General features: G+C 41.6%; 1 protein-coding gene and 1 pseudogene across 11 annotated transcripts; one reads left to right on the top strand and one right to left on the bottom strand.

The window, feature by feature from the left end:
* Positions 1-63,887: 63,887 nt before the first annotated feature.
* Positions 63,888-204,777, bottom strand: NRF1 (nuclear respiratory factor 1). Of its 10 annotated transcripts, none has more exons than XM_081284513.1 (13): positions 204,656-204,777; positions 152,494-152,650; positions 150,867-151,098; positions 150,711-150,749; positions 140,471-140,585; positions 137,375-137,501; positions 126,321-126,461; positions 109,314-109,472; positions 108,322-108,513; positions 107,624-107,725; positions 102,853-103,010; positions 94,358-94,482; positions 63,888-66,009 (listed from the first exon to the last, which is right to left on the bottom strand). In XM_081284513.1, the coding sequence occupies exons 3-13, from the start codon at positions 151,087-151,089 to the stop codon at positions 65,846-65,848; spliced, it is 1,545 nt and encodes a 514-aa protein (XP_081140639.1). In that variant the 5' UTR covers positions 151,090-151,098; positions 152,494-152,650; positions 204,656-204,777; the 3' UTR covers positions 63,888-65,845. The 10 variants fall into 10 exon arrangements, with proteins under 10 accessions (XP_081140639.1, XP_081140642.1, XP_081140640.1 ...); XM_081284516.1 differs by having other exon boundaries at positions 150,867-151,095; XM_081284514.1 differs by lacking the exon at positions 204,656-204,777 and adding an exon at positions 203,952-204,067.
* On the top strand, positions 148,678-149,180 carry LOC308643963 (cytochrome c, somatic-like; annotated as a pseudogene). Its single transcript has one exon. The product of its transcript is annotated as a cytochrome c, somatic-like (transcript).
* Positions 204,778-205,048: the final 271 nt, after the last annotated feature.

Below are 205,048 nucleotides of genomic sequence, written 5' to 3'. Positions count from 1 at the left end.
TTGCCCTCCTATATCCCTGGCCAGCTATAGGCCACTTGTATTCATTTAAAAGCATGAAATGACCTATTCATTCATAAATTCATTTTGGGTACTGGTGATTAAACTCGGGTGCTTTACCACTGAGCTACACATCCAGCCTTATTTACTGATTGATTGATTGGTACTGGGGATTGAACCCAGGGATGCTTAATCACTGAGCCACATCCTCATCCCTTTTTTATTTTTTTATTAAGACAGTGTCTCACTAAGTTGCTCAAGACCTCACTAAACTGTTGAGGCTGACCTTGAACTTGCAATCTTCCTGCCTCAGCCTCCTGAGTCACTGGGATTACAGGCACTATGCCAGACTGAAATGAGCCTTTTAAAAAATACATTCCTACAGGTTTTTGTTGTGGTGGTGGTGCTGGGGATTGAACCCAGGGCCTTGTGCATGCAAGGCAAGCACTCTACCAACTTAGCTATAACCCCAGTCCCCATTTCTACAGATTTTTTTAAAAAATGTGCCATCAAATCATTCCAGAAACATGTAGACTTTTCCATAATGCCTCCCTCCATTGATGCCCACCACCAACCATGACTGAAGAGGGCTCTCCTTGTGAGCCTCACGGAGAGTACTCTGGTAAGCAGAACAGGCTTTGACTCTTTTGCCCATTAACTTCTTGTGAGGTGCCAAGCAGTGTAGACACACAGGGAGAGGCATGGTTGAGGCTTGAACCTGGGGCCTCAGGCCCCGCCTGAGTGCCTTTCCAAGAGCTTATGCTGTGCTAAGCCGGGGTCCCATCTCCAGCCCCACTAGCTGTGGGCACCTATTATCTGTTAACCTTCTGCTATTTGGGACCCTATCAGATGTCACCTACCTGAGCTGTCCAGTGGTCCCTCTTCTGACCCTGTGCTTATCCCCACATACATCCCCAACCTCTGAGCCCTCCAAGGGAGTCAGAAAATAAAACCAGATTTATTGGGGGCCTGCTCCCTACAGCAGAAATATAAAAATAGAATGTGGTCTACGTGAACGTGAGTAACCAAAAACTTTCTAGTGCCCACATTTTTTTGGTTTTGTTTTAAAATAAAATTAAGCCAGACAATGGCACAGAGGCTGAGGTGGGAAGATAGCAAGTTCAAGGCCAGCCTGAGTAACCCAGCAAAACCCTATCTCAAAAATCTAAAAAATAAAAAGAACTGTGGATGTAGTTCAGTGGTGGAGTGTGCCTGGTTTCACTCCCCAGAAGCAAAAATTTTTTAAAAATTAATATACTCGGGGCTGGGGATGTGGCTCAAGCGGTAGCACGCTCGCCTGGCATGCGTGTGGCCCGGGTTCGATCCTCAGCACCACATACCAACAAAGATGTTGTGTCCGCCGAGAACTAAAAAATAAATATTAAAAAAAAATTCTCTCTCTCTCTCTCTCTCCTCTCTCTCTCTCTCTAAAAAAAAAAAAATTAATATACTCCAAATATTTCAGTGTATAATTAATATTTTTAAATTAATTAGTTATTTTAAAATCTTATAGTTACTTCTTTGAAATCCAGTGTGTACTTCACATAACATATCTCAATTTGGACATTAAATCTTTTGTTAAATATTTTTTAAGTTGTAGTTGGACACAATACCTTTATTTTATTTATTTATTTTTATGTGGTGCTGAGGATGGAACCAGTGCCTTACACATGCTAGGCGAGTGCTCTACTGAGGAGCCACAATCCCAGCCCCTGGACATTAAATCTTCAATTCACTGTTTAAAGTGATACCTAGGCCTACCAAAACAGTTGTTTTGCAGGAAAACACTGCTTGTTTTCAGATTTTAATTTATTTGAAATTACATACCATGAAAAATCTGGTGCTCGCCCCACACGGCAAAAAATAAAACATTGGGTACTCAATAGACACATGATTACCTGTTGCACAGGTAGCCCTAGAAACATCCCGGCTTCTGCAAGAATTTAAGTGGTGGTGGTTGGGGGGGAATCACAAGAGTGGAAACGCTGCTTTTCTTGGGGGTTTGGAGTCAACTCAGGACCTCACACTCCACAGAATGATCAGAGTCTGGAAGCAAAGTAGCCAGTCCTTACCAAGGGATGTCCTTGCAGCTGGGACCTTGTGTGCCTGTGGCCTGGGTGACCCCAACAGGCTCACAGGGACTCTTGGAGAGCACCTACAACCCCTGTAGTGTGACTTCCAGAAACGGAAGGCCCAACTGGAGTCACTCTATGGGTACATTTCTCCACGAAACTCAAGGGTCCCCCAACTATCCCCACTGGTCGGGGCCCCTTGAGTTCTGCCACCTGCAACCAGGAGCTCGCTTTGTCCCCTCCTTGACCACCAGGGGGAGCCCGAGCCTCACATTGAGCTTCGACTCCAGTCTGGACTGGAGACCCAGGAGCCAGCCCCGCCCTGGTTGGCAGGTACAGACTCCCCTGCTTGGGAGGGGACCAGCCCCCACAGAAACGGGGTGAGGCCCTAAATTCACTGCCTCCGGGACAACAATGCCGGCCCTCCCCGCAGGGGCCAGGGGCCGAGGGAGGCCGGGCGAGATGAGGAGACTGCCCTACCTCCTCCCTCCACCTCCCCTCTGACTTGCCGACCTTTGGGAAAGGGAGGAAAAGGGTGGCGAAAGCAGGAGACACCATAAAAAGGTCGGGGCTCCCGGGAGGAGGGGCTGCCTTTGGGAAGGAGTTGGGCGAAGGATGTGCCGGGGAGTGCAGGGAGGTGGGAGAGGACGGGACAGGGGGCTGGTCAGGACTACAGGGAAGAGAGTGGTGCCTTGGGACCAGATCGTGCGTCAGAGGGACAAGGAAGGGTACAGAGCAGAAGAGACATGGCCAGGACCTGAAGCGTTCTGGGGGTGAGGGGCAAGAGGGTGAAGCCCAGCAGGAAGCTGAGCGCATGGGCCTGCGGGGCTGCAGGCCAAGGGCCCTGGAGCCACGCACTTGGGCTAGAGGAAGGGCCAGGACACAGAAAGGGGGCTTCAGGGCGTTTAGTGGCAGGCTGAGCCCAAGATTATGCTGCACCCTGAGGCGGCCCCCTCACTCCTCTTTCTGCTTTGCATCTCCAGCTCTGGGGAAGCCCGCTGCTACTTTTGCACTGACAGCTCTCTGGAGAGACCCACGTGTCTGGGAACTGAAGCTTTGAAAATGCAGTTGGCAAGAGCCAAGGGCCACCAACCCCCAGGGGAATGAGCTGGAAGTCCATCCCCAAGACCAATCCAGCCATGGGGAGACCCTGGGCCATATCACCTGAGCGCAGCTTCCTGCCTGAACTCCTGACCCTTGGAATTGGATGGGAAGGCATGTTTATTGTTTTAAGCCTGGAAGCTTTGGGTGTAATTCATTATGCAGCAATAGACACCCAATACTCCATGCCTTTGTGGAAGCACTGTTTCAGCCCGAGACTGCACATCTCTAGCCTTACAGAAAAATAATTTGTCATATTTAAGCCACTGCTTTAATATTTTTATTTTCTATTCATCACAATTGAAACTAACCTTAAATTATTTGATAATAAAGTCTGGGAAGGATTGGAGATGTAGTTTAGTAGTAGCAATATACTTGCCTAGCATGCCTGAGGTCCTGGGTTTGATCCTTGGCACCCCCCCCCACACACACACACACACACAAACACTGTAAACAACAGTAGAAGGGTTAGTTTCCTTCTCTCTGTTTGCAACCCCAGCTTTGGCCTCCATCTGCAAGGTCACCCACCTCCTGGTCCAAGATAGAGCTGCTAGAGTTCCAGAAATCATATCTCAAATTCCAGGTAGAAGGAGGAAGGGAAGAATAAAAGGTGCTCATCTCTCAGCCGACAGCTCCTTATAAAAAGTCTTCTTGGACGCTTCCACTTCCACTTACGTCTCCAAGGCCAAACTGAGCTATATGGCCACAACCTGCTTCAGGGAAGTTGGGAAATTTACTTCTTCAGCAGAGCATATTGTCCCCTTGAAGAAATTTGGGATTCTACCAATGCAACATGTGGATCTTTTGGTTTTGGAATCTGTTGGAAAAGTCAGCTTTTAAAAAAAATGACACATTTCATATATGTTCAAAAACACACTGATTTTAGTGGCTTAGGAGGCTTAGTAAGGAGGATCTCAAGTTCAAAGCCAGTCTCTGCAATGATGAGGGGCTTAGCAACTCAGTGAGACCCTGTTTATAAATAAACTACAAAAACAGGGCTGGGGATGTGGCTCAGTGGTTGAGTGTCCCTGAGTTCAATCCCCAGTACCAAAAACAAAAACAAAAAAACACTGAATTTGTGGAAGAAACAATGTGATGTCTGGATCTGTTTCAAAATAATACAATGGTGGGAGGGGGTGTGACAAGCTGAGGAAAGGAGAAGACGGTGTTGACCAGTTGCTGAAGTGACAGTTACTTGCGAGTTCCTTACACCATTCTCTCTGCTTTAGATTAGATGAAACATTTTTCATAAGTTTCTTTTTTAATTAATTCACTTATTCTAATTAGTTATATATGGCAGCAGAATGCGTTTTGATCCAATTGTACACAATTGCCACACAATCGTAAGTTTCTTTAAAGTTCTGTTTTTAAGTAAAAGTACTAGGATCCATATTTGAAAAATTGGAATCCTAAAAACTGGGATCCTTTTTTCTAAGAAATAGGGGAAATTGGCTCTGGGGGACATGCAGAGCAGTCTGTGTGTCAGTTACTAGAAGGTGATGTTCCATGATCCAGTGTCCCCAACAGTCTTGTCCCTGCTCTCCATGCCAGGCCACCAGACACTTCACTGGCCTGCATGTGCCCAGACTTGCACTATGGGCCTGGGAGGAGGGAGAAAACCAGCATTGGAGGCCTAGGAGACCCCAGCACTGGCCCAAGCGGTTTCTCATTTATTTGCCCAGGGCCCACGCAATGAGCCTAGGCTCCAAGGATCACTCCTAGACAGGAGCCAAGTCTGGCCAAGCGCACTGCGTGTGCTGCAAAAAGGGCGAGGCCTGGGCCCTGACTTGACTCCATCAGGAGGCTCTGCCCAGCTTCAATGCCCACAGTGTGACTTGGGGCCACAGGAAACGGTACCTCTGTGTCTGTTGCAAGGTTCAGCATAAAAAGTTGGGCCATGAAGTCTCTCATCAATAATGACAGTGACCAACAGCGACAGCAGCTAACGCTGTCATGTTCCAGCCACTGAGCTGAGGGCTTAACTTACATCAGGGTTGCGAGGCTGGCGCATCAGCCTGCAGAGGACACCTGTTACTCCTGCCTGCCCAGCAGCTGTTCCCTCCTGTGCTGCCACAGGTACTGCAATGCCATTTTGCCCATTCTCAGCCATATGGGTTCTGGAGGTTCCGCTCTCCCTCCCTCACAGGCAGGTGACTTGTTCAGAGAGGAAAACAAAGCCAGGGCTGCTGTTGGAAGGACTGGGAAAGAGAAGAGACTTTCTTTCCCCCCTCAGTGGCAGAGCTGATGGGAGCCTGGAGCCAGGCCAGGAGAGCCTGCCCGCATTAAGCCAGGTGGCGTTGTCTCCCTGTCACCTACAGCCAAGAATCCTGACTAATCAGCGTTTTCATTATTAGGCAAGAAAACCCAAAGGGGCTGCTACAAACCCAAGTTTACTCTGTCCTCTCAAAAATCTGTACGCAGTCAGGCATGGCGGCACCTGCCTGTAACCCCAGAGATTCCAGAAGCCAAGGCAGGAGGATCCCAAGTTAGAGACCAGCCTTGCAACCTAGTGAGACCCCATCTCAAAATGAAAAATAAAAAGGGCTGGGGATGGTTGAGCACTTGCCTCACACGTGTGAGATCCTGGATTCCATCCCCAGCACCGACAAAAGAAAAAAGAAAAGTGTCAGAGACCGGGCCTCCCTCCCCAATTTTGTGCGCTCGGTCTCTGATCCTCTCCCAACTGAGCAGATGACCAGAGGATTTTGCTAAGGAAAAAGAAAACCAGAGGGACAGGGGCACAGTTAGGGGAAATGAACTTCCCAGAAACCCAGGCTCAAGGTGAGAGTCAACACACTAAACAGCAGTACCTCAACTTCCTTCTCTCACAAAAGCCAGGCAGGAAATGGAAGTGTCCTCTTTGGACACTTTGATCAACTCAAGAAGAAAAACCCAAAGATGCTAACGTTAGAAGTGTCCCAATGAAATCTGATCACAATGAATGAACATCACCCATTGACAGTCTCACCCACACACGCAGAGCTTCTGATCAGCATTTTAATATCCCTCTTTTAAATACGAGGGAACAAGTTCCAATATCATGCTATCTACAGGTGACACACTTTAGCTTCAGTGATACAAATAGGTTAAAAATAAAGACTGGAAAAGATACATCCTGCAAATGGCAGCCATAAGAAAACGAGAGTTACAATGCTAAAATCAGGCAAAGATAGAATTTAAAACAAAAAGCTGGGTGCAGTGGCCCCACCTGAAGTTCCAGTCACCCAGCAGGCTGAAACAAGAGGGTCACTTGAGCCCAGGAGTTTGAGACCAGCCTGGGCTACATAGACCCTGTCTCAAAACGAAAAATATGTTACTAGAGGAAATGAGGGAGGTTTTGATTGACCCAAGGGCCACTCCGTCAGGAACACCCTGTTACAGACATCTAAGGACCTTACAGCAGAACCGCAAAACACATGGAGCAAAAAACAGCATCAAAGGAGGAAACAGACCCTGCTGAGATAATAGTTGGAAACTTCGGTGCCCCACTTTCAATAATAGATGAAAAACTAGATAGAAGAGCACAAAGGAAATAGAACTGAAATGAAATAAGCAGGGAATTACAAGCCTGTACACCAGGCCGACCTAATAGTTAGCCACAGAACACACCCCCTGACTTTTGTTTTTCCCCTAGTACTAGGGATTGAACCCAGGGGTGCACTGCTATTGAGCCACATCCCCAGCCCTTTCTTTATATTTTTTATTTTGACACAGGGTCTCACTAAGTAGCGTAGGCCCTCTCTAAGTTGCTGAGGCTAGTCTTTTTTTTTTTTTCCCTGAGGCTAGTCTTGATCTTGCAATCCTCCTGCCTCAGCCTCTCAAGTCCCTAGGATTACAGGCACCGCTGTGCCTGCCACATGGGACATTCTCTAGGATGGTACATCTGCTAAGCCATAAAAACAAACCCTAATGCATTTAAAGGAACTGAAGTCGATCCCAGAGACTAGAGAGACCGAGGCAGAGGATAGCAAGTTTGAGGTCAGTCTCTGCATCTTAGCAAGACTCTCTCAAAACAATACAAAGAACTGAGCTGGGGATGTGGCTCAAGCGGTAGCACGCTCGCCTGGCATACATGCGGCCCAGGTTCGATCCTCAGCACCACATACCAACAAAGATGTTGTGTCCGCCGAGAACTAAAAAATAAATATTAAAATTCTCTATCTCTCTCTCTCTCTCTCTCTCTCTCTCTCTCTCTCTCTCTTTCAAAAAAAAAAATACAAAGAACTGACCCTGGGTTCAACCTCCAGTACCAAGGCCAGGGGCAAGGGGGGATCTCAAGGAAAAACAAAGAACTCAAGAAGGGACATTATTGGGCTGGGGATGTGGCTCAAGCGGTAGAGCGCTCGCCTGGCATGCGTGCGGCCCAGGTTCGATCCTCAGCACCACATACCAACAAAGATGTAGTGTCCGCCGAGAACTAAAAAAAAATAAATAAATATTAAAATTCTCTCTCTCTCTGTCCCCCTCTCTCTCTCACTCTCTCTTAAAAAAAAAAAAAAAAAAAAAAAAAAAAAAAAAAAGAAGGGACATTATTACTAACCTTACGGAAATAAGAAAAGAAAAAAGTGAATATCATGAACAACAACAGCCATCAATTTTGATAACTTACATGATACTGACAACTTCTTTGCGAGACAAACTAATGACTCGAGAAATTCAATATCTGAACAGACTTACAACAAAGCTTAAATCCGTAATTACAAAACCACCCACAAATGAATACTAGGCTCCATAAGGCTCACTGATAAACTCTATAGAAAATGTAAAGAGGAATTTATATCAACTTTATACTCATATACATTTTTTAATTAAAAATAAAAGAAGGGCACACTTCACAACTCATTCTGTGAAGCTAACATCATTACGATACTGAAGCCAAAGACATTGTAAGAAAACTGCTCACCATGATCAACTAGGATTAGTCCCAGAATTGCCACATAGTTTTAACGTGTAAAAATGAATTAATGTGGTGCACACCTATAATCCAAGAGACTTGGGAGGCTGAGGCAGGAGGATCACAAGTTCAAGGCCATCCTCAGCAATTCAGCAAGACCTTATCTCAAAATAAAAAATAAAGAGTTGGGAATGTAGCTCAGTGGCCAAGTACCTTTGGGTTCCATCCTCAGCCCCAAAGTAATAAATAAATAAAATAAAATACTGGGAAGTATCTTCTTTAAAAAGAAAAAAGAATTCATGTAATATACCATGTTATCAGAATAAAGGTCCAGGGGTGCATTTCTGTAATCCTAGCAACTGGGGAGGCTGAAGCAGGAGGATCATATGTTCGAGGCCAATCTGGGCAACTTAGTGAGACACTGTCATAAAATAAATAAAAAGTGCTGGGGATGTAGCTCAATGGTAAGGTGCCCCTGGGTTCAATTCCCAGTTCAACCAATAACCAATAGTTCTGGGACAACTGGTTATGCACATTCAAACAGATGAATCTAGATACCTATCTCACACCATATATAAAAATCAACTCAAAGTTAATCTAAGTATTTATAGAACTTTTAGAAGAAAACAGGTGTAAATTTTTTTTTTTTTTTGGTGGTATGTACCCAAGGGCCTCACACATGCTAGGCAATTGCTAAGCTCCAGCAATTGTTATGCTTTTAAGCAGAGTCTCACCAAGTTGCCCAGGCTGGCCTTGAACTTTCTATCCTCCTGCTTCAGCCTCCTGAGTAGCTGGAGTTACAGATGTACCCCACCACATCTGGCTGTTTGCATCCACTGAAAATTAGGTAATAGGTTCTTAGATATGACACTAAAAGAACATGCAAATAAAAAAAACAGCAATTTTGAAACAATTTTGAAAATATAAATTATTTTCAATTTAAAATGTTAAAAGCTTTTATTCTTCAAAGGACACTATAAAAAAGTGAAAGAAAATATTTATAAGTCATTTAAAAACAAAAATACAAAGCCATCCTTTCACCGGTTTCCATGTTTAGATAATTTATTTTTCCACTCATATTTAAGATATAGCAATGCAATTAAAGTGTTAATAAAATAATAAATTTAATGATTATTAAAATCATACATTGCTATTTATGATTTAAATATCATAAGTAGGCACAGAATTCCTCCAATAAATGTGTGGCTATGAGTGTTTCAATGTGGTATTAGGACAGATGTGGTGGTGCACACTTGTAATCCCAGCTACTCAGGGGGGAGACTGAGACAGGAGGATGGCAAGTTTGAGGCCAGCCTGGGCACTTAAGGAGGATCTGATGTAGTTCAGTGTCCAGTGCTTACCTAACATGTGTGAGACCCTAGGTTCAGTCCCCAGTACTGAAAAAAAAAAAATAACAACAACAAAATAACCTCTGGTGTTAGGTTTTGGGGAGAAATTAATAAGAATCTTGTATTTGGAAAGAAAAAAGAAGGCCATCATTTTTGTTATGCACATATTTAAACTCTTCCAGTAATTCTAAAAGAGAAAAGCAAAAGAAGTAATCAATCTGTCAGCTGGCATATAATTTTATTTCTGTTAATAGAAGAAGAAAACATTAAAAATATTAGTAGATAAAATAAAGGTTAATTAGAATTGGAACATTATATTAAAATAATTTTTAGGATTGTGGGTATATCTCAGTGGCAGAACACTTGCCTAGCATATGTGAGGTCCTGGGTTCAATTCCAGGACTGCAAAATCATATTTAATAATAATAACAATTTATGACAAAACTTAAAAGAAATTTTAAGTACCTTAGTATATAAAACATATTTTAATTTGGAAAAAAACCCACAATCATATGCAAATTCAAAAAGTGGATTTGACCAAAAAGTCAAAGGTCAAATGTTTTCTCTGATATATAGACACTAATCCAAAGTAAAGAGAGAGAGAGAGAAAGGAAAAAGTGGGCAGGGAATTCCATCAAAATAGAAGAAAGATAAATGGAGTAGAGGAAGAAGAGGGAGGGGGATGGGATAAGGGAAGAAGAGTGGAATGAATGTGGCCCAACCTGCCTCTATGCACACATGAATATACCACAGTGAATCTCACCTTCAGTGTATATCCACAAGATTGCAATTGGAAAAAAAACCAAAAACCTCTAAGTAAATATCAGAAAGAACGGTAGAATAAAGGGAAGGGAACGGGAGGAAAAAAGAAATAATTAAAATGGCTTACCAAAGTCCATTGTTAAGAAAATAAACAGCCTGGGTGCGGTAGCACACGCCTATAATCCCAGCGGCTCTGGAGGCTGAGTCAGGAGGATCACAAGTTCAAAGCCAGCCTCAGCAATGAGGAGACGTTAAGCAACTCAGTGAGACCCTGTCTCTAAATAAAATACAAAATAGGGCTGAGACTGTGGCTCAGAGGCCAAGTGTACCTGAGTTCAATCCCTAGTGAAGAAAGAAAGAAAAGAAAGAAGGAAAAGAAAGAAAGGAAAGAAAGAAAGAAAATAGGTGAGGGCCGGGGATGTACTCAGTGGTAGAACACCAAGAAAAGAAAAGAACACGTGATTCACAGACAGCGAGGAAATGACAGCTTACATCAGAATATACAGATGAGGATTATCTTTAAACAAATATTAAGGGAAAATTCTTTTTAAAAAATTGAATCTTGAGCCAGGGACGGTGATACACACCTGTAATCCCCACTACTCAGGAGACGGATCAGGAGGGTCACAAATTCCAGGCCAGGTTGTGCAGTTCCAGCCCCTGTCTCAGAAGAAAAAATGTAAAGCGTTGGGGATGTGGCTCAGTGGTGGAGCTCTTTCCTGGAACCCCAAGACCCTGGGTTTAAAAGGAACAGGAAAGGGGACAAATAGGCGTGTGCGAGAGAGATGGTGCTTGTATTTTGGGGATAATGTTCTCAGACAATGGTGTGTGTTCAGAAGGACACTGAGATTAGTCTGGAAATAGCTCTGTGTGTGCGAGGCTGGGTTGGAAGCCAGGGCCTCATGCGTGCTAGGTGAAGCTCTAACCCAGGGCCCTCATTCCTTACATTTAAATAGGTTTGGGCTGATGGGCTGAGGAGGGTGGGATGAAGCGGGACACCATTTTTAGCGCTCAGGATTTGTCACTGATACCAGCTTTGCCTGTGCCCTAGCGGACTTCATCTCAAGAGCATTAACCTCTCCTCAAGAGGCAAAATATCACCCCCCACACCTCCTATTCCACAGTGAACCTGAGCTCTGGACCCGCAACAAGGCCAGAGCAGTTTTTAACACCTGCTTCCCCCTTGATAGGTGCACACCTAGGACAAGCGAAGACCCAGAACTGAAAGGCAGGTAGATGTTCAAGGTGTGCCTTTGCTTGCATCCCGCAGGATCCCGGTGCACTGTAAGAACCCATAGATCAAAAAATAAATATTAAAAAAAAAAAAAAAAAGGGCTGGGGATGTGGCTCAAGCGGTAGCGCGCTCGCCTGGCATGCGTGCGGCCCGGGTTCGATCCTCAGCACCACATACCAACAAAGATGTTGTGTCCGCCGAGAACTAAAAAATAAATATTAAAAAAAAAAAAAAAAAAAAAAAGAACCCATAGATGGTGGAGCGCTCGGGGCTGGGCCATGGGAGGTGGAGGAGGGAAAGGTCTGTGTACTCCAGCTGCTGTATGGAAAATAGGTTGAGGACAAGCATGGAAGCCAGAGGCCCGTGCCAAAGTCCAGGCTGGAGAGAGAGTAGCCTGGGCTGGGGCTGGGGGGATGGAGGCAGAGAACTACACCTGAACCTGTGGAATACCTGGGTAGTGAGGATCCCACCCACTGCAGTGGGAGAGGAGGTGGAGGAGGCACCCAGGGAGGGGGCACGGCGAGTTGAGGAGCACCCCTTAGCAAGTGGAAGTGTCCGGAGGAAACTGTGGAAGTGAGTCTGTGTGAGTAGGTCCAACCCAGGAGGCCTTAGCACACAGACAACTCTGAAAGCCTGTGGAACTGGAAGACATTACCTTAGGAGACAGGGATACTCTCCTTCCTATCTCCTTGCTTTTGAAAATTTGCTTCATATTAAATATTTATATTCATTAGATCTACTTTTTTCTTTTTTCTTTTTTTCTTTTTTTTTTTTTTTTTTTTTTTTGTGGTGCTGGGGATTCAACCCAGGGCTTATATACATGGTGAAGCAATCACTCTACCAACTGAGCTATATTCCCAGCCCCATTAGACCTACTTCTAAATGCTTCATTTTGTTTCATTTATTGATGTCTCTATTTTTTGCTGAGCACCATATTGTTTATTTTTTTTTAAAGAGAGAGAGAGAGAGGAGAGAGAGAGAGGGAGAGAGAGAGAGAGAGAGAATTTTTTTTTAATATTTATTTTTTAGTATCGGCGGACACAACATCTTTGTTGGTATGTGGTGCTGAGGATCGAACCCGGGCCGCACGCATGCCAGGCGAGCGCGCTACCGCTTGAGCCACATCCCCAGCCCACCATATTGTTTAAAATACTGTGGCTTGGCTGGGCGCAGTGGCACGTGCCTATAATCCCAGTGGCTCAGGAGGCTGAGGCAGGAGGATGGTGAGTTCAAAGCCAGCCTCAGCAACTCAACAACAACAAACAACTAAAAAAAAAAAAAAATACTACTGCTTATCCCAAATGAGTCCCCCAAAACAAAAAATAAATAAAACACTAATGCTTTATAACACATTCTGATGGTATAGGGCTAGACCACCATTATGTCATAATATCTGAAATGATTGTCTGCTTCTATTTTCAAATGAATTGTACAAGTATTTTGTCAAGACCCAAACAATTTTTTTTTTGAGATTTTCATAAGGATTGCAAAGCAACGTAAATTTATTTGAGGCAACAGATACCTAAATAATGTTTAGTCTATTCATTCAGGAATAAGGAAATTTTATTCATTTACTTTTGGTGCTACGGATTGAACCCAGGACTTGTCTGTGCTAAGTAAGTGCTGTTCCACTGAGCTACACCCTCAGTCCTGAGAGTATTATTTTTAAAAAATATTTTTGAATAGATGATACAGAAACAAAGCACAAAATTTCAAAAAATTGCAAAAATATATATGGTGAAAAATAACTCTCTTCTCCCACTTATACTTTACATTCCCATTCCTGTCTCAGGACAACCAACATTCACAGCTTCATAGAGCCTACCATCTTTTTTTTTTTTTTTTTTTTTTTAACCCAGGAGTTCTTAACCACATCCTCAGCCCTTTTTATTTTTATTTTGAGACAGTGTCTTGCTAAGTTGCTTAGGGCTTCACTGAATTACTGAGGCTGGTGTTGAACTTGCCATCCTCCTGCCTCAGCCTCCTGAGTCTCTGGGATTACAGGCATGCACCGTGCCCTGCAGCAACAGATCCTTTATAATGCAAGTGAAAGAAATCACACATACTGCTATGCATCTTGCTTTGTTTCATATAGCAATAATTCTATAACAGCATACAGAGAGCTGCTTTGTTCTTTTTAGTAGCTGTGTATTATTCCATTGTCTTAAGATATCTTTAACCAATTCTGTTGTATTAATTTACTCTTTTAAGTAACCAATCCTTTGTTGATTAATGATCTTTTCCCATTATAAACAATATAGGAGGTGGAGATGTAGCTCAGTGTGGTAGAGCACTTATCTAGCATGTGTGAAGCTTGGGATTCAACCCTCAGGACCAGAACAAGAGTGCAAAAGGTATGTCACACATCTCAGTATGTATATATGTGATAAATTCCTAGAAATGGAACTACTGAGAAAATACGTACATTTTAAACTTTGACATATAGTTCCCCAGAAGAGCCTATGCAAATTTACACTCCTACCAGCCATGCTTGTATGTTTCTCTATACCCTGCCCCATAATAACCAAATGTAATGATGAAGACGGAGGCAAAGATAACCAAAGTAGCTCGGGAAACAAGGAAACATAACTGGGACATGCAGGAAAAAATAAATAAATGAATAACAGATGACAGTCCTACAAAGACTCCAGACATTGGAATTATCATATACAAGCTAAAAAAAAAAAAAAAAAAAAAAAAACCCTACACACTCTGTTTATAGAAATGAAAGACAAGATTGAGAATATCTGTAAGGAAGAAGAAATAAAAAGTGAGATAGTAGATATGAAAAAGAATCAACCAGAACTTCTAGAACTGGAAAACACAGACTGTGGCCAAAATTAAGAATTCAAGGGCTGGGGATGTGGCTCAAGCGGTAGCGCGCTCGCCTGGCATGCATGCGGCCTGGGTTCGATCCTCAGCACCACATACCAACAAAGATGTTGTGTCCGCCGAGAACTAAAAAAAATAAATATTAAAAATTCTCTCTCTCTCTCTCTCTCTCTCTCTCTCTCTCTCTCTCTCTCTCCCCCTCACTTTCTCTTAAAAAAAAAAAAAAGAATTCAATGGGTAGGTTTAACAGCAGATTAGACACCACTGAAGAAAAAATTAGTGAACCTGTAGAAATTCTCCATAGGAGCGTAGAGAGAGAGAAAGGGTGGAAAACACAGAAGGTCAGGGGAGAGAGTACAGCTACAGGGGAATCTAAAGTGCAGAGAGAAGATGCAGCACAAGGAACAGCTGGAGCAACGCTGGCTCAAGAAACTTCCTGCGCAATGCATAATACCAGAACCCAGACCCCAACCTCTAACAAATCCCAAGCAGAATGAATGAAAAGAAATTTACACATCCATACTTCACATTGAAACTACAGGAAAAAAAAAAAAAAAGAAAGAAAGAAAAACTTACGAAGCAACCAGAAAAGTGACTGGGCAGGAGTCACCAGAAGAGTGACTGGGCAGCTATTCTGCTATTCTGTAGACAGGAAGCTCTGTACGGGCAATGGCGGTGGGGCGGTGGGGGTGAGGCGGTGGCTGTGACTCCTGGAGAGGACAGTGGGGTGCTGGCCTGGCCATGGTAGAGTCAGGCAGATGGAGGGGTGCAGATGTATCAAAGGGCTTTTGGTAGAACTGCAAAGGCTGGGCGACTCAAGACGAGGGAGAGGCGGGGCAGATGGCTTTCATACTGTCACAGCTGTGGGGAATGCAGGGCTGGAGGAGCAGTTTTGGCCTGGGGGGTGGGGTAGGAGACACTCTAGGGTCCAGCTGCCCAGGGAGGAGGTCACACCTATAGAGCCTTGGCTGGTCCCACCCTCCATAAGAAATCAAGTCTTCCCCACTTCCCCTTTAGTACCCCACTGTTTTCTGGTTTTGTTTTTGTTTCCTTTTGGTACTGGGGGTTGAACCCAGGAGCACTTTGAACCACTGAGCCATCCTTAGCCCTTTTTATTTTGAGACAGCATCTTGCTAAGTTGCTGAGGCTGGCCTCAAACTAGTGCTCCTCCTGCCTCAGCCTCTGAGTACCTGGGATTACGGGTGTGCACCACCACTCCGGGCTGGGCTGTAGGACCCTGTTTTTTCAGTGCTCAAGGCTCTCCCAAGCCCTCACTTGCCCCACATAGGATGTAGCCCCTCCCTCTCGCTTCCTTCTGACATAGGCCTCTCAATTCCCTCGCTGATGGCCTAATTCCTGGAGGCGGTTTTTTTCCTCCAGCCAGATATGTGGTCATGTAACAATGCCTTATCTCTCTGAGGGAGAGTTTCAGGGCTCCTAGGAGAAGCATGTTTTGGCAGCCAGGACCCTTTGACCCAAGGAAAGCTGCTAGAGGCAGGCCACAAGCCTAGGACAGAGTCTGGGACCCTCAGGAGATAGCCCAGAGCTGCTCTGGGAGTAGAAACTGCCCAGGAAGGGAAGGAGCTGCCTCCAGGCCCAGGCTGGATAGCTTCCCTCTACCAGGCCTGAGAGAGCTGGGCCCGCTGGGCCCTGGCCTGCCCCTGAGCTGCAGGCCCCCTGCCCTGCTCTCCCTGAATCCTCTCATCCTCCTGGCCTGCTTAGTTAAAGTGCCTCAACAGGGGCCCCCACCACGGAGACCTCCAACAGGGCAGGGGGTCAGATCCCAGATTCAGAGAGGGCCTCAGAACAGACCGGACCACTCCCCAAGAGGAAACTGAGGCTCAACCCAGGGAGGCCTTACACCCTAGCAAAGGTGTCCTAAGAGGCCTTCCAGATTCTGTTCTCACTCTTCTGATGGCAGGAGCCTCTGTAAGAACTGACCTCACAACACCCGTTGGGGGAGAGGTAACCTGTTTGCATTTCTCTTCATTTCAATGCAGAGGCTAAGGACAAGAGGCGGTGTCCAATGGCCCCACCAAGGTAGGGTGGAGTCTGGCGGGTAGGGGCGCCCTGGCTTGGGTTACTATCCTGCTCTGGAAACAGGGCGTGGGGCCAGCGGATCGGTGGCCATTACTAATGCATGTGCTGGCTGTGCCTGGCCAGCTCTCTCAGCATCCCCAGGTGGCCCCAGGAGGGGACTGGAGGCACTGGGGCCTAAGGCCCATGGTCACCTCTGGCCCCAGCCACAGCCCTGGGGAAACATCAAGACTGACCTGGGGCAACAATTAGCCCTCCCAGCCTGAGAGCTCAGACAGCAAAAAAGAGGGGCCAGGCAAAATCCTGACCCAGCACTCTTGTGTGACATGATCCCCACCCCTCAGAGCCTCCTAGGACCCATCTGTGCCCAACTGCCTCCCCTGGAGCTGATACCTCCTCGGATTTGAATTTCATTTTTGCAAGGGAAATGGCCTGCCTTCCTTCTCGGGCCTCCACCTGGATGGTCTCCTCATTCATCCCAAGGTTCCCAGCACCCTAGGGGCTGCTCAGGACAGAGCAGCCCCCAGGAGGCAGTCTGCTGCTCCTTGAGGTAGGATCTGGGCACTTCCTGTCTTCCCGGGCATGGGGCTTTCCTGGGCAGGGCCTCATTTTCTCCACTGGGTCCCTGATGCCTTGGGTATATTGATCGTCTGTCCAGCTGTTGTCTACACCTTGTCTTACTGCTGCAAGGACTGAAATTCATACCTAGTGTCCCATTCAGTCCTGGAAGGTGCTGAGGACAGGCTCATTGCCCTGTGTCACTTGTGCATTGACATGTGCTCAGAGAACTAAAACAACTCACTCAAGATCAAAAAACTCACCCAAGGGCACACCTCCATCTCATCACCAGCCCAGGGAGCTTTCCACTGTGCTCATGTGCCGCCCCATGAATACTCTGCATCCAGCCGGCAGGGCCATCAGCAACCACATTCCTCGTCTCACCTTTCTGGAACATTGACGCCAGCCTCTCTGTGCTCCCTGTGACTGTGGTAGCCCATGCTCCTGTGAACCGGAGGACCATGTCTTCAAAATGCTTCGCCAGTGTCTTCCCCTCCTGGAGAGAACAAAGTCAAATAAAGCTTCTGTCCTCAGGTAGACGGATATCCTCCCCCTCAAGTTGCCTTGTGTCATAATGACTTGAGTCTCATTCTCAAAATCATTCATTCAGGTCTGGCCCAAATGCAAATATGAGACTTTCACACCAAACACACACCAAACACACACACACACACACACACACACACACACACACACATACACACACGTGCATACATTGCTCTTGTTGCAAGACCATGTGCAAGAAAACTATTTTTTTTTAAAGTGGTGAGGACAAGACCTAGATCCTTGTGTATGCTTGGCAATCACTTTACCATCGAACTACACACCAGCCCCTTAAACCTCTTTAATTCATAATTTGACCTTCTAATGACAAGAACAAGGAGAAATGCCCCTGTATACCCTATATGCAAAAAATTAATCTTGAGTAAATAAATAGCACAATTGAGAACAAGGCTTAATATCCTACAAGAATCCAATTCACTCAGTTCAAGGTTGCCTTCCAGAGCAGGGAGACCCAAGGTCCAGGCAACCGTTTCCTTATAGTGGAGTCCTGGCTTTCTCCCAAAACCCTTCTTATGGAACAGATCTCAGGCTATCTGGGACAGTCAGGGCACTTGTGACCTCCTTCTTTATATACTACTGGAGGTCACGCTTCATAAAGCAGAGGCTCTGATTGGGTTCTTCATTACCTTCCAGTGTGGAGCCCCCCTGTCGGGCTCCCCAAAACCTCAAGGGCTGTTGGCCTCCCTGAAGTCCAACATGTTGGCTCCAGCATCAGCTCTTGGTGCAGTTAATCAGGGGCAGCTGGCACAGAACAGGACTGTGGGCACAAAACCTTCCAAGTGCCAGTTTCCAGTTTCATCAGAAAGAAACCTGACAACCCAAATGTCAACGAAAAGGAAGGACTGGAATAAACTACTCTACCGCAGTACAAATGAGGTAGACTTCTAAATACCTTTTTCCACTACAAGGACCCAGGGCTCTCTGGAGCAATGGTTGATTCCAGGCAAGAAATGTTTTCAAATGAGGGCTGGGGTGTAGCTCAGTGGTACAGCACTTGCCTACCTTGCGTGAGACTCTGGGTTCATCCTGAGGACCTCAAAAAATAAAAATATAAACAAGAACAAATAAGCCTTGGGACACCTTGAGGCAACAAATAAGGACATGTTCAAAGAAATACAGGGACATGTCAAAAGGACACAAGAGCCTACTTGAGTGGCCAAATCAAAGGTGAATTAGCATCAAATATATCTAATGATATTAACAAATGAGAATCCTTGAATAAAATCTGAATCCATGAATTTATACTGCTGTAAATAAACAAATTAGGGTGGGAGGTATAACTCAGTTGTAAGCACTTGCTTAGCATGCACGCAGCCCTAGGTTTGATCCTCAGCACTGAAAAATACATCATACACTAATGAACAAACTAATTGAAAGTTTGGTGAGAAACAGGATATTTACATAGTGCCAAAGCATTTCCTCATAAAATACGTATCATTAACAAAGTGAACAAGAGTCATTTCATCCTGAGACTTCATCTCTCTGGTAGGATACGGTGGGAACCCAGCATTCATGCAGAAGATGCACATCCTGAGGACTTCAATCACGAAGAGTCACCAGATAAACCCCAAACAAGGCCCATTCTGCAAGGTAAGTGCCTGGCCAAGTGTGGTGGTACACACCTGTAATTCCAGAAACTCTGGAGGCTGAGGCATGAGAACCACAGTTTGAGATAAGCCTCAGTAACTTAGCAAGGCCCTAGCAATTTAGTGAGACCCTGCCTCAAAATAAAAAATAAAAAGGACTGGGGATGTGGCTCAGGGGTAAAGTACCACTGGATTCAATCCCCAGTACCAAAAATAAAAAAGAAAGACAAGAAAGAAATTTAAATGAATATTATAAGATGAATCATGAAAAAAGCCAGTTTGAAGCCTGCATACTGCATGAGTGTGAGAAATAAACGCTAGGTGTTTGCGTATTTTGTTACAGTAGCCCTACTTATTTATTTATTTTTGAGGTATTGGGGATTGACCCCAGAAGCCTTCTACCAGAGCAATATCATTCCTATTTATTTATTTGCCCAAATTGGCCTCATAGAGGACACACCCCTAGTGCCATGACAGTTGACAATTGCCATGAGGATGACCAGAAAAAAAAAAAAAACGTAAAAGGAACAAAAATGCGGTGATGGTAACTTCCTAGGAAATCTCTGCCTATTTCCAAAAAGAATATTCCTTCCCCTTATTAGCCTGTGTGTCCCCCCACCCCGAGTTCCTTTGCTCTATAGCTATCACCTCCCAGCTGCCAACTGGGGGAGAGATGGATCTGTTTGTCTGTGAGTCTGTCTCCTACTTCTCCTGTTCTCAGCCGAGAACAAGTCTCAATCAGTGCCCTAGGAATCATTATCCACAATTCCAAGAGGGAAAAAGGACCCAGTCTGGGGTGAAAACACACTCTGCTCATTCACACTCTCACACACACTTCTGACTCCAGATGTGGGTTCCCCACCACAAACACTAAGCCTCCCTCCAGCAGATGCACACCAACTGGGAGTCCCATACGTCAGTCTTGACACTGTCTACCTGCAGAGCCTCAGTCCCACAGACTGGCCGCACTTCAGATGCCAATCACAAGTCCCGGGTGGTCACCTGTACTTCTGACCCATCAGCTATAAGTGGGGGTTCCCACACCTCTCTCCCTAGTGAGTCAATAATTGATCAGGAAAGAGCTCCGAATCCATCCTCTCTCCAGGCATGTCACCTCCACATGTTCAGCAACCGGGCAGGAATCTCATCAAATCTTAGTGCTCAAGAGGAGCCAGGTATAATCCTCTCATGCCTTTAATCCCAGCAATGGGAGGCTGAGGCAGGAGGAATACAAGTTTGTCTTTGTTTGTTTGGTACTGGGGATTGACTCCAGAGATGCTCTAGCACTGAGGCACATTCCCAGCCCTATTTAATTTTTATTTTGAGACAGAGTCTCACCAAATTGCTGAGGCTATCCTCAAATTTGTGATCCTCCAGCCTCAGCCTCCCAAATCACTGGGATTATAGGCATGCACCCATATGCCCAGCAAGATGACAAGCTGAGGCCAGCCTAGCAACTTAGTGAGATCCTGTCTCAAAAACTTTTTTTTTTTTTTGCACCAGGAATTGAACCAAGAGCCCTTTAACCGCTGAGCCACATCCCCAGTCCCACCCCACCCCCACCCCCCTGCTTTTTTTTCAAAGACAATGTCTTTAAAAAAAATATTAAATATTTTATTCAAATACAGGGTCTTTTTTTTTTTAAAGAGAGAGGGAGAGAAAGAAAGAGAGAGAGAGAATTTTTAATATTTATTTTTTAGTTCTCAGCGGACACAACATCTTTGTTTGTATGTGGTGCTGAGGATCGAACCCGGGCCGCACGCATGCCGGGCGAGCGCGCTACCGCTTGAGCCACATCCCCAACCCAAAGACAGGGTCTTGTTAAGTTGGCTTTGAACTTGTAATCCTCACACATCTTGGCCTGGGTTCTGCTGGGATTGCAGGTGTCCTCAAAGACTTTTTAAAAAGGTCTGGGCATGTTGCTCAAGGTAGAGCACCCTAGGTTCAATCCTGAACACCGCATTTTTTTTTAAAGAGGGCCTTTTATTTTTGCAATGTTGGGGACTGAACCCAGAGTTAGAATGCTAGGCAAGCGCTCTACCACTGAGCTGTCTGCCCCAGCCCCATTCAAGAATCTATAGAGTTTAATTGCATTTAATCCCAGCACCTGCTCCCCCTTCCAGAATTGTGTGGGGCTGAGTGTCCCAACCCTCTAATCACTTGTTTCTGGTGAGCAACCTCACCCTCAGGCTATCAGGGGCCCTAACTTGCCACCTCATCAGCATAAACTGGGGTGCTGTGGAAAGGGGCCCATTAAGAATAAGGAAACTCACTCCTATGGCTAAGGAGGGAACAGAGACAGAGGTCTCTGTGAGGCCACAGGGAACCGAGATCTGAAACTCAGGGTGGAGCTTTGCCTGAGAGACAGACCTGGCTGTCAGCAGCAGGCGGTGGAGGTGGAAGTTGGGGGCATTGAGGACATCCCAGAACATCGGTTGTTTCCGTTCCCTGAGGTTGCTGTAACAAATGACCTCAACTGGGTCACTTGCAATGACAGAAAATTATCCTCTCCACAGTTCTGAAGGCCAGAAGTCCATAATCAAGGTGCTGGCAACGGTTGCTTACTCCTAGACTCGGGAGGGAATCTGTCCTTGTGATTCGCCCAGCTTCGGTGGTTGTCACCAGTCCTCAGGGTTCCTTGAATCATAGACGAGTCACTCCAAGCTCTGCCTCCTCCTCTGCTGAGTCTGCCTCTTCTGTCATTGGACTTAGGGCCCAGCTGCATGATCTGGGATCATCTCGCCTCCAAATCGTCAACTAAATCACATCTGCAAAGACCCTTTCTCCAAACAAGGTCCTTCTCCAAACAAGGTCCTTCTCCAATTGCAGGTGCTGAGGATTAGAACATGGATGTCCCTTACTGGAGCTGCCATTTAACCCACCATGCCCATCTTAAAGAGAAGAAAACAGGCAAGGACCCTGAGAATCAACATTGATGCCACAAGACTGCAGGGGACCTGCTAGGGACGGGAGAAGGTGGGAACACACGTCCTTGCTTTCTGTTGATGCCACTTCTGTTTCCTTTGAGACTTAGCGAAGTCTGTTTGAAAGTTCTGGTTTGGGCTGGGAGTTCAGTGGTGGAGTCCTTGCATAGCACAGGCAGAAGCTCAGCTTCCTTGAAAGAGACAACAGTACCTGCCGCATGGGCCATTGTTTGGGGAGTAAAATGGGTGACTGTGGTGGTTGCCAATGGTAGTAACTGTTACAGCATTACTCTGGGAGACGGAAATAAACTGGGTCTGGGGTGACAGGAGCAAGGGTTTGGAAGAGGGCGCTGCAAGCACTGGGACCATGATCTGTCTCTGTGAGGGCCTCCCACCTTGGGAAGTAGGAGCTCAGGAGCTGAAAGCAGAGAATTCCCTTGAGACAGGAATGCCTTCCTGGACCCCACCAGGCTGATCATGGGAGGTCAGCAGAGTGCTTCCAAGACAGGAGGGCCCCCTTGTGCAATCCTTGTTACCCAGAGTGCTTTCTCAAAGAACTGAGGGAAAGATCCCACACTCTGCCTCATGCTCAGGAACCTGTCCCCAGAAAATCCTGCTTAGTGCATCTCCTCTTGCCCTAACGCTGGAGTCCTGTCGCATAGCACTGTATTGGGGGCTGGGAGACCAAAGGCAAAGGGTCTTTTGGTAAAAATTACACTTGAGGAGTGGAGGCTTCTTCCCAGCTCCCCAGAGACAAGTACACACCCTCTGCTTTGGGGGACAGGTGGACAGGGAGGGGCCGACCGCCACCTGGAGAACTCAGGCCTGTCCTGGAGCTCTCTCCCCGGCCTCTGTCAACTTCAAAAGCAATTTCCTTTATTGCTGGCGCCATTGGCTGGATCTCTGGAGGAACAAATTAATGTTGGGCGCAGGTGGGCACAGTTAATACCTGCGTAGGGCTTTATGTTCCCTCAGCGGTAAACAAAGATAACCTGAACTCTAAACAGGCACTTCCAGGCTGCCCACGCCGCAGATCCTGGGCTTCTTTGTGTGAAAGGCCTCGGAGCCCTTCCTCCTCTCCCCTGGGACCCCAGGCAGTGCCGACTGACCTGACCGAAGGAGGATTCCAGGGCCAGGGGCCTCACTCCACACCTGCGGGCAGCAGCTCTGCCCAGAGGATCCTCCTGCCATCCTGTCAACCCTGCTGCTCCAGCCTCCCAGGGCCCCACCCGCCGCAGGAAGTCCTGTCTTTCTGCAATTGCTGTGATTATCTTGTGCCCCCTGGGGCCTCCAGGCTGGCTGGGGACCAGGCGCCTGGCTTCCCCATATCCACACCCACCTCTTCTGCTTCCTGCTGCGGGATGGGGGCAGCTCTCCCTGCTGGTTGGGCTCCTGAGGCTGCTGGGGGTTAGTGGGTCCCTGTCCCTCACCATGCCTTTGAGGGCAGGCCCTTCCTGGGCTGACAAGCAGAGGCCCTCCCAGGGTGACCCTGCAGAGTCCCGGGCTGACCACATGGGGGTCCCAGAGAAGGTCCCACGGGGGCCCCCGAGTTAGACTGCTAGGCACTGCAGCTTTTCACACTGATTAGACGTGCTGACCCCTTGGCTGCTCGGGCTCATTTTACCCTCCCAACAAGAGTCCTGTGAGGCGGGCACCCTTGTGCTCATTTACCTGGCCTAAGAGATGAGACTCGGGGACAGATGGTGCCAGTGCACAGCACTGGGTGGCCCCCACACTCTCCACCCATTGCCTCATTTGACCCCCTCACAATCCCTTGAGGCAGGTGCTCTGATTACGGCCCAGGCATGGGTCAGGGCGTGGCGTGTCTACATGAGGTCAGCCAGCTGTCTGGCTCTCAGACAGTCACGAAGAAGCCAGGACACCTGAACAGGGGACCTTTCCCCCTGTGGTGCTGGTGGGCAGGGTTAATACCTGCTAGGACTTGATGTTCAGGCCCCTCATACTTGCTAGGCAAGTGCTCTACCACTGAGCTCTACCCCAGCCCAAATGGGACTTTAAATACTCCTTTTCAGTGCTGCCCAGGTGGTAGCCAAGAGTCAGCTCTGGAAACCTCTCTCCGGCAGCCTGCATGCCCCTGCCTCTGCTCACAGCCAGCATCCTCGGGGACCTTGGGTACCAGGTCATGCCAGGTCATGGGCTTTCCAGAGCTTCCTCTTACCTGCTCCCTGTGCTCCAGTCCATCTTCTGCTTTGTCACCAGACCACTTTCTTCATGTCCAGGACCCTGCTGACACCTACAGAATCACATGGAACAATGTCAACCTCAACTCCTCCCAACCTTGTTCCCCGGGCTTCCTGCCCAGGCAAACAGGGCTCCCGCCAACCAGGCCACTCCTCTCCAACGTGAGGCCCCAAACCTTAGGAAGGAGGAGCCTCCACCATCCTCTAGAGAGGAGGGGTCTGTCCCAGGCAGCACGGGGGGGGGGGGGGGGGGGGGGGAGTGGCTGGGGCCAGGAAGCTTCCAGCAGGACAGCCTTTAGGGTGGATGGCAAAGGAGCTGGCTGAAGGAGGGCCAGGCAGAGGAGTGGGCACGGGCAAAGCTGAGCAGCCCCAGAACACAGGAGGGGACACTGCCATCCCTAAGACCTCCACGAGGGGCCTGGAAGCCCCAGGGTGGCAGATGGGAAGTGCTGGGTCTTGAAGGGCAACCTCTCTGCAGGTGAGGAGGGTCCGATGGGACCTCGGTCTGGTTCCATCTCTGCCCCTCACTGTTGCCTGGTCCAAGCATTCTGACCTCTGGTTCAGTGTCCTGCTCTGTAAAGTGGGGGTATGGAGGACAAAGTAAACCAATAGTCCTTTTTCAAAATGTTTTTAACTTTAGAAGCTGGAGGGGTTTTTTTGTTTTTTGTGGTCCTGGGGACTGAACTCAGGGCCTCATCCACGTTAGGCACGTGCTCTACCAGAGCTGCATCCCTAGCCCTTTTTTAAATTTTATTTTGAGACATGGTCTCACCAAATTGCCCAGGTTGGTCTCTATTTTGGGACCCTCCTCCCTCAGCCTCCAGAGTAGCTGGGATTGCAGGGGTCACCATGTCGGACTGAAGATTTTCTTTTCTTTTTTCTTCTTGTCTGAGAGTGGAACCCAGGGCTTTGAGGAGGCTAAGCAGGAGCTCTACCACTGAGCGACACACTCAGCCCTGGGAGCTTTTTCCTCAGATCTTTCTAGGAAGCCTTAAGAAGAGTAGATGTGATGCTAAGGGAAATAAGCCAATCCCGAAAAACCAAAGGTCGAATGTTCTCTGATAGGTGGATGCTAACACATAGTAAGGGGTTGGGGAGATAGAAGTTCATTGGACCAGACAACAGAGAATGAAGGGAAGGGAGGGGGAATGAGGGCGGTAAGAAGTGGAAGGGCAACAGAATGAATCCGACATAACTTTCCTATGCCCATATATGAATCCATGACCAGTGTAACTCCTCATCATGTACAGCCAAGAGAATGGGAAGTTATACTCCACGTGTGTATGTCAAGATACATTCTACTGTCATGTATAACTAAAAAATAAATGAATAAATAAAAGTTAGCCTGGACTGGTGGCTCATGCCTGTAATCCCAGTGGCTTGGGAGGCTGAGGCAGGAGGATCAAAAGTTCAAAGCCAGCCTCAGCAATTTAGCAAGGCCCTAAGCAACTCAGTGAGACCCTGTCTCCAAATAAAATATAAAAAAGGACTGGGGATGTGGCTCAGTGGTTAAATACTCCAGCTTCAATTCCCAGTACCAATCAATCAATCAATCAATCAAAGAACAGTGGAAGTAAATGGATCAGTAGGAATAAATGAGAGAGTAGGAGTCCAGGGCCCATGGGCCTCCCCTCCTCCTCTGTGTCTGCCGAGGAAGCAAAGTTTGACATTCAAAGTCCCTCAGATGATAGTCTTACTCTACTGGTGATGGACCTTCCGCCTGCATCCTCTATCCCCAGCTCAGGCCAGGCTGAGGTCCTGATTTCCCACAGTCCCCTCTAGATCTGTGATTGATCTTGAAGTGGGAACAAAGAACCCCTGCCCTAGAGGAGAAGGAGGGGCCCTAGGTCCCCAGGCCTCCAGGTATCGATACTGACTTGTCTGAATTTCGGTGGGTGCTGGGTCCCTGCAGCCTGCAGGAGGAGGGACACCTGCAGGGACCAAAAGAAGGACTGGACCCTGCCTCTTCCAGTATGGAATCTTCTAGGCTCCCTTGGCCAGCAGGCTTAGATCGGCCCTGCCATGCTTCTGCTCTCCAATCAGCAGTGGCCACTGGAATTTGCAATCCTGCACCACCCCTCCCAGAGCCAGGGCACCTACTGCATACACGCCCTGCTTGTTGAAATTTAGGATAGCAAGTGTGTGCAACTTCTATAACATGAACCAAAAATATTTTCAATTTGCACCTTCTTTGACCTAGAGATACCACTCCTTGGAATGGATCCTAAAGAAATTCAGTATTTTCTGATTGCAGGGAATTGGAAACTGCCCACCTGACTTAAGATGGGCTTGATAGATGAAGTCATCCTCATACTGTGCAGCTGTTCACTGCCATAGAATATGATTTTTCCCAAATGGGAAAAGGAGCCAGGTGTGACGGCACATGCATGTGATCCCAGTGACTTGGGAGGCTGAGGCAGGAGGATTGCAAGTTCAAGTCCAGCCTCATCAACGTAGCAAGGTCCTGTCTCAAAATAAAAATGCTGGAGATGTGGCTCAGGGTAGAGGAACACTGGGTTCAACTTCCAGAAGGACAAAAAGAAAGAAACCAAATGGGAAAAGGTCACTTTGTAAGAAAAGTAAGACACTGGATGAAACAGAATGTACAAAAAGGCCTCATTTTTCGTTAAAAACCACATGCACCTAGAACAAAGACAGGAAAAGCATGATGCTTCCAGGTTAGCGATTTTCTGGGGTTCACATTGTCTGCCATGGTCGCCACAGTCTAGTGATGGGGACATGAAAGATTAGTTTTTAAAGAAATCAGAGAAAAAGGAAAAAATCAAAATTTCAGTGCACTAAAAAAAAAATTCTGTTGGGTTGCACACCCGTGGCACACAGGTGTGAGAGGCCTGGCACCCCCATGGCACGATTCCCCACTCCCTTTTGCCTTCTTCTCTCAAACTCAGGTCATGTGATGTTCTCCATGAGGAGGGTCCCTGTCCCTGGGCTGCTCTGCCTGGGGTCAGCTGGGGTTGGTGGGAAACCTGGAACACCAGGTGCTCAGACTGAGCCCAGCTCCAAGGGGCAGCCTGCAGCCATGAAGGAGAGAGCCTTGAGGGTGAGCAGAGAATGGGAGATGAGGCCTCGCTCCCTCACAGTGAGGAAGACCCCAGGGCTCCAGGCCACAGCTCTGCCATCCTGCCCTCCAGCCTCCTGGGAGACCCTGCTGCACCAAGGAGCGGGTCGGGGCCAATCCAATTGGAGCCTTGCCCTAAAGGGATAAGTATCATCCCTTGCCCAAGGGTAGGGGAAGGCAGCAGGAACAGCCCCTCCATAGCTGGCCTCCTGGGCCCCACCTGTGTGGGGCAGAGTCGACTGGAAATGGAACTTTGCCAGACTTGTCCCACCCAGCTGCCCCAGCAGGGCAGCAGGAGGACCTCCCAGTTCCTTCACAACCCGGGAAAGGGACGAGGACCTGGCACAGTAAACAAGTCACCTCACCTCTCTTAGCCTCCGTTTCTTATCTTGGTGGTGGGCTAAAAACAACTCTCCCTCCAGGGAGCCTTAGGCTTCCATTCCATAAGCTACAGAAAGCACAGAAATGGGAAGCCTGGTGCCATGTTTCTTCCCGTCCCTGCAGGCCCGAGCCATCCGAGTATCTCATTACAGGATAGCTCGCTGAGGGGAGGGAGCTGGCAGAGAAGACCACCGCTCAATCCCAGGGGACCCGCAGACCCACCCCAACCACTGGTAGCACCCTGTGGGGAGCCCTGAGGATTTGCCATTGTGTAGGGCAGCAGGGTACGAGGGAGGGAGGCTGAGGAGGGACGGTCCAGATAGACAGCAAGGGACAGAAGGGCAAGCGTCAGGCCGACTGAGACAAAAAGCAGAGAGAAGCAGGCAGCAAGAGCAGGACCAGAGAGAGTTCCGGAGACTCCAAGGGACTGCCAGTGCCCACAGGGTCAGGGATCCTGGCTGCCTGGGCTGCAGGGATGAGATGGGGGTCCAATATGGTTTGGGACCCCAAGTACAGTTGCCAGATTTAAAAATAAAATATATAAGATACCCAGTCAAATTTTAATTTCAAGTGAACAATACTTATTTTTTAAAAAAATATTCCTATATCCTCTGGCTGTTCAGTACCATACTTATACTAAAATGTTTCCACTGTTTACCTTGAATTCCAATCTGACTGGTGTTTGGGGTCTTACCTGGCACCCTAGGCCCAGGGCCCATGCTTTCCTCAGCTGCAGATGGAACTCAGTGGGCGCATAATTGCTCCCTCTGACCACTGATGCCCATCTCCACACAGTCAGGAAGGTGCCCTTCCTGTCCTGGTACACGCTCAACGTTTGTCTCCTTGCACAAGGAGGCCAGGCCTTGCCCCAGTGCAGGGAAATGCTGACCCACGACAGGGCCCCTCTGTCCAGGGCCATTACAGATCTAGAAACCATTCTGTCTGCCTGTTCCTTGCTGTCCTGCGCTCCCAGCAGCCTGCCAAGAGGCTCAGGTGGCCTGTGAGTTCCTCAAGGATGGGTGCAGCCGCTAATCTGGGACAAGTGCCCAAAGGAGGCACAGCCTCTGCTAAGGGTATTCAGGGGCCCAGGTGTGGGGACACTGCCAGGGAAACATGTCCACCCTGTCCTCAGACAGCTCTAGGAACCCTGTGAATGCCATGGCTAGAGAGAGCTCTGACACCCCTTCTTGTGTTTTTTGAAATGGGATCTTGCTATGTGGCCCAGGCTGGCCTGGAACTTGGGATCCTCCAGCCTCAGCCTCCTGTAGCTGGGATTGAAGCTACTGGCTTAACTCTTTATTTTAATAATCTCTTGAGGCCCAAAGAGGCAGTTCTGGGCCCAGCGCCCAGGCCCCTTGGCCCTGTAGTGGTGCTGTGTTCTGCCTTGTGAAATGCTACCTCACCTCTGTGGTTTTGTGGCCTTTTTTCCTGTCTTTCATGGGGATCTAGCATTTTCTGCTTTGCAATGTTCCTTTTCCTCTCATCTCTTCGAGGTACAACAAACGCAACTGTAAGGTCCAGCATTGCCCCTGGTTTCACAGCTGCGTCAACAGGCACACACAAGCCCGAAGACACACACAGAGATGATGGTAGAGTTACAACCAGACCCTGAGCCCATCTTGGCTGGAGGCAGAAGGAAGAACCCCTGGCAACTAGTTGCTTATTCTTCATCCAGTCTGGGGTGGGACCCGAAGAAGATGCAAGCTTCTGCAGAAACTCTAGTTTATGGGCATGCTCAGATGATGAAATCGATTTTCTGTGAATTGGCCTACTAAAACCCCCCATAGTTAGTAGATGTCACTTCATGCTTGAAAGGACTGTAAACTCATCAAAGGCAACAGAGTTGCCTGCAGCAAAGCCCCCCAACCCCTAGGTGAACCCCCACCCTGCTCTCTGCAAAAATGTGGGCTGATCCTGGGGCCCAGAGCTCTGAGTTCTCCATGGCCCAGTTGGCTCAAATGGATGGCTTCTGATCTTCTCCGCACCTCAGTTTTCCCACCTGTAAAGTGGGTGGAACGACACTGTCCTCTAAAGCTTGTGGGGCCCCCAGTGATACCCTGTTTGATTACAAAGTGGATTAAAAGTTGTGGTGTACTTGATACAAGTAACTCGATCAGGCACACAGATAGTTTTGTTGAAAAGCAGCCTCAGGTGGCCTTTTGCCAGCCTCCCTACCCGTCTCCAAAGCCCCCATGGAACGGGCCCGGAAGGAGAGAGACAAGATAATAGGCTCCTGCTGAAGCCCCTGAAGTCTCTCCTACCAAAGGCCCCGGGGAGACTCAGCTGGGCATGCCCCGGGCTGGCCCCACCCGAGCTCCGTTCCTCCCCAGGCTGGGAGCTGCTTCCTGAAGAAAGGGTCGTAATGGCCCAGACCAGAGGACCGAAGATACAGGACTCCTGAGAGCACATGGGGGGTGTCCAGGTGCCTAACCACCTGGCCACTGTGTCCCACCCCAAATGCAGGCCATACCCACACCGGGTGCCTTTGTGGAGCCCGTGTTTCTTTCTTTTTTTTTTTTTAAAGAGAGAGAGAGAATTTTTAATATTTATTTTTTAGTTCTCGGAGGACACAACATCCTTGTTGGTATGTGGTGCTGAGGATCGAACCCGGGCCGCACGCATGCCAGGCGAGTGCGCTACCGCTTGAGCCACATCCCCAGCCCGAGCCCATGTTTCTCAATGCAAGAGAATCTCATGTGACTCAAACTCAGGATCCAACCTCTGGGCAAGACCCCGTCCCCTCATGTCCCCTGGACATTCAGGTGGGGGAAAGGGTGAGCTGAGCCAGGGGAAGCAGCTGCCAAGGCCACTCAGTCTGTTCCTCACCACGTGTCCTAAGGGGTCACTGGGACCCTGAGGTCAGCATGTAGTCACCATGGCCACGTTAGCCAGGGGTCCCAGAGGTTCTGTCCCCTTCCTTCTGGGGAGGAGGGAGGTTGTTGCTCCTTTTGTGTGGACAGCTCTTTTTCAAGGTCTTCCACTGTCCACTCCTCAGACTTCTTCTAGAAGCGGGCCTCAAGTGAACAAGCACGTGAATGAAACAGGTCCTGTTGGTCTTCGGGAAGCTGGACACTAATGGAATAACATTACCCTCCCAGGGGTGGATGGGACTCAGAATGCTGGTATCCAGGCTTCCGGTGGCCTAGGCCAGCTATACCACAGGCCACCAATGGCCACTGAGAGGCCGAAGGCAGTGAGGCTGAACTGTTTCATTCTCTGTTCTTTTCTCAGTTTCATTCACGAGGGACAGAAAGTCTCCTGGGCCCATTCTTTGGTGCACAGTGACTTGCTCTGTTGGGGCTGACACTACATTAGAAGACTCAGTTCCACAGAAAAATGGAATTCATAGTTGTGTGGTCAGCACGAGTGGCTGGCATAGTTGGCCAGGAGGGGTCAAGCCCTGTCAGGGACCCAGAGTCTCAGGTTGCCTCCTAGGTTGACCTGACCTCTGTGACCTGAACAAGTCACTTGGACCCTGCTTTCTCTCCTCTGTGTAATGGACAGAGGGTCACCTTGGTACTCCAACAGACTCAGTTTGAGTCCTGGCTCCACCCATGCTCACTGACTGGCCAAATGACCAGAGCTATTAAATCTCCATTTTCTCTACCATAAAGTGGGTGTAAAGACACTAACCTCTAGTGCCTGTGCTGAGGAGGCTACACACCTACCTGGAAAATGTGATCTCCTTCCTCCTGGGTTTTTAAATTAATTACAGTCCAGAAAGATATACCATGCTCATGAACAAATGCCATCATTCATTTATTCAATAAAATTAAAAAAAAAAAAAGTGCCTTTGATGTGTCCAAACAGATGCTGTTAACACCTGGGCTCTCAGGCCGTCAGAGATGGGGTCTGGGCTTGCAGGTAGGAGTATAATTCAGGGCAAGCTCTCAGCCTGCTAGGTACCGAGGCTGGGTATGGATCGTCTTCATGAAAACAGGGTGCAGCAAATGTGAGAAGGGTCTCCAGGAGGGAGAGCTTGGATTTTTAATCTCAAGGCTGAGGGCCACCTGAGGCGGGGAGTGCAGAGGCCTGACCCGCAAGGTCAACACCACTACGGTGAGACAGCAGTTCTCCAGACGCGGCTCAGCTAGAATTTGCTGGGACTGGCTTGAGGGCTGAAGCCCCTGTTAGAACCCAAGGCAGGGAGGGGGACACTCCTTCAATTCCACCTAGAATACTGGAAGTCAGATGACCTCCCCAGGGACAAATGAGGGAGCCAGAGAATTAAGATACTCTGAAGGCCTGGCGTGGTGACGCACACACCCATAATCCTAGCTGGGGATGTGGCTCAGTGGTCAAACGCCCCTGGGTTCAATCCCTGGTATGAAAAACAAACAAACAAAACAAAATAAAACTAAACTAAAACAAAACAAAACAAAACAAAACCCAACTCTCTGTTCTTTTGTCAGCTCTGCCAGTCCCTGGCTGTGTGTCCTGAACAAGTCCCTTGATCTCCCTGAACCTCAGTTTCCTCACCTGTACTGAGAGTTTTCCTGAGAATCAGAGGGACATGGTGTGGGAAAGCTCTTTGCCAACATCCAGCCCCTTATGGGGCTACATGAGGCGACCTGGGTCTGAACTTGCCCCTGCCCAGTACCTTCTCGTGAACTTGGAAAACACACACTCCCCTCAAGCTTCAGATCTTCCTGCCCTGCTGAGATCTGAGGGAAAATGAGAAAGTGGGAAGAATTGTCTAAACCGTGATCCATCCGGCTTTGGTGACAGCTTCCTGCTTCCTCGCCCATCCTTGACCTAAGCACCTGCTTCCCAACATTGCCTTACCACACTCTGGAGCCAGGCCCTCCCCGCCCTCCCCCTCACACCTACGCTCCCAGCACCCAAAAAGGTGCTCAGCATCACCAATCCTCAGGAAATGCAAATTAAAACCATGAGATATCACCACACACGGGCTGGGGATGTGGCTCAAGCGGTAGCGCGCTCGCCTGGCATGCGTGTGGCCCGGGTTCGATCCTCAGCACCACATACAAAGATGTTGTGTCCGCGGAGAACTAAAAGAAAAATAAAAATTTAAAAAAAAGAGATATCACCACACCCAACTAGAATGCTAAAATTAAAACATGGGTGAAGCTAGCCTCGGTGAGGAGGTGGATCTCAATTCTCTCCTGGGCCAAGGGAAATGGGATCAGCAGTATCATCCACAGCTGTGAATTGGTATAATGGGAGTATTTACATCCCAGAAACCCCCAAATACTACAAGTTAGAGCTTCCCCATTCCAGACAGCCAGTTGTTAAACACTTATCAGTGCCACCTCTGTTGGAAACATGTACACAGAGACTTGTACATGAATGTTCATAGTAACTTTATTCATAATAACCAAAAAAATGGAACTGGGGTTGTGGCTCAGTGGTAGAGCGCTTGCCTAGCATGTGTGAGGCACTGGGTTCAATTCTCAGCACCGTATATAAATAAATAAATAAAATAAAGATCCATCAATAACTAATAAATTTAAAAAATAACCAAAAAGTGCAAACATTCCAAATGTTGATCAACTGAGGAATGGTCAAAGAGACTGTGGTACTTCCCTATGATGGACTGTTACCAAGCAGTGAAAAAGGAACGGATTAGTTGGACTCAGTGGCATATACCTGTAATCCAAGCATCTTGGGAGGAGAAGGCAGGAGGGTTGCAAGTTTAAGGTCAGCCTCAGCAACTGAGCAAGACCTGCAGCAACTTAGTGAGTCCCTATCTCAGGAAAGATAAAAAAAAAGGGCAGGGGTGTAGCTCAGTGGTAGAATGCCCCTGAGTTTAATCCCTAGTACCACCAAAATAATAAATTAAAAAATAAGTAAAAGGAGCCCGATTCAAAAGGTCACATGCTCCATGCTTGTATATAAATGGAATCTGGGCAAAACTGCAGTGATAGAAGGCAGACTAGTAGTTGCTGGGGTTGGAGTGATAGTGTGGGTTGTGGTAGGGGGAGGGGATCACCACAAAAGGCAGGAGGGAAGTCCTGGAGAAATGGAAATGTTCCCTTTGCTGGTGCAGTACTGCTCACGTGGATCAGATAAAGGTAGATACAAAGCTCATTTAATTGTGAGTTTAGATTGATTCATTTTATTCTATGTAAATCATAATTCAACAAAGCTGTCCAAACAAACCAGAACCCACCCCTTACCATGCTGCGCCCCACCCTCTGTGGAAGACTCAGGCTCACTCCACCACAGTCTCCAGCGGCTGTCTCTGGAGGAGAAAGGGGCAGGGAAGCTGTTCTGAAGCCGGCTGCATCCTCCCGAGTCAGGGATGCAGACAGGCAGAGGCCACTCCCTCTTTGGGGGGCACCCTCTTCATTTCTTCCTCATCCATTGAAGAAGTGGGTGACCTCGGGATGCTGACTGGCAAGTCCCCGTCTTTTTTTTTTTCCCAAAAGGGGTGGACTTGAGAGAACCAGGGTCATTAAAGCTTAGAGGAAGGATGATGGGGGTGGGGAGGAATCTGAAGACCAGGAGGGACCAAGACCCAGCTATCATTCCCATGTGTGCTTGGAGGGTTAGCATATGGCCAGTAATGACCAGCTGTTCTCTGTCAGTTCCAGATGGATTCTGAGAAAAATGGGCTTTCTGTGTAGCAGGAAAGGTGATGGTGGGATATAATGATGAACTTCCTGAGAAGGATCTTGAAAAAAGTGAACATGGTAGGGCTGTGGTGGAGTGCTTGCCTAGCATGTGCAAGGCGCTGGGTTCGATCCTCAGCACCACATAAAAATAAATAAATAAAATAAAGGTATTGTGTCCAACTACAACTAAAAAAAAAAAAAAGTGAACATGGTACGTGTGTGTGTGTGTGTGTGTGTGTGTGTGTGTGTGTGTGTTGTAACCAGAGCAAGGGAAGAGGGCACTTGAAATAATGCCTTTCTCTGAAGCACTTTAGGAACTGGAAAGACAAACCTTGCTCTGAAACAAGCCTGAGTCCCTCTGGGCTGAGGACAAAGGGGTAGACTTAGGCTCTTTTGCTAGGTACCTCTGAGGGCAATTAGCTAGCTGGCCCATCAGTGAGACCCCAAACCAGGAGTCCGTGGAGCCAGATGGGTACTTACTTTCATGGCCAGATCCCCTCGCAGGCAGCCCTTGCACTCCTCTCCCCATTAGGGCAGAAGAGACCATCCATCACCATGGCAGGGGGGGCTGGTGCTATTGGAGGCAGCTGCAGGCCTCCATCCGACTCTCAGGAAGATGGTTCCAATCCCTCCGAGGTGCTAAATCATTCATGGAGCAGAGAGCCTGGGTGGCAGGAGATTTACTGCTAAGGAAACACTTTAGGGACTTGTAGAAATCAATTCCTTACAGAGACCCCATCAGCTGGCAGGTGGCCTAGGGGTGAGGCTTGCGTGTGTGATGGGGACACAACAAAGTGGAGAAGGCGAGGCCGGAGGGGGGGATAGCTCCTGGACTCTCCAGCAGAAAATGGAGGGGACCCAAGGCCTGGGCCCAAGGGAGGCCCATGGTGAAGGAAGACCCCCAGGCCCTGCCTGCCACCTGTAGGGAGCTTCTGTGTCCGTTCCCAGCAGGGCTCTGAAGGGGAGTAGGACCCAAGGAGAGGGTCGTTGTCAAGGTTGCCGAGTCTGGTGGCCCTTCAATCACAGACCACCCCACCCAGCTCCTGCTGGAAAGAGAACCCCTCGCCAGTGTTGGTTCCTCTCAATGCAGCTGGAGCTACACACATCTTCATATCTCAAGGAGAATGTCAGCCCCCTGAAGGCCCATACAGTCTCCATTTTGTGATCCAGAATTCTAAGATTGGATCATTTGGCTTCTGGAGTATCCTCATGTGCTAATTTAACCAGCAGGAGACATCCGCGACCCCATGCCCCTTGGTGCATAGTGGAAGCCCCGTGTGTGGCCCAGCTGGGCTTTAGTGTAAAGTCCAAGTATGGCCAGCTTCTCTGCCTCCACTTCTATGGCTATAGCATACTTCCCCAGTGTGAGTGGGAAAAGAAAAATGAAAGGATGAAGGAAGACAGGAGGAGCACTTTCAGACCAGTGCTGCTAAACAGATCTAATTCCAGGGCTTCCTTCTGGTCCTCACTGCACAGATGAACCTGCTGGGAGCGCAGCCAGAGAATCAGCTCTTCCCAGGCTCATGCCTGTGAGAAGGGAGAATGAGAAGAAGATGCCCCCCATGCCCAGAAGTTCACGGAAGAGTCTCCGACTCCCTGGAAATGATCTACCAAGACAAAACCCAGGCTGGACATTGCTGGCCAAGGCGGGTAACACAGAGCAGGAGGCTGTGGTGGAGAGGAACAGACCAGAGACAGCGCTGGCCCCTTTTCTGCCTGTAGTCTGTGCCTCCTCTCAGTGTGGCAGGGAGAACCGGTCTCACTCTTCTTGTGGCTCTTCACAGCAGGACCCTGGCGTTCCCTGACTCACCCAGCACCTTCCTATAGGAAGGCATGGGATACAGTGATGGAGACAGATAGGGCACCACTGGGGACTCATGCTGAAGGAATGGGCAGGTGTTTCCCAAGCCGCCCACCTTGGAGGCCGGGAGAACCGGTCTCACTCTTCTTGTGGCTCTTCACAGCAGGACCCTGGCGTTCCCTGACTCACCCAGCACCTTCCTATAGGAAGGCATGGGATACAGTGATGGAGACAGATAGGGCACCACTGGGGACTCATGCTGAAGGAATGGGCAGGTGTTTCCCAAGCCGCCCACCTTGGAGGCCGGGGCCAGGGTCCACCCAGCCTCTACTCTGAATGGCTAGCAGCCTGGCAGCTGCTGAGGGAGCTTCCCCACCTGCTTCATTGGCCCTGGGTCTTGGGAGGGCTTATCAAGCAGGTTCCCACTGGGCGAAGCGAGGGTACGATTACCAACTGCTGGATTCCCATTATTGTTGGAGGTTCCAGAAGAGCAGATCAAAGAGAGATCAAAGAGCTTCAGAAATTCTTGATTGCTCTTGATTAAATGCTACAAATGCTACCAGCCCCTCACCTCTCCCAACTGGCAGTGGTCCTCGATCCTGCCCCTGTCTTCTGTGAAGGACTATTTCCCACCCACAACAGCGCATCCTCTCCAGGCAGGAGGGGCTGTCAGCCTGCAAGCAGCATCCCCAGGATAATCCTCTTTCTAGGCAATGCTCCCCTCAGGTGTGTCCCCAAGAACATCCCTGCAGTTCCTAAGGTTCCTGTGGACCCCTTAGCTAGAGGCTACCCAGGGAACCTGCCGGGCTCCACCCAAGCAGGTCCCTCACCATTTTTAAAAAAGTTTTTAAAAAATTTTTATTTTATTTTATTTTGTGATACAGGGGATTGAACCCAGGGCTTTTTGCACTCGAGGCAAGCACTCTACCAACTGAGCTATATCCCTAGCCCCATCATTTTTAATTTTTAACTTTAAAAATATTTTTGCCGTACTGGAAATGAACCCAGTAGGGTTTCACCACTAAGCTACATCACCAGCCCTCTATAATTTTTATTTTGAGACAGAGCCTCGCTAAATTGCTGAGGCTGGCTTTCAATTTACCATCCTCCTGCCTCAGTCTCCAGAGTCTCTGGGATTATAGGCCCGCAGTGTTTCCTCCTGTCCGGCTCCAAGAGAGTTCTCTGTGGATCTGTGGAAAGACTCCGGAGCTGACATCCAGAGAATTGGGCTCTGGTGCGGCTCTGCCCAGAATTTGGGGCCTAGCTGGGCTTCGGATCTCTCACCTAAGAAAACAGTTTAGCCCGCTTTACTCTCGGTCAGCGGCCACCACAAATGAGCATGACCATATTTGGGTCATGGGGCCCTGGGAGAGTTTGAGGGTCTGGGGGCAACCGGGAGGGATGCTAAGGCAGTTAGTCAAAACCAAAGCCCAAGACTTCGGGGCTGAGAACTACAGGAGCGCTGGCAGCTGCAGGGCGTGGAGGAGGTGTCCGCGCCGACGATGCTGGACGCCGAGGGCATGCGCAAGGGGAAAAGCCGGGTTGTGGGGATGGGGAGGAAAGAACCCGACGGCCGTGGACGGAACGCTAGTCCCCTCCACAGAACCCTTGGGGCAGGAGCACGTTCTCATTCTAGAAAGGCGGCAACTTCATTCTGGCAAGACTAAAAAGAACTGTCCCCTGAAGAAGCGCTTTGCGGCCACAAGACGCTGGGAAGAACACAATTTCGACTGATTCCCCCAGTAGTTCTCTGATGTGCGCGAGCTCCCACTCCACAGAAGAAACTAAAGCTCAGGCAGGCACCAGGCACTGAACGAATCCTTGTTGGAAGGTGAATAACGAAGATCATTCTAATTTGAAATATTTAAGACCTAACTCCTCCAGGCATCCCCAGCCCGAAAAAGCATTTGCCTGGTTTGGGGGCAGAATTAGTCTGCTAAATTCTGCTTTGGACACAGGGAGTGAAACATGGCCTGTGGCCAAAACCATATTTGGGTCACCGACCTTTGGATAATCTGCTGAAGGCTGTGGGGGCCAATCCCCCAACTGCAGACACAATCTGGTTAGAACCTCGGTGTTTCTGATCCCTGACGCCATCCCCGGGCCTCAGGGCTGGTAGGCGGGCTCTGGAGTCTGAGTACCATGAATGCGGGAGGGTGGGGGCCACTTCCCGGGTCCCAGCTGGTCGCGGGTGGGGAAACTACGCTTCCAGCATCGGAGGGACCCAAGCAGAAGCGGGGCCACGCGGTGGGCACGCCGGGCTCCTAGTGCACCTTCTCTAGCGCATCCTCTCCAACTTCTCCAGAAAAATGAGCGGCGGGCGTTTTTAGCTTTATTTTAGAAATGAGGCGACTGGGGTTGGATGCATCCCTCTCTCCCGCCAGTCCTACTCCGGTTGGGGATCCTCTGCAGTGGACTCTCGAGCCTCGGAGGCGCAGGATCGAATTCAGTCCGGGGGTCCCCATATAGGGAAAGGGAAAAGACCTAGAGCTGAGAAACCGCAAGGTGCCCTTCTTCACTCCCACTTCGAGCTTTCACTGGACTGGGGTTCTGGAAGCACTTCCCCCAGGAGCCAGAGCCCGGGCGGCTCCCTCCTCCTGCAGCCTCAGTCCCTTCACTCACTCTGCGCCTCGCCCTCGGACTCCACCCGTCCTGGCTTCGACATCCCAAAACATTTTTTTTTAAATCGAAAATTTAATACAAGCATATAATAAACACACAGTCGCTTCGAACAGTCCAGAAGGCCATAAAACGAAGTCCTTAAAAAAAAAAAAGTCTTCAATCCTCGGGGAGGAGCCCTTTTGTGCATAACAAACCTCATGCTTAAACCCTTGCCCCATTTATATTTTTACACAATCAGGAGCCCACGTGCCCTTTGCGCTTTTCACTAAACACCCGGGATATTTTCCAGGATATATAACGATCATTTATATTTTCCTCATTCTTTTGAAGAGTTGGGTCGATTCCTTAAGACAGAATCGCCTTTCTTTTGTCGGTCTTCTTTCTATTTCTCATTCTTTCCCCAAATCCCACTCCACTCCCTGGCAGCTCGAACAGTACCCCCCGGGCTCAGGCAAATAGAATCCTACAGGGCCCTTTGCCGCCTGGAGAAAAACGCACAGATGCAGACACACCGTTTTTTAAAAAAAACTAGAATATTAGCTGGGTTTCAAATACCCCTGGAAGTGTCGACCCACACGCATCTAGATTCCCGAGGCCTGGGGCTCTGCCAAAATCAAAAGGCCAGCATCCGTGGTCCTGGCTACCAAAGTGGACGACGTCTAGGAGGGGGCAGCTCCAGGGACCTGGAATACCGCGGCGGGGGGTGGGCACCCGCTGATGGTCGCATGTCGAGGGTGCAGGGATCTCAGGGTCACCAAGTAATCGCATGCTCACGCGTGTATTTTCTTCTCCCTGAGAGGTCGGGGTTCTTCCAACCATTTTGCAAAAGGAGAAACTGAGGCACAGAGAGGTGAAGTGAATCGCTCGAAATGGCACGTATGGTAAAAAACACACACTCACTTCAAATAGTCCAGAAAGACAAAGCAAAAACGTGGCTAAAGAAAAGGACAAAATTCGGGGTTCTTTTCACTGGAGTTATGTTACTAGTGCAATATGGTCCCAGGTTAGCACGAGGACCTCACCATTCCAGAGGCCAATATCAGAATTACCTGACTTTTGTGGGTGTGGGTCGGTACTAGGGATTGAATCCGGGGCCTCGCGTATGCTAGGCCACCGAGACACACACCCCGCCCTCAGAACTACCTCTAGAGGCCTGAGAGGAGGCTTGTATCCCAGACACCCTTCTGCCCAGCTCTGGCGCACGCAGAGAGGAAAGTGAGTTGGTTACTTCTTCGCCCAACACCTTCAACACCAGGGGACTGCCATGTAGAGGGCGAGGCGCTGGGGTTAGGAATTAGGAAGGAGAGCCTGAGGACAAGACACTCAGCAAGAAAGAAGGGCCGTGTTTGAGGTCCCAGGGCAAGGCGCTGAGTCTTCTGCGTGCCGGAAGGAAAGGCAAACCTTTCCTAAAACTGGCGAGAGGGTCAGAAAACCCCAAACTACGCATCCCGGGGAGCACGACTCCCAGCAGAGTGGGTCGTAGGGGAAAGGGATCTCTTTAGGAGGAGGAAAATGCCGCAGCTGGCAGGCAGACATCAGACTGCAGGAGGAGGGTAGGTTGCTTGTGGGCGTTAAGTGTGCTTCACAGGCCAAGAAAGTTGAGGACCCAAGGTCGGCCAGAGCCACCTCTTCCCCTACTTGAGCCCCGAGCCGTAAGAGATCCTGGGTATCGGGTCCCCGGGGGCCGCCCTCTCACCGTCCGGGTCCAGCTCCAGTTACCCACCGAGCCTGCTCCCTAAAATATGCATGAGACCCTTGCGGGTGCAGTTTCCCGGCCCCTCCCAGAGTGAGGCTGGGGGCTCGGGTGCGCAGAGAGCTGCGGGGGGAGGAAGCGTCGCTGGCTCCTAGGCCGAGACCGTCTCGACTTTCAGCAGCGCATTTAAGAAAAGGTGGAAATTAGATCCGTCTCGGCTGCGCCCCCGTGCAGGCAGCCTCGACGGCCGGACCGCGCAGGCCAGAGGCTACCTTTCCGCTGTGCGGTGTCTGGTTCTCAACAGCAGGTGAATGGGCTAAGGGAGGGGCCCCGAGGGCGGGGCCCACGCTATAAAGGGGCTCAGCAGGCAGCCGAGGCCGCTTGCAGCCAGTGTGGCCAGTGTTCTGGAGCTTACAGAGCCTAGGCCGCCCAGTACCCTAAGGGTCTGGGGATCAGGTAGGGCGCGGGTGGGGGCTCCGCTAGGAAGGCTCAGGGCGATGGGGATGGGAGAGGGTGAGTGGGTCATGGAGGGGTTAATATGGGACCGCCCCTCTTTTGGTCTGTTGGATTGTGCCCTTTTCATTATCTTCTCTGCCGGGGTTCTGGCGCATCACCTCTCATTCTCGGCTGTGTGGGGAGAGGGACACTCCGGTACCGAGACTCGCCTGGCCATCCCACCTGGGGTGGGTCTTGCCTCCTGACCCATCTATCCGCAACATCGATGGCTGGAGCAGGCCCTGCCCAGGAATCGGGAGTATAGAAGGGTTAGTATCTGCGTGGTCACTCTCGGGCCCCCGCGGCTCAGCAGGGGCGGGGGGTGGGGGGGGCGGGGAGACTGACTCTCCCTTCACTTAACCCCTTCCTTCGCGCGAGCCAAAGACAGGGTGCTAACGGTTTTCAATCTCAGCGCAAACGGCCTTTAGGTTTGGCGGAGGAATCCGCTAAGGCCCCCCAGTCCCTGACGTGCCTTTTTAGAGGTTTCTAGGCCACCAGATCTGCCGGGGTCCATTGGAACAACTAGGAGCTAAAAGGGAGGAAGGCGGATTAGCGTTTTATTTTAATCTGGTTTTGAACTGTCGTCTGGGCGGCCGGGCGCGGCAGCGACTGGGAAGGACGCCCAAAGCAGCGGCGAGGGGGGGGGCGCTCCGGTGATCAGGATGTTGGAAGAGGTGACCCCAATGCTGACAGTTTGGGAGCATCCGACCCGAGCCCCTTTTCAAATACTCCGGGTGGTAACTGAGCAACAGTGGTCGAGAAGGATCTAATCGGTGTCCGCGCCCCAGCCCCGCTCGGCCCCGCCCCCTCCCGGGGGAGCCATTGCCGCAGTGGTGGGGGGGAGAAAGGGAGATGGGAACGGGTCTGGGGGCGGCTTCCCTTCCCCTCCCCCTTCCGGGACAAGCAGCCTTTGTTCCCGCCAGCGGCGATGGCCAGACACCTGTGAGGTAGCAGAACTGGGCAAAGGTGGGTGAGGACATAGTGGAGAGCTTCTAGTTCCCACTCCAGTCCTGGACCCCCAGGTCTGGGCGCGTCCTCTGAGATTGGTCAGCCTTGAGCCTCCTTCTGCTGGGAGACTGTGGAGATCCGTCTAGTGGTCCCACAGTGGCCCCGCCGCCAAACTCCCCTCCCCTCCCCCCAGCCCAGAATCGAATTTCCAAGCATGCTAAATTACACACACCTCGGCTAGCTTCGGGCTCGGAGGGTGGTGGAGTGGCAGGGCGTCAGGGCGCACCTCGGCTAGTGGAACCCCAGCCCGAAGGTAGGAGGCAGGGATAAAAGGTGGGCGATGGGACCTCTTGAGGCCAAACCCAGAGGGGTTGGACGAGCAGGCGGGGCTCCTAGCGTCTCTGCAGTCCCCGTCGGGCGTGCCCTGCGTGGCGCACCAACCCAAGCCACATTCAAGGTGAATCATCCCTGGCCCGCCTCCTGTCCCTCCCCCGCCTCTCGGCACCTGAGCCAATGGCACGGCGCGGGGGGCGGGCGGGGCACAGGGGGCGGTAAAACCCTCTTGGAGTCATTATCTCTGCACTCGGTCGAGTCCCAGCGCCTCCGCGCCGAAGACCGCAGGCCTCCTTCCGTCTGCGCGGTCGGAGGCAGGCCGGTGCACCCTGTTCTACGGCCTCTAGGGCCCTAGTACCAGGGTGCCTTCTGCCTGCCGCGCGAAGGCGTCTGCTCCTCAGGTGGCCCGGCCGGGGCCTTTCCCTGCAGACCTGTCACCCGACACCCAGGAAGCGCGCGGCCCCATCCCGGCTCCTCTTTGTTCCCCTTCTGGGCTCCGCGCTGGGGCGCCGCCTCCTCCTGCCCGGGCAGTGGAGATTAGGGGCGCCGCCCTGGCCCAACCCGGCGCGCCTCAAGTTCCATCCATCCGGCCCGCTCCAAACGAGGGCCCTTTTTTTTCTTGTTCTTCCCGTGTGGACTCCGCGCGGAGCTGGGAGGCGGCAGTGCGCCCAGCCCCGAGCCGGCGCAGGTGAGTGTTCTGGGCGGGGCCGGGCGGAGCCTGCTCTAAGCAAGGAAGAGAAGGTGGAGGCGGGTGCCCCGGGGCCAGCAGTGCTAGAACCTGGGTTGGGGGCGGGCGGCCGGGCCAGCGGAGGCAGTTCTGCGCGGCCGGCCTTCGGGGATGACGCGGCAGTGCGGACTTCTAGCCCTTTCGGGCTCCTACGGCAGAGGTGTCCACGGGGCGAAGATCCAGGGGTTAGGGTTCCCAGTTGCTTGTGCCCTGAGCTCAGCCCTGTTACCCAGGATCCGGGCAGCGACAGTTTGGGGGTGCGGATTGTGTTTGGCGACGTGCGTTATGGGCGCGGGCCCAAGCGCCGCCTCCCTGAGGAATCTGACTGGGGTCGCGCTGGCGTTTCGCCGCCCTGGTGGGCCCCGGTGGAAGCGCAAGGCTAGGAGGCGGGCCGCGACGCCGGCTGCTGCGAGCGTTCCGGCGCGAGAGCTCCTTTCTTCGGCTCGTTTTCGGGGTTTCGTGGCAGGTTAGTTACTGCTTCCGTGGCCCCGGGCCAGCCCCGCCCTGTCCCTGGGGAAAGCAGGTCTCTGACCTCCAGCTCGTTTCCACTCGTCGGCCATCAGTCCTGGGAGTCTGGGAGCGCGCGGCCGAGACGCCCCCTCCTGTACCCGCTCCCATTCTTGTTAGGGCTGGGTCAGCACCTGCGGCCCCTGAACCCTGCTCAGGGGTTCGCTGCCGTCTGGCGCGCCTGGGCGCCTCGCCGGCCAGAGCATCCTAGGGGTCAGTGCAGTCAGGGATCGCCCAATTCCGTCGAGCCTTCCGGGGCTGAGTCATTCGCTTTCCCTTTCTCCAGTCTTAGTGTCCCTACTCTGTACTTAGAAATACCTGCGGTGGCCGAACGGGTAATGCCGGCTGAGAGATTAGGGTCTGAGAGAGGGAAGTGCCCTAATCAACCTCCCACCCCGCCCCTACCCTCACCCCACTGCCTTTGCAAGACTCCAGAGGACTAAAGGAACCCGATTTCCCTTCTGCGGGGTAGGTGGAGGATGCCTGCACAAAGACCCTGGTCCTCGCTCCGGGTCATTCAGCTCTGCCGAGAGTGCTTCACCTTTCACCTGTCCCTCAGTAAGCCAGTTGGGCTGGAGTCGGGAGGCCTCTGTGCTGTGCGGGTGTGGTCTCACTGTGGATGAGCCCACCTCTCAGCCTCAGGCGGGTGTCCAGGAGGCCCTTGGTTTGGACTCCTGCTGTGGAATTGCAGCCACCACTTTCTTCACAGCTCATGGCCGCCCCTTCAAGCTCCTGGGGGTGGCATAGAGGAATTTCTGGAGTCGGCGTTACGCAAAGAAGAAAAAATTTCAGTGTGCTAGTGTCATTGTGAGAATTTCGTTTATTCCTTTTCTTCATAGGCGGGTTAACGTGGCTCAGTGGCTCTTGAAGCTAGCCCGCGCAACTCCAAAAATCCAGATTATTAATGAGGCGCTGGTTGTCTGAGCTGAGCTGAAAGCCACTTGGGGCTCTGCGGGGGACCTCCTTAGGAAGACAAATTGGCTGGGGCACGCCCTGGGCTTGTGTGAGGACCTGGCTTCCCGCAGCCCTTTGGGCCCCAGCGCATTCGATGGAGACCCAGGGTTACAGGCCCCAGGTGGTTGTGGGTGGCGAACTTGGGCTCCATATTCGTTAGGTGGAAGCCATGCAGAGAGCTATCTAGGTACAGAGCTGCATGATAGAGAAGGAGACCTGAATTCCCACTGCCTTGTGACTTTTGAGTCCGGGGAGCCACCAGCACAGAAAACGCGCATGGGGCCAGCCCATTGCGCCTGGGTGTGCGTGCCAGGGGAGAGAAACCTTTAGGGAAAGGAGGACTCTGAGAAGCGTCAGAAGGTCCAAGTGGAGTTCGGGAGGGTGGGGCTGAGCCCAACTTAAGTGGGCTGAGGGTGTGCTAGCACCCTCATCCTGGGCAGACCCCAGCCTTCCCATCCGACCTGCAAATCTCCCTGGCACATCAGCTATGACGTTATTTTCATTGTCAGGAGCTCATGTCCCGCAGAACTAGGAGACTACTGTCTTCCACTGCCAGAAGTGGATTTTTGTCTCTTTGATCTCAAGGTCAGGGTTGTGGCCTGCAGGGAGGACAGGAGAGGCTGCTCTAAGGACTGGCCCTAAATCTTGGGCCTGCTTTCCTTTTTGAGATTTCCATTGGGGCTTTTGTTGCTTATGTCCCCAAGCTTCCCTTATGCCCGGTTCCGGGAGAGCTATGAGATCCTGCTTCATTAGGGCCCAAGGCCACCCCACTGAGGTCCAAGAGTTACTGCTTGCCTCTTGGGTGGACCGGGGCTTCAGAGGCGGGTGTGGCGCTGCCGGTGCACTGCGGCACTGATCTCTGCGGCATTTGTGTTTGGAGGGGCGAGGCCGCGCAGGGGAGGAGCCTCGTCCTGCTGGTTAGAACGGGAGGCTGGAGGGGATTTGGCTTTGTAAGCTGTTTGCTGTCCCTCCACCCTCATCAGTTGTAAAGATGAGGGAAGGGGACCGAGGTTCTCCAGAGAGATGCCACAGTGGGTGAGAGGGAGCAGGCCTGTCGGGCCACTTTCTATTATAGGGCTCTTCTCTTCCTATGGTTTCTACTGGGAGTGAGCCCGGACAGCAGAATCCAGTCCTCTGTTTTCAGGCAGAGACCTGCTTCTTGATTGCAAAGCATCTCTGTTTTTTCTTCCTCAAATCACCTCTCCCCACCTTGGCACCAACACCCCCCCCCCAAAAAAAAAAAAAAAAAAAAAAAGAAAGGAATTCAGGATTCTGTTTCCTTAGGTCCCCTGTTTTGAGACTTCCTGGGAATTTCCAAGACATTTGCTCAAAATGGATTCTCATTTCCTTGTTGGAGCATTGTTTGGGTTTCTTCTGAAATGCAGATTTCTGGGTGTGCCCACATCTACATTTCAAGGGGTCCATTGAGTGATTTCCTGGGTCATACCCTAAGCCCTGTTCACAACTACCTACCTCCACTTAATCCACATTCTTTGCTACACCCCTATGACTTCCAGGCTGGGAGGTGATGTCCCCGTTTTCTTAGGCAGAGTTCAAAGACTTAATGAGAAAAACTGAAGCAGAAGATCAGGAAGTGACTTCCTGGGACCACCACTTTTATCAAGCCAGATTGGCCCCTGGGGAGATGTTTGGGCTGGAGGATCAGAGTCCTGCAGTAGGCCTGTGTTGAAGCAGGACCCGGAGGCCCTGGAGTGGGAGGGTGGAGTCCTGAGTTGAGGGCTGCAGGTGAGGGTTTTGCCTAAGGGCAGCCTGAGGTCATTGGGAAAATGTTCCTGGGGGTTGTGTCACCAAGAAGTTTACATAGTTTCTGGATCAAGGAACTTTCACTCTGACCCTTCCAAGGTGTTTTTCTAGCCATTCTGCCCCTGGGCTCCAGGCTGGTGTGGAACAGGCTGAGACTGTAGTGGCTGCTCTGTAGAATACCTAGCCCTCCTGTCCTGGGCGCCTGTTCCCTGGAGAACCATCCTCCCTCTCCCCTCCTCTCCCTTCCTTCCCCAGGGTGTTTGGCACCAGAGGCAGGAGCCTCCACGGTGACTTCTCTGGAGGCAGCCACTCTGGCAACCACTGATGCAACCTCTCCTGCCCCTCCCCTGACTCCCTGGCCTCTGCCTTCCTCTGCAGTCCCCTCAGCCAGCCAGAAGCTGCTCCCCTTGCCAGAGGGCAGCAAGTCTCCAGCTCCTCCAAGCTTCCTCCTTGACGAAGGCCTCTCACCCTCCTGCCCTCTTGCTGGCCTTCTGCTGTGATCCGAGCCAGGCAGCCGTGATGCTCAGCCCAGCCAGGTTTGGGATGAAGGGTAGGATGAGCAGCAGGTTGGATGTACCCCCGGGGCTCTGCAGGGCCGGCTGAGGATGGGGGCTGCTGGAGACCAAAGCTTTTGGAGCTGGGGCTGCTGGTGTCTGGCCTCAGAGGCAGGAGAGGCATCTTAGATGTCCTCCTTGTCACTGCTCATTTGGGGCCGGGTGGGGCCTGTCATGATAGGTAGAGAGAAGATCTGGCAACTGCTTGCTACTCGGGGCTGGACTGACTGACAAAAAGATGAACTGTCTGGACCCACCTCCACCCCCACCTAGGTGAGGGTGGATGGTCGCAGGCCTTTGGGTTGAGATGGGAATGCCTTGATAGGCTTTCTTTCTTGCTCCACCCTTTGTGAAGCCATATCTGCCTTTCTCCACTCCTCTGTCTGTGTCCTTGAAGGTCACCTTGGGTTGAGAAGGCATGTCAGGATGGTAAAGAAGCTGGTGAGGAGGGCTGCTGAGCTGTGGTTGGTGGCAGTGGTGGGGGCACAGTTGCAGAGCTGGTGGGGGCCCAAGTGGGTAGACAGGCTGGGAGGCCTGGAGCTGGACCTTCTGCTTCAGGCTGCTGGGAACTGGGAGCCGGAGTTGGGGGCAGCTGGCCTCTCCTCAGGGTCAGCGGGCTGGAGAGTTGACTCCTGTTCTGTGTATGGCACTGGTAGAATTCACTGTGAACAGTCTCAGTCAGTGAATTACCGAAGGGCCATAAACAGAGCAGAGACAGATCCGCGAGTGCCTCACCTTCTGCTTCCGAGAGGGCCTGGACGACGCTGATTCAAGGGGTGCAGGGATGCAAAGACCTTGCCCAGTGTGTCCCCAGAGGGCTTGTGCCAGTCCCATCTGCTTGGCCGATTTTGGCACTAGCACATTTTTGCTTGTGTCTCTCCGCTCTGAGCAATCATGTGCAGTGCCAATATGGGAAAAGCAGGTGTTGCAGCGGCCGCCTCCTTCTGCACCCTTGTCGGGCCTGATGTGTGTCTTCAAGCCTCCATGGCCCATCTGGTCCTGCTGCTGGGTGAGGCAGCCCCAGCCCCGTGGGCAGCCAGATCGTCTTACACTGCCTGGGGCCACAGTGGAGTAGGAGTAGGGCAATCTGAGCTAGGCCAGCAGATGGAGCTGCCCAGGCCGGGTGGGGGTGGGGATCGCCATCTGTAGGGCCGACCTGAGTGATGCCATAGGTTGGGGAGGCCCAGCTTGGCTCCCAGAACACCCTTGGGGTGAGACCTTGGGTGACAACACTGGTCCTGGCCTTCTGCTGCATGTTCTGAGGGAGGTAGCTCTAGGCAGTGGGGGTATCCTTATAGTCAACCTCCATGTTTTGTGAGGTCGCTGTCCCTGGAGGCTCTCATGGAATGGATTATCTCTAGATGGCCCTCAGAGAAGGGGGGATTTGGTGGGGCTGGATTGGAGTGTTCTGGGGCAGGGGGAGTGTTCCTTCACATCCACACACTAGATATTTTCCTGTGTCCCTGGATCTGGGCTATGTCTCACTGAGCCTGCACTGCTATCCATGTGACATTATATATGTAATCTTATGGTGACATTATATATGTAATCTTATGGCTCTCTACCACCCTATGGGGTGTACCATTTGTAAAACATCTTATAAATGGAGAATCTGAGGCTCTGCGAAGAGAACCTGGCTAAAGACATTGGTGAGATGTAGAACAGGGACAGGTGACTCTTGTCACCATAACACACCTTGTATGGAGTTGGCCTTCTTGGTGGGCTTTGTGCTGCAAGCACACACCCCACCGTTAGGGCTGACATTGGGTGCGAAGGCTGCCCCTGATGGCAGAGGTTGAGGCTGGGAGGCCTGGACCTGGTCCCTCAAAGCTAGAGAAAGCCTACAAGCCTGGCTGTCCCCATGTGAAGCCCTGGTGACTGGCATTCAGCAAGATGTCAGCAAGCTGACCTGGGACACTGAAGTCACTGGGCCAGCCCCTGATGGAGCTGCTGCTCCTTGGTGAGCTTCAGGCAAGAGCTGGCAACTTACTTTAATCATTAAGAGTCATTTTTAGGTTGCTGAGCTAGTGGGTGCAGGTGATGGGGCAGAGGGACTTGTGTGGTTGAGCCTGGCAATTGGATGACAGGGTCCAATTGGCTGCTCAGCAGGAACATGGTTGAGCTACCAGTATCATCTGCCTGGGTGCTCTAGACATCACCGTAGATGAGTCAGGCCATTTATTTCTGCTGCTACCAAACAGGAGAAGCCTCACCTCAGTCTCCTAGGGTGTCTTCTGGTGTCCCTTTGCAAAAATACCTCCAGGAAAAAGGAGCTGCTTGCTTATTTCAGGATGGGAAGAGAAGGGGGCCATGCCTTGGCAGCTGGGTCTCCCTTCTGGTCCAGCCCCCCGTCCCCCATATCCAGGGTCTGGTTCTATCTACTCCTGCTCCTACCCATGGTGGCTGGTCTAGACAGAGAGCTGCCCCTGAGGAGAGGGGCCCTGGCAGTATCTGGAGCATCCCTGGAACTTCTGGAAGGTCTGGCCACATTTCTGACCCTTTCTGCCTGACTGGGAAGGGTATTTCTTCCAGGGGGCTCCATCCTTAGACCTCAGCCACCCTCAGCCCCTGGGTGGTCCCCCACAGGCTCCCATTTCCCATCCCCCCACCCTGTGGCTTGTCCCGTGGCTTTGCCTCTGCGCAGGTTAGTACCTCTGTGGAGCCCTGACTAGCTGGTGCTGGTGTGGGCTCTAGCAAAGAGCCAGTTCCGTGCCTCCCAGCCCTGCTACCTCTAGGGCCTGTCCCAGCACCTAGCATCCCAGGCCATAACCACTTTCTGGTTCTTCTCTTTTTTGCTGATTTCAGGCGAGCTCTGGGTGAAAGTATGTGAGTAGAGGCCACCGCAGCTGGGTTGCTCTCCCCATAGAGGCACCTTCCTGCCAACCACCGTGCTGGGGTGGGAGGGGGCCCAATCCTCGCTTGCAGTCTGTGATATGGCTGAAGGATTTATCCATCCAGCCTTACCAGGGCTTGTTGGAGAGGTTTATCTGGGAAGCACTTTGCCCTGTTTTTCCATATTTTTGTAGAACAGCCACTCCCAGGTGCCTGAGTAAGGACTCCCCTCTGGGCCCCCTGCTCTGCTCTCCAGTGTTGGAGCTGCTGGGGCTGGCGGATCCCCAGGGCCCCTGACAGAGTGGATTTTCCGGACTCCCACCCATCCCCCACCACTCCATTTGCTTATTCAATCCAGGCCATTATCCCAGTCCCTGCCCCAGCTCTGCTGGCCTCAGGCTCCTGGAAATGTGATCTGGCTCCATTGATCACCAGCGGGCGGGGCTGCCTGCCTGAGGCTGGCTGGTGAGGCCCAAGATGGCAAGGCCACTGGTGGGGACAAGGGAAGGACCCCCTACACACACTCTGAGGAGGGGGAGTAGCATCCTGACCACATCTTCAGGCTTTGGGGATAATATGGGACCAAGAAAGCCCATTTCCTGCTGATATCCGCCAACAGGCCTACTCACCATAGGGAGCGGCTTCAGGGGCTCTGCCCTTGCTGGCTTATGACCTTCCCCACTAAGCAGATTTCTTTCTGGGCAGAGGAGTCACCCCAGTACTCAACCCCAGGCAGCTGGTCCTGCCCAGCTCAGGAACAACCTGGATCTGTTTTAGCTCTGCTCTTTACAAGCCATGGTCCCCCATTCTCTCTCTGCCTTACGCGGCAGGAAGGACCAAAGGGGTGATGACATTGCTATCTCAGGGTCCCTGTGGGCCAGCTGCTCTCCCAGCTTGGCCTTCAGCTTTACAAAAGAGTCCCCTTTTTTGGGGGGGACACAGAAATGTACTATCCTTGGAGTAAGTTCCTGGAGCACTGAGGAGTTTCCTCTCTGGGAATCAGATTGCAGCCAACCCTAGGAGGGGGGGTGGGGGTGCACGGTGCTGGGGGCAGGGGGGTGGGAGGTGGGCTGTGCTGTTTTGAGCATGCTGTGTGAGTAGGATGTGCAGCTAGTTTTAGCTTGGTCCTTTCCTGCCATGCCCAGTCCCACGGGAAGGCGGGGGGGGGGGGGGGCAAGATCATGGCTGCCCAGACCTCTCCCAGAAGGGAGACCTCAGGTAGTGGAATGGTTTTCCCTTGGGTTTGACAGAGAAGAGGGAAGTTATGTGCAGAAACTACCTGCCCTTCCCCCATGGGATAGGGCAGCTGGGGAGCTTCAGGCTTTGGGGATGTCACAGTAACGGTTTTCCTGGATGAACTGGGGCACTGCCATGGGGTACTCGGAGCCCAGGCAGAGAAGTCCCTGGCCTAGGATGCACCTGTTCCCCGACCCCTGCCATCAGGAGCCTGGAGAGTGGAGATGCTCTCTGGAGAGGTGGACGACTGTGGGGATGGATTTCCATACCACGCAGCTGAGCAGGAAGAACCACAGATGTGACTTGTCCTAGCTGTGGAGGTGGACACCTCCTGGCCCTGCCTGGTCCGCCCTAACGCCCATCTCTTATTCAGCATAGGCCTCCCCAGCTTCCCAGTCTGGTCCTGCTGTCGCTTGCCTCCCACCATTTTTGGCAATGGTAGAACTCACACTGGTGAGGTAATGGGATCCGGTGGTTCTAGACTTGCCAACTATGGTGGAGGGCTCAGCTGCTGAGGGAGAGAGGGAGGGTTCCCCACATACTGGAACATGCAGCTCACCAGGAAGGAGGGGACTGTAATCCCCAGACCACTGGGCAGTGGCAGAGGGCAGGTGCAGTTGGAAGTGACACTGTGTTTCCCTGCACCCCCCTGAGGTCACAGGTCTCTGAGTCAGCTGGGATGCCATCCTTTTGGCCTTTCGATGGTGCTACCAAGAGGGGTTGGGGTTCAGCCTGCTGAGGGCCATTGCCAAGTACGAATGACGCATCGAAATTTCCTTGCCAGCGTACCCCATGTTAAATGGACTTGCCTTGGAAATTCGCTGTGACATTGCATGTGTGTTTGAGAAAGGTGACCCTGCTCTAGGACGAGGGTGGATCCAGATTTAGGGTGTATCCTGCAGGTTTTAGGAAGTATCCCGGTTTAGGACAATCTGGATTTAAGGCAGTTCCAGGTTTAAGGTTATTGCTGCTGGGAATAGGGCGTATCCTGCTGCCTGAGTTCCCATTGAGTTCGTGGAATTGAGAAAGTATTTGGGACGTGAATTGTGCGGCAGAACTTGGATTTCCCCAGAACGTGTGTGTAGAGGCCGGTGTGAGTTCGGGAATAAAGAATTGCTGTTTGAATCTACAAAGCTGTGAGTGGCTCGTGATTTTGTGCCCAGCCAAGACTGCGGCATCAGCCCTGATGCAGGCTGCCCTCAGATCTAAAGGAATCAGAAGGCCAGGCAGGTGAGGTAACTGGGGGTAGGGGAGCCTGGGCTTGGGGAGGAGGGAGTGTGGAGTTCAAGTGTCCTCGCCCAGGTCTTCTGGGGGATGTGCCTTCTCACCTCTTCCTGGGAAGGCCCTGCTCAAGGTGGGCTCCGAGGCCAGGAAGGAGGGTCTTCTGTTCCACACACTTGAGAGTAGGTCTGTTCTTTGGACTGCTGGCTGGGAGGATGGAGGCAACCAGAGAGGACACACATATACCCACAAACACTGGGTAATTTGCTCAAACTAGAGAGGGATGGGACGAAGGCTCCAGAAATATGATGGGGATATGGGTTAAAGTCACTTGTATAAAGGCAGGGCTAGCCTCCTGGGGCACTGGTGGCCCATGGGCTGGACCTCTGTGCCACCCACTCCAGCTCTGCCACCTCTGAACCCAGTGAGTTCCTTCCACCTTTTCAGAGTCCGTGTTTGCAGGAAGTTCCTGGGACCCAGCTCCAGGGTGAGCATGAGTGACAGTGTGCAGAGGGTCAAGCTTGGGCAGACCTATTATGGAATCTGGGCCCTGGGGTCTCTTTCCTGTGCCTACAGCAGGCTCAGAGGAGCCAGATTGGGAGGGGTGTGTGTGTGTGTGTGTAGTTTGACCAACAGCGAACAGTACAGATGTAAATATAAAGGCCTTTCTACTGCTTCCCAGGCCCAATCAACCTTTCTCCAGGGAGGTTTTGTCACCCCAACTTCTATCTGCCTCCCCCACTTCCTCCCTTCCCTGCCCTTAGAGGGTCATTAGTGGTTCCAGCATCTGAGCTGGGCAGACGGGGCAGATGTCCATCACCGTTCCAGGCAGGCCTAGCCCTGTGTAGCTCAGAAGCACCTCCCAGGAAGAGTGGGCTGAGTAAGGAGTGGGGAGACAGGAGCACCCCAGAGAAGGGGACTGCCCTCCCAGGGAGCACACTGGGGAAGCAGCCAGGCACATGCTGGGCTGTGCTGAGGTGGAGGGAGGAGGGCTGTGTGTGTCAAGGGCATGGCTGGGGGTCCCTGGGGGATGAGTGAGACTAAGGAAGAGGAAGGAGACTGTTGAGAAAGCATGGATGTTTGGAGACCATGCCAGGCTGAAAGGAAGACCAATTTTTAGGCCATAATTGTTCTTGAATCTAAAAGCAGCCTGAGCAGGGTAGAAGGGCATACAATTAGGTGTGTGTTTGGTAAGTCTCACTGTGGTTAAGTGGAGAATGGAAGGAGGGTGGTGGGGACGGTGGGCAGATGGGTCAGGGGCAGCAGGGACAGCAGCTGGATTGGAGAAAGTCCTTGGAAAACACTTCCCAGGAAGGGGACCAGAGACTAATCCCTTAAAGGTCTTTGTCCTTAAACCTGAAAACAAAACAAGGAGGCTTGGGATGCAGGGTTTAGTGTGGTAATAAACCACAGGAGACTTGATTGTTAATGATGTGCCTAATCACAGTGCTGAGGACTTCTGCAAAACCGAATGGACACGGTAATGAGAGCAAGAGTGCATTTCACAGTCAAAGCATGGAGGCGTCTGTCCCCCTCCTCCAGCTCCACTGGCCTCACCTCACTTGCTGGTACAGCTGAGGGGACAGGCTGGTTTGGGACCTGGAGGAGCAGACAGGGCTGAGATTATTCTGAAGCCTCCCCAGGTTGATGCTAAAGAAACCATTGAGAGATGGGGGAAAGTTTGGATAGATTGTTTGGGAGCACTTGGTGTATGCTGTATTTTCATGATTTCAACTAATCTTCACAATTATGGACAGAGCACAGATGAGCAAACAGGATCCGGAAGCTGAAGCACTTTAGCCAAGGAGAGTGGTATTCAGGACCCTGAGCCCTGGCAGCTGCCCCCAGAGGCTGTGATCTCTGTGTTCTCTGCCGCGTAGCCAGGAGCTGGGGCACTGTGGCCCATAGACGCTGGCCTTCTTTGGGTGTTCCCTTTAGCCCCTGAAGGGACTCCTGCCCTCCTCTGGGAGTCATGGTTGCTTGGGGCCGGGGGCAAGTGTAGAACCAGATGCTAGGAAGGCAGGACTGTCAAGTGGGGTGGCCCCATGGGGATAGGGGGAAAACTAGCACCATCACCACCACCAGCACCACTACCTCCCCTCTGGGCCTCTTGTCCTGCTCCACTGACTGTCCTCCAGGCTAATCTGCCATGGTCCCCCCACCCCTTCCCCAGGGATAAGCCCAAGCTCCTTACCTGGGTTATGAACTGGTGTGACCTGGCCCTGACTTGCAGTCTGGCGCTCTCCACCCACTTCCCTTCATGCTGGCTAGGAGGAAACTGCGGGCATCTTGCCCTTCACCCTGGTCATGCTCCTGCCCTCTCTGCCTCGGTGCTCCCCAGCTGCAGTCAGGCAGCTTCTCCCTCACCCTGACCTCGTTGAAGTCACCTGTGAAGGGTTCTGCACCCCACCTGGAGCTCTAAAGAGCATGTGATTTCACTCCCATTTTCATGCCTGGTATGATGCAGGCCCTGCAGCAGGGAGGGTTGGGTCCCTCAGGCCTGGGAATTCATCCCAGCTCCTCATACGCTATGATCTTGACCAAAGGCCTTTCTAGGAGGCTGGTTCCCCAGAGTCCTGGTTCCCACAGTGCAAGGGACTCTCATGTGCAGGTAGTCCATGGGCCCCTGAGGTCATGAAATGGACTCTCTGGCTTTGACGTGGATAAAGGGAGGTACTTGTCCTGGGGTCAGTGCTGGTAGCTGGCTCCAGCGGGAGGGCTGAGGAGGCTCCACACAGCAGCCTTCCAGGGCAGGCAGCTGGAGATCTGAGCACCTTTTAGAACACAGACTGTGTCCTTGAAAGTGTCTTTCAAACCACCTATGAGAGGCTCCTGCGAAACCCAACCCTTGCGCAGCTGCAGTGAGTCCACAGATAGGCCAGCCAGCAAAGGGCTGGTGTGCTGCTGGAGGCAAGGCCATCAAGAGAGATGAGCTGACCTCTGCTACAAACAAAGGGGCTAGGGAGGTAGGCCTCCTGGGGACAGCCCTGCTGAGCAGTGAGGACTGAGGAAGGAGGCAGGTGGATGGTACAGACAGGTACTGGCACTGGAGAAAGGAATAGCCCAGGACTGGGTTGGAGCAGCTGGCTTTGAGGGCAGGTAGCACCTAAAGTGAGTCTCAAGAAAAGAAGGAAGAAGTGGCTGCAGGAGGAGGAATGAGTGGCCAAGTATGGCGCTTAGAAGGAACAAGCCATAGCCACGTGATGGCAGGAGATTCACAAGAGGGTATCATGAGATGAAGCCCGGGGCACTGCCCTTTAGGCTGTGGGCTTAGTCTGCACATCAATGCTGTGATGTGTCCTGTCCCCACCTCAGGCATTTGCCACCAGTATAGCAGAGATTGTGGTTAACATCCAGGTCAGCACAGGACAGTGGGTCTCCATGGGAAGTGATTTTGTTTTTTGCCCCTTCTGGGGATGATTGGCAAAACCTGGAAACATTTTTGATTGTCACAGCTGGAGAGAAGGTGCTGCAGGCATCTGGTGGGTGGAGGCCACTCAACATCCTACAGTGCACGGGATGGCCCCTTTCAACAATGAATTATCTGACTCCAAGTGTCAGTAGAGCTGAGGGTGAGAAATGCTGGCACAGCGATAGGGTTGAACCAACAAGTTGACATCCAAGAAGAACAAGTGTAACATCTTCTTTAGGTTAGAAGAAAATCAACTGTACAAGAACAGGAGAGCAGGGTGAACTGAAATGAAGGTGGAAGGAAAGATTTGGCGACTTCAGTTCAGCAACTCTTCACCTGGGATGTACCTGGAGGAGGCACAGCTTGTGCCTCACGAGAGGGAGAAGAACATCCCTGTGCCTTGGTCAGCTTCTGACACCTTCTTCAGAAAGGTCTGCCTCTGAACTGGACCAGATCATTGGCAGCCTGGATACCCAGGTTCATTTTGTAGATTATTATTGTACATTTAAAGAGATACTTAAAAATACATCTTTTGCAGGGTGCTGTGGTGCATGCCTGCAATCTTAGTGGCTTAGGAGGCTGAGTCAGGAGCATTGCAAGTTCAAAGCCAGCCTCAGCAACTAAGTGAGGCCTTAAGCAACTTAGTGAGACTCTGTCTCAAAATAAAAAATAAATAGGGCTGGGGATGTGGCTCAGTGGTTAAGTGCCCCTGGGTTCAATCCCTGGTACAATAAATAAAATAAAAATACATCTTTTGGGGCCTGGGGGTGTAGCTCAGTGGTAGAGTACCTATCATGTGCCAGACCTTGGGTTTAATTTTTAACACTGAAAAGAACAAAACAAAACAAAACAAAAAATCCCTTGATCCAGTTTATTTGGTTTTCATGGGGAAAGCCATTCAGGAAATCTAGTCCATTCCATTACTGGAAACAACTCAGCTATCTCCAGGAAAAGCTGAAACTGGTGATTTTACATAGGAAAGGTCTGGGTGGGAATGAGGATGTTAGCATTTGGAGGAGGTGAGGATTTGGGCCTCAACAGGAGCTGAAGCAAAGGGCAGAGGCTAGAGGAGCCTGGCTGTCAGCCTCCCAGAGCTCCTTAGCCAGTGGTGAGTGACTTGGTGGCTTCTTCATCTCTGGAGATGATCAAGCAAAGTGTTGGGGTCTGTGGTGGGTTAGGTGGGGAACTGGAACAGAGAACCTGGTCATCATGACAACCACAAGTTTGCATTTTGGCTGGTTCCTCACCCAAGTGTGGGGGGTCTCTATCCCTAGGCCCCTAGCTGTGTGCTGGGCATCATTCGGCTGTCACTGATCCCAGCTCTTGTGTGTGAGTGCCAGGGTGATGAAAAAACTGCACTGAACCTTGTGCTCATCGTGGTTGTACCTTTTCTGGATCTGCAGGTTCTGCTGAGCTGGTCCTGCAGTGGGAGGTAGGCACTACTGGATACAGGTTCTCAAGGCTCTTCTCCAGGTGTCGGCCCAGGCATGAGCTGGAACTTCAAGGGATGGAGGCCTCCCCCTGCACTGGCCCTGCTGGGGTTTCCTAGGTGAGAGGACAGTTGGAAAAGCAGGCAGCAGGCCATGGGGAGATGACAGCGGAGATGACAGTTAAGGCTTCCTCTTCCCAGCCAGAGCCTCTGCCTAGATCCATCAAATGATGTTTCTGGAGGGTCTCCTGCATGTGGTCAATCAGCCTCAACTCCTGCCCTGTCCTGGAGGTCCCTGTCATCTGAGCCAACCTGCTGCCTCCTACACACTTATGAAAAAGTGGACTGGGGCAGGGTGGGGGCAGAATACCTTGAGGACATGTAGAGAAAGGACAGCTTCCCTTGGAATGGTGTGTGTGGGTTGCTGCAGGCAGAGGTGCCTGCCCATTCCCCATGTTCTCAAGGAGGTTGAGTGGATGGGTCTCAAACTTTTATGAGAACAGATTATTTATTTATTTAGGTGGTGCTGGGGATTGAACCCAGGGCCTTGTGCATGCAAGGTAAGTACTCTACCAACTGAGCCATATCACCAGCCCAAGAACAGATTTTTTTTTTTTTTTTTTTTTTTGTGAGCAAATGGAATGCTTTGGTTCTTAACACAAAATGGTTTTATTTTTTACAGTCACTACTTTACCATCTTCTGTTGACTCCTTGCTGGACCCTTAAGGACGTTTTGGGTGAATTCCATAATTCTGTGAACATATCCCACCATTAAGTCATCTACATGGAAGCTTCAGTCTCTGAGGAAGGCAAGTCCCAGGGAATTGGGTGTTAGGATTGTCTGCCTCCTGAACCTTTTCTTTCTTTCCTTGTGGTCCAATCCTCCAGGATTGGGGATCTGGGAGGGTGGTGGACACATCTTGGAGGACAGGAAGGGAAGGCAGAAATTCTCAAGTGCTTCCCCAAGATGAAGTGCCCTAACAGCCTCTCCCATTTCCTTGCAGTCTCAAATGGACCTGGGAGCTCTCCAGAAGTGGGCCCATTTTGCAGCTTCATGCTCCTATGGTTGGCGGTTTTCTAAAGCATGTTCCAATGTCAGTTGTGGCTCTGGTCACCAATCCCAGGGAAGGGAAAAGTCCAGGCAATTTCTTGCTACACCAATTGACTTGCTTACCACCCATCCCACAGATAATGATCTGCACATAAACATTTAGATGCCTTATTATTCTAACTCTCAGAATATCTTTGCAATTGAGATGTTTTAAAGTAATTATATATATATATATATGTAATACTTATGGCTTTCAAAGCCTAAGGAAATAATCAAAGTTATTTTTCAAGCTGGGCACAGTGGCGCATGCCTGTAATCCCAGTGGCTCAGGAGGCTGAGGCAGGAGGATAGCAGATTCAAAGCCAGTCTCAGTAAAAGCAAGGCACTAAGTAATTCAGTGAGATCCTGTCTCTAAAATACAAAACAGGGCTGGGAATGTGGCTCAGTGGTCAAGCCAGAGTTCAATCTCCAGTACCAAAAAAAAAAAAAAAAAGTTACTTGAATATAAAATAACTTAGAATTATCTTAAGCTTTTAAAGGAGTACTTGGTGCTTTGTTCTTTATTCCCTTTCTAGGAACCCAGACACTTTGCTAGGCCAGAGCTAAGTGGAAACCTTCATCATTTCACTGTTGACTTCGAGTTGGCAATGTGGGACTTCCTTTGGTCTGACTTCTCATTCTTGTTTTTTTTTTTTTTAAACTTCATTGTATAAAATCTTTTATGTAACCTGCTTCATTGTTTTTAAAGTTTAAAATGCCTGATTTTTTTGGAGATAATAAAAAATGTTCTAAAATTAGTATGGTGATTGTTGTACAATTTTGTAAATACAGTAAAAAACATTGAATGGTACACTTCAAACAAATTAACGGTATGTAAATTATATCAATAAAACTTAAAAACAAACAAGGTTATTGGGGATGGTGGACTAGGAGGGATGCAGCAGTCAGTCATTCTGATGACCCGGGACGGATTTTGGCCACTACACAAAGGCAGAGCGCCCCTTTGGGAAAGACCTTAGGATCCCTGCTCCAATGTTGCAAGGCTGCTGGACCCTGGGGTTTGGATCTAGTGGCTCAGTCCGTCGGCCATTGCTGATTGGACTGTGGAAGGACATGTGACCGAGATGGGGGGGGGCTGGCAGCGGCGGATACTGGCTACGCTTTGCTAAGACCCCACTGCCCGCCCTGTCAGCGGCGAGTGAAACCGTGTTTGCCCAGGCCACGTGGCGGGGTCTCGCTGTGCCCGGCATCCTCCCGTCTCAGCAGGCGGGCAGGGGGGACCTGCAGGAGTGTTGGGGCAGGTGTGGACAAAGGGAAACTGAGGCCAGGAACTCACACGTGGCAAACAGCCTAACCCAGGTCATCACACAGATAGCACACCACGAACTTTCCTTGTGGCGAAACTGCTTCTGAACAGACATATACCTTAAGACTGCCGTATTGAATCCTATAATAGTGTGATAGGATCCCTTAATTTTTTTTTTTTGGTGGTGCTGGGGATTGAACCCAGGGCCTTGTGCATGCTAGGCGAGCACTCTACCAACTGAGCTACATCCCCAGCCGGATCCCTTTTGTGAGTTAATTTTTTCTTTATTTTTTGGTCTAAAAAGGGGGTGATGTGGACGTTGGGAAAGGAGGGGCTCTGTGCTAGAACACTTGCGCTTTGTAGTTTGAGGCCCTGGGTTCAATCCTTGGCACTGAGTGTGTGTGTGGGAGGGGCACAGTTTTCTGCTTTCTGCACCCATTTCAGGAAATTCTCGTAAATTATAGATTGATTTCTTTGGCTTAAACATTGGTATCTCTAAAAATAGCTCTGGTAAGGATACTTAAGGTGTGAGTTAAAATATTCAGGCAAGGGGAGAAGACCAGTAGGAGCGAGAGCAGAGCCAGGTGGCCTTGGGCCGGTCCATGTCTCCATGTTTTAACCTTCACAGCCTGAATGAGCGGATGCAGGCTAACATCCTTCCAGCTTTAAAGTTTTTTTGTTTTTTCTTTTTTGTGGTGCTAGGGATTGAACCCAGGGCCTAGTGCATGCAAAGTAAGCACTACCAACTGAACTATATCCTCAGCCCTAAAGCTTGTTTTTCAATTGGACATCACTTTTTTTTGAGTTAAACTTTTTAAAGAAATTTGTTCTAATTAGTTATACATGACAACAGAATGCACTTTGACACATCATACATAAATGGAGTGTGATTTCTCATTTTTCTGGTTGTATATGATGTAGAATCCCACCAGTCATGTAGTCATATATGCACATAGGGTAGTAATGTCAGATTCATTCTACTCTTCTTCCTACCCCCTTCCCTCCTGTTACACTCCTCTACCCAATTGAAAGTAGCTCTATTTTTCCCTAGGCTCCCCCTCGTCATTGTGAATTAGCATCCTGATATCAGAAAACATTTAGTCTTGGTTTTTTGGGATCGCCTTATTTTGCTTAGCAGAATATTCTTCAGCTCCATCCATGTACTGGCAAATGCCATCATTTCATTATTCTCCTTAGCTTTAGAGTTTTCTTCTACAAAAGGACACAAGAAAGTAGCAAGGCTGTTTAGGTCTTAGACCTAACTGACCATTACACAATCCAACAACTTTGCCCAGTGCTACTCATCATTAACCAATCTTATTTGGGCCATGGGGTTTTTAAAGACCAACATAAGGTAACATTCAGGCATCAACATTTTTTACCTTTCACCCCTGGTAGGATAGCACCTGGCCAGTTTATTGAAGTTGGGGTATAGCTCAGTAGTGGAGTGCACGCCTGGCATGCCCAAGACCCTGGATTCCATCTCAGCAGTCAAAAAACAAATAAACAAACATTATTTTTACATCAAATTATTTAATGATTGCCAAGAGTGGATTTTTGTGGAGGTCTTGAGTAATGGAAATGTGTGGGAATATAAGTTTTAGGCTCCCTGAATTTTCTGATTAAGGAACCATCACTAAACTAGTTTACTCATTCATGTGTTGAGCTCCTGCTACATTCAAGTCTGTGTATATGTGTGTTGGTACTGGGGAATGAACCCAGGTGTGTTCTGCCACTGAGCTATTACCTCAGCCTTTAAAAAAAAAAAAATATATATATATATATATATATATTTATTTATTTTAGTTGTAGACGGTCACAATGCTTTTATTTATTTTTATGTGGTGCTGAGGATTGAACCCAGGGCCTCCCATGTTCTAGGCAAGCACTCTACTGCTGAGCCACAACCTCAGCCCCTATTACCCCAGCCTTTTAATTTTGTATTTTGAGACAGGGTTTCTCTAAGTTGTAGAGGCTGGCCTTGAACTTGCAATCCTCCCATCTCAATCTCCTAAATTGCTGGGATTATAGGTGTGTGCCTGCCACCATAACTGCTGTATGTGTGGGGGGGAGGGGCGGGGGATGGGGGAGATACAGATATGAAAAGGCCTAGCTCATAAGCAGCTGCTATGGGCTGGGGTTGTGGCTCAGTGGCAGAGCACTTGCCTTGTACAATGTGATGCACTGGGTTTGATCCTCAGAAACACATTAAAAAAAAAAAAAGATACTGTGTCCATGTATAACTAAAAATATATTAAAAAAGAAAAAAGAAGAAGCAACAGCAGCAGCTGCTGCTGTGGGTTTGGCAAGCCCTGGGCAAGGACCGTGGCACAACCCTAGGACTGTCCCAGAACACACTGACCTTGGGAGGGGCTGCACCTGGGCTGAGCTCAAGATATACCTGGAGGCTTACTTAGAATGCTGATGTGCAGTTTGTTTTCTGTGATCTGCCTGAGTGATTGGCACAAAGAGTAGAGCTGCCAGGGCAGACACCTGAGGTTATGATTCCAGTCCTCCATTTGCTAGTTGTGCACTTGGGGATGATTCTGAGTGTGAATTCCCACATCTGCAAGATGGAATCTCTCTCCTTACAGGATTTTGTAAAGGATTAGAAATAAGGAGATAAAACATTTTGCATAGTAAAAGGCAGAGCAGCCATTTAGCAATGGGAAGCTATAACTGTTAGTTTGTGAATAAATTCAGAAGAATTTTTAGTTGAGACAGTTAATTTAAATTTTAACACTTTTTTTTTTTTTTTTTGGTGCTGGGGAATGGAATCTTGCACATGCTAGGCACTCTACCCTCTACCACTGAGCCACATCCTTATCCCTGTTAACAGTTTTACTTGCAAGTGCATTAAAATGGGACAGGGGGTTTCTTAGCTTTTTCTCCCAATATTGATTAAGTATTTTAAAAATATAGCTGAGTGTTGGAGAGAGATATTGGCCAAATTATATTGTTATATTGTGTGCATGTATGAATATGTAACAAATCCCACCATTACGTACAACTATAATGCACCAATAAAGAAAAAGTGAAAAGAAAAAGAAATATAAACGAATGCTCTTATATCCTCTGCTTTCATCCATCACAGACCATAAGAAAAGCATATCAAGTGGCACAGTGCTGGAACCAGATTGCCTCACACATGCTAAGCAAGCGCTCTACCACTGAGCTACAACCCCAGCCCTCAATTTGTTCTGATGAGTTTGGGTACTAACACCAAAGGGCCCACCATGAGCCTGATCCATTCTGCCATGCTAGCAGCTGAGGCTTCAGGGGTCTTACAAAGGAAGAGCACTCTGCTGGGCCTGAGTGAGGCCCAGGGTGCACTGCAGCCTGAGCTCTTCTTCTCAGCATGGTATCCTTCCTCTTTCATTCATTCAAGATTGGATGACTCCAGTGGTCACCACCATCACCTGTGCTTGCAGCCTGGGTGATGACCTCACTCACAGGGCCCTGAAGGAGATACGAGGCAATAGAATTCTTTCTTCTGTGGCACCCTGTCCAGATGTCCCCTCATCTCCCTGGGCGGCAGCAATTTGCTCATACGGATGTCTCCTTGTCTTGTTTTATGGCCACTGAAATGCTTCATTCACCTGGCACGAGCTAGGCATTTATGATGTCAAGCAAACTGACCCTCAGGCTAGATCTGATCTCTAGATGGGCTTTATTTTACCTGAAGAGCATGTAAAGTATTTTTGATTGTTGATGAAATCAAGAGATTTCATATAAAAACCTGGGTTCCTTAGATTCTCTGGAAAATTGTGAAGATGTGGCAGCAGGGCCCACCTTCCTGTGAAGGGAAGATCTGCCAGCACTTAGGAGAGTCTGCCACTCTAGATAGATGCTTTCAGGCTGGGATGAGGCTCAGTGGTACATTTTGCTTGCCTTGCATGCACAAAGCCCTGGGTTCAATGCCAGCACTGCCAAATGAAACCGAACATGGCTGCTCTCCACTCTGCCTGTGTCATCACTCCTTTGCCATCTGAACTGCTGCTGTTGCATCCATTGCACTTACCTACTTACCTGACTGCCCGAGCAGCTCAGTTTGTAGCATCTGTAGGTGACTTAGGCACTAATGGAAGAGGAGGTCTCCTTCAGATCCACCAAAGACAGTTTTAACAATGCTTGTGACAAAAGCAGTGCCTGGCTCAGGCCGAAGAGGAAGGTGTATTGGTAACCTTGCTGTTCCCTGGGTGGCTGCAATCACTCCTCCTTCTGGTCCATCCTCTCTGGTGAAAATAGGTGGCACTATGCCATTTGTGCAAGAAGGTGGTGAGGAGGGTACTTGGCTTTACTGAACAACTGTCAGGCTTCAAGGAAAATACTTCTTGACCTTCCCATTTAATTATTCTAATCATTATCACCAGGAAACTGACCAAGACATCCAATAGCAAAAAGAGGGATGGCAGGACAGGGCATTCCAGACTGAGGCACCATGAGTACAGTCAGGGAGGTGTAGAGACTTGGGCCTGAGCTGGGGATGGGGCAGGACACACAACTGAAAGGCAGCAATTGCCAAATTAAGTTAGTCAACTGTGTGAGAAACGGAGTAGGAAGGATGGAAGAAAATAATTCATGACTTGGGGCTTCTGCTGGGGAAAGATAATCCACTCAGGTATTAGAGCTCGTGGTGAGAGAGCCTCCCAAGATGGAGGTTTGGTTTTTAACGTGGATATCAAATTAACCCCTAAAAATAAAAAGAACTCCAGAATAAAGACTTTCAAACCATCTTTAGTATTTTTCAAACTAGATTTTTCTTCCAGAACATCATTATATAGAAAACACATTAAATGAAATGGAGCTGAGCTAGGGCTGGGGAGGCAGAAGCCCCTGATCCGGCCTTGACCACCTCCTGGAACTCTAGTGCCATGTAGAACAAAGACCACTGACTCTGAGTACAAGCACCTTTTGAGAAGCATAAGCCAAGTCTTTTGCCCAAGAGGTCAAGGGCTCCTAGAGAGATGAACAGTTCCACTTCCTGTTGCCACATTTTTAACTATTTATTGAATGAGGCAGTATAGACAGAATGGAAAACAACACAGAATCCATGCTCTGCTACTGGGGTTTTGCTTTTTTCTTCTTGGCAATTTTTCAAACTATTAGGAAGTTATCTCACCACAAAGGTACACGGACTTTAAAGCCCCTGGACAGCTTCACAATGATGATAAAAAATAATAATTAAAAAAATAACAAATTAGAACTAGGACCGTTCATATGTAAATTTCCCTTCCCTCCCTCCCACCCATTACGTACAGAAAAGAACATACAAAGAACATTGGATAGTTTTATATAAAACAAGCAAATACAAGAATCTGAAACTTTTCTCAAAGGCTGAGCAAGACATGAAGAATCTTTTAATGTTGCTTTAAAAAAAAACATTAAATACACTATCACACATGGGGGGACATGGGAGGGGGAAGGAAGAGTTGTCCCTATACTCAAGGAGCAGGGATTTGGCCTGTCAAAAAGTCAGGTGAATGTAGCCACAGGAGACTCAGGGCTTGCAGCTAGGGAAGCACAGAATTTAACTGACAAATAACATCCAGACCAATCCACACTTGTGAGCAGGAGGGCCACACAGGGCCTGGGCCACTAGAATGCAGCTGGGAAAATGGGCCTCTTAGAACCACTCCCAGAGCAGGGCCAGATCCAGGTATGAAGACCCTTTCTCTTCTGACACATCCCATTGTGATGGCCAGGTGTCCCTTTTCATTGCAGAGAAATGACAACTAGAGGAAAAGAAATGGCTCCCATTGGTGTACCCTGGTCTGTGAAGACTTTCTCCCTTCCTCCTTTCCCTTCTAGCTCCTCCACCTCTTCCCATTCTCTCCCCTACTATGCACGCGCACACCCACAAGCACGCTTAGCACGCACTCCTCAGACCCTTAATACTTCTGTTACCTTCAGTTCATATACATGACCAATTCAGGACTGACCTTAAGACCAAAGCAACTCTTTAATGGTCATAAGATCAAGGAGGATTCCTGGGATATGGAGGAGATGGGACGCTGAGGAAAACCCTTATGTCCCTGGTGGGAGCTTCAGGACATTCACCTGCCTATGGCAAGGTCAGCACCTGGGCCAGCCCGAGGAGTGTCTCAGCTGGCGGACCATGAGATCCCTGGACCTTGCAAGTACTTTCTGGATCCCACTGCATCTTGGAACCTCCTTCCTCAAGTGAGTCCAGCAGGGAAGTTCTGAGCAGCCACTGGGAGGCAGCTTTGGTGAAGGGCATGGTCACCTCTGCCTGAGTTTGTCAGTAGCTCAACGCATAACCCTGGTATGAACAAAAACCAGGTGACTGTATCTGGCCACGTACCCTACCACCCACTAAACTGGGTGGATAATTGTTTCCACAGCTCACCTTGATTTCATACAGATAATTCCATGCAGGTTTCATACATATATATACATATATATGTATGTATATATATACTTTATATATATATATATATATGTAAATGTGTATGTCCATATGTACACATATACATATATTCACACTCACACATACACACACATAAGTATACACACGTTTCCGCAGAAAGAAGTCCTGCCACAATTTGGCTTTTTTGGGACAGTGAAATTGACAATGCAGTTTCTTACTCCACCAATCCCAGAAAATCAAGAGTGGTGCTTTAAAAAAATGCAATTCCAAAATCTGCTGCCTTTCTTCCTTTTTAAAAAAAAAGGTTAACAAAACTTTTCTTCCAAAGTCGTGAGACTTAATTCCATTTGATTGCACCTCTGCAAACGTGTAAAAAATTTTGAAGTAGACTAGAAAATGATGCCATGATACGGCTGCATGTCACTGTTCCAATGTCACCACCTCCACAGCCTGGCCGTCCATGGTGACTGTGCTGTCCGATATCCTGGTGGTCACAGGTGCCATGGCCACCTGCACTGGTCCGTTGCCCTGGGCGAGGCTGGTTACCACAGTCTGGTACATACTCACAGGGATCTGGACCAGGCCTGGAGAGACAAAGGCAAAACCATTGGTGGGGCTCATGCTTAGGTTCCCAGACGCTGGCCGGATGGGTGAGCAACGGACGCTAGTCCTCCAGAGTGTCACTGTCTGATGGCTTCAGGTAATCACCCAATTTTCAGGCACAGATAATCTCTTTTCTCACTCCACTTTAATTTTCCAAAACAGACTCTCTGGAAAGAAAAGTCTGGAGAAATTGTGGAAACATGCCTCAGGGCGGGGCCTCTACAACTTGCCCTGAGAACTGTGTCTGCCTCCATCTTTAGGAAGTATAGGCCCATCAGGTGTACATCCTCCCCACTTGCTGGCCCTCTCTCCTCCCACTACCACCTTCTTCTGGGAACAGGCCACCGTTACTCTTCTTTGATATTCTGCTATACTACCTGTCTAATACACCACTTTTCCTGCCTGATCTCAAGTTTCTCTGAGCTTGGTAAGAAAAAACAAACAAATAAACAAACAAACAAAAAAACTTTTCCCTCTCCTATGTCATCTGGCCTCTGTCCCATCTATGTCCCTCCCTTCAAAGTCAAGTATGTATGTATGTATGTATGAATGTGTGTGTATGTAGATATATATATATGCTTTATTTTACTTATCTGTCTGTATGTTTAGTGGTACTAGAGATGGACCCAGGGCTATAACAAACATTCTACCACTAAGCTACAACCCCAGCCTCTGCTGCGGAGTTTTAGATTTCACAGACCAATAAAATTTTAAAATACATTTGGGGTCAACTCAACCAAAAACCAAACAAACAAAAAACCCCAAACCTCAACTATCATCCTATTACTTAGAGCTGAGAGAACAGTTTATAAAGAAAGTAGTGCCCAGGCATGGTGATGCACATATAACCCCAGTGACTCAGGAGGCTGAGGTGGGAGCATTGAAAGTTCAAGGCCAAGCTCAGCAATTTATTAGCACTTGGAGGCTGTGTCTCAAAAAAAAAAAAAAAAAAAAAAAGGGGGGTGGGGTGGGTGGGTGGGGCTGAGGATTAAGCTCAGTGGTAAAATGCCCCTGAGTTTAATCCCTACTACCAAAAAAAAAAAAAAAAAAAAAAAAAAAAAAAAAAAAAAAAAAGACAAGAAACAAGAAAGCAGCATGCAATGTCAGAGAAGGGTAGTCTATTCCAGTTAACTAAGGCTGAGTACGTGCAGAGGCAGACCTTTTCTTCCTTCTGAAACTAGAAGTACAGTAAATGGGGTAAGCATATAAGAGGGATATTAACATAGTTTTCAAGATGCAGGGCATATATAAAGTTGTTCTGATTTTTTTTTGAAAGTAGAAGTTGCAACCTCTTTGGGATGAACTCATGACCTGGAGGCAGGCTCCTGCAGAAAGGGTGGAGGAGGCTAAAAACAGGAACTGGTGTAAAGTTTGTATCTGACTGACTGGACCAGTAAGTACCCCTAACTCTAAAGCTCAGGCCTTTGTGACAGGACATTTGAGGTTCAACCATTGTCTTGAGGAACTGACCTGGGAGGCCCCAAGAAAAGACCTACAGTTACATTTGGTGGGTGGAGGTAGGCCTGCTGTCCTATTACTAACCCTAAGTCCTGTAGTTCATCTCATTTTTTCCCTGCACATCACAACAAATGGCATTTCCGTGTGTCACTCTTAAGGGACACAGAAGTATACAGGAATAGCAGAGAAATGTGGGGAGCAGGAGAAAGCAAAACATGCCCTCAAACTCTACTTCAGAGATAAGAGATCTGTATCATAAAAAAAATAGGATACTAGAGATTGAGGTATAGCTCAGTAGTAGAGTTCTTGCCTAGCATATGCAAAGCCCTGGGTTCAATCTCAGCAATCAAAAGAAAGAAAGGAAAAAAAAAAGATGCTATGAAAAATGAATAGGAAAAAAAATTGAATTAAAAAAATCAAACAGACCTTCAAAAGAAGGTAAAAAAAATAAGTCAAGGAAATCTTACAGAGAGTAGAACAGATTAAAAGATGGAAAATAGGGGAGAAATCATGAGATCAAATTTCTGATAAAACAGAAAAAATAAAAAAGGTAGGAAATTATTAGACACATAAGTAAATTTCTAGAACTGAACAAACAGGCATTTCACATTGAAAAGGCACTTGATGCAAAACACAATAGAATAAAAAAAAAAAAAAAGGTTCAAACACTAAGACACACCAGGGATAGTAAAGCTCCTAAAAGTTTCTAGAAAGGAAAAAAAAAAAGTCATATATGAAGAACTTGTGACAGGAACCTGGTGGGTACAGAGTGCTGTGGAGGATGGCGAAGATGGAGTGACCCTGGAAAGAATACCCAGGGGTTCACAGCAGACCTGGATACAACTGGTGATTACTGGTTAGAAAGAAAAAACCCTCCTCCTCCCCTCACCCCACCCCCATAATAAGCATTAACTTGAAGGAAAAATATAAGTTAAAGAAAAAGGGAAATGTAATCATAATTATAGTACATTCATCTTGGCAATGAACAATTTTTATGTTATTATAGTATAGATACCAAGTCATCCAAAAATTATGAAAATGTCTCATCTAAAAAAATTATAAGACTATTTTTTAGAGTAGAGAGAATACATACCAGGAAAAGAAAAAAAAAACCAAAATATTACCTCTGACCTACAGACCTTTTTTTTAAAAAATAAAAGTCTTTTAGTCCTTTTTTGGGGGGTGTATGTCAATTTAAAATATAGTTTTTTTAAAAAAATTAAGTTGTAGGTGGACACATACTTTTATTTTATTTATTTATATGTGGTGCTGAGGATCGAACCCAGGGCCTCACATGTGCTAGGCAAGCACTCTACCACTAAGTTACAACTCTAGCCCCTAAAATATAGTTTTAAGATGATGCATCTTCCACTTACAATATAGTGCTTATAAGGTGTGATGGTACTTCTGTCCCATTCCATTTTCAATTTCTGAGAATGCCCAGGAATTCACTATACAGCAGCCAGCAGCTCAACTTTAAATCTGCCTCAGAATTTGCTACAAATTTGAGTCCTTTAGTGTTTTACTGTGCGGAACCCATGCTACACCAGTATACAGACAGTATAATGAATCTTTTTAATAGTGGGCCTAGGGAAACAATTGCTGGATAGAGGAGCTCTATCCACTACCAGGGAAATTATTTCTAGCACTTTTGACATTTAAACCATATGCTACTTCGATGAAAATGTTTTTCTTCTAGTTCTGGGTTACTTTACCCAGGGATACTCTACCACTGAGCCACATCCCCAGGTCCTTTTAAAATATTTTATTTAGAGACAAGTCTTGCTAAGTTGTGTAAGGCCTTGCTAAATTGCCTAGACTGGCCTTGAATTTGTAATCCCCCTGCCTCAGCCTCCCAAGCCACTGGTGTGCCATCGCACCTGGAATCTTTAAATTTGATTTTGAGACAAGGTCTTTCTTGCTAAGTTATCCATGCTGGCCTGGAGCTTGCAATCCTCCTGCTTCAGCCTCCCAAGGCTGGGTTTATAGGCATGTACCACTGTACCAGCTAAAATGAGTTTGACCAATCACCCTTTGAATTTACCCCTCCCAGCCAAATTCTCTTCCCATAACACATCACTCCCCCAATCTCAACCTTTCGAGCTCTATGATGTTAATGAAATTCCCAAAGCCTAAAATATAGTTCAAATGTTTTGGCATGGTGTTAAGGCTGCTCAGAATTGCCTTGGTCTTTCTGTTGTTTTGAGACAGAGTCTCACTATGTTGCCCAGGCTGGTTTTGAACTTCTGAGCTCAAGTGATCCTTCTGCCTCAGCCTCCTGAGTGCTGGGACTACAGGTACGCTTGGAGAGTGTCCTTGGTCTATCTTCATTGTCTCTATTGTGTCATTTCCTATCCTCTCACAGGTATTCTGTGCTCACGGCATTTCCCAACCCCCGGCCTATTCTCAGTTCCGCAATGTTAGTTACACTCCTTTCTCTGGGTCTTTGCACAAGTTGTTCGCTCTATGGAATTCTTACTCTGACTCCTTTTCCTTTATTTACTATTTTGCAGTGCTAGGGATCAAATCCAGGGCCTCATGCATGGTAGGCAAGCACTTTACCACTGAGCTACACCCTCAGATTAAAACTCAGTCCAGTTGTCCTTCCTCTTGGAGGCCTGCCCCACCCCAGCCCATACTCCTAGTGTCCTCCTCATTAGGTACCAGGACAGTATAGTGGACACTTATGGCATGTACATGGGTCTTTCCACCTGGGTCTGGTCAAGCCCAGGTCTGTCTCTGGTTTGTTCCACATTCCCCATAGTATGAAGTACATGTGTGCCACAAATTGGCAACAAGATAGCCTTGAGGGCAACAGACAAAGGGAGCCAACTGCTGGCATCAACCAATATACAGCTAGGCCCTAGTCCCCAGTCACATGCGCCTAAGTAAATGTTAGGACCACATGGCTCCTTGCTCTCCCACCTCATCCCAATATATCTTGACCATCATCACTTTTAAACTCTCCTCTGATCTAAACAGGCAGTTAATGCAAAGACCCTAAACACCTAGCAGCAAATCCAGGATAACTGTGTCATCTTCCAAAGAACTCAAATGCTAGCAAACAGCAACCAAAAAGAGAAGCAAGGATGTCTCATGTCATTCTTGCCACTGGGCTTGATTCAGTCCCAAAAGCTTCCAACTTGATGTAGTGAGCAAGATCTTTTCTGTGAGCAACCTTGTGGGTTAGAGCCAAGATGGTTCAAAATCTAAAGAACTATTGAAGTTAAAGCTTCTCCATCTTGGCTTAAGATGTTTTTGGGTTTTCTAGCATATGGGTTCATGCTGTAAAGATGGTTTTTAGTGTCGCAGAAGATATACTCCAGAAAAGATGTTTCAAAAGGTTTGAATGCAAACATAGATATTGGCTAGTACTGCTGTAATCAGAATGATCTTTCAAATACAACACACTGATTTTGTTGCTACCCTTTACAATTCTTTAGTGGTTTCTAATGGCCCATGGGCTGTAAGTCTAAACCCTTTTGTAGGGTTGCATTCATCTCTTTATGTTGGCTCCTCTTGCTCTGTTAAGCCCACTAATCCCCACTCCACACACGCCAACCAGGTGAACTAGCTGAAGTCCTCCAAACACTGCATACACTGTAGCTTCTGCCTGGAGTGACTGTCCTCAGCTTATTCCCTGAGAGGTTTCCTACTCTTCCTCCAATAGTCAGCTCCAGTCTCTGCCCTCCTCTGGCTTGTGGCCTCTTCCTCTGTGGCCCAATGGCACTTTGTACAGACCTCCATGGAGGCAATGGTCACATTCATTATCACTATTTGCATTTCTTGTTGCCAAGCAGACTAAATTCCTTAAGGAAGATATTGATCTCTGAGTCCCTAACAATTAGCAGGTGCTCAATAAATGTCTTCTAGGCTCATAAATGAAACTTGACTTCTTCGATTTAATTTGTTCCCTTCTAGGGACTGGGTAATTAGGATAGGGGAGTTTTAAGGGAATGAGGCTGTGTTACAATAAGAGATCCCAACTCAGATATAAGTGCAAAAAATACTACATTTGGGACTCATCCAAATAAAATAATTTCTTATAGATTCCATTTTATGTATTACATACATCAGGGAAGGGGAAAATTTGGTCTCTGTAACTGGGTGATAAAACGAGTCTCATACAAAGCTGTCTCAGGGTGAGAAATTGGTGACAGCATTACACATCTTAAAAGCTTTTCAGAAATTCCATACACAAAGTCACTGCACAACCTCAAATGTCTTGAAATTCCATTCCACTGTTTTCCACATGCAGTTTCAGTCCCCCTCCACCTTAAATAAACACATTACCATTCTACTGTGGGGATTCTAAGATCTCCCTCCCTTTCTCACACAGAGACATTTTGACATGGGATTAGATTAAATCGCCTCAGTGTCTCTGACCTAGCAGCCTTTATGGCCACAGCAAGGGAAAGGGGGTGGGACTGGAGGCTTTGAAACCCAGTATGCACTAAGTCGGGTGGCTGCCCTTGGAAGAGAGATGATTAAATGCTGAGGTACAGTAATCAGGCTGGGATTGTCCCTGCATCTGCTCAGCCTGTCCCTGATTAGCCCTAATCTAAAGGCGCATGTTAATCCGAGATTGTATTCTGGGTCATTTCGATTGATAATGCAACAGGAAGCCCTTCATGTTCCACTTTAAAGGTTTGGAGTTATCCTTTTTCCTTTTCAGGGAGACCTTATACAATTCTAGAAATGACTCCCTTGGCACGTGTGTGGCACTCCTCAAAGCCCCCTCACACGGCCACTTATCCCTTGATTTCTGCTAGGACCTTGAGAAAGGTGGGTGTCCTTGCCTTTTACAAATCAAAAGCAAGCTCCTTTGGCAGAACCCTGGGCTCATCATGAAGATTTGTAATGTCCTTAAGACTTAGCACCCTAATACTTACTTACTTTCTTCTTCTTCTTCTTTTTTTTTTTTTGGTGCTGGGGATTGAACTCAGGGCTTATACACGTTAGGCAAGTGCTCTACCAATGAGCTACATCCACAGCCCCAGCATCCCAGTTTTTCAAAGCTACAATGGAACTTTAGCATTCATTCAGTTTAGTAAATCCCATACATTTTTTTTAAAAAATATTTTTTGGTTGTCAATGGATTTTTTTAAAAAATATGTTTTTAGTTGTAGTTGGACACAATACCTTTGTTTTATTTATTTTTATGTGGTGCTGAGGATGGAACCCAGCGCCTTGCACATGCTAGGTGAGTGCTCTACCACTGAGCCACAACCTCAGCCCAAATCTTTTATTTACTTATATGCAATGATGAGGATCAAAACCAGGGCCTCACACATGCCAGGCAAGCACTCTACCACTGAGTCATGACTCCAGCACCCCCATCCATTTTTTTAAATTAAAAAAGTAAACATATAAGTTTTATTTTTTAAAAAGTAGCTGGGGGGCTGGGGATGTGGCTCAAGCGGTAGCGCGCTCGCCTGGCATGCGTGCGGCCCGGGTTCGATCCTCAGCACCACATACAAACAAAGATGTTGTGTCCGCCGAGAACTAAAAAATAAATAAATAAATTCTCTCTCTCTCTCCCCCCCCCCTTTAAAAAAAAAAAAAAAAGTAGCTGGGCCGGGGAGTGGTGGTACACGCCTATAATCCCAGCAACTTGGAAGGCTGAGACAGGAGGATCACAAATCACAAGTTCAAGACAGCCTCATCAACTTAGTAAGGCCCAGAGCAACTTAGTGAGATCCTGTCTCAAAATAAAAAATAAAAAGGGCTCAGGATATCACTCAGTGGTAAAGCCCCTCTGGGTTCAATCCTCAGCACCTAAAATAAATTAAATAAATAAATAAAGAAATAAAAGTAGCTGGGTGCAGTGACATACACCTATAGTCTCAGCTGCTTGGGAGACTGAGGCAGGAGAATTGCCTGAGCCCAGGAATTTGAGGCCAGTTTGGGAGACATAGCAAGACCCCTTTTCAAACAACAACAAAAACAAACTAAATTTATAGTAAATCTAGGTGTCTAGGCCTTGGATCTGGGAGCCTTTCTATGCCCCAGAGTGCCTCTGACATCTAACATTCAGGTCAGTGGACCCAGAAGGGAGAGGACCATCGTCTTTGGCTCACTGCTGCCTCTCATCTCAGGCTTCATGATGAGGCATATGAAATTGGCAAAAATGGAAAAAAAGAGGTTAAAAGTGACTTAGAAACTTCAGATCCCAGCACAAGAATTTTCTTGCAGCCATTCCAAACTCTCTGGGAGAACTGCAGGCTCCAGAGCCATGCTTCCCTGCAAAGGACAATGACCCTGAATGATCTTTTTTTTTTTTAAAAAAAACCTGTTGGGTATCATTCTTGAGCCCAAATGGTGAAACACACTCCTCCCAGTCTTCCCTTATCTCCTTACCTCAGTAAGTGGCAATTACATCCTTCCCGTTGCTTGAGAAACTCAGAAGTCATCCTTGACTTCACATTCAATACAGCAGTAAATCCTTCAATTCTCCCTTAAAATGTAAACTCAGAACTCAACACTTGTGCGACTGCCCCCCTGGACAGGCACAATCACCTGGATTGCATCTTTGCTTCCTTTGAGATTGACCTGGTTTAGCCTGAGGAGGGATCTTCCAAAACTTCCGTACAAACTGATAGATTGTGTGTGTGTGTGTGTGTGTGTGTGTGTGTGTGTGTGTGTGTGAGAGAGAGAGAGAGAGAGAGAGAGAGAGAGAGAGAGAGAGAGAGTGATTGATTTTATGTGAAAATTCCCAGGCCAGGCCAGCTCTGGACACAACTCCCACACTGTGTATGCAACACCTTTCCTCTCTTCAAATCCTGCATTTCAGGGGAGAACCTACAGGGAGACTGATAGCAAGACAAGTTTCTGCTTTGTCTTCTGGCTCTTCTCATCAGGGTGATTATTCCTTATGAGGTGTTGGTCAGTCTCTCTATCTCTAATAGTGGGATTTGAGACTTAAAGCATTTTAAGTGATAGGGAATATACTTTTGGACAGTGGATAATCTTTGGACCTCTCTAGTCATATTACATGGGAGGCAGAGTGTGCTATGTACTCATAAGCCCAGGCTTATCTTCTAATATAAGTTATCATTTGCTCACCTCAAGGGGCTTGGGCCTTGTGTTCTGCAAAATGGGGTTGTGAGGTTTTACTGTGGTACAGGATGGTAGCACCAAGGGAGCACTGTGGTAGACCGTAGACGCCAATGTGCATAACTATAAAGGTTAGGGTCACAGCCTTGCACACTCTGTGTATTTATCATTCATGAGCTGATCTACTCTGTTTGTGACCTCTCCTGAGATGATGAGTTTCGTCATCTGCCTGCTGTGTAATGAAATTTTCTTTCGTGTGTGTGTGTGTGTGTGTGTGTGTATGTATGTATGTATGTATGTATGTATGTATGTATGTGTGGCATTTATTATTTGGAGGAACTTATTTTCCTAAGACTTAACCTTTTAGTATTCTGATTTGATTTTAATCAAATTTTTAAAACCTACAAATCAGTCAGCTGAATCTCGAAACACTGTTTAGTTGAGCAAGTTTACCTAAGCCTTTCCCATAAACATCCTCCATTTCCCTTCATTACAACCATTATTTATCCCTCAATGTACTCCAAACACCACGTATACTTAGGCAGTACAAGTACCTTAGCCTACATTTATCTCCTGCCAAACTAAGTCCTACACTTGCAACAGTTTCCACATCTTCTCACAGCCCCATGACCCTGTGATTTTACTGTTTCCACCATTCACTGGCACCAGCTCTGTACTGATCTGCTTCCAAGTAGTTACTGCTTTTCTTTCTATAACTCTGTTTACTTAAGCTGCCAGTAGGACTATGTTGTTAAATACTGAGCAATTTTGGCACTATTGAGGCCCTGATATAACTTACAATTGATCACAATTTTCAGTAACTGAACTACAATCCCTCTGGCCTGGCCCTCCACAAACTGAAGAGCCTTGAAGCCTTTCACTGTGCTTCAGAGTAAAGTCTGACTTCTCCACAAGAACTTTTTTTTTTTTTTTTTTTTTTTTTTTGGTGGTACTGGGGATCAAACCCAGGGCTTCACATAGAGTGCTAGGCAAGCACTCTATCACTCAGTTATACCTCCAGCAACCCCGACCCTTTATTTTGTGGTGCTAGGGATTGAACTCAAGGCCTTCTGCATGCAAGGCAAGCACTCTACCAACTAAGCTACATCCCCAGTCCTTTTTAAAAATTTTATTTTTGATAGTCTCACTAAGTTACATAGACTGGCCTTGAACTTGTGATCCTCCTACCTCAGCCTCCCAAGTAGTTGGGATCCTAGGAGTGTGCCACTGTATCCGGCCCCATGACAACATTTCTTAAGGTGCTGTAGTCAAATCCTGTATGGAAGTTCTTTTCATGGTTGAGTAAAATAGACTGTTTTATTTCCATCGAAGCCTTCCTCGTCAGAAAGACCTACATGTGAATCTTGATTTTGCCATTTAATACCTTGTGAGCCTCTGTTTTCTGATGTTTAAAACGGTAATTACAAATCTCACGGGGCTGTCGAACCAGATTTGTCAACACAGGTCAAGTTTGCTATAGTGCCTGGAATACAGCAGGTCTACAGTAAGTATCAGCTGCTTTTCAAAGATGATTTTGAATGAGAGGTGTGAGGAAATCTAGTTGAGGTCATCGATGTTCTCTCAGGAAACAGAAGAGAAGCAGAGGTAGCATGTATTTTGCAAGAGTGACTTGCAGAGGAAGCACATCATTCACCAAAGGCCTTTGAAGAAGTAAAGATTAGAGCTAAAACCATGGAATCAGGCAGATGGACCAGCAGGCAGCTTCTTCTCTGAAATGAAGCCAGTGGTCACAACTGGCACTGGAACTGCATCATAATGGAGACGAAGTAGTTGCTAATTCCGTGCACTGGTAAGTGACTAATCAAGGCTAAAGCACCCATCAATATTAAGAATGTTAAAAATATAATCAGGAGCTGGGAGTGTAGCTCAGTGGTAGAATGCTTCTCTCTCTCTCTCTCTCTCTCTCTCTCTCACACACACACACACACACACACAATATCAGGGGCAATATGACATGATGTCACCACTGACAAATTTCTAAATTCCAGAAACTAACTGCATAGGTGTAAGCCAAATGGTACAGGCTACAGGTCTGGTTGGTTACCCAGCACCATGGCTTACCCTCTTCCCATCCTCCCCATAGGGCAGGACAGGCAACCTGTGAAAGAATGGACCTTTCATGTGTTCTCCCACGCTGGGGAACCTTTGGGAATTGTTTGCTGTAACTGACTCTTTCAGTCAGAAGGCCTTCTGTGTTGGCCATGGAAACATTTTTAGTTGGGAGAAAAATACTGATGTTGTGAGAGAAAAACAGAAAGCTAAACAAATAATATACACAACAATTGGTGTAACAGAAATAATTCTTAAAACCAAAAGGAAAATTTATGGTAAAATGCCTCCTGTAGCTTATTGAGATGAAAGCTAACTATATACATCAGGAAAACGCTGGTTTAAATGGGGAACTAGAAGACTGTGACTGGAAAGTATAAGAATAAACAAGCAAGGAATGATACCAAAAATTATATTAAGTAACTTCTAAAGTTTTTAAGAGCCATCAAGGATATCTACAAGTGTTTTCCAGGGGTGACAGGCAGGAGGAAAGTCCTTTGAAATTTTTCATTTGAAGGCTTGGGAAATATTTTCATCAGTGGCTGATCTCAAGGAGATACTGGTACAGAAGTGGAAGAAGAGAGAAGGAAAACAGATACAGAAACTAGTCCAGGAAACAGGCAGTAGACAGGCTGAGAGTAACGAATCAGGACCAGAGGGAAAACAGATAGATGTAGGGCAAGAACAGGGAGGAAAGAAAAAGAATGTTAATATCAAATCAAAAGGAGGTCCAGGTAACCCTTATCATAGTAAGACAAGAGAGAAAGAGAGAAAGCATTTCCTCCCTGTGCTTCTGTTATATCAGCTGCTTTTGGGACATTTAATCTTCCTTTTCCGTGCTTTCTAAGTCCAAGGCTTTTGGCTGCATTTGGGGGATTTATGGATTAAAATATGCCTTACATCTGGCAATACTGAATATTCTCATGAAACCAAGAGCAGCCTCACAGGTGCCCTGCCATGCTGGACACTTTTGAGCACCTGATCTTGCTAGATAATCTAGAGACACATTTAGAAAAACTGTTGGGGGCAGGTTGGGGTGTTGGTAACATTCACAGAAGTGACTCTGTCTAGTTAGGAAAGTGTCACTCTGTCCTTTACCTGCTTTTTGCAGACTACTAGGAACTCCTTGGTGTTCCCCCACCCCTCAACATGCCATCCTATAAGCCAAATGTCAAAATTGAATTCATTTTTACTTCATTAGTAAATGTACCTCAAAATATGTGTGTGTGTGTGTGTGTGTGTGTGTGTGTGTGTGTGTGTGTATTTGGTGCTGGGGATTGAACCCAGGGCCTTGTGCATGCAAAGCAAGCATTCTATCAATTGAATTATATCCCCAGCCCTCAAAACACATTTTTATGATATAATTTTCCTCTTGAAATTACTGCAGATGCCCAGAAACATTATGAAATCATAGTTTTGACCCTTAAAACTTAAAACCACTGTGGTTGGGCTGGGGATATACCTCAGTTGGTAGAGTGTCTGCCCTGCATGCACAAGGCCCTAGATTCAATCAATTCCCAGCACCACACACACACACACACACACAAAAAAAAAAAAAAAAAAAAAAAAAGAAAGAAAGAAAGAAAGAAAGAAAGAAAGAAAGAAAGAAAGAAAGAGAAATTGTGGTTTATTATCCTGGAGACTGAGCTCTCAGTGTGGGGCTGGGGCTGAACTAGCTAACTTCTAGGCCAACTGACCTGACCAGGAAAGCTTTAAACTGAAAATGGTGGGAAAGAAAAGCATTCCACTAAAGCTTGTGGAATATGCAGCTGCTCAGGACATCTGATCTGACTGCACAGAGAAGGGCAGGGTGTGCCCAGTAAATTCCAACAAGCGATTTCTGGGTGGAAGGGTAAGATCAGCATCTGAGGCCTCCAAAGCCCATGTACCAGTGATGGTACAATGGGTTCAAAGTGTGTACCAGGACTTTTAAGGAGAAAGCAGAGTGGAGATGATGGGACTTCAGAAGAAAACCATCACACTATATAAGGGCTCGTAACAGTAAGGTACAAAAATGAAGAATAGGCCCACACAAGAGTTACCCAGAAGTTAGGGATGGAGATTTATTTTTCTGTTATTACTTTCAAACTTTTTATTATGAAAAATTTCAAATAGGCATGAGCAAGAATGGTACAACGAATTCTCCTGTGCCCATTACACAGCCCTGCCTCTTCTATCTGACCAGGGATAGACAAGGCAAGGAAGCTTCCAATGATGTACTCTTGGTTTTCAATCCCTTCACTTGGCATAATCTGTAAAGCATTATTTATTAATCTCAAACTTTCTAAGAGCATACCAAGGGCAGAATGACATTTGCTATAGGTAGTACAATACCTAAAGACAGATAGTAAAGTGGAAATATGTGGACAGTTATGGGGTTTGAGAGTCACACAGAAGCCTATCCCAGTAAGCTTCCTCATTTTTTTTTTTAAACCAGTCCCTTTTATTGGGCGTTGATTCTCAGGATGTGAAAAGATACAGCAATGATTAAGTTCTCAGAGGGAACTGGAGCAAGGCAGTCATGGTTAGGAGTCCAGAGTACCCTGCGCACTGGCCCCTCTTCAGTGGTATCTGAGTCACTGCTCACATTTGTGTTCCTTGTAAGAAAGGCAGTAGTTGAAAAGCAGTAAGCTGCCAGCACCATGTTAATTCCAGCGATGCTTTTTCTTCACGCTGACGTATTGTTGTGACACGGCAGTAACCTCTTTGAACGGCTCCAACCACGCCTCTAGGGGTGAAATCCCACATCAATGTCCAGCTTGGCAGCTGCCCTAGCTTGACATCCATGAGTTTCTTCTTTGCTATTATGACTGATGCCATCTTGGAATTTGGGTGTCCACTGAAGCTAGTAAATTCATCTTGCTCAAGTACTTATTCTCCCTCTCCTATCTGAATGTACTTGGCAAAGCCAAATTGTCACTGGGGACAAATTCTTTATGAAAGAACCCCAGCTAATCAGTGAAAAAGGAATGATAACATTAGAAATATCCAATTTTCAATGGTTACTAAAGCTAGGTGACGGACGACGGGGACTGCATTGTAGAGGAATTACATCATCCACGTAGGAAGCAGAGCCTGGAGTGGTAGCCTTGAAGTTACTCCACCCTCAGCTGCTTCCTCTTTTCCCCAAAGATGAACCCACCTGCGGCCTTCTTGTCAGGATCCACTTGCAACCTCCACAGTCTGCCATAAAGAGGCCTGACAAGAACACAGAACTGTTAAAAGGCACCGGGCAACTTGGGCTACCAGAAACTGCTGCGGCTCCGCAGCCTCCCACATACCCCATATCACAGGGCATTCGCATGGCATGTCTGATGTCCACCCATGGGGTGTTTAACAAATCCTTTGGTAAACATGTCAGCTTGATGAGTGCTTACAGTGCACATGTTTATAAAACATATCTTACAGTCAACTTGGATGAGCTGAAGCAAGAGTAGGTCAGTTCCCCTTACTTCCCCCTCTAAACTCATATTTGTGATGTGGTTTTCTTGTAGCAGACTTACCTTCCTAATTATGCCTTCCCTAAGCTAATATGAAGACTAATTGGTATTCCCTAAGTACCCAGCAGCTGGGTTGGGGGTGGAGGAGATGGTCCTGGCTTACACTGGCTTGCTTAGAGAAACTGTCCAAGGATTTAAAATGTGTCACGAGTAATCTGCATGCAGATAATCTGTATGTGACGACTAAGATTTGTCTATATTTACATTTATAAAACCCACAGGCCACTTTGGCCTCTTTCTTTTTTTTTTTTTGTGGTACATCGGGATTTGTGGTAGTAGGTTAGAAACTAGGGCATTTACCATTGAATTACATTCCCAGCCCTTTTTGTTTATAAAATCTGAGACAGGGTCTTGCTAAGTTGTCCAAGCTGGCCTTGAACTTGCAATCTTCCTGCCTCAACCTCCCAAGAAGCTGGTATTACTGGTATACCACACTTTTGATTTCTTAGGGCTCCTATGAGCATATGTAACATTATGTTTATAAGATTTAAGTTACCGAGAGAAAAAATCCAGTCCAAATTTGAGGTAATAATAATAATAATATGGACTTTCTCCCAGGAGTCACAGCAACTATATAATGGCTACTAGAGGCAGACTTTAGGAGGAAGCAAGAATAAAGGCACATCTTGGTTCCAAGGGCTGCAAAGAAGGGCAGGTGCTAGCAGCCCGCTGCTCTACTCCCAGAAGTGTGTCCACACACCATTTTGTCTACTCAATGAACAATTCATATATGTAGTATTTACGTGTCCTGTTTAAGGAGAAAAGAACTCTCTGGTCCAAAAGCACAGTGATGGAGTGACTAAAACTTAAGGAAGAAAAAATCAGGGAGAGAGTTCAAATTGGACATTCCTAAAATTAGATTCCTTTCTCATTTGCTATAATTCAGAATTTCTTATTTCTTTTTATGAGATGTAGGGTAGGGAAAGGATGCAAAAAAAAAAAAAAAATTTTTTTTTTTTTTTTTTTTGGGCAGAGCTAGGACTTGAGCCCAGAGCCAGAAGCATGCTAAGCAAGCTTTCTACCATTGAGTTATACTACTAGTCCTTTTTAAAAATTATTATTTAAATTTTTTTTTTTTTTTTTGAGATAGGAGCTTCCTAAGTTGCCAAGTCTGCTCCAGAACTTTTGATCTTTCTGTTTTAGTTTCCCAATTATAGGTGTTTGCCACTTAACTCATCTAAGGATGATAGTCTTGGATGAAAAACATTTTAAAACATGAAAAAACGAAGAACAGGCTAGGTAGTAACATGGCTGGAAGGAGTTGTTCAGAAACATTCAAATTTCTTTTCACCCCTCCACCAAGATAAATAGAAATTCCAAGACCTCCTGAAGCAGTCAACACATTTCAAGAGGTTCAGACCAATCTCTAAAAGCACCATCCACTAGAATTTCCTGTTAACAACGAACACATTCTATTGTGTGCTGTACAACATTGTGGCTACACAGCAACTGAAGATGACTGATGTGACTGAGGAACTAAATTTTTAATTTTATTTATTTTAATTAATTCAAGTTTAAAAATTATAATGATCTAAATCTTTCAAGTTTCTACTATGCCAGACTCCACATCATGAATGTGCATCAGACAGACAGACAGACACACACACACACACACACACACAGTATAACACTATAAGAGTTGCCTTTGTTTGGATGGAAACTCAGTCTGAACTTGGATACTTTGTATTTCCCAGACATTTCCCTTATTTATATCATGGTTCTTTCCTATATTGCTTACTTCCTCAACTTTTAAATGCTCTCCAGCCCCTTAGGCCCATATGTGAGAAACTTTATCAGCATTTAAGAACAATTCAGTGTAGCTGTAAGCAGTAAGGAGGTGCTGGACCAGGCAAAGTCAGAAGAATTGCTGGACACCTCTTTAGTGAGCCAATCTGATAGCAACGCCTTTGTAGTCTTGCTCAGAGCAGTGTCTCAGTTTCCATATTGAGACCCCTTCAATGATTCTCAGATCTAATTGCTGGCTTTACAATGGCAAAGATGTTTTTATCAATTTCATTTTGAAAACCCCACTTAGGCTCTGAAAAATCTCTAAATTGGGGTCTTACTAATAGAAGACTTGGTGTAATTATAATGTCACAGGCAATTGTGATGACAAAGCAAAACCAACATGTCTCCTTGCTGGGCCTTTGCTCTCAGTCTGACCAACAGGAGGAGAAAAGAGGCTTTGTCAGGAACAGATGTGCAGTGGGAGGCCCCGGGAAAGTAGATCTGTTGAATGAAGCAGGTGCCACTTAGATATTCACTTTACTGACTCCAACCACAACCCCCTTCATTTGATATCCTGCTCCTGGCAGGAGGATGGAGAGAGAGCATCACACAAAGAGGAAGCGTGTTTATCCTGTTCAGATTACTACTTCTGTCAGGCTGTTGCTGTTGGGTTCTGCACATTTGCGCTTTATTAAAGCAAATGGCAGAACTGGGCTGTGGGAAGTGAATCCTTATATTTATACAGGTAACCTGAGAGCCAGAGGGCCCCACACCATCCTGGCTGCGATGTGCAAGCTATTAGAGTTAATAACAGTGCACTGACATTCCATCAAAATCCTAATGGAAATGAAAACAAAAAGAGGAAAGTCTCCTCTACTCAAGAACCTTAAAAATTTAATTCTGTAAGAATGTCCTACTATGATATTCTAGTTCCTGTGTGAACAGTGACAAGTGCCTCCTTTACACACTCAATTAAAACTTACTTTTTCATCCATGAATTACACAAAAGTGACTCCAATTAAACTTGTCCAATTATGGCTCTGGATTTAGTGTACACATACAAAGTCCCTTAGAGAATGCTGATGACAGGCACTGAGATTCTGTCTGTCTTGGTTTCCTGTCATTCTGTAGGCATGACCCCCAGCTAAAGGAGCTGGAATCATTCTAGACTTTTTTATACATTAAGTCTCAGAAAGATCTGAAGACCTAAGAGGAAGGTGAATGAGATACGGAAGCATTCAACTTGGTGTCCAAGTGCCAGATGGCAGAAACCTTCTAGGAAACTCTGCCTAGCAGCCCTGATTCAAGTCTTCTGCTCAGAATGTCCCTAGCTCAGATTGGTGTCCTGTTCATAGAATGTTCCCCAAGCTGGAAATATATGAAAGTCTGTAGAGCAGATGAAGGCATGCCAGGTTGGCTTGTCAATAGGTACTAATTCCTTCTGAGACCCTGAGGAGTCAACTGGAGACATCCAGCCTTTAATATGGACAGTACTTCAAATCTACATTTGAAGGCCATGGCCATGGCTCAGATGAATACTCAGAATAGTGACTAAGGTCTAGTGGCCTACCATTTCATTGTGAAGGCCCCCTATGCCCCTTTTGTTCTATAGTTTTTAAATCTTTGAGCAGTGGAGCCTAGATTAGCAATTCCTGGTGTACAGATAATGAATGTTCGAGACCACACCAGTTTATAAAGACAGAGGAAGAATGACACATCTCCTTGGGACTTGCAGACTGTGCAAGGAGAAAATGGGCTAAGCCTATGCTGAGGGACAGGAGATTTCTCACCGGGCAGTGCTGCTCCTTCTGAAGGTTCACAGTCTAGCACCTTTGTAGGAGGAGAAACAAAGAATCCTCCAACTGGAAGCCCCTTTAGCTGTGGGGTCATGCCTATAGAATGACAGGAAAGGCCTGGAAATTCTGAGTCTCATGTGACTGAGAGATATACTACACTTTCATCAGAGAATTCCTGAAGTAGAGATTCTCAGTGTGAAATTCATTATGTCCTCCCCACAAACAAAAACTTACAGGCCCAGGTCTTAAGAATGGTTCCCCAGAAATGTGAAGACTGAACCCTCTGAAGACTGATTTCCTTCCCTTCCCCTTCAGTATGAGTTTTAATAATAATGATAATGGCAATAACAACAGTAATAATAGTAGGGCTGATAGTTAATAGTTATTGCATGCTCAGGCACTAAACAGAGTAGCAACAAATAGTCTGCTACCCCCAAATTAGTGCCACAATTACATCTCCCTGAATGGGAGAGACTGGGGAATCAGGAGAACTGCCACTTCCTTTTAAGATCTATTCTGGAAGGCATTTTGGATTTTGGGAGGTCATTCATTATGAAGGGAATAAGGGAAGGAGGACAAGTTTCAGGAGTGAAGAATGACCACCCAGCTGGCCCTTCTTCCCCTCAGTGCTGTGAAGAGGGTAAGCTCTTTGAGTGTTCTGGAATAGAGAGCACGATTATACATCTCTGTGTTCCCATTTTTCAGCAGCAGCAGCTGTGTTTCACTGGGAAATTTGGAATTCATCCAATAGTAACGGCTCCTTTCAGTCTGTGACCCAGCAGGCTTTAGATATTTGATTTTGGGGGGCCATTATAAATCCATTAGAGCACCTAGCTACAGTCACCTATAATCATGAGGAGAAATTTGAATTTGTGAGAAATCTTAAATGAAAATATGCAAATGGCCTGTGTCATGAATAAAAAGACTAGGAAGGGAGTTTTGGTGTCGCCACTGCCTCCTGTCTCAGGTTTTCTTGAATTTGTGAGAAATCTTAAATGAAAATATGCAAATGGCCTGTGTCATGAATAAAAAGACTAGGAAGGGAGTTTTGGTGTCGCCACTGCCTCCTGTCTCAGGTTTTCTTGCTCAGGACTCTGCAGGGCATAAAAATAGTCCAGTTCCTCTTGCAACCCTGCTGTCTGCTGTTTACTGGCTGCGGATTACTGCAGTCACATGGGTAGCTTTTTTTCCCCCCAAAGCAAAGCCATGCTGAGAAGGTCACTAGGAGACAAGGCTCATGAAGGATTCGTGTGGCCCTAACCTGCACTGAAGGGACACAACTTTTCAGAGGGCTACCTGCTGTAGCTATTAGATCAACACTATCCAAGAGAACTTCCTGCAATGATGGAAATAATCTGTAGCTGCTTAGTCTACTACAGTAGCCACTAGGTACATGCATCAACTTAAATTTAAATGTGAATAAATCATAATTAATAGCCAGGCATGGTGGGGCACACCGATAATCCCAGTCAGTGACTTTGGAAGCCAAAGCAGGGGATTGCAAGTTTGAGGCCAGCCTGTGCAACTTAGCCAAACCCTGCTTTAAAACAAAAGGGCTGGGGATATATCTCAGTGGTAGAACATCTGGGTTCAGTCCCCAGTACCAAAAAAAAAAAAAAAAAAAAGTGTGTATATATTTGTATTTGTGTGTGTGTGTGTGCGTGCGTGTGCATGTATGTATATAATAAAAAAATTTAGTACCTCAGGCCATATGTGACTGATTAATGTGACTAAATAATTACCTTTTACATTTAATTTAATTTTAATTTACTTGCATTTAAATTCAAATAGCCACATGTAACTAGTAGCTAACATACTGTACAGTGCGATTCAGCTGTTTTTATTTTTTTGAGACAGGTTCTTGCTGTTTCAGTGGTTGTTCTTAAACTTGCAAATCCTCCTGCCTCAGCCTCTTGAGTTGCTGGGATTACAGGTATGCACTACCACAAATGGAGTTTTTATTTAATTTTATTTTTTAAATACCACTGAAGCATATTCCCAGCCCTATTTATTTATTTATTTATTTATTCATTCATTTATTTATTTAGAGACAGGGCCTCCCTAAATTGCTTAGAGCCTCACTAAGTTGCTGAAGCTGGCTTAGAATTTGTGATCCTACTGCCTCAGCCTCCTGGGTCACTGGGATTATAGGTATGCACCACCATACCCGGTTAAATCTTTTTTTTTTTTTTTTTTTTAATTAGTTGCTCAAGACAATACAATGATCTTTACCCGGTTAAATCTTAAGTTTTTATATCTTGTATTTATTTGCTTCTCTAACATTTAGCATGACTCTGACTTCTCAAATGAATAAATAAGGGTATAGTTTCATAAAATAATCTTGCAAAATAGCCACCATACTAAGTACAAGTTTAATTAGATGAATAACAAAGACCACATCTTTCATTTGTTTTCCATCTTCTTTTACTTCCTAGATTGGGTAGGCTGGCAAGAAGCAGTGAAGGGGAAAGAAGGCAGCTCATATTGGGCAGTGGAGAGAGCACTGGAGATCAGGGTTTGCTTTTTCCTGCACATAGGCAATGTGTCAGCTTGATTTGATTGAGACCACCTTAGTGTCTTTGTTTTCTTTCAAGTCATCTACCAACAAGGGAGTCAGTCGAAAAGGGGAGCTAAGAGCTCCACATATGCTGCTCTTTTTGAGGACCTTCAAGAGGGGGGTGCATATGCTGGTACTCAGCTCATGCAAAAACCTGATGATCAGAGGCTGCATGCTTTAAGCTTTGGAGGCACTAAACTTAATACCTTTGGATTAAAGGTACAAACAGTATCATAAAATGCAACAGCATTTTTAAGGCTGTTATGGACTGAAAATGTTCTCTTACAATAAGACTTTATTTAATAAAATAAAACTTTATTTATTTAAAATTCTACTAAAATACCAAGGCAAAAAGTGATGTAGTGCACACTGGAAATTCAGCACATCAGCACCCTGTTGGTGAACAACATGGATGGATCTATTTCCTAAATTAATTTAATACATCTCCACTGACTCCTTTGGAAACAATTTCATATTCTGTCATGTCTTGAGAATGAGGAGCAGAAAAGGTAGAATGAGAGATGTATTTTATAGTATATCAAAATAAGGGCTGGCATTTTATTTTTTATTATTATAAAAAAGCTGGGCAAGGACATGTAATAATAATAATAATAATGGATGATAGTGGTGGTAGTAAGAAAAATGTTAAAAAACAAATCAGTCTTCCCAAAGGAAGGTAGAGTTCAATGCAGTCATTGAGATCTACAGACAGATGTCACCACTTCAGAAGTAAAAAAAGCCAACTAACTACAGGAAACTATGTACTGGAAGAGAACAGCAACCCTAGACCAAGGACAGTGATAGAACCCAAAGTTGGAGACTTCAAGCAATGTCACTTTGTATTTCCTTTAGTCAAGATTGCAGAAAAGATTTCTGGCCTATTCCCACAGTATCTACTTTTGGAGCACAGATCCTTCAGTTGCATAGAGAGGCATTTGGATTTGTCTTAGGGAAAGCAGGACCTACAACAGTACTGCGCACTCTTTGTAACTTAAACTACTTCAAAGAATACAGGATACGTGGATAGCAAATGAGAATTTCCTGTTTGCAGCATATCTATGGACCAGGCACTATGCTAAGCCCTTGACAGGAATCATTTTGGTCAATGCTCACCCTACCTTATGATGAAAGAATTATCATTATCCTAATTTTATAGCTAAGGCTCAGAGAGGTTAATTTTCTTTCCCATGATCACAGAGTTTATTAGTTGTGCAGTGTTAAGAGCACCCAGCTCTTGTTCCTCCTATTCTCAACATCTTGCCAGACATATACAAGTTAAAAGACCCTCACCACTTTTTTTTTAAATTCTATTTTTTGTTTTTGTTTTTACATTGTAGGGATATTGAACCCAGGGCCTGGCACTGAGCTACTGCTGAGCTACATCCCCAGCCTCATCACAAATTTCTTTGACAGAGGTTTTTTTGTGATGCTGAGGATAGAACCCAGTGCCTCACATATGCAAGGCAACTGCTCTAACAACTGAAATACAATTCTAGCCCCACTGACAGAGGCTTATAATCTTTTTTTTGTGTGTGTTAAAGTGTATTTTATCTACTTAACATGTGATCAAAGTTATGGATTCTAGAGAAATACAAACAATAGGAATGTATATTCTAATCTCATGTGAGGACCCAACCCAAGAATCCTGCTCCCTTCCATAAATCTCATGTTTGTTCTGACCCATCTTCTCTGTTACCCTTTTGCTAAAAAGAGAACATTTAAAAAAGGTATTCTATGGTGCAGAGTTGAGATTAAACATACATATTTTTAAAAGTTTTAATAAGCTCAAAGAAAAACACGGATGGGAAAAGGTGATGACATGTTTACTGTGAAGAAGAGATATGTTTTCTAAAGGAATCTCTAAATTCATTTAGTTTAATTTGGCAGTGGGATGGGTAGTAAAATGTACATTTGTTTTACAGTACAGCAAGACTAGTTGGGCTTCTTGGTTGTGGGAAATTTTAGGTTGAAGAGTCTCATAGGAGAATCTCAGTAGACGACTTGCCAGCGTCTGCCCTGAACAAAGAGGGACCTGCTGCTTTGAAGATAAATGAGAAGGGCTGACCTTTTTGTAAGTGTGGTGTTAATGCCTTGTTATTTGTTTTAATTTTTAAACAGCCCTCCATTTCCCTTCCTTTAGGGCATGAAGACAGACTGAGACCCCAGATCAAAACCAGGACAGTATAGGTAGTGCTGCTAAAAGGCTTGTGAGGATAAAAATGGTTACACAGGGCTATATTCCTCTAAATGAACTTCCAAATTAATGTGAAGTTCACTCCTCCAAAACACACTTTGGAATTTTTTTTTTAGTTGGAGAATACCTTTATTTTTTATTTATTTATATGTGGTGCTGAGGATCTAATCCAGCACCTCACATGCACTTAGGCGGGTTCCCTATTGCTGAGCCACAACCCCAATTCCTGGAATTTTTTAAAAAATATTTTTTCTTAGTTGTTAATAGACCTTTATTTATTTATATGCAGTGCTGAGAATCAAACCCAGTGATTCACACATACCAGGTAAGTGCACTACTGCTAAGCCACAGCCACAGCCCAACACTTTGGAATTTTAATATTTTTTTCCCTCCAAATTTAAAGATGAGTCTGTCACTAATTGCTAATACTAACATCACAATGATAAAATATTATGGTACAAAGAACAGACTTAATAGATAAAGAGCTGGGGGGTGTTGTTTGGTGGCAGAGGGCCTCTAGGCTTAATTCTTTTTTTTTTTTTTTTTAGAGAGAGATGAGAGAGAGAGAGAGAGAGAGAGAGAGAGAGAGAAGAGAAGAGAAGAGAAGAGAAGAGAAGAGAAGAGAAGAGAGAATTTTTTAATATTTATTTTTTAGTTTTCGGCGGACACAACATCTTTGTTTGTATGTGGTGCTGAGGATCGAACCCGGGCCGCACGCATGCCAGGCAAGCACGCTACCGCTTGAGCCACATCCCCAGCCCTAGGCTTAATTCTTTGTGTGTGTGTGTATTTTGCATATGATATTAATGATGTTTCAAATCAATGTAAAAAGAATGAATTTCAACTTTTTGTGTGTGTGTGTATGGTGGTGGGGTACTGGGGATTTAACCCAGAGGTACTTTGCCACTGAACTGTATTCCCAGCCCTTCATTAAGAATTTCTACTTAAAGACAGGGTCTCACCAAGTTGATTAGGGCCTTGCTAAATTACTGAGGCAAATTTGCGATTTTCCTGCCTCAGCCTCCTGAGCTGCTGGGATTACAGGAGTGTCCCACAGCATCCCAACTGACTTCAACCTTCTTAATGGAGAATAGTGCTGGTAAAACTGGGCTGTGCAGGGAAAAAATACCAACTTAGATTACTACCTAATGTCATATACTAAAAGAAATTGCAGGTATTTTATAGTATTCAAAATAAAAATTAAGACCACCCTAGAACTGATAGAAATTATAATTAGTTATCTAATTTTGAGGGTAGGAAAGATGTAACATAATATACAAGCAAAAGACAAATAATTTGGGAAATAATATGAAAGTAACAAGTAAAATAAAAATAAACTGGGAGGGGCTGGGGTTGTGGCTCAGTGATAGAGCACTTGCCTAGAATGTGTGAAGCACTGGGTCAGCACTGCATATAAATAAACTTAAAAATAGGTTCATCCACAACAACAACAACAAATACACACACACACACACACACACACACACACACACACACACACCTGGGAAAACTCATTTGTAACATGCACCATAAAAGTTACAACCTTAATATGTAAAGAGTTTTTCCAATATAAGATTGCCAACAGAAAAACAGGTAAAAAAAAATCTGTAGGCAAATACTGAAACATATAAGTGTAGACAAACACATAAAAAAATGAAAACACAGATCACTAATATATATATATATATATATATATATATATATATTTATATATATATATATATAAATAAACATACAAATTAAACAAGATACAGGGGCTGGGTTTGTGGCTCAGTGCTAGAGCACTTGCCTAGTATGTGCGAGGCACTGGGTTCAAGCCTCAACACCACATTAAAAAATAAATAAATAAAATAAAGGTATCGTGTCCAACTACAACTAAAAATAAATAAATAAATAAATAAAAATTAAGAATAAAACAAGCCAGGTACAGTGGTGCTTGCCTGTAATCCCAGTAGCACAGAGGCTGAGGCTAAAGGCCAGCGAGATCAAAGCCAGCCTCAGCAATGGCCAGGCACTAAGCAACTCAGTGAGACCCTGTCTCTAAATAGGGCTGGAGAGATGGCTCAGTGGTTGAGTGCCCGAGTTCAATCTCCAGTACCAACAAAACAAAACAAAACAAAAGCATTCTATCAGGTGAAATTATGAATGATTTTTATAATCAAGACCAAAAATAAAAAGTCCAAAGCAAATGCTGTCCATGTCCCTTCTTTTTTTTTTTTTTTTTAAAGAGAGAGTGAGAGAGGGAAGGGAGAGACAGAGAGAATTTTTAATATTTATTTTTTAGTTATCGGCGGACACAACATCTTTGTTTTGTATGTGGTGCTGAGGATCGAACCCGGGCCGCACGCATGCCAGGCCAGCACGCTACCGCTTGAGCCACATCCCCAGCCCCCTTCTTTTTTCTTATAGCATCATAAGAAAGAATATCAGCTACTTTAGAAAATGCTGAGACTTTTTTAGCAGCTTTGGTAAGAGACTTGATTACTTATGAACTTTGGTCATCTTTTTTGTTTTACCCCATTTTTAAAAAATAATGTTGATTCTCATCTGTTTTTTTTTAAATATTTAGTTGTAAGTGAACACACAGTATCTTTCTTTATTTTTATGTGGTGCTGAGGATCAAACCCAGTGCCTCACACATTCGAGGCAAGCACTTTACCACTGAGCTACAGCCCCAGCCCCTTGCCCCATCTCATTTTTAGGGAAGAAAAGACAGCCGGATGAATCTGCAATAAGATCTCAGAAATAAAAGCGGCTTTCTGAAGTGACCAAGTACATATATAATTCTTACATTTATTTTTGCTGCAATAAGAGGGAGAATAGGTCTACAGGCCTGTTCTCTGAGGCATGCTCACAGTGGGTGGCCCAGTCTGGGTGAGTGGTGAAAGGCCCCCACAGTAAATACCTATATTTGTTGGTCGTGAGTCCCTGAAGAGAGGATGGTACAGTGAAAGGGGATGAACAGGCTAAAGAGTCTAACCTCTTATATTAAGGCATGTTAAGGGAAGAAAAATATGGAGAAAATTATGTTAAAAAATAAATAAGTAAAGGAAGGTACCCATATAGGGGTCTTTCCTAGTCTCTGGCAATTTGATCTCTATTTCAAAGAAAAGACACCTGTGAAAATCTTTAAACTGAACCAAACCTAGCCTAGAAATGCCATCCTAAGACACCAAAAGACTTATTTATCTCTATTGAAAAAGACAAAGAATGTAAATGAAATGAAGTAATGTTAGTGCTTGAGTTAAGTAGTTTCTTCAGTGTTGGAGTGAGGCTGGGGTCCAGAAAAAAGGGTGTCTTCAGATACAGAGTATAGTTTTTGTCAGGTTTGCCTTGGTACCAGAAGTTTAAACATCTGCCATGAGTTATTTTATTTTTGTGGTACTGGGGATCAAACCCAGGGCCTCTCCCATGCTAAGAGTCATATTCTTTTAATGCTACACTATAGGATACAATTTCATACCCTCACCCACCATTCTCTGGTTACGGGACTCTATCAAGCTCCACATGCAGTTGTCCTCCATTGCTCCTAGTTGTATCCCACAAACTCTTTCTGCTTCAGGTCCAAATCATACTCATATTGCTCTTAAGAGTCATCTGCTAATTGGTTTGTTATTTAACCATACTCTAGAATCTGCGGTGCATTTTTTCTAGGCATGTCTTTTTCTAAGTTCTATGTCTACAATTAGTACCTTGTTCTTTCATCATCTCATTCTTCCTAATAAGAAAAACCTTATGGACAGATTTTATAAGTTTGTCATTACAGAAGTGACAAAGATGGGAAACAGGACACAATATGAAAAAAATGATAGCCAGATAACAAATTAAGTAGAAAAAACGATTCTAGTTCTAGAGAAAATACTGTGGCACTCTGGGTGAAAATGTTAGAAGACAGAAGGAGTATCAGAATTATCTGGCTTATCTCCAACATTGTATTAATTCTATGGATTCACACGGGTATATAAAATTATTGGCCTTTGCCTGACACTGTTGGGGTAAAGCGGGAGGTAGCAATCTGATTTAATTCAGAGAAGCTATGTTGAGAAAGGGATAAGACCAACTCTTAAGGTTCAAGTTTGGCGAGTGCTGGCAGTCACAAACAGTATAGCCTGCTTCAGGGGAACTACTGGCCTTTTTTGGGGGTTTGAGGGTGTCTCACTCTGTTGCCTCCTGAGTAGCTGGGACTTTACGCATGTGCTACCATGCCTAAATGGAACTTCTACTGGCATTTAGGATGTAGACCAGAATTTTCTCTTATAAATTCAGCCAACAACACGAAATCAACACCTACAGATTCACATAACCCAATGCTACTGAAAAGAGGCAGCTTCCAGTAATCAATGGTAATAAGTGTGGTTCAATCTCATTGTATGGCTGAACAGGTGTACTTGGCTGGAACCCCAGAGGGTCCTTAGACTTAACCATGAATTTACACATCTGAAAGGGTGAGGCTGGAGATCAGCCAGAATTATAAAGCAGTCTGTTGTCTCCCAGACGGGTCAAGTCCATTAGAATGGGTAACAAAGTCTCTTACCAAGCCCACACAGGGAAGTGTTTTTAACAGTTCTATTGTGAATAGCAACAACTTCAGAAGGATGCACACAGCTAGTTGTCCTACCTTTATTCAGGATAGATTAGGACTCAGAGGAGGTACAAAAAAAGCAAGAATATAGGTGTAGGATTCTAGCTACAGAGGAATGTTCCCTTAATTCCATCTAAGGTCTATTTCATTCTGAACGCTTTATCTTGCAGTATTGTGGCTAAGATCAGCCCCATTTAGGTCAGTTCAAGAAAGTACCTAGGCCCCTGGAAAAAGAAAGTTGTAGTTGTAGTATTGGATTTTCTTCCAAAAATGATTCTCAGAAGCCATAAATGCCCTGTACTTCCTATGTTTTTCTTCTATAGAGAGACAGAGTACTTTATATCTTCCCAGTTCCAAAGGAGGATACAGTATTGTCTTTCTTCAAAGACTTTCCCAACAACTAATGGGGTATTCAGATCTTAGAAACCCACCATAAAAATGGGGCCAGGAACTTCTCTGTCAGCCTCTAATGACGTTAAGGAACTTTCTGCCTAAATAAAAGTATATTATTTATCTATTTCATTTCCAGGATGTAAAGCAGCAATTTTCCCCAAACCAAAGAGTACTTAATTTTCTGCTTAATTATATACTTTTACAGTTTAAGAAACAAGCACAGAGTCTCACAGATTGGGGCTGGTCCTCCTCTTTGATCCAGACTTTTGAGGCACTTCTCTGGGCAGCCCAAGTCTTGGCCACTGACTCCCAGAGCCTGCCGAAGTGGATCCAAAGAGCTGGATAGGAGTTGTAAGTTTTTGCCACCATAGTTCTATGAACTTTGTCCTTTTTGTTTATTCAGGATATTCACCAATATCCAGTAAGACAAAGAGCTGGGAAAGAAGGGCAGGGTGGTGGCATGTTACTGGCTAAATCCAGATGTCCTTAGTGAGGCCACATATAACAGGAAGCAGAACCCACAGTACCAACCAGAAAAATGCCTTTGTCACAGCCTGCTGCCTGACCCTGGGGCAGGTGAAATGATGGCGCCTTTCTGGAGGGAGTCAGAACATTCCACCTGCCCACGGGAGAGTCTCTGCTGCAGTAAAGTACACTGATCTATTCTACTCAACAGGAGAGTAAAGGACAAAATGTGCCCCACAGCAAATTCTAAAGTGCCTCCCAGCAAGTCTTGTCACAGCAAAATAGTCACTTTTAAATACACAATTCAAATAGGTAGCCATTACCATGGTGTTTTCCTTCAGGAAACCCCAAGTCTCTTACTTGTAAAGGAATTAGGAGCTCCCAGAATTTTCCTAGGCATTGAATACCTACCCGTAAAGAAAAAATTAAACCAAGCTCAACCTCTTTCTGAAGGGTTTGTTATTAGTCATGTCAGGAAGATTTAAGTGGAAACAGGGAAGAAATTCAATAAAATATTTATGCTCTCTTACCATTAGCATCTTGGACTCCAGTAAGTGCTCCAACGGCTGCTGCGGTTTCCCCAGACAGGACGATCTGTCCCCCGCCTTGTAAGGTGGCTTCAGCCAGGGTGGCGACAGCATGAGCGGCAGCTTCACTGTGGGTAAGGAAACAGGAGAGAGGGATATGCAAGTAGATAAAGGTACAGCACCACAGCAAGACAATCCATCCCACTGTGGATCTTTCTACTGACTTCATGGCTGCAAGCCTACTAGAAAATCCTTGATGCCAGTCAGAGCAACAGACAGAGCCAGGAGTAATTCTAAAATGATAATAAAAAGCTAGAAAAATCTCAAGCCATATATTTATAAAACTAATTTGAAATTTTCTTTTAACCCAGGTAATGAGTGTTTGAGGACAGAAGATGTTCATTATGTGTCTCTTCTTATCAATATCAACTGAGTGCTTGTAAGCCATAATGGAAGGTGTGATCCATATTCACAATGCAAAAGCCATTTTGATTGGCAATCACAGGTTTTCTCTTCCTCTTTATGGTAACACAGGGCTGACCAACTGACACTATTTTTTAAGCCAAGAATGGAAGATAATATGAAGAATCAGCAATCTGAACTTGCTATTTAACTAAATAAAAACAATTTAGTTTATATCTATACTTTTTTTTTTTTTTTTAAAGCTGAAAATTGAAGCCAGGGCCTTGCACAAGGTAGGCAAGTGCTCTACCAGTGAGCTGTATCTCCAGCCTTTTTATTTTTGAGATGAGTCTCACTAAGGCTGGCCTTGAACTTGCAATCCTCCTGCCTCAGCCTCAGGGGTAGCTGCATTACAGGTGTGTGCTATACTGCCTGGCTATATCCATTCATTTCACTTATTTATTATTATTATTATTATTAGGTACTGGGGATTGAACTCAGGGGCACCTAACCACTGAGCAACATCCCTAGCTCTGGTTAGTTTTTACTTGGAGATAGGGTCTCATTAAATTGCTGAGGCTAAATTTGAACCTTTAATCCTCCTGCTTCAGCCTCTTGAGTCACTGGGATTACAGAGGTATGCCACTGCACCCAGTTTTCCATGCCTTTTATTTATTTTTTGGTACCAGGGATTGAACCCAGGGGCATTTAACCAGAGCCACATCCCAAGCTCTTTTTCTCTCTCTTTTTTATTTTGAGAGTCTTGCTGTTACCTAGGGCCTCACTAAGTTGCTGAGGCTGGCTTTGAACTTGTGATCCTCCTGCCTTAGCCTCCCTAGTTGTGCCACTGCACCTGGCTCTCCATGCCTTTTTTTAAAAAAAAAAAAAAAAATTTTTTTTGTAGTTGTGTATGGACAGAATACCTTTATTTTATTTGTTTCTTTTTATGTGGTGCTGAGGATCAAACCCAATGCCCCAGGCATGCTAAGCAAGCGCTCTGCCGCGGAGCTACAGCCCCAGCTTTTTTTTTTTTTTTTTTTTTTTTTTTTTTAGTTGTAGTTGGACACAATATCTTTATTTTATTTTTATGTGGTGCTGAGGACGATCGAACCCAGGGCTTCGCACATGCTAGGCGAGCGCTCTACCACTGAGCCACAATCCCAGCCCCTCTCTCCATGATTTTTAATACAATAAATGGTGACTGATACCCTGAAAAGTCCAACTCTTCTTTTTGCCTCTCTGTATATATAGATAGGGCTAAAAATGAAGGCTTAAAATTATCACTATATGCCTAAGTTTCTTGCCTCTATAAATACAAGGAAATAATAAACTCCCTTTCATTGTAAAGCAAACCCTGTGTAGAATAGAAAGACATTAACCATCTGTTTCGATGGAGCAGTATTTTAGCAGTTTATATCCTATTTCTCATTTTTCTTTCATTTCCTTGTTGTATGCTTTAACTATGAGCATAAGTATACACTTTTCTTGAGTCTATGATGCTACAAACTATAAGATGTACTATTATTTTATGTGCCAGTAAAGAATAAAAGAAAAATTGGGGGAAATTATAAGATTAAAATTTGTTATCCAAATATCAGAGATGTTAATGGCATTTGCAGGTATGTAGATGGAGCTGGAGAAGACAATGCTAAGTGAAGTTAGCCAATCCCAAAAAAACAAATGCTGAATGTTTTCTCTGATATAAGGAGGCTGATTCATAGTGGGGTTGGGAGGGGAAGCATGTGAAGATTAGATGAACTCTAGATAGGGCAAAGGGGAGGGAGGGAAAGGGAGGTAAGGGGCGTAAAAAAGATGGGGAATGAGATGGACATCATTTCCCTGAGTACATGTATGAAGACATGAGTGGTGTGAACATACTTTGTATACAACCAGAGATATGAAAAAATGTGCTCTATGTGTAATTCATTCTGCTATCATATAAAACAAATTAGAATAAAAAAAATAAAATTACAGGGGCTGGGGATGTGGCTCAAGCAGTAGCGCGCTCGCCTGGCATGCGTGCGGCCCGGGTTCGATCCTCAGCCCACATACAAACAACAATGTTGTGTCCACCGAAAACTAAAAAATAAATATTAAAAATTCTCTCTCCCTCTCTCTCACTCTCTAAAATAAAATTACAAAAAAAACCCTCACAAATATCAGAGATGTTAAAATGTGAAAAAAAAACCATAAATTCAGTATTCTTCATAGTAAAATAGAAAGTATCAATTTGCAGTTATTGAGGGAATATCAGAAGTGGGCAGGTAGCAGAAAAGGTGGTATTATTTAGTTTTGCAGAGGTGGGCCAAGACCTGGTTTGATTCCCAAATAAGCCAGAGGACTCAGCTTATCCTGAAGTTATAGGCTTTCCTGCCATAGAGGCAGGCATCTTGCAGTCACAGGCTCTAGGTGGGGGTGTGTGAGTGGACAGGGTTTTGTTGGTGCAAACATGTTATGACTGTGCAAAGCACAAAATTCACTGTCTCTCTTTATCCTAAGAAACTCAGCAGATAAATAAGGTAACAGACATAGTAATTCCCCTCAGAAGGACTTCTTGATTACTACAGGATTTTAGGGAGCAGTAAAAGAAACTCAGTGGGCAGAAAAAATTCTAAGTAGAAAATTCTCTCCTTCTTACTAACTTAACTTACTAACTTACAACTAAAAATATTTTAAAAAAGAAGAAAGAAAGGCCTTTCTTTTTTCTTTTTTAAAATATTTTTAGTTGTAGATTGACACAATAGTTTATTTATTTATCTTTATGTAGTGCTGAGGATCAAATCCAGTGCCTCACACATGCTAGGCAACTCCAGCCCTTGCTTTTTAATTTTTATGTCTCTATTGAAGAGTTAATTTTTTTCTGACAATAAAGCAATACATATGCAAAAATTGGGAACATTTTAGTAAGTAGAAAAGTTTAAATCTCATATAAAGATGGCAATTATTTTTTCTAATCTTAAATGTTAATCAGATAATCAGGATCATACTGCAATACAGTTATTTATTGTATTGTATTGTACTGGGGATTGAACTCAGGGGAACTCCACCACTGGGCTATATCTCTAGTCCTTTTTATTTTTTCAAATTTTGCAACAAAGTCTCATTAAGTTGCCCAGGCTGGTCTCAAACTTGTGATCCTCCTGATTCAGCCATCCTAGTAGCTGGGATTACAGACCAGTACCACCATGACCAGCCAGACCTCCTCTCCCCCCACCAGTAGTGGGGAATGAACCTAAGGTCTTGCATATGCTAAGACAAACATGCTACCACTGAGCTACACCCCCAGTCCTCACATAGTTTTAAAAAATTTTTTGTTTTGAGGTACTGGGAATTGAATCCAGGGCCTTGTACATGCAAGGGAAGCACTCTACCAACTGAGATACATTCCCAGTCCTAAATATTTTTTTAAAGAAACTTTTATATTCAGACTGGATACAGTGGCCCACACCTATAATCCCAGGTACTCTGGAGGTTGAGGCATGGAGGATGGCAAATTTGAGGCCAGCCTCATCAACTTAATGAGATCCTGTCTCAAAATAAAAACAATTCTGACCTGAGACTTTATGGAAAGTATCCAACCTAGACACATGCTGCAGGGCAAGGCAGGGGCAGTGAAGGGAGGCAGCTCCCAGGCCTGACTCGGCATGTCTGTACCTAAGCATGCCCTTTAGTCTTCCTAAAGCTCTATGAATTTGAAGTTATTTTCTTTAATTCTTTCTAAAATATGGTATGGAAGAAGAAGATCTAAAACCAGCAACAAAACAATCAAACAAATATAAAAAAAATTAAAACCCAGCAATAACCAAAAACAATTTGTGATGACTAAGGATGAGTGGTCTGATAGGGGTCGATGCACTGACAGGTGGGTGAAGTTAGTTATTTCCCTGGTCAGGAGCCAGAGAAAAAGCATAGGACATAAAGACAGCAATGACTTCTCGTGGTTAGCAGGCCTATCATTTCCACATTGGTTCTACTCATTTATACTAGATCTAATGGGAAATGATCAAACATAAGTAGAAGAAAAAGATTACCTTTACTTAAAGGTGAACAGAGATTAATATTTCCTTAAGCTACCACTTTACAGTTTTTAGACAAAAGTCATTTTCTTTCTTTCCTTTTTTCCCCCTAGGCACTGGGATTGAACCCAGGGCCAGGCCAGCACTCAAACTCTGAGCTATATCTTCAGCCCTTTTATTTCGAGACAAGGTCTCACTAAGTTGCCAAGGCTGGACTTGAACTTGCAATCCTCCTGCCTTGGCCTCCAAAGTGATTGGAATCACAGGTGTGTGCCATCAGGCCTGGCTCCATCATCTTTTTAAGTTTCCAACCTTTATCTACAGGAAAGAAAAGCAGTTATGTAGTCTTTGCCCACTGTTTGCATAAAGAATTTGTGATCTATACTATCCATTCCATTTTATGGATTACTATCAGTCTATATGGTAAAGCCATATTTTAATAATGTCTCTAACTTTAAGTCAATATTTTCATCTTAACAAAGAGTGTACACATGTATTGAAATATCATAGAGTACCCCATAGATAAGTACAATTTTTATGTATCAATCCAAAATAAAAGAGTAAACTTTTATTTAAAAATATAGTTCATTTCTTTATTAAGTCACATCTCTATAGCTAAAGAAAGGCAAGTTCTAAATTCCTTGAGAAGTGAAAGTGATCTAAACATCTGTTTCCCTACAACCCTGAGTCTCAGCACTATGCACAGTAGACACACAATAAATACTCTCTCAGTATTGACATCATGTCTACCAGGGTAATGTAGGCCAGTCTATGAATCCATATCATGAATCTCTACATGCAAGGGCTAAATTGGTCATACACAAGAATTGACTCTGCAGGAAGTCCTGTTTAAGGGGGATTATAAATCAGGTGTGGTGGTACACATCTGTAATCCCAGTTACTCAGGAGATTGAAGATGCAGGAGTACCACAAGTTTAAGCTCAGTCTTTGCAACTTAGTTAGACCCTGTTTCAAAACAATATTTTAGAGCCAGGTGCAGTGGTGCATGTCTATAATCCCAGCAGTTCAGGAGGCTGAGACAGGAGTTCAAAGTCAGCCTTAGCAAAATCAAGGCGCTAAGCAATTCAATGAGACCTTGCCTCTAAATAAAATACAAAATAGGGCTGAGGATGGCTCAGTGGTTGAGTGCCCCTGAGTTCAATTCCCAGTACTGTCCCCACCCCATAGTATTTTAGAAAGGGCTGGAAGGATGGAACTTAGAGGTAGAATGCTTCTGGGTTCAATCCCCAGTGTGCACACCCATACACAAAAAGAAGTGGAAGGGGAACAGGAAGAGGAGGAAGAGGAAGGCGGACACAACTCATAAGTCTCAGATAGCTATGCGAAGTAATGAAACTTCAAATTTACCACCGTATGGCAATAATTAAAAGATATCACTTCTTTCTTCTCTGGTTGTTTGGGCTGTGATGTTTTGCTTTTCATTTGTTTACCTTGATTCCCCTCCCTACCTCCTTCCTAAAAGTGCTGTTTTATTCTTTATTTTGAAATTTTAAATTAACTTAGTCTTCAGTTTTTGTGATAATTTTTCCACAGCCCCTTTGGATTGTGATGAAGCCAGGGTGGGCTGCAGCTGTGGAGCCCTAGGCCCTTGTTCTGACTTGCTACACAAAACTATTTCAACACATGGTTGAAAAACAGGTCTGTCCTGCATCTGTCCTGATCCCCTTCCCCTCTAACGGATGAAGGAGTCCTTCTGCCTTCTTAGTCTGCCACCTGCCATTACATGCAGCTTGCCTCTCCCTTCTTACTCTGTGCCCGCATCTGCTGTTTACCGTGCAGCAGAGGTGCAGGTGGTTATTAGAGAACCATGCTTATTCCATCTGCACCTGAAACTGAGACAGGCTGGAAGGGGGCAGATTATGAAATCACTTTGTAACCATAGGAACAAAGACCAGATTTCTCTGTGTGTTTTTTCACTAAGATAACTTCCAACAACAAACTATGGAGAGGCTACAAGTGCAGAGCATGAAGGATTCCACTGTGTCTCATCCACAGAGAAACAATCACCAAGAGCCTGCCTTAAATCCAACCATCCTAAGACGTTAGACCATGGGTTATAGTGTTTGCTGCCAGGTTTGGTTTCTTCACCCCTGCAACCCCCTAGACTCACTGGGGCATTGGACTATCTGATTGCAAACAGATTTCAACATCTCTTTACTCCTCCTTCATGCCAGAGTGAACCACATTCTCCTTCCTTTGGAGTAAACACTGTAGCCACCTCAGCTGCATCCTAGTTTGTTAACAAGCCCTCAGGGGATACCATTAACCCCCTTAGCCTTTAGAAATAAGCTCTAGTCCTCACAGCAAAGGGAGCAGAACATGCCTCAGATTTTCCACTAAGAATACAGAGTTCCCAGGACACTACACTTCACTGGAATATCCAGGGTGTGAGTGGAAGGCTCAGGTTTTCCTGGTCTTTAATGCTGCCTGTTAGACCGGAAGTTGCAGTGAAGGGTTACTGGGGAGGATGGTTCTCACTCTGGCTGTGCCTTTCAGGAAGTTTATCTGGGTGAACTCTTTTAAAGGAAGGAGTAAGAATGAGCCAATGTCTAAGGAACCAAAGAAGACTTTCATGTTCCTGAAGAGTGACATGGTTCAATGGGCTGAGAAAAAAGCTTCAATTCCAGGTCACTGAGAGACTCCTGGGTAACACTGAGAGTGGGGGGAGGGGGAGAAAGAGAGAGAGAGAGAGAGAGAGAGAGAGAGAGAGAGAGAGAATATGTATGTGTATGTGTGTGTGTGTGTATGTGTGTATTTCAGTCTTATTCCTGATCCACCTGGCCATTACTGCATTGCAATTCAATGCAGTCCCATTCTTACTACTTTAGTTTTCCAGATTTAACAAGGCACACTTAGACTGCCTCTTCCTAACTGATCTTCTAATCACCATAAACAATGCTAAACAAATCTCAAAATACATTTTAAATGTCAATAGGTATTAATTCCTAAGTGCTAATGAGTTGGACACCCTGATGAGAGTTTTATATATATCATCTCATTGAATCATTGAATCTATTTGATGAATATTATCCTCATAACAATGAGAAGGAAACAAGGCTCAGGGGTGAAATTTCTTAAGAGCTTATGGCTAGTAAGTGGAGGAGCTGGGATCTGGATCAAATCTACGTGACCTCTTCTCAACTACCACCATGAAGAGCCTCATACAATGCACTGTTTTTATACAAACGCATCAAGGCTCTCCATCTGTTCCAACCAATCTAAATTTTGACTGATTTTTATATTTTTGGGGAGGTGACTCCCCCTCTGAATTTTACAATGTGCATAGTCTGTACTACCCAATTCAATAGTGAACTACTGTCTAATACTGTAGGCTAGCTGATTGTTTTAGTGAAATCAGTTTCTTCAATAAGAGTATGATTTCTTCAAGAGCAAAGATTCTGTGCTGGATCACCCTATTTTCAGCCTTCTCTAGCAGAGTGCTGGCATGGCAGAGTTAAATGATTATATAAGACTAATAGCGGCTGCCCACAGTGACAACAGTTGCAGCCCTTACTACATGCCAGGCGCTCATCCGAGAATTTCACTTGCAGTAACTTCTCTCATAACACTATCATAAGTACAGTTATTACCCTCATTTTATAGAAGAGAAAAGCCTGGACACTGAGAGTTCAATTAAACTGTCCTAGGACAACCAGCTAGTAGGTGACAGGGCTAGGCTTCAAACCCATGTAGTTTTGCTCTAAGACCATATGCTTAACCATTAATTAAAATGTCTGGATCTGTTGAAATTAAAATTCTGTCAAGAATGAAAAAGAGACTAATATAGGGATAATCTTTCCTTTCAACAACCAGTAGAAAGAACCAAGAAAGGAACAACACAATTCAGGAAGAAACCACCTCTCACTAGGGTCTCATTCCATAGCATCCTTCCTAAACATTCCTGAAGAAAAAAAGTTCAATGTTTTTGGTGAGGGCTTATTAGAAACCAACCCATGGTATCTTAGGCCCAACTGCCAATTCTGACAAACTGAGGTATAGCACTTCTCTTTAAAGACAAAGCCCTGCCATTCCCACTTATTCCCCTACCCCTGCCTCCACCTGTTGAGTGCCATGGTGACAGTAGCTCCCTGTTGCATTTCCTGTGAAGCTGCCACTGCGGCCTCTGCCAACGACGCTACCGCCTGTGTTGCCTCTGATGCTTGTGTCGTCTGGATGGTCATTTCTCCTCCCTGTAATGTGGCCCAATTTTGTTCCACCTGAGGCAAAAAGGACAAGACAATCAAAAATTAAAGCCATGAAAAAGTTATGAGTTTAAAAAGTAATTTTTATAATAAATAGCTATTTTCAAGCCAAATATATACTTTTAAAGCAAAGGACCTACTATGTACAGACAGTGTTTTTTAGTGTGTTGTCTTTTGTATAAAAAGGAGGGTTTCAGAATAAATATTTAAATTCTTTTGAAGTTTGCATAAAGAAATTCTAGAAAACATACATATTCTCAATGTGGAGGATCACACTGAGAATACTTCCTCAGGGTTGAATATGTAACAGAAAGCAAGACTTTCCACTGCTTACTTTTAAATATTGTTTTAAAAATTTGGACCATATCAATATATTATCTATTCAAAAATTAAGGTAATTTTAAAAAATAAACAATAAATGTAGTTACAAAAATTTTTATTTAAAGCATTGTATTGAATTCTGGAAAACTGTTAAGAGAGATTTCAAGTGTTCTCACTATACCCCATAATGTATATATACTTCAAAACATCATGCTGTGTTTGATAAATTCAAACTGTGTCAGAGGAAATGCCAGTACTCTAGGCATTGATTACTGTTGTTCGTTTTCCTATGTATCTTTGCAGAGGTATTCTCTTTATATGCAAGCACATTCTCTCTCATATACACACATCTATTTCCTTCTTCCTGTGCTGAGCTACGTCCCTATCCTTCTTGTCCCTATTCCTTCTTGTTTATTTATTTATCTATACATACATACATACAGGGGTTGTACCCAGGAGTGCTTAATCACTATGCCATATCCATAACCCTTTTTATGTTTTGTTTTAAAGGCAGGGTCTCGATAAATTGCTGAGGCTGGGCTTTGAACTCTTCATCCTCCTGCCCCGGCCTCCCAAGTCACTGGGATTACAGGAGTGTGCCACCAAGCCCTACCCCTATTCCTTCTTTTTAAAAAATGACAGATTATTTTACATACCCTTTATACCTTGCTTTTTTCCCCCACAAACAATACGTCTCTGAAATGATTCCACTTTAGAACACAGAAAACTTCCTCATTCATTCATGATTCAGAATTCATAATAATGGTTGCAGGGCACTGTACTATATAGAAATACCATGACTGACATAGCAGCCATTTTTTTTTTAACTTTTTTTTCTTTTTTTTTTTTATTGGTTGTTCAAAACATTACAAAGCTCATGACATATCATCTTCCATACATTTGATTCAAGTGGGTTATGAACTCCCCCTTTTTACCCCAAATACAAGTTGCAGAATCACATCGGTTACACATCCACATTTTTGCATAATACCATATTAATGACTGTTGTATTTTATAGCAGCCATTTTTTAATGGACATTTAGGTTCTAGTCTTTTGCTATTACCAACAATGCTGTGGAATATCTTTTTTTGTGTGTGTGAGTGTGTGTGTGTGTATGTCTGTGTGTGGTTCTGGGGATGAACCTAGGGCCTTGTGCAAACAAGGCAAGCACTCTACCGACAGTATCCTCACCAGTCATGACAATCAGAAATGTCTCCGGATACTGTCAAAATGTCCCTTCTGGTTCTGGGTTAAGAACCACTGATTTTAGTAACATACCTTCTATGGAAAGACTTCTTCTTCTGGATATCAATATCTAGTTACTTTAATTCATTTGGCTCAATAAATACTGGTTGATTAATTATCACCATCCCCCCAAAACCAAAAAAGAACAGGGCAGAGATATGGGGGTGGTGGTGATAAATCAGTTCAGGCCTAAAACCTCCTTGAACTCCTAGACCTTAGGATGTTAGCTGTGCTTCAAAGGGTTCTTGTTGTTCCTGCTTCACATTGCTAGATCCATAGAAAGTGCCATAGCTCTAGGAGAAATGTTTAAAATAACCTGGTTTGGTCCTGTGAATCATAAAATTACATCCTAAGATTAGGACAGTGCTTCTCAGCATGTTTCTCAAAGGCCTCCCAGAGGAGACATTCCTTAGCTCCTTAGTGTGTGTTCTTGGTTCTCTTGGGCAGATGGCTGTGCCAGCAAGCCTTCATGGCTCCTCACTACAAAGGAAGAGATATCCTAGAGCTGCAAAGCTGCCTACTCAGAAACTTAAAAAACTCTTGCTTCCCCAGGTAGGATCACTTTGATCTCATTTCTCTAACGAGCATTGTTACCAATAATGCCACTTTAGATGGCAAGCTACATTGTCAATTCTTAGATGGTTCGTGATTCCAATCAAAATAGCTGCTGAGGGTTGGGGTTGTAGCTCAGTGGTAGAACGCTTGCCTTGAACACAAGAGGCCCTTGGTTTGATCCTCAGCACCACATAAAAATAAATAAATAAAAATAAAGTTATTTAAAAAAAATAGCTGTTGAAGCTGGCAGCACTGTCACCTACGGCCCTTACACAAGTCTTCCTTTGTCCTGATCCAGCCCTCTCTTTTAGTGATCCTGTTGCTGCTGCTCTTATCTGAGCTTGGTCTGGGGCAACTTCCAAATCTCCATTCTCCAGTGGCAGCAATTCAGCATAGACTCATTCAGTTACAAGTGCATTGTGGTAAAAATAGTTTTAGGATGTAGCCATAGACAACATAATTTAAAGAAGTTAAATTATATGGCACAAGATTTACAGGGATGACAGCAAAATGTGGAGAGAAAATGGGAATTTTCTAATCAGAAATATGGCAGGTAAGGAACAAATTAGCTTTTGTGCTACGATCTCTTTGGAATTTCCTATCCTAGAGTCTTAGTACTTTGCTTGAACCCTTGTTGCTCTCTGCTCCCATCTGTTGGGGGGAGCCAGTATATGATAGTCTATGCCTAGATGTCACTATGACCTAAAGAAAGGGCTACAAGCCTGAAGACAAAAGATATTCAGAGAAGGCCTATGAGTTTCTATGTCTGAAAGATCCACTGCACTGGGGCCCTTTGAATTGTGGCTTCTTCATGCTTTCACAATGCAGTGCATAGAATGTGTTGCTGCCTTCAACATGAACCCAACTCCCATCCTTGAGTCTTTTGTTTTGCTAGTTATGCTCCTAGTCTGAGCTCAGGTTCTACTCCCCCCAGGAAGTATTTCCTGAGAAAACCCAGCAGCCTATGGTTCAAAGTCAGGCTCTCTCCTCTGAGTTCCATAGCATCCTGGGCTCACCTGATCTAGCTCACTGCCATGGTTCTGCATGGACTTTTCCTATCATCTGCCTAGTGCTCCTTACCAGCAAGGACAGTCTTTACTGTCCTGCACCTGGCACAGGGCGCCAAAAGTGTTTGCTGAATGTCTGGATAGAGAATATACTCATTTATTTACATTTTCCTACTTATTATCCAGCTTATCCCTATTTCAGTTAAACTGACATTCATTAAAATAAAAACTCACTAAAATGAGTTGTGCAATTTCAAAATGAATATATGTACTGATAGTTCCATTTAAAATTCATGTCTCTAATGTCTTTGAACGTTGGTGTTTTTTCCTTCTTCCAGCAGAATCATAGATCTTTATCACTGGATATTCCATTTTGATTTTTTTGACACCTATGGCTGTTAATATCACCAATACCAACTGTTGGTCCCATCACACAATGGAATAAATTCTTAAAACCATTTGCATTTTTACATATGCCATCAGCATAAAATTATTTATTTAATTTTTTATTATTATTATTATTATTTTCAGTATTAGGGATTAAACTCAGGGCCTTACAGATGCTAGACAAGTGCTCTACCACTGAGGTACAGTTTAATTTGTTTTGTTTTTGTCTTTTGAGATAGGGTTCTCACCATGTTGCCTAAGTTGGTCTGGAACTCATAAATTCAAGTAATCCTCCTGCCTTAGCTTCCCAAGTAGCTGTGACTACAGGAATGGAATACCACACTCAGTTAGTGTATATTTTAAAATCAACATGTATGTCCATAAGCAATGTTCATATTTTTTGAAATTCTTTCTTTAGTCAATTCTAAATATCTTTGCAATTTGTACCTGTCTCTAATTAATTTTATATTGCTTAAAGCTACAGAATTTTAATTTCTTCATAACTATCAGATTATTGCATACTCTTTGCATACCAGGCTCCCAAATGGTCCTTCTCATGAAAGTATTAAAGAGACAATCTCTTTTACTGTGTATTATATAAAATGCTACATTGTAAATGCAAAATTACACATTTCTAACAGCTAGGTTCAGTTCATAATGATCCATGAATTTTCACTTTTTTTTTTTTTGAGGTGCTGTGGATTGAACCCAGGACTTCACGCACCCTACAGGCAAGCGGTCAACTCTGAGTCATATCCCTAGCCCTGTGGATTTTAATTGTTACAATTAAAATACACAGTATAAGGGCTGGGGTTGTGGCTCAATGGTAGAGCGCTTGCTTAGCGCTCATTTAGCCCTGGGTTGGATCCTCAGCACCACATACACATAAATAAATAAAATAAGGGTGTTGTGTCCAACTACAACTAAAAAATAAATATTAAAAAAAGAGCACAGCATAAGATACCCCCCCAAATTGTCAAAGCATGATGTTAAAAACACTTAATACAATGTTATAGACATAGAGGCTACTTCTTCATCTTCTGAATCCTCAGCTCTCCCTCACCTAGTCATCTAGGTATTTAAACAGATATAGACAGAATCCTCTTTCTTACCTCTCCATCAGCCACAGCAGAATAATTCACTTGGGCAACAGTGACTGTGGTTGGCAGTTCTGAAGCATCAGCCAATGTGGCCACTGTTGCCCCTGTACCAACCTAAGGAAAAACACGGGAACTGATATCAGTGATTAGACTCTCTGCCTTGTCTCTCCTCAGGAACTAAGATGCACTGAACCCCAAATTCAGCAGATAATGATTAATATGTAATTGTGATGTAAAATCAGCTACTAAACTATTTCTCAGAGACTCATATGAGTTTCAGAAATTTATTTCAACCAAATAGATCAGTATTAGAAGAGCTATTACATGTCCATCAGTGGCCAGAGCTAGTCAACTGGTTTCTTACTCTCATCCCAACCCGAAATTTAGAAGTTCCCTTCCTGTCAATAAATTGGGTTTGCCACAGAAGAGGTAATTCAGAAGGAATATTCCCTGGCTACTGACAGTGAATCAGTAAAAAAGAAGCCACTTCCAAGGGTTTTATTTTGGAAATGTCCAGGAAAGCTACTCATAGCTCTGAACTGAGTAAAATGAAAACAATTTAAAATACTGTTTAAAAGTCAATTTTAGCCAGGAGAGAGATCTAGGGGAGGTGTATGAAGCTTATACAAGAGTTTGCACAAGAAAACTTCCTGCAGTCTGGGGAAGGTGTCCAGTGACCCACCTCTCTGGTAACCATTAGGTTTACTCACCTGGATGAGTGAGACAGTGCCATCAGGGTTGCTAAAGGTCTGCACTACAGTCTGTGATGGTACAAGATGGGCTATACTGTGTGTGGTAGTAGCCTGTGTTTGTTGATCTTCAAAAGCATATAAAAGATCCTCCCGCCCATGCTGTTTATAACAGTTTTTAACTATGGTCCGTAGTGCTTGTGTCCATGAAACCTGTCACCAAAAGACCAGAAAAGCACATTAAACCACAAAGTACCATAGTATCTAAACCCAATAATGCAGCTGCTTATGTTTCAAGCCAAATCAAACTTTATGCAGAGTAAACTGTTTTAGGATTATTTCCCACAGACTGATTCTGGAATAAGCAAACTGAGCACCAAATATTAAAGGAGGTTTCCCAATGATTTCCTTCCTGGTGAAAGTCTAGTTTAGCTTTTGGGTTTTATACCCTACTCCAAACTAAGGCAAAACTCTTATTAAACTTCTGACAAAGAAACATTATTCTAGTCAAGAATCATATATCAAGAATCTCAGTAAACTTCCAAGCTAAATAAAAAAAAAAAATGCAGAAAAATAGGGACGTTATCTATTATCTAGTTTAGTCTTTCTTCTCAAAGTTTTGTTATTAGTAGGCTCACTTGGAAAAGTTCATCTCTCTCTAATTCATACTTGTATTTTTCAACAGTGATTCTTACTAATATTTCTATGTCTCCAAGTGATTAATATTTTCACTTTAAGTTTCTTGGGTTTTCCCAAGCACCTCATAAAATTAAAGCTGCTTCAAAAGGCAACTAAGAAGACAGAATATTAATTCATGGACCCATCCTGGTCTTTTTATAGGGAAGAAATGACAAATGAGAAATGTTATAAAATCAGTGACCAGTGAACTTCTTGGGAGGGATAGGTCTATTACACAAATGTTTTTAGACGTTTTAGAAATAGTAATGACAAAATTTGAGGTGATTAATTCAGAATGGAAAAGCAATGGGTAACTCAGGCTGAGGAATGCTCACCCTCTGCTTTTGCTCTTCTGTGCGGACGTCACTCCGGACATTTGCCCATGGGATATCTTCAGGCCACCAGATAGGCTTGCAGCTTTCTTTCCCCCAGCCTGGTTTTCCCCGACCTGTGGAGTACTTGAGCATCTCTGGGATAAATGCCCGAAGCTGGGCCTGAAAGAGAAGAGTGTAATCATTAGTATTCATGAAAGACATCTCAGGTATGTCCATGTCCCCTAACAAATTCTAAGATTATGAAACCTTCCTCCAAGGTTCCAAATAATTCCTAATGTTAGTGCTGAGAACACCCTGTTTTCCACAGGTTACTACGTTTCATGGGTGATGGAGAAGTGTAGATTTGCTGGTAAAGGGCCCCTTTTCTTTTTGTAGACCTGTTCCTACAAAAACTAGCACATCTACCCCCAAGTTTGATTTTTGCCTCCTAGGATACCACTGGCACTACAGCAAATTTCCCTTCTGTAGTTTCCATGTACTTGAAGATGTCCAAGTCAAGCTGTTTTAAACATTGTTCTGGAGTTGGTAATTAACACAATTAGATATGAGAGGAGTTAGAAGTGAGGAGCAGATCAAATCATCATTATTTGTAGATGAAATGACTCAATCACTCCAGAGAATCAAATGAAAAACTACTACAAATATCAGAGAATTCAGTTTGGTAGTTGATTATAAAACACATGAAAATAAACAGACTTTCTACTTAATAAAGGGGGGAAAATACCCTAAAACTGTTCTAAAAAGCTAGGCCACTGTCTGTGAGTCTTATCTATAGATACAATGAAGCTTGCATGATTTTTTCTTTCTTTCTTTTGTTTTTGTGGTACTGGGGATTGAACCCAGAGGTGTTCTATCACTGAGCTACATTCCCAGCCCTTTTAATTTTTTTATTTTAAGACAGGGTCTTGCTAAGTTGTACAGGCCAGCCCTCCTTTTGCTATTCTCCTGTCTCAGTCTCTGAATCCTTGGGATCATATATGTGTGCCACCACACCCAGTTGCTTGGATGATTTTTAAATACATTATGGACATCAATCAGATTTTTAAAATTTTTGTTTTTTCAGTGCTGAGGAATGAACCCAGGGTCTTGTGTATTCTAGGCAATTTCTTTACCACCAAGCTATACCTCTAGACCCATTAAGATTTTATTTTACAATTGAATTCAGACCAAACAGGTTTTAAACCACAGAGACAACTGCCATTCTTCTTCTTTGTTTTAAAAAATATTTTTAAAATTGCCAATGGGCCTTTACTTTATTTATTCATATGTAGTGCTGAGAATCGAACCCAGTGCCTCACATATACCTAGGCAAGCACTCTACCACTGAGCCACAACCCCAGTCCTGTCATTCTTCTTTATTTCTTGCACTCTGAATACACTCTGGGTGTGTGCTGAGGAGGGGGGTCTGCTTTGTAAATATTATTCATAATTGATAATGAGTTTTGGCAAGAAAAGCAGTTCCTCAAGTTATGAGCTTAGAATTCCTCCAAGACCTACTGTTCCCCTTTTGACCCGGTGGTCTACAGCACTGCACAGAGAAGTAGCATCCTACATCTTCCAAAGACATGTCTGCACTATCTCTGCAGCACAGAACCAAAGAGAAAGGACATTCTGAACAATGAGTCAGACTCAAGGACTTGGCTATAGCTATAAAACCAAAAAATAAACAAACAAATGAACAATAATACTTAAGTATTAATGAGAGAGGAGTATGGTAGCCTTTAATATTGAAGATCTTATTTAACTATTCTATGTTCTTATAACAAATACCATGTATTATTTTACTAAGAACATGACACAAATTGTTATGTAATAGGGATGAACCATGAACCAAATCAGTAATATTTATCTAATAAAGACAGGTCTAATGGGCAGTATTTATACTGTAAATTCCTCTACGGAGCTTGCCATTTCATTCCCTCCTAGATAGTCTCCTGCCTACAGGATATGATATCATATACTCCATATATATTTGGCTCTGCAGCATTGGGCAGCAGGCTAATAGAAAAGTATCCATTTGCAAACCCATGCTATCAGCTGGCTCATGAGGTCATTTACCCAGTTATTTTAAGAAAGTGCATCTCAAAGTCATTTTTCCCTTATCCTGATTTCTTGGGAGTGTTCCTTTTTTAGCTTTAGATACACAGTGCAGAAAAAGGCTTAGTCCTTATATACTATAGTTTTATTTCTTCATATACAAAAGAACAGCTTTCTCAAATGCATAAATTAAATAAACTGATACCACAGATTTTTAAAAGTTCCCCTTTATTTTAATCCTATTACTAGGCTTCAAAAAGGAGAATCCTTTATATCATACCTAGGTGAGTCTGGAGAAAATGAAAAGTGAAGGATAACTAAATCTAAATTAATAAAATTCTAAAGTTTTCAGAAAGAATGTGTTGTGGAGGACAGAAGGTTGACAACCTGCTCAAATACAACTGGAGCCCATACATTCTCTAATATGATGATCTCTCTGCTCCTGATCCCTCACATTACTCCTCTATGCTCTGAAGATCTTGGTGACTCTGACACCTGGCTATAGAGGTCTTTCATACTCAGTCTTGCTTTGGTCCTCCTAACAGGCTTTCCACAGAATTTTGGTAACCCACTGGTTCCTTGACATATAGACCTATGCCTCCTCACTTAAACCCTACTCTACCTTTTCTCCAACTACTTGTCTTCTCAACTTCTCTGTTTTTGCCAGTAGAAAACCCCCTTCCCCAAGCCATCCAAGCTCAAAACCTGAAGGTTATCTTTATTGTTATCTTATTTTTAATACTCACTTAGATGCCAAGTGCAAGTCCAATTCTTTTATTTTCGAAATGTCTGTGGTGCCCATTCCTTTTTCTCTGGTTTCACCTTCACTCCCCAATTCCTACCCCAAGGATAATGTAACCAGAAAGTTGACTTTCTTGTGCAACTCAAGTTCTCCCATGTCTCTCTCTCATCCTACATATCCTTGACAGACAGTTTTCCTTAATGCTACACAGATTCAACACTTAAAAAAACTTTTTCATATGGCTTTAAACTACTAGCAACTACCCCTCTGTCCAGCTCCTCTTGCCCACCACAATATGGCCTCACGTTAAACTCATTCCCACAGTAGCTCTGGTCCTCTAGGCAAGTATCCATACTGTCTTATGAGCTATTGAGCTCACTCCTGCTTCTTTGCCTTTTGATTTGCTCCTTTGCTGGACTATTTCCTCATGCTACTTTTCCAATGCCAACACTCAATTTTTAATGCCCAACAAGTCCTACATTCTTCATGAGATATATACAAATTTTCAAATCAGCTCTTTTTATCAGCACAAACTCAGAGAGTTGGCTCTGAATCCCAACTCTTTCTAAATCTTAATGTTCTCATCTGTGAAATAGTAATGATATTGACAAACATACAGGGTCAATTGCAAGGATCAATGATAACAAATATGTAGATATAGTGCACAGAATTAATAGCAGTTTTATTATCACTTCAGTCATGTCATTGTCCTCAACAACTCCTATGGCATTCAAAACTCTGTCATAAAATTTAGAACTTGACATATTAAGTCTTTTAGACACCATTTATCCTCCACATAGATAGATCATAGCTATCTGGCAATTGACTAATATTTCTAATTTTATGAAGAGGAAAACAAATGTTCTATTTTTTTTAACCAAAAGATGTCTTAAACAGCAACTCTTCAAACTTTGTATGCAAAACATATAAGGTTGAGAGACATCATGATGCTAATCCAACACAATTTTTTTTTCTTTTGCAGTATTAGGGTTCAAACCCAGGGCCTTGAGCATGCTAGGCAAGCACTTTATCACTTCTATCACTTCAAAATAAAGGCATTCTGTCCATCTACAACTACAAAAAAAAAAAAAAAAAAAGCTAGAATCAAGGATTGGGAGGGTAGCTCAGTAGTTGAATGCTTGCCTAGCATGCATAAGGTCCTTGGTTCAATCCTTACCTCCACCATAAAACAAAAGAAAGAAAGAATGCTAGAACCAAGGAGGAACTGAATTAACCATGTGCATCAGTCCTTTGCATTAAGGAAACAAGTTGTCACCAACCTACCCTCAATACATAGGTAGTTTAGGTGACTTGTTTTGCTGGATCCTTCAGCATTAAAAAATGTACAATGTTCATTACTTTTTTTTTTTTTTTTAAGAGAGAGTGAGAGAGGGGAGAGAGAGAGAGAGAGAGAGAGAGAGAGAGAGAGAGAGAGAGAATTTTTAACATTTATTTTTTTTTTTAGTTCTCGGCGGACACAACATCTTTGTTGGTATGTGGTGCTGAGGATCGAACCCGGGTCGCACGCACGCCAGGCGAGCGCGCTACCGCTTGAGCCACATCCCCAGCCCCTACAATGTTCATTACTAATGAAAAGTTTAGAAAATGTGACTTGAGGGTAATTAGAGAAAAGACAGACTAGAAAATTTCTCAAAAACATTTTATATGCTATAAATTCCTGGATGAGAAACGTTTCAAAATTCTAAGCATAAGCTAATATGAAAGGCAGGAGAAATGGAAGCAGCAGGAAGGGAAGGTGACTTCCTCAGGGAGAACCGCAACAAGTAAAACAAAGGAACCAGAGTTAAATTATCTGCTAGCTTACAAGTTCTAATTTGGAGACAGACATAACTTTTCCAAGTACCAATTACCAAATATACAAAATTTGTCCCTATATTAAAACAGGAGTTAAAAGCATTTTTTACTATAGAATTTCACTTTTCAAGTTATGCATTTTGGGGATGGAGGATTCTTTGATCTTTTTTGGTTACTGTTTTAGTACCAGGAATTGAACCCACAGGTGCTCTACCACTGAGGTATATCCCCAGCCCTTTTTATTTTTTTATTTTGATCGTATCCCACCAAATTGCTTAGGCTGGCCTCAAACTTGTAATCCTCCTGCCTCAGCCTCCTTAGAGGCTGGGAATACAGGCATGTGCCAACATGCCTGGTAGATTCTTTTACTTTTAAAGATAATCTGACTTCATTGGAAAAGACTATTTTCTATTAAACTTTTTATTATTATTATTATTTTCTTCTGCTACTAGGAATTGAACACATGGGTACTTTACCACCGAGCCACATCTTCAACCCTTTTTAATTTTGAGATAGTCTTGCTGAGTTGCTGATGCTGGCTTTGAACTTGTGGTCCTTCTGCCTCAGGCTCCAGAGTCTCTGGGGTTGCAGGTATGTGTCACTGTGTGCCTGGCTCTAACAGACCATTTTTACACTGTCCCAAATAAATATTGTTAGGTCTAAAGAGACTATTATAAGGGAAAAATGAGCTGTCTAGTATAGAAAGAGTTAAGTGATTTCTTTTTAGAATTCAGCATTATGTCCTCATTACCAGTTGGATTAATTATTTGTCCTAGAGTTTTGGAAACCAAAGCTCCTCAATGTGCTTGTTAAGGAAGGTTTGTCTTTAATCCACAGGGAGACAATCAACAGGAACAGCCAAGATAAAGCCTAACCTCTCCCATTGTCCTTTAATTGGGCTGGAACAAGCTTTTCTGGGTGCTTTCACTCTAATTTAGAGCTCTATATAGGCCTAAAGTGCCCCAGTCTGGTTAATAAACCAACCCAAACCAGTAAAAAGTAGAAAATACTACTCTTTCTAAGGGCACAATCAGAAAAGAAAAGGATATCAAATTCATGTGACTGGCAGTCAATAGCAAAGATTATGTGGGGACTATAAATGTTTTAAAATAAGATTTCCTAAAACTCTAAAAGCCTGGCAGTATAGCTTGCCTAGCATGTGGTAGGTCCAGGGTTCTATCCCTAGAACCAAAAGAAAAAAGAAAAGCCTAACAATTATTACTATGTTAGAAATCTGCCACTTGCAAATTCAGTTAATTCTTTGCTTCTCCTCTCATACCCTCTATCTTTGCTCTATTACCCCCAAGTCCTGGGATTTTAAGGCTCCTCAAGTCCATTTTAGGTTCAATTACCAAGAAAAGGACTTTCAAAGCAAAATGTGTCCCAACTCTTTCTCTATTGAAGAGGTCTGTGCTCTTCCACATCTGAATTAAGTATCCATGGATTCAAGCAATTATGGATCAAAAATTTTCAGGAAGAAAAATTTCATCTGTCTGTTCTGACTTTTTTTCTTGTCATTATTCAGACTACAGTATAAATGTAGTATATAATATACAGACAACTATTTATATAGCATTTACATTGTCCTACTTATAAGTAATCAAGAGATGATTTAAAGTACATGGGAGAATGTACGTAGGTTCTATGCAAATACTATGCCGTTTGATAAAAGAGATGTAAATATTAGTCAACTTTGGGTCCTGGAACAAATCCCACATGGATACCGAGGGACAAAAGCATAATAAATTTTTAAAGAGAACACAATGCAAATCAAACAAAGTTGAAAGGTTAAGTTTTCTATAGCTTACAGGAAAACAGGAATATGAAGAAAGAGAAGGAAAACTAAAAAAATTTCAGACAATATTGTTATTTTTTTAATTTTAAAATTATGAACTTCCAGGTTGATAAACCTAATTATACTCAAATAAGCATTTTTAGGGCATTATAAAGAATTTCTTAGCTCATTCTCTGGACTTATATTTGTACTATTAGTCTCTGTTCATAGAAATGACAAAGGTGGATATCCTTCTCTGATGCACTGTTTCCCTAGATTTGCCAACAGACACATTGGCTTCTCTCAATCTCATTGTCCCACAAAACACATTCCCATAGAATATACAGGAAGAGCCAGTTTGGAAAGAAAGAGAAGTGTAACTTCAGAATGAGTAAATTCAGGGCCAGCCAAAGGAGACACTCTCCTTTAGAGACTTCAGACTTCTCTCAGGTCAAAATGTCTGCCGCTTATCTTTACACCTTATCCACCTATTAAAGTACTCCCTCTTGGTAATCAAAATGCTCTTAAAGTCCTACCTTCTCTTTCAAAAAGAATCTCAGATTGGTCAGTTTCTGTTATCATGTGCGGGAGTAGCACGATTTTGTACAAAAATGATACCGATGAAGGCACAGGCGTTCATGCCATTCACCCTCCCCAGTTCAGTCTCCTGCCAGAGGCATTATTAGGTTGATCAATAGCCTTCCTGATAGCCAAATTCTATACATTTACATAAATATATGCTGAAAAGGCAGAGTTATGTGATTAAAGAAAAACACAATGGTACCATAGTGTACAAATTTTAAAACTTGCTTTTTCCCCTCCATATTTTGTCCTAGAGATCTTCTCATAGTACAACTATAATGATCTCTTTTTAAAAAATTTTTTATTTGTTCTTTTTAGTTATTCATGATAGTAGAATGTATTTTGACATATCATATACACATGAAGTATAATTTTTCATTCTTGTGATTGTACATGATATGAAATTACACTGGTCATATATTTATATATGAACATAGGAAAGTTATGTCTGATTCATTCTACTGTCTTTCCCAATCCTCCTCCCTTCTCCCCACTCCCCCTTGTCAATTCAGTGAACCTCCACTCCCTGCCTTGCTTATTGTGTGTTAGCATCCACGTGTCAGTGAGAACACTCAGCCTTTAGTTTTTTGGGAGTGGCTTACTTCACTTAGCATGATAGTCTCCAGTTCCATCCATTTACCCACAAATGCCATAATTTCATTCTTCTTTATGGCTGAGTAATATTCCATTGTGTATATATACCACATTTTCTTTATCTTTTCATCTGCTGAAGGGCACCGAGGTTGGTTCCATATCTTAGCTACTGTGAATTGAGCTGCTATGAACATTAATGTGGCTGCATTACTACAGTATGCTGATTTTAAGTCTTTGGGTATATGCTAAGGAGTGGGATAAATAGGTCAAATGGTTTCTTTGTAACAGTTGCTTAGTATCCATGGTATAGGTTTTCCATTTTGTTTCATCATTCCTCTATTGATAGTTATGGTTTTTGCTCTTACAAATAGTGCTTGACCATGTCTCTTTGTGCACATGTACATTTCCTGAGGAGAAATTCAGAAACTGGACTCACTGGTTGAGGGCTTTAATAACTACTGCCAGACTGTCCTCCAGAAAGACTTAGCCAATCCCATTCCCACCATACCCATTGTTTCACACCCTCCATCCCATTTTTTTTTTTTTTTTTTTTTTTGCCATTACCTAGATCCCCCTCTCCCTTCCTATACTGGGGATTGAACCCAGGACCTTTTGCAAGTGTTCCTACCACTGAGCTATATCCCACATCCTTCCCCCACCCCCAATATCTTTTTTATTTGTAGGTGAACACAATGCCTTTATTTTATTTATTTACTTATATGTGGTGCTGAGAATTGAACCCAGTGCCTCATACATGCTAGGCAAGCACTCTACCACTGAGCCACAACCCCAACCCCTCCCCAGTCCTTTTAAGTTTTTATTTTGAAACTCTGTCTTTCTAAGTTGTCCCGGCTGACCTAGGACTTGCGGTTCTCTTGCCTTAGTCTCCTGAGTATCTAGAGATTATAGGCAGGTGCCCCGTACCTGGCTATTACTAAGCATTCTTATTTTGGTTCATCTGATGTGGGGGAAATAGTTTTTTTAAATTTCCATTGCTAGTGAATTGAGAATATTTTTATATGTTTACTATTTTTTCTTTCTGTGCACTGCTTATAATGCTTTGCATATTTTTTCTAATTATCTTTTTATTAATTTGAAGGAAATATTAATCTGTCCTGGATACTAATTCTTTGCCATATAAACTGTAAATATATCCCTAGTCTGGTTGTATCCTGAATATGTAATCTATATGACTATTACCATCTTTTAGTATTACTGAATATAGCTTAATTCTTCTCTGTTTAACATATTCTATGTTCTATTTAGGAATACATCCTATGTTTTCATTTGTTACCTATATATTTTAAATCTCATCCTGCATGTGGCATGGTGTCATGTACAAAAACACTTTCTGATAATATCAGACAGCAAAAAAACAAAAAACAAACAAACAAACAAACAAAAAAAAAACACCTCTTTTCTGACACTGTAGCACGGGGAGGTGATTTAGCATTGTTATCCACAATAGATAACATGAAACCTGAAGAGTTTAAACATCAGACATACTTGTATCCCATCCTCAAAGATTCTGATTTAACTGGTCTGGAGTATGGTCTAGGCACCAGGACTTTAAATTCACAGGTGATTCTATTGTGTAGCCACCTTGGAGGACAATTAAACTCAAATACTTCTTATCTAACTCTTCTTTTAATAAACTCTTTTTAATTGTGGTAAAATACATATAACATAAACATAAAATTTACTGTTGTAACACATACAATTCAGTGACATTAATTTCGATCATTGTTATATAACCATCCTCATTATCTATTTCCAGAATTTTTTCATTGTCATCCCAAACTGAAACTCTAAACCCATTAAAATATTAACTCCTCTTTTCTACTCACCTCAGCCCCTGTAACCACTATCCTACTTTCTGTGTTTACAATTTGCCAATTCTAGATACCCTATACACGTGGAATCAGACTGCATTTTCTTTTTTTTAATATTTATTTTTTAATTGTAGTTGGATACAATATTGTTAATTACTTAATTTACTTTTATGTGGTGCTGAGGATCAAACCCAGGGCCTCGCCTATGCTAGGTGAACACTCTACCGCTGAGCCACAACTCTAGCCCCCAGACTGCATTTTCTTTTTGTGTCTCATTTATTTCACTTAGCATAATATTTTTTACTTTTTTGTCAGAAGAGCTATGCCATATGTAAGCTTTTTCAAAACCAAACCAGACCCTCAAAAGACCTAAAATGATAACTGGCTGAATGTTTCCTAAGTAAAATAGGTCAAGTCTGGTGGATAACTTCTTCCTAATGAAGAAAATCGCTGTGCTGTTTCTGAAGGTTTCTCTGAAACTGGTGAAGAATTACTATACTGTTGCATCATCACTCCAAGGGAATATTAAAGAACAAAGACTGCCCAGTGAGAGTAAGAGGAGGACAGAAAGTTCAAGGGGGTGGGGGGGTTACACAAGGAAGGGAGAAGGGATAGATGAATGGATTTTAGCCAGCAACACTGAGCAGGTATTTCCAGAGATGATTCTTTTATAAAATAATCTTTGCCTGGATCTCTTGAAATACAGATCCCAAGATTTATAGATTCCCAAGAACAAAAGAATCCTATAATATTCAAGTGTGGGAGAGAACAGAACTGATTTTTCATTAGCAATATCAATTCCTTGAACTCAAAACAGCCTGAGAATCAGCACTGTTGGCATCATCTGGGAACTTGGTGCAACTGCAGAATGTCAGGTCCCACTCCATACCTATGACTCCTTTGTTTATTTATTTGTTTGGTACTGGGAATTGAACCCAGGGGCACTTTACCACTGAATTATATCCACAGTTAATTTTTTGTTTTGAGACAGAGTCTCACTAATTTGCTGAGGTTGGTCTCAAACTCGCCATCCTCCTCCTACCTCAGTGTCCTGAGTCACTGGGATTACAGGTGTGCATCACATCGCCTGGCCAATTTGCATTTAAAGAAGACTCTCCAATGATTCCTATGCACAACGACATCTGAGAAGCTCCAGTTAGCTCAAGCTCTAGGCCCTGACTGATCTGAATGATTTTAGAAAAATTTGCTGACCTGACTTTCAAAATCTCTAAAAATGGTGACTTCATTATTTCATTGTTGATGAATTCAGGAGTTATAGGACCTACCCTAAACTAATAAGATTTATTTCAACCTCCTCCAATTCTTACACAGGATGGTCAGAAAGATAGGAGATAGGGGCTGAGTTCCAGCCACTATTTTTAAAGGTGCCTTAAGTTTTCGTTTTATCACAAAGAATATTACAAAGCTCTGCATGTGTGTATATTTGTGTGTGTTAACCAAGACTATTATCAGAATTAAGACATAAGAGTAAAGTTTTTCAGGAAACATGTTCTATTCACCAATGAAGAATTATACTTTTATCAAAAAAGAAAAAAAAAAAAAAAGACAAAACACCCCAATCCATAGAGAGCTACTTCCTAAAAGAAGGACAGTTAGTTCTGACAGAAGTTCTGATACTCTGTTCTACGTAATTTCTATCCATGGAGGAGATGGTTTTGAGAGTCTCTGAAGCAAGTCCGGAAACTCTTTTAAAACAGTGAATGTTTATAGCATTAGCTGAAACATTCAACCTGGGCGGTGATCACATATAGTTTTATAGAACAAAAGAAAAAAATCATTGGCAATATGAACTCTAAGTTCTATTCCTGTTTTAGTTTTAATTTGTTTCATAAATTGCTTTTGGCTGGGTGCAATGGGACATGCCTGTAAAATACAGTGGCTCAGGAGGCTGAGACAGGAGGATGGTGAATTCAAAGCTAGCCTCAGCAAAAACCAAGGCGCTAAGAAACTCAGTGAGACCCTGTCTCTAAATAAAATACAAAATAGGGCTGGGGATGTGGCTCAGTGGTTGGGTGGTCCTGAGTTCAATCCCCAGTACCTCCCTCCCCAAAACAAAAAACAAACAAACAAACAAACAAACAAACAAATAAATAAATAGCTTTTTCTATTTATGCCTCAATTTTAAACCTGCAATATATGTTATCACCTATATTGACCAACTTCATTGCTTAGAAAAATAAAAATTCTTAGTTCCTTAACTTTCCCTAATATAACATGGGTGAGAGATGGTTCAGGTTATCCAAAAGTTAATAATAATAGTTGAGTGATGCATTTTTCCTTACAAAATCTCACTTTTTTTCTTCCACTGACTTCATAAATGTAGGAAGGTATGCATTACTTCTCAGAAGATAAAAGTGAGAATCTGGGCTAACACAGTAAAATTTGGACTGTAGACTAGATCTTTTGACTCTAAGTTAGTATATGATTCTTTCCAATAAACAAGCAAACTTTCTAATTTGTGAAGAATTAATGAACCACCTAACATGGGAACAATATCAACTATAGTTTACTCTCTGAATGATTCAGAACACATCACATGATCATATATATATAGAATTATATTTATAAGTTAGGGTTATCAGCATAAACATCAGTCATCCCATAGCATTAAGTGCAGATAAGAAAATTAACAGAGATGTCTGGTTAAACCAAGTCTACCTCTATTACAGTCCAGTTTGACAATTCTAGGATTTGATCATGTTAAGGAAATCACGAATTACCAAAATGGTCTGAAATCTAGAATTAGGTCTAGTTATAGTTATTTTGTTCTTTCTGGGTATAGCTCATAACTGAGTTCTGCTTCCTTGAATCAACGAACGAACACATACATACACACACACACACACACACACACACACACACACACACACCATACACACATAAATATCCCCTGGAGGGTAGATTAAATTATATGCCCAGTAAAGAATTGAGGAATGTGCCTTCAAACATACGGCAGCTATTTAAGAGAAAAGCAAGGTGGGAAAAAGAGATGTTGGGATTTTTACCCTAATATTAAGAAAAGTAATCTTTCGGTAAAAGAAAACAGAAACATCATCAAACTTACACTTAAAAAAAATACAAGTTTAGCTACTGCCTGTAATCTCAGTGGCTGGGCAGGCTGAGGCAGGAGGATCGAAAGTTCAAAGCCAGCCTCAGCAATGGTGAGACACTAGGCAACTCAGTGAGACCCTGTCTCTAAATAAAATACAAAATAGCCCTGGGGTATGGCTCAGTGGTCGAATGCTCCAGAGTTCAATCCTGGGTACCTGCCCCCAAAATGCAAGTTTAATACAAAATATTAAAATACTGTTTTGCATTTCTGTGATTATAAAAGTAATTTATGCTCACTAAAGAAAGGGAAAATCATCCATAACACCACCAAGTATAAATAATCACTATAAATATTTTGGTGTATATCTCTTCAAAAGTTTAACACATACACACACCTGAATACATTTTATGAACATATTTTAGAAAATGAAATTAATTAGTTTAATTCTGGGTACCCTGAGCTTAAAAAAAAAAAAAATCTAGCTGGGCGCAGTGGTGCACACCTGTAATCCCAGCAGCTTGGGAGGCTGAGGCAGGAAGATCGAGAGTTCAAAGCCAGCCTCAGCAAAAGTGAGGTACTAAGAACTCAGTGAGACCCTGTCTCTAAATAAATACAAAATAGGGCTGGGGGTGTGGATCAGTGGTTGAGTGCCCCTGAGTTCAATCCCTGGTACAAAAAATAAATAAATAAATAAATAAAAATCTAGCCATTCAAAAGAAATAAAAAGAGTCTTAACCCTCTAAAATTGCAGTATGTAAAAAATGCTATTTTATAGCCAGTTTGTTAATCTAAGGTATTACAAGTATTATTCTACTGTAACAGAAAGCAAATTATCATTTTCAGTATCTAATAATTTGGTGAATAGTAAACCTCTAGTCTTTTTTGAGCTGTATTGTTCTTCCTTCCATGTAAATACTGAACACCACTATTATAATTAAACTAAACACATTGCTCCTAGATTTCCCTATTGTAAATAATTGCTGTGGAAAAACAGACATCAAGCATCTTGCTTAATTGGAGGGCACAACATGCACATTTTAGAGTTTGCTATGCAATGCCAACCTGCCCTCTAGAAAGTGTACCTGTTTACAATTCTATCAACAGTGTAACGAAGCACTTACCTCCCCATACCCTTGCCTGTCTAGGTTCACTACTATTAATAGTAAAAAGCTTTAGGATCAATTAGAATAGAGAGGTATTTAGCTTAGGTTAAGAAGAAGTATTTTAGGAAAACAAAGCAAACAATGATAACAAAGGTTGAAGAGGAAAATTTCAGGCTGGTTTTTAAATTTTTTCTGCTCACCCCTCCTCACTGTTTGTTTCATTTCTTAGTCATCACATATGGTGAGAAGAGAAAGGAAAATGAATGTATGATGACAAGAAACCTCCAACAGTGTCTCTCTGTTGTGACTGATGACACCAAATACCAGAGCCCCTTAGATCCACCAGAGCACCATACTCTACTGAGTGCAGTTCACAGAAATGGAAAACAACCAAGACTCCAACGTTTTACCTCCAAAATGATAACTAAACTGAATGTTCTGTCTTCTGTGGTCATCAACCAGTTTTCATAAAAATCAGTATCTGTGATGATTTAGTATAATCAAAACTTTGGACTTCTTCAACTTTAAACATCAAATATAACCATGACAGAAAAAAGCACCCCTCAGAGGAAACAGTCTACCTAACAGTATTCTAAAGCAGAGGCTCAGTCAGCTTTAAAGTTAGCTAAATTTACATCTGAGGTACAGAGTTGATTCTTCACATCAGGCAAAAAAATTTGCCTTTGGTGTTCTTTACTTTAACCTATCAGAGTGGCCCTAGGATAGAGTAATAACAACCAACGAAAGGACAGTTTAAAAAAACCAAACCAAACCATTATTTAGAGATCCTTCAAGTGTCCATAGAAAGGTCTATAAACCCAACAATCAAAAATACAATTTAGCTTCATTTTTATAAAATGTGGTCTTACTTCAGAGTTGCTGTTTCAAACCTAAGGAAGCAAAGTGTCATTTTGTGAGCATCATCATCAGTGTCTGTACTGAATGTACACTTCTACTCAGGGGTCTCACCATACAGTTACCTGTCACTGCACTGAATACATTTTTGCTCTGATCCTTAGGTTATTTACTAAATAGATACTAGTGTTTAGATGGTGTGTTATTTAAGGTGCTGGGCAGCTGTAATAAAGAGCAATAAAGAACAAGAACTTTAAGTCCTCACTCTCAAATTTTAGCTGGAGAGACAGACCACAAACTAGTGTGAAAATTCATGAATAAGATATTTTGGGCAGTGCAAGTGCTACCAAGACAACACTACCAGGAATGTATTTGCCAGTGACTTGGAGGGAGGGAGGAGAAACTTTGATTATATGGGATAATCAAGGAATGTTGTCTCAGGGATTTGCATAAGGAAAAGTCAATCCTGCAGTGATCTAGGAGGACAATGCTTCAGGCAAAGGGAGTAGCAAAAGCAAAAGTATGGCTTTGGGATATCTGAGGAAGACAGCCACTGTGGCTGCAGGCTTGACTGAGGGGATAAGGACAATTTGGAAGAGGTAAAATTAAAAAGGGCCTTCAAACCTTTGAATTTGATTCTAGGAACAGTGGAAAGCCACTAAAGGACTGAAACAAGTAAGTTTAAAAATAAAATCTCTATGTTGACTACATGAGAATGAATTGCAGAACAAAGGTAGCAGTAGGAGGATCAGTGATAACTGAAAAAGCTGACATGAGGGATGCTAGCGGCTTGGCCTGGGTGCCGATGGGAATTGAGAAAAACAATCAGATTTGGGATGTGATTCAGAAATGAACTGAGCTGGGCATGGTGATACATGCCTGAAATTCCAGCAGCTTGGGAGGCTAAGGCAAGAGAATCACAAATTTGAGGCCAGCTTCAGCAATTTAGCAAGGCCCTAACCAACTTAGTGAGATCCTGCCTTAAAATAAAAATTTAAAAAAACTGGGGATGTAGCTCAGTGATAAAGAACCTCTGGGTTCAATCTGTAATACAAAAAAAAAAAAGTGAATTGACATTTACCAATAAATTAATGGGGTAGGGGTAGAAAGTAGAACAGGAAAATAAGGATTATTCTTTTTTTATTTTTAATAAATGGACACACAATATCTTTATTTGTTTATTTTAATATGGTGCTGAGGATTGAACCTGTTGCCTCACATGTGTTTTACCACCTCAGCTCAAAGGATTATTCTTACCCTGGGACTTTAACAACCAGATGGATGGTGGTGTTATTAACTGATAGAGGTAACATAGGGAAGGAACAGGTTCGGAGTGGAGAATGAGGGCAACCAAAGGTCCTGTTCTGAGCATGTTAGGTACTAGACATTTCAGTGATCATAAACTAGAGTATACACAGGCCTTAGCTCTGGGACACAAAAACAGTGATCAGGAGAGGAGAGGAGAAGAGCCAGCAAAAGAGCTGGTAGGTAGCAGCCAGTGAGGCAGGAGGATATTCAGTGAGGAGTCATAGAGACTGAGAGAAGCAGCTACTTAAGAAGGAAGGTGAAATCAACTCAGTTAAATACTGCTGGAGACTCAGTCAAGGGAAGAAAACTGAAGACTAGATTTAGCAAGACAGAAATACATTAATAAAGAAATAGACTGGAAAATGTTATAAAAAATGTTGATCTTAACCTATCACTTTTAAAACTAGAAAACCACAAAAGGGATAGCCTTCGACAAAGTTAATGAGGTATACTGATGTCTCAGAGGAAGAGGGAAAGAATGAATGAGTCAAGTAGGTGTCCTTCCGAGTTTTGTGGGTTTTTTTGTTTGTTTTGGCAATATTGTTTATTTTAATATGGTATTGAGGATTGAACCGCAATCCTTAGGGTTTGAAACAAAGGCCTCAAGTGTTCTACCACTAAACTGAACTACATCTCTAGCCCTTTCCATTTTGAGACAGGATCTCCCTAAGTTGCCCAGGATGGCCTTAAACTTTACAATTTTCCTGCCTCAGCCTCCTGAGTAGCTGGGATTACAAGTGTATGACACTCTGCCTGGAAGCTTTGTGTTCTTATTCTCTGGGGAGGGGAGCTTTACTTGGCAATAATGTGGTGGTATTCAGAATTTTCACGGAAAGAAGCTCAGCTTGAGACTAAACTTGTCCCAACTGATTGTGATCACACTCTGAACAATCTCACATTCACCTGTTCAAACCAACTCCAAGCTAAGGTTTTTTTCTTTTTTTTTTTTTTTTTTTTTTTGTGTGTGTGTGTGTGTGGTGCTGGGGATTGAACCCAGGGCCTTGTGCATGTGAGGCAAGCACTCTACCAACTGGGCTATATCCCCAGCCCCAAGCTAAGTTTCTTTATCAACCTAAAGGTCCCAATGAAAGGAGAGAACTGCCAACAAAAGGAGGAGAGCACATGATGCCCTTGTTTGGGAGCATACTTCTGGCACTACCATGTCTTCTCCAAGGCTGATACTGCCTCACCATCACACTCCAGTCTCTGAATCACCAAGGAAAAGTGATCAGAGGCCCGCCCACATGAGTGCCTCTTGCCTTTGCATCTCCTCTTCACTTCCCGCCCCTTACCTGGGTCATTTTGTCCACAGAGACTGGGATCCCATCGATGGTGAGAGGCGGCAGTTCTGAGTTAACCTCCTGTGGTGCAGGGGCGTGTTCTGCCAGAGCAGACTCCAAGTCTTCCAGGATCATGCTCTTGTACTTTCGCACCTGTAGGGAATTAACAGCAGAAGTAAACAAGATGCCCAACAACCACAGAGGACTTGTGCCAAGCAACAAGCAAGTGGGTGAGGCAGACTTCCCCAAGCTACTTCAGAGCCCTACAAACAAACACGCCTACAACTAGCAGGTAAAAATACTCGCTGGCCCTAAAGACATCATACTAAACAGAATTAAATGAAAAGATGATGAAATTACAGGTAACAACAGTGGAAAGGAACCAGTGGGAAAAGTTTTACAAAAAGACTGCTTCTCAGAAAAAAATTATGTTTTTGCAGTCAACACAGGCCCATCACCTGTTCCAGATCTAACAGGAATAGTATTCATTATTCTGCATTTCTCAGGCCAGTTGATAAACACCTACCTGTAGTAGTTAATTGCAAAATCACTTTCAAGATCTTTGAAGACTTATGTTTCTAAAACTCTTAAGTAACCTGCTAAGAAACTGCTGCTATTTTCCTGCAAAACCAGATTACCAAACAGGAGACTCAAGGGCATAAGAGGTCGGACTGAAGAGAATCAGGAAACAAACAAACAAACAAAAAACAGAGGCATATATTACAGCAGAATGTCAAAAATGCCATTACCAATAAAGCTTAGGACTAGAGAGAACCCCAGTGGTCAAACCTTCCTCCCTTTTGTTACTCTGTTTTATACTGGTGAGCAAGGTGAACTTCAAAACCATCTAGCTCTAGCCTCAGTCTGAATTAGCATTGGTCTTTGACTCCATTTCTCACCATTGCCAATGAAACATCTCTCAAAGGACAGAGAACCTTGCAACAGCACAATGTACAAACATGTACACCAACAGAAGGGGAGACAGACACTGGATCCTACAACCACCAGTGATTGGTTCATTCACTTAGAAGAATACCCATGGGACTGGCTGGGGGACAACTCTGGGAATAACAAAGAAGCAAAGGAATTGTGGAAATGTGACAAGATGGGAGACAAAATGAACTTGCTTTCAAGCCTCAAGATATTATCTTAGGATATAAAATAAAGAGAAAATGAGATTTTCCCAGAAGTTCTGATAATGTTTCAGTCCTTGATTTTTTGCTAAGTAAACAGGACTCTGAGTCAGGATATAATTCCCTATTGATACCTCATTATGAGGATTAAAAAAGAAAGATTTCCATACTCTATCCCAAGTACCTGGAAAAGTAAATATTATTGGCTGTGTGGTCCATAATATAAGCACTACATATGTTGTCTCAATCCTTCTGGAGTTAAAGGATCCTTCAAATAGGTCTATAACTAAGAGGATGAAAGAAAAATTTACTTTAGTAAGTTTTCTTACTTTAGTCATTGTTGTCTGTGCTTTTTCGTGCAATATTGTTTTCTGTGCCATCAATAGCATGGACATTACTGTATTTCTTTAAAAGTTCTCTAAGATTATCTCAGATTTTCTTTTCCCAAGTCACCACAAGTAAGAGTCAGGTACTTCTTGATCTTTGCAGAAATTGTGATTCGGAAGGTTATCATATCACAATCAAGACTCGCATTCCTTTCTCAGATGGAACTAAATGATTTGCTGACTAAAAAGGTAAGGTGTTGCAGTATGTGACCAGATATAACAGTCATGTATGTGCAGGAGTGACAACTGTGCCTCCATATTGCCTGGGCCACAGCAATATTAAGATGTATCCCAATATCAGAGGACAGATAACTCAGGACACTGAACAATGTAATAACTAACTGGTTTTACAATTACAATTAAAAAACACTTAAAATCAAAATCAGGTACCAATCTTTCTTTCTCCAATTCATCTTATATACTAATGATATTTAAAATTTCCTAAACATGTATCATCATAAAATACCATCTACTGAACACTTACTAAGCACTACATATGTTGTCTCAATTCTCACAATAATTCTGAAAAGAAAATAGTGTTATGTCCACTTTACAGATAATAAAATTGAGGCTTAATAAAATAACTTTCTCCATATCGTGCAGTTAATAAGGAGTATTGTTGAAAATCAAACTGTTTATCTAGCTCTAATACCTGAATATTCAGCTACTTTACTATCAATTATCTTTTTTCTCAAAAAAACTCCTACAAGTCCCTGCTTCTTATAGGATGAAGTTTAAGCTTCTCATTCCAGTACTTCAACTTTTTCAGTCATTTTCCACTTTTCTAGTACTTACTTTGCCACCAAATTCACCTGCACAGACTATGTGAATAGCATTCCTGAGTTCCCAGTACAATAGTCCCCCTTATCTATGGTTTCGGTTCCTATAGTCAAATGTGCTCTAAAATATTACTATTTCTCTTGATTCTTTCAAGAAAGAAAGATCATATTCACATAACTTTTATGACAATATATTGTTAAAATTATGATTTTTATCATTGGTGTTAAACTCTTATTATACCTAATTATTTATTTATTAATTTTTTAAAAAAGTCATAGATGGACACAATATCTTTATTTATTTATATGTGGTGCTGAGGATTAAACCCAATGTCTCACGTGTGCAAGGCAAGCGCTCTACCATTGAGCCACAACCCCAACCCTTACTGTGCCTAATTTATAAATTATACTTTATCATAGGTGTGTATATATATAGGAAAAGACATAGTATACATAGTGTTCAATACTACCTGTGGTTCAGGCATCCACTGGGGATCTCAGGGTGTATCCCCCACCCCATAGACAACTAGGGCCTGTTATATACAACCCACTTTCCTTTTCCCACTTTAGCTGGCCAGTCTCCTCATTAATCTTTTTACATCTAGCAAGTTCTTACCTTTGGGTCTTTAATTATGCTTCTTATTCAAATATTACCCATCTTCAAGGCCTAACTCCATTCCCATGTTCTCTGAAAAGCATTCCAATTATGGCAGTGTTACTGCCATAACTCTTCCTCCTTTAAATTTCCATAGTCTAAATAATCATGTGTCGCTTATAATGTTGTTTCCAGAATATACTATATACAACGAGTGCATGATTTTATTAAGCCCAGAGACTAGGTCTAACATTTTTAAAGGTTATATAACAACAACATCAACATCTCTAGCAACATGTTTCACGTAGTTAGACACATAGTTCTGGGCACAGCATGTGCTTATTGAAACAGACCCAGAAAAGACATCAAAATTCTTTTGTATTTCTGAAGCTTTTCTGGATACAAGAGGAGTCTTGAAGAAGTCATATATATTTTATAAAAAGTTTATCTACAAACTCCCATGACATTAAAAATACATTGTCATTGGGGGTATAAAACTAAGAGCTGCCCTACTACAAAGATGCCCTCAAACTAGTGATTCTGAGCATACCTGGTCTTGAGCCAGGACTGGGTTGTGTCCATGAATTTATGCCAGCTTCATCCTGTTCTCCTTCTAGCCCCAGTGACAGACTCCTTTCCTCTCCTGCTTCAGTCCTTCCCTCTAGTTTCTCCCTAGACCTGAGGGTTCCTAGTTTTGAACCTGGAAACTTCAAAGGATTTAGATGGACTCCTTATCTCATACTTTGTACCTAACAGTGTTAAACAGTTATTTGTTGAATAAGTAAGTACATGAGCAATGGGATTTTATTACTTTTTAAATGCTTCTACATTTTATGTAAATGAAAACATTTTTAAAGGTTATATAACAACAACATCAACATCTCTAGCAATTAGAGAAATGCAAATTAAAACTACACTGAGATTTCATCTCAATCTAATCAGAATTATCGAGAACAATAAATGTTGGTGTGTATGTGGGGAAAAGGTATAATCATACATTGCTTGTGGGAATTGCAAACTGGTGCAACCACTCTGGAAAGCAATATGGAGATTCCTCAGAAAACTTGGAATGGAACCACCATTTGATCCAGTTTTCCTACTCCTCGATATATACCAAAGGACTTAAAATCAGCATACTATAATGATGTGGCCACATCAATGTTTATAGCAGCTCAATTCACAATAGCTAAGCTATGGAACCAACCTAGGTGCGCTTCAACAGATGAATGGATAGAGAAAACGTGGTATATATACACAATGGAATATTACTCAGCCATAAAGTGCTGAATGATTTCTCTGATTTAAGGATGCTGATTCATAATATGCTGGGATGGGGATGAGAAGATTAAATGAACTCTAGAAAGAGGAAAAGAGTAGGGAGGGGAAGGGAGGGGGCATAGGAGTAGGAAAGACAGTGGAATGCAATGGTCATAATTACCCTAAGTACATGTATGAAGACACGAAGGATGCGACTCTACTTTGTATACAACCAGAGATATGAAAAATCGTGCTCTATATGTATAATATGAATTGCAATGCATTCTGTTGTCATATATAACAAATTAAAATTTAAAAAAATTAAAAAAAAAAGAATGAAAGTATGGCATTTGCCAGTAAATGTATAGAACTGGAGACTATCATACTACAAGCGAAACAAGCCACTCTCCAAAAACTAAAGGCTGAGTGTTCTCTCTGATATGTGGATGCTAACACACAATGGCGGGGCGGGTAGGGAAAAACAGAAGTTCATTGGATTAGACGAAGGGGAATGAGGGGAAGGGAGGGGGGATGGAAATAGAAAAGAATAAAATGACTCAGACATAACTTGCTTATGTTCTAATATGAATATATGACCGGTGTAACTCCACATCATGTACAACCACAATTATGGAAGTTATACTTCATATGTGAGTAACATGTCAAGATACATTCTACTGTCATGTATAACTAAAAAGAACAAATTAAAACAATTATAAAAACAAAACTCAGCTAAAAGTGGCATTTGGGGTACTTTATCTTGCCAACCTTCCCTCTAAAAAATTATAACAATGTAAAATGTTTGACATGACAGTACTGTAGGTTAAACATCTTTTCTATGTTTGGTAACATGAATCAAGCAAGACGGCTTTTTGTTTTAATTCACATTTCTTTGGAATTTTATGTCTAGTCATTTGTATTTTCCCTTTTGGTTTAGGCCCTTTTTCCTTTTATCTTTGCCCTCCACCCACATCCCCACACACCCTTACTGGGGATTGAGCCCAGAGAGACTACCACTAAGCTATGTCCCCAGTCCCTTTTTAAATTTTATGAGAGAGATCTTGCCAAACTGCCCAACTTGGCCTGGAACTTGTGATCCTCCTGCCTCAGTCTCCTGAGTAGATGGTGTTATTTTTTCAAAATAATTTCTAAATGAAAATTTGTAAGCACAAAGGTAGAAAGAATGGTAAAAATTAGTGGCTCTGTATCTGCTACCAAGACTCAATAATTGTCCACAATTATTTTACCTACCATCTACATGCATATACACAATTATTTCTGGAACACAATATTTTGTGTGGCCATTTAAGGTGGATTTTACAGACATTGTGATACTTAAACACTTGAGCACGCATCCTGGAAAATAGTATTATCATATATAAATACAATACAATGAAGGGGATTGAACCCACGGGCACTTGACCACTAAGCCACATCTCCAGCTCTTTTTATATTTTATTTTGAGACAGTGGCTTGCTAAGTTGTTTAGGGCCTCGCTAAGTTGCTGAGACTGGCTTTGAACTTGCAATCATTCTGCCTCAGCCTCCTGAGCCACTGGGATTATAGGTGTGTGCCACTACACCAGTTCTTTTATTGAGTTTTGAGAGCTCTTTTTATATTAAGAATACTAATCATTAGCTTGGCTAAAATATTTAGGTATCAAACCCTAAATTTCTACTATAAAGCACAGATAATATCAGATATATATATATCATATAGTTATTTTAATGATAAAAAAAATCATACACTTAAAAAGTGCTCAGAATAAAACAGGTATGTGTTATATAAACAATAAATTACAATTGTTATTTTTTTAAAGAATTCTTATTTTTTTAACCTTTATTTTATTTATTTTTATGTGGTACTGAGGATGGAACTCTGTCCTCACATATGCTAGGCAAGCACTGAGCCTCAACCCCAGCCCCGCTATTATTATTTTAAAAAAAAATTTTTTTTTCAGTTGTTGTAAGCCATTTAATTTTGTTCCCAGTGGCTTAATACACACTCCAACTGTGGGCAAGGAGGTAATATGGGCAAAGTACAATATGTAGAAATAAATAACACTCTAGAAAAGAAATTTTAAAAATCCAATACTATTGGGCTGGGGTTGCAGCTCAGTGATACAGCACTTGCCTAGCACATGTGAGGCCCTGGGTTTGATCCTCAGCACCACATAAAGATCAATAAAATAAAGGTAATGTATCCATCTAAAACTACAAAAAATTTTTTTTTAAAAATCCAATATTATTATAAGGCTTAGTACATCTTTCAGTCTCTTCTTAACAAATACTTAAAGCAGTCTCGAGGGGCTGGGATTGTGGCTTAGCGGTAGAGCGCTTGCCTAGCATGGGCAGGGCTTGGGTTCGATCCTCAGCACCACATAAAAATAAAGGTATTGTGTTGTGTCCATCTACACCTAAAAAAAAAAAAAAGTATTTAAAAAAAAAAAGCAGTTTCGAATCTGAAGTCTATATTCCAAAAATAAACAGGTCTATTGCATTTTAATTTTTCTATAACTTTGATTAGCCTCCAGCTAGAAGAGCAAAAGAAAAATTTATGATGAGTTTAGGCAGAGGAACAAAATGCAAACAACCCGGTTTTCAAATTATTAAATGAATAACACAAAGTGTTTATAATTATACTTTGAACACAGTAAGCACTCTATAATTGCTAGCTATTAATATTATAAGATCTAAAATCTAAATAATTTCTTTTAACTATTATTAATGTGAAATTATATGACAAAATATGCTGCATAATTGATTACCGTAAATAATGGGCTCTAGTTCTTTAACACCATTGGAATACCAGGACCACTGAACATAGCAGAGAATTACTCATAACTTAATAGTTTAACAGAAATCTTCTGAGGTGATGCAGCACACCTGTAATCCCAGTGACTCATGAGGCTGAGGCAGGGCTGTATTGTGGCTAAGTGGTAAAACACTTGCCTGGCATGTGTGAGGCCCTGGGTTTGATACTCAGCACCACATATAAATAAATAAAACAAAAGATTCATTGACAACTAAAAAAAAAAAAAAAAAAAATTTAAAAAGAAAAAAAAAAGAGGCTGAGACAGAAGAATTGCATGTTTGAGGCCAGCCTCAGCAACTTAGTGAGGCCCTAAGCAATTTAGCAAGACCCTGTCTCCAAATAAAAAGGGCTGGGGATGTGGCTTAGTGGTCAAGTACCTCTGGGTTCAATTCCTGCTACCAAAACAAAACAACAACAACAATAACAAAAAGGTTTAACAAAAAGTCAACCAAAATAATTAGGGCCTAGTAGTTCTTTGAGGAATATAGTTCTTTAGTTACTTTTCCAATTTTATATGTTTATTGCTCTATTGAAGTTTCAGTTAATATTTTTATTATTCTGCTGAGGTTTGGATATGTTTTGGCTATTTTTTCTTATCACATTTTGCTGCTTAGCTGGAGTTTTTAATTTATAAGAACAGGATTAAGGATTGGGGCTGTAGCTCAGTGGCAGAGCACTTGCCTAGCTTGTGTGAGGCACTAGGTTTGATCTTTAGTACCACATAAAAATAAACAAATAAAATAAAGGCATTCTGTCCATTTATAACTACAAAAATTTTTTTTTAAAGAACAGGATTAATATATATAGAATGTCCTTACTGTATTTCTTATAACTTCCTTTTTTTCTTATCAGTATTTATTAAGTTTACTGATTTAAGTTCCTTGACTTAACAATGAAGTTACATTCTAATAAGCCCATCATAAGCTGAATAGTGTCTAAAAGACAGAGAATGGTTGTATATGCTTTTTGCACCATTAGTAAAGCCAAAAAATTGGTAAAACCAACCATCTGAAGTTGGAGGCTGCCTGCATTAACTGTCTATACCTCATCTCTAAGGCTGCAAATTTTTCTTCTCCCTTTTTCTTCCTTAATATACAAGAAGTTTTTCTATCTTATTAGACCTTTCACAGAACCAATTCTTGAGTTTAATTCTTGAATTTCTACATCAATTTCCTTTTGTCTCCCTCTTATACTTTTTTCTGTTTGTTAACTCATTAATTTCTTCCATGTGTTTGTTTATTCTTATATGTATTTTTTATAACGACCTTACCAGTTCTATTGTTCTAATTTTTATATTCTCATTTATATTTTGTGTCTTTGTTCTGGCAAAGATAATAAAAGCTCTTACTACCATTTTTGGAATTTTCCCTTTTTTCATTTATTACATTTTTAACTTTTTGATTTACTTGTTTTACTCTAATGGTACCTGAGGCATAAAAATAAAAAGTTCATTATAATTTTATACTGTTTATCAATACTAAATAACCTCTGGTTCTCAGTTAATACATTTTTGCCTTGAGAATCTGGCTTTGTCTGCTGTTAGTACCGTGATCCATGATTTATTTATTTGTTTATTTGTTTGTTTTTGGTCCCAGGGATTGAATCCAGGTGTGTTCAACCACTGAGCCACATTCCCAGCCCTTTTTTTGTATTTCATTTAGAGACAGAGTCTCACTGAGATGTTTAAGGCCTTGCTAAGTTGCTGAGGCTGGCTTTGAATTTTCGATCCTCTTGCCTCAGCCTCTCTTAGCCATTGGGATTACAGGCATGAGCCATCATACCCAGCCATGATTTATAGATGTTTGACACATTTTTGCCTGGTTTTACTTTTGACATTTAAAACAGCTTTATAAAGATATAATTCACACCATACATATTTGTTTCCTATGGCTACCACAAACTTAATGGCTTAAAATCACACAAATTGATTTTCTTGGTTCCTCTGGGATAAAGTCAAGGTTGTCAGCAGGCTGGAGCCTCCATTTCTTTGCCTTATTTAGCTTCTGCCTAGCTTATATTCCCTGGTTCCTGACCCCTTCCCTGTAGATACCCAACCTCTTGGCTTCCACCAACATATCCACTTCTATATTCCACTGTATAGATACACCAATTTTATTTATCTATTCATCAGTTGGTAAATATTTTGTTACCACTTTTAGGCTACTATAAATAATGAACATTGTATACAAGCTTGTTTATAAACATATTTTCAGTTCTCTTGGGTATAATTTAGGAGTAGAATTTCTAGAGCACATGATAAGTCTGCTTTTAACATTTTGAGAAACTGTGAAACTGACTTCTAGAGCAACTGTGCCATTTTACATTTTCACCAGTTTCTCCATATCCTCACCAACACTCATTATTGTTTACTCTTATCCTAGTGGGTATAAAGTGTTATTTCATTGTGATTCTGACATTTCCCTAATAACGAATGATTATACTTTCTTGGTATAATCATTAGTAGTATCATTTGCAGTTACTTTTGATATTTTTGATTGGCTATAATCATTTCATATAAATTGATTATAGTTTTGATTTGGATTGTTGTTCTAATCTGAAGGAAAATCTTTGTTTTTAACAAAGCAGTTTAAACCACTCATATTTATGGCTTAAAACAGAATTAGTTGGCCTTGCTAATATTACCTTGCTCTATATTTTGTGTTTTTGTCTTTCTTGTTTTAAATTTCTTCCCTTGTTCTCTATTTTTTGCATACTGACTTAGCTTTTTGTTTTTAATTTTCTTTAGTTGTCTGGAAAACTAGATACATAGATAAACCACATTTTATTAATTCCTGCATACTACTTCTAATTTTGCTGGTATTTGCATTTTTAACCTATATTTTATCAAACACTGCTTTTTAATCTTAGTCTGGTCCATCTTGTTTATACAGACAGTATTCTTTTTGTATTCTATGGAGGAGGCCAACAATTTCCTAAAACTTTTTTTTTTTTTTTAGATTTTTCAGTGACTAATTTTCAGAAATGTTGTTCTGGGTCTTCCAGATGAGTCTTTTTCATAGATCACATTATCACTTTTATTAGTAGTAGCACTGTTTAAGATTTTAAATACTGAAGAGGAAAAGCCATGTCCAAATTTCTTATTTATTAAAAGTGTGATGGTAAGGAATGCTTGTCAGGCATCATTTGAACTAGATGGCTTCTATCATATTCTTCTAAGGAAAAGTCCTAATTGCATCTTAATACTAGGGTCACAGAAACAAATGTAATTTAAATCCTGTCAGATTATTATTCTATTAATGATTAAAGACCACAGAAAGAGTAGTTGATGTTGTATGTGTATGGAAAGGCAAAATACTATTTTTAGAAAATTAACTATGGATAGTTATAAAATAAAAATACTCAAGGTGGGTGAGTTGGCACATGCATTTAGTATCAGCATTAGGAGCCTGAGGCAGAGGACTGCTTGAGGCCACAAGTTTGAGACCAGTCTGAGCAACGTATTTTTCAAATGTATTTCTCAATTGAAGCAGAGTATTAAATTAATTCTTTGAAGAAATGCAAAAATGTAACTCAGCTATCTGGTCAATAAAATGCTCCCGGCCGGACACACCTGTAATCCCATCAGCTTGTGAGGCTGAGGCAGGAGGATCATGAGTTCAAAGCCAGCCTCAGCAAAAAGCAAGTCGCTAAGCTACTTAGTGAGACCCTATCTCTAATTAAAATACAAAAAAGGGCTGGGAATGTGGCTCAGTGGTCCAGTGCCCCCAAGTTCAATCCCTGGTCAAAAACAAAAACCTCCCAGGTTTTCCTTAAAAAGTTGACACCTTAGAACTATCTAGCATTTGTTTCAGACATAAATCACTCATTTTCTTACAAAGTCTTGCATTGGTTTCTTAATAAACAAAACATTACCTTTTTCCTATTGCATCTGAGGAGATAAAATACCTTGTTATAGAAAGTAGAAACACTAATAATCCTTTTTGTTTTAATCTGCATTAAAAGGTTTGAAAACCGGTTCCCATCTTCTATCCCTAGACGAGAAGAATACAGAAGTGCTAACTATTGTACTGGAAAGAAGATCAAAAGACAACACCCACACAAAGCAAAGGGCATCTGAGCACACAGCTTAGTTCTGACTTACCACATTCTCCAAAGGTGCTGCACCAAACACTTTAAAAACGGGGTTGGGTTTGGAGGGTGAGATACAAAGGACAATAGCTTGCTGTCCCACTCGAGTTGTATATTCATCTAATGTGGCTCGAAGTTTCCTGAATCAGAATGAAAAGAGAACAAAAGCAGTTAAAGAAAAGAAATTATAGTGACACAAAGAAAAATCAAACTTACTTGGTAAGTAATTCTGATCAGATATTCATTGTTTTACCTAAATGTGAAAAAAGGAGTGTGAGGTGTGATAGCCTCTTTAGACCATTCTCCTAAAGAACAAAAATGAGCCCAGTGATACAAAAATTTTGCCTTGGATGATTTTTTTTTTTTTTAAGAGAGAGAGAGGGAGAATTTTTTTAAATATTTATTTTTTAGTTTTCGGTGGACACAACATCTTTATTTTATTTTTATGTGGTGCTGAGGATTGAACCCAGCTCCCTGTGCATGCCAGGCGAGCGCACTACCGCTTGAGTCACATCCCCAGCCCCTGCCTTGGATGATTTTGAACACAGCAGTATTCTTCTTAATCTTAACCAATACCATCTATTGCTACTTTCAAGGATTATGGCTGAGATCTCCTCTTACAAATGTTATTATATCATGTCTATGCTTAATGAAGGGGTTTAAATGACTTGCTTCTAATTTCTTTTATTGACAGTCATTTTTTATTTCTCACAGACATAATTTTATCCAAAAATACTATTTAAAAAACACTGTAGTGTCAGATTTCCATTGTGATATAAACAATAACTCTTAGTCTTTCCAGAATTTACAACTTGATGGAGTAAGAACTTTTACAAATATAATAGTTCCCCCTCCTTCTCTTTGCAAATATAGTATTCCTCCCTTCTCTGTGGGGGATATGTTCCAGAACCCCCACTGGATGCCTAAAACATCAGATAGTATCAAATCACATATATATATAGTTTTTAAATATATTTTTTAATACATACTTACCTATGATAAAGTTTATAAATTAGGCACAATTAAGAGATTAACAACGGTCATCATAAAATAAAACAATTATAAAAATACACTATAAAGTAAAAGTTATTTCCAACTCAACGATTATTTATTCTGGAATTTTCCACTTACTATTTTTTGGACCATGGTTGACAACAGGTAACAAACCTTAGAAAATAAACCCACAGATAAGACTACAGTATAGCAACAATGGATGAAATAGAAGCCTGGGCAGATTATTCTAAAGTCCTACATTTCATAATTCTTCTGGGTTCTAGTCTACCCTTTCAAGGTACTAGTAAGCAAAGACCACATACTCAGCAAGAAATCTGGCAGCATTCCTTGAAGGAATGGTTTATATTCACTGTATTCAATTCCTATCTTTCTGTTCTCCTCAAACCTTTTTCCCTCATTCCTATGAAAAACAGTCAACAAATTTAATCATGAGGTCTATGATGATCAATCTAATGGTCAATTTGCATCTTATTCAATCACATTTGACAGGGCTGACATAGGTTATCCTTTTGAAACACTTTTTGAACTTGGCCTTTGGGATACCACTCTTTGGTTTTTTCTCCTGACTTGCTGGTTGCTTCTTAGACTTCTTTGATGCTTCAATTTATCTCTACAATCTTAAAAGGGTAGAGTAGGTCAGGTCTCGGTACACACAACTCCTAGTCTCTGTGTTTTAAACACTATCTATATGTATATAATGCTCAGTCAAGAACTCTCTTTTAAATTCCAGACTCATATATCCAATTGCTTCTTCTGTATCACCATTGAATGGTTAAGAGATATGCAAACTTAACAAATCAAAAGGACTGATTCTGCCCTGCCTTCACTCCCATACCTGCTCCTCCTCCAGCAAATGCCATCTCTATTGGTTCCAGTAATCAAACCAAAAATCTTGAGGTTACTCTTCACTTCTTTTTCTCTCTCATTCTCCACATCCAATCCATCAAGGAATCATGCTGAGCTGACTTCTGAAATACATCCAGAACCTGACCACTTCTTATTACCTCTGCTGCTCTGACATTGGGTTGTCTGTTTTGTTTGTTTGTTGTTGTAATGGGCATTGAACCCAGGGGTTCTCTACCACTGAGCTATGTCTCCAGCCCTTTTTTAATTTTTAAAAATTTTTTTAAAATTTTGAGACAGTGTCTAACTAAGCTGCTGAGGCTGACCTCAAACTTGTGCTCCTCCTGCCTCAACTTCCAAAGTCTCTGGGATTACAGATGTGTGCTACTGTGCCCAACTTACAACACTGGTTTTAAGACTATAATTTCTGACCTATATATATTACTACAATAACCTGTTTCCATCCTTGCAACCCAGTCTATTTTCAGTCTATTCAGTTTATTGAATGTAGTTTGAGTGATTTTTTTTAAGCACTCACATCAGATTGTATCTTTGCTCTGGTCAAAAGCCTTCACTGACTTCCCACCTCACTCTGAGTTAAAACACTGATATAAGAAGGTAAGACCTCATGATTGGGCTCTCTTCCAGCATGCTACCATCTCTCCTCTCTTGTTCTCCCCAACTGTCCCTCAACATGACTGCGAGTCCCCACCTCAGAGCCTTGGATCTTGATATTCCTTCTGCCCGAAATGCTCTTCCCCTATACTTCAACATGGTTGCTCTTTCAGTTCCTTCAGGTCTCTGTTCAAAGACTGACTTATCAAAAAGATTTCTCAGATCATCCCTATAAGAGAAAAACTACTATATCTCCCCACCTCCTTTCTTACAGTAATTTTTCTTACTCCACTTTATTTTTTTCCACTACATTTATAGTCAATCTGACATGATTTGTTTCTCTTCTTTCCCCCTCTATCAGAATATAAGCTCTTTAAGGGAATTTTTTGTTCATTGATATATTCTCAATGCCTAGAATAATGCCTGGCACACAGAAAGCATACAAATTTTCTCTGAATGAATTAATGGAATATAACACATCTTTTAAATCATATTTCTAGATTTTCATTTCTTTAATTTTATAATAGTACTTTAGAGTAAATCTGTCATTAAGGACTCTTGATGTCCTTGAGGAACCCTGTCATCTATTCATGAAGCATTTGAGGGAGGGTAATAATAGGGATAAGGGATCCCTCACCGAAGCAAACGTGTTTGCTGTCTCTTCCGGATAGATGGATTAGACTCAAACACATGAGGCCGTTTCCTTTTCTTCCCTGTTGCCACAGCAGCAGCAGCAGCCATTCCCACAGGACCTGAAATAGTAAGTATGTGCTGAGATTGAAGCCTGCAACTGTATAAGACAGAAAGCAATGAAAGATTCACAAAAAACTTAGCATTTCTTTCCTAATATATTGTCAGGGAAAATGGAATGTTTCTGATACTAACAATATACTTCACTATTGTTTAACATGAATCATACTGTGATTTACTACTAAAACTTACAATGAATCTTTTTACAGCACAAATGACTTATACCTCCCCACCACACACCAGCTTGAAGTTTGTATAAAGCTGTTTTGCCAGCATGCCTGGTCTGTAATGGCAATATTCTCAGAGGTGCTAGGACAAACTGTGGCATTAAGATGAAGGTTTGTCAAAACCGAGACAAATTACTTTCATTTGCACTCAGCCAAGTTAAGGTACTAAGAGAAAACACTCACACCCGAAACTGCAACAACATCACCTATAAGAGGAATATGTAAAAGAATACCATCTTAATTGAAAACTTTTCTTGTTATCTCTGGGAATTTTGCCAAAAAGGGGAGATGTTGGCCATTAGGTCAAGTTGATGAAAGCATCCTGGCAGAAAAGAGATGAAAACTTCCCTGCTCTAAGGAGGAAATCAGAATAAAATCTGGTCTGGCTTGCCCTAAAACTCATGTATTTTGTGTGTGTGTGTGTGTGTGTGTGTGTGTGTGTGTGTGTGTGTGTTTTGCAGGGTGGATGAAAGGTAACCCTAATGAACAATGAGAGTCTCTGATACTTGCACTCTCAATATATCAAATACATTTCTTTTTCTTTTTAAAAAGGTGTTCTACCTTTATCCTAATTAGTGAACCCTCTAGAAGGGTTAAATAAATCTAAATTGAATTGCTAACAATGATACCAGCATGTATATTCTAAGTGACTGAATTAAAAGAAGCTTTCAGGAAAACCCAGATGAGCTTCTGTGATGTTGTTTAGTAGCCCAATCAGCCAAACTTGATTCCCAAAAGCAAGCTGCTGACTGCTTTCTTTCAGTTGGTACAGAAAGAAATCTTATTGATGCATTCTTTCCCAATGTTTTATTTTACAAAATTATAGTAAGCATACTTAACATTACTGAAATCTACCTTAATAAAACTTTTAAGTATGTATAATATTAATTAACTATAAGCATAATTTTGTACAAGCAGATATCAAGAACTTATTCCTCTTGCACAAGTGAAGCTATCTTTGTGTGTGTGCATGCATGCACATGTGCGGTGCTAACGATCAAACCTAAGGCCTTGCACACCCTAAGCAAAAACTACCACTAGGCTACATCCTTCAGCCCTGAAACTCTGCTGAACATAAAGTCCCCAGATATCCTTCCCCTTAGTCCCACCATCCTACTCTCTGCTTTTACGAGTCTGATTATTCAGATACTTCATAAGTAGAATCATGCAGTATTTGTCCTTTTGTGACTGGCTTATTTCAATCAGCAAAATGTCCTCAAGATGCATCCACGTTGTCACACAGCAGGATTTCCTTCATTTTATATGGCTGAATATTCCATTTTGTGTACATATATGCTGTATCTTCTTTAGTCATTCATCCATCACTGGACATGTAGATTGTTCTCACATCATGGTTATTGTGTATAAGGCATCAATGAACGTGGGATACCTCTTTGGGATCCTGATTTAAAATATTTTGGGTAAATATCCAACAGTTTCTATTTTAAATTTTTTGAGGAAACTCCAAAAAAGGGTTCCAATTACTCTGTAACCTTGTCAAAATTAGTTATCTTTCATATTTTTGATAACAGCCATCCTAACAAGTGTGTGGTGCTACTTTATTGTGGTTTTGATTTGCATCTCTTGATGTTCTACCACCACGACATTAAGCATCGTTTCATATAGCTGCTGGCCATCTATTTAACTCTTTAGAGAAACATTTATTCAAGTCCTTTGCCCATTTTTAAATCAGCTTCTTCATTTTTCTATTGAGTTATAGGAATCCAACATTTTATCATGAATACTTCCACACATTAAGCAAAGTTAAAAGAATTTTAACATTTTACTACATACATTTATCCACTCACCAATCCAAATTCTTTTAAGGCATTTCAAAGTAAAATGCAAATGTCAATGATAGCCCTAAATACTTCAGCAGACATATCATTAGCTACAATTCAATATTTTTTTTTTTTGCATTTTTTCATGAGGTAAAATCTACACATAATGAAATACACAAACTCAAGCATATAGTGTATGTGTGTATATATATAAATAAAAAAGGTTATTTCATGCCCCTTTCTAATCCTCCCAAAGGTACTACTATTTTCTGATTTTTTTTCACGCTACTTTGGTGTTACTTATTCTAGAACTTCAATAAACAGAATTATACAACATATATCCTCTTTAGTAAAGTTCTTTTACTTAGAAAAATGTTTTTAGAATTCATCCATTCAGTCATTTGTTCCTTTTTGCTTGTTGAGTAGTATTCCAGTGTAAGAATAAACTAGTTTAATTAATCCATGGCACTTGGGCTATTTCCAGTTTTATGAATAAAGTTGCTTAATTTGATCAATCTATAAATTCAACACAATTCAAATGAAAATCCCAGTAAGGGCTTCTGGGGAACTTGATAATTGAATCTATTATTTAAATGGAAGTGTAATGGCCAAGAATAGGCAATTTAAAAGATATTAAGAAGAGAGGACACTCATTCTATCACATATTAAATAATAACTATAATTAAATAGTCACTATAAAGCTATAGTTATTAAGTGTAGAACTGGCTCAGGGATAGACAAGCCAATAAAAATGAATTGAAAAGTTCATAAACATTCTACCATATGAGCAGATGGGTAAGAAAAGAATAGACTATCAAAAATATGGTGCTAATTGTCTGTGTGGAAAAACAGACTCTATCTTGGAGAAATGCAAATTAAACCAACACTGAAGACTGAGGACACAGCTCTGTGGTAGAAAAGGTGCCAAAGTGAGCTTGAGGCTCTGGATTCAATCCCCAAAACTGCAAAAAAATTATATTAAATTAAACTAAAAAAACACCAACATCGAGATATTATTTTATACCTTCTAGATTGGGAACAATGAAAAAGACTAATAATACCAAATATGAGGATGAGAATCAACGGGTACTCTAGTGTGGTGGGAATTAAGGGTCAGGACCCCGAGATCTGGAAGCAACACTTTATTAGCAGCAGCACAGTCCAAAGTCTGAACCCTGATCAAAGTAGGGTTTTAACTTTTATGCATAAGCAAGTTTTGGGTACACACAGGCAAGAAAGTTGGTGTCATTTTCTTGGAGGGTGCATTCTTCATTTCTTATATGGATGAAGCTTGTCAACAGCCCAGGGACTTGTAGCTCATATAGTTTAAGGACTTTTATTGCACTAAGCCTAAAAGGGAATTGTTCTGTCCCTGTTACTGTTTCCTGCTTCCACTACTGCTGTTATCTGTAAGGTACCTGTCAGCGGCAACAAGCCCCTATGGTTAAATGTCAGTAAGCAGAGATGCTTGGTGTCAGCATGCAAAACCACAGCCTGTCAGCTCTTAAATTGCTAAAGTTCCCATTTTGCTCTACCACTGTTTATGAAAATTTAAGTTAATACACTGATTTGGAAAGACAATATTTAGTCTATCTTTGGCCCTCTAGCTCCCCTCTTGCATATACCCTCAAGTAGTATTTTTAAAATTGTAGATTATGACCATTTGGTGGCTTGTGAGCAGTTTTTTCCCCCACTAAAATAGAATAAAACAGAACAGACTAGAAAATATTACAGAGTAATATCACTTGTAATAGGGATAAGTATTATTTCATGAAAAATTGTTATTTCTGTTATATGTGCACTGAGCTACACCCCCAGCTTTATTCTTTACCTTGCACAGCTCCTAAACCTTGTGTGGTTTGACTGTTTATTTATTCTGGATCACAATTTAAAATATATTAATGTGAGACATTATAAAGAGTTTGAAAGCCATATTTAGAGAAACTATCACACATATGTATAAGAATATATGTAAAATGACTTTCATTTGCATCAACTATGATGGCAAAAAATTATAAACCACCTAAGTATCTATGAATGAAATGTTCAGGTAATGAATGCAATCCCAAATAAAAGTTGAAATGAATACACAGCCATATTATTGCCATGAATAAATCTCAGAGAATAATGCTAAATCAATTAAACATAGTATTATAGAAATATAATATAATATAGCCAGGCGCAGTGGTGCATGTCTATAATCCCAGCAGCTCAGGAGGCTAAGACAGGAGAATTGCAAGTTCAAAGCCAGCCTCAGCAATGGCGTGAGGCACTAAGCAACTCAGTGAGATCCTGTCTCTAAATAAAATTCAAAAAAGGACAGCAGAGGAGGTAGAGAGGGAAGATGGGAGGGGAGGGGAGGGGAAGGGGGATAGTAGGGGATAGGAAAGGTAGCAGAATACAACAGTCACTAATATGGCATTATGTAAAAATGTGAATATGTAACAGATGTGATTCTGCAATCTGTATTTGGGGTGAAAATGGGAGTTCAAAACCCAATTTGAGTCAAATGTATGAAAGATGATATATTATGAGCTATGTAATGTTTTAAATAATCAATAAAAAAAATACAAAAAAGGGATGGGGATGTGGCTCAGTGGTCAAGTACCTGCTGAGTTCAATCCACAGTACAAAAAAAAAAAAAGAGTAATTTCATTAATATGTAATTTAAAATATGTAAAACAATGCCAGGTATTATTTAATGATACATGTACACAGAACAAAAATATAAAGAAATGCAAGACAATAAGAAAGACCAAATCCAGAATAATGGTTTCTTAGGGAGAAGAACAAGATTAGAAAGAGGAACACTGGAAGTTTCAACCACATCTGTAATTCTTATTAAAAAAAAAAAAAAACTGAAGTAAACATGTCAAAATAGCAGCCATAATTGACAAAGCTGGGTAGTGAGTGCATGTGTTTGTCATATCAATCTTGAATGTTTCTATATTCAAATATTCAAGTATTTTATACTTTAGTATGAGGCAACTTTTCCAAACATCACATTGAAGGTACTAATTATGTCTAAGACCATGTGACATAATCTGTTACCCTATCCCTTATCACTTTGGTTTTTTTTTTTGTTTTTTTTGTTTTTTTTAAAGAGAGAGTGAGAGAGGATAGAGAGTGAGAGAGAGAGAGAATTTTTAATATTTATTTATTTTATTTTTTTTTTTAGTTCTCGGCAGACACAACATCTTTGTTGGTATGTGGTGCTGAGGATCGAACCCGGGCCGCACGCATGCCAGGCGAGCGCGCTACCGCTTGAGCCACATCCCCAGCCCTCCCTTATCACTTTGAAGAAAATAAAATAAATTCAATTTTTCTTAAAAAAAGAAGTCCTCTAAAATTCACATTGGTGACTGACACCAAAACATTTGACTATCTTGAGATATTAATGTTTTTATTACCTACTGACTTCATTTTGTTGTACTACTTCTAAACTTTCTGCCTTGAAAATCAACACTAATTAGGGGCTATCAGCATTAAAATGGGCTGCTGAGAATTAGAAGCATTTTTGAGGTACAATGTGGTAAGATGGATGGTCATTTACCTTTTCTGGGTTTCCTTCAAATATGATGCATGCTACAGACTCACTCCTCAGAAAGATCTTCTAGCTAGCATTAAGTGGAGTTAGGATTCAAATGCAAGCCCAGGCAATTAACCATGGCCTCTGCAGTCTCTACAAATTCTTTACCTTACACAGCTCCTAAACCCTGTGTGGTTTGACTCACACCTGCCCTCTTGCACCATTTTCTCTTCTGGCTTACAAAGCTCCAACCACCGCGTCCTCCTTCCTATTTCCCATTAGTGAGTTCTTGCTCTGGTTATTTCCTCAGTCTGAAATGCCCTTTCCTTTGTTGATACTTAACTGCCTGTCAATGACAACCATCTCCAGAGAACGTTCTCCAACCACTCACTAGCCCACCTTCTCTCACCATTACTTTACCTTGTTATTTTCTTCAGAGCATTCAATGTTCACTGAAATTATATCACTTTACTATTTGTATCCCTCCTCTACCACTAGACTGAGAGCTTCCTTGGGAGCAAGTTCTTGCCTGTCTTCTAGTAATAGTTCCTCAATAATTATTGTTAACACTAAATATTTTCTCCCTCAGTTTCCACACATGTCACGTGAAAGGGTTAAACTACAGTACTTATCCTAAGTTTTTTTTTTTTTTTTAATGTAGTGCTAGGAATTGAACTTAGGGAATATGCATGCTAGATAAGCATGCCCACTGAGCTACATGCCAGCCACCTTTTCTGATCTTAACACTATGACAATGCAGTATCTTCCTTTATAGGAAAAACATTGACTTAAATTCACTGTGTTAGGATGCCCTCTTCTGGGAAGTGTATGAATTTCACAAAACATATGTTAAACATCTCATCTGTTATACCACTAAGCCTTTTGGGGGCGGGGGTGGGAGTGCCAGGGTTCAAATCCAGGGCCTCATGCATACTGGGCAAGTGCTTTACCACTGAGCTATATCCCCAGCTCTAAGCCTTATTTTTAAATCACCATTCCAGAATTAACACATTAGATAATAACTGAAAATATAAGATTACTCATTCTTCATTGTATCCGTCTCCTTCTCCTTAAATACAGCATTCATTTATAAAGATAGTATTTTTGCCACTCCTGAGCACTGATTTCCTATCCAGCTTTTCCTAAATATCTTCTAAGGTATTTATTCTTTATATAACACTAGACCCATCTAGGCATAGTTTTTATGGTGCTATTACAATATAAATAGAATAATATAAAATACAGCCCAGCTTTAAGTCACTTAGTACTCTAGAAAGTCTCAAAACCTTAAATTGGATTAAGATGATCCAGGATTCCCACTGCCCTCAGATATTTGGCAGAAGCAAACAAAAATCATTGTAAGCTGGGTGCAGAGACTCTAATCCCAGAGACTTGGGAGGCTGAGACAGGAGGATTGAGAATTCAAGATTATCCTCAGCAACTTAGCAATGCCCTAAGCAACTTAATGAGGCCCTGTCTCAAAATAAAAAATTCAAAGGGCTGGGAATGTGGCTCAGTGGGAAAGTGTCCCTGGGTTCAATCCCCAATACTCCAACCCCCCACTCCCCCCAAAAAAAAAATCTCAAGAGGAAATTAACATTATCCTAGACTCAAAATTTATTTCTAAAAATAAGTTTCCAAAAACATCATCCAGCATGCATTCAAATATAACTAGTATATAAAGAGACAAGCCAACATAAACAAGAAATGGTATTAAATAGCATACAACAGAGATCCATAAGTACTGCAGAAAGTTGAATTACCAGATAAATTGTAAAATCATGTTTACTTTATTCAAGGGGATTTAAGAACTCCCCTCCACCACCAACACCACAGCTAGAAACTGCAACAGTGCAGATTTGTAAGGGAAAAACACACACTAGAAATTCTAGGGCTCGGGATGTAACTCAGTGGTATAGTACTTGCCTAGGCATAAAGCCTTGGGTTTGATCCCTAGCACTGTGAATAAACAAACATCTAAAACTAGGGAGAGAGGGGGGAAAAAAAAAAACAGACCAAACCACTAACAATTATCAAAATTAGTTATTCAGTGAACAGATTTAAAAGCATTTTAGATACAGCTAAGAAAAAAAATTAATAAATTAAAAGACAGAACAAACTACACAGAATAAAGCATAAAAAGACAAAAGAATGGTACAGACAGAACAAAAGGCAAGAGACATGAAGGATTCAGTGAGGAAGACTAACGAATTTAATTGGAGTCATAAAGGGAAAGAGATGGAATGAATCATAAACAAAATGTAATGGCTCAGATTTCTCAGAATTGATGAAAGATAATAATTCACAGATTCAAGATATCTAAAGAATCCTAAAGAGAAGAAATCAGAGCCAGATACATCACAAAACTAAAGACAGAAAATCTTAAAAACAGTTAGTAGGGAGGCACCAATATGGGAGATAACCTTCAAAGAATTAGTAGACATTAGAAACAGTTGGATTCTCAATAGCAACAATGGGACCCAAAAGACAGTAGAACTCGAGAGAGTGGGACGTCCAGCTTCTGATCGGGAACCTTCTTTGCACTAGCGAATTAAAAATGGGTGATGTTGAGAAAGGCAAGAAGATTTTTGTTCAGAAGTGTGCCCAGTGACACACGGTGGAAAAGGGAGGCAAGCACAAGACTGGGCCAAATCTCCATGGACTGTTTTGGGCGGAAGACAGGTCAGGCTGCTGGATTCTCTTATACAGATGCCAACAAGAACAAAGACATCACTTGGGGAGAGGATACACTGATGGAGTATTTGGAGAATCCCAAAAAGTACATCCCTGGAACAAAAATGATCTTCACTGGCATTAAGAAGAAGGGAGAAAGGGCAGACCTAATAGCTTACCTCAAAAAAGCCACTAATGAGGAATAGCTACTGCCTTATTTATTACAAAACAGAAATGTCTCTTGGCTTTTTTATGTGCACCATAATTTAATTGATGTGATACACCAGAAATCAGATCATGAATGAATGACAAAATTATTTTTGTTGGACAATCCTGATTTAAGTAAAACTGACTTGTAGTTAAATTAATATTTTGGTTATATTCCCACTTCAGTAAATTCTATCACTGTTTCCCGTTTTTAAAGTTGTGGTTGGACTTAATTAGTAATGTTCAGTATTTCACAAAAATGGTGAATGATATCTGAAAACTGGTTTTATATTTAGTTTTATAGAACTGATTATGTGAATATGTTTAAAATATGGGGGAAATCACTTCACTCTCTCAGAACCAAGCATGATTCACATTTGTTTCAATTTGTGTTCATTAGCCTATTAAAGGCAGTGGTTGAAGATAAGGAAGCAGTGTCTACTTTATATTTTTGTTGACCATGCCAATTTAATTAGAATTCCCTGTATCTAAAATGCTGTTCTTTCCTTATGGAAAGGCATTTTAGTGTGGTTTATGTATGATATTAAATAAAGAATATTTAACACTTCTCAAAAAAAAAAAAAGACAGTAGAACGCTATCTTTAATATTAGAAAAGAATATAACCACCAATCTAGAATTTCATTCCTAGAGAAAATATCCTTCAAAGTTGAAGAATAAATAAAAGCGTTCCCAGATAAGCAAAAGCAGAATTTGCTACTAGTAGATCCATACTAAATGAAGTACTAAATGATGTCCTTGGGGCAGAAGAAAAATGATCTCATAAGGCAACTGGAGACATAGAAAAAGTGAATATCAACTATGTATAAAACAATATCTTGTGGGGTTTAAAATATTCAATGAATGAATACACCAGATAATAATAGCATAAGACAGGAACACAGGAATGAAATTATATCCCCATGAAGGACAAAAGTACCAAGTATATAAGACTCTGATAAATGAATGATGTATGATTTAATTTCAAGGGGAACCATCAATAGTAAAAGCATATATATCTTCCAAATTAACAAGAAAAATAAAGAAAGAAAACTTTTCAATCACTCAAAAAACAGAAAGCCAAACAGAAAGGTAAATATAACAGGTGAGCAAAGATAAAACATGTAGTAAATATGTCAAATAAATAGGTGAAGAAAATATTTAAATTTTAAAGATTTACATAGACAAATTATTAAAGATTTAATGTTAAATAAAAAATAATAAATTTACTTATTTATTTGGTATTGGGGATTGAACCTAGGACCTCGAGCATGTTAAGCATACACTCTACCATTGAGCTACATCCCTTGCCCCAAGATGACAAATTTAAATCTAAATATATCAGTTCTTACATTTAATATAAATGGAATAAATACTTCAGTTAAAAGCCAAAAGAGAGCCAGGCGTAGTGGCACACAGCTGTAATCCCAGTGGCTTGGGAGACAGAAACAGGATCGTAAGTCAAAGCCAGCCTCAGCAACTTATCCAGGGCTTAAGCAACTCAGTGGGACTCTGATTAAATAAAATATAATAAAAGGGCTGGAGATGTGACTCAGTGGTTGTTAGGCGCCCCTGGGTTCAATCCCTGGTACCAAAGACCTTCAGAAGGGGATAAGACAATAAAACCAAAGTCATACATTAATAGTAAATGACTGTAGATCAAGTCCCAGTAATTATATGCAAGGCTTAAAAAATTGTGGTAGACTACTTACCTAGCATGCGTGAAGCCCTGGGTTTGATCCCCAGCACCGCTAAAAAAAAAAATTGTGATGAAGATAAATGTGAGAGTGCCTGCCTTGATCCTAAATCTTTCAGATAAGAATGGTACCACAAGGAAAAAAAAAAAAAAATCCCAGTCCAAATATTACCTGCAGCAGCCAGATGGGCTGTAACCTCATCAGCCGCCGTCGAGTTGAGAATATCTGAATCATCATAAGAGGTGTCCTCAGGAGAAGAAGGGGAGTCTTCATCAGCACTTAGCATACTGTGTTCAGTGTAAGTAGCCACGTGGACCTGTTGTACTTGTTGGGCCACTGCATGGGCTTCTATGGTAGCCATGTGTTCAGTTTGAGTCACTCCGTGTTCCTCCATGAAGATCTACTGCCAGAATAAAAGAAAAACAAAACAAAACAAAAAACAGAATTCAGTGTGTAATGTAGCACGATTCCTAAACTAAGAAAAAGATTGATACTTTCTCCAAAGAACAAAAGGACTTTGACAAGCCTGATTTCACTACTTACCTCATCACACCAAGCCACGGGAAACAGAAAGCACTATTCAAATATGACATAAAAATGGAGGGGGTCTGGGGCTATGGTAAAGTGCTTGCCTTGCATATACGAGGCACTGGGTTCGATCCTCAGCACCACATAAAAATAAATAGATACTGTGTGTTTATCTACAACTATTTTTTTTTTTTTTAATGGAGGGACGTTTTCCTTATGTGAAACCATTTTGATGGAAATTCACTGTGATAATTTTATATCTCACGTCACAACTAACAAATATTCTTGACACAAATAACAAAAAGATTTTAAAAATATAAGAACACAACAAAAATTGCCAGGCATGATAGTACCGCCTGTCATCCCAGCTATTCAGGAGGCTGAGGCAGGAGGATCACAAGTTCAAGACCACCATGAACAACTTAGTGAAATCTTATCTCAAAATAAAAATAAAAAGGGCCAGGGATGTAACTCAGTGACAGAGCATTTGCCTAACACATGCAAAGTCCTAGGGACCTGTCCCTAGTAATGCAAAACACAAAACAAAACAAAATATCCCAGTGACTAGCATTTGACATTATGGACATAAAAACTGTAAATAAGTCAAATACTTAACATTTTCTTTGTATTTCAAAGAAAATGGGAGTTAACCCCCTCATACGATTATTCAAATTGACTTCTCTGCTTACAAAGCTACATTTCTTGTAAACCCTAAACTGAAGCAGTAAATTATAATGCAGTGAAGTTTGCTCTCCTGCTGTACTTACAATCTCCTTTCCCTTTCTAGTTCATTATTCTTGAAAAAAAAAAATGAGCACAAGATATATGTATATAGATTTAAAATTAAAATGTGCATATTATATATATTGTTTGCCTTTCTCATATTAAAATATATCTGGACATTTTAACACATTAAAACTATATAGAGGGACTGGGGTTGTGGCTCGTGGTAGAACACTTTCCTAATACATGTGAGGCACGCAAATAAATAATACATAAACGAATAAATAAATAAATAAAAATAAATTTTGAAAAATCACTATATAGATCTACCATATTGTTTTTAAAGAGCTACAGAATACGTCATTGCATGATGTGCTGTAATTTATGTAACCAATCACCTACTGATGAAGCAAGGCTGCTTCCAAAATTTTGATGTTATAAACATCAGCATCGTGAATTCTTGCATATAATATTTTGTATATTGGTCCCTCAAAAAATTTAAAATAGAACTACCGTACAATTCAGCAATTCCACTTCTGGTACTTACCCAGAAGAATTGGAAGCAGGGTCTCAAAGAGAGATTTGTATACCCATGTTCATAGCAGCATTATTCACAATAGCCAAAAGGTGGAAGCTACCCAAGTGTCCATCAACGGGTGATTGGGAAACAAAATGTGGTACATACATACCACATATTATTCAGCCTTAAAAAGGAAAAAAAAATGCAAATTAGGAATAAAGGGGAACTTCCTCAACTTGTTAAAAGACATCTACAAAAAATCTACAGCTAACATTATATTTAATGGTGAGAAACTAGAAGCTTTTCCACTAAAGTCAGAAAAAAAATAAGGATGTCTCCTCTCAATACTTTTTCCAACATTGTCCTAGAAATGCTAGTTAATTCGATAAGACAATACATAAACAAATAGTACCGTGATTGGGAAGGAAGAAACAAAACTGTTTCTGTTAATGGATGGCATATTTTTCTATGTAAAAAAATTAAGACAATCAACAAAAATCTGGAACTAATAGTAATTATAGCAAGGTTGCAAGATACAAAATGAACATTCAAAAGTCAATGTTTTCCTATACATCAGCAATGAACAAATGGAATTTGAAGTTAAAACATGATATTATTTATATTAATACCCACAAAAAATGAAATCCTAAGGTATGAATCTAACAAAATAGGTACAAAATCTATACAGGGAAAATTATAAAACTCTGATGAAAGAAATCAACTAAATAAATAGATATTCCATATTGATGGATAGGAAGACTCAATACTATCAATTATCAGGAGTAACAAATGAATTATGGGTTTCTGAACTGCCCAAAGACAGAGGCAACATGTCTCTTGAGACAAGGGAATTTCTCAGTGCAAAGGTCCTGATAGAAAACTGCCCAGTTATATAGTGATGCCCTGTTCAAAGGGAAATTCTTGGCTAGCCAAGGAGTTTTATTATTTCAAAACTTTGGGTTCAAATGTCTGCTGCCTGGAGGTAGAGTTCTAATTGGGCTGCTTTTACCCTCAGTTTCAGTTTTGTTTATCTTATAATTTTTTTTAAGTTGTAGATGGACTCAATACCTGTATTTTAGTTGTTTTTATTTTTACGTGGTGCCAGGGATGGAACCCAGTGCCTCATGCACGCTAGGCAAGTGCTCAACCACTGAGCCGCAACAAGGCCCCTGGTTTTGTTTATCTTGAAGAAGCTTTCTCACAATAAATCCTTCTGAAGTTTAAACCTATATAGTAAACGTGCAAGCTTGCTCGTGGCCAGTCTTCCTCCACCAGAAGCAGGCTGGACCGCAAAGCCCTAGCTTTTTCTTTACTTTTGTGTCTGTTTTTTTCCTAATCCCCTTATCAACCAGTTTGGTTACCTGTAAATAAACTGTTTCTCAGGATGTGACAATCAACATGTCAGTTCTTCCAACTTCATCTCTAAATTCAACATAATCCCAAACAAAATCTTAGCAAGCTATTGTGGATATCAATAAACTGTTGTTAAAATTTATACTGAGAGGCTGGGCATGGTGGCACACACCTGTAATCTCCGTGATTTGAGAGGCTGAGGCAGGAGGATCACAAATCCTAGACCAGCCTCAGCAATTTAGTGAGGCTCTAAGCAACTTAACGAGACCCTATCTCAAAAAGGCTGGGGACATAGCTTGGTGGTAGAGTTCCCCTGGGTTCAATACTCACCCCCGCCCTGCCCCGCCCTGCCCCGAGCTGCCACCAACACACACACACATACAAATGTTTATGGGAGAGGCTGGAGACCCAGAAGAGCCAACAGAATACTGAAGAACAAGAAAGTAAGAGGACTGACACCATCTGACTTTAAGAAAAGAAATCAGGACAGTATGGTACTGGCAAAAGAACAATTGGTTCAATGAAACAAAAACAGAGAGCCTAGAAATAGACATGCATAAATACAGTCAACTGATTTTTTAAAAAATATATTTTTTAGTTGTTGATGGACTTTTTTTGTTTATTAAATTCAGTGCTGAGAATTGTACCTAGAACCTCACATATGCTAGATATGTACTCTACCACTGAGCTACAACCCAAGTCCCAGTCAGCTGATTTTTTTTATAGGGGGGCAAAGTCAATATGAAGTTTCAACAAAGTTAGTCTTTTCAATGAATGGGTGCTAGAACACATATACATTCACATCAAAAAACTAATCAAGACACAGACCTTATTCTAATTAATTATTTAAGATGGAGTCTTGTCCAGGCTGCCTTGAACTTCTAGGTGCAAGGAATCCCCTGCTTCAGCCTCTTGAGTAGCTGGGACTATAGACACCAACCACTGTACCCAACCAGATCTTCTATTCTTCACAAAAATAAGCTCAAAATAGATCATGTACCTAAGTATAAAACGACTAGATGATAATATGGAAAAAAATCTAGATAACTTATGGCAATGACTTCTTAAATACAATGCCAAAGTCAGGATACATAAAAGAAAGAATTGAGAAACTGGACTTCAAAACAATAAAAACTTTTACTCTAGACAGGCACAGTGGCGTTATGCCTGTAATCCCAGTGACTCAGGAGGCTGAGACATGAGGACTGAAAGTTCAAAGTCATTCTCAGCAACTTAGTGAGACCCTATCTCAAAATAAAAAATAAAAAGGGCTGGGGATATGACTCGGTGGTTAAGTGCTCCTGTATGCAATCCCTGGAACCAAAAACAAAACAGAACATAAAACCAGAAAAATAAAAAAAAAAAAATTATTCTGTGTAAGACACTGTCAAAAGAATGAGAAGGTAAGCTCACAGGTTAGAGAAAAATATGTGTAAAAAGACATATCTAATAAAGGACTGTTATCCAAAATAAACAAAGAATTCTTACAACTCAACAATAGTAAAATAACCAATCTGAAGAGAGATCTCAAAGAAGGTATACAAGTGATAAATAAGCATAGAAAAAAATTTTCAACATCATATGCCAATAGGGAATTGGATATTAAAACAAGATACCACTACATGCCTATTAGAATAGGTACAATCCAAATCACTAGCAACACTAAATGCTATCCAGAATGTGGATCAAGAATTGTCACTCATTGCTGGGTACAGTCATTTTCAAAGACAGTTTGGCATTTCTTACAAAACTGAATACACTCTTACTATACGATCCAGCAATTATAGTTCTTGGTATTACCCAAAGGAATTGAAAACTTAAGTTCACACCAAAATCTGCACATTGATGTTTACAGCAGTTTTATCTGCAATTGCCAAAACTTGGAAGCAACACAATGTCCTTCAGTAAATGAACAGATAGAAAAATGTTGCTGATCCAAACTATGAAATTATTATTTGGCACTAAAAAGAAATTAACTATCAGGCCATAGAAAAACCTTAAATTAACATTACCAGGTAAAAGGAGTCAATCTGAAAGGGTTATATAACACATGATTTCAACCATATGACCTTCTAGAAAGGGTAAATTATGCAGACAGTAAAAGGTTCAGTGATTTCCAGGTATTAAGGGGAATAGAGGGATGAATAGGCAAAGCACAGAGGATTTTGAAGGCAGTAAAACTACTCTGTATGACACCATATAGTAGATACATATCATTATACATTTGTTCAAACCCATAGAACATACAACACCAATGTAAACACCTAATGTATACTTCTGGAATTTGGTGACAATGATGTGTAAATCCAGGCTCATCGACCAGGACAAATGCACCTCTCTGGTGCAGTAAGTTGATAGAGGGGAAAGCCATGCATGTATGAGGGCAAGGATTATAAAAGCAATCTCTGTATCTTCCATTCAATTTTGCTGTAAACTTGAACTACTGAAAAAAAAAAGTAGTCTATTTGAAACTAATTTTCTAAAAAAAGGAAATTCTGACACATTGCTACAACCTGGATGAGATTTGAGGAAAAGGCATTTTGCTCAGTGAAATAAGCCAGTGGCAAAAATAAATACTATATAATTTCATTTACATGAGGTAGTTAGAGTAGTGAAAATCACAGTTAAGCAAAGTGGAAAAGTAGTTGCCAGAGGCTGAGGGGAAGAGGGAATGAGGAGGTGCTTCATGGGTTCAAAATTTCAGTTTTGTAAGATGAAAGGAGTTCTGGAGCTTGGATGCACAATATGAATGTACCCAACATTACTGAACTAGACATCTGAAAATGAGTAAGATGATAAATTTATTGTTGTATATATTTTACCACAATTTGAAATTTCAAAATCCTTATACAAGTTTAACTTCTATACAAAGAATGAGATTAATCTCTGAACAGAATTTAAAAACTAGCCCTTTATTTTCTTTATTTAAAAATTGTACACACTATTTGATAATTGTTTTTAAGAATAAATTCTTGGGCTGGGGATGTGGCTCAAGCAGTAGCGCGCTTGCCTGGCATGCGTGCAGCTCGGGTTCGATCCTCAGCACCACATACCAACAAAGATGTTGTGTCCGCCGAGAACTAAAAAATAAATATTAAAAAAAAAAAACACACTCTCTCTCTCTCTCTCTCTCTCTCTCTCCTCTCTCACTCTCTCTTTAAAAAAAAAAAAAAAAAAGAATAAATTCTTGAACTGGTGATGTGGCTCAGTGGTATAGCGCTTGCCTGCCACTCATGAGGCCCTGGGTTTGATCCCCACAACCACAAAAACAAAACAAAAAGAATAAATTCTTGAAGATATAATTGCTTGGTCAAAGGACATATACTTTAAATTTTGACCCACCCATATTGAAAAGTTGAGTATACAACCTTATGTGTATAAACCCACACAAAAATGTGAAATTTGACTATTGTGATAATATACATCACTGTATATCTAGAACTTACCAAAAGAAATTGCAATCATATAGATACAGACAAATGACTTTTATGGCTACATCTAAAAGGAACATAATAATCTATTTAAATTCTTGTCACTTTTACTCTGCTCTATTATAAGTCTCATTTTCCATCTTTGGGGACTTCTAAAATCCTTTGTTCTTCTGAGTAATCACTTTAAGTTTCATCCTGCTGTCTTTCTTCTTCAAGTCAACTGTTTGCATGCAGATGACCAGATTCTTATTTTTTGTTCTTGATTCTGTTTTAATTCTTGCACTATTCCCAAATCTTTTTGCTCTTTTAATTGCCTTTTTTTAAAACTACATTCTACACATATGACAATTCATCCTTCTAACATAGTAATTATTAACTTTGGAACTATTTAATTATCTCAAGGAGTATGCTGTATTTCAATATAAAGTTCACTATAATTACAAAATAAAACAACCACAGGGTTCCACAAATCCAAAAAGATTAGGAAGCACTCAGCTATCACACCAATCCCCTTCTCACTCTTCCTTTCCTGTTGAGGTCATCTCCCCCGGCCATCACACCCTCCTTTTTCCAAATGAAGCTTTTTAAGAGGAACATGGCAAAATAATATTTATTTAATAGAGAAATAAAAGGAAGAAAAACAGGGCAAAATGTTAACATTTGGAAAATCTGGGTAAGGAGTCTACAAAAATTATTTGTATCATATTTGGAACATTTCTAAAAGTCTGACATTATGGACTATTAAAATCTTTTTTTTTTAAAGAGATATACTTGATAAGCTGCCCCAAGATTTCATCCATATCTTGTATTTGGTGCAAGTTTCAGAAAATCGAAGGGAATATGTCCTCGCCCCCAGATTTGTACTTATCCAAAACGTAATTGAACACACTAAGTCACACAGTTAAACACAATGTATGAGAAGAAAATACCAATAAAGTGCTATTTTTCCATCCATTTCTCTGTTCTCCTAATCTAAGAGACAAATTGCATAGGGCATTTTAGAATTCTGGGTACTTCAAAATTGTTTTCAAATGATTTGGGATTAGATGGCACCAAACTGCTTTTCAAAGGGATTTGTATGCTATGTGCTTGGCATAATGGATTTCAATTCTTTGCTCCCAAATGCAGTTCACAGCATAAATCAATAGGGCTGACTGCTCCACAGGCTTGTCACTTCTGCCTAGTGCCTCATCTCTTTCCACCTCCCTCCCTCATCCTAGCCTTCAGTCTCTCTAACCATTTGTATTCTACACACTCTAAAATGCAAAGGCAAGGGTGTTCTGGTTTCTTTGAACCAGAGTGAGATATCTGTAAATGTTGCTTTCAATGTTTTCATAAATTAAACAGATTGTCTAAAGCCAGATATGACTGACATACACATATTACATGAGATCATTAGACTCCATCTAGTTAAGTCAATTTTAGTGAAGCAATTTAGCTTTCATTCATGAGCAATCAGATTCTCTGGCTAGCAAAACTGATGAGAATTGCTAAAAGGCTGAAATATATTAGATAATGTGAATTTTTAAAAACCAGGGGCTGGGGTTGTAGCTCAGCAGTAGAACACTTACATAGCATGTTTGAGGCCTTGGTTTCGATCCTCAGCACCACATAAAAATAGATAAATAAAATAAAGGTATTGTGTCCAACTATAACTAAAAAATAAAATATTTTAAAAAAATAAAATAAAAAACCAGCATAGACTATTGCCCAGATATATAGAACCCCTGGACAAGTTACCTCTAAGCTTCAATTCTGTCATTTTTTAAGAGGGGGAAAAAAAATGACAGTACCTATCCTCAAAAAGATGACGTGAGGATTAAATGAAATGATCCAGATAAAGTCAGGAACACAGTGCCTGGCACACAAGTACTCAACATTAATTATGATGATGCCAGAATCCATGTGACTTTATAACTCTATTCTTCCTGACTCATGTCCTTGGCTAGTCTCCTAAGCATCAGGCCTCAATTTTTCATCTTTAAATTAGACACCCATCTCTGAGGATGGTTTTCTTGATTGTATTCAAAAGATCTGCACCCTAAAGCCCTATATTATATTAACTCCAGCAACTGAAATACAGTTCTCCTAGACACAAAATAAAGAAACTACAAGAAACCAATACTCCTAGTATAATTTTGTGATAACTCACAAAATGGAGGATCATGGCTGGGGTGTGGCTCAGTGGCACAGTGCTTGCCTAGCATGTACAAGGCTCTGGGTTAGATCCCCCAACACTGACCCCCGGTGCCACCCCCACCTCTATTCCCACCCCGCAAAAAAGAGAGGCTTGGATGGACCTGTCAATGATTCTTCTGAACCAATGTGAAAAGATGAAAATACTGGTAATACATATGGATTCAAATAAAAGGGTATAACCAGTTTATTAAAACTTCTTCCTAAGCCTGAGGTATAATCACCTGGGATACAATATGTGCTTCATCTAAAGGTCCGAGTAGAGATGAGTATCTACTTTTGCCCTTCTAAGCCAGGTAGGGTAAGACTGAAGATAATGGAAGAGAGTGCAGAAAAAGACTTCTTAATCCAGCAAATCCTGGTACTTGTGGTCAATAATATCTAGGGAACTGCTGGAGTCTGGAGACATGTTCAAGGGAGCTAAATTTAGTCTAATCCACACATAATGGATAACATTAGTATTTTTAAAAATCAAAGTGCAAAGAACAGGTTAGGAAATCTAATCAAAGTATAATTAAATGTAAAAGAAAGCATTAGTCTAATCGATAGCATTATCATACCAAAAGAAAAACTGTAAGAACTGCCTAAGGCAAAAATCTCAGACCAAGCAATGTGCCTACCCAGGAAAACCCAGAGAGGCTCAATTTACATTCTTGGACACATCTAGAATTCCAACTATCACTAAGACAGAAATTACACTCCACAGAATAAAAAAGCCTGAAGCCAACCCTAGAATTTGCTTCTTGTAGGACATAGAGTAATGGATCAAACCTCACACCACAGCAGAAAAAAAGTAAACTGCACAAAAAAGTCAGTTGGAAACAGAAGTTGAAATATGGCTTAATTCTGAGTAGAAATGGAGTTTAAGACTAGAAGAATCTACTTGAGTGGGAATATTCTCTTTCACAGTGTAATATCTGAATTGTTGAAGGGAAAAAAAAAAACACAACCAAACCAACCTCCTATGACTAGGCACTTACCAAAAAAAAAAAGAAAGAAAGAAAGAAAGAAAGAGAGAGAGAGAGAGAGGAAGGAAGGAAGGAAGGAAGGAAGGAAGGAAGGAAGGAAGGAAGGAAGAAAAAGAAAAGTCACAGTCATATGTGTAGTTATTGCTTTCCATTTCCAAACTCCAAGTATGGACCAAAATACAATTAAATGTGATACCAAACAATGTAAAAGTTAATGACATAAAAGCGAAGATAAGGCTGACAGAAATCAGGAGGTAGGGGCAGAAAGGTGGAGCAATGGTCAGGAGTATTAATGTCTTTTCCTTCATAGTAAAGGAAGCCGCAGATCCTATCATAACAGGAAAATTTAATTTACAATGTAACTATCAAAAATAGAAGGAATGGGGCTGGGGTTGTGGCTCAGTGGTAGAGCACTTGCCTAGCATGTGTGAAGCACTGGGTTCAATTCTCAGTACCACACATAAACAAACAAATAAAAAAGGTCCATCAATAACTAATAAATTTTTTTTTAAATAGAAGGAAATACTCTAAAGTAATCATTACATTTCATAGAAGGAAGTCAATAATGCCCAAGTGTGATAAATCAAGAAAAAATAGTATAGATGTTTTAGAGTTATAGAGGTATTACTGTTTGATAACCCTAATAAACAAAATAACTAAAGTAACTGCCACTGTAATAGGGACTGGGGGTAGGAAGAGTGTAGCAAAGGACCATTGACTTTTATAATCTTCTATCTGATCTTTTATCATATGAATTATGACTTTTAACAAATGATCTTTTTTATTTTTTAAATTTTTTTTTAGTTGTAGGTGGACACAATACCCTTATTTTATTTTTATTTGGTGCTGAGGATCAAACCCATGCCTCACGCATGCTAAGTGAGCACTCTATCTCTGAGCCACAACCCCAGTCCCTTAACAAAATGATCTTTAAAAACAAATGAATATTGCTTTCTAAACTGATCCTTTTGAAAATTAAAATCAAATGATATGCTAGGAAAACCCTTCTCATGCTAAGAACCAAGAGAACAGCCCCATTAGAGTTTAGAAATTGCCTTATCTTGAATAAGACTAATTTAACTTGGAGTATCTGAAACTAAAAGAATTTTATATGACTGTAATCACAACATTTTTCATACTAATGTTGATTAAATTTGTAAACAGTCATTAACAATGACCATCTGGTCGATAATGATGCTTTTACAGAACAAGATTTACCATACAATTTCATGATGACTTGAAGATGAGTGGATGGTTTTTATTAAAACAATATTGTGCCAGGCATGGTGGCACATGCCTGTAATCCCAGCAACTCAGGAAGCTGAGGCAGGAGGATCATGAGTTAAAACCCAGGCTCAGCAAATTAGTGAGGCCCTAAGCAACTGAGCAAGACCCTGTCTTTAATAAAATATTTTTAAAGGGCTAGGGATATGGCTTGGCAGTTAAGTGCCCTGGGTTCAATCCCTGGTACCAAAAACAACAACAAAACATTGTAAGCTCATTGAAGGCACTGTTGGGTCCACAGGTCTCTTAAAGTATGTCATAATTTGTCCCTTAATAAAAGATTGGGAGGTGACTGGTTGCACTTTAATTACTAAAGCTAAACCCAGAAAATTACAGTTTCTCTCTATATATTTAATTATAGATATAATTTTGTTAATTATATATAATCGATGTGTGTATGTGTGTGTATCCCATTTCAAGACTTCTAACAGTTGTCCTTTAATATTCATGAAGGGGCTGGGGTTGTAGCTCAGTTGCACGTATGAGGAACTGGATTCGACCCTCAGCACCACATAAAAATAAATAAAATAAAGGTACCGTGTCCTTCTACAACTATATTTTTAAAAATTTCATGAAGGATTGGTTCCAGGACCCTGCATGGACACCAAAATATATGATTTCAAGTCCCTTATATGACATATGAATCATTTGCATAGGACTTATACACATCCTCCCATATATATATTTTAAATCATCTCAAGATTACTTATAATATTTAACATAATGCAAATGATATGCAAAGTATTGTTAGACTGTATTGTTTAAAGAATGATGATAAGGGAAAAAAGTATGCATATGTTCAGTACAGGTACATTTTTTTTCCTGAATATTTTTGATCCATTGTTGGTTGATTCCATGGAAGTGGAACTCTTGGAAGCGGAAGGCCAACTAACTATACTTGTTCTGAGTGGCTCTATACCCAGCTGGGGGATGGATCAGTCAAGGAAATTTTCCAGACTTGCCAACCAGCTTCCTTTCTTAAAATTTTGCACAGGGAGATTGGAAGAGGAGAGAAGGTATTTCATTGCTGTTTTCATTCACATCAGCATTGCTCCAATAATAGAGGACACTGTATCCCCCAACTCCAGCTGTGTCCTTCCTTTGTCCCTGGTGGCTGAGCACCAGCCGGAAAGCATCCCACCCAGAAGTCAGACTGTCAGCCTTGTGGGGTCCTCTCTGAGCTCCTTAGGTTCTTCTCTTTTTGTTCCCCTACCCCTAGGGGTGGCAGCTGTTTCCTGTATGGATTATCTTAGTGTATACTTTATTCTTCTTTCAGTCTTCCAACACCTGGAATTAAATTTTCTGAAATACCCTCATACATTTTCTAGGCACTGCTTGATACAAAGGAAAGAAATTATGTATCCTCATCAGAAATTACTCCTAGAACACTGCTAAACAACAATCTGGGCTTCTTATGCTCTCAATAAAGAAGTGAGTCTAAGCCTAATTTTATTTATTTATTTATTTATTTAATTTTTGGGGGTCAAAATTTTCTTTTTTTTTATTGTTGGTCGTTCAAAACATTACATAGTTCTTAATATATCATATTTCACAGTTTGATTCAAGTGGGTTATGAACTCCCATTTTTACCCCGTATACAGATTGCTGTATCACATCAGTTACACTTCCATTGATTTACATATTGCCATTCTAGTGTCTGATGTATTCTGCTGTCTATCCTATTCTCTATTATCCCCCTTCCCCTACCCTCCCCTTTTCGCTCTACCCCCTCTACTGTAAATCATTTCTTCCACTTGTATTATTCTTCTCTTACCCCTCCTTTCCTCTTATATGTAATTTTGTATAACCCTGAGGATCACCTTCCATTTCCATGCGATTTCCCTTCTCACTCCCTTTCCCTCCCACCTCTCATCCCTGTTTAATGTTAATCTTCTTCTCAAGCTCTCCGTCCCTACCCTGTCCTTGGTTACTCCCCTTATATCAAAGCAGTCATTTGGCATTTGTTTTTTAAGGATTGGCTAGCTTCACTTAGCATAATCTGCTCTAATGCCATCCATTTCCCTCCAAATTCTATGATTTTGTCATTTTTTAATGCAGAGTAATACTCCATTGTGTATAAATGCCACATTTTTTTTTATCCATTCATCTATTGAAGGGCATCTAGGTTGGTTCCACAATCTTGCTATCGTGAATTGTGCTGCTATGAACATCGATGTAGCAGTGTCCCTGTAGCATGCTCTTATTAGGTCTTTAGGGAATAGACGAGAAGGGGAATAGCTGGGTCAAATGGTGGTTCCATTCCCAGCTTTCCAAGAAATCTCCATACTGCTTTCCAAATTGGCTGCACCAATTTGCAGTCCCACCAACAATGAACAAGTGTACCCTTTTCCCCACATCCTCTCCAGCACTTGTTGTTGTTGGACTTCATAATGGCTGCCAATCTTACTGGAGTGAGATGGTATCTTAGGGTGGTTTTGATTTGCATTTCTCTGACTGCTAGAGATGGTGAGCATTTTTTCATGTACTTATTGATTGATTGTATGTCCTCCTCTGAGAAGTGTCTGTTCAGGTCCTTGGCCCATTTGTTGATTGGGTTATTTGTTATCTTATTGTCTAATTTTTTTTTTTGAGTTCTTTGTATACTCTGGATATTAGGGCTCTATCTGAAGTGTGTGGAGTAAAGATTAGTTCCCAGGATGTAGGCTCCCTGTTTATCTCTCTTATTGTTTCTTTTGCTGAGAGAAAACTTTTTAGTTTGAGTAAGTCCCATTTGTTGATTCTAGTTGTTAACTCTTGCGCTATGGGTGTCCTATTGAGGAATTTGGAGCCCGACGCCACAGTATGTAGATCATAGCCAACTTTTTCTTCTATCAGACGCCGTGTCTCTGATTTAATATCAAGCTCCTTGATCCATTTTGAGTTAACTTTTGTGCATGGCGAGAGAAAGGGATTCAGTTTCATTTTAATGCAAATAGATTTCCAGTTTTCCCAGCACCATTTGTTGAAGATGCTATCCTTCCTCCATTGCGTGCTTTTAGCCCCTTTATCAAATATAAGATAGTTGTAGTTTTGTGGATTGGTTACTGTGTCCTCTATTCTGTACCATTGGTCCACCCGCCTGTTTTGGTACCAGTACCATGCTGTTTTTGTTACTATTGCTCTGCAGTATAGTTTGAAGTCTGGTATCGCTATACCGCCTGATTCACACTTCCTGCTTAGCATTGTTTTTGCTATTCTGGGTCTTTTATTATTCCATATGAATTTCATGATTGTTTTATCTATTTCTACAAGAAATGCTGTTGGGATTTTGATTGTAAGCCCAATTTTGGAAGACCACCATTAGGGCTTCTGTTTCCAGAAACTGTTTCTGTTTCCATACACTGATGAAGTATAGTACAAAATCAGTTTCAAATTGTTAAAAAATTAAAGAGTATAAAATCACTCATAAAAAGAGAAACAGGTAAGAAGTGAGAAGAGGGTACAGACGGAAAAGGAAGGAGATACAAACATTTATCCAAAACTCTCAAACATTTATGGATAAACATAAAACCCTTAAAACTTATAGACTGTTTATTTCTGGAATTTTCTTTTTGATATTTTCAGGCCATAACGAAAACCATGGAAAATAAAACTGTGGATAAGCAGCAGGTAGTATATGTAGGTCTATGTATATGTACTGAAAATAAGGCTTGGATGCTGTCTATAATTTCCAGCACTGGCTAGAAGTGATTTAATTATTATTATACAAGGGACCCATTGTGTATAAGGGTCCATTCCATCTCAATCCCGATCCTCACTGCTATAGCAGGATGGTTAAGAAGAGACTCTAGAGTCACAATACAGAATTTGAATCTCTGCTTTGCCACTTATTGGCACCTTTTCATTGGGCTTCTGTGACTTAGTTAAAATGGGGAGAATAATATCATCCACTTCATAGAATTAATGTAAAGATCAAATGAGCTACTATTTGTAACAGGGCTTAAAATGGGACATGCAACACAGTGAGTGCTGTATAAGTATAGCTTATCAGAACAGTATTTCACATACAAAGACAGGTAAAGTATAGAAATGCCAAAAGTTACATGATTTTTTTTTATACTGGAAGAAAAAAATGCTTACAGATCACAAAAGGAGTTTTGACTACACAAAGATGTCTATCAGAGAACAGTTCTTAATCTTTTCTGAATCATAGACCCTTTTGAGGATGAGTAAAAGCTACACCACTTTTCCCTAGAAAAACACATACACATAATGAGTTTTTCAAAATATTTTAATGCTCTTTAACTCAAATGACATACAGACCATTTCATGATAGTATTGTTATAACAATGATGAAACACTAGAGGGTGCCACAACCAAAGCAAAAAATGTAAAGACAGCATAAGATATTTAAGGTTGCCTCACATTCATCAACTGGAACAAATAAAAAAGTTAAGTGAATCTACTTCACCAAATGCTTTAAAATGCCAACTTACAGTTTCTAGATTAGCAACACCCAACAGAATTTTCTGCAATGATGGAAATGTTCTAAATTGGCACTGTTCAAAACAGTAGACACTGACTACACTGAAATATAACTATTGTGACTAAAGAATTACATTTTTAATTCTATTTAATTTTAAATTTAATTAATTTACATGTGGCTTGTGGCTACTACCATACTCTGGGAAGTTCTATATTCTGTTTTTGTTTTAAAATGATTTCTAATCACAGACCACTACATATGGTTGTTACTAGGAATTTCTAAAAGAAGAGGTTCATCGAATAATTCCCACCAATCTTCAATAATAATTCAATATTTCAGAGATAAAGATTATCTTGCCTGCTCCCCACCTTGTAGGTGTTCACAATCAAAAATAAAGCTTTCTTCTACTCTTCACCAAATACTCTACCTACTGAATTCCCTGTTATTTAATTCAAACATATTCTTAAGCCCTTGGGTTATAAAAAGCTTTTGAAAAAAAGTACATATTGAAAGACTGAGTCAATAAATTAAATATGTAGGCTTTGCTATTTTAAAAAAGAACAAATCCTATTATAGTGAGAGCAAACTGCCAAGGGCTAAAGGAACACTATGAAGACTGCCAGGATGTGGAGCAGGATCCTGAAAGGGAAGACAAGACTCTTCGGGCTCTGGAATGAAAGAAGGGAATTGCAGGCAGAGGCAAGAGCCTACAAAAGCACATGGCATGGCAAGGAGGCATCAATGAACACTCAAGACTACAAATACAGGAAGAATCTGAGACCAAAGAAACCTGGCTCTCAGCTGCCTCTGCACCAGATTCTTTCTTTACACTGTAACTTGGTCTGCTAAAAACAAAGCCAACACTGACCCATCTATCAAAGAGGAAAGCACGTGGAACAGCACATGGTTTATAACCCAGTGTCTGGCACAGTGCCTTGAATGCAGTAGGTACCTAATAAATGTTGGTGACTATGATAAAAAGGATTTGAAAATGCATTCCCAAACATTTAGGTGCTTATTAAGTAGCCACAAATATCAATTAAAAAGCAGGTGACTTGACAAAATTATACCTGGTTTAGAAACATGGTGGATGGAAAGTCTGGTTGTGCCCAAGCAATTGTGATCGGGTCAGAATGCAGCTGGCCTGGCTATTATTACAGAATAATCGTTTATCCACAGCTGCTCCCAAATTACCAAAAATCAAATAAGTAGTTGTCATGTGATAGCAGGATTAGAGGCTGCCTCAATTTCCATTAAGGAGAAATAACATAAATTGCCCCAAATCCCGCCCCTCAGTCTGAGATCAGCACAAAGGACACTTTCATTCAGACCCTGCATACTGTGAAACACAGCATTGTTGCCTGGCTGCTTCTGTGGCGGGCCTCAATTCTGCTGGTTCTGTCACTGCACAACTGACATTCAGTGAAAGCTGTTTCCTAGCTTCTGCAGAACACTTCAATGCATGATTTTTCTTTTGAGATAACTGAACTAAAGACTTACTTCTGCATCAAATTATTAAAGTATAAGTGCCAATGACACAGATCTAGGAATCTCTGTAATTCAATCTTATTCATTCAACATATCTTTACTGAATTCTTATCAGATACTCCTATTTTATTTTAGCATGAGTTTTCAACTCTCACTTTATATATTATGTTCAAAAAACACACATTCTTAAAGAAGTGACACACACTTTTTTATGAGGGGAGGTTATTGAAAATATACAGTTGTGAGAAAACAGAAACTCAAACCATCACCATTACAAGTTAACCATTTGGTTTACATGTTTCAGGAATCCACCCACTACCCCTACTCCAGTTTCTCATACAATTGGTTTTGTTTTGATGCTTTTAAACAAAAGACAGCTTATATTGTACAAACTGTTTATAAACATTTTTCATTTAATATGGAGTAAAATTTGCCATTAATTTAAAAATGTTTACAGAGCATTCTTTGTATTGTCCTAATTCCTTAAAGTCAGTCACTTAGATTGTTTCCAATTTTTCACTATTATGAAAAACACTGGGGCTGGGGATGTGGCTCAAGCGGTAGCATGCTCGCCTGGCATGCACGGGGCGCACCAAATAAAAAAATAAAAAATAAAGATGTTGTGTCACCGAAAACTAAAAACTAAATATTAAAAAATTCTCTCTCTCTCTCTCTCTAAGGAAAAAGAAAAATAAAAAAAGAAAAACACTGCTATGATAATTTTGGTATTCAATAAATATCTATTGGATACTTATTTGAATAAACAAAAGTTTTTTAGGCTAAGTTTTAAACACATAGCCTTTTTCCTTTTTTTTTTTTTTTTTAACCTTTAAAGGACATTAAAGGGCTGGGGATGTGGCTCAAGCGGTAGCGCGCTCGCCTGGCATGCGTGCGGCCCGGGTTCGATCCTCAGCACCACATACAAAAAAACAAAGATGTTGTGTCCGCCAAAAACTAAAAAATAAATATTAAAATTCTCCCTCTATATATCTCTTTCTCTCTATCTCTCTCTCTAAAAAAAAAAAAGGACATTAAAAATTTTAAGTAATCATACAGTTATCATTCTGGACACACTCTTAATGCAGATATAGAAAGGTCATGTAGTAAGAACAATAATCCAAACATAATGATATATAGATAATACCTGGTGTTAGAGGATAGGATAAAAAATATTAACCCATTAACCTTGACTTTATATTTAAACATATATTTAAAAGCAAAGTATGATTTGATGCTACAGTCTCAGCAGCACAAGAGGATCACTTGAGCCCAGAAGATAGAGGCCATCCTGGGCAACACAGCAAGACCCAAAGAAAGAAAGAAGTGTTGAGGCATAAAACCCCATTTTCCAAAATGGCAAGCTAAGAAACCCTACAAAAATTGATGAATTAAAAAAAAGGCTTATCTTTTGAAGTTATAAAGATAATTAACAAGTAACTTTCAAGATAATACCAAATAATGATAGATGAAGAGAGGATAGAAAAAAATTAAATTATTATTTTTCACATTAAAAAAAGCCAAAAATATTGCCTAAGGTTGATAAATGAGGGAATAGAAATTTAAACACATTATTTAGCCTTATGGAAATAACCACAGAGAAGCTAAAAACAAATGATGAAACCATCTTTAAAGACTATCTCTGGACAATGGGATAGGTCTAGGAATGGAAGGAAAGAGAGACAAGAGACTTGAGGGTATTCATCTTAAACTCTCCATGGTTATTTGATTTGTCAGTGTATACAAAACCTGGCTGAAAAATCTGCAACTATTCACATTGCCTCTGCAGCCCTCTTATCTTGATAAATGGTCAGATCCAACTGGCCACAGAGCATTCCTTAACCAGATGCAGACCTAAAATCTTGGAAATCACGTATTCTGAGCTTCTCATTTTACAGATTAAATTATGATCCCAAAAGGCCAAGTTGAATTATCCAAAGTCATATTTCTAGCTGATGGCAAAACTCAAATCCATATCTCCTGCTTCCAAATCAAGTTCCATCTGTTCCATCAGAGACTCACCCTTTTTAATTGAAGTACAGTCTCTAAGCTTCATTTAAAAACAACAACAAAAAAAATCTACTTTTTAGTTGTAGGTGGACACAGTACCTTTACTTTATTTTTATGTGGTGCTGAGGATCAAACCCAGTGCCTCACACGTCATAGGCGAGCACTCTACCTCTGAGCCACAACCCAGCCCCTCTGAGCTTCATTTGCTTGGGTTCCCTAACTACTGTCATACATTATCATGTATGTTATAAAAATGATATGCATATTGCATTGAAGTGGTTGTTCAAACTGCACCAGCAGTTACCACATTGTGGTACCTCTAACATACCTCCTGCTCCTCTCACCTTCTACACCACTGCCGTATAAGGGGATACAGCTACTTTGAGGACTGCTGCCTGCAAACTGAGAAGCCTGATAGCATGCTTCTAAGCCACAGAAATAAATGTTATTCATAAAGTTTCCAAAGAAATCCTCTGTGAGCACCCTGTCAACTGATTTCATATTCTTCTTCACAAATATTAAATGATTTCACTATGTATCCACTCTATTTCCAGTAGATGGAACAAAATGGTTTAAATTTTTAAAAAATGGTGGTGGGGGGACTGGGGCTGTGGCTCAGTGGTAGAGTGCTCACCTATCACATATGAGGCACTGAGTTCAAGCCTCAGCACCACATACATAAATAAACAAACAAATAAATAAAATAAAGGTATTGTGTCCATCTATAACTAATTTTTTTTAACTGATGGTAGTGGCACAAGGGGCTGACTTTTTTTTTTTTTAAGAGAGAGAGAGAATTTTAATATTTACTTTTTTAGTTTTCGGTAGACACAACATCTTTGTATGTGGTGCTGAGGATTGAACCTGGGCCGTGCGCATGCCAGGCGAGCGCGCTACCACTTGAGCCACATCCCCAGAAGGGGCTGACTTTTTAAGGAAAGGGGAATTGGCCATCCAAGTTTTTGTTTGTAATCATTATACTACTTTATAAAAATTATTTTTTGAATTTTTAAAGTGTGAAAGACACTACAGATTATTATTTATATAAATTCCGGAGCAGGGAAACACAAATTAACATGTAAAAATGGGGGCCAGGCCAATCACTGGAAATCAAGTACATATAAATGTATGAAGATCTAATGACAAAACCCCAACATCTACTGTATTTTCCACAAATTATACACAACTTATGAATAGTACACTCACTAATCTAAAATAAACATACTGAATATTTTAAAGCTTTCTCACATATGAGCTGAGCCTAAGGTCTGTGGGGCAACAACAGCAGCATTGCTTGATGAGGCAGTCTGAACAGCCAGCCTATCATTCATTTCTTGGTTTATTTCTCTCTTTGATCCACTGTGAAACTGAGGGCTAAAAATCCTTCTAAGTTTGGTGGTGACAATACCAATTGAGGCTTTTTAAACAATCAAATAACATATATAAAAATACACTGTAATGGTAACATGCTATAGAAACATAAGGCAATATTTTGTCTCACGGTGGAGCAAGCAAGAGAAGCAAAGGAACAAACAATTGCTGCATACATTCATGAAACCATCCATTCAGCATCAAAGTGCCAGATCTTCAGGCAGCGTAATGGTCAATTTGAATGACTGAATTAAGAGTGGCTGGAGATTAAGAGGCTTAAAGGTGTGTCTGGGAATGATTGGCATGTGGGATAGCAAAATGGAGACCCTCCCTAAGAGTGGGCAGCAACGTCTAATAGAATGGTGGCTTGGATGGAATAAAACTTGGAAGGAGGAAGCAACAGTAGATGCTAACTTCATTCTTCTTCAACAGGTTCTTGATTACTGTTGTAATCACCTGAAGACATCAAAGCGGACTCTGCCAGTGATTCTCCAGAAGGCTTCTGTCTCGGACTAGGGTAACACCATTGATCCCTCTTGTTCTGAAGCTTCAGCCACTTGGACTGTGCAGCTACTAGTTCCTGCCTGCAGACAGCCCCTGTGGACAATCCAGCTTCTGGTCATGTAAGCCAACCTAATAAATCCTATTTTTATAATCATATTTCCTGTTGATTCTGTTCCTCTAGAGAATCCTGACTAATACATGCAGGAAGCTTCTGGTCTGATCAGAGACATACCATGTGAACTAAAGCATCAAAATGGCAGCCTGCAGGATGCAGAAAGCCCACATACGTGTTTTGCTTGGCCTGCAATAGGTTTTGTTTGGTCACTGTTTAAATGTAAATGAATGGTCAAACATTTAAAAATTAGAAGATAATATAAAATTCCAGATTTCTGGCTTTTCCCAAAAACTCAGGAAGGTTGGGAACATCAGGAAGCAATACTGTATATAAAGCTCTGCTCTGTAGACTTCTTGGATTAAAAAAATATGTGTACAGTTCTGGGAGCTAGGAATAAGGCTCAATGGTAGAGTGCCTCCCTAGCATATGTGTTTGATCCCTAGCACTGGGGTGGGTAGTGGATAAAGGAAAACAATTCTGTCATTTGTTAGCCCAAAGCCTTATATCATTTTTCCATGTTGTCTCTTCTCGTCTCCCACTTGATGAGAGGCAGCCTGAGCAGCCAGTCTATCCCTGTGTACCTCACTTTCTCTATTTGTAAAATGGTGATAATATATTAATACCTTCCTTATAAGATATTAAATGAAATGAAGTAAAGCACTCAGCAGAGTGCCCTATCAATAAATGCTAACCATTATTATTATTATTTCAGCCTGGCAACAACTGACTGCAAAACAGAGCAGACCCTGCTTGTTCCTTATCAACCAGCAAGTTCTCTTCAGGATGTTCACTCCTGGGCTGCCCTACTCATTTACAATGCCTGCCAGTCCACCCAACATCAGAGACTGCAACCCTAACAAAGACTTTGTAAGACAATGTGCTAAGTGCTAAGGAAGATAATGGAGGGAAGAGCAAGGCTCAAAGGAGAAGTCAGGTAAATAAATCATTCAACAAAATTTATTGAGGTCCAGATTCTAGGACAGAGACACTAATGATGAGCAAGAAGGCAGAGTCCCTAACCTCAAGGAACTTAAAAAAAAGAAAAAAAAATTTTGTTTTGTTTTTTTGTTTGGCAGTGCTGGGAATCAAACCCAGGGCTCACACATGCTACACAAACTACCACTGAGCTACAGGAACTTACATTCTGATAGCAGGAGCCCATAACAATAAAAATATAAAAGAATAAACAAGAATTTCAGAAAGTAGTATGTGCTATGCAGAAGGTACCACAAAGCAATGTAATTGTTAGGCACATTTAATTTGCAACCTGAATGATGAAAGGCAGCCGTGTGAAGGGCTTGGGAGAATCGTTCTCCAGGCAAAAGGTACCGCTAGAACACAGTGAAAAGGGGGAGGAAGTGGAGATGAGAAGAGACAACTTGGAAAAATGATGTAAGGCTTTGGGAAGAATTTGGATTTAATACTGATAGAAAAGATCCTGGAGGAGCCATGTTAGAGGTGCTGCTGAGGTTTGGCAGCATTCTGAGTAGAGAAAACAGTGCCACACAGGAGCACACAAAGCAACAGCTGGCAGGGGTAGGTGGGTGTTGGATGGTGGAGGCTTATGTGCTCTGTAAAGTAATATGCAGTTCCTCCTATAGTTCAGTGGTACCCAATATTATGAAGATCTCTTCCTAATGACACAAAAAGAACAAAAGAAAGTAAAAACAAAAACAAAAAAACCCTTGTAGTGCAAGATTTCAAGACTGCTTGTAATAGGTGGATGCAGTGATACCAGCCTATAATTCCAGTCAGTTGGGAGGCTAAGGCAGAAGGATCGCAAGTTCAAGGCCAGCCTCAGCAACTCATGGAGACCCTGTCTTTAAAAGGAAAATAGGACTAGGTTTGTGGCTTTGTGATTAAGCATTCCTAGGTTAAGCATCCCTAGTATCCCCACCCCCTGCAAAAAAAAAAAAAAAAAAAAAAAAAGACTGCTTGTAACCTTACAAGACAGTTGTACTTATTTAAAACAATAATGAGAAAAGTATATTACAAATAACTTGAAACTTAGTAAGCAGTGCTTTTGAGACAGCACCACCTATTCCACCTATAAACAACCACAGGTTACAAAAGCCCTCTGAATAACTCCCAGCCACCTTCATGGTTACATGATGGAAACATTGCTAAGGATGAATGGCTGCCTTGAGTTTTGCAAACATTCCAACTGTGTGAAGAATGGTTTAGGAAGGATTGAGGCTACAGGCAGTCAAACTAGTCAGGTGACTAACTCAGTGGTCCATGAAGAAGACTAATAGGGGCCTAAAAGAACACAATGGAAACTGAAAGCTCCAGTGAAATGTTTATTTGGGTGGTGAAAACCCCCAAGGACTTGGTGAACTGGATGTGAACAGTAAGGAAAGGTTATGTTCAGCATGACTCCTACCTTCTGACTTTGGTTCATTAACCAGGCTACAAACAAGAAAAGTGCAGATTTGCATTGGAAGATAGTACCTGATGGTCCTTTACAGGAGCTGCCCACTCATCAACAGAAGTGGGTAATGAAAGCAGAGAACACGAATAAAATTTACCAGAATAATGTGTAAAGTGTGACAATAACAAAAGCAAGGAAACTTGGGGAATATTCAAAGGGATATATCGAAGGCAAGAAGAGTATGATAAAATGGAGATGTCAAAAGGAAAGATGAGAGCAGGAAACGGTGTCCTGAAGCTAAAAGGGAGAGGTCAACAAGATCAAATGCAGTGAAAGAAGAAAAAGAATTGAAATAATGACTTGCCAAGAAGTTCATTCATTCACTCAACACATACATGAGAGTCACCTACTGTGTGTCAAACATTGATGCAGTAAACAAAAATCAACACTGACTTCTTGTATTTTATATCTGCCAGGTGGAAAATAAACTACAAACACACCAACAATAGTCTTTTTAGGAGCAATAAGTGCCAAGGGAAAATATAATGAAGCTGTATTAGGGAGATAGGGCCGGGAAGGGTACTAGTCAGAGAATGCCTTTCTGACAAGCCATCTGAACTCAAGTCTGCAGGAAGTAAGGGAGACAGCATGAAATACTAGGGCAAAGTGTTCTTGCAGGCAGCAAGAACATCACATGCCAAGACACTGAGGCAGGAGTGCACTTAAAGTGACAGAGGAACAGCAAAATGGATCTTGTGCCTGAAGGCACTAAGCTTGAGAGGAGTAGCAAGTGAGGTCAGAGACAATACCTGGACTCAGGCTTGTAGGACCTTGAGGGTCACTTAAAACTGTTGGATTTTACCCAGAATGAGATGGAAAGGCTTCAGAAAGTTTTGAGCAGGGGAGAGATATGATCTGATTTACATTTTTAAAGGGTTACTTAGGGTGGTAGATAAGAACAGACTAAGGGAGGGTGGAAAGTGGAAGCAGACACAAATTATAAAGCTACGGAAAGATGAGTATGGCTTGGACCATGGAATAATAGTTGAAGTGGTAAAAACCACTGATATTTTGCATGTTTGGAAGATAGAGATGCCAAGATTTCCTGATGATTTGAATGAAAGGCAGAATGAAAAAGAGGAGTCAAGAATGACTCAAAGAGTTTTTGATTTGAGCAACTGGATGGATATCTATCATTTTCCCAAGATAGTAATGACTGTCAGAAAAACAGCTTAGATGCCGACTAGATGACTATATCTAAATGGAAATGCTGAGCAGAATGTGAATTGGCGGCTTATTTTTGTTTTGTTTTTCCTAGCTACTTTTAGGCCCTGTTTTAAAGAACACAATTAAGAATTAAACTTGTGTTAGGCGCAGTGGTGCATGACTATAATCACCAGCTTTGGAAGCTGAGGCAGGATTGCGACAGCAAGGTACTAAGCAACTCAGTAAGACCCTATCTCTAAATAAATAAAATACAATGTAGGGCTGGAGATGTGGCTCAGTGATTGAGTGCCCCTGAGTTCAATCCCTGGTACCCCCCCCAAAAAAAAGAATTATACTTGTATTTTGAAAAATGTTAAGTTCAACTTTATCTAGGATCATTAGTTTTTCAAATCACTTATAGAACTATCATTGTTGCCAGACACAGTAGTGCATGCTTATAAAACCCAGTGACTCTGGAGGGTGAGGCAGGAAGAGTACAAATTTGAGCCAAGTTCAGCAACTTAGACCCTGTCTCAAAAAATAAGGTCTGTGGATGCAGCTTGGTGGTAAGGCACTAGGTTCAATGCCCAGTACCAGGATGCAGGGGGCACTATTAACTTTTTTAATGGTAAAAACACTAGATCACAATTACATATTTTATTTGTTTGCTATTTTCTTTAAGGATGTCAAGACAGTCCACCAAAACAAGGTAGCTACACAAATGCTGGAGATATTAAAGAATGTGCTCTGCAAATTACTATAAAAATATTCCCCCTCCCTCCATCCTTTTCTGGGGCAGGGGAGGAGGGATACTAGAGATTGAACCCAAGGGTACTTTACCACTGGCCATATCCTTAGCCCTTTCTAATGTTTATTTTGACACAGGGTCTCACTAAGTTGCTGAGGCTGGTTTCAAACTTGTAATCCTCCCGACTCAGCCTCCAGAGCTGCTGGGATTACAGGTATGCACCACTGTACCTGGTGTTCCCTTCCTTCTTTATAAGAGATAACTGTATTGTAAGCAGAAGGGGGAAAATGCCAGAACTTGGAGTTAACAATGTCTGCTTTTGATTTCTCATTATAGATTTTTTTATTTATTTTTTTTGTACTGGGTATTGAACCCAGGGCCTTGTGTGTACAAGGCAAGCACTCTACCAACTGAGCTATATCCCCAGCCCTTGATTTCTCATTATAAAAGCTTGGGAAAATACATAAACTCTGAGCTCGTTTCATCTATGAAACTGAGAATGATAATACCTGTCTTACAGGGTAGTAATAGTAGTAACAGCTTACATTTATTGAGCCCTTACTATGTGCTAGGCACTTATTCTAAGTACTTTTACATATACAATCTCATGTAATATTTGCAACTCTGTGAGGTATTATGATGGTGACACACGACATGACAGTGAGGTTAAATAACTGTTTTAGGGCACACTGGAAGTGAATGGCAGAAAAAATTTTAAGCTTTAGCAATGTGCGTGGTGCTTTATATTTTAAGATATTTTCACATTTTATTTTTCAAAGTTGGTATAGCACAGAATTAGACTAAACAATGTGAAATTACTTTTTGTAGGTCCAAAATAAACATTAGCTATTTCAAACGGTTAAACCTTGACTATTATGCTATACCACTTTAAATAAATGAAATGTGAGGGCTAGGGATATAGCTCAATAGTAGAGCGCCTGTCTAGCTTGTGAAAAGCCCTGAGTTTGATTCCCAGGGCTGTAAAAAATAAAAGAATAAAGGAAAGAAAGAAGTGTGAAAATGTTTAACTGTAAAGTACTATGTAATAATAAATGGAACTAGACTAAGAGGTATAAACACAATTGTGAAATTGTGAAACTGGAAGTGTTAAAGAGAACAGACAATAGAGAAATCCATTCAAATTACATATCAATTGATAATCAAGTCAATCAAAAAGTTCCTTATACACCCAGCCCAGGTTTCCATCTGCAGCCTTGGAACTTTAGAGGCTTAATCGTCTGATCAGTATGGAAACAATCTCAAGCTGACATCCTTTTCCCTATGGCACTCATTACTCATCACACCAAGTATAAATTTGTTTATTTATTATCTTCTTTCTCATTCCACTAGAAAGTAGGCTCATGGTGGCAAAGATTTTTCTCTCTTATTCAGTGTTTTATCCCTATACCTAGAACTGTTCAAGGCTTACTATAAGCACTCATATTCAAGGGTTGAAGGAACGAGAAATTATAACATCCCAAACTACTTGGACAAGAAAACAAATATATGAAATACATGTGAAGACAAAGATAAATAGTACCTAAATACTTAAAAAAATTTTTCGTAGTTGTAGATGGACAAAGTGTCTTTATTTATTTTTATGTGATGCTAAGGATCAAATCCAGTGTCTCACACATGCTAGACAAGTGCTCTGCCACAGAGCTACAGTCCCAGCCCCTAAATACTTTAATGTAAATAACAAACCTTTCTAAAGGATTTAAGATATAAACACTTCGAAAAGTATCAGACATATAAATTTGAACTGTACCCATTCAAAAAAATTAATATCTCCATATCTACTTTGTAACTCATTAAAATAAATTATTTTGAATTATTAAACAATATTAAATTTAGGATAGTGTGTGGGGGGGTGCCTGTCTTACTTTCAGATAAGGAAAGGAAGAGAAAAGTAAAAAAGCACACATTTCAAGACTGAATGAAATTTAGGAATGTAAAATTAAAACAACTTCACCAAAAAATAAGGAACAACATCTCCATTTGTTTAACCTATAAAAGATATCCCTAAACTCAAAGAGGCATAGATTGCTAAAATGTTACCCTAGGTTTCTAAAGAAACTAAAACTGCTTAAATCCATTTACAACACTGTATTTCCAATTTTAAAAACTGCCATAACTAAATGTTTTATCGGTTTAGAATATGTATTTCAAAAAGTATAGAGCACTGTACAAGGGAAAGAAGATAATTATCCTATGATGATAAAAAATATTTTTTCTCACTACCATTTTCTCAATGTGATCTTTGATGAAATTCTTAAAAACAGAAGGGGAAAAAGAGGCCATCAAATATAATTTACCATATACATTTATCAGCAGCCGCTTGGGCCTGGCCACAATGGGCATCCTGCAGCTGGCTGTCAAAAAACCAAAAGCTGCTTGTCACCCACCTTCCAGGTCTCTTAGAACTAAGCTCACTTGGGTCAAAACAAATCAACTGCCTTTCTCACCAGCAGTAATATGCTAGAATAAAAGTGTCACGGATAATTCAGGCTGCCAAGATTTTGTTCTTCAGAAAAGACTTGTAACTATTAAAGGGAACATTAAATTAGAGCTATTGCCTAAAGAAAAGGGCTATCTCCATCTGTAGCTTGCCTGGGATAACATTTACTGGGGTGTTGGTATGTAGTAAAACCAGAGGAAAGGGAAGAAACCGGAAAAAGCAACATGTATCATAATATCCCCAAAGAGTGGCCATTTGAAAAACACAATGAGTATGCCCGTACCGATGCATAAGTAAAACTAGGGTTATGCTTTATAACAGATTCCCTGTATTGTGTATGACAGAATATTGGCTTTTAGTAAAGCTACAAATTATTAAAACAAAAGACGATTACAGAAGTCTTAAAGGATAAAGTTGACCTGTGCGTATTGACATAGAAAAATATCCACAATGTTAGAAAATGGAAAAACCAATGATAAAATCTGCTAGAATGAGTATGGACTTTTTTTTAAGTATGGATATGACTATGAACAAACAAAATAATCTAGAAAGATACACAGAAACTGTTAAGAATGCTTTTTTTTTGTCTATGCAGAATAGAATTTTGGATTATAAAGAGGTTTTTTTTGGAAAGTAATTACATACTCAGTATTTTAAAGTGAGATAGAAATCTAAGTATGTAATTACTTTCCTAATAGTGGCTATTTCCAGTTTTGGGAAAGAAAAAAAAAAAGATAAACACTTCTCTTCACCTAATAAAAAATCTGAGGTATCCAAACTCAGGGAGTCAGAGACATAGTGATCTTCAAAATGGCCCAATGTCCTCTGGGAAACAATTTCTTTCTTTTTTTTTCTCTTTTTAAACAAAGTTCTTTCTTTAAATAGACTCCTCTATGGAACTTCAAAAGTATAAATAAAAGTGGAACTTCTCCTGTGAGCGGGGTATGGGGACTATGGAGAGCAATGACCATTCTTCTTCCTTACCCCCTGCAGTACTGCTGAGACTCCCTAGAAGGCCACAGAGCACATCAATTAAGTACTTCTTTGTGCAGTTGGGAAACTGGGTCCCAGACTATTAAGACATCTGTCTTACTGATTAGCCTAAGGTCATTTTATCTTAGAAATTACAAATACATTGGGCCTTGGAGCTTTTCATATACATACAAAAAGTTTAGAGAAAACTGAAAGCACCCATGAATTGGCTCCAAAATATCAAAAGAATACTGCATAATTAAAATAAATAAAAACTATTAAATGTAAAAAAATAAAGAATCATGGTTTTTTGAAGTTCTACATGATTCAAGCATATCACATTCCTTGATGGCTTTGTAGATGTATGTTTTTCTATTGCGTTCATGTTTAGCCAAACGTATCCGCTGAGGTAATGTAAGCAGCCACTGAGAAAGGTAGATGGAAAAAAAAAAAAAAAACAGTACCAAGGGGCAGTTTGTGAAGGTATGTTCACCAAGTAGACAGGTAACTAGTAAAGTCTACCCGTAGGGATAAAATCAATTTCAAAATGGCTCCAATAGCCTAGAAAAATATAAATATCTAACATAATGGGAGGGGGCAAAGTAAAGGGGATTGAACGCAGGTAGCTTAACCACTGAGCCACATCCCCAGCCCTTTTTTATTTTTTTTTTAAATTTTTTAATATTTATTTTTTAGTTGTAATTGGACACAATACCTTTATTTCACTTATTTATTTTTATGTGACTCTGAGGATCGAACCCAGGGTCTCGCACGTGCAAGGCGAGCGCCCTACTCCTGAGCCACAACCCCAGCCCCCGCCCCTTTTTTTAATTTTTAATATTTATTCTTTAGTTTTCGGCAGATACATCTTTATTTGTATGTGGTGCTGAGGATCGAACCCAGGCCGCACGCATGCCAGGCGAGCGCGCTACCGCTTGAGCCACATCCCCAGCCCAGCCCCCCTTTTTTATTTTTAGGGTTTTGCTAGGTCGCTGAGGCTGGCTCAAAATTGTGATCCTCCTGCCTCAGCCTTCTGAGTTGCAAGGATTACATGTGTGCCATCATGCCTGGCTCATAATTTTTTTTCCCAGTGCTGGGGATCAAACCCAGGTCTTTGAGCACACTGGGCAAGTGTTTTACCACTGAGCCGCTGGATAAATTTTAATAGACATGAACATATCATTTCTGAACTTTGGTCTCTGCAGAAAAATATAGATGATGAGCTTATGTCATCATCACGGAAAGAAAAAAATCAGGGGGAACTGATTCACACTAAACTTAGTATGGAAAGAAGCATTACAAGCAACACACAAAATGTGGATAACAACCAACTTGTATTTAGTGCTGAGTACTATACTTTTCAAAGATGTAGAAAAAACCCATTGTATTTCATTGGGACTATGAAAAGGCCCAGTATTATAAGGAATAGTTGGAAGAAAAAAGAGATGTTTAAATCTAGAGAAAGGACTCTTCCTGAAAAGGATCATTCTCATTAAAATACTACTACAAGGAAGAGGAAGTAGACAATTTGGGACCCTAATAAAAAGAAATGGATGAGAAGTTAAGGTGGGGCTGAATTCAGAACAACAGATTATTTTTCTAACAGGAGTGTGAAGACATAGTGAGTTGTCAGAAGTAGTGAATTAGTTCTCCCACCACTAGATGTCTTCATGCAAATACCAGACAACCACTTGGGGGCACTGGAGAGGTGGCTCTTGCATGCATCCTGGCTCCAACTAGCATACACAAAGATAGCAAAGTCATTTCATTCTAGGAGTTTCTGAACCATGAGATCCACAAGCTTATAACAGAAAGAAAAACTGGATCAGGTCATTTGGCCATAATTCTACAACAGTTAGGGGTATGGAGAAATATACCCACAAAAGGAATTATAAAAGAGCAAAAAAACCTAAATTTTGAATTATAAAGAGGTTTTTGCTATTCTATAGATTTCTTTCTCACTATAACAGAAGCTTAGGGGTAGAGAAATGTAGGGGGAAAACCCTATTATATCACAGTATTAAAAATTATTAACAAATTACAAAGGAAAGCAGGTTTTAGTAACATACCACTCCCTTATTTCTATTTCTTTAGATTATATATCATGAAACTAATAATCCAATGTGTTACCTAATGCTGCAATCTCAACCATATCTACAACACAGCCAAGAGAACCTTGGGAAGGACTTTAGTTTTGTCTTACTTTGCCTTTTAAATGTGTACATTATTCCAACAAGTGTAGTCATCTGATTTCCAAAGCAGGAGAAACAGTATAATACAGTAAAGAGAGTAGGAGCAATATGGAAGAAAGAAAAGATAGACAAATACAACATAAAACACACAAGAACAAAGTACAACCAACCAGTATTATTTATGTAGGAAATACCAGTCCTACTAACCTCAATTTCTTGGAAGAACAACATCCTATCACAAGGCAATCATTCCTTTATGTACCTGAAAAATGTGTTTTTGAAAAGCATGTGCAAGCTAAACGTGCATGTCAGCCATTTTGAAAGGCAGTGGGGCAGTTTCTTACAAAACTAAATATACTCTTATCACATGATCCAACAATTGCACTCCTTGGTATTTACCCAAATGAGTTGAAATCTTATATCTGTACAAAAACCAACACATAAATATTCAAAGCAACTTTATTTATAATTGCAAAAAATAAAACAAAAACTTGGAAGCAACCAAGATGTGCTTCAGTAGGTGAATGGATAAACCATAGTACATCCATACAATGGGACATTACATTCGGCACTAAAAAGAAAATAAGCTATCAAGCCATGAAGACATGGAAGAAACTTACTTCTAAGAGAAAGAAGTCAATCTGAAATGGTTACAAATGTATGATTCCAACTATATGACATTTCAGAAAAGGTAAAACTATGGAGACAGTAACAAGATCAGTAGCTGCCAAGGGTTTGCAAGTAAGGAGGGAAGGAGAGTATAGGAGATTTTTAGGGTAGTGAAACCATTCTGAATGATACTGTAACAGATGACAGATATATCAATATGCATTTGTCAAAACCCATACACAGCAACACAAAGAAAGAAATCCAATGTAAACTATGAGTTTCAGTTAATATCGGCTAATTGATTGTAACAAATTTACATTAAAGTAAGATGTTAAGGGAAACTGGAGATAGCAGAATAGATAGGAAGGGAACTCTCCATATTTTTCATTCAAAATTTTCTACAAATATAAAAACTACTTTAAAAAATAAGATATATAAAGTTAAAAAGAGTTTTTAAAACGTTCCCATTAGAAATCATAGTAAATGTCGAGTAGAGGGTTTTTCAACTGCAGTCAGGAACTCTTCCAATAATTTCACCATGATGCTGAATATTTTTAGTTATATAGTGTCATCATTTATATATAATAGCTTATACATAAGTATATTCTTAAAATACAATTTACATATAATATGTACATTATTTAGTTAATAATCATATAACGTTTAACACATGCACATAAAGGATGTACTGGCGGGAAGAGACTGAAGAGATCAGGAGGGTGGGTCAGCTTCATCCAATGAAGAGACAAGGCTGCTGGTGGCCTTTCCCACTACTGCCATTGGTGAGAACTGCCTTTAGATTTTATCATGCTCTTCCAACTCCCTCCTTGCAGTGGCATGGAATGCTGATAAAGATCTAACTAAAGGTGCACAAGAGGCTAACAGAAATCTCAACAGAGTTCAGTCATCAGTGCTTTTCATGGTGATGTTGAGTTGACAAGAAAAGATAAAATTATAAGTAGTACATAGTATTACAGTTTAAACAGAACAATGATACTCATCATAGGCTTCTTTTCCAATTTTTTTCCATTAAAAATGGTTAAAAACAAAACAGCTCTAAATGTTTAAAGAGATAAGTGTCATCTACCTGGTAACTACGCTTATTAGAAAAATCTTTAATTTTTAAGACACACTAAACAATATGACCCACCTCTTCCCAGATGCCACCTATATGGTGCTTCTATACTAAGAAATAAATCATCAATATCTATGTATATCTGATATGCAGTATTCATCCATATTCTATCCTTATTCAACTAGGAATCAATTAAACCAGGATTATAGTCTTTATATGGCTGTTTTACAATTTTATGTAATCCGTAAAACATGATCCCTTTGATATTAAAAGGTACCAAAAGTATACACACAAAAGTTGGAAATGAGGAAGTGAAGGAAAAAAATATCAAATGTGATATTTCTGGATGGTAGGTTTACAAATTTTTGTCATCTTCCTACTTTATTTTTAAGATGCCTTACAAAATTATTTTCACATGCCGATATATTAGATATTAACAGCATTTAAAATGAGTATAACTACACGTATCAATAAAGTTTAACAACTTATACAAAGTTTTAAAAGATATAAAACAATATACTTTTTCTATGGATATATATTTATATGGATATATATATATCCATAGAAAATACAGTTTACATAATATGTACATTATTTAGTATATATATATATATATATATATATATATATATATTAAAAGTTTGTAAAAATGCAGGGGAATAAAATATAGGTTGATATCTCTTGTTCAAAATGTTTGAGGCCAGAAGTGCTTTAGATTTTGAAATATTTGCATATACATAACAAGACACCTTGGAAATGGGACCCAGTGGGACCCAAGTCTAAATATGAAATTAATGTTTCATACTTCCTTATACAAATAGCCTGAAATTAATTTTATATAATATTTTTGTAATGTGCCTGTGTTTTGACAGTGACATGAGATCAGATGTGGCAACCTAGAACTTACAAACACACAGGATTTTTATTTACTTTTCTTAAAAGTGTCCATACTGACAAATGACTACATTGGCGATGTCTCAGAGAAATTCATTTACTTTAATAATTAAAGAATTATTATTTTCCTGGTTATCAGATTGTTTATCATTGTGGTATGCTATGCCAACTAGGTAGAAGTACAATGAAACACTAAATAGGTTTCTCCCTAAAAAATCAAGTTTCTGAGAAACATTCAGATATATTCTAGGATATACATGAGTTTGCTATACAGTCTCACTCAATTTTATTTTTTAAAAAAATTACAAAAATTAAATAGCTCACAAAAATGTCTCTTATACATAAAGGCAAAAACTTCAGTTCAAATATTGTCTCAAATTCAAGATAATATTTCAATATAAAAAATTTGTTTGGGGGCTAGAGTTGTGGCTCAGTAGGAGAGCACTTTCCTGGAATGTGAGGCCCGGGGTTCAATCCTCAGCATTGCATATAAATAAATAAATAAATAAATAAATAAATAAGATCCATTGACAACTATAAGATATTTAATTTTTGTTGTTGTTGTTGTTCAACATAAGATGAATAATTTTTGGTCCTCAGCATTTAACATTGTTGGTTTTTTTCTTCAGTATTCAGAATTGATCCCAGGGCCAGTCTACCACTGAGCTAACCCAGCATCCCTTTTTAAAAATTTCTGAGATTAGGTCTCTTTAAATTGCCCAGGCTGACCTCAAACTCGGAGAGCCTCTAGTCTCAGGTTCCCCACATAAATGGGATTACAGGTTTATACCATCCTCCCCACCCCCACCCCTGCCTGATATTGATTTAAAATCCATTTAAGACAAAAATGGGGTCAAAGTTCAAAATTCCTACAACAGTTTTGTGTTAAACTATTTTAAAGGTATTCTAAGTATTTGATGTGACCATTCCCTTTGTTAATTTATTTCCTTTAAAAGAACAGAAAACCAATAGCCCCTGTTTTAAAGCAATGTCCTAACCTAATCTTATACTTTAATTCCCATGAGGATGAAATAATATGACAATTTACCTTGTGTGGTCAGACTTTCTTATTTGGAAAGCAATTTCCTCAAATTCAAAGAATATAAAAAGTTACAGAAAAAGGTTTCCTTGAACCAACTTCCCCCAACAAGAAGAAAAGAAAAAGAGAGAGGAAAGAAGAAAGCAAGTCCAACATATTAAAAATGAATTAGAAGAGGAACAACAAAATTTATTTAACTCACAGGGAAAATGAAATTATTTGTTCACATTTTACCTTCTGTAGTCCACTTTGAAAAAATAAAATCAAGCACAGCAGTGACCTATTGAAATTGAAATTTGCTTTTCAGGTTAAATCCATCCTATTTAGAATCCTCTTTTACACCACTAAAGACAAAAAAGCAGAGGACTCACTAATAGCAACCTAACAAGGCTCAAAGTATTAGCTCTGTAGGTACTAACACCTTATATTGAGTTCTTTATTTCATCATTTGCATTGCCAACACATATCACCTACATTCCATTTGTTCACTTTATTCTAACAATATCTGTGGAAAAGCTGCTCAATCAAACTGCCTGGATGGACATCAGTCTACATAATTTCATTCACCAAATTTTGACATGTTTAAATGCCAGCATATCACATGCATTAAGTAAATATTCTTTGAGCACCTTTTCCATGTCACGTTCTGGATCAGGAACTGCAGGAAAACATCAATAGCAGTTCTCAAAGTGAACCATGAAACCCTGGGTGTCTCTCAGACTCTCAAGGGATCCATGACCTCTACATCATTTTCATAATAATTAAAAGCTAGTTGCCTTCCCCCCACAGTGTTTATATTTACACTTATGATACAAAGCAATGGTGGGGTAAAACTACTGACAGCACAATTTAAGATAACAGCTACTAACTACTATAGTAGCCACAATATAGTAGCTATTATACTCTTCACCATCATGTGCTCACAAAAAAAGGCAGGATAAGGCAGTTTATTTTATTTATGAATGGGCTCAATGAATGAGTAAAAATTAATAATTTTATTAAATATTCACCCTTGAGTTCATGTCTTTCTTATTCTGTTCAACAAACAGAACATGCACAAAGTATTTCTGTTACATGTGGAAGTATGATGATGGTCACAAAAATATGGGCACCATTCTCTGAATCAAACTAAAATTAGCTACTTTTTTCCTGAAGGAATATTATTTTTACTTGAAAGAGTGGCTGTCACACAAATTATATGATCAGACCTGGGTATTTGACATTTTCTCAAAAATTAAAAGTCAGCCTGTCACTAGCAATATTTGTTGTCAATGATGAAATTTGATATTTTAAGTGATAATTAGAATTCTGGAAAACTTATCTGCCACAGTGAGCTTGATAGCTTTTCATTACTTAAAAGGCTTTTCTTATGAAATCAGTTGGTAATATTAATATAATTTCTGCATCAGCATTTAGAAGATCTGTACAACTCAGTGAACTAATACTTTCCAATGACCAATGCTACAATATTACAAAATCATGCATAGGTTAAAAGAGCCATTCAAAGTGCATGACAAACCAGTAAGTTTGGGCATAACAGAGAACAGCTATGGTTTCATATTCCATATTACAACTCACCTTTAAAGAAATTATTGCTGAGGCTGGGGCTCAATGGCAGAGTGCTTGCCTAGCATGTGTGAGGCACTGGGTTCGATCCTTAGCACCACAAAAAAATAAACAAATAAATAAAGACATTCTGTCCAACTATAACTACAAAAAAAAATTTTTTTTTAAGAAAGGAAGAAAGAAAGAGAGAAATCACTTTTGATGAGTTTGGGCATAACATCAAAGAACAAGAAGCATAAAAATCTAAAATGGAGGGCTGGGGATGTGGCTCAAGTGGTAGCACACTCACCTAGCATGCGTGAGGCACTGGGTTCAATTCTAAAGATATTGTGTCCACCTAAAACTAAAAAATAAATATTAAAAAAAATATAAAATGGCTCTTAAGATACTCCTCTTTTCTAACTACATATTTGGTATGAGAAGATCTTTTTTTTACTTTAACCAAATCAACATTCTGCAACAAAATGAGTGCAAAAGTAGGTATGAGAATCCACCTATTTCCTCTCAAACCAGACATTTAAAAGATTTGTAAAAACTGAAAACAAAATCTCACTAACTTGTTTCAGAAAATTTCTTTGTAGAAATCTTTTTTTTTTTTTGGTACCAGGGATTTAACTAAGGGGCCCTCAACCACTGCACCACATCCCCAGCCGTTTTGTATTTCACTTAAGAGACTGCTGAGTTGCTTAAGGCCTCTCTAAATAGCTGAGGCTGACTTTGAAATAGTGATCCTCCTGCCTCAGCCTCCTGAGATACTGGGATTATAGGCATGCACTACCACACTGGCTATAGAAACACCTTTCAACATGCGAAAATTTACTATTTTCTTAAAATCAATTAATGAACATTTTTTAAATTTCTTAGTCTTAATATCTGTAGTCAACATATACAAAAGCCCTTTAAAGTCCTCAATAATTTTTAAGAGAATAAAAGGGTTTTGAGACCAAAGATTAAGAATCACTGGTTTACAGCCTATAATCCCAGTGGCTGGAGAGGCTGAGTCAGGAGGTTCATGAATTCAAAGATAGCCTCAGCTAATATGAGGCACTAAGCAACTTAGTGAGACCCTGTCTCTAAATGAAATACAAAATAAGGCTGGGAATGTGGATCAGTGGTTGAATGCCCCCAAGTTCAATCCCCAAAAGAAAGAAAAGGAAAGAATTATTGGTTTAGTTGGACATGGTGGCACACGCCTGTAATCCCAGCAGCTCAGGAGACTGAGAAGGATTGCGAGTTCAAAGCCAGCTTCAGCAAAAGCAAGGTACTAAGCAACTCAGTGAGACCCTGTCTCTAAATAAAACACAAAATAGGGTTAGGGATGTGGCTCAGTGGCCCAGAGCCCCTGAGTTCAATCCCTGGTACCAAAAACAAAACAAAACAAAACAAAACAAAACAAAACAAACAAAAAAAAAGAAAGAATGAATGAATTACTGGCTTAAAATACAAGAGGGAGAAAAACAAATAACAATCCAAGGCAGAATGTGCACCATAGCCTTTCTATTCCTGGATATTTTAATTATTCCTAGACAAACTAGACCTATTGATGTCAATATAATCAAAATGAGTAATTCATTTAGTAAGCATGAAAAAGGCCCAAGCAATAATAAGGTGTTGTGTTAAGCCAATTTGAATTAGTGAGTTTTTATTTATTCTTTTCTAAATAAATAACTTTGAGTCAGCCTTTTAAAAAGAGTTCTTACACAGGAGCTAGCTCATTCACAATTCTCTTGGAAATGGATCCCACACAACCTAATTTATAGTGAATTTGGTTCCCCGATTCTCAAAAAAGGGCAAAAAAAAAACCCTTGAAATCCTACATTGGTCCTACATTTTTAAAAAATTCTATATCTTTTTAAGAAAGCACTTGTTTATGTATATATGCTATGATTTCTATGTTTAATTTTTGTATTATGGCAGTACTGGGAATTTAACTAAGAAGAGATTTACCCTTTTCATTTATTTATTTATTTATTTGAAATTTTGAGACAGGGTCTCACTACGTTGCCAACACTGGTCTTGAACTTGAATTCACTACCTCAGACTCCAAAACAGCTGTGATTACAGGTGTGTGTCACCATGCCCAGCTTCATGTTTGTTTTTAAAAGGGATGGATACAAACATTTTTGTTTAGCCTACCTAGAAGGACAAAAAAAAAAAATAGGGGTGATGGTTTCCAGAAAGGGAAAGTATGGAAGAGAAAGTCGCTTTGCACTGTATTCCTTTTTACATTGTCTTCTTAACCACATGCATGTAATACTTACTCACAACTTGATATTTTTAGGCAGGCACAGTGGCTCACAACTGTAATTCCAGAGACTCCAGAGGCTGAGGCAATCACAAGTTCAAGGCCAGCCTCAAAGAGTTGGTAAGACCCTGTCTCAAAACAAAAACTTAAAAAGGGTTGGGGAGGTAGCCCGGCGGTGAAGTACCTCTGAGCTCAATCCTTGTACCAAGGCAGTGGTGGGAAGGACTAGATATTTTCAAAAATCCATCTCTACATCACTGATTTCTCTAGTCTTTTATCTCAAATTCAAATGCCAAAAAATGCTAGTATGAAAATAGATTTGAAAAATCACTGGATACACACTTGTCACATTAGTAATGACACACATCTCACACTTGAAGACATTATCAAGAACAATCTGTCTATTAACCAGAAGTGATCAGCCATTGATTACCTGAAGAGCATCTTGTTCACAGGAGACTCTAGTGATGCCATTCAACTGCCCAACATTAACTGATATAGTTGCTACTCCATTGGTAACTTTTTTTTCTTTTTACATTAATCACAGCACTTGTTTTAAAAAATACTCTCTGAATAGCACAAAGGAGCTAAATTTAAATATTTCTTAAACCACAAGCAACATTAAATTCAGCATTCATGGGCTGGGGCTGGAGCTCAGAGGTAGAGCCCTTGCCTAGCATGTGTGAGGCACTAGGTTCCATTCTCAGCACCACATAAAAAACAAAAATAAATAAAGGCATTATGTCCATCTACAACTAAAAAATATGTTTAAAAAAACTCAGCATTAAAAAATTGGGAGCTTTAGCTCCCAATATGCACTAGGTACTATGACTTGATATTATCAGCACTCATGATATACAATGTAATTTTTGACAATATGCACTTGAACCTACAAATTCCACTACACAATATAGATTTAATCATAAATGAAAAAGGCTTGGGGATTTTAACCAATTCTAAGTTCAATAAAGCCCTATGATGCAGCTACAGATAAACCTAAATTTAAATTTGGGCAACATCACAGTTGGCTAAATTGTGTCTATAACATCAGAAAACCTGCATTTATCAGATCAGTCTTGCAACTCATGTGAGATTCTAGGACACACATGATGTCCAGGGATGCTGACCAAGCACAGTAGAATCTGGGTAGTTAGACATGTAGAAGGCAACATTTAATGCATTAGCTACCATATGCTAAGTACTTCACATGAATTTTCTTTATATCTTCACATTAGTGATAAAAGCATTATTGTCCTTGAATTAAAATTTTAAGGAGATTCAGACTCAAAAATTAAGCAACATGTTCCAGGTTGCAAAACTAGTAGGTGGTATTACCATAATTTAAGCCTGTAGCCTGTTAATGGTTTGAATGGTAGCTCTCAAAAAGACATGGCCATGTTCTAAATCATTGGAATTCATGAATGTTTCCTTATTTGGGAAAAGTGTCTTTGCAGATGTAATCAAATAAGTTTTTTTTTGAGGATTGAACCCAGGGCCTCATGCATGCTAGGCAAACACTCTACCACTGAGCCATATCCCCAGCCCTGAATTAAGGATCCTGAAATTATATTGTCACAAGATGGTACAAACCAACAACTGTCCTCATACAACTCAGACAGATGGAGATTACAGACAGAAGAGTAGGAGAAAATGGGGCCATGGAGGCAAACACCTGACTAATGTAGCCACAAGTGACGGCAAGCCACCAAAAACTACACAAAGCATAAAAGACAGACTCTTCCCTAGAGCTTCCTGAGGGAGCACAGCCCTGCAAACACCTTGATTCTGAACAAAGGGTCTCTGGATCTGTGAGAGAATATATTTTTGTTTTAAACCACTAAATTTGTTGTAATTTGTTAAGGAAGGTATTTATATTTAGCCCCCAAACTTCATATTTCAAGCACACCCTATCCCAGAAAGCTGAAGGAGGCTATAAGGATATTTACACTAAAACAGAGTTCAGAAGACTTTACAATGAAAATGGAAATTATGTTTTTGGAAGCCCCACCCCCACAAAAGAAGCAAGATCAATAGATAAAGTTCCAAGGAGAAATTTCAGTTGAAATTATACTTTCTAACCACCTAAATGTGTTAAAGACTAGTCAGACTGATGTGTTCAAGGAGTGACTGATGACTTTACTTTTAAGCAACACAGCTGGCTTAGAATCTCTTTCCACCATGAGTCCCTAAAATTATAAAATGTTAGATGGTGCCACAACAGCCTAACAATAAGGTATAATAATACAAATTAGTTTTGTGAGGATTCTACAATCATTCAAATAATTCTGACAGCTTGTTATGTGTCAGGTACTATCTCCTGGTAAGTCTGGTGCCTGAAGATGAACACAAGCACATTATCCACTCTTATATTCTGGTGGGTAATATGCAATAAAGATAAAATTGCATAAATGAATGCATAAGGAAAAAGCTAAAAAATGAGGGAAATCAAGCATAACTTGGAAATTATGCTTGAGCAGAGACTCAAAAAATGTATAAGATTTCCTACATAGAGAAGAAATAAAAGGCTTTCTAGTCAAGAAACAGAAAAAAAATCTGTTAGGGAAAATGGTTAGTACAAAATGGTCCAAAAGTTTAGCACAGCCACATTAAGCAACTTCATCTTCATCCTAAATTCCAAGATAACATGTCCAGATCTATGTATTTAGAAAAATCAGTTCATTCTGGCTGCACTAATGTACGAGTGGCTGGTCACACTGGATGTAAGTGACCACTTGCAAGTGTCCAAGAAAGACAACAAGCAGCTAAGATAGAAATGTAGTGGTAAAAATGAAGAGGACAGACTAAGCTTATTTAGAAGGTTAAAAGAACAGGATTATAGAATATGGAAAGACAAGGAGTCTGCTGTGAGAAACTGGATGAAATGGCTCTATTGACTGAGGTAACCAAGAATGGAACAGGGCAAGTTTGAAAAGGAAGTTCATTTTGTGATGCAGTGTATTCCAGGTATCCAAGAATAGGCAGTGTACATAGAATCCTGAACCTCCAATGGTTGGCCAAATCTGAGTATGCATATTGATGCAGAACAGTTGCACAATCTTTTATCTTTAAAGAAAAACAATTATTTCATAAGAACATCGTTATTTCTAGTTAAAAAGTTCAAATCAGTGCAAATCTAAAAGAATCACTACTGTACCACAAGCACTAAATTAATATTAAACAAAGACTATCTATTTAAAGGACCTTGAGTAACATTTGGCTATAAAACTTCAGAGATGACAATCCATCCTCCTGGTGGACTCTCATGTGAAAATTAGCTACTGCTCTCACTCTTTTCAGATATAAAAAAAATGAAAATAAAATCTGAGACAAAACATCAATACTTTTTAATTCCCAGATTCTCTACCTCCCACTACATCTACAAGACACTGAGTTAATATCTTGTCAAGCATAAATAAGGAATAGGAATACACTGCTGAAGAAGAGGCAAGAGAAAAGGAAACTGCAGAACACTTTAAAAGATTAAGAGATGGCAGTTCTACATGTGTTCTTGCCTCTGAAGACCTACCAGTGGGAAAAGATGTGGAGATAGGACAGTAATATTGATGATCCTGACCCTCTATAGGCCTAGATTAACATGTGTGTTTGTGGCTTAGTTTTTAACAACACAAGTTTTTTTTCTTTAATTTGTTTTAAATAACAACACAAGTTTTAGAAGCAAAAAATTAAATTAAAATTTTTAATTTTATTTGCCTGCTGTAGTGCACGCCTTTAATCCCACCAATTTGGGAGGCTTACACAGGAAGACCACAAGTTCCAGGCCAGCCTGAGAAATTAAGTGAGACCATGTCTCAAAACAAAAAATAAAAAGGGCTAGGGGTGTAGCTCAATGGTAGAGCACTCCTGAGTTCAACTTACATTATTCTTCCACCCCACAAAAATAGAAACTTATAAAAGAAAAAAAATGTAGTTTTAGACGGACAAAATGCCTTTATTTTATTTATTTTTATGTGGTGCTAAGGATTGAACCCAGTGCCCCACAGGTGCTAGGCAAGCCACTGAGCTACAGCCCCAGCCTAGAAAAAATATTTTTGTACAGTTGTACAATGTTTGTTTTAAGTTAACTGTCAGGAAGTTAAAATGTAAAAAGTTTATTAAAAAGTTACAGAAAGGTATGAGAAATTTATTACTGAAGAAAAATTCACAAATTTTGTGTTGCCTAAGTATACAGTGTTTATAAAATAGTCTATAGTGATGTCCTAGGACTTCACATGCACTCACCAGTCACTGACTCACCCACAGCAACTTCCAGTCCTGATAGCTCCATTCTCTAGTGTTTGATACAGATGTACCCTTTTTTTTTTTTTTTTAATTTTTTTAGTTGTAGTTGTCAATACATTTTATTTATTTATTTTTATGTGGTGCTGAGGATTGAACCCAAGACCTTGCACGTGCTAGGCAAGCGCTCTACCGCTAAGCCACAACCCCAACCCCATACCCTCTTTTAAGTAGTATTTTTACAGTCCCTTTTCCACCTAGATATACAGGTATTCACCATTCTATTATAATCAACTACTGGGATTCTGTACAGTAACATGCTGTACAGGCTTGTTGCCTAGGAGAGATTCACTACCATATAGCCTAGGTGGGAAGGAAGCTGTACCATCGAGGTTTATGTAAGCACAATTTATGGTATTCTTAAACAACAACATCACCTACCAATGCAATTCTCAGAATGTGTCCCCATTGTTAAGCCAAAGTATGACTGCACTTAGATGAAAAATGTTACCCAAGATTTGGTTACCACTTTGTACAAAAACTAAACAGCTATCAGAAGGATTAAACACAGAATTAAGTGAGTAGTCAGGAAAACTGGGTTATATTAATAGTTCTAAAGAGGATTCTACTATATAAAAATCTTTAGGAAGCTTTGAGAAAGACCAGTTACTTTATATGTAAAATTAGAATTTTATATACACACATAAATTATATATCACTTCATTGGGGGAATATGAATTACATATTTCATAGAAATAAAAATATTTATATTTTATAAAGTCTTTTGAGCTTCCAAAGATTTTCTTCCTAAAAAAAGGTATTTTTTTTAATATTTATTTTTCAGTTGTAGTTGGAAACAATACCTTTATTTCACTTATTTATTTTTATATGGTGCTGAGGATCCAACCCAGGGTCCCACATGTGCGAGGCGAGCACTTACCACTGAGCCACAACCCCAGCCTCCCAAAAAAGGTATTTTTAACATAACTATATTATACCACCACTAATAATAATACTTGATTTATTATCAATGGGAATAACAACTCAGAAGGTCCCAGGGTTACATGAAAGACCAACAATATACTGAAATAAGATGTTCACTTCTGAAATTACCCTGCAAACATAAATCTTTGCTTAGGAAGTATGATGCCAGAGTGGAGAAGCAGCAAGTTAATATGTGAATGAAATTGAGGTTAACCCAGGATTTAGCTTTCAGTCTTTACTAAGTAAGCTCTCATTAGCAAGCCTTTACACCCTTACTCCAAAGTTATCCTTACCTCAGCAAAACCACAGAGCATGGAATAAATAGCAAGCATTTCTCAAGTAAATGTGTATTTGAGAGAAAATTTTAAACTATAGATTTGTAACTGCCCCATTAAGAATGTTTCAGGGTTCACAGGTAGTACGCCTGGCACTGAGTGAGGTACTGGGTTCGATTCTCAGAACCACATGTGACTAAATAAAATAAAGGTCTATCTATAAAAAAAAAAAAAATTTTTTTAATGTTTCAGGACAAAAATTGATCGTAGGCCAGGAGCTGTGGCCCACACCTGTAACCCCAGTGAATTGGGAAGCTGAGGCAAGGGGATCAAAGTTCAAAGTCAGCTTCAGCAATTCATCAAGACCCTCAGGAACTTAGTAGGCCCCTTTCTCAAAAAAAAAAAAAAAAAAAAAAAAAAGGAATTGGGGATATAGCTCAGTGGTAAAGTGTTCCTGAGCTCAATCTCCAGAATAAAAAAAGGCTGATAATATCAAATGTGCTTAGACATTTTAGGTCCAAGACAGTATGCACTGTATTATTTTGTTTTATATTTTTATATATGCATACATACGGTATATAATTATATAAATCAACTAAAATACGAATTTTGTGTAAAACCATGATTACTCTTCTGCTGTTTTACAATGAGCACATATTACATGCCTTTCTAAATTACAATATATAAAAATATATAGTATAAAATGTTATAGTCTCTATATAAAATATACAGTCTATAGTCTTACAAGAGACTCAGATTTTAGAAGGAATTTTTATTTAAGAGAAACTTTAGAGTCAAGAATTTTAAAAGGCAAAAATTTTAAGCCATGTAATTGGTGATATATCAGGATTATTATTTTTTTCTTCGGATTTATTACCTGAAGCTAGCTTTTGGGTCAAGATGCTAGTTCTATGACATTGTTCTTACTTAGCAAACCTTGGCTGGTTCTATGACTTATGGGCTATTTTTTTAATATTTATTTTTTAGTTGTAGTTGGACACAATACCCTTTTTTATTTATTTTTATGTGGTGCTGAGGATCGAACCCAGGGCCCCCCAAGCACTAGGCGAGCACTCTACTGCTGAGCCACAATCCCAGCCCCTTATGGGCCACTTTTATATGGAAGATATATTACCAAAAATTGTCATAATTGTTTAATGAAAGACAAAACAAACACAAGTGCCCAAAGGAAAAGACAAAATATTCTAGTTTTATTTGGACACTCTTTGTAGATTTAGCAAATGTAAAGATAATCCATTTTGTAGCACTATGAATGAACCTGGAGGACATTACGTTAAATGAAATAAGTCAGGCAGAAATACCCAATGTTCTCACTCATAGTGGAAGCTAAAGTTGATCTCATAGAAGTTGGTAATATAATAGTGGTTACCTGAGGCTAGGAAGAGTACTGGGAAGAAAGGGATAGAAAAAGGTTAATTAATGAGTACATAAATAGTATCAAAGGATTAAGTTCTTGTGTTCTATATAGCATAGTAGGGTCACTATAGTTATAACAGTTTTCTGTTTAAGATTATCCATTATTTCATATCATTCTTGCTTTTACTAACTTTCATAGGATATCCTACAAAACAATGCCAACTGATATTAATTATTTTAACTATAAGTTTAGCAATTAACAGTATGGAGATCGGCTGGAGTTGTGACTCAGTGGTACAGCACTTGCCTGTCATGTGTGAGGCCCTGGGTTTGATCCTCAGCACCGCATGTAAGTAAATAAAAAATCCACTGACAACTGAAAATTATTATTTTTTTAAATGTGGAGATTGTGCTAATGGTGTAGCTCAAGAAAAAAAAAAAAGTTTGAAGATCACTGCCCTGGCAACTAGGGACTAGCAGACAAAACTGTCTCCCAATCTGATTTCAAAGATCCAAAGACTTCAGGAAGAAACTAAAAATGAACAATTATCTAAAGTTTCAGAAAGAAATAATGTAGAAATCAAATAAGTTCTAGTATGGAATATTTTATAAATAATGTTTTTAAATACCTACATTTTATTCATGACTTTAGAAATGTGAACACTACAATGTGTTTCCATTAAATCACCTTAGATCTCAAGGTATTCCATAATTGTTGTATTTCTGAAAGACCTTACAAAATAGTTCAACAGTACTTTCATTTTATGGTAAGAAAAACTAAATAAGAAAATGTTTTTCCTTTTTCTTTATCTTATCCCATATCACTGAAACATTTGTACACCTTTGAAATTTTCCGAAATATAAGCAACTTCTAACTCAAAAATGAATTTTGTCTGCCAGTATAATTGATGAAGTAACCTGTTTCCTTCAAAACACACTTTTTCTTTAAAACAATAGTAAAAATATAAAATATAAGTAAAAATATTACACTGTAGCACACGTATACAATTATTATGTGTCAAAACAGGTAATCCACAAACAAGCTACTTACAAATTAAATAACACAAGTTTTCAGTTTAAGATTACCCATTTATTCATATCATTCTTGTATGTGAACACTACAATGTGTTACCATTAAATCACCCCCAAAGCCTACTGTATCAATAGAGCATAAAGAGTCATCTATTAGTATGAGTTCTGGTGTATTAAAAACAAATAAACAAAAAATAAGGACTCTAATAAAATACTTGGCAAAATTCTGAAACTGGTTATTAAGCTTTATTTTAGCATTCCCCCTATCTTCCTCCTGGTGGTCCTTACTCCCATCTCTAAGAGGTGAATCAGGCAGGCACGGTGACATGTGCCTGTAACCCCAGAGGCTTGGGAGACTGAGGCAGCAGCATCACCAGCTCAAAGCCAGCCTCAACAAAAGCACTAAGCAACTCAGTGAGACCCTGATTCTAAATAAAATACAAAATAGGGCTGGAGATGTGGCTCAGTGATTGAGTGCCCCTATTCTCGGTACTTGCCCCCCCCAAAAAAGAGGTGCCTCATGTCTTCCAAAAGTTCCTCACCTAGACACTCACTCAAAATTTCTTTCCCTTGATTTATTCCACTAGTAAAGATAACTGGTTTCAGCCAACTAACACAATCAACACTTTATTTAATCATTAATGTTTGTGAAAAGACCCTTAACTTTTGTGTCAAAAGCTCCTTGAGAATCTTTTTTTTTTTTTTTTTTTTTTTTTTTTTGGTGGTGGTAGTGGTGGTGGGTAGTCAGGGATTAACCAGAGCACTCAATCACTGAGCCATATCCCTAACCCTTTTTATGTTTTATTTTTGAGAAAGGGTCTCCCTAAATTGCTTAGGCCCTTGCTAAATTCCTGAGGCATGCTTTGAATTTGTGATTCTCCGCCTCAGTCTCCTAAACCACTGGGATTACAAGTGTGCACCACGAGGCCCAGCTCCTTGAGAATCTTGTAAAAGTGAGAAGGAACCCTTGTCCCCACATTATTGCACAGGTACTCGTACAAATTTTTCATGCAGTTTCAAGAGATTCAGGGTCATGCAGTCAAAATATATTTTCTTGAACCCCAGAATCATAAATCTTAGGTATTAAATCCCTATATTTAACATACTAATATCATAAAACCTCAAAATCCTCCAAGAGGAATTTGTATTTTAAGAGACTAGCAACTCAAATGGATTCTAATTCTCAGAATTAGAAACAGGCTTTCAAGATGGTGTTAATAAAAAATTAAACAACAAAAGCCCAACAATGGGGAGAAAAGATTTTTAGGAAGTCCCCACTGGGGGTCACCTCCTGAAACTTTCAAGCTGCCATTCCCATGAGAGAAAGGGAAAAACAAAACCTATTTCTAAGCATGGGTCTTCTATTAAATTGGGTTTCAAAGGCCCTCTACCCATATTTAGTAATGCTCTAGAAATATATTGTCTAAATTATCATGATGCCTGGCAAAATACATGCATAATACATACATACAATTTCTTTTACCTCTTAAATGCCAAATCCAATTTTTATCCCAGTAAGTTCTCTGTAGTATTTCACATGGCAAACATCCCTCTTAAGATTCTTTTTAAATATTTTTTAATATTTATTTTTCAGTTTTCGGTGGACACAACTTCTTTATTTTATGTGGTGCTGAGGATCGAACCCAGCGCCCCACGCATGCCAGGCAAGCGCGTTACCGCTTGAGCCATATCTCCAGCCCTTAAGATTCTCTTAATCCCTCTCCTCAGCTTCTTCAACCCTACATCATTCTATTAATTATTCACAATTTCATCAACTTCCCTCTAGGATCCTCTTCTAGTTGACCCTCAGATGTTGATGTTCCCAAGGCTGCCCTTAGTTTTTTCCTCACTTCTAATATTATACTATTTTTACAGTTTCCATATGACATTATGCTGATGAATGCAAATCTCTTAATTAATCCCTACATTCGATTCAGTCAGTTCATTCCCTCCGCAAACTGACCACATCTGGAATAATGCCCTATTATCTTCCTCCTCAAATTCTGTTCTTCCTACACAATTTCTAACTTAAATACATTTTCATCCTTTAACCAGATTATAATCTTGTACTCAAATACCACCAAAACCTGACAATTTTAAAAATAATCTCCAGAATTTATCTCCTCTTAAATCACAACTTAGTAGTCTCAAAGGTATACAATCCAATCTTCACATCATCTTTTTTTAAAAACAGAGTAAGAATTGGAGGTGTATCTCAAAGTAAGAGCATTTGCCTAGCATGAGCAAGGTCCTGGATTCAATCCCCAGCATTAACACACACACACAAAAAAAGATATTACTTTAAAAAATTCAAAATCAGAGTAGATTTCCTACTCAAATTTCATATAGTCCCCAAAATACCTACAGAATAAAATCCATGCTTTTGAGCATGCCATTACAAACTCTTCCTATGAAGCCACAACTTTATTGGTTCCATTTTCTAGTACTCACAACTACAGTAAACTTTACTTGCCATTTCTCAAATTATACTGTTGATGGCCTTCTTGTAGCCTCCTCTTCTCTATCAGTAAAAATGCTATTTTTCCTTCAGAGGCCTCAAACCTCTCCTACATGAAAAAAGTGATCCCTAACCTCACCTATTTTCCCTGTCACTGACCCCTTCCCAAAAGGTATCCCTCCCTCTCTTCCCAATGCCACACCACTCTTTCTTTACTCTATTTTGGTTTTCAACAAGTTATACTATAGTTAGAAGAGCCCAATCTTTATCCTTTCCTAGACAAGGCCCCCAGTTCACTTGTGACTCTAGCACCTAGCACATGACAAGAATGTTCAATGTCTTTAATCAATGTCTGGTAAATGAATGGCAAAACTCTAAAAAAAGGACACACATAAGGAGGTTATTTCTCAATGGAGGGTATGCCTCACTCTCTTCTGAACACAAAACAAAACTTAGGTCTCCTGATCCCTAGCTCCCCATTTCTAGTCCACTGCTTTAATAGCTTTAAGCAATGTTTCATGGGGACATTTCCTAATTTCCTCTTGTTATTTGTAGGTTTAGCTGCCAGCCTAACCACATTAGCATTCAGGAGCAGCAACAAAACAGACTAAGTTCTAAAGAGCAAAGACTTTACAACTAGCAACAGTAAAATACAAGCTCTCAAAAAAAAAAAAAAAAAAAAAAGGTCTTAACATACAAGCATTTGAAGTTCATCCTTCACAAAGATGCCTTAAAAAGGCCCATATAGTTTATCCAACAGGCACCACTTTAAGAAATCTTAAGATAATGTCCACTTAAATTATCAAACTTTTCACATTTCTAACCACAGAAACCAGCATACCCCAATTAAATACACTGCTTATATAATAAAAAATGCAATTACCACAAACAAGAGATACTCTAAATCACCAAAATGATTAAAGTAGGTTTAAAAATATCTTCACCCTAGGCTGAGGCTGTAGCTCAGTGGCAGAGCCCTTGCCTAGTACGTACAAGGCATTGGGTTCGAGCCTTAGCACCACATAAAAATAAACAAGTAAAATAAAGGCATTCTGTCCATCCACAACTACATTTTTTTTTCAAATATCCCCACCAATTTTTTTTTTTTTTAATCAGATGTCACTTTCCCTTTCCCTCTTCAACCACACATACCTTCTTTACAAGACATGGCTTCTTAAAGAAATTGCCTGATGATTTGGTGCAGGTGGAATTTTAAACCATTTGAGGTTGGCCAAAGCAGATGTCTCCCTCATGGTCAAATTATCTCTTTTAAATAAGTGACTGATATCAGTGACAGAATACAGATTTGCCTCAAAGGATCACAAATGTAGTAGGCCTGCCACAACTGCAACTAATTTTGTTCCTTAATATATTCAATCATCTTAAACAGCTGTATTTCTGGCATTTCTTCAGTTCATAGGTTTAATTTGATATCATATAAATGCACATATTTAGAACATTTTAGGCATAAAGAACACAGGATGAGGGCTGGGGATATGGCCAAGCAGTAGCACGCTCGCCTGGCATGCGTGCGACCCGGGTTCGATCCTCAGCACCACATACAAAGATGTTGTATCCGCCAAAAACTAAAAAATAAACCTGTAACCTGCTTAAAAAAAAAAAAAAAAACAAAACAACAACACATGATGAAACATTTTTAATATCTCAGCAACTAAATTGCATTGCATGAAGTTGAAAACACATTAGCCTAACTCTGAACTGCACTTTAGAAAAATATATATATTCCAAGATATATATAATCCCATTATTTTCCTTGAGCAGTCTAAAACTCATTATTCAAGTTTTGTCCATGCTACATAAAATAATCTCAAACAGGGCTGGGTTGTGGCTCAGCAGTAGCGCATTTGCCTGGCATGTGTGAGGCACTGGGTTCGATTCTTAGCACCACATATAAATACACAAATAAACTAACGTCTATCAACAACTAAAAAAAATTTTAAAAAATAATCTCAAACAAAGAATTTTTGTTACTCTGAGATTAAAAGTTTCCAATAACTCAATGTGGTTGTAATTTGCAAACACCAAAATAGATTTTACCTTTATTATTTCTCTTCTAGCCTGTTCACCTTAAAATACTGATGGATAAAAGCACTAAACTGAACACCCAACAAAGTGGATAATGCACCCCCCTAGTTAATAAAGACGTAACTATATGATACATAACACAAAAATTAATATGTATCCAGAGACTCAAAAAACACTGGACTTGGACTAAATAAAATGTTTCTAAAAGAAATTTAACAAGTGGGTTTCTTTCTCATGGCTATTTTACTCAACATTCATGGGTAAGCTTAGGCTGAAAACACTAGCCTTAGCTTTCAAGGAAAACATGAAAGAGCTGAAAGAAAATGTCCTTAGCATTGAACAGTTTCTGAAATGTTTTTTACAAAACCAAAGAATGATATTTTGTAAAATGGATTTTCCAAATACTATTTCTATGTTAATAAGCATCATATATAGTCACACATACACATCTCAATTCTCAAATATCCCATTTCCTGGACTGGCCTTGATTACAGACCCAGAAAGGATGCATATAAACTCTTGAGGTTAGAGTAGGTATTTGTGAAACTCAACAACCCACAGTTTCCCCTCACCCTTCAACCTGGAGTAGATGAATAAGCCTGCTTCAGCATCAAGCACAGGGCTTGTCTAAAGACATCTGACAGAAGTTGACATACACATTAACTTCCTGAAGTGTGTGCTTCTGAAGGCTGAGGTTCATAGTCCTCCCACCAAACCAAAAATTCATCATGCCTTTTCAAATACTTATGAAAAAGGCTTAATTTCAATAATTGTCATTCATCATTATTGTTCCCCAACAAACATTTACTGAATGCCTTACTACATATAAGAAAAGTTGTAAAAAATTAATCCTAGATAAAAAGCTTAATTTCTCAATCACCCATTTTTGTGTACTTCATTTACAATGCTTCTTGAAAACAACGCAGAGGGCTGGTTAAATCTGGTATACAGGCAATGTAAACTCGTATTTTAATTGTAGGAAGTTGGCCTTCAACACCCTAACTAAAACAGCAATGGTTGCATAACTATGTTTTAATAAAACAAAAAAAAATTCCAGTTTTGGATTCCACTGGACTACACATGAATTGGGAGGAAAAACTGAAATCCTTTCTGCTTTTATTCCCTCTGTATCTGGACAAGGACATTCATAACTCCTATAGTCCCTTAGGTGACTGTAACTAACTCCAGAAGCTAAATTTCCTTAAAACACAGCATTAAAACACGCAAAATTATTTGCGTGAGATTTTTTTTTCCTTTTTCTCTCTAAATGAGAATATGGACTACTCACTATTAAGCAAAAGGTCATTTTCCCTCCTTTATGCTGAGTGTTGAGACTATGATATTGCAAATAAGGTGAGCCAAAGGATTAAATAAACAGTTATTCTAATCAGATTTTTGTTTTGTTTGTTTTGGTCAAAGACCCTGTTGAAAGAAAGTGTACTATCAGAAGAAAAAAAGGGCTGGGGAGTGTAGCTCAGTGGTATAGCATTAGCATGCCCCAAGGCTCTGAGCATGATCCCCAGCACCAAAGAAAAATGCGGCAGGAGGAGTCCCCAGACAAAAAATTCTGCACACAATTTAGGAGCCAAGAGTTAAATAAACTACATTACATATGGTAATTGTATGTTGCCTTTTGCACTCACAAGGAAATTACATTCAGATGCATAGATAAAGCTAGTCAAATTTTCACTAATTTATAGGATAACTTGTCAGGAACTTTCAAACAATTCTAGGGAGTCAGGATACTACTGAATTAAGAAACCAAAACACACACACATCTCCAAAGCTTTCCCTGAGTGAAGACGAATCCAATAACCTACTGTTCAAGGCCTAATAATAATAATAATAGGAATTTTTTAAGAGACAAAGCTGAGATAGAACGGGAAAAGGACCACTGTGAGCACAGAAGATGCCCTGTTACAAAAGCTGTACCCATACTATTGAACACCGTCCAGGTTGACAGGCTCACTCACACTACCTTTCTCCCAATGCAATGATATCCTTTAAACACTTTTTTAATATGTAAATTTTGCTATGACCACAAAAAAGAATTCAGCACAACTGACACCAGCTCTAGAGCAAACAATTAATATACAGTATTCTAACTTAATGATTGGAAGAAGGGAAGGTGAACAGGCAACAGCTCCTCCAACTGGTTGGCAGATATCATTTGAAGCCCTAAAAACATTAAGATTTTAAAATAACTTCAAGTTTTGGTGGGCACAGTTAGATGCACAGTAGAAACTTTGGGACCAGAAGCAACAACACAACAGGTGAGAGAAGTGGTGGACATCACGGTACAGTGAAGTGCATAACATGCAATGGCAAACCCTCGAATTCCCCCAAAAGGCTGGGAATACGGTAATAATACCACGCACAAGACCATCTCCGAGCCCCGTCTTTCCAGTAGCAAAGATTCGGTTCCTTAGTAGGGGCGCGCCACTCCCCCCTCCCTTACCCAAGAGATCACCACCCCAGGGACAGGAAGAACTGAGACCCCGCCATGGTCACATCTCCGCTGGGGAAAAAAACACAATGTCGCTCCTTATTTCTGCGTACAAAAGGACTTTGCGCCCTCCTCCTCGAACTGCCGCCTGGGCCGCCTCCTAACAACTTGCAAGAAGGTGGGCAACGCGCCATATTCCAGCGTCCCCCAGTCCACCTGGGTAACAAGCCCACGCCACCCCGGCGGGAGGGAAGCTTCGGAGGTCGTCAGCTCAGCCAGCCTCTTCTCCCGCAGGAGACAGCAGCTCCCGCGCCCCGCCCGGTCCCGCCGGGCCGTGCCGCCCGCGAACGAGACCAGGGAAGGGCCCAGGGGGCGAACGCCGAGCCGCGGCTCCGGTCCCGCGCAGCCCGCCCACCTCCCGCTCCCGGGCCCGGCGCGCTCTCCCGGGCCGCCCGCTCCCGAGCCCGCGGGAAGGCCGGGCTCTGGGTTCCACCACCGGGAGGAGGCCGCGGCCCCGAGAGCCTCGGGCGGCAGGGCAGGCCGGAACCCTGGAGCTATCAGGAGGGCAGCGCCTCCCTCCCGAGTCCGCCAGGACGCCTGGGGCCTAGTGCGGCCTGCGCATCCTCGGGGTGGCGGTTTGACTGGGCCGGGCCGGGGCCCCCAGCCCCAGGCGGGCCGAATCCAGCGGGGGCCCAGGCCCGGAGCCGGGGGCGGCAGGGTGCCGGCTGCGGGGCGGGCCGGCCGGCCGGCGGGCGGGCGGCGTGTTGCGGCTGCGCCGGGGCTGAAATAGCTGGAGATTGCGCGGTAGGGCACTCACCTCAGAGCGGCTGCGCTACCGTGGGCCTGCGCCGTGGAGACTGCGACCGCGCCGGCTCCTCGCAGCCTCCTGCCACCAGCGGCAATGGCGAGCGCTGCCGCCTCTGCCGCCGCGGCCGCCGCCGAGGAGGGGGAGGGGAGGGAGGAGGCACGCACGCGACGCACGGCTCGGCTTCCCCGCCCGCGGCCGCCATGATGGGGAGGTCGGCGCTGCTCCTCCGCGGCGGGTTGGGGAGGGGGCTTTCGGCTAGGTTTCTGGCGTCCCCCCGCCTACTCCTTGAAGTCTCCTGTCACTGCATACGTTTGTCTGGGGCCGGAACCATGAAAGCGACTGGATGAACAAAACGTGGTCGCCGCAGAGAAGGGGTGCATGAAGCATAAAATGGTTGCTGAT

This window comes from Spermophilus citellus (assembly GCF_964194105.1).
Source record: "Spermophilus citellus genome assembly, chromosome: 3".
NCBI lineage: Eukaryota > Metazoa > Chordata > Mammalia > Rodentia > Sciuridae > Spermophilus > Spermophilus citellus.
The sequence above is the reverse complement of the archived record's forward strand: the minus strand, read 5'-3'. Positions and strand labels throughout refer to the sequence as shown.

Bases quoted from the DNA above. Each gene is read 5' to 3' on its own strand.
- NRF1 (XM_081284513.1), bottom strand. From the start codon at position 151,089: ATGGAGGAACACGGAGTGACTCAAACTGAACACATGGCTACCATAGAA. The intron at 126,462-137,374 runs GTAAGTCAGAAC...AATTCCCTACAG, and splicing joins CAGCACCTTTGGAGAATGTG to GTGCGAAAGTACAAGAGCAT. The intron at 107,726-108,321 runs GTGAGTAAACCT...GTTTTTCCTTAG, and splicing joins GCACTGTCTCACTCATCCAG to GTTGGTACAGGGGCAACAGT.